The following is a 263877-nucleotide window of genomic DNA, read 5'->3' on the forward strand; positions in this document are numbered from 1 at the left end:
AAAATAAGCTGAAAATGTCACTTTGAGATATTATCATCTTATAAAGTTGATATGGTGAACATGTTAGCAAGCCTATTTACACATCCAGCAAACACAGAGTAACATTAGCATTCATATGAAGAGTGATTGAGTCTAATATTCACTCTGATTTAGCTCTGGTTTTGTCTCCACCAACATCTGAAAATTATATATGTATATATCTGACTCTTTGGCTGCTAAATGTTGCCCTGAGGGACTTCAAGGTTGTCCCAAAAATGGGAAATTGTTTGTTTTTATTATAAAATGCACTATATAATGTAAAATGAATCACAATTACAATGTAAATTTGTAAATATAATGTAAAAATCACTACAGAAGTGAGCCCAATGTGAGTAAGAGTCATAAGAGTTATTTTTCTGATCATAGGTTTCAGTTCCTCTGCAGTTCCAACTAAATTTTACTTGTGACGAAAGAATTTTGGTTGGAATCACCAGAAACCAAAATCTTTTAGGTAAAGGTCGGTGACCTTATGTGTATTAATTTAGGGGGGAAAAGGTGAGCTAAAATATGCTAAGAAGCTTCATACTGTCAGGTTACGATTCTCTGCAGGTTTGTCATTATAAGCAAAACATTTCATGTCACACATTCAGTTTGCTCTATTGCTAATATAAAATATTTGCTAACTGCAGCGTTGAAAATGTGTATTCACGAGAAAAAAAAAAAAATCCATAAAAACCAATAAGTCAACAATATATAACTCCCTCCTGACCTCAGCATGAACCAGCAGCTCAACACCTACACTGTAACTCAATTACATATCAGTGATTATTGAACCAAATATGTAGACAGCGATAATTGATGCCTTGCCCACTGCCTTTTTCCTCTGAGTGCAGCTATGGATGCTGCCAAACCTCTGAATGTTTGCAGCCTGGCAACTTGCCCCTTCTTCTACTAAATGCTGCGATGCACTGCAGTCCACTCAGTCTGTCAAAGGCGCTCTGAATCCTCTCAATTAGGAGAGCTGCAAAGTGTAGCCAAAACACCCTGGTGTTTTCATACCAGCATATCTGCCAGAGCAATTTATTTATAAAACCAATTCATTAATATTGTCTCTTGGTTTCAAAGGAGAAACAAACACAAGCTGCAATGCTAAGCCAGGAGGTTATTAACTGATGATGCTAGTGAGAGCTGCAAACAGTTAAAAAAGTAAATATCTTATTCTTACTGTTTAGGGGTGGATCTACTTTGCGTCGCATGCATATGGGCAACTTTGCTTGCCATTATTTATGCTATACATGCAGCCATTTTGTACTAAATGGCATCCTTATAATACCAACTGCAATGTTTCAAGTATGAAATAAAAAAGTGCAAAATAATCGCAGTCTGTACTCGGGATGCAAATCAGTGGCTAGTGTGACTGTGTTTTCTTTCACATCAAATATTCATTTAAACAGTCCTTTTCAGCGAAGTGAAGGACACTTGAAAAAGCAATGAAAATGCATCTAATTAAAGACACACAGATATGGAAGTCTGTGCTCCTGTAGTGCTACTATAGCTGCTACAGTAATGTAGCCTTTTTGTACAGTTATTCATCATGAAAACCATTAAATGTACAATCTTAGTTACAAGTCCATGAATGTGAGATAATAATATTTAACTCTCTGAATAATATGATGTTGAACATTTTTTTTGGTATAATAAATTCATATTCATCACATGACATCCCATGACAAATATTCACTGAAAATCAGACAGAACAGCAGGCTGTTTACACAGACCAAAGAGAAGAGGACAAGAGAGGCTGGAAACAAGGAATTAGTTCAATATGTAGAATATGTGGAGACCTAATTTTGTTTTCCAATAATTGTGACACTTGTGGGCACTAAGAGAAATTTTAATTTAATTCAATTTTTTAAAGAAATTCAACTTCTATGATTTATGTCATTATAACTGTGTTATGCACAAAGACATGTTTGAGGACACAGTGAGTAAAGTGTAAAAAGAGCAGAAAAAGCCCTGAAACAGCCTGCTGGGGCTAGGAAGGTTAAATAATGTATAAACCGTACAGAAAAGTGAACAATCACATCTTTGAAGCGGCCTTGTGAGACAGCAGCCACTAACAATTATCTTAACACAATCATCTTTCACAGTTTTGTTTAATAAAAGGCTTTTGTATTACGGCATGTGTCTTAGTCATACTTACAGTACAAATGGCTCTCACTTCCTATCAGAGCACACTGTCTGTGTTACAGGAAACAGTGTACGCCCACAGAGAGAGCCGCATTGTGTCAGTCCTACAGACGTGTGTCATGGATCAGCTGTTCTCTTTCCTTTGTTAATGTTAAATGTTTGAGGTCTTTCAGCGGACATAATGCAACCTCTGGCAGCCATATTGGAGGCCGTCAGTCTCGGATGATGGCGAGTGAGAATGGCTGATTGGTGATTGTTTCTCAACTGACAGGAAGTATAGACTGGATCCCTGAGCAGGCGTCCTTGTAGACATGAGCAAGTGACGGAATGTAACTCTACTCTGACCCTTACGGCTGTGCTGATGTGGAATATAAAATACTGTAAGGGCTTTACTGTTTTGTTTCTACTAGGGGTGTGACGATACACTCAGCTCACAAGACGAGACAAGACACGATATTGGGTTCATTAGAACGAGACGAAAACTATAATGACAAAATATATGACTGGACCAACAGACTTTTTTGCACATGCATTTTGAAATGTTTTATTATAACTCTTTACATGCATGATGTAAGCATGAGCTTTAAATAAACTTCTTCTTCCACAAATTTAAACTAAAACTAAAATTTATAAAAGTTCAAATAAAATAAAATATTTCTCCCTTTTTTTCCAAGTGCAAACAATAGCGACAGTTTCGACCGTGATCACATAAGCAATGGATTAAACACGGGAGAAGCAACTGTGGCCGCCGCTGCTGGTGCTTGTTGTAAACAAACAGAGATCGCTAAGAACACCTCCTGCAGCACATACACACTGTACTGCAACAGAGCTAACTGTTAGCCTATTAGCAGGACTGTGCTGCTTTGATTCGTTCTTAATCTTCTTAAGGAGCCTCCGGCCCCTGCGACGTCATTCTGGCTGCTTGCTGCTTCCCCTCCTTCTCCTCCTCTTCTTCTTTTCCTTTTACTGCCCCCACAGGTCACAAATAGAAGTTTGGATAGCTCACAAATTTCGCAAGACAGATTTTTAACACGATGAGGAATATCGTTGAGTAAAATCTTGCGTGAACTCATGGCACGAGATCTCGTCACACCCCTAGTTTCGACTGTTAAAAATCTAGCTGTCTGTACAACCAAAGCTGTGTTTATAGTTGTCAACATTAACAAGATGCTTTGCTACATGTAGCCTGGTTACTTGTCCACTTTTCTGTCATTATTAACCACATTTTTTAGAAAATACATAGAGTACTGTGCAGAAGTTTTTGGCAGGTGTGAAAAAATGCTGTAAAATAAGAATGCTTTTCAAATGTTAATAGTTTTATTTATTTTTTATTAATTATCTTTTGCATTTAGTTAATGCAGAAGAAACATCTGCCCTTTGCCCTCAAACTAGCATCAATTATTCTTGGCATTTTTTCCACACCAAGAGTTTTGCACAGTATTGTATATTGTAAGTCACAGAATTTAAAAAAATCCCATTACAATTTATCCAGGTGTCTCACTTATGGTTTGTTATCTATAACTACCTGTTTCAGCTACGATAACTTCTAATTGGAAGAGTTTTACTTTCATAAAAAATATGCACAAAAATGGACTCTATTGTCAACCGTATTTGGACATCATCATACAATAGAATGGCATTTATCAGTGGTTATCATCCCATAAGTAGAACCAGGTAGGTGCCTACTCCACCTTCTAGTTGGTTGTTATCAGCCCATTCAATGGCTAATTTCTAAGGCCTCCATTTCATTCAGATTAAGCACATAAACGCTTTCTCTAAGGTCAGAGCTAAAGAGTTCCTGGTTAAACGTTATAAAATATAGTTTAAAAAAAAAAAAAAACCACGTAATTGTGAAGTAGTTACGAAAACAATGTTAGCACCGGAAGTGGCGTAGTTATGCTAGCTATGTAAAATCGTGAACGTTAAGTGATGTTGCGACATATAACATTGTATACTCAAATAGTGGCCTCCTGGCTTTGTTGAGTTTGTTTCCATTTTAAAATCATTACTAATGATGAGGGGGTTCAACATTAAAGCAATTACAACTGTGAAATAATTTCTATATACCTTTTTGTGCTTAATAAAAAAAAATGCATTGTGTATATTAGCTAAAGTCTGTTCTTCAAAGTAGTCAAACCTAAATCTGATAGATAACATATTTATCATGCATATTTTTAAAATTAATATTAACATGAACAACTCTGCAGTAGGGCTGCACAATTATGGCCAAATCGATAATCACGATTATTTTGATCAATATTGTAATCACGATCATTAATCACGATTATTCACCATGTTTGGGAAAACATCTGTATTTTTATTGCACTACTTCTAAACAAACAATAGGAACAGTTTTTAGTGTGTGTACAGAGTGCCTGGTGCTTCTTGTAAACAAACAGAGATCGCTAAGTGAACACCTCCTGCAGCAGCAGCACATACACACTGTACTGATACAGAGCTAACTGTTAGCCTGTTAGCAATTTGCAGACTGGATGCTAGGGGGTTAACATCCCCTCTGGCTCTGCAGCTGGGAGAGATTGCTGCAGGAGGACTGGGCTGCTTCGGCTCATTAAGAAGAGTAAGAACGAGTCTCCAAAAGTCTCCAATAACACCAGAAAAGTCGCTGGATTTGTCGCCAGTCACTTTTTAAAAAAATAGTCGCTAAGGGGGTCTGAAAAGTCACTAAATATAGCAACAAAGTCGTTAAGTTGGTAACACTGCTTCCCCGGCTTTTACAAATGCTTAGCGTTCTATCCAATCAGCAACCAGATTTTTTTAGGGGAGAAAAACAGCCCCGCCCCCTGGTGGTTGGTGGACTACTGGTGTAGAAAGTGCTTGATTAGATATGCAGGAGAGCCACATTATAAAATGGAAATATCGCCAACGATCAGGTTAATTTAATCGTGCCGGCTAAAATCATGATCACGATTAAAATTCGATTTATTGTGCAGCCCTGCTCTGCAGTAATGATGTAAATGTGTAAAAACACCCTTGAATATTGAGCCCTGAGACTGAGAGTGTCTGACTCAGTGACATTGTGAGGAAGCCTGTTGGGTCAGAGCTGCACTCAGGCCTTAATAAATCAGAGGTGCAAAAAGGAAACATCTTCCAAACTAACTGCAGCATTTTGTTATTGTGTCACTGTGTAATAGAGCAGCTACAAGGGCATAAGGATGTTAAAGAGTGTCTGCAGCGTGTCGGCGGAATATCAACGACTGAACTCATTCGTCTCCATAAAACATTGGGCTTAATGTGAAGTCCATATTCTCCTCAGTTTGTCCGAGCAAAATGTGCTTTCTAATTATCCAGTCAGACTCGGTTTTCACGGAATATAAATGACTACGTTTTAATCTGCAGTTTGTTTTTCACTCTCTGTTGAGCTGGATGATACATGCTAATGAGAAGTCTCAGTGTCGGACTTTCATTTCCTTTTGTTTATACTTGATGCTGTCGCCGGCGTTTTCCTCCACTTGGAGAGCTGCTGCTTGATGGTCCTTCACTGGAGGCCTCGCAGCAGCGTCTGCCACCCTCTCTCGTCAGTCCACACGGCAGCCATTTTGAGCAGGAGTGCACACTGTACATGTAAGATAAGCTGCAATAAAGTGCACATCATAAACCACAAATCAAAATGGACCCTGAGCAAAGTCGGCGACGGCGCAGGGTGGATGTATTAGTCCTCTCTGTCATTTCAAAGGGACTCTTCCCAAACTGTTGTGACAGCCGGCTCTATCTTCCACTCCATCACGGGCTCTTGCCAATATTCCTTCCTCCCAACACACACACGCACACACACACAGCGCTGCCGCCGCCGCCCAGCCTCAGATACACGCTGTTAAGACAGGAGACTTCAAGAGCTGTCAAGTACTCGGTTTGCGTACTTTCAAAGGAATCGTGATCTCGTCTCTGCATCTTTCCTCGCAGGCACTGCTGAATTTAAATGAGACGGGCCCACCCGCCTGGCAGGCTGGGTGTGTTTCTAACTCAAAACCAAGAGGAAAAACAATGAATCACCTGTCATGTGTTTGAATTAGTTGTTTGGCAACCTGTGGAAGCGACCTGACGTACCTGCGGTGTGGTCAGACTTTATGCAAACGCCTCCTGAACACACAAACATCTCGTGAATAACTGAAAGCACCCAGATGCAGATAAAGGCCAAGTTAATTAATTAATAATCCACCAGTTTCACTACGTTCTGCAGGTTTTCACAGTGTGTGTATTCATTCAAACACTAGACAATGAGAAGGTGAGCTGTGTTGTATTACACAGTAATGCGGACTGTGTGTGTTCTCAGCTGTGTTTGCATGTGATTAACATGTGAAGCAGCTTTGCTCTTTGTATTATTTGAATATGTTCTGTTTTCTGTCTGGTTTTAAACACACATAGAGAACAATAGAATACCTGGAAATCCTGAACTGGACTATGACCTGTTGGAGAGCAGCTGACCAGAGCTGCAGACAGACTGACAGATCCAAATATTTTAAAATCTTCAGCTGACACGGGACTTTAAGTTCCTTTAAAATAATTCAGCTTGTCATAACAAACAGTATATAAAATGTTAATTTATACAAACTGTGAAAACAACTATTTTCATGTGAAAATTAAAATCGCACAGTCAGGCATGTGATTTTATTTAGATATTCTATGTTAAATATCAAATGATAAAATCAATACTGTGTGTGCTGTTTTTCCTCTAACCATTTTTTGTTTCTATTATCTGACATTCAAAGTTATTTCTTTCCATCATTAGCTGCATGCACTTAATCAAGATATGCTAATGCTTATTAAAAAAGTATTGGATTTTAAAGTATTGAGCATGTAGCATTGTTAGTGTGGTACATACTCCTTTTTACATAATCCCAAAAAAACAGTGACTTGTGACTCAGAATCAAGCCTTTTGACTTGAAAATAGTTGATACCTTTCCCTAAACCATGCTGTGATGTGCATTACAATTTTTCCCTTGAACCGTTTTAAGAAAGATGTTTTAACAAATGAAAACACATTTTAAAAAGCAATCACGATTTTTGTACATTTAATATATTGTTACTCCCTTACTAAGACTGCATTATGACTTGTTAAGGACTCGAAACTCAAAGTTTAGGACTTGGGGCTACAAAAATGTCAAATTATTTGTTCCCACTCTGCAACATAGCACATTAGTGTTGTCATTTTTGAAGATTCATGTTCACTTTCTGGCAAATGTTAGCTTTTGTCTCACAAATCAGCATAATATTAGAACAATTTGCAATATTTCTATGGGTTATTCTTTCTATTTTTTACTTTACTGAAAACGTAGTTTATGTAAATGATTAATTTCATATATAACTGAACAACAACAAACAGAACTCCAATCTAACAATTTGAATTAGACTACCTGAATGACTGAGATGAACCTTCACAGATAAAATAATCAACAGGCACAATAAAAATGGAAATGTTTTATCACGGTGCATGAAAGTACGACTCTGGAAATCCGCAGCGAGCAGCTCCAGGCTCTGTGGAGTTAATTGATGTCAGAATAGCTCCTGATTGGTTTGAGATTTGGGGTGTTTGTGTTCAGCCTGCGTTCCCAAAAGAGGCAATCACATTTACATCTTCCATTTATCTGACACTGTTCCCCACAACAGCTAACAGCCAACGCAACACTGTCTTCCCCCGTATCACTTCTGTTCTGCATTTCCATTCTTTTGATTTCCTGCCTGAGCAGTCCTCAATTTCTGTTCCGACATCATGTGTACCAGACAAACAGTACAACTGTGAACTACATTTCCCGTGTGTACTTGAATGACAAAGCACAGGTGTGCTTTATTTATTAGTTCAGGGACAAACATTTGCCATGATGCAGATTTAGCGGCTGAAAGCTCGACTTTATCCTTTATCCTTGCACTGGATTTACATGTGCAGATTTCTCCAGTGAAGGAAAGATAAAGTGTGGAGGAACCTGCTGATGTACTGTAACCTTGAAATGACCACGGCGTTTTAAGAAATGAGAAAGTCAGGAGCCAGACAGTGAGGCAGATTATTTTTCTGTGATGGGGTACGATATGGGAGTGGGGATATGTCTAATTACTGCTTATCTGCTTTTTCCTCAAGCATTGTCCAGCTCCAGTGAGAGTGCTACAAACACTATAGAGGTAGATATAATCTGCACATATCACATAAAGATAAAGGCTCCATTTAGCTACCAAACCCACCCAGGCACTGTTTCAGAAAAGAATATTTTGTTTCTTTGGACTCGGCTTTGGAGGGCTCTATCTCCTGTGTCAATCAATAGCACTGCAGCTTTAAGCCCACCACTAGCAGCCCTGCCATCCCAGTGTCGCACACCATCCTCCTTTCCATCTGTCTGCACGGATCCCTGAGGCCCCGCGGCTTCTACCCGGAGCCAGACATGGTCCAACATCAATCAATATCTCTGCAGGGCTGCACTGGTGAGCAGAGCGGCTTTCTCAGAATGGATCAGAGCCAAGTGACATTTCTGAGAAAGTTCTGGGAATGGAGCGAGTAGTCCCGATGGGAAATGGGGTTTTAAAAGACTATGAGTTGTTTTGCATGTTTCAGCTCATTAACTGCAAATTGTGCACATATTTTACACAACTATCATCGCTGTCATTACCTATTATTAGCTTCTTACTTTCCAAGAAGCAATTGTTTTCCATTTATTGAAGTAGAGAATAGAATTCAAGTTGATTTTCTGAGATTGATAGTACAATACAGCAAACAGCCTCTTGCTGCTTTATTTCTTGTTTTTTGTAAGGAGGAGGATTGTTGAAACAGTGCTGTGGCTCTATGGCAGTGCAGTGTCAATCATGTGTTAGTATTTTTATACTTAAGTGTGACAGAGTCAAAGTTTTGTGTTTGTTTGAGTCATATTTGAATCAGAAGGAAGGACACAAGGCTTTGAGGCTCCAGCTCTTCAGCCCGGAGACAGAGGTAATAACTTCCGACTGCTTTCTTGGGACTTTTCAGGGATGTTTATGATCCGCTTTACCAGCTAGATCCCAGCGCACAGGAAAAACATAAAGCACCGTCACTGGAATCATCTTTAATAGCTTTCCATAAATCAGACGCATGAAGCGAGAGGAAGATTTCCTCAGACGTTTAGAGGAGGCAGTGAGTTCACAGGCAGTAGAAAAAAAAAACAGATCAACTGCTGCTGCCCACACAGACCAAACACTCACTCTGCATTCTGCACTTCCCGCTTTCAGAAAAGCAGTCCTTTAGTTCCAAGAACCAGCATATCAATCTAGTGAAAGCTGTAATTTGTTCATGTTCAAACTACAGTACAGATGCCTCCATTTCATTCAGATTGAGCACATAAACTCCTTCTCTAAGGTCAGAGCTAAAGAGTTCCTGGTTAAACGTTATAAAATATAGTTTAAAATAAAAAACACCTAATTGTGAAGTAGTTACAAAAACAATGTTAGCACCGGAAATGGCGTAATTATGTTAGCTATGTAAAAACATGAACGTTAAGTGATGTTGCGACATATAACATTGTATACTTATGGTTTAACACAGGACACAAATAGCGGCCTCCTGGCTTTGTTGAGTTTGTTTCCATTTTAAAATCATTGGTAATGATGAGGGGGTTCGACATTAAAGCAATTACAACTGAGAAATATTTTCTATATACCTTTTTGTGCTTAATAATTGAAAAAAAAAAAATGTATGGTGTATATTAGCTTAAGTCTGTTCTTCAATGTAATTAAACCTAAATCTGATAGATGACTATTATTTACCATGCATATTTTTTAAATTAACATTAACATGAACAACTCTGAAAACTACAGTACAGAAGTCTCCTCTATAGGCACATATTCCCTGCTGCACTCACAGACAGCATGTTCGCTGCAACTATTACACGTTTTCTCAATTATTGATCATTACCAGGTGGCAATAAAATCTCAGAACAACAGAATGTATGTATATGTATTAAACCATTGTGTCTCAAGAGGCAATAGTGAGTCACTGTAGTGTCCGATCTACCTTCAGAGAGGATGAAGACGCAGCTGCAACTGTACAGCAGTTAGCAGGTTTAGTTCACAACTAAACTAACATTAAGATGCCCTCATGAACTGAGATTGAGCTATTAAGACACTGCTGTAATGGATGGGTCCCTGGAGAGTTTTATCTCCATCCTCGGAGAGATTACTCCCTCAGCCAAGTAAAAAGAAGAGCAACACTATCAGAGTCAAAGATCAGGATCCAGGCTGGGAGCGGCTTGCATAGTTTAAACTGGACAACATGAGACTCGGGATTACGGGCAGTTGCAGACCAGGCTGAATAAAACCATGCAATTGTTAGCTTAGCCATGGAGCTAGCAGGCTGCATCATCTACCGTGCAGACTGCACACCTGACTCTGCTTCGCATCCACATGTGCCCCTTCTCTGCCCGGCTGCTTCTCTCTGTGCACTCTGCTGAGCAAGATCTCTCCAGAGATAGAGATAAGACTCTCCAGGCACCTGTCCATTGCCACAATCTCTTACATGCAGCATTTCAGTTCTGGTGTTGGTCTTAATAAATTAAATTTGCTTTTACATTTTTGAGCACATTGCAGGGTCTTTTCATGTTTAGCTGTACACAATCTTGACGTTTCTTGATAACAAACATGTCATCGCTGCATTTATTAAACCATGCACAAGGTGAAATACTGCCCCCTAGGTTTTTTTGAACGTGTGGCCAGTAATTACAAAATGCACCTTTAAAGTTACAGTAGATCACCGTCAGTCTGTCTAAATCAGTGATTCCCAACAGGGGGGGGCCGACCCCCCAAGGAGGGCGCCAAAGATCCACGGGGGGTTGCGAAGCCCTCTTGATTTTAAGGGATGTAATAAATCTAATGTGTTAAATATAGATGAGTCAGCATTTAATTCATTAATGGGACAAAAACAACTAAATAAGGGCTACATTAAACGTTTATTCATTTATTTAAATAAAAAAATCACGATAGAAAAGTTTAAAAATAAAGGCTATATCGCGAGAATAAAGGTGTGTGTAACATCCCTCCTGCAGTATACACAGGTAACCTCACCTAGTGGTAACCTCACCTAGCGGTAACCTCACCTAGCGGTAACCTCACCAAACAACAGAAACACAGAGCTAATGGAAAAATGGCGAAGCGTCAGGGAGACGAAAATGCTGAATATCTCAAAAACAAAAAGAGAGGGCACCATGAAAGTCACATTGAGTTTGGCTTCATTGAAGCAATGGACAATGGCGGGGTCGCCAAAGTTTACAATGGTAAAAATGTGGGTCCCTCAAGAAAAAGGTTGGGAACCACTGGTCTAAATGACAGTCGGAGTCCAGATTTGATAGAAACAACCTCTGAAACAACATCATTCTTACTCTGTTCTGAAGCGTGAAGACAAGAGGAAATCTTCCTCTGCTCCCAAAATGTCTCTCTCGGAAGGAATGACAGCTCATCAGCAGTTTCTAATAAATGAACTGCAAGTGAGTCATGTGACTTTTGTTTACAATTTCATGCCTGCTTTCCACCAGAGCCCAGGCTGCAGGAAGGAAAGAGCAGTTGTGACCTCAAAATGGCACCAGAAAGAGGAGTCAGCCTGAGACACACAGACGCAGCAGTAAAAAGTGTCTTGAGGCTGAGCTCTACCAACACAGCCAGACATATCCAGTGCACAGTCAGACATCCACCCAGCCTTGTTTTCCTCCTCTTGTCTGTCTGGGTGTCTGGCTGGCTTGCCTTAACTGGCCTTCTCAGCGGCGCATCTAAATGACCCCTGTCACCAACGCGTCGGCAGCCAGCGGCCAGACGCCGGTGAAGCGAAATTGGACGTGGCGGGCGTCCGCTGTCCCCAGCCACAACAGAGAGACAGTGAGACGGTAGGAGAGAGGGCAGCCCCGCAGTCAGCGACGCTGGGTGGCAGGACAGACGAGGAGACGGGACAAAGTCGACTCTAAACTCCAGCTAACCCCAAAAAAGAGCCACGGGGGGGGGGGGGGGGGGGGGGGGTGAGAGCCAAGACACACATCATCCAGCACCACGCAGGCAGACTGGATGCTCTGAGGACACGAGCAGAGTCTAGACTGACTCTAATTGGTCTTGCTGGTATCAACTGTGCTATAGCTGAGCAAGGAGCAGAAAGACACGTCCAGCCATTTACACAGCAACCAGCTTATTATGGGTTTTATGTTAAAGCACAGAATAGTCTGGTGCATAAATTCAGATTTAAATTATTTCAGAATTTCCAATGAACCAATCAAATAAAATGTGTTGAATTTAAAAAAGTTTATCAAATAAATCAAATGGTATTACATTTGAATCAATATGAATAAATGTTATTAAATTATTCAAAATTTGTAAGTAAAAAATGCAAATATAATGATTTTATGTTATCAATATCAAATTGATTAAAACTATTATAAAATGTATTTTTAAATCTTAAATATTTCATATTTTCAGTCTATTCCATATAATTTATTAAGTACTATATAATAATTCATATACTATTTTATATAATCTTAATCAATCAATTAAACCTTTTTGAATTAAATCAGTTTTAAAAAACGAATAGATAGAAATTCACTAAACCAAATGAAAAAGTATGCAAAAATAAAAATTATGCATGTATTTAAAAATATTTAAAATTAAATTTTAAACTAAAATCAAAATTATTAAAATAAGTTTTTAAGGCATTAGTCATAGTCAAATTTTGAATATTTCAATACAACATTGCATAATGCAATATAACTAAAGTAAGCATTGTAAAATCCTTCCCTACTGTTACCATGCATGCAGCAAACTATCCACCTCCTCTCACACACACACACACACACACACACACACACCACTGAGTGTTTCAGACAAGCCCTTGATCACGTCTCGCACTTGAGGAAAAACAATACCCGGTGAGAGATATTCCTGTAATTTTCTTCCCATCGTCACATTGTCTCTGGCTGATGGGAGCTGACAGAACTGGGACTGCAACACAAGCGCGAGAGAAGGCCGCGCACCTTCCAGTCTAAACTCTGTTGTACCATCTCATTATTTTCAGACTCTGAAATAGTCTCTGGACTGTTTAAGATTCACGTAAAGAGCAGCGCCTGCAACGTTCTCCAGACTTGACAGTCCTTAAAGATTTACAGAGAGAGATAGAGATGGAGACGAGGATAAGACGATGATAGTTACTGAAGTCATGTTCACTGTTACTGCTTAGAAGAATAGTGCTATTTAACCAGTGTTCCAGCTCTGTTATCATGCTGCGCTGACCATTGTCCAACCAAATGCAGATAATTTGGTGAAAATTCATTCATCATTATTCATTATCATTCTCTGCTTATCTGCACTCAGGTCGCGGGGGGCTGGAGCCAATCCCAGAGAGGCGGGGTACACCCTGGACAGGTCTCAGACTATCACAGGGCTGACACATAGAGACAGACAATCACGCTCTCATTCACACCTACGGACAATTTAGAGTCACCAATTAAACCTAAGTGCATGTTTTTTGGACCGTGGGAGGAAGCCGGAGTACCCAGAGGAGAGCTGACACAGAAGAGCCGCAGGCCAGAGTTGAACCAGCGACCCTCTTGCTGTGACCATGTAGACCCTAATTTGGTGAAAATGCACAATTTAAATATGATATAAAATATTATTACTGGTTTTACAGAGCTTAACAGTGACTTAAAAAAAACTAACAGATAGAAGTTCACTAAACAAAATGAAAAAGTATGCGAAAATAAAAATTATGCATCTATTTAATAATATTTAAAAGTACATTTTAAACTAAAATCAAAATTATTTAAAACATTTTAAGGCATTAGTCATAGTCAAATTTTGAATATTACAATACAACATTGCATAATGCAATATAACTAATGTAAGCATTGTATTGTTGTTATATAACTGAATATAGTAAATTAACATAGGGAGAAGTGGTGGGATTTAATAAGCTTTGGCTTCTTCCTACTCCTTTTGAACACAAATAAGTGTTGAGTCTTGTTGTTGTTTCATTTTGTGTTGTTGTCTTGTATTTATTGTTGTTCGTTTGTTTTAAAATGTTCATCTTTTATTTTGTGTTCAAATAAATTCTCAGTCAATCAATCAATCAAACTTTCAGCTTGTCTTTGTTTTTTATCTCTCCACAAAAGTGTAAAAAGCAACTGTTCATTACCTGCTCAGCAGCAAACAGCAGACAGACACAGTTAGAGACTAGGTAGTGAACACAGTGGAGCTTTTAGCAGCTAAAATGACTGGTAGAGACCATAACAGGGCTAAAAGGGGCTTATATGCATGTTATATATTTATCAGGTGGATGCAAACACATCATATCAACTTTAAAAGTGACGATATGTCAATGTTGTGGTCATAACTTGCTTCTGCTGCCCCCAAGTGGCCAAAAAAATCCTTTCAGACCATGCATGTTAATACAAAATTGAATGGGTAATCTTACCAATAGTTCTTGTGCAATTTCAGTCAGGACCAAACTGGTGGACCAACTGAACAACAATATCAGAATATTACTAAATATATAAGAACATGATAAAATACATAAATCTAATGCCAGAATCAACCTGCCAGATGTATTCCACACAACCAGAATCTGAGGTCAAAGGTCATTAGATGCAGAAAAATATAAAGGACAGGATGGTTTAATTTGACAGAATATGCAATTATTATACGAGTATTTTTATTTTAATCCTAAAATAAAAATAATGATTACAAAAAATATGAATAAATAAATTATTGTATATTAAATATAATAATATGAATTAAAATTATTATTTTTTTATATTATTATTATTGTCGTCATATTCAAAAAATGATACGATGAGACTTCTTTATTAATCCCAAAGTCAATTCTTGTGCCAGGTTGCTTCAAAAGTACAATAAAATAAGAGATAAAATAATAAAATAAAAACACATGAATAAATAAAAGTCTCAGAGTATTGCCAAAAATAAGTGCATATAAGAATTAACATTTCAATATTGCACATGAGGGAAGTAATTAAATGTAAGTGGAGTTGACCAGCAGGTTTCCTGGTGCTGCAGGTTTGGGCTCAGCTGCAGTCGAGCTAAAACAAGATGGCTGCTGCCCTCCTCGCTGATAACAGAGCAGCAGATTTGACTGTGAACTTCCACTGAGGTTCAAGCTGATCTGTAATTCACAGTGCATATTTGCATCAGGAAATTCCAACAGTTAATAATTGATTCTTGCATACAGTATGAGAATAGCCTCCGCTGAAGTCAAGACTGGTGAAATCATGAGACAGGAATGCCACGTATTTCTTTTTTGGTTTCCTCAGGATTTACTGCTCTGTCAACAAGCCTGCAGCCTCACTTTCCTTCAAAGCCAGGAGTTATTATTTAACCAAACCACAAGTGATATCTCGATAAAAATCTTCCTGTTTTGCAAGCACAGGTGTTGATAAAAAAAAAACCTTAACAATGCTCCGTAGCTGTTTGTCTTTCATAGCAATAACTTTGCAGCAGTTGCCAGTTTTCAGTCTGAAATGAAATTGTTTGGCTGTTTAAATCTCCAATAAATGTCTGCGCTGCCTTTAGGATGAGATCTGTCTCGCCCACAGATAAGAGGACAGGTTGGTGGAAGAAATATAGCTGGGTTGTCCCTTTATCTACCCTCGCCAAATGATTTTCAAATCCACAAGGACGACTGAGTGAGTGAGTGGATTTGGGATTCAGCACAGAGCTGAGATTGCTGAGTTCATTCCCGCCCCATCGGGGTACATATCAGATAACGTTGTCGCTTTCAGTTTGAGCTGTAATTTCCTGGAAGACGAGGTGCGATGTGACAGATGGCGCTCATGGTGAAAGAGCTGCTGAGGACGAGGACATGTTGCACCGCTGTCAGACCTCCGGCGGGACCGGAGCGGCCAGGGACACGAGGAGGAGTCGGACGCCACTTCAGCTCTCATTTTCATGCACTTTTGGTGCAGAAACACCGACTGCAAGACACATCTAACCCCGGGTCAAAGACATGAGTTTAGCATTTGTAGAAGCATGTTAGTGTTTATGTTGAAGCAAGAGCTGTCGTCAGGTCCTGCTCTTCACATACTCTGCAGAGAAAATGTCTGTTTGTGATTATTTAACCTATTAAAGGTACACGCTCCCCAAAAACCACAAATGTGTTCCCAGATTTCTGTTGATGCTTGAAAACATAAAATGTGAAAATACTTATGGATGTGAGGGTGATTAATGAAGTCAATGAAATCCCGGTACTGACAGGTCTAGGACTGAAGTGCCCTTGAGCAAGGCACCTAACCCCCCCCCCCCCTCCACAGCCACTACAGAATACCAGATTTGCAAGCGGTTTTACAGGTAACATTTTATCAAATAGTTACAAAACATATCCTCTGAATCGGTCCTAGGGTTATATGAGATGAATACTGGATAGAAAAACTATTTTTTTTTCTTTTTAAACTGTTCTTATTGCAAAGTATTTTCTCTTAAATGCAGGAAATTATGGAAACTTCGGTCATATTTTTTAAATAGAGGAGTTTATGTTTTCAAAAAAATCTTGCCTTGTATAATTTTCCCCCCATGTCTCTAAACTCAGCAGCTTCCCAAAGAAAACATGAAGGACACAACCTCAGTGGGACATGCTATGACTCTGTGCACTTCATTATAACATCTATAAAAAGACTATAAGTAGGGAAGCTGGGAAATGAAAATTCCTGATAATGGCCACACCACCTCCATCGTCCATGTAACCCCTCTGCTGCAACACTAAAATAAGCTCTCAGAAAGTCATTCACGACAGTGTCATGCTTCCTTTGACATCACATTGAAACATCCAACTTCCTCATTCCTGTCAGGCCAGCAGGCTGCAGTGAACTCTGAGCTGTAATCAAACAGAGGCAGTTGAGCCACATGCAGGCTGAAAGTCCTTTAAAGTGTGAAGCAGCCACTTGTTCTGGTTTCCCTGCAGCTCACAACTCTTTATAGAGAATAAACACTCAGCCAGCACTTCATATTTATACCTTCACTCTACTGTGAGGTGCTCTGTCAAACAACATAAAACAATTGGCTGCTAACAGTGGCTACTCTCCAAGAAAGTCACTTCCCCATTTTACACTCAAACTCATTCAGTACAAGAAGTATGGAGTCAGATAGCTATCATATAGATGTATACATGATTCTAACCATTCATATTCGTAATGTTAAACATTTGTATGTCAATAAAATAGTTGTAGCTACACAAAATTCTGCTTTCATATACATGAGTCTGAGAAATAGTTTGGGTTAGGATTGTTTTTATGTGAGTATGAATCTAAAAGCTGTGAGTACAAAGTCTTGTGAACACAACTCTAATTTCTACGACTTTGAAGTCTTCACTGTGAACACGAATTCAAGTTTGTGGGTTCGAGTATAAAATTGTTGAAATGACGTCACGTAGGTCACAGACAGGTCACAGGGGAAATAATCAAACCACGATTTCTCCAAACGTGCCAAAGCCAAAGATGACTGACAGCAGTGAAGCGGGTGGAGCTTCCAGCTCAGGTGAAGCATCACAGGTAAAAGTCAATAATGTGTATATCCAATATTTATCTTATAAAATTGTACTATTTAAAATAATATACAGTTAATTGACTAACTGACATACTGCTTTAGCTTGCAAGCTAACGAAATGCCGGTGACGCTAACTTAGTGCTAGTATTACTAGCATTAGAAGTTGGCTTGTGCTAACGCTAGTTAAGTAGCACTGATCTGCAAAATATGAAATAATTAGTAATAGTAATGTTGTTCAAAATACGACTTATATTGATTTATAAATTGTGTCAATTGGCGAATAAATTGGTCATAGTATAAGTCTGGTTTATTTTCCTCTTTGCTAACCCTCCTCTTGGTCTTTTAGATTTTAGATTCATGCTCCCATAAAAACAATCCTAACCCAAACTATTTCTTAGACTCACATATATGAAAGCAGAATTTTGTATACAACTATTTTATTGACATACAAATGTTCAACATTATGAATATGAATGGTTAGAATCATGCACATATCTTTATGATAGCTATCCATAGTTGCTGCTCCACTGCTATAACTGTACTCTTTCTGCATTAAACTGACCAGAAAAACTCCTTAACACTAATGCAACCCATAAAACAGCACATACAGTAAGCTCTGTGGAATGTTTGGAAAGCTTTGATTCTTTGCAGATGACCAACTGTTGGATGTTGAACAAATGGATTCTTAGAACCACTTCTATTGTATTTCTCACAAGATGACAGCCAGCTCACATGGACTGCATTATAATATGAATGCTTAACATGTACAGCTTTGATATTTGATGCTAATGGAAGCATCCCGGCCTGATTATCTCATTAAAAATGATTTGTGCACATAGTCATGTGATAATAACTGTGGCTGTCTCCACACAGGCTGCATTTTAATTAGCAACAAAATGCATAAACACTGTTAAAACTGTGTGAGGTTTTCCAATGTCTACTTCTCCAGCAGTTAAACTGCCATGTGCTGATTTGCAGTTTTAGTTCGCCAGAGTATGGTAGGTCCACCTCCAAATCAGTTTCTATGGACTTTGTGGTTTCAGTTTTGATTCACTTCTGCGTTTCTGTTGGAACCCTCGATTTTTGAGACTGGATTCCCCTAAAAAACGACAATACATGGTGTTTGTACAGGCAGCAAAATATGACTCAAATTTACATTTAAGACTGTTCTCCACTGCCATCTTGCTTTAGTAGTAATGATTAATGGCGATCACCCAGGAGAACAGGGTTCATTTCCCATGTGAAAACAATAGTAAATTACTTACTAAGTAACTTTCTTTTCTTACGTACCTTCCGTGGCTCACGTCACCCTTATAACTACTTCACTTCCAAAATGTATGTACATTTATTTCCTGTTTAAACTGTCTTTTGTACGTTTTTTTGCCCTAAACTTAGCTCAGTGGTTTTGTAGCCTAAATTCACCAAAACTGCAGCCTTTTTTTTTTCTAAAATCGTGACAAACGTTGGAGATCTTAGTAATTTTATTGTTTCATGTTCGCTTTTTTTGGCCATATAGATGTCGTGTAAAGTTACTGTTGATGAAAACCAAACATTTCCTGATTAGGCTGCTTCATAGTAAAAGCTTTTAAATTACAAAATAACAGTATGCCCTGTTGTAATGGAATCCCTGCCGTGTTGCACTGACGTCAAAGTTGACGTTGAGCCAAGCCAGGACATGTTTTGAAAAGGGACACAACACATCTGAAGATTTTGGTATATTAGTAGCAGCTTGTAAACTCAGCCTTTTCTTACCGCCAGTCCCAAACGACACTGACATGAGTGACATCACTTCAAGCAATCAGATTTTGTGCAGCTCTATCTTAAGACACAACAGGCATTTCTCAACATATAAAGTAGTTCTCCCCAAAACTGGTTAACAGACTTTGATGCTTGAATTAAAAGTATGAGACAATGCATTAACACAGCAAATACATCATCATGCACACAATGCAGTAGTATACGCCCGGTCATGGCAACTAAAATACACCTCAAACGTTTCCATGTTCAAACCACAAACACACAATAAAAGAAGCTTCCTCCACATAAAGGAATGCTAACCATTTACAACCACCCGATACTTCCCCGTGTCAGATACCGCTGCATGCTGAAGGCAGTCAGCATCTGGCCGCCTCGCTCTGCTCTTCCTCACAGCGTTAAACACAACACAACACAACACAACACAACACAACACAACACAACCTGCTACAATAATACCCCATGTACTTTAACACGGAGACACAGCTGCCTGCACTCCAGCTACACTTCTGACAGCTCATTTTCTCTGTTAAAGCGTCTTTTCCATCTTATTTTTGTTTTAAACTAATTTTCCTTCTGCATCTAATGACTGACACTGATTGTGCATCAACTCGATTTAAGGCTTTGCTAGGATAAAAGGCCATTTTCCTCCATTCCAAAGCAGCAATCGACCTGATTCTGTCTTATTTGATTCTAGCAAACAATAAAAAAACCTGTACAGGTAGTGCAGGTAATGTCACCTCATTGGTGCAGCAGGTATTTATGTCTTTGATGAGAAATTTAGTAGCAAAAACTGACCCAGTTGTATTAAATTCTACATTTCTTTGCGGTGGTGGTGACAGTAGTAGCAGCAGAGCTCGTGACTCAACCTGCAGCTGAACTCGTTCACCTCCCTCTGCACACACTAGCATTATCACACATGCACACACAGAGTGTATGTGCAGCAGATGCAGCCTCCCATTGTCCTGCATCATCTCCTTCACTGTAAGTTAACGAGCCTCCGCTGCATCGCACGCAGGCTGATGGTTTAATTAAGACGGCAGACGTGTATCGTGACAGTGATCCCGCTGATCACATGACTCACTGGGGCCTCGACAAAGACATCGTTTACTTTTTTGTTTAATTTTGACATATCAGCAGGGAGGGAATCACAAACACAGACAAAGAGGGGAGCTTCTGAGGCCTGCAGGGTGCAGGGAGAGGTGACATGGCATGATACCTTTCTTTGTCTGTCAAACACACACACACACACACACACACACAAAATGCACATTTGTGAGTGTGACATACAGACAGAGTGGGCGAGCAAGGTATCACTGCTATGTCTGCTGTCCTCCCTGACACACACACACACACACACACGCACTGTATCTCTCTTTTCTATCTGACAAAAGTATGTGGACATTTCTGTTACAATCCCTATCACCTCCTGTCCAAATTCCGTCATCTTTTTGATAATGTGTGTGTGTGTGTGTGTGTGTGTGTGTGTGTGTGTGTGTGTGTGTGTCTGTGTGTCTGTGTGTGTGTTTGTTTGTCTGTATCTGTGTCTGTGTCACACACAAATAGCTCTTTTTCTCTTTTCTGTCTGACAAAAGTCCTCCTGTCCAGATACTTTTGTCCATATTTTGTACATTTGTGTGTGTGTGTGTGTGTGTGTGTGTCAGACAGGGACAGACAGGGTGAGCAAGGTATCACTGCTGTCTCTGCTCTCCTCTGTCTCTCTCTCTCCCCCTCACACACATTCACACACACACACACACACACACACACACACACACACACACACCTTGAGCAGCAGTCGGCGGTGGTAATGGATGAGTCACCGTCATAACTTCTCATCAGGCTGGCTGCTGTTTTCTCCGTCCAGCAGGATGAATGAATGAGCTGGATTTATGGGAGCCAATCAGCAGTCAGACAGACAGGACACATTACTACAGCCCCCATAATGCCTTGTGATCCTATAACAGGGCTCAGAGAGGACCATCGCTGTGGCCAGCGCCTATAGAGCCTTAAATTATTACTATACTAAGAACCGAGTTATATAATGATGTAACATTGCTGGCATGGTGAGGGACTGGAAATTGTCTGGTTTTTTTTTTTCTTCTGTTGTATTAATTATTATCATATCTATAGCTTTATTTGATGTATTTATAGCTATATGTTTGCCTTGAACAGACAGCTGTAAACGTGACAGGAAACATCTGTAACAGAAGGTACAGACATATGACAGCTGCACCGAGGCAGAATCAGACGTCACAGTTACATGAGCCAATCAGAACACCCCATAAATCCATATTTTTCATTTATTTCTTCATTTGAATGCATGTGTTGTACGCATTGTAGACCCTACGACAGGATCTAAAGCTTTAAAAAGGCATGTTTATCAGATGTTTTCTTTGTAAAATGTTAATCTGTAAAGTAGCTGTCACATAAATGTTATGGAGTAGCTAATAAAAAGCATATTCTTCAAAATGTTGTTTGGTAGAAGTCGAGTGGAAATTACAAGCACTTTAAAACTGTTCCTCCGTAGAGAACTTGAGTAATGCTTAGTAATGCTGCAGATCATTACACATGTTTAAACTCACAGTAGAGCAGCACAGAAACAACTCATGCAACTAATGCAACATTACATAAATACTGCATGGACATTATGGCGACATAATGGAGGAAAACTGATTCATAAATACAAAAATTCCACTTTAAGCAGATACACAACAGGTGACATCATGGATGTAAACTCTGACCCTCCTGGTCAGTATAAGAATCTACAGGATGACTTTATATTGACATACACACCCTGAGCAGCTTATCAATTAATGAAGAGACTATTTCATTGAATAATCAATTAGTTGTTTAGTCCATGAAAGGACAGAAAATTGTGAAAAATCTCCATGAACTCGCCAAAATATTCAGTTTATGATGATATAAAGCAGAACATTCTCTCATTTGAGATGCAGGAATTAGAGAATTTGTGGTATTTTGCTTCATAATGCCATTGGCAGTTTATTGATAAATTTACATTGTGGTTTATTGATTTTCTTTACATCAAGTAATCAATCAAATGACTATTATTACAGCACAACATCACTTTAGTCTAATGAATGATATTTCATCAAAAAAGGGTCTATTTCTGTTACAGCATCACTATCACTGAGGCTCCATTCACACACAAACAGCCGTCTGCACATCTAGCAGCTCCCAACACACACACACACACACACACACACACACACACAAAATCCCATCGACACGAAAGCATCTGTTTTTTCCTCTATAATTCAAAAATGTGTCCTTTGCCATAAATCAATAGAGCAAGCATTAAAACCCCTCCATCCTCCTCTCCATCCTATTGATAGGCAAGGTGGCATCTCTCCCATCCACACCCTACTCCCACTGCGCATGCGTGCCGCGGCAAACAAAGGACCAAGCATTTAACCGACGGAGGATGGTTAATAAAGTTTGACTGGCTGCAGAAATAACATCCAGCATCGATGCAGCAGCGACACAAGCACAAGAGTAAGGATTAACTTAATGTTGGTGCATGTGGAGGGGGGTTATTCAGGTACACCCCCAAATCTTCATCACCCCCCCCCCCCCCCCCCCCTCCTCCTCCAAACACGCTACCCAAATCCCCCTCTCCCCCTCCCTCCTCCTCCTCCTTCTTCTCAGCGCAATAAAACGGGAATAAGAGATCAATAATTTATCAAAATCATGACATAATCTGGTCAGAGACGCTGGATATGTGTGTGATAGTGTGCATGTGTGTGTCTTGCATGCAGCCAAATGGTGTCACACACCTCCACACGGACAAAGAGGTGGGGCGAGCAGAGGAGTGCTTCTTTATTTCTGGATGCTGAATTTGTTTACTGGCTGTAAATTATGAGGAAAAAAATGCTACCTCTTTACGTTGCCTAGCAGCCTGCGAAAATTATATAATAAACAATTTCAGGGCAATCATTAAATAATAAAGTGCGCGCGGTGCGCGTGAGGAGACGCTCCTGTGCGCAGTCGAAGCGCATTTTTCCTCCATAAAAGTGAGAAAAACGAAAATCTGTCTGACGATGAAGCGCGTGTTCCTCCAGACGGTACACACCCCTTTTTAAGCTCGTGCACATTTTTTCGGCTGGAAAAAGGAGCATAGAAGAAGAATCAATTTCTGGATTTAATAAAAAATCTAATTCAACTCTGTCTTTGTTCTATTTTTCTTTTTTTCCCGTCAAATCTACTCAATCTTTTGTCTCATGTCTACACTCATCCATGCAGCGTGCGCGCCGGCTGCCAAATGGAGAGATGGAAAAAGACAAAAGGGATGACAAAAAAATTGAAAATAAAAACATCCAAAAGCCTCTAAAGCAGTGTTTAAGGAGAGAAAATGAGCAGGAAAAGAGTTGTGGGCTCTTACCGTGCACACTGAAGTTCCGACGCTCCCTCTGCTCTCCTCGCAGGTTCAAGTAACGGCTGCTGTAATTTTTTGCGGCTTCTCCTGCGCGCCTAGCGGCTTGTGCCTGCTGCACGGTACGGCTCGGCTCGGCGATCCTCCGCCTGCGCGCACGCGCATCCATACGTACACGCACGCGCGTGTGCGGATGGCGCACGTAAGCAAGCGAGCGCACATATGCACAATCCTAATTTTTCTCAGGAGGAAAATGAATTTATACAAGAATTAATAAGGCGTTATGGTGCGTCAGGAAGGGTTTGTTGAGATGGCACATCATGGTTATCCATTATCAGAAAGGAATAGTTGTAATTCTGTTGTGTTTTATGGTAATATTCCAAAAATATCTAACATTTATTACCAAAGCTCCGTTGAGATGAAGATGAAGTTAAGCTACTTCCATCAAATAATTTTGGCTGCCTGTGTGATTTTTTTCTGCCTCTAGAATATTTTCTTTCTGTAAGATTTGTGTTAATTACTCAAATTTTCTGTTGCGCACTGGATGGGAATGTAAATGTCGTCTGCGCATGTTTTCTTGAAAATACTCCTCCGTCCTCTGTCTCTTTTTTATTCCTGTTGTTTCTGTGCGCCACCTGCCATTCACTGCAGATACTGACTGTCTCTGACTGACTGTTGGTAAACTTGATGGACTTGTTGATGCAAGAATGAACTCACTTTATATCTACAGGTGGGAGAGAAACTTAAATCCTTTATTTCATTAAAACATCAGAACAGTAGAGAAACACGTTGTGCTGCATGTCAGTTATTTATTTAAAAACGAAAAGTGAAATGTAGAATCCAGTCTCATTCAACAGTTTAAAAAAAAATTGATGCAACATACAAGTTAATTAGTTAATCGATGCAATGCATCATAACTATTAGCCCATTGCATCTATGTAACAAAAGCATTTTCATACAGATATAAAACAGGAGAAATAGCGAATAAACTAATAAGAAATGATTATGCCATGACTGAAATATTTCTTTTTGTTTTACAATGAAATGTCCATCTATCCACAAATCTATAGTTTGTTGTTTTAGTACTCAAATGCTGAAAACTTGCCCTGTGTCAAATACAATCTAAATACTTGTTATAGTCTGTTTATTAAACCAGTGTTCAAAATGCTTCTAAATTATATTTTTGACACTGATTCAGTATGCATTTACTTTTGTAGCCAGAGTTTATAAAGGTGTCTGTAGATGCACTTTGTATTTATTAAAACAAAGTTTCAAATTAGTTGAAAAGTCCCAACACTACACATTTTATTTTCATTCATGCGTCAGTGCTTTTTGCAGTACTTACTTTTGGACACTAGATGGCAGTGTTTGCAAAGAATTGAGACGCCTCATTGTGTAACCCGTTGCTGAGGAAGTGTCTAGACCAGAGGTAGGCAACCTGAGGCCACATGTGGCTCTTCAGGCCGTCTGCAGTGGCTCCATGTGGCTTTGACAAAAAATGTACATTTTAATTTTCATTTATCATTGGTGTAGGCCCAAAGCAATTTGTATTCTTCAACTGTAAAAATGTTAAGCTTATATATGGCAATAAAGCATTTTAAAGCAAACTTTTAACATACAGTCATGGAAAAAAATGATTAGATCACCCCTGTGTTCTTCAGTTTCTTGTTCATTTTAATGCCTGGTACAACTAAAGGTACATTTGTTTGGACAAATATAATGATAACAACAAAGATATATCATAAGAGACTAATTTAAGAGCTGATATCTAGACATTTTTCGTGTTTTCTTGATATTGACCAAAATCATTATCAAGAAAAAACATGTAAAATGCTTATATATCAGCTCTTCATTCTTTAATGGTCTAATAATTTTTTCCATGACTCTATTTGTCAACTAAAATGTGCATCATAGCTTACAAAAATCTTAAAAAGCCTTACCTAAACATTTTGCCAACTTCAAGTCTAGTTTTGAGTTTCCCTAGCTGGACTAGCTTTCGATTACAAACACCAAAATCATATTTATAAATGCTCATTTTGACCAATTAGTCATGTTGGTAGACTAATTTAGACTTAGTAGGATATTTTATTTTCATTCAAAAGAAGGTTTGCGGCTCAATTCTGAAAATGTTTCTCTTATTTTGGCCAACAATGGCTCTTTAGTTAGTAAAGGTTGCCGACCCCTGGTCTAGACCAGCTCACCTTTTGTCGATCAGCTTTTTATCAATCTCTCATCATATGAAGTATTTCTTACATTTCATTCTTTTGAGAGACTTTAGACAATTAATCCACTACAGTACATTTCAGAGGAAAATGTTGCTTTTACTAGATAGAGTAAAGTCTGAGAATGAGATGCCTAGGGTGTTGCAGGAACGCCCTTCAGAATGTTTAGGAACTCAGAAAAAAAAAACAACCTCTATCCCTGCTCTATGACAAAACTGCCCACAAAAATAACCCCCCAGGTCGTTCATACAGCAAATTTTTGTTGTTAGATATCGCCCTCTAGTGGCTGTAGTAATTATGACATAAGCCAGGCAGGAAGTAAGGATACTGACTACTGGATTACAAGACCAACAAGGTCCACTAAAGGAGGGTGGAGGACTTTGACACAGTAGACTGATGTCTGTTTCCCAGTGAAACCAAAAGTCAACGTTGTTATTGTAGTGAATAACTTTACTTCAATGTATAACCTGTGAGTAGCTACATCATGTTCTCTGTCATGTTTTATCAAATCAAATCAAATCAAAATTATTTTATTTATCCCCGAGGGGAAATTCAGTTAGTCTGGTAGAATCTCTGTTAGAATGAGACAGCCTGATGGCTGTAGGAGAGAAGGATCTTTTGTTTCTCTCCGTCCTGCAACAGAGAGAGGAGTGTATATACAGGAGAGTATATAAATGATATCTGTAATGTTTCTTGTAAATTTAAATGTGTTTTATTTGCGGACGACACTAATTTATTTTGTTCCGGCAAACACTTAGAACATCTTCTGAATACAGTGGAAACTGAACTTTAAAAAAATGAAAAGATGGTTTGATGTGAACAAGTTATCTCTGAACATAAGCAAAACTAAATTTATTATTTTTGGAAATCGTTCAATTAATCAAAGAGTGCAAATCACCATTGATAATGTGGAAGTGGAAAGAGTTTATGATAATAAGTTCCTTGGAGTGGTTATTGACCATAAACTGTGCTGGAAGCCACATATCAACCTCTTAAAGAATAAAATATCAAAAAACTATGGCAATTCTATATAAATGTAAAAATATCTTAACAACAAACTCATTAAAAATGTTGTATCAATCCCTAATAAAACCATATATAACCTATTGTATAGAAGTGTGGGGACACACATTTAAGTCAATCACCAAACCAATTTTTCTACTTCAAAAAAAAGCAATGAGACTTATAAACAAAGTCAATTATAAGCATCCAACCAATCAATTATTTATTAATTTAAATGAACTCAAATTCAATGAACTGGCGGATTTCAAAACAGCACAGTTTATGTTCAAAATTAACAACAACATGCTGCCTGACTGTATTCAGAAAATGTTCAATCTAAGACAAAGCCATTACAATTTCAGAGGGGAGTGTATATTTAAAAAGTTAAAAACCAGAACCAACACCAAATCACGATGCACCACGGTAACAGCTGTTAATTTATGGAACAAATTGGAGAAAGACTTGAAAACTTGCAATACCATTAACTTATTCAAAAAATTACTTAAAAATAGGATGATTAATTTATATAAGTTAGGGTAATGAGTAATAAGCTTCTTTCTTTTCTCTCTTTTGTGACTGCTTATTTCTTTTGTTGATAAATAACAGATTGTACATTTCTAAATTTTAAATTTACTTGAGTTGTAACAGGGTAGGCGTAATAAGCTATGCTTCAGCCTACGCCTTTTCGGTCCAAATGTCTATTATCAATTTTCTCTCTCTGTTTACATGTTGTTTACTTTGATCAATGTTTTGTTTTTGTTTTTTCTGGTTTGTTTTGATGACATGTATTGACCGAAATAAACAGATACGAAACGAAACGAAACGAGAGAGGAGCCGTCCACTGCTGTTTTTTTGGTCCATAAAGGTTTTGTGTAGCGGATGATCTGGGTATTTCAGGATGGCCTGGAACATGTTGACAGGTCATCTCTCCACCACCTCCTCCAGTGTGTCCAACCTGGCTCCAACCACAGAACCAGCTCTTTAGACCAGTCTGTCCAACCGCCTTCATCTCTGTGTCTGATGCTGCCTCCCCAGCAGACTGCAGCAGAAAACAACACACTACCACCACAGACTGATAAAACACCTGCAGCATCGCACTACACATGTCCAGAGATCTGAGCTTCAAGAAGAAAGAGAGGCAGCTCTGTCCCTTTTTGTAGAGAGCGTCAGTGTTTAGCGTCAACTTATTATCCAGGTATACACCTAGATACTTAGAAATTGGCACCACCTCCAAGTCCACCCCACAGGTATTCACTGGCTGAAGAGGGGGCTTGAACCTGCATAAATCTCTGATCATTTCCTTAGTCTTTGAGGTGTTCAGTAGGAGATAGTTCTTGTGACTCCAGTCACTGAAGGCTTTTATCAGATCCCTATATTCAGATTCCTGTCCATTCCTGATACACGCCACAATAGCAGTGTCGTTGGAGTACTTCTGGATGTGGCAGGACTCATCCGGTATTTGAAGTTGTATTTGAAGTTTTATGTCACAGATATAACTATGTAGCTGAATGTAGCTGTTGGCAGCAGTTATTCTACACCAAACTATCTTCTCCCTTGCGACAAGTTTAACTTCCTAAACTTAACAAAGTAGTTTTGTTGCTTAAACCTAACTAAAGTGCAAAAGTTTATTTTAAAAACTGCAACCAGTACGTTTGTGTATGAAGACATGTTGAACTCCAATTCAGGCAACACATTAGTCGTCATATTAGAGGTTAGGAACAAACAATCTATGTGGGTGTCTGGTGTCAGATTCAGATACTATCTGACCCCTGTGAGTATTATTATTGATTGTACTTTGACTCTAGTACAGTTTCACACTGTGATATCACCACTTTTACTAAATGAACATTCGTCCTCCTCCACTGTTCGTGTCAGAGTGATTCTGCACTTTGTTATCAACTTCTCAGCTGCTCTGCAGGGACTCCCAGCCCCCTCCCTCCCCTCCCCTGCCTCCAGCAGGAAGTATGTGGGGATTATGGAGAGGTCAGTTTGTTCTGGAAGACGATGTGACCTGACTGACCTGTCCGTCCCTACCTGACCTCTGTTCAGAGCAGCTGATAAATCCTCACTATCCTGGGAAGGTCCTGCTGCAGAGAACTGCTTATGAACTGTAACCCACCCTTCAGATCCCACATCCCCCTCTGTTTAACAGCATCCAGCGCTGAACCTGACAGCACAAAGCACATACCACCAACAAGGCTGCACAAGCCTCTGGTTGTTTAGCTTAAAGGGTCACTTCACACAAATTGCAGAAAAACTCATTTAATGACAGTGTCAAGCCATGAACAGAGTTGTATGAACTTTAAAAAGTTCTGCCACCACATGGGGACAATGAAGGGAATCAATTCTTGTTTATATTAAAGGCACACTCCACCAAATGTATACCTCTACTGTTAAAACAGTAATCAATCAATCAATCAATCAATCAATCAAACTTTATTTATATAGCACTTTTCATACATAGAAATGTAACACAAAGTGCTTTACAAAAAATCAAAATAAAAACAGACAATAAAAATGACAAAACCCACCCCTCCCATCCCCACATGCACATCTGCATGTACACATACACATACATGCACACACACGTACATAGACACGTACGCACAAAACACACATTCAGACTCACACACAGCACATATTGATTGACAGTGTAGAGACATGGCAAGGCACTGAGGATCCAGATGAGAAAAAAGCAACTTGTGGGAGCATCCACACTGAGAGGTGGCAGAGCCTTCAGCCATAGAGGCCGTCACAGAGACCACCAGGACCCGGGTAGACCGGGGCAGTCTCCGCACATGGTGCAGAGCCGCCCTGTCCCCCGGGCCCAGGGAAACTTCAAGACCACATCCCCACGGGCAGACCCAACACACACCCCAGTGTGGAGGCCCCCATGAGGGAACTAAAACTAAAAGACTAAAAGACAACAGGACAGGATAAAAACTAAAAGACTAACAGACAAGAAGAAGAACTTGGCTCAGCTTGCAAATGGCTCTGGATCAATCTGAACATTATAACAGTCCTCCTGGTCCTCTTCCGACAACAGGACAGGATAAAAACTAAAAGACTAAAAGACAACAGGACAGGATAAAAACTAAAAGACTAAAAGACTAAAGAACAGGATAAAAACTAAAAGACTAAAAGACAACAGGACAGGATAAAAACTAAAAGACTAAAAGACAACAGGACAGGATAAAAACTAAAGTAAAGTAAGATGATGTCTTGTGTGGCTCTTGGTGAGAATAACCCTGATCAGGCTCTGATTGGTCTTAAAACACCATTTATATATGATATGTATGAAAAACAATGTTACATACCATTTAAATGCATTTGTTTTCAAGTTTCATGTTCTTTGCTTCAGACAGCAGTAGTAGCAGTAAAATGACCATATTATTGGATTCAAGAAATATACTTACCCCTCTTTTTTGTCTGATCTGAGGTAGAGTGAAGTATTTAGGCAGCAGCCAGAGTGATTTTCAAGATAGAAAGCTCATCTTGGGCTCAAATTGAAGCTTAGCTTTATTTTTGGATTTTGAATTATTCTTATAGACAAGTGAAGCAGTGATATTCACCACAGAGGGCTAGAAAATGATCATTCTTTATGAGAATTTGTCAACAAGACAGTTTTTTTTTTGCGATAATATTTCAAAACAGAGACAGAGAAAGCCCCACTATCTTAATTTGCCACATTCCCATTTGTTTCAGGATACTCCCTGCCAAATTTCAGACTTGTAGGACTATTAATGTAACCATAGTACCTTAATATTTGTGGCCCCAAGTGTCTTGGTATTTGACATTGTAAGTCTGCATTCATGGGGTGTTGGAATGATCAGAAACATTAGTTCCGAACTGGTTAAATTCAAAGCCCCCTAAAGGCAGAACAACAACTTGGAAAGTTGGTGAAAACAGCTTGCAAAGTTGACATCATATTAGGCAGAAACATGGCAGACAAAGGTAGCCTAATTGAAGGAAATCTCATTTGAGATTAGTCTGGTGTTAGCCAGGCTACAAAACAGCATGAAAACAAGTCAAATAGAAACCCCAAAATACAAGTATCAACCTTAAAATAAGCATAACATGTCCCCTTTGTTGTCCTACTTTGCCTTTCCTTTTGCCTGATCTGAGGTGAATTTTTTTATTTTTTTTAATTTATAAGTTTGTTTGGTACAAGTTTGGTGCACATCCTGCAGTAAACAGCCTGTAATAAGTGAGCGTGCGTGTGATGATGTGAGCGTCCTTCCTCCGCTTGTTTTTCATTTGTAGCCGAATCATCCGGTTGAACAGACTTCTACACCTTTGATTATCACTTTGAATTGAAGAGTCTGTCGTTGCCTCGCAGGGAATAGATCGTCTTATTGAAGTGAAGATAAGGCCTGAGGTTAAAGAAAGAAGCCTTTCAAACATCAGAGTCAAGTTCAAAAGCAGCTTTGAAGCGTTTGGTTGTGGTGATGTGGTGTGGGGACGAGTCATGGCAGACAAACTGCACTCATCCCCATTATTTAATTATACTGCACATATCGTTCTAAACTGGAGAGTCTACTGCATGAAATATCAGTATACACTGTAAAAAAAAAACCCTGTTGTTTTCAAGGTAAAAAAAAAAACCACAGCTGTGGTTGCCAGAACTTTACCGTAATAAATACGGTGCAACTTTTTGTAATATTACAGTAAAATTATATTAGCACTGTTGATTTCCCGTTTAAGATTGTAATTTTATTCCATTTTTACTGTAAAATATAAGAAGAAAAAGAAATACTGTTCTGCCATATAACTGACAAGAAAATTATTTATAAATGCCGCATAAATTAAATATTTTACCATTAATATTACAGTATATTTTTGTAAGACAAATGGTGTTTAGCACATTTAACAGTGAGAAAAAGTATTTTTACAAAAAATAAATGCAAAAATGATGGCTTGTATATATATTACAGTATATTTGTGTTACAAACACAGTGCCAGTATATTTACAGTGGAGTAATGTATTTTAAAAAAACTAAAACTGTAAAAAAAAAAGTTTGGGCAGATTTATACATTTACGTGTTTCATTGTAACTGAAACTGAATTAACCCATTTATCATTTTACGTTTTTTTTACTGTCATGGTTTAGCAGTTTTTCACTGTAAAATCTACAGACATTTTTTACAGTGTACCAAATTATGCTTATTTATAATGTTGAATAAAACTTTCTTTTAGTTTTATTAGTTTGAGTTAAATCACTTGTGTGCTCTTGTGCCTCTGGAAAGGTGGAAACAACTTTTACTTCCACAAACAGAAGTTCAGAAGTTCTGAAATTAGAAGAATAACGGTAAAAGAATTGGTTAATCCAGTTTATATGGATTTCAATAAATTAAGGACAAAGTTGCATACAGCTATTCATCAATTGCATTTAAAATAAATAAATGTAATGAGAGCTTGATGACTTTTTCCCTTGATATGATTTTGTCACCTTGTGAATGATTGAGCTAACTGAGAAATGATTTTGAGGTTATCCACTTCGATTTATTCACAGCCACTTTAAAGTCTACAAAAATAAAGTTCTAACCTAATCACTGCAGTGGAGTTCAAAAACAAGCCTTCAGTCAGCTGATCTACAGTATATTCCACTGTTTATACCATCTGAATGATTGAGACAGAAAAATAAACCTGGCTTAATGCCTTAACAAGTAGATCTTAAAGCAGATAATAAAAATACTCATCCATTCTTTCTATTTCTCTGTCTCTTTATAAGAGCTTAATAATAATAATAATAATAATAATAATGACTGGGCATGTCATGCCCTGCCCAGATTGAAAGAGTTTGCTGCGTCATCATTTGTTGGTAAGTGGTTAAGATTAACATTTAGCCTGGGGTAATCACAGGGAGTTGAAGACAGGCTTGACTGCATGTAATTATCAGCCTCTCCCTCCCTCTCTCTCTCTCTCTCTCCTTCATCTCTCCTTCCCTTCGTCCGTCTCTGAGGACACTTTCAAAAGTCTTTGGGGGTTCTTAAAAGTTTACCAGAATTCACGGTTATCTCTCTTTCACCACATTAGCCCTGGTTCTTGAACCGACTCTGTTCAGGATTCTTGGAACCTATCTAGCGAACCAGCCTGCATTTCTACAGTAAAGCATGTTTTTATAGACCAAATTATATATGATAAGAACACATAGAAAACTACTACCTCCTATTTCAGCCCGAGAAAAACCTGTTATTGTTTGGTTCCAGCTGGAAACCGACTTCTTGTGTTCCAAACCAATTTATTTTGGTTGAAATTCTCCAAATTTAAGTGTTTCAACCTGAACTGGTTCCATGTTGGTAGAAAAGCAGTGTCCAAATGATTAATTATACTGATGTTGTCCACAGTTTTTAAGCAGTTTTTCCAACAAAATGAAGAATGATTTCAATGTGTCTTAATATTATATATTGAATAGAGTTTGTTGATAATCTCGGGAGGTTTTGCATCAAAGAAGCATTTGCTACGCAGGTCATTAGATTTGGAAATTAAACTCCAGCTACATATGGGTCTTTCTGGTGTAGCCTTCATATAAAACACCTCAGTTTGTTGCTGTATAATAAGTAAATTATTTCTCTGACATCATTATAACAATACAAGTGATAAAATATTACCATTAAAGCTGGGTTTATACCTCACAAAAGTGGTCCCGCCATGTGTGTATGTGTAGTGGAAATTACTACCCCTCTTGAGTGAGAAGATGAATCAAAAATCAAGTTGAAGTTCCTTTTAGTTTTCTTTATTATCAGACATCAGAATACACTGCCTAGGTACAGTGGAGGAGAACTTTGTCAATTTTAAGGCTGATGAAAAAAGGTGTCCATCTCCTATGAAAGCCCTTGTTCTCTCTGCCTTTTCTGTCTGTGTTAGGGCATTTTTAACCCTTTGGAGTCTTTGGCTATTTTGTCAGTTAAAAATCAGTTAAAAAAAAAGAAAAAAAATGTGAACAAACACTGCAAATATAACATATAAGAGGGTTACATCCAGTTTTATCATTTTATACTAAATATATTTGAGCTTGTCTACAGTTTTACTTGGTATATCATCATCAAACTGAAACTGGCCTCATGGAGTTTACAGCCAGAACTTTAGAGGTAAATTTACAGTAGGGCTCCACGCTGCTTTGTTTTCTAGTCTGGATGTCATTAAGAAGTCGTGCTTTGGAGCTTTTGGAGACTCCAGAGGGTTAAATTGCCTGGCTCTCCATCCTCTCCTTCTCCTCCAGGTGTTTTATGTCTGTTATGTGTCACTGTCAGTCCTCTCCTCTCTCTGTCGACCTCTCGGCGTCATGCTGGTTGGAGGAAGTCTTTTTTGGCTTCACCACACTGAACCACTTAGCAGGGAAAAAAGCCCAGCTTCACTATCTCACATCTTTAGAAGAAGAGTGAAACAGCCACAGGAAATGTTTGTCTTCCCCATCCTGTTTTGGGCAGTTCGGAGATGCTGGCAAAGAATCAAACAACAAGCAACAAACTGGCTCCTATAATCCTCCGGTACTGCTCGATAAAGACATGATCAGTCTGAAGAAACAAGGCAGTGATGCTCTCTGTTTATTGTCACTGTACTGCCTGTAGACCAATTGGAGGTCTCAGCATATACTATTTAGGCCTGTCATGATAATTCTTTTTGCTACAAGATATGTTGTCCCATAAAATATTCTGATAATTATAAAGACCAATTTATGCCACTGATCATAATATTATAGGATTATAATGCAAGTACACACTTTCAAAGAGTAGTTAACATACTAATTCTTAAGAATATTAATACATGAATGTGAATGTTATTTTTAGGGCCAGGACTTTAACGCGTTAATTAAGATTAAATAATTACACAAAAATTAATGCGTTAAAAAAAATGTTGATTTTAATCACACTTATTTTTTAACCGCAGAATGTTTCTCACTGGATGAGTTTCAGGCGGACCGATTATACTGGAGCACCAACTAGCGTTCATGAGTTCAGACAACAACAAACCACAGTGAACATGAAGGAAGAAGCTGATGAGACGCTTTGGTTGGCCCCGTGGATGATGGGACATTTTGTTACAAAAAAACAACGGATGGAAGCGTCGATAAGAGCATGGTTGTGTTCCTATGCAACAAGGAATTCACATATCACCGCAGCACATCCAGCCTCAAGTATCACCTCAATGCAAAACATATAGCAGCTAGTGTGGTAGCTAGCTTGGATTGTGTTTTACTTAAAAAACCAAAGTATTATAGTTTACAGAAGGTCTACCTACCTATAGGCTACCTGAATTTCTGAAATGTACTATATTTCTAAATATGCTATTGCTACACTTAATGGCAAAAATTGCACTGGTCTGTTGGACTTGAACAAAAATAAACAATATTTTTGTTGCTTAAGCTCATGTATTCAGTCATTATTCAATGGTACTATAAATCCATGTGAGAAAAAATACTTCTCACTGTTCTCAGGTCAGATATTTATATGTGATTAAAATGCGATTCATTTTGATTAATTAATTACAACGCCTCTAATTAATTTGATTTTTTGTTTTTATCCAGTCCCGGCCCTAGTTTTTTTAAAATATCCTAAAACAACAGAGCAGAAATGATGTTACAACAAAGTCGATATATTAATTATCGTTAGGCCTATTTTTTATAGTATATATTTTGTTAGAAAAATATCTTGATATAACCTTGAAAATTGAATAATCTGACTCCAACACCAAAAATCCTCACCTATTTTCTCTGTGCAGTCGTTGATGGAGAATGATGAGCAGGAGACGTCCAAGTTCTCAGTTTAACAAAAGTTTATTACAATACGTCAAGAAATGTGAAGTTACAGAGCTCTGGGTTCACTTTTTAAATCTCCCTGATACATACAGACTGGTTACAGGTCATGAAGTCTGAACCTCATCTCTTCCCCTAAACCCCCTGTCAAAACTAACAATGATTCTTATATCATGAAGGTAGACCTCTTCCAGGAAGTGCCGCCTTCTTCATCCGCTGATTCGCCAGTCTTAATCAATACAGGGACACGTCATGTCACCTGGGCAACAATCTTGCCGCCCGGAACAAGGCAGTGCCCTGACCTGCTAACAAAGTTGTTATGACGAACATTCTGCCTTGTTATGTCCTACAGAGATATAACAGGAGCCAAAAGATTTTTCAATGTCTACTTGTTATTTTAAAGTCTAAAAAATATAAAACAGACAATAATATCCTTTGTGATTATAGAATCTTAATCAGTTTAAGCAAATGGAATATATGTTATTAAAGTACACAGTTTCTAAATCAACATTAACACACAAACATAATCATTGTATCAAAATCATATTGCCTGATAAATATATAAATGCATAGAGATAGATATTAGCAAGGTTTAGTGAATTACGCATACATAGTGACCTTTGATGACCGTGGAGACAGACAACAAATACAAAAAGAGAGACACAGAAAGAAGCAGAGTAATCATTTCATTAAAACAACGTAGAATAATCAAATTATTCTAACAATTTGTACACTGCAAAAAAGTGGTGTCTAAAAACAAGATAAAAACTCTGATCTTCCTGCATAGACAGACACCCACGTGTCAATAGTGACACACAGTCATAGCGCCCCCTGCTGGCAACAGGAAATATCATGTTTTACACCTACCCCGAGCAGAGTAGTAGGAGACACGCAATTTGGCACGCATAGGGACTTAGCACACAGCGTCGCGCCCGACGTGGCCTCCCCCGACGGCTCCACTCTGCTCGGTCCCGTTCAGTCCTGCTTGCAGGCCTAGTTAGGGACCGAGCACTAACGGTGCGAGGACCCTATTGTAATTGGTCCGTCTATTAATATTATTTTTCTTCAGAAAAAGTAATCGCCTTTTCGGGGGCTTTATCGTATTCAAAAACTCCTCATTTTTGGAATATACATACATCTCCACAAGACGTATACTCAACATCCTGGTGTGGTGGTCATGTGACTGTGACAAGAAGTGACTTCTCCAAAATGTGGCTGTTACTGGAAACAGAAATTTGAAAAAGTGGTTAATTTCAAAAAGCTTATTTTTTGTGACGAGGCTAAGTTTAAACCCATTTAACAATTCTAATCTGTGAATAGGGAACTGAACTTATTAAAGTCACAATTCTGATATATGTTATGGAGATGCAAACAAAAAGGCAAATTGTTTGTTTTTATTTGTTTTTTATTCATTCCTATTTTGTTACTTAAAAACAAATCTGTAAAATGATTTATTGTTAACCAGCACTATTAATGTCGCAATTTTTATATATGTTGTGGAGATCCAAAGAAAAAAGCACATTTGTGTCTCTGTAAGCAGAAAATGTGTCTAGTTTTTTTTAATTTAAAATAAGAAATATCATAAACATAAATACAATAAACGCCCAATGTAACGTGTACGTCACATCACAGATCTTTGACATTTAGTGGTAGATTTTTTTTTTTTTAAATATCATAAATGTGTTCTATGTGGTCCACTTGTTCTGTGGTATATCCCCCATCATTTTCCTTTAAGGATAACTGGGTCTGGGTTCTTATGGGTTAAGTTTTGAATTAGCGTAGGACCATGGGAGTTGTTGTCTTCTCCACCACTGGCGTCATTGTAGTCACTATATCTGAATTGTCAGCAGAGGTGTCCTTCTATCTTAAACAAATGAACCAGGTGATTAAAACGGGTGAAAAATCTCAATAAAGCAATTTCGCACTGAAATCCAGTGTTTCTCGAACATTTTTCGGCGGATACAGGACATCCTGGAGAGATGAAAAAAACTGACCAAAATCGTAAAAATGTGGCTTAAAACTGGATAGAAATAGAACCCAACTGATACAGGATTTTTTGGTTTCCCTACATGTATTCTGCCGCTGCTGGATTTTCAGCGCCGCCACAAAAAGAAGTTATTTGTAATATCGTGGTGAATTGAAGACTTTCGCTTGCATACAGTTAAAACACAACATCATAAGTTTACAGAGTGTTGCGCCAGCGACACTTTTACCACAATAACTAAATGGTTTGCGCTATCAGGAAATATTTTCTGAAAGCTGAGAAGTTGCTCTTTACAGCCAACATGGTGTCATTACGGTAATTTCACTCGCACTTCTCCTGGAAGCCCACAAAACAGGAACACACACACACTCAGCAGTGGAGAAATAGAAACACTGGATTATTTATGAAAAAAGTTGACAAAGACGAAAACGAAGGACATTTTCACTATAATTAGGGCCCGAGCAGGCAACGACCTGCAAGGTCACTATTGTATTTCTTTTTTTCTTTTTTTTTAATTGGTGAAATGACGTAACAAACAAGGTGACATGAGAGACAAATACACTACACCATGTGGACAACAAGTAGAGACAGCAGACATACAGCGCAAACAACAACAAAGAAAAACAAATGATCAACGATTTGCACAGAGGCATCACAAGTGTATGTGCGTGTGTGTGTGTGTGTGTGTGTGTGTGTGTGTATGTGTGTGTGCGTGTGTGTGTGCGTGTGTGTATGTGGATGAGGGGCAGATGCTACGACATAAATATAAATATATATAACATGGCTCAGTTATATGTATAACACAATGAAAATAAATAGGCAAACAAAGCAAGAAGCGCTAACGCGAGAAGAGAGGGAGGAGGAAAGAAAGAGAGGAAACAAAAAAACAAGAATAAATAAAACTAGGCCTGCAAGCAAGACTGAATGGGACAGAGCAGAGTGGAGCTGTCGGAGGAGGCCACATCGGGCGCGGGGCTCTGGGCTCAGTCCCTATGCGTCCCAAATGGCGTGTCTGTGTAAAACATGTTACTTCCTGTAGCCAGCGGGGGGCGCTCTGACTGAGTGTCAATATTGATATGTGGGTGTTTTTAGGGCTGGACCCTCATCACGTATGAGAATTTTGGGACAGATTGGACAATGTATGGTCAAGTTATACGGTCTCATGTGTTGTGGCGAGATGGCATAATTTGCCGCCATGCCACGCCCACATAATGTGACGGTCAGTAAAGCTTTTGATAACTTTTGATCCCAAAGGCCTTGTGATGGTACTGACCAACTTTGAAGTCAATCAGGTTAAATCTATAGGAGGAGTTCATTAAAATATGAAATGTGGTCATTTAATGAAGGTGGGCGTGGATATAGCATAAGGGGCGGGGCTTTATGAAATATTATGATTTAGAAGTGTTAAGGGCTGGACTCTGATGAAGCACGAGAAATTTAGGACTGATTGGACAATGTATGTTTAAGTTATACGGTCTCGTATGTTGTGGCGAGACGGCATAATTTGCCGCCATGCCACGCCCACATAATGTGACGGTCAGTAAAGCTTTTGATAACTTTTGATCCCAAAGGCCTTTTGATGGTACTGACCAACTTTGAAGTCAATCAGGTTAAATCTGTAGGAGGAGTTCATTAAAATATAAAATGTGGTCATTTAATGAAAGGGGGCGTGGATATAGCATAAGGGGCGGGGCTTTATGAAATATTATGATTTAGAAGTGTTAAGGGCTGGACTCTGATGAAGCATGAGAAGTTTGGAGCAGATCGGACAATGAATGGAGAAGTTATAATGATCTCGTGTTTTATGGCGAGACGCCATATTTTGGCGCCATGCCACGCCCACATAGTGTGACTGTGTAACTTTTGATCCAAAAGGCCTTGTGATGGTACTGACCAAGTTTGAAGTAAACTCACCTTAGCCCTAACCCTAACCCTAACCCTAACCCTAATTAGGGTTAGCCCTAGGTTTAGGGTTAGGGTTGTGGCTAACCCTAACCCTAACCCTAACCCTAATTAGGGTTAGCCCTAGGGTTAGGGTTAGGGTTAGGGTTAGGGTTAGCCACAACCCTAACCCTAACCCTAATTAGGGTTAGCCCTAGGGTTAGGGTTAGGGTTGTGGCTAACCCTAACCCTAACCCTAACCCTAATTAGGGTTAGCCCTAGGGTTAGGGTTAGGGTTAGCCACAACCCTAACCCTAACCCTAGGGCTAACCCTAATTAGGGTTAGGGTTGTGGCTAACCCTAACCCTAACCCTAACCCTAGGGCTAACCCTAATTAGGGTTAGGGTTAGGGTTAGGGCTAAGGTGAGTTTACTTCAAACTTGGTCAGTACCATCATAAGGCCTTTGGGATCAAAAGTTCAAATCTTTAACGACAATCACACTATGTGGGCGTGGCATGGCGGCAAAATATGGCGTCTCGCCATAAAACACGAGAACATTATAACTTCTTCATTCTTTGTCCAATCTGCTCCAAATTTCTCATGCTTCATCAGAGTCCAGCCCTTAACACTTCTAAATCATAATAATTCATAAAGCCCCGCCCCTTATGCTATATCCACGCCCCCTTTCATTAAATGACCACATTTCATATATTAATGAACTCCTCCTACAGATTTAACCTGATTGACTTCAAAGTTGGTCAGTACCATCACAACGCCTTTGGGATCAAAAGTTATTCAAATCTTTACCGACAGTCACACTATGTGGGCGTGGCATAGCGGCAAAATATGGCGTCTCGCCATAAAACACGAGATCTTTATAACTTCTCCATTCTTTGTCCGATCTGCTCCAAACTTCTCATGCTTCATCAAAGTCTAGCCCTTAAAACTTCTAAATCATAATAATTCATAAAGCCCCGCCCCTTATGCTATATCCACGCCCCCTTTCATTAAATGACCCGTTTCATATTTTAATGAACTCCTCCTACAGATTTAACCTGATTGACTTCAAAGTTGGTCAGTACCATCACAAGGCCTTTGGGATCAAAAGTTATTCAAATCTTTACCAACAGTCACACTATGTGGGCGTGGCATGGCGGCAAATTATGGCGTCTCGCCATAAAACACGAGATCATTATAACTTCTCCATTCTTTGTCCAGTCTGCTCCAAACTTCTCATGCTTCATCAGAGTCCAGCCCTTAACACTTCTAAATCATAACAATTCATAAAGCCTCGCCCCTTATGCTATATCCACGCCACAACACACGAGACCGTATAACTTGACCATACATTTTCCAATCTGTCCCAAATTTCTCATACGTGATGAGGGTCCAGCCCGTGCGTGTGTGTGTGTGTGTGTGTGTGTGTGTGTGTGTGTATGTGTGTGTGCGTGTGTGTGTGCGTGTGTGTATGTGGATGAGGGGCAGATGCTACGACATAAATATAAATATATATAACATGGCTCAGTTATATGTATAACACAATGAAAATAAATAGGCAAACAAAGCAAGAAGCGCTAACGCGAGAAGAGAGGGAGGAGGAAAGAAAGAGAGGAAACAAAAAAACAAGAATAAATAAAACTAGGCCTGCAAGCAAGACTGAATGGGACAGAGCAGAGTGGAGCTGTCGGAGGAGGCCACATCGGGCGCGGGGCTCTGGGCTCAGTCCCTATGCGTCCCAAATGGCGTGTCTGTGTAAAACATGTTACTTCCTGTAGCCAGCGGGGGGCGCTCTGACTGAGTGTCAATATTGATATGTGGGTGTTTTTAGGGCTGGACCCTCATCACGTATGAGAATTTTGGGACAGATTGGACAATGTATGGTCAAGTTATACGGTCTCATGTGTTGTGGCGAGATGGCATAATTTGCCGCCATGCCACGCCCACATAATGTGACGGTCAGTAAAGCTTTTGATAACTTTTGATCCCAAAGGCCTTGTGATGGTACTGACCAACTTTGAAGTCAATCAGGTTAAATCTATAGGAGGAGTTCATTAAAATATGAAATGTGGTCATTTAATGAAGGTGGGCGTGGATATAGCATAAGGGGCGGGGCTTTATGAAATATTATGATTTAGAAGTGTTAAGGGCTGGACTCTGATGAAGCACGAGAAATTTAGGACTGATTGGACAATGTATGTTCAAGTTATACGGTCTCGTATGTTGTGGCGAGACGGCATAATTTGCCGCCATGCCACGCCCACATAATGTGACGGTCAGTAAAGCTTTTGATAACTTTTGATCCCAAAGGCCTTTTGATGGTACTGACCAACTTTGAAGTCAATCAGGTTAAATCTGTAGGAGGAGTTCATTAAAATATAAAATGTGGTCATTTAATGAAAGGGGGCGTGGATATAGCATAAGGGGCGGGGCTTTATGAAATATTATGATTTAGAAGTGTTAAGGGCTGGACTCTGATGAAGCATGAGAAGTTTGGAGCAGATCGGACAATGAATGGAGAAGTTATAATGATCTCGTGTTTTATGGCGAGACGCCATATTTTGGCGCCATGCCACGCCCACATAGTGTGACTGTGTAACTTTTGATCCAAAAGGCCTTGTGATGGTACTGACCAAGTTTGAAGTAAACTCACCTTAGCCCTAACCCTAACCCTAACCCTAACCCTAATTAGGGTTAGCCCTAGGTTTAGGGTTAGGGTTGTGGCTAACCCTAACCCTAACCCTAACCCTAATTAGGGTTAGCCCTAGGGTTAGGGTTAGGGTTAGGGTTAGGGTTAGCCACAACCCTAACCCTAACCCTAATTAGGGTTAGCCCTAGGGTTAGGGTTAGGGTTGTGGCTAACCCTAACCCTAACCCTAACCCTAATTAGGGTTAGCCCTAGGGTTAGGGTTAGGGTTAGCCACAACCCTAACCCTAACCCTAGGGCTAACCCTAATTAGGGTTAGGGTTGTGGCTAACCCTAACCCTAACCCTAACCCTAGGGCTAACCCTAATTAGGGTTAGGGTTAGGGTTAGGGCTAAGGTGAGTTTACTTCAAACTTGGTCAGTACCATCATAAGGCCTTTGGGATCAAAAGTTCAAATCTTTAACGACAATCACACTATGTGGGCGTGGCATGGCGGCAAAATATGGCGTCTCGCCATAAAACACGAGAACATTATAACTTCTTCATTCTTTGTCCAATCTGCTCCAAATTTCTCATGCTTCATCAGAGTCCAGCCCTTAACACTTCTAAATCATAATAATTCATAAAGCCCCGCCCCTTATGCTATATCCACGCCCCCTTTCATTAAATGACCACATTTCATATATTAATGAACTCCTCCTACAGATTTAACCTGATTGACTTCAAAGTTGGTCAGTACCATCACAACGCCTTTGGGATCAAAAGTTATTCAAATCTTTACCGACAGTCACACTATGTGGGCGTGGCATAGCGGCAAAATATGGCGTCTCGCCATAAAACACGAGATCTTTATAACTTCTCCATTCTTTGTCCGATCTGCTCCAAACTTCTCATGCTTCATCAAAGTCTAGCCCTTAAAACTTCTAAATCATAATAATTCATAAAGCCCCGCCCCTTATGCTATATCCACGCCCCCTTTCATTAAATGACCCGTTTCATATTTTAATGAACTCCTCCTACAGATTTAACCTGATTGACTTCAAAGTTGGTCAGTACCATCACAAGGCCTTTGGGATCAAAAGTTATTCAAATCTTTACCAACAGTCACACTATGTGGGCGTGGCATGGCGGCAAATTATGGCGTCTCGCCATAAAACACGAGATCATTATAACTTCTCCATTCTTTGTCCAGTCTGCTCCAAACTTCTCATGCTTCATCAGAGTCCAGCCCTTAACACTTCTAAATCATAACAATTCATAAAGCCTCGCCCCTTATGCTATATCCACGCCACAACACACGAGACCGTATAACTTGACCATACATTTTCCAATCTGTCCCAAATTTCTCATACGTGATGAGGGTCCAGCCCGTGCGTGTGTGTGTGTGTGTGTGTGTGTGTGTGTGTGTGTATGTGTGTGTGCGTGTGTGTGTGCGTGTGTGTATGTGGATGAGGGGCAGATGCTACGACATAAATATAAATATATATAACATGGCTCAGTTATATGTATAACACAATGAAAATAAATAGGCAAACAAAGCAAGAAGCGCTAACGCGAGAAGAGAGGGAGGAGGAAAGAAAGAGAGGAAACAAAAAAACAAGAATAAATAAAACTAGGCCTGCAAGCAAGACTGAATGGGACAGAGCAGAGTGGAGCTGTCGGAGGAGGCCACATCGGGCGCGGGGCTCTGGGCTCAGTCCCTATGCGTCCCAAATGGCGTGTCTGTGTAAAACATGTTACTTCCTGTAGCCAGCGGGGGGCGCTCTGACTGAGTGTCAATATTGATATGTGGGTGTTTTTAGGGCTGGACCCTCATCACGTATGAGAATTTTGGGACAGATTGGACAATGTATGGTCAAGTTATACGGTCTCATGTGTTGTGGCGAGATGGCATAATTTGCCGCCATGCCACGCCCACATAATGTGACGGTCAGTAAAGCTTTTGATAACTTTTGATCCCAAAGGCCTTGTGATGGTACTGACCAACTTTGAAGTCAATCAGGTTAAATCTATAGGAGGAGTTCATTAAAATATGAAATGTGGTCATTTAATGAAGGTGGGCGTGGATATAGCATAAGGGGCGGGGCTTTATGAAATATTATGATTTAGAAGTGTTAAGGGCTGGACTCTGATGAAGCACGAGAAATTTAGGACTGATTGGACAATGTATGTTCAAGTTATACGGTCTCGTATGTTGTGGCGAGACGGCATAATTTGCCGCCATGCCACGCCCACATAATGTGACGGTCAGTAAAGCTTTTGATAACTTTTGATCCCAAAGGCCTTTTGATGGTACTGACCAACTTTGAAGTCAATCAGGTTAAATCTGTAGGAGGAGTTCATTAAAATATAAAATGTGGTCATTTAATGAAAGGGGGCGTGGATATAGCATAAGGGGCGGGGCTTTATGAAATATTATGATTTAGAAGTGTTAAGGGCTGGACTCTGATGAAGCATGAGAAGTTTGGAGCAGATCGGACAATGAATGGAGAAGTTATAATGATCTCGTGTTTTATGGCGAGACGCCATATTTTGGCGCCATGCCACGCCCACATAGTGTGACTGTGTAACTTTTGATCCAAAAGGCCTTGTGATGGTACTGACCAAGTTTGAAGTAAACTCACCTTAGCCCTAACCCTAACCCTAACCCTAACCCTAATTAGGGTTAGCCCTAGGTTTAGGGTTAGGGTTGTGGCTAACCCTAACCCTAACCCTAACCCTAATTAGGGTTAGCCCTAGGGTTAGGGTTAGGGTTAGGGTTAGCCACAACCCTAACCCTAACCCTAATTAGGGTTAGCCCTAGGGTTAGGGTTAGGGTTGTGGCTAACCCTAACCCTAACCCTAACCCTAATTAGGGTTAGCCCTAGGGTTAGGGTTAGGGTTAGCCACAACCCTAACCCTAACCCTAGGGCTAACCCTAATTAGGGTTAGGGTTGTGGCTAACCCTAACCCTAACCCTAACCCTAGGGCTAACCCTAATTAGGGTTAGGGTTAGGGTTAGGGTTAGGGCTAAGGTGAGTTTACTTCAAACTTGGTCAGTACCATCATAAGGCCTTTGGGATCAAAAGTTCAAATCTTTAACGACAATCACACTATGTGGGCGTGGCATGGCGGCAAAATATGGCGTCTCGCCATAAAACACGAGAACATTATAACTTCTTCATTCTTTGTCCAATCTGCTCCAAATTTCTCATGCTTCATCAGAGTCCAGCCCTTAACACTTCTAAATCATAATAATTCATAAAGCCCCGCCCCTTATGCTATATCCACGCCCCCTTTCATTAAATGACCACATTTCATATATTAATGAACTCCTCCTACAGATTTAACCTGATTGACTTCAAAGTTGGTCAGTACCATCACAACGCCTTTGGGATCAAAAGTTATTCAAATCTTTACCGACAGTCACACTATGTGGGCGTGGCATAGCGGCAAAATATGGCGTCTCGCCATAAAACACGAGATCGTTATAACTTCTCCATTCTTTGTCCGATCTGCTCCAAACTTCTCATGCTTCATCAAAGTCTAGCCCTTAAAACTTCTAAATCATAATAATTCATAAAGCCCCGCCCCTTATGCTATATCCACGCCCCCTTTCATTAAATGACCACATTTCATACTTTAATGAACTCCTCCTACAGATTTAACCTGATTGACTTCAAAGTTGGTCAGTACCATCACAAGGCCTTTGGGATCAAAAGTTATTCAAATCTTTACCAACAGTCACACTATGTGGGCGTGGCATGGCGGCAAATTATGGCGTCTCGCCATAAAACACGAGATCATTATAACTTCTCCATTCTTTGTCCAGTCTGCTCCAAACTTCTCATGCTTCATCAGAGTCCAGCCCTTAACACTTCTAAATCATAACAATTCATAAAGCCTCGCCCCTTATGCTATATCCACGCCCCCTTTCATTAAATAACCACATTTCATATTTTAACGAACTCCTCCTACAGATTTAACCTGATTGACTTCAAAGTTGGTCAGTACCATCACAAGCCCTTTGGGATCAAAAGTTATTCAAATCTTTACCGATAGTCACACTATGTGAGCGTGGCATGGCGCCAAAATATGGCATCTCGCCATAAACACGAGTTCGTTATAACATCTCCATTCTTTGTCCGATCTGCTCCAAACTGCTCATGCTTAATCAGAGTCCAGCCCTCAACACTTCTAAATCATAATATTTCATAAAGCCCCGCCCCTTATGCTATATCCACGCCACAACACACGAGACCGTATAACTTGACCATACATTTTCCAATCTGTCCCAAATTTCTCATACGTGATGAGGGTCCAGCCCTGAACACACCCACATATCAATATTGATACTCAGTCAGAGCGCCCCCCACTGGTAAGTAGTAGTCACATGTTTTATACTTAGCCCTAGCAGTAGGGTTCACGTAGAGACACGAAATTTGGTACACACATGAATCATGTGGAGACGCACCAAAAAGCCTCTTGGACCCATACCTCAAACCCAACTGGAAGTCTGCCGTCCTGGTTTGAATATCGCACAATTCATCCTTTTTTCCCATTTCCCAATGGGCGTGGCAAAATGACTCAACAGCGCCCCCTTGAAAGTCAAGAAAATTAAGCCCCTCGCACAGGAATGTCATAGAGACACGAAATTTGGTACACACATGTATCATGGCAAGACGCACCAAAAAATCTCAAGAACCCATGCCCTAAAACGTACAGGAAGTCGGCCATCTTGGATCGAAAATGGCGTCTCCTGCTGTTTTTGCCCATTTCCATGCCGCATACTTTAATGAAATCCTCCTACAGATTTCAACCGATCGACTTCAAACTTGGACAGTAGCATCATAAGGCCTTTGGGGTCAAAAGTTGTATAAATCTTTACCGACAGTCACACTATGTGGGCGTGGCATGGCAAAGTATGGCGTCTCACCATAAAACACGAGATTGTTATAACTTTGCCATTCTTTGTCCAATCTGAGAACCAGAGTTACTGGTTCACGTGGTCTCAGTGACAGAGTCACAGGTTCGCATGGTCTCAGCGGCAGAGTCGCCGGTTCGCATGGTCTCAGTGGCAGTCGCCGGTTCGCATGGTCTCAGTGGCAGTCGCCGGTTCGCATGGTCTCAGTGGCAGTCGCCGGTTCGCATGGTCTCAGTGGCAGTCGCAGGTTCGCATGGTCTCAGTGGCAGTCGCAGGTTCGCATGGTCTCAGTTGCAGAGTTACTGGTTGATATGGTCTCAGCGGCAGAGTTACTGGTTGACTGGTTTATCAAGCTCCTCTCTTGTGGAATCATCTCCCAGTCTCAGTTCGGGAGGCAGACACCCTCTCTTTATTCAAGAGTAAACTGAAAACTTTCCTCTTTGACAAAGCCTATAGTTAGGGCTGGCCGAGGCCTGCCTTGGACCAGCCCCTAGTTATGCCGCTATAGGTATACACCGTATCAAGCACATATCCTAACATGAAGCACACCAAAATGTCGGGGAGAAACTCAGCTAAAAGCCTCTACCAAGCATTGCCATACAAACGAAACATAGTTCAATCCTCAAGCAATTATATGGGCATGTAACAAAAGTGAAAACTCGGCGAGCTAGCCCCCAAAGAGTAGCAAAGAGGCAAAGTTGCTCAAAAATCTAACTTTGTCTGCTTTGTGGGCATGTTACTTAGAAATGTGTTTTATTGTGGCCAAAAAAGCTTCTTCACCTTACTTACTAACATTTTGTTGAATCAACTTAAATACTTGCATTCATGTTGGCAATTATTAAGTTCATGTTACTTAGAAAAGGTAATCCACCATACTCAAAACATTGCTTTGAATTAATGTAATAGCCAGCAGTTGGCCTAACTTAAAAATTCTAGTGGAAAACGTTAACATACTTTTTTTGTTGACCCAATGTTTTATTTATTGGAGTGTAAGAAATACGATAAATTTCATTTCTATTCCAAATAATTTTATTTGCTTCTTATTAGGAGCTCCAGGTCTAGAGAGACATATTTACTTCATTGTCATCTTTCTGCTCAACAAAATACTAAAATACTGCATTTTGGATAGAGTTGATATAACACCAACATTTCTTGGCCCAGCCTTGGCCTAATGATGGGTAATTATTGGTTGTCGTAGGTATACCAAATTTTTTGGTTGTATGAAATGCTAAACAGAGTCCCATTTGCTCCAAAGTTGGCCAAGAACTGTTCGCTGGATCAACAATAACTCTGAATAAGTTGGCTCCCTTAAAACCTCCCAGATCTGGCAGACATATATGAGTTCTGGTGCTAGAACACACCCAAGCAGCCAAACCCGATATGTTTGGCTGCTTCGATGGACTATTTGTGAGAAAATATGTGGAATAACTGATTCACCTTGTTCTGCTCAGATTTCTCAGGATGTCAAACATTCATCTCCTTCTTCTGATACACCCCTACATTTCTTTCCCGTGGCTGGCTCAGATTGTGTTCCCACTCTTTAACGAGCGGCTGAGAGTCACAGGATTGCAAAATACCACAAGCAACACAGTGGTTTTTGGAGTTGCACGAGTTCAAAAGAAGCCCAGAGTGTTTGAATACAAAGGCTTCACAGTGAAACCATGAAAATGATGTGAAGCACCTCAGAAGCCTCCTGCAGCTCAGAGGTTTGTACATGAAACTGTCCAAGAGCATGAAAATATCAGAGTCAGTGCTGAACTACTTTACTTTGAAAACAACTCGTCACACCTTCCTCTCTGATTCATCTGTCTTGGTTTTTTTTAAATGCAATTGTAGGGAAAATGTGGACTGTAGCTTTGATCGCAAGTAGCCAGTTTTGTGCCCTGTCTGCCATGAGAACAAATTTAAAAAATAATTTTGCATCCAATCTGTGATTTAGATCCACTCAAAAATGGATTAGGTTTTTCCTTGGCCCATGCTACACCCTTCCACCAAACTTTATGAAAATCGGGCCAGTAGTTTGTTGGTGATCCTGCTGACAAACAGACAGAACAAACCAAAAACATAACCTCTTGGTGGCATTCATTGAGACTGTGAGTCAGGAAGGAGCATTCAGATTTGTTGCTCTCCTGCCAGTCAACAGCAGAGTGTGAGGGACAAAAAAATGTAAGTAGAAGTAATTTAATAAACAAATAAATAGATTTTCTTTTAATTTATTAATTAATGTAGAAATAAAACAAATATATATATATATATATATACATCAATACATGTTTCTGTTTATTTTTACATATAATATTATTCATATGGGTATTTCTGTAATCACTTATATATTTATTCATATACATTGATTATTTTTTATGTCATTTTTTGTCCATCATAGGCAGGGGGCATTAAATCCCAAGTGACAGGATGTATGTACACTGTAAAAAATGTCTGTAGATTTTACGCTGAAAAACTGCTAAACCATGACAGTAAAAGACCGTAAAATGATAAATGGGTTAATTCAGTTTCAGTAACAATGAAACACCGTAAATGTATATATCAGCCAAAACAGTATTTTTTTTTTTACAGTTTTTTATTTTTTTAAATACATTACTTCATTGTTAAATACACTGACACATGTTTGTAGCAAAATATACTGTAATATATATACAAGCCGTCATTTTTGCATTTATTTTTTGTAAAAATACTTTTTCTCACTGTTAAATGTACTAAAGACCATATCTCTAATAGAAATATACTGTAATATTTTATGGTAAAATCTTTAATTTATGCAGTATTTATAAAGTATTTTCTTGTCAATTATATGGCAGAACAGCGTTTGTTTTGATGGAAAAACTTTATTTTTTACGGTAAAATATGGAATTTTACCGTAATATTACAAAAAGTTGCACCGTATTTATTACGGTAAAGTTCTGGCAACCACAGCTGCCAGTTTTTTACCGTAAAAACAACAGGGTTTTTTTTTAACAGTGTGGTGAGCCTCAGGGCCCAAACCAGCAGGGGTCAGAGGTCATTTTGTGTGCTGAGTAAGTCCAGGGGAAAACCAGACACACACACTTATGTTTGGATTAGACATGAAGCCTGTGTGTTGTTAAGCTGCAGCTGGAATGTCGATGCTCATTATGTGCTTATACAGGCAGCCTCTCCACTCCCAGTCACACACTTTAAATTATATTTAAGTCAAATGTTGGTCATTTGATCCTAAAAGACAGAATTTGGCATTTTTACGTCAAAAACAAAGAATAAACTGACTCCACAATTGCTACCTGACATGTTTGGCGGAGTGAGAGTTTGATGGATGATTTTTCTGTTTTCATCATCAATGTTTCTATTTGATATTTCTGTTTCCACAGAACTTCTGGACAATTATTGCATCACCTTCAAAACTGTGAAGTCTTTTGAAGAGATGTTTATATTTAATTCAGTTTATCTGCCACAAGATCCTCACTACTTTATCTTTCTTTATATTAGTCCTCACTTAAGATTATTCCTCATAAATGTGAAGCAACAGGGTCAGTTTCTGTACATATGTGTGGATATCTGTGAATATTAGTTTGCTATATTAGCATTCATATATGCTCTTTGTTCTACTCAATTTGAAATGTTGAATGAAGCTTGTTTAATCACAACTTTCCATTTTGAAATGTTTTCTGTATTTCAAAATGTCTTTAAATCCAGCTGTTCTTGTTCTGACTTTGGTTTTACTTGAGCTTTGATGTAGATTTTGCTGCATAAGAGTGAATCAAAACAGCAAAATTGGTGCACTGATATCCATATATATTTGTGTATTTCTAGTTGATCAAGACATCTAACTCAGAAAACTTATTTTAAAAATGCTGTTTTTGTTTGTTTTTACTTCAGCCAGGCTCCTTTGTTTATGTTGTGTTTATTTTCATTCAGAATTATTGCATGTGTTGGTGTTTTTCAGATATGTTATCATCATTTAGATCATTTTCTTTCATTATTTTCTTGACTTTTGAAACAATAACACCACCAACTTGTTATGGAGTGTGGATCTCAATATTAAATATTGGTGATAAATAAATAAAACATGACATAACTTCTGAAAATGTCATATCATCTTCATTAAATAAATTACTCTAAGATACGGAAACAAAACAAACATTAAAACAATCTCAACTAAAGGTCCTCTTGTGAGCTTTCTCCTGAGATTTCCTAATCACACAGTCTTCACACATGGTGTCAGGCCGGGCTCGAAGCAGGACTCAGACGCAGAGATATATCAGAGTATGTCAAAAGCACTTTATTTAGGTACTTAGTCAGCAAGAGGAACTCCCCGAACAGAGGAAACAAAAAGGCTATGAACATTAACAGTCTAAAGGACCTAACAATAATAATCCCTACAAAGAGGGAAAAACACAAAACTCCTGACTATCCTGAAACTCAGGGCAAACAATCCTATGGGGTAATGAACAAACAACTAGACAAGGGAAGGGGGGAAAAGGGGACAAACTAAAATACTAATAAACCAAAGGCGCTCCAAAAGGGAGGAAAAACCTAAACAGGGAAAAAGACTAAACTAAAAATCACTCCGTAAAATGGAGGAACGATCTAAGGGCAAAAACTAGATAACACAAAATCACTCTTAAGGAGGAAAAACAAACGGCAATCTAAACAACTAACAAACTAAGGGAGCAGCTAAGCTGTGAAAATTTACAAAAGAAAATCACTCTTACGAGGAGAACAAACTTGAAAACGAAGCAAGGCAGATGACTGTGGCAATGACAAGAACTGTGGAAATGCTGGCGAGACGAAAAACGACACACTGGCACAGGACAAGGGAGACACAGACTATTTAACACGAGGGAGGGAGCACCAGGTGAACACAATTGGTAATTAGGGGAGACACTCAGGCAGGTGACACACACAGGGAGGGGCAGGTGATCTGAAACGAGAGGAGAGTTACTTTTCAAAATAAAAGCAGTGACGAGACCAAACATAAAAACCCAAGACCTCACCACGGTGTGACACATGGCTGTTAATGATCGAGCGTCACAGCACTTTTAGGATAACTGTGAAAACTCTGTTCCCTTCTGAGACCATGTGATATAGTGGGAGCTCCAAATACAAGTTTCCAAGGTCAAAAAAGACTACTGTTTCCCTGAAATAACCTCCCGTTCGCTGGAATCAAATGTTATAATTTTGTTGATGAAACAAACTCACCATAGGGTGCATTTAGTGGCTGTTCTGGAGCTTTCGATCATATAACTTGAGCTTCACCAGCAGAGAAAGTTCTTCTTCAGTTCTTTCTTCATTAGTCCCACAAACATCAATAAAATAAGAATGTAAAGAAAAAAAACATACTAACAAGAAATATAAAAGTACTAACAATTTAGACAAAAAGAAATATAAAGTAAAAAAACAATATAGACAATATAGACAGCTGAGAATTTCACTATTACACAAATAAAACTATTTATAATGCACAGTGAGTAATATACCTGACTGCACAAAATACAAAGCGCTAAAGTGCTACTATAAAGTGCAGAGATGCGCTTTTTACATGCAAACACCTCCTCCACTCTGACTCCTCAGCTCTGGGCTCCATATGTTGACAGCAGGAGGAGTCCGAGAGACAGCGGGCTGCAGGAGGCGCAGGAGGAGCAGGAGGCGGAGGAGGAGGAGGAGGGGGCGGGCTGGTGGGTGGAGAGGTGGAGCTTCAGGATTATTGTGCACCGGTCTAACTGACTGACTGACTGACTGAGTGAGCGTTTCTAAAGTTTGACCGGTTTATTCTTTCGTGCTGCACGTTTGAGTGTTGACCAAACAACCAACAGACAGACCTGAGGACACAGAGGACACAGGGACACACAGAGACACACAGAGGGGAGTCCGGGCTCCAGGAGGAGAAGACACCAAACTTTTTTTAAAGGACTCTTGTTGTCTCTCCTGGAGCACTAACCCATGAAACAAAGAGTAAATTTACTACAGTAGCTCCACTGACTGACTGACTGACTGACTGTCTGTCTGTCCTCCATCCTGCAGACGATCAGGAGGAACACCATGGACTAAAAGTCTCGGATCTGCTTCCTTTTTGTTTGTGCGTGGACTCACACTAACAACACATGAGTGGGACTGACCGGACGCGCGGTTTCCATACAGTAAATCCTCGGGGATTAAAATAACGAGGGCGATGGATAATTTCTTCACAGAGGTAAGACGCCACCACTCAAGTGTTTCACTGCTTCATTCATGCAACATGTTGGACTCACTGGGCTCCAGGAGCTTCAACACTTCATGTGCTGATAACACTGATGATCCCTATGATAAATTTCAGGATGCTTAGAACTATTGAAACTTTTAAACATGCACTTTAAACCTGTGTCATTGTGTTTCGGAGCAACTCATGGAGCAACAACCTAACTTTTAATTCTACTTCTATTATTGCTATGGCTCTTATAAAGGATACAAATACCATAAAGTGCAATTAAATGATTATCAACTCAGTACTAAGCACCAGAACTACTGTATCATGGAAATTAACTGTGACAAAAACACAGTTCAACACAATAAAGTCAACATAATCTCACTACTATGACTTCCTACTGAAGTAGCAGAGGGGTTTCATTGGAGCAACACACACACACACACACACACACGTATTGTAAGACCCTATGCGTGTATGGTATGGATATATCAGAGGGACTGAGCTGGTCAGACTGGGGGTTGGACAGGGTCCCAGTGGATCTGTGGTATTTCCGCACCTCTTTTCTAGTTTCCTCCAGGAAAAAAATGTGCTGTAAAGCTATTAATAGAAGTCTGAACCTGGGACCCTCAGGGAGTGTTTGATTGGCCAGCAGACAGCAGAGAGCCTTTTTATTAAATGGTTGTATGATGAAGGACAGTTTGAGGTTTTAGTTTTTGTTTGCAAACTGTGTCATGAGGCAGCTGGGGACAGTTTTAGATGATTTGAATCCAGTGTTTGATCATTTCAATGCAAACTTCTGTATAAGCAAAACCCATCTATTCTCTGGGAAAAGGTACCATTTTATCTCCCTGTGAAAACATCCTGTTATCATATTAAGAGCTGAAACACTTAGCCAGTTAATAATTAATCAAGTGACAGAAAGTTAACACTGAATTGTTCTGATAATGTGTTATTTCTTTCACTCTCCTATCTGAACATCCACTGGTCCTCAGCTGTGACGTCTGCTTTGCTCGGTCTTTTATGTTCATAAATGAAATATCTTTCAGTTTTTAGACTGTTGTTTGGACAGATTAAGACATCTGAAGTAGTCAGCTTGGGCTCTAGGACGTGGTGATGGAAGGACGTGTTTCACTGTTATCAGTTATTTCTATTGTTGTGTAGAACAAACAATGAATTCATTGAACAGGAAAAAATCATTAGTTGTTAAAAAGTAAGTAATAATCTTTGGCTGGTTACTATATGAACAAAACATGTTTATTTTGCACCAAAAAGCAGTTTTTCTATGTGTTTGTATCCCTGGAATAATCTCAGTTTGATTGAGATATAACTATGTGTGTGAGGTGTGTAAACAAACCAACAGGTGGGTGGTTCAGGTGTGTTTATCTTCCATGATATTAAAGCACATTACAGTCTGTCAGGTGGTTACTCCTGTCAGTCTCAAGCTCCTGCTGTGTAAATCTTCCACAAAGTTTGACTCACAGCTAATAAGCATTCTTTGCGGTCGACTTACGACATCAGTATCCACACCTCTGTGTGATGACGCCAGCCAGGTAACGGCAGCTAACCTGAGTCATTCCTCAGTGTTTTTTTTCCTTTTGGGTCTGCAAGCCTTTAGGAGAAGTGCTTGTCATCACAGCAGAAGTTTAGCTGACAGACCGGCTCTGGATGAACCACACTGAGACACTGAGAGCGATTTCAAACCAGTTTCTCCTCAGGTAATAGTGTAACGGTTAGGCAGCTGAACAGTTCTGCTTCCTGGTTGAGAGACTACCTGCTTTCTCATTGGTGTTCGTGCATTTTCAAAACCCTGTGAGGCCAAAGGTCACAAGACTCACTGAGCTCATAGGCGCTCGTGAGAGCATTCAGGCAGAGTTAAACAAACACTCTGAGATTTAAGGTTTTTTTCTCTGCTGCAGCAGAGCAGAGCAAAGCCGAGCCGGTCTCATGACGCTACATCTGGCTTTTGAGCTCTCCCTGGAAGTCCTGTCGAGAGAGGGAGAGAGAGAGGGGGGGGGGGAATATTTGTGAGTGCCAGAGGCAGGCAGGCGTGCACAATAGTCTCAAATATCGGCCTGCCTGCCTTTATATCTGCCAGCTAATCGCAGCTGAAACAAAGAGCCCAGTCTTTAAGGAAAAGGGCATTTGACAAGGAAGTAAACCAGCTTCCAGCCGCCGCAGATGGAGGCCGACAGTTTGAGAAGAGAAGGAATTTGAACTGGCAAGGAAACTGGAGTGTTTCATATTTATATTGAAGACAGTTTAGGTGAGGGACCCGCAGTAACTGGAGGCTGGACAAAGACACTGTTGACAAAACTGTCCTCCTTGAGCTCACTGTTTACCCCCCGAGTCAATACAGAAACACTTCGACACTTCTGATCACTTCTGATCATCTGTGCAAACTCAGACCCACAAATGGGCACATTTTGATATGAGTAAATTCTTTGTGTGTGATCATTCACTGCTGTTTGCAGGAAGCTTTGTTTTGCTGCCTGCTGTCACTGTTTTAGCAAGTGGTGGAATAAAGTCTGGTGTACACTGATATTTCTCTTCAGGGGAAAAAAGGAGACTGTAACTGGCAATCCAAACCTTAGAATGAAATAAATAAACACAGTCAGTGATCAGCCATTTATCATAGAAAGAAACTGTAAAATCAGGCATTATTGGCAGAGTTAGAACTTTCTGACGGTCCTTGAACAGATCATAGGTTATGCAAGTTTCAGTTCGAAAAAGTTATACAAACGAAGCTTAAAATGTTGATATTTCTGTCAGAATCACTTGATTCTATGTGTCTTTTAAAACATGTCCAAAAATAAAGCGTTTGCACTAACCAGATCCTGTTAAAAACATTAAATTCTGCTCCTCAGAGACACTGTGAAGACATGATTGATTCTGCTGAGATGAACGGTCACGTGACAAATATTCACTGGAAATCGGTTTACACAGAGCAGAGAGGACAGGAAAGGCTAGAACATGACAATTATAACTTATATGAGTACAATATGTGAAAAAAAAAAACATTTTTGAGAGGTTCAGAGGGTTTATACAATTGTTTTAGGAATGTGTTATTCTAAGTATATGTAGTTATTGTAGTGGCTGTGTGTTTTGGAGCTTGGAGAGGAGAACCCTAGTTATTAATATCCCAGGAAAACAGTACCTCCTTTTTTGTCATGCAGTATTTTGTTCCATAGAGTACTAATAGTTGTTCCTTAGTGTCTGAAGTCTGAGAGGTCTTTCCAACAGCCTCACTTAAATGAAATGTTGTACTGAAAAGATACAGCAAAGCCCATTGTCCCAAACTACAGAGACATGAATGTGTCGACAAAGACACTCGTCTCTAATTACTGAGCTGCAGCCAAAACAGTCTGGACCGAGTCAGTCCAGGGACTATAAATAGAGTCTGACTGCAGATTTTCATCACTTTTTAGGAACATGAATCAGTTTTCCTGTCCAAAAACAATCACTCGATATACTGCAGAGCTTCTACTGTGATGCAGAGAAAAAGCTGCCAGACATAGAAACATTTGAGTGTTAAGGACCAGCACAAGTGAGCAGCATACTATTTAATACTCATTAAACTGGTTTAGTCCAGTTGTGGTCTAAATGCAGTTTGAAAACCACATTCACTAGATAATTATGTTGAGTACTGACATAATTACCTTTTAAAAACCCCAAACCTTTTCAGTATTTTTGTATGTTACCACGTTTACCAACCCACATAGAATCCCAGAGAAATTAAGAGTTTTTGCAGAGTGGAAAACCTCTTAAATGGCATTTTGAAACAATAAAATTCTCCACTAAAATCAGCAGCTGCTGGCAGCAGGATGAGGCAGGTTTCATTCAGCTTCACAGTCTGACACCCCGGAGGCTGCACAAGAGAAAACCCTAGTCTGTGGGTGCCACTGACTGGCCCAACTCCAGTTTTTTTATATCCAATGAACGGGCAGCAGCGGATCAGTTTGTGCTGTGAGGCAGCAGGACCTGCAGTGTGTGTGCTGAAGGAGTGTGTGTGTGTGTGTGTGTTGACACAGTGGAGTCAGACCGTTGAGCCTGACACAAGGTTACAGGGTTTGTTTTTATTTGAACTGGTGGGCGTGGTGCAAGGTCGGCTTCACCTCTCCACCAGTCAGAGAGCGGGTTTTCTCAGGTGTGGGTTTGCAGTGATCGCTGTCAGAATAAATGATTCAGGAACACAGATAAGTAAAATTATACATCAGAGGAGCAGGAGATCAGAGTGGCTCTGATGGTAGAAACACTGCACACTGCACACCTTTGTTTTGAAATGCTTTTTTAATGCATTCACAGCTCTATTAAAGTTCCCAAAGCTAAGTAAAGTCTTTTAGAAATTAATTCATTATCTTTAACCATTTATCTGAACTTGGACTTGAAGATTGTAAAACTGTAATCCGCTCCGCCGTAGCGTGTCCATCTACACTGCCAAGACACAAAACTCTGCTCAGATCTCCTCACGTCACGTATGTGTTTATGTCACATACATGCTCCAGTACAGGAAAATAAACAAACATGTGGGATTATTTCCATGCGTGGGACCTTCAAGCTGCTCTGGCAGCTCTAATAAACTTATAGGAGTCTTTCCACCAAATGTACAGGATATGTACAGATAGTATTAGTGAACAGAGAAGGATCTGGAATTACCTCTATCACATTTTGGATGCACCAATTGGTGGGAGGCGAGCCAGACGGCTTTGGACGAGACCTGGGAGATCTAGTGGATGGTGAAGAACTTTGTGGAAGGAGTAGCTGATGAAAACGCGTGGCGTGAAAACTTCCACATGCCCAAAGATGCTCTTTTCGCTTTAAGTGATGCTGCCTGTCATAGCCAATCCAATTCACACACTTTAGCGTCACCGTATGCAGCAGATTTCCTCCTGAAACACTCGTCTAAACGCGGAATAAAAAGTGAAGACGTGATGTCACTTTTGCGTCTTCTGTTCAAACCGTCATCATGTAAACGGAGCCTCATTCACTCCTAGGCGGAATTTAGAGTCAGCATTAAACCTAAACTGCATGTTTTTGCACTGTGGGAGAACCCATGTTGAGAGTAGAGCAGATTTAAACATGCAACCATTTGAAATGGTCCACAATCCAATTGTCTAGACTTGCTTGCTGAAGTAAAGTTCTGACTTAAAACTGACATTTGTATAAAAAAGTAGCCGGACAGCCAGATCTACCTCCACAGCTGCCACCATTATCATTCTGCTATCAGGGGGGAATCGCTGTAGTGTGGTGGTTTTTCTTTATTGTCTTGGCAGCTTTAAGCACCAGATGCAGAAATGTTGCTCCTGCAAAATATAGTAGAGATAAAGAGGAGGAAAATAGCACATGAGAGACATGACCAATGTGAGGCTTATAGCAACAGTCTGCATCCGCTGAGTCAGACTGGTCGGCTGTTTAGGAAAAAGATAGAGCCTGAAAACTCTGAATTTTATGTCTCAATACGTTGGAAATTCTCCGTGTCCTATTTTATAGCCGTCCAAGTTGGCCAAGCTGCGTTGCATTTAAGTGCTATTTTGTTAGAAAATGATCTGTGGAAGACAAATGATCAGCAAACATGAAGCGTTACGGCGGCTGCAGTTTTGGCAGTGTGAGCTGAGAGCTGGCGACGAGCTGCTCAGAGGTTTGAACTCTGCTGAGAACTTCTGCTTCATGGCTGTAATAAAGTCACAGTTCCACAGTTATACTTCACTTTACTGTGAGAATCTGATGGCCGCACCCGTTAACCTGGTCATGACACTTCCAGCACTTCATATTCTTTCACACTTTTCTTCTCCCACAAGCTTCGGATATCTGCATTTCTCATTAAAGCCATAAAAGTAACAGCCCAATCATAGACGTTAATAGGCTCCCCACAACAAACGGAAGCCCTGCTCATTTGAAATTGCTTCATTTGAGTTGTACGAGTCTCTGTGCTGTGTCAGAGCGTCCCTCCCTCCCTCCCTCTGTGTGTCTTTGGCTTGTTTCAAGCTGAAACCTGACACCTGCAGAGCAGCCACAAGGATCTGAAAGGAATTTAAACAGCTTGCAGATTTGTCGTTGTGTGTGCTGCAGACACTCGGAGGACAACTGTGTTGTATGTACAGCTGAAGTGTTGCAGTCGGCTGCGTTGTGTTTTCAGGAGTCTCTTCAGGTCATCTTGGCCACCAACCAATCAGAGTCAGAGGAATCTCAGCGGCAAATAGGTCTCCTTTTCATACCTGATGAGTGACTCTTGTCTTAGTAGAAGGAAAGGCAGTGCAAAAGAAAAAGTCAAACTACAGCAAAACATCTCAGAAATGAACTATGGCCGAAAGTATGCAGACACAAGTGTGTGACGATTGAAGACATTTTTGACCCTGAGAACTGCAATTTGTCAAACGATTCTAAACAAACAGTCCACTCACTTTGTAATTCCAAAATTTTGACCACATCTCACAACCTTCCTCACCAGTGTTCCTCTGCGTTTTCGTGGTGATCTATATTTGGAAATACGTTCACAACACGTGTGTTAACCATTTCTTTAAAGTCGTGACTTTGTGTCAGGGACAGTGGCGGTTCTACACAGGGGCCTACAGGGGCCACTGCCCCTGTGAGGAAGCCCTTGGCCCCTGCTGTGGCTCCTGCGTCAAATTAATAATAAAATGATCAATTTATAATGATGAACGGCGGAACAATTCTTACCTATTTTTTTGTTCAAACAATATCTCATTGTTCAAAAAAGGAACCAAGAATGTGTACATTGTATGATGGTTTAATTGTGCAATAAAATATTGCATATATATATATATATATAAAAAGATCATTCTGACTGTACAGCACTTTCAAAATAAAAAAAATAATTGTGCACAAAAATGAGAAATGTCATTGTCGTATAAAAATAATTGTTATTGGTAAGCCTCATTGTTTCAATCAATGTATTTGTATCTTCCAAATATACTTAAATGAGATGTTTAAATGAGCTAAAATAAAGATTTTGAATGCTTAAATATCATCTTTGCCATTTTTTAATATGCTAATGTGCCCCTCTGATTAAACACTGGCCCCTCCTTGGCCCCCACAGTAAAATTGGTCTAGAACCGCCACTGGTCAGGGACAGTCTCCTGAGGAAACAAGAAAGGAACAAACACAAACAGTTGGCACAAAGTTGGAGGAGTACTGCTTAAAATATGATAGTATGCTAAAGAGTCCAACACAAACCATAAGAAACTGGGCTGTCCACATACTTTTGGCCACATAGTGTAAAGGTGAAGTTGAATCTGAGCTGTGGCTGTTACAGTCTTGCTTTCTTGCCTTAAAATTTCAAATCAAGTTTGCAAGAAAACTATTCTTTAGCACAGTCACATACAGTGAGCTGGTATCTTATTTCTCACGTCATTTTAATGTTTAGGAAAAAAACGAGTTAGAGCGAGTCAGCGAGCTCGACCGCCGGCCTGGTGAGTCTTTTTTATCCTGCTGCTGAAATAACACCTTCTCAAGGAGGCAGACACTCTGGATGTGAGCCAGCGCCGCCTGCACTCCATCTTAAACTGGTTTCACAGCTCTCAGACGGCTGTATTTGGGGCAGAGGGGCGACTGTGACTGTGGGAAATCAAACAAAGAGCTCCAGACCCAGGCCCAGACAGGAAAGGAAACCTATTCATTTTAATTTCCTTCTCTGGCCGCACTGCTGAATGCATACTGAAATTCTCATTTAAATGTTTCATATTAATAGCAGCACCATGGTGGTGACTCAAGGAGTGCAGGCAGGTTTGTAGGTTTTCAAATGAAAAGTAATGCACTGAATTTTGCAGGTGTTCCATGGAATTTTGTCAGTTTACGTTGCATACAGACTATGGACACATGGTCAGGAGCGGAGGTGATTGCATGAAAACCCAGGACTCTGTCCAAGAATATTCTGCCCTAATAAGCCTAACTGCAGTAACTACGCAAAGGGTTAAACTGAGAAAAACTGCTTTAAAGATTTTTAACGTTTTTTAACTGGCCAGCCAAATGGGTTATAGGTAGGTCAGTGATATGACACTTATTTCTACATGTATTGATGATGTCATTTCAATGCTCAAAAATCAAGATCATTTATTTGACCTTTGACCCCAAAAATGTAGTTACTGCACTCTGGTTTTGCTGTAAAAGGTTCCAATAGTAAAGCAACACCAGGATGCAGTAAGTACAATGTTGTTGTCTTCTTTCAGCTTTTATATTTTGTTTTCAGTGAATAAACATTTTCAAATTTACTTTGTTATAATTGTGTTTAAAACGTGTTTAAAACAACTCTATAAAGTAATGTTGTATTTTTAACTGCGATTTTTGTGTCATTATCTCTCTGAAATAAGGCAAAATTGGAATCTAAAACTTAACAGACATCAAGGAGTTCATTTTTAGTTATAACCCAATTTCAACCAAAACTGTAGTTACTGCAGTTAGGCTTTGTAGGCCAGTATAGGTGTTCATATCTCATGCATGTCCTGTTGGATACTTGTTTATTCATGTTCTAGGTCACCAACATAACGCTGTACAGTAGTAATGTGATTTTACACCTAATCCTGTTATGTTTTCCTGACCTGAAACACGTGCATGTGCATCAAAACATTACCAACGTGTTTAAAACTATATTATACAAACCAGGTTGCAAATGTTAAGAAATTATAAAACTTTCAGCATTAGAGGAAAACACACTGCTTCCCAAACTGACAACAAAGTGATGAATTTGTTTTACATTTTTTGTTTAATGGTGCTTCACAACAAAATAGTTTCTGTCTAAACTAGAAACTAAAAAGACACTTTTTTATTCCTGTTTACACCAGGAATTCACCGCAACTGAGGAACCAAGAAGTCAATGCAATTAATCAAATAGCAAAAAAATGGCAAATTCTCGTGCGGTTTCTGACTTTCTGAAATTATTGCTGGGAGAGTTCCTGTGGTGAAAAGGGGCTTAAAGCCATTTTCTTTATTAAAACCAGTTTGTCAGACAAAGCAAACATGACCACATCACCATCACACACAGTCCTTGCTGAAACCACAAGCCCTCTGTGCTCTTCTTTTAATGAAGAAATAGTGAAGCCGCTGCAGCATCATTGCCTCATCTTCTCGCTGGTTGCATGATTGTAATCCTGCAATTCTTCTCCTGCATGACCTTGTAATATCACAAGAACCCAGCTGCCGTGCAAGATAACCATTGACTCTAGTTTTCAGATTTAAATGTTTTAATACGTATGGAGGCTCCCAGATGTCTTCCTGAGATATTGTAGATTAAACAACAAGACAGAGCCATAAACAGCCACACTAATTTCATCACAGCACTGTCACATACCGAGGGATTACTTCTTTTAAGATAAGATACATTTTTGACTTGCTCCACAACAATGTCGCCCAGGTTCTCGTCTCAGTTTGTAGGTCAATCCATGATTTAGGCGCCACAATAGCAGCCCTGTGTATGTATGTAGGTCTGCGTTATTGTGATAAAGAGGCCGTCATGGTCCACCAGGTCATTTTATTGTGCTGCTCAGACGGAGCTCACACATATGTTCTGACTGTAAACGCATCAGTTAGAGGATTAGGTCTGCAGGATTAGTGTTAAAATTGTCTTTATTTGTTTTTATTTTAATTTCAGAAAATGTGCAATCTCCTTAACCTGTTTAAGCTCACTCACAGCTGTAATTCTTTAACGTATATGGAAAAATACTCATTGACGAACATTTTTTTGTGACTTTTATTAAACAGTTTGAATATTACATTACATTATGAAGATAATGCCATTTCCTTGCCATTAAAGATTTTAATAAGAGAAAGAGAAAGAAAAAAGAATAAAAAGGGGGAGACAATACAGATACATAAAGACAGTATAATTCACAGTAACACCTTATATGCGAGCAAGTAATGTTATGTCAGAAAGAGAACCAATAAGGCGTCCCAGGCCTGCACTGTAAATGCTCAGCGCTTTGTGTATGACAGCCAGTCACCTTTCTAAAAGAGCAATGTCTCTAAAGCAATTTAGCCATTCTTTTGCTGATGAGGTGTCTGGGGAAAACAATGAGTATATTATGGTTTTCTTAGCAGCAGTCAATCCTGCAAATATAATTTTCCTCTGTGCAAATCTGGTATTGCCACTAAGAATGGAGTCATCATTGAAGTAGAGGGGGATGCACCGGGATGGGAACCCCTAAAATATTTTCAAGGCACCTATGCACTTTGGACCAAAGGCCAGACACAGAGGGGCATTCCCAAAAAACATGAAGATATGTGCCAACATTGTTCTGATCACATTTTGTACAGTTGGGATCATCTGTCAGTTTAATTGTAAAGCGTCTGTATGGTGTGGCATAAAATGTATGCACAAACTTATAATGAATAAGTTGATGTGCTGGATTATTTGATGATATGTGTATGTTCCAAATATTGTCCCAGTCCAGATCACAACCAAGACCCTCTAGTTCACGGTTCCAGGAACTGATTATTCCCAAAGGTTTGGAATTTTTGTAGAGCAGGTCTTTGTAAATAGTGGATACTAATCCAGTAGAAGGTGTTTGAGAGGAAATCCAAGTGTCCAGCGGATGAGAGTTGACGGACATTTTTATACAGCATGAAGGAACACCAACAATAGCTGAAAATAAATGATGATGATGTGGAAGATGGACAGCTAGTTGCTTAACTTAGTTGCATCCAGCATCTTGATGGTATAATAACACCAAAGATAATGACTTTATCATTAAAAAATGTTTTTACACCATTTTAGACAATTCATTGTATTTAAAACCTGATTTGGTGCCATAATATGGTGCCAAATTTAACACAGGAAACTGAGTTATTGTCCTCATTGTAAAATATTTTTTTATAGATAAAAAGATGATCCACTAGAGTGCCCATGTCACGATATGGAGAGTTTGATGAAAGAAATGTGACTTGTAAAAATCATTTTTTTCCAGAGTCTGATCAACACAAACTGAGTCACAATTGTTTCAAATTGTCTTGAGTACAGTATTAGTCCTGCTGGAGTAATCCTTCACTCCAAGTCTTGAGTTTGATCAGCAGGGACAGTGTTTCTCTCCCTCCATCCATAATTCTTTGTGTCTTCTTTAGCGTTTCGTCACCTTCCTCTCCCTCTGTTCTCTCCTCCTCTATTCTTTCCTCCTCCGGCTTTCCATAAAGTCTTCACTTCCTGCCGGATGGCTCTGAAACATTCCTCTGGATCCCGACACTTCCTAACCTCTCCCTCTCTCCAACTCCCTCCACATGTGTTCGTACAGAACATGCTCTGTTTCTGCTGCACAATCACTTCTAGATTAAACACAGTCATCTTATTAAATGATCAGCTTTCTTTTGGTTCTGTTACAAAGATTAATGTGAACGATTCCCTTTTTTGCCAATCATAGTCCAAAACTCTGTGATGTGGAAGCTTTATTAAACATACTGAGTTTAGTGTCCAGCAGGAAAATGTTTTGAAATACACAATTTTTGCATATCCATCAATTCTGTTTTTTTCCAACAAGGGAAAATGAGGGTGGCAAAAACATATAAAAAGAGTATTTTTATGTCTTAAAATAGGTCAGGTTGAGATCTTTCAGGTTCACCTTCTAGGTGTCCTCTAAACTTTCAATCCCGGGAAAGTTCTTCCAAATGTGCTCAGTTGTTTTGGGGTTGGTTCAGTTGTCATCACATTATATTAAAAACAATAACAAGTCTGGCAGCAAAATTTACCAAATACTTACCATCAAATAACGGTAAACAACTTTAAGTTATTTTACAGAGAATAACTTTTAAAAATGCTGATAATATATATTTAATATCTTTATTCTGACGGTCAGTGTTTAGCGACCATTGCTGCCGAAGTTTTTACAGATTTATTTATTTATTTATTTTTGTTTTACTTTAAAAAAACAAAGTTGCCATTCTTTTTACATTCGGCAATATGATGTGTATTTTGTGTATTTATTTTTATTTTATTTTATTTTAACATATGATTCGCTGTAATTTACCATTCAAGACTATAAACCAATTCAATAATACTGTTAAAAATATCTATAATGTCCCATTATATTAATTACAGATTTTAACTTCCATTTCATTTGCACTTGTGAAAAAAAACTTTAAATTATTACAATAGATTTATGGAAAATCATTTTTGCCAGTGTATGTAAGTCCCCATTCGTTGCAAGTAAACTGTAGTTAAAAAATAAATAAAATACTGGTGCACCTTGATGTATGATAATGTTGAGGTGAAGCCACCTGACCTCAGCATGACCTCCTGTGTCACTGTGTAATAAAGCAGAAACGGCATTAAGACGATGTTAAAATCCATCAGTTCTGCTGTATGTGATGTGTCTCCACGTCAGTCTGACCACATACTTACAGTGCAGCTCCGCAGTAACACGGGAGCCTTCACTCCGCTGCATCAGAGCTCATTTCTTGGTTCAGTGGCTGCAGAGGCAATATTTCAAAATCCAGTAAAATGAGTTTACGTCTGAGACGTTCTCCTGACACTAATCCCTCGGTGGCCCGCTGCGGCGAGGTGCCCCGCTGCTGGAACGGTCAATTAAAAGCATGAAGGAAGTTTCTGAATCTGACCTTGTTTGATTTATCTGTGTGTCACTCTGCTGCAAAAGATGAGCATTGTGATCGGTGTGCTTTTACCTTATTTTGATGCAATTTAATGTCTCTTGGGACCAAGATTCTGGTCAACATTTATTTCTGGTTTAACGGTTCAAAGTTTGATCTTTTTATTCATATAAAATTATTGTTTTTGTCAACGATGTCTGGTCAAGCAAGCATAGATAACTGCTTCAGTTCCCTGTCAGAGAGGCTGTCTGAAGGCAGAAAAGAGAAAAAAACAGTAAAGACTTACTGTCAGATAACATTAAATTATTTAACAGATAATTTCTATAAAAAATAGAGAAGATACAGTAAATATCTGTATAAATTTTATATATATATATATATATATATATATATATATGTATATGTAGAATAACAAACGTTTTTTTACTTTTGACTTTTTACTGTAATATGACGTTAAGTATTTGGCAACTTTTGCTGCAGGACTTTTTACAGTTTTTTTTTACAATTTGTTTTTACATTCAATTTAAAGTTACATTTAAAGCCCTTGAATCATACTGTATTTCAAAACAAACAACAAACAAAAACTATAACATCCCATTATATTTACACATTTCTACTTCAATTTTATGGTTAATATTTGTAAAAAAGAAAAAAAAAGAAAAAGGAATGCCAACCACCATCAGAAGATAACTGGACAAATAAAATACACCAATAAAATTATGAAAACAACAAGCTAAAAGAAAAGCCAAGATGACAAAGTGCTAAACAACTGAAGGTTTCACTGAGATTTAATCTGCATGTTCTCACCTGCACACACTGGGATTGTGTTTCACCTGTCATACACACACACACACACACACACACACGAAAAGTGTGCAGTTGGCATTGCAACTTGTTTTGTCGTTTCATGTGCAGAGTGATGTGTTGTAATTCATGATTCATACACATACCTTAGGGCAGTTTGCAGTCGTCACACACACTGCATTGTATTATACACAACTACACACACACACACACACACACACCCACCCCAGCCCACAAATAAAAACCCATCCACAAATGTCACCTGGCCCACAAAACTGTGATGATTTAATAGAAACACCTGCAGGAAGGAAGATGTCTGACTTTTTCCATTCCCTTAAAGAGTGTAACAGTCTTTACAGGCCAACATACGTCATACATGTCTGTGTGTTGTGGTACTCTGATGTCTTCTCAATCACAAGTTCAATTTCTCTGATGAATATTTTTTTTTAAATTGTGAAAGAAAATGGGATTTATATATAAGCACTTTTCCAAGTGCCCACAAGTGTCACAAATATTGGGTAAAAACAGTTTTCTCCACATATTGTACATATTGAAGTATTGTCATGTTTCCAGCCTCTCCTGTCCGCTCCTCTCTGCTCTGTGTAAACAGATTTTCAGTCAATATTTGTCACGTGACTGTTCATGTCAGCAGAATCAATCATGTCTTCATAGTGTGTCTGAGGAGCAGAATTTAATGTTTTTAACAGGATCTGGTTAGTGCAAACGCTTTATTTATGGGCACGTTTTAAATCACACATGTAGAATAAAGTGATTCTGACAGAAATATCAACATTTTAAGCTCTTTTTTGGTCACTTTCAGTTTCTTTCTATAGTTAACCTTGTATTTTTAGAGGTTTTTTTTTTTTTTAAAGAAAACATACTTTTCAAACCCCCCTGCAGGTTTTAGGGGCTTTAGGGTTAAATTTATTGTTATAAATGTATGTGATCCTTTGGACTAAAGGACAAATTGTGAGGAGCACTTAGTCCGGACTGTCTCACGAGTTAAATCAGGGGGGAAAAGCTGTGTATTCCACTGCTGAAGTGCTCTTGAGCAAAGCTTTCAACCCTGAGCTGTCCCAGTGTAGCTGCTCTGTGGCCGACAGCTGAAGACTTCTTGTAATGATCACAGCGTAAAACTAACCTGACGCTGTCAGATGGTTTGTTAAACAGAAACTGTAATTGGAAACAGTTCAGGAAAGTGCAGACACCTTAAAAATACTCTGAGAGGTGTCTGAAGGAACCATCTGTCTATTACTGTTGGAAGGGGAGCAAAAGCCTTCAGTGCTGCCCTCTGCTCTTCTTTTAATGCAGAAACACTCTCAATTTCTGATAGAAATGATGCTGTTGCAGCATCTATGCTAACCTCTGCAGGAGCTGCCATTGTTGTTTATAACTCCAGCTCCTGCTGACCTGAACTCCTTCATTCATATAAAATGGGAGGGGGGAGAAAACCTTCTCCCAAAGCACTTCCTCATGTGTTGTTTTGACTGGATATTTCCTTGTGTTGTACACTGTAAAAAATGTCTGCAGATTTTAGGGTGAAAAACTGCTAAACCATGACAGTAAAAGACGTAAAATGATATATGGGTTAATTCAGTTTCAGTAACAATGAAACACCGTAAATGTATATATCAGCCAAAACAGGTTTTTTTTTTTACATCAAAAACAAAAAGATTACTCCACTGTAAAATACACTGGCACGTGTTTGTATCAAAAATTATACTGTAACATATATACAAGCCATCATTTTTCCATTTATTTTTTATAAAATACTTTTTCTAACTGTTAAATGTACTAAACACCATATCTCTAACAGAAATATACTGTAATATTTAATGGTAAAATCTTTAATACATGCAGCATTTATAAAGTATTTTCTTGTCAATTATATGGCAGAACAGCGTTTCTTTTCATGGAAAAACTTTTAATATTTTATGGTAAAAAATGGAATAAAATGGCAATCTTAAACATGAAATCAACAGTGCTAATATAATTTTACCGTGATATTAAAAAAGTTGAACCGTATTTTTTACGGTAAAGTTCTGGCAACCATAGCTGCTGTTTTTTTACCGTAAAAAAATAAAAAAATTTTTACAGTGTATGAACTCTTGTCTGGTTAAATGAAATTGTAACATTGTAATTTTAGAGCAAACAGTCACCTCTGTGCCGTCACAAACACGTACCTGCCTGTAGCCGAGGAGCTCCTCAGAGGACACTGATTGGTTAGAACCTGCAGTCGTTCAACTCAAACACATTATTTGGAACCTGGCAAGATGTATTTACAACCTCAGGATCCTGCAGTTGTCGTGTGAGCTTGCGATTTCACGAGAATCCAGCTGCTGTGCATGGTTTAGTTCAGGTGTCGGCAACCTTTACTGAATGATAAATGAAAATTGAAGTGTTAAGAAATATTTCATTTCATATAATTTTGGTGTCACAGCCACAGGGAGCCACTGCAAATGGCCCGAAGAGCCACATGTGACTCCAGAGCCTCAAGTTGCCTACCCCTGGTTTAGCTGGACCGGGCTGAAAAAGACAACTGTCCAACATACAAAGGACTTATAAATCACATTAGTTATTGTCTCAGATACATAGAGTTTTGTTTCTGATCAGATCTGGAAGAGATGTAGGAGGAGGGTTATCTGATCCAGGACTCTGTGTTGACAGCAGCTTCCTGGAAACCCCCGTCCACACACACACACACACACACACACACACACACACACACACACACACACACACACACACACACACACACACACACACACACACACACACACACGCATACACACACATACACACACAACATAAAACAAGTGCAGGCTGGGCACAACCCGAAAAACCAAACATCCATTTCCAGTAATTAGCTGCTTCTCATGCGATCCTGTTACCTTGTGAGTGCAGGTCTGCTGCTCTGAGTACTCACATCAGACTATTTTTACTTCGCTGTTCGGAAAATGTTCAGTCATTATGTGATTTAATGAGCTGATTGATTATTCTTTCCTGGAGCCAAAAAGACAATCAGAGCATCTCCTCTGCTCAGACATCACAGAGTTATTGTTGGAGTCCATTAGGAGTTATTACATTTTCAATAATCAAGATCGCTTTTGGAGTTACATATTTAAGTGCTGTTGTTTCGTTGGCTGAAGGAGATAAAAGGCAGCAGCAAACTTTTATTCCCAGACGTGAGAAGTAGCTCAAGATCTGTTTAGTTTACTGGAGGATATCTACTCTTGGAGTCTTTTACTTTCACCTCTTTTAAGTTTAATCCTCTTAAGTCAGTGAAATCATGGGCACATTACTTCTTCATGACGTCACAACACAAAAAACATGGCGACGTCGTCACCTTCCCTCTAAAGGACTAGCTTGGAACTCCAGTTTTTGTTTGATGATGATAACCCAAATAAAACAGACATAAGGTCAAATATATTTAGTATAAAATATAGAAATTATATGTTATATTTGCAACCTGTAAACACATTTGCAACATTTGAAACTCATTGAGCGTTAATGTTTCGAAAGGGGGAAAAAACATCATGATTTTAAAAATCTGATTTTAATGTTTGTTGTTTTTTGGTTTCTTTTGGGTTCAAAATGTTGATCCAGTAAGTCAAAGTTTACATAAACATGGTGGTGTAGTGGTTAGCACTCTCGCCTCACAGCTAGAGGGTTGCCGGTTCGCCTCCCGCCTGCGGCTCTTCTGTGTGGAGTTTGCATGTTCTCCCTGTGTCAGCGTGGGTTTTCTCTGGGTACTCCTGCTTCCTCCCACAGTCCAAAAACATGCACTTAGGTTTAATTGGTGACTCTAAATTGGCTGTAGGTGTGAATGAGAGATGTTAATGGTAATGAATAAATAAGATTGTGCAACAAATTAAAGTATGATATGATGTGATATGATATGATATATGTTAAATTTGAATGTTACACTTTTTTTTTCAAGTGGCAGAATAAAAAGTATTTTAAAACTGGACAAAATAGCCCAGGACTCCAAAGGGTTAAATACTGTGCTTTTTACTCAAATATGATACTTGAAAATCACCAAACATTGAGATTCGAAGCTCAATCTTGATCTTAGAAATATTTTGATAGTTGCATTAACAGTCTTATGCAAAAAGGTTTATTCATAGAATGTCTGGAGCTTTCGATCATATCACATGATCTTTACCAGCAGAGGAAGTTGTCATAGAGGTATTCAGATTAACTCTCACGGTTTGTTTTGCAGTTAAACACAATCCTTCATTGACATACTTCTCTAGTGACTAATGCTGATAAGCTCATCTATGGAATGCCCCATTATATTATTTCGAAACAGATTTTTTTTCTACAGTGAGTAAGAAGTGACAGCTCTGTGCTTTATCAGAAAGTGAGCAGTTGAATCAGCCGATAAAACTTGCTTCACTTGCTCTGAACAAAACCTGCATTGAATAATCAGCAGAGCTTCGCTGCAGCCTGAGTTCACTCACAGCCTGTCATACTCTCCCTCCTCCTCCCTCTGTCACTGCTCTCTGGCAATAAGGTCAGCAAGAGATGGAGTCTGAGTTGGAGCACACGGTTAAAAAAAAACTGTTGTTTTTACGTAAAAAACCCAGTAGCTGTGGTTGCCAGAACTTTACCGTAATAAATAAGGTGCAACTTTTTGTAATATTATGGTAAAATGATATTAATGCTGTTGATTTCCCTTTTAAGATTGCCATTTTATTCCATATTTATTGTAAAAAATAAAACACTGTTCTGCCATATAATTGACAAGAAAATACTTTATAAATGCCGCATAAATTAAAGATTTTACCATTAAATATTACAGTATATTTCTTAGAGATATGGTGTTTAGTACATTTAACAGTGAGGAAAAGTATTTTTTACAAAAAATAAATGCAAAACTGATGGCTTGTATAGTGTATAGTGTATTTTACAGCGGAGTAATGTGTTTAGAATAAAATAAAACTGTCAAAAATACTGTTTTTGCTGATATATACATTTACAGTGTTTCATTGTTACTGAAACTGAATTAAGCCATTTATCATTTTACGGTCTTTTACTGTCGTGGTTTAGCAGTTTTTCACCATAAAATTTACAGACGTTTTTTACAGTGTACAGTCTCTGCAGAACTGAATTAAATAAAAAGTGGTCCGAACGGAGTGTGCAGCGTTGAAATAATTCAAATGCGAACTGCTTTTGAGCTACAGCAAAGTGTAAAGTGAAGGTTTTGTAGATTTGAACAATCAACTCATGTCTCAGTATTTGTATTTCATCATGGAGACGTTTCTGCGTAACAAAACAATAACGACATTCTCATGAATGTCGTTATTGTTTTGTCTCTTTTCAAGGTTAAGAATGAGCTTTTAACCTCAAATTTAAGTCCATGTGGTCCTGGAGGTGTTACTGATCATGCAGAGTTAAACTGTTGATGAGAAACCAAAAGCTTCCTTTCGTGTGTGATTGTTTTGTGAACGTATAGGCAACCTCAATGACAAACATGTAATCAGTTTTCAAGCAAATCCGTCCCATTTGTATGTGTCCTCATCAATCAGACTGAACTTCTCAGTGTAGTTTCTTGATCCAAACACAATGTAAAGAAACAGACATACTTTATATGTCTGATTTACAGCGTTTCAGCTGTTCGTTAGTCAGAATACACAGTTTGTTTTTGTTGGGTCGCTGGCGTAAACTCAGGATGCCTTTTGCTTGATGCAATTTCATATTTCTAAACCATAAATGAATCTAGTATTTCCCACAGGAACATCCTGCTGATATCAATCCACATTTTGGAAATGATACTCTAAGCTGCATAAAGACATTTCTTCTCTTTCGTCTGCATCTCTGATTAATAGCAAGAAGATCTAATCGAATAGTAGATCAGTTCTTTATCTTTACAAAGATGCATCTTCTCAAGCTGGGACAAGGATTGATTTATTGTTGTAAAATAACAGCAAACTAATATTTGAATGTGTGTTGTAAGTCCAAGCTTCTCTATTTTTGCTGTTGTGGTAGCCAGTGCAGATGAACATGCACACTGCAAAAAAGGTGTGTCTAAAAACAAGATAAAAACACTAAATCTGAGGGAAATGATCTTGCTGCATGGAGAGATAATTTCACTGGACAAGATTTCTTAAATTAAGATTATTAAATCTAGACATAAGCATGTTGAACGCTTAAAATAAGAAATTAACTCTTAAAAGAAGAATTATTTGGTTCTAACCAAGAAAAAAACCTTTAGATTTAGAAGTGTTAGATAATTGATCTTGTTTTAAGAGTTAATTTCTTATTTTAAGTGTTCAACATGCTTATTTCTAGATTTATAAAATCTTAATTTAAGAAATCTTGTCAAGTGAAATTACCTGTCCACGCAGCAAAATCATTTCCCTCAGATTTAGTGGAGTTTTTTGCAGTGCAGATCACATGTACTGCTGTCCTGTTCTGATGCTAGTTACTTCCTTTAAAATGTTAAAAAAAAAGACAATTTCTTGATAGTGTCTTGATGAAGGTTGTGTCTCTGTGTTTATGTTCCCTGATCAAGACTGGATGACTGACCTCTCTTTTGCTATGTGTACCATTCAGTATGTCCCACAGTGTCATTACACTGTGTGAAATATGGTGTTTTAAATACTTTGGGGTCTTGTGTGATTAAATAGATCCTTCCAGTGTGTTTACACATGCACAGCAGAGTAATTCCAGCCTCGCTTCGCCACTTAACCCAGTTCTCCACCGACCGAGCCGGCAGAGTTATTAGATTGTCTTTGCGAGTGCACTCAGTGACTTGACACTTTTCCAAAAAAGCCATAAAGTCATTAGGAGCAGTTAAAAGCTCTGTGGGCTGAAGCGTGTCCCACCATCAGGCCGTTCTCACACTACGCCAAGCAAACAGCCCCGGCCAGAATAAACAAGGTTATCTGTGCAGTTTAGTGGGTCAGGCTGCTTCAAAGGGATTTTATACCTGAAGATCAAGGCTTGTTTCCTAAAGTCCGATCCGTCTGAGATACAGATCGTTCAGAAATTAGAGGCGGCATGGGAAAATGTAGGTCAGTGAGGACTGAAAGGGATAAGAGGAAAATCTCATTTTGATTGAATATAAGAAGTGGCGTGCCTGGTTTTCTCAAAACAGCTGAAAGACTAGACACCCAAACAAAGAAGAGTTGGTATAACATTTACCTGAAGAGCATTGAAACTACCATTTAGCTGATGTTTTTACATGCAGTTATTCAGCCATGCAGCAATTCTACATTAAATTAAATCTGACATGCTCGTTCAAACAAAAACAACCAAAGCCGTGTTTCAACTAGGCGTGTTTCGACTACAAGTTAGCCCCCAGAGGGATTTAGAGACTCCGGAGGTGATGTATGGTTTTCGCTGTCGCTGACTGTGTACAATGTCAGCAGCTGAAAGCAGCATGGCTAATTATACACAGAGTCTCCGCTTGTCATAAACGTAGTGATTATGAATTAACGGGCATCACTAACTGTGTACAGAGTGTCTGGTGCTTGTTGTAAACAAACAGAGATCGCTAAGTGAACACCTCCTGTAGCAGCAGCACATACACACTGTACGGCTACAGAGCTAACTTTAGCTAACTGTAGCTAACTGCCGCTAACAGCGACTCTTCTTAACAAGTCCACTCTTTCTTACTCTTCTTAACAAGCCTCCGGCTCGTTAGCGGCTCCTTAAGAAAAGTAAGAAGGAGAAGCTGGATTTGTCTCCAGCCGCTTTCCTGAAAAATAGTCTCTAAGGGGGTCTGAAAAGTTGCTAAATTTAGCAAAAAAGTCGCTAAGTTGGGAACACTGCTTTGCCGGCTTTCACAAATGGCGTGTGTTGTTGTTGTGTAGAGTATTACGTCACATCCTACTTAATAATCTATCCAATCAGTAACCAGGCTGTTTTCAGGGGAGAAAAAAAGACCCTGCTCTTCTACAGGGACTAAAAAAGTCCAGACAAAAGTCCGCTCCGGACTGCTCATATTCAAATTAGGGGCGTTTCAGCGAGTGAGACCCGCCTCATTCCGGGTATTGTCCGGCTATTACCCGGTAGTGGAAACAGCCCTCAAGAGAAAAGTCACAGTTGGCTTCGATTCCTGTCAATGAAACTTTTGACAGGTTCACACAGCCCTAGTACACCACTGCAACATGCACAAAGACTGAGAGAAAAGTTGCATCTTCAGTCATATTCTGAATGTTTTGTTGACGTGTGTTGTAAGGAGTTTCTGCAAAACAGTTTTTCCAACACGGCAAAGCAGAACTAGTTTGTGTGAAATATGAGTGGTATAAATGGATTTCCACACAACAGAAGTGAATAAAGGTGTGTTTGTGTCTGTTAGTTGGTGATACAGTACACAGATCTCCTCGTCTGCTCAGCTTACTGCGGATTTTCCTCTTTTTTTCATTCCTGCATGCAATAATTAAAACAAATCCCCAGTGCAGAACAATGTCAACAGTCTGTGTAAACCTGTTTTTAATGCACCAACGATTTAACAGCCACTAATGTCAGTTACTTACAGGAAGCTGCAGCTGCTTCATAATGAAACTTACCATAGTTAAACTGTGATGTTTGTATTAAGAGAAGCTCTGAGGAGGGGAGTTGAGAAATCAATGATCTTGCCACTTGAAGGAGTTTCCTGTGACTGCTTCACAATAAAATCCACTCTTGCTTTTAATGTGAAGCAGCAGCAGTGGAAATATTCAGTTTGTATTAGCAGTAACTTAATGAGTCAATAGAAGAATCAATGAGATTAAATTGTGCTGCAACGTTTCCTGTAATTTCCTCTTAAAAATCTCAATACATTCAGTAGCCATTATTACTGAATACTGACTATAAATAGCATTAAAATGTGGCCTGGTTTTACTAAAATTGAACTTAAAACTTAAAGAACCAGAATGAAAACAAGCTCCAGTCCTACTCACATGTGTCACCACTTGTCAGGTCAACTTTGAAATACTGCTTTAATTTGTGTGGCCTCACAGTGTTTCTCAGGGTAAAACTGACCTTTTTTTTCTACAACAAGGCTTCTGTTGTTTGTCCCAGAAGAAAAGACAGAAAGGGAAAGACAGTATTTATATTCTACCCGTTCCCTTCGCTACGAGTCTGCAAAACCAACGCCAGGCGACCACAGCTGGGCAACACATGGCAGCTCTGGCCTCAGCTGCCAGCCTGCAGCACACACACACACACACACACACACACACTTAATACATGTAACTGTATGTGCACACTTTTTTCTCCATTCTTACTTTCCCACACTTGTACAAACAATGTCTTAAACATGCACTCATGCACACGCTGACTTCCACACACACACGCAGCAGGAGAAAGTAGGTCAGGTGAGCTTTTGGTCATTTCCCCCCTTTATGGGCCTAAGTGGTCTTTAGTGGTGGAAACCGGTCTGAGCCTGGTTTGTTCGCTGTCCGGTCAGCGTTGATCCTGAGCTGCAGGTCTGCTTAAAGTTTAAGGGTCTCTGCAAACATCCAGTTTCCTTCTCTGGGCCCAGAATTCCTCTCTTCATGTGAGTTTGATTTGGCTTGTTTGCTGCAGACGGCGGCGGAGACAAATCTCTCTTCATGCATGTTTGTGGTGACTAATGAGTCACAGACAAGACATTTGCTTAATCAAGAACTCATTTAAACGGATGCAGTTTTGCATTTTTGTGACTTTTTGATCATGTTTAAAGGTCCCAACCTTGAATTTTACATATTTTCGAATCCCACGTTACCCCATTTAAACTTTTCTATCCTTTAATAATAAAAAGACTCCACAGAACACAGTGCAGACAGCCCAGCATTGATCTTTCTTTTGACTAAAAGCTCTCGAACAGGAAAAAAATTTGGCTTTATTTAATCAAGAGCTGGATTTCCTGTGGTCTGGCTTCATGAAATTGTTATGTTTACAGGCAGAAGTATAAAATACATAAAGGCTGGTGATATTCAGAGCTTGTAATGGGATAAACGCAGTGGCAGTGGAGGGGCTAATTCACTTCCACACCAAAATCCAATCAGTTATTTCTTGATCCAAGTGTCAAGTGTCTTTTGACAGTTTGTTGTCCTGCTGAATGACAGCAGTCAAAGTGTCACGAACAGTTCAGTCTCTCTCTCTAAACAAAATCTAACCAGGCCCTTTTTGGGTCATGGAGGCCCCCCAAAAATGCCTGACTAAATATGGCAGACAAAACCCCACTGCCTTTTTCTGTGGATGTTGCATGTTTGACTCAGTGACGAGAAAACAAGGAAGCTGCCCAGCAAGCATAACTGAGATTACAGCCTGGGCTTGTGGGATTCACAGTCGCTTTGTTCTGGAAACCAAAAACAGCTTGAAAGCTTTGAAAAAAGAGAGAATTTATTTTTACTTTTAGTTATCCAGGATTAGTGGGCTGCATGTATGCTCTTTACAGCTTCACTCTGCTGCTGCTTTCTCACCTGAAACCATCTCTGACAAACCTGCTGTCAGCCTTTAACCCTCTGAACCCCAACGGGCAGTTACAGGGCGGTTTTTCCTCTTTTTACATTTTCCTCCCTTGTCCTTGTATTTTACTGCAACATATAAAATCTATAAAACTCTGTAAGTCCTCCAGCTCTGTGGAATAAGTACAATCATGGCTGGAAGTGGAACCAGCTCAAACATGTCTTTGTGCAGAATAACACAGTTAGAATGACAGAAATCATTACCAAAAACTTTTTAGAAATTGGAATAAAATCAAATGTGTATATAAACACTTCTCTAAGTATCCATAACTGTTATAAATATTGGGGAAAAAAATGTTTGCTTCACATATTGTACGTATTGAAGTATTTTCATGTTTCCAGCCTCTCCTGTCCTCTCTGCTCTGTGTAAACAGATTTTCAGTGAATTTTTGTCACGTGACCCTTCGTCTCAGCAGAATCAGTCATGTCTTCACAGTGTCTCTGAGGAGCAGAATTTAATGTTTTTAACAGGATCTGGTTAGTGCAAACACTTTATTTTTGGACACGTTTTAAATGACACATGTAGAATAACAGAAATATCACTAGTTTAAGCTTTGCTTTGGTCACTTTTTCTAATAGAAACTTGCAACCTATGATATGTTCAAGGATCGTTGGAAAGTTCAAATTCCGGTAGGATGGTGGGGTTAAACCGCACCAATAATAGTTTTTATCAGTTCTTTTCCTTACCTGAAACGTCACACAGGACACCACCTGACCTTCCCTCACCTTTGACACATATGTGTCTGGGGGTAACTGATGTGCGAATGAACCAAAATGGTCGCCATGTGAATGAGAATACATTCCCCCGAAAAGCAGGAAAGCGGTGGACAAAGTCCTGACAGGAAAAGCAAGTTAGAATTTCTTCACTTCAAAGCTGTTTGTTTTCAAAGGGCTCCTTTAAATCTCTTTTGAACACGTTCATCTTTGGTGCATACACAGGATGAGAGTGTTTATGTTCTAGTTGGGGGGTTAAAAATGTCTCAGAGCTCTTTTTTTTTTTTTTTTTTTTACCCCTTTGTTGTTTCATGTGGTTGTGTTGAAATGGGAACCCAAAAGCATCTTCTGGTTTGTCTGTAGCCGGGCCAGCCACCAGGTGCTGGCACTAATGATGAACTAACCAGCCAATTCTACTGAGGAAACTGAGAGATCTTCAGAACAAAAGGTCACAGTGTCTGAAACCAGCGAAGACAAACTAAACCTGAAACTTTAGTGGATGCTTTCAGCTGACTTGCATTTCAGTAGAACAAAAAATAATTTGAGTTGAACTTCAGTGCAGCATTACCAGATGTGCACTTATTGACAGCTGTATGGTAAATTTGCTGGTAATGCTTACAATCTGTAGTTTGTTTTAGTCTGAGTTGTCTGACTTTAATACGTTTCCTTACATGATCAGGATAACAAAATAATTTTCTGATTTTCTGTGTTTGCATAAATGCTTTGTTTAATTCAATTACATTTTATTTATATAGTCCAGAATCACAAATTTGCCTCGAAGGGCTTTACAGTCTGTACATAGTATGATGAACATGACTTGTAAAAACAAACCAAAAAAACGATGTTGGCAGACTTGTAGGTATGTCAGAAAGTTTTTTAAATAGCTGATTAGTCAAATAATGCACTGACACCTATTTTTCCACGTGGATATGACTTATCTACTATCATTTTACTCAAAATATGTATATGAGGTGCAGAATGTGCAAAAGTGCAGAGCAATCTGCCTTTTGTACCACAGTCTTGGCCAGTTATTTGAGTCCTTAAAAGGAGACTTAAATGGTCCACACTGCAAAAAAAAGAAAAGTTGGGTGAACTCAACTCTGAATTTCTCTGGCACGATTGTGCCGCTATGAAATGTCAGCTAATGTTGTGACCACAATTTTGAGTTAGCATTGATACGCTAATGGCTACTCTTGTAGCTGTAACAAGCAGCGACGCTAGCATCAGTTAGCCGCTAGCATCAGTTAGCCACTAGCATCAAATAGCCGCTAGCATCAGTTAGCCGCTAGCTTTCGCTAATGACCGAATTTCACAACAAAGAAATAAGAGTTAGAAGAACTATTGTCCCTTGTTTTGAACCCCAACTTAAAGATATAAGTAACAACAACTCACAAGCATACAACTTGCTTCCTTTGTTCTGCTAACTTACATTATTGCCCTAAATGTCAGTAATTTATATTTCCAAGTTTTACCAAATTAAATCACTGTTTTAGGCCAAAAAATACAAGTTGGCGTTTTTTGCAGTGCACAGCTTTGTGAGTGCTCTTGAAAAAGAAAGTCCAAGTGGGACAAGAGTATTTTTATTCTGGGGAAGAATCCAACAGTGAATGCTGCAGACTGTTGGTGCCTTGTTCTCTCTGCTGATCCACACATGACTGCTGTGTTTTAAAGCATGTAGGTGCATGTAGGACGGTGGTAAGTAGAGCATGTTAACAATGAGAAAACAGCCAGGTCAGCTATAAACACAAACACCTGTTTTCTGCATCAGCCTCGATCAGATATTCAGGGGGAGTCGGTAAATTCCAGCATTTCCACGTCTGACCTTAAAGACACATGTGTCTTCTTTTTCTCTTTGGGATAGATTCATCGCTCATTGTTTGTTTTCAGCCTGTAATCACACACCGCGGTCTGTTCCATATTCATATATTTATTCACACACTCAGAGCCTCTGGTTATAACTCAAGTCCAACTCAGGGGGACGTCAGAAATGTTTCTCACATGTTGCTGAGCAGTGAAACCGCATTTACACATTCAGATATAAAGTTTTCTGATCATGTGACAGCATTACAGAAGGAAATGGGTCAGCTATTAAATTACATGACTTCTTCATGACGTCATGGCGTAAAACCTTAAAAAAGATCAGGTGATATAACTGAAGTTGTGCTGAAAACAATGATACCAACATGGCGTGGTAAACATTTTTTAAGTTTAAGGAGTCAAAATCAGACAAAAATAGCCCAAAACTCCAAAGGGTTTTTAGTCTGGCTCTAAAGAAGTTGTAAAGGATTTACTCATTTTAAATTGCTTGTCTTTTTTGTGCAGTTTAATTACAGCAGTGAATGATAAATACATGGCGGAGTCATAAACATAATGAAACCGCAGTGTCATTGGCATACATTGTTAGTTACCAGAAGAACATAATGAGAGCTGTTGAATAGTTAATGAGACACGATGACTCAAACAGACTCGTCTTCAGCCGAACACAATGTTGACTGTCATCAGGAGTTCATCGATCGGAGTAATTCATATTTCAAGGTCTGTTTGATGAGGAGAAGGCTGAATGTTTGCTCAGCGGTCATCGTGTTCACATGCTGGTGCTGGTCACAGAGGCTCTAAAGCAAAAAGAGACGCAAGTGTGGCACTTTTTTCATTTATTTTTCCAATAAAAATGTCTGATTCAAATGCTGTTTTTAGACATTCACAGTATTCTTAGAATGTGTCTATGATTCCACATAAAGCCTAGCCTGGCTAACGCCAGACTAATCACAAATGAGATTAGTCTGGAAACCAGCCATTCATTTCTCCGTAGAGGAGGCGTGGTTTACGATCGTCCAGAGCCGTTTATTGGGCGCTACGAATGTCTATCAAAAGCGTCTGTAGGTAGCTCTTAGCCAATCTTATCAGTTATACCAGATGACGTATGTAGAGCGACAGAAATTAATGTTTACATAGCCAGACTAGCCCATCTCTACTTTGAGACTAAAATGCTCAATTCTGTTTCTGCAACGTTTTTCTGCAGCATGTTCTGGCTCTGGCTGCTCACAGTCTACCGGCAGTGTTGGTGTGTGTGTGTGTGTGTGTGTGAGAGAGTGTTGCTTGCTGCTTTGCTTCTCCATTTCTCGCTTTCTGCGGATTTATTTTTACGCCTTATTCCCCCTCATGTCATTCAGCCTCACACATCCACTGATTTTATGGTCAATAGACGAGCTGCTGCGGGTCTCTGGGCGGCTCCGCTGTCCCCCGGGTCGTAGCGAGATCGCTGGCGTTACAGCAGTGAGCGGTAGCGGGGCTAGCTGGTAGATTAGGCTTTTGCCAGATCCTGTCTGAAGCAAGGCTAAAACATCCTTTTTGGTGGTGAAACAGGATTGTAAAGTCAAACGGTATTCATCTTTTAAAATCAACTTTCGCTCTAAACTATTTAAAACACCGTCTACAGCTAAAGAGGGTTTTGCATCTGCTGCAGCCATGTTGGATCTGTAGAAAGGCTTCTAAGAATGGCGTCTAAGAAACGGCCGTGGTTTCCAGACCGCCTGCAGGTTCGAAATGAAATCGAGCACGCAAGGCAGTATGGGTATACCCAGGCTACATAAAGCCTCTAACAGCACATACATTATTTGCAGTCACATGGAGGAATAGAGGGCAATAACAACGGCATTTCTTCAGACTGAAGTGTCCCGGGGATTCCCTGGTTTTGGTCACACAAGGGTCATAGTCTACTGGTGGAGTCCTGTGGTGGCAGGACGATGATCGCTCACGCCCTGATGAGTCAGCCAGGTTACCACAGCAGATTCTACACATTCATCCAGAAAGACCTGAATCAGACGTGTTCAAACACAAAGAAGGCCGTGAGCAAGTTTACGGAAGATTGAGCAACTAGTTTTATTTCAAAAAAGAAAAAAGGGGTAAGTGCTGCGTGTTCAGGAAGAGGCAGTTTATTCATTCTGTTTCTGAAAAGTTGCTGTTTTTTTTTTATTCATTGTTTTTATTGCAGTTTTTGGTTCCATTCAACAAAACGAACAGTGTCTACAAAACTAAACAAACAGCAAAACAAACACAAAACATGACAGCTCTTACATAAGAGATGAACATATGGCATTATACACAAGGTGGTGGATCAGTCTTAAATTACATTAATATCTTTCAAGTGCACATCAGTCCTTTTAATAGAGTGGAGGAAAGGCCCGGTCTGATATAGTCCAAAATGGCCACCACACTCTGTAGAACTGATTTACACTGTGATGTATGACGTTGGTAAGATATTCTAAAGGGATCAGATCAAAAATTATTTTGCGGCAAACACAGACAGAAGGAACCTTGTCACTGACCCACTCCAGAAGGATATTTTTCCTAGCTGCAAACGTTAGAATATTATACAATCTTTTGTTGACTGCTGTTTTCAAATAGTCACTTGGAAGACCTAGAATCAGGGAAATGGGGTCCATTTCTATATTAATATATACAATTCTCTCTTTAATCTACTTTGTAGCAGCCGTGCTTAGTTTGCTGTGAGCTGAATATTGTATTTGATATAATATTGTCTTTATTTTAGCAAAGATAGAACAGTCAAGAAAGGGTTATTTGTAGACGGTTAGACCTCTTACTGTAGACTAGAGGTTCCAAGTTTCAGACTTGTCCAAACGGTAAAACCTGAAACATATTTAACACATCAGCATCCCATCCTGGTGTGTTTGCAGCAGCGCTCTCTGAGTTTCGGGGCCTTTTCTTGTTCTCAGTCTGCTTGTGTCTTTTTTCCTCCTGGCGGTTTGACTGTCATCCAACTAAAAAAAGGTTCCAAGTCTCTCTGGAGTCAGCTGCAGACTCACATGGATCCACCCTACAGCTGCTCTCCAGATCCACAACTTCTTGCCTTTTAATTATCCACCAAGCAGCTGAGGAGGATACTGAGAGCTTCATCTCCTACAAACTTAATGTCTCTGAAGTCTTTGAGAATGCAGCGTGGGAAAGTGTTGTCTCTCCGTTTGTTTCTGGCTGAAGGGTGTCATAGAATATATCTATTAGTAATCTGCTTCAACTGACTCTTTAAAGCAGAGCTGGGGGCGTGAGGTTTTAGAAATCAATACAACCGCGGTGCTCTTATTTTGAAGGCCGTTTACGTATATCTGCCTGCATACATACACACCTGCAAAGAAACACGTTCGACTAAACACACTGAGTTACCTCGGTACCTTGTCAAAAACACGTATTGCTTTTTGCATAAAGTTATTAAATTACTGGTTTACTTCGTAACATACATGTTCTATATTGTTTTTGTGGTTTGAATGAATGTTTAGTAGCATTCCTGTCTGAATGACGGTCGACACTTTAACTGATAGTTCACTAGATTTATTTAAAATCGTTTCTCCATGAAAATAAAAATCAGACATTCCTTGGTCACCTTTTGAATCCACCGTAAGAGAAATAACAAACATTAGCATTAGCACTGGAGCTAACAAGCATGTTTACTATAGTTAAGACAACAAATATAGCCACCATATATATGAGAGAAAAAAATAAACTTTAACAAACCTTGTGTCCTGTCAGCCAGCCACTATAGAAGCCTTTTAGATATTTTATATCAACTTTATATGAATTAAGACGCACTCGTTATTATTTACCATTAGTTTTCCATTTTACCGTTCCACCTGTTATTTCCTGTCACTACCTCTCAAAATTAAAGCACCCGCTTCACACTGGATGGCACCTTTTCAAAATAAAAGCATCACAACATTGTAAAACACCTAGAAAATTTACAAAAATGAAAAACAAGCTAAATAATACAAAAACACCTATAGGACGCATTTCCTACTTTTTACTGCTATATTTGATTTACTCCACATTAACAGTCTTATCATAACATGTATTCTTAACAGTAGCAGCTCAAAACCAGATAATTTACTGTATTTTATAAAGAGATTAAATTAATATTGAGCAGAATTTAGTTCAGAGTTTGAGTCCGGCCCCGCAACCTTCGTGGTATTGGGTCATGTGGCCCCTTGGGAAAATTAATTGCCCACCCCTGCTTTTAAGTGACTCTTGAAATGAGCTGCTGCTGCCGTCCTTTTGAATCTTTCCTCTCCTGCTGGACGTGTCTCCATCAGGTGTCTTTTCCTGATAACCTGATCTCCGACATCAGGAGGACGCTCTGCCGATGAGCAGCTGCTTCCTGTGGAGCTGCCAGTCAACACCTCTGCTCCCGCCCACTCTCCGATACCACAGTGTACTGAGTGATGTGACCTTTAACTCCTCCTCACGATTGCTTTGTTAATAATTCAAACCCAGCAGGTGTTGTGTGTTGCTGAGTGGGCTGTGAGCTGGTGTTTCATGTGAAAGCTGTGCTTGTTTGGTGTTTAATGACTGTGCTGCTGTAGCTCTGCTGTCTGCTGCACTTCCCTTGCTGTCATACAGTATCAGCTCCACAGTAAACAGCAGGTAAGGACATCAGACAGATGCAGTTACTAATATACGCTGTGAAATCCAAAACAGCACTGCAATTTCACAGACAGAGTTGACATTTTGTTCCAGTGTTTAAAGTGTGCCAGTTGGCTAAAATCTTAGTTGTGTAGGTTTACGATCTGGATAAGCATGCAACCAAAAACACAACACAAATCCGCAAAGCACTTAACATGACATGCTACGTTTTCCAGACAAGTGACCTCTGGTAGATGTGCAAACAGTCACTGTTGTCTCTGAGAAGCAGAGGCCAAGGTATTGTGGTGGTATGGAGCTGCAGAACCTTTCAGAGATGGTCTCTGTAGATTATTGGTTGTACAAAGTGTCTGAATAGACAGACCATATCTGTTTCTCTTCACTATTATTATGATTGCTTTGGTTGTCAAAACTTATTAACTAATCTGTAACTGTGGAGGTCAGGAAACACTTTGGGACATATAGTAGGTCGTATAGGTCAGTGTCAGACGTGATATGTCGGTTTGTTTTGAGGATTTTGCTCAGTAATATTTGCACTAGATCTGCCCAGAACAGAAAGATATATTATAAGAGTTAGGGTTAGATTTAGTGTTTTACCTTGTTTTTAGACACACCTTTTTTGCAGTGCGGTGGCGATGTCTTGGCTGAGAGGAAGCTGTCCCAGTCTGAACTCTCCCTCACACACCACTCAGGAAAAAAAATGAAACCACACAGTGACTTTCTAAATGTTGACCATCTCTAAATATATTCCAACCACGGAGCCTCTGAGCTAATGCTGAAGTCATCATCGGTAAAATAAGGCTCAGCAGCATATGTAAGCAGAGGAGGCTTGTTAAACGTTGATCTTGTGGTCAGAGGATTTCACTAAACACATTTCCTTTTGTTCATTTCCTATCTTTAAGCGTACAGTTTTTGAGTGCATTTTTGTGTTTCCGATACTTAGCTGATGCTCGTGAGTGATACTGGGAAGTATGAATGAGTGCAGTCATTTCTACATCAAGATAAAACGGCGCTGCTGGAGCCTCTCAGCGTGCAGCTGTGGTCAGCACTGTGAACTTCACCTCAACTCACCGTGCTCCTGCTGCTTCTGGCAAACCACTCTGCATCCACTTTTTCGGGGGAAAATAGAATAAATATGTTCTGATGAGCTCAGCATGTGTGAAGAAGCTGCAGGTTGTGACAGTCTCAGTCTCATATGGATTTCATATGTTGTATGCTGGTAGGAGGCCCCGGGGAAGACCCAGAACACGGTGGAGGGATTATATCTCTCGCCTGGCCTGGGAACGCCTCGGGGTCCCCCAGGAGGAGCTGGACGTTGTGGCTGGGGAGAGGGGCGCCTGGAATGCCCTGCCTAGCATGCTGCCCCCGCGACCCGGCCCCTGATAAGGGGACGAGAATGGATGGATGGATGGATGGATGGATGTTGGATCCTTCCGACATCTGTCCCTCATTTCTGTTGTCATCTGTGGTTTCGGTTCGACCGTTAGCACTGAAACTGTTCAGAGGGATTTGGTGGTTAAATTCAGTAACTGAAGCTATTAGCTAAATATTTCTCCTTGTTTTGAAAGAGACATTAAGTTTCAGAGAAATGTATTATTTTAATTTCATGTTTCCTGTTGAAGTGGGTCAGCTTCCTCGCTGCGGTGGCCCACTACAGCTGAGTAAATGTAGTTCAAACGAATCCATTTCAGCAGCAGTCACTCGTCTTGGTCCTGCTCTCTGAAGTCCTCCACATGCATGTCTTCAATAGATGTTAACAGACGAGCTTTACATGTGGCTCTTCAGTCTACTGGAGTGAGGATGAGCAGTTTAGTCACACTGCAAGTCAAGAAATAGAGCATGTTTATTTGCTGGTGACACATAAAGAGTCTGAGAAGCATCAAAGGTTCTGCAGAGATCCCCCAAACAAGCTCACATATGAAGTTAACTATCACCTATTAACACTTGAGGAGGCCGTTGGAGGGAGTGAGGGAGCTTCAGCTGGATACAGTACTGGCCTACATGTATCCACAGTAAAGCTGACAGAAAAAGCTCCAAACGCTCCAAAGCATGACTTCTTCATCACATCCAGACTAGAAAACAAAGCAGCGTGGAGCCCTACTGTAAATTTACCTCTAAAGTTCTGGCTGTAAACTCCATGAGGTCAGTTTCAGTTTGATGATGATATACCAAGTAAAACTGGAGACAAGTTTAAATATATTTAGTATAAAATGATAGAACTGGATGTAACCCTCTTATATGTTATATTTGACACCTTTGTTCACATTTGCAACATCTAAAATTCTTTATTGAGCATGGTAGTGTTTTCAAAGTAAAAAAAAGACTCAAAATGACTAAAAAAGACACAAAATGACCAAAAAGACACAACATAACTAAAAAAAAGATACAACAAAAGACACAAAATTACTAAAAAAAGACACAAAAGACCAAAAAAGACACAAAATGACCAAAATTGTTATACTAAACACACAAGACACAAATTTCTTTTTGGTTCAAAGATTGTTAGACGTGTAGTAAGTCAGAATAAAAAATCTATTATTATTAGGTCATATTGGTGAGGTTGTGCTGAAAAAAATATACAAACATGGCATTTAAATATTTTTTAAGTGGTGTACACAGGCAGGATGAAAAGGATTAAAAATGGACAAAATAGCCCAAAACTCCAAAGTTAAAACAGAATCAGCTTTTTGAGAGGAGTTGCAGTGAACATTCACGCAACTGTAATAGAGTCAGTAAACATCTCTGTCTCTCACTGCCGTTAAACGATGACTGAAAATAACATCAGTACCGCTCCATACAAGAAAGTTTAAAAAAATAAAAAAATATTGGCAGTAAGCACTTCCCTCCACTGACTCTGTCCATCCTGTATCGTTGGGCTGTTGTGGCATGAATGAAGCTGCCTTCAAGTGCAGTAAGAAATGTCAAGATAGGGCTGAGCAATAATTCAATAAAATAATTTATTGTCTTTCATTGGCACCATATCGTGATGAAAGCAAATACTGAGATATCATGATACGAAATTACACTGTCTAAAATGCATTAATGCAAGCTTTACGTAATTTAGAAAAATTACAAACAGACGAAAAAAGACTTAAATTAATTCAGATAGACAATTTATTAACCGATTAACCGGAAATATGATTTGTCATGATATATATCGTTATTAAGATATGAAATAACTTAAATTGGGATAGAAGATTTTGGCCATATCGCCTACCACTATGTCAAGATCATAAATAACCCAGAAAAACTGAACAGAACTTTTTATTAGTATTCGATCATTAGTAAAACAGTTAACAGATCAGATACGAAAGAAATTTGTTTTACAGAACAACACACACTCGTCTAAATACGGACAAATATACTCAATAATAGTAATAAAAAAAATGCACAGATGAATAAATGGGATAGGGGAAAGAGAAAGGCGGGAACAACATCTGAAAATAACTTCATGTGAACAAAAAAAAACAAACATATTTGAGGTTGAATCTGGGCGAAACTCGTTACTCATTACTCAGATTTTGTTTGTATATAATGAGGAATATAGATACAAAACAAACAACCTCATCCAGATACTGACAAGCTGTAATTAACATCATTATTTAAAACTCCGCTCAGCAGCTCTTCAAAGCGTCTGAATGATTCTGTGTGTGTTTTATGGCTGCAGAGCTTCATGTTCATGTGACAGTAATTAGTCACAGATCATCCACAATACAGTGTGTGTGCATGTGTGTATGTTGCTGTGTTTCTGAGTGAGATAAACACACTCAATCATCATCTTCATCATCATCATCATCAGAGGCTAGGGGTGTGCCATATCATGTTGTTCACAATAATACCGGTATATTTTTTTTATGAGTAAAAAAAAATTGCATATAATGATATTGGCAACATTCCTACTTTCAAGACTTACTCAAGAGTCAAGAGTAATATTTTTGTATTTTGACAACTGTTGAGATTTGCAATTTACAGTACATTTTAGATTTATGATTGATTTTTATTTTGTTGTATGTTTTTTATTTATTTATACAGACCAAAAAAATCCTATTTTATACTTTTTTTTCAGTATTTTGTAATATCGTCAAGAATATCGTTATCGCAAAAATACCCTGAAATATCGTGATATTCTTTTAGGGCAGGCATGTCCAAACTATTCCACAAAGGGCCGTGTGGCTGCAGGTTTTCGTTTCAACCAAGCAAAAGCACACAGTTTGACCAATCAACTGTGTGAAGACTGAGATCAGTTGATTAACTGAGTCAAGTCTGGTGTGCTGCTGCTTGGTTGGAACGAAAACCTGCAGCCACACGGCCCTTTGTGGAATAGTTTGGACATGCCTGTTTTAGGGCCATATCGCCCACCCCTATCAGAGGCCCCTGCATCCATCCAACCACTGGCTTCCTTCTCCCACAATGCAATGAGTCTAATTTTACCCTGTAAATGCTGACAAAGGCTCACACAGTTTCAGTATTTCTGTGCATGAGTGACAGCTTCCATCAGAAATGCTTCAAAATGTGGTAATGAATCCTTTTTCTGGATCAGGGTAAATAATATTCCGAGGAGCCTTGAGCTCCCGCCTCACACATGGTTCCATTCAACTCCGTAACAGCCGTGTTGTGCATCCATTGCTCCATCAGAAGAGTAGAGATCTGGCTTGTGTGTGCCTCACTGACACACGGTGAGTGTGATCAGGCTGCATCAAGGAGCCACAGACGGGGCGGGTAATGGCTGCTGGTGTCTTAAATCTTTGTTGTTCGTGTCATTTTGAAGAGGAACTTTGCCCCCTTTGTGATATTCAGGCTCATGTTGTGGAGCATTTTTCTTCAAGCAAACAGACTGAATTCATTTAGATGTCGGGGTGGTTTCTGTCTTCATGGGAACTCAGATGCGCTCTGTTCTGTTTTAAACATAAATCTTTTTCTTCTTCCTTAACTTACAGTGTATCAATACATACTATAAAATTGTCTCCACCAATCCCGTCCTTGTGGGTAAAAGACCTCCCCAGCCGCAGGTTTCCCTCAGTCAGCCAAGTGGAACAGATTATCTGCTCCCTGTTTGTACAAGCCCCACATGCTCATCAAACACCAGGCTGAGAAGAAAAGATGCTTGTGTTTACCTTAATGGCAGTTAAAGGGGGGGAAAACCCTGCTGCTTCTGAAAGCATCACTTTCAAAATCACCAGTTTCAAAGGTAACAACAGATCAGAAGCAGCGTGTCACGCACTGTTTATCTCATGTTTGAAAGGAGGTGCACGGACTCTGCACTGAGTTTTTTTCTTGACTGTCTAACTGCAGGTGTGTCCTGTGTTTCTCCTTGTTTCATGACCCGTGAGCCCTTGAAAACCTTAAAAGCCATCACATGATTTCAAAAACACTCAGTTATCAAAGAGGAATCATTCAGTCTTCTTTACGAGGCATTTACTGTCCGTCCAACACTGATACGCACAAATAAAATGAACGCTACAGATGGTTTTCTTAATGTCAACAATTAAGCAGCTCATTCAGCTTTAACTTTACCAGACTGGCAGTGGTTTGCAACAGCCGGAGGGCAAACACAGACGCCTTTATCTCCCTCGCAGCCCTGCAGGTACTCATGTGTTTCCATTGTTGCAGTTTAATAGTGACAATGTGTCGCAGACAGCAATATCAGCCTCTTTGTTCAGCTTTGTCTTTAGGAGATAAACACAGGGTGGCTGATTAGATTAATTATTAACTTTTGGAGGGAACTGCTTTTTATGACTGAGCTTAGAGTGAGTAACCATCTCTCATCACGCACACACACACACACACACACACACACACACACACACACACACACACACACAGACATCCATATCTAACTTATTATTTTTTTAAAAATCTGATAAATATTCCTTGTTAATTTTCTTGCTGTCTGCTATAATTTTGTGTCTTTGTCTTGTATTCATTTCGCCTGATGTTGTCTCACTCTTATTAAGCGTTTTGTTGTTCCTTTGCCTTTTGCTTGATTTTGTCTGTGAAAGCACTTTGTAAATGTTGTTTAAAGGTTATTATTATTATTTATGTTAAAAGTGTCAAACCTTGTAAGTAAAGTAATTTCTCCAAATACACCTAACATATATACACACACACTTCAATATAGTATAAACTATCTATGATATAAATATAAACTACAAGCACACGTACAGATTTACACACACACACACACACACACACACACACAAACTCGAGTACACACACATACGTGAGAGTGAGCCACATTTCTCACTCACACTGTGCATAAACACACAAACCTGCACATGCTCACATACACTTTTATGATCCAAGTAGTTAGCGTGCAGACTTGCAGCGAACCTAAAGTCGTGCTTGCTGATGTTCTGTCATTGCCAAAACAATTTTCATATTACAGCATGTGGACTTGAAGAAAGGTCAAGATATTTAGCCTGCTAGATATCTCTTGGGCGTCTGTGGCTCATGGGAGCCAGCGCTGATTTATCTCTGATCTGGAGCTTTTTACTGCGACCTCCAAAAACATTTGGCAATTTGGCAAATCAGGGCTAAATTGTTTACATTCCAGGCTCTCTGTCCCTTGGGCTCATATGTGCTTAAAAATCTGACATTAGATTCCATATTTAGTGAATGTTTGCGTCTGCTCTCATTAAGCTGATGGTGGACATGTGTAACACAATCTGCTTTAATATGTGACTTTCTTCAATGTTCTTCCAAAGTCTGCCTTTGAAAGCTGCTCTTTTCTGATCTTATCTCCACTTATCTTGTTATATTCTTTAATCTACTTAAGACTGAAGTCTACATTCTCAAACTGAGTTAGAAAACAATTTTAGAAATGAATTTGTTTTTGCTTCAAAAGGAAAATGATTTCTGCAGTTGTAGGAGGGAGCATGGCAGTCAGTGTTGAGTGAAATGTTGTTTAATCGCAAATAAAGTCTGTATATTCTTTGAAAGTTTAAACATGAAAATCATCCTGGCCCACCTTCAGTTGGGTGACGTGGCTCGCTGGATGTATAGAATGCAGACACATCATCTTGGCTGCGGCTCCCTGATTGAATTTCCAGACCTTAATACCCCTTAATTAGATGTTACATACCACTTACCCACCCAGCTCAGTGAGCAGTGCCACATATTATTCTACAGAGCGTCTGCTGAAGCCTGGAAGTCCTGACACATGACATGTAATTTCGTCAGAGGTTTTTTTTTTGTTTTTTTTTCCAAAGTTTAGTCTGAACTCAGTAAGACTTGAGACTTGTGGGTGATGGTTTCTGTCAGAAATCCCTTATACTGCTGTAGTCCAGCCTGTGTGAGACATATATAAATGTGTGTGTGTATATATATATATATATATATATATATATATATATATATATATATATATATATATATATATGTATTACGCTGACGAGCAACCACGAAGAAGTGACATTAAATCATTAAATATGATAAACCTTTGCTATTTGTTTTCCTAGTTACCCTACAACATGTTTATTATTTATTAAACATTCAAGCTTTCAGCTAAATATTAAATATATTTTACATTTCTGCTGACCATTTGCTAAAAAATGCAAGAGGTATTTAGATTTTTGTACTTTCACTGGCCCTAAAACCTGCAGATAACTTTCTGCTTTTGTGTTTTAGGATGTTCTGCCATCTTTCAAATGTTCATGTTTAGTCTCTGTTTAGTCAAGGTTTGTTTTCTGGTTTTGAAAACCAATCTGCATAGTTTATTATTGCCAATTTTTTCAGAAGACTCCTAGCTGTGCTGCTGTGTTGTTGTGGTGGTGTCACTGATTTTAACACTGATAACACTCATAACTATATCATGAACATACATACAAACTGTACGCTTGCATAGTCAGGGCTACCCCAAAGTTCCATACTGGAGTTACATACAAAACAAATGAAGTTGAGGTGTGTTGGGTCTTTTCTCAGTCCAGAGCAGAGTTGTGGCTCCACAGATCCGCTGATGGAGGACTGCAGCTGTTGCTGATGTTCTGCCCCCTCTGCACGGCTGGTGTAAACGAGGTCAAAGTTGAGCCATTGCAACATGTTCACACAGTCAGGAGAAAACTTATTCTGAATACCGTATTTCCTCAAATAGTAGCCGGGGCTTCTATTAATAAAAAATCAGTTTGGGACCTGGCTAATAATAGGGGCAGGCTATTATTTGAAGGAGGCTTTTATTAAAAAAAGAAAATCAGGGCAGCTCTGACCGGCACTTTTTAGAGTGTTCTTCACAGCGCATTGTAGCCAGTTACCCGGATGTCAGCCATATTGGAAGCACTCGGATGTAAACAAACAATGAACAGCACGCTGAATGTTCATTTTAAACAGGATTTAAAATGTCTAAACTACTAAAAAGCCCAGAAGAACGTGCGTAAACGGGTGGACTTTACAGAGAATGACTAGGACAGCGGGAGAAACAACGATATTTACCTACCTAAATACAGGTGTTGTGTTGAAATCTGTTATCCGTCAAATGATGCTTCCTGAATGATGTTCTCCGTAGCATCACCTCCGCGGTTGGAGATAGGATTTAAGTTTAAGGTTAGGCCTTGTAGAGAGAACTGTTTGGGGTTAAGGTAAACTTGGGGTCATGTTAACAACTTAAAGGAGGACTGGTTGGGGTCAGGGGTCAGGTTGGTACAGGTTAAGGTAAGGGGGACACATATCGACGGGGGAACAGACTTTGACATAACACCGGTAAGACACCCAGCTTATAAAAGAGGCCGGCTTTTATTTACTAAATAATTCATTAATAGGGGCCCGGCTTTAAATTGAGGAAATACGGTATACTACATGATTTCCTCAGAGGCAGTAACACGTCTGAAGAATAAGAGCATACAGCAGTTGTGTTGAGTCACAGTTAGTGTGCCGGCCCCACAGGCTCTCCCATTGACTGGTCCGATAGAGAGGATGGCTGTGGTGGAACAGGACTGTGTTTGTTATGTGAGAGGAAGAGGAATCTCTCATAGAGACAGCTGCTCATTTCTAACCCCGCCGGCGTACGACGCTCCCACCACCACAGATCCTCGTTTTACCAGCTCCCCCTCCATCCCCTCCGCCCTCCACCCCCACGCCCCGCAGAGCGAGCATTAGCCACACATGTCGAGGTTACTGAGGGAAAATACAAGCAGGGGAAGGGTCAGTGACTGGGTTTTCCCCGCGGAGCTTTCAGGGCAGGAGGTTTGTGTTGGTGTTTGGGTTTCTGGCTGGAGGAGGTGTCAGGACTGAGATAAAGGCCAGGAAGAGGCGTCTCTCTGGACAGTTGACACATGTGGCGGGCCTGATGTTTGAGGATGTTATACAGTGGTGGAGTCCAGCTCATGAGGACGGAATGTTAAAACCACATGTTACAGAGGATGAGGCTAAACAAATCCCAGAAAACTGCTTTTGAAAATGTTTTCTGCTGATCCCCCAAAAAATTCTGGATCCTAATTTCACCAAATGATGCAGACAGCAGCGCTGGAAGACTTTATTTCTGCAGAATTTCAACATCTACTGTCATCAAAATAGTCCCTAGACATCTGCCCTCAGAAACTGATTTCTGAGCATTATAAAATAAAGACCTTTCTTCAATCAATCAATCAATCAATCAATCAATCAATCAATCAATCAATCAATCAATCAATCAATCAATCAATCAATCAATCAATCAATCAATCAATCAATCAATCAAACCAGACAATCTCCAAGACAACATCCCCACGGGCAGACTGAAAACTAAAAGACTAAAATACAACAGGACAGGATAAAAACTAAAATACTAAAAGACAACAGGACAGGATAAAGACTAAAAGACAACAGGACAGTATAAAAACTAAAAGACTAAAAGACAACAGGACAGGATAAAAACTAAAAGACTAAAATACAAAAGGACAGGATAAAAACTAAAAGACAACAGGACAGGATAAAGACTAAAAGACAACAGGACAGGATAAAAACTAAAAGACTAAAAGACAACGGGATAAAAACTATAAGACTAAAAGACAACAGGACAGGATAAAAACTAAAAGACTAAAAGACAACAGGACAGGATAAAAACTAAAATACTAAAAGACAACAGGACAGGATAAAAACTAAAAGACTAAAAGACAACAGGACAGGATAAAAACTAAAAGACAACAGGTTCTGATAAAAAAAATTAAAAGACTAAAGGACAACAGGTTCTGATAAAAACTAAAATACAACGGGAAAGAAAATACAAACGATGTGAATAGTAAAATAATCAGTTAAAAGCTAGACCAAACAGGTGAGTCTTGAGCCTTCACTAAACAGACCTTTAGGATGATACGATTGTCTGTCTTGATTTCAGGATTAAGTGATCTGCTGCATTTCATTCCCCAGACGCTTCTCTCCCACCAATAATCCAACCTGTTGATATAAGTCATACTTCATCTCTCTCACAACTCTGACTCTGTGAGATAGTTTACTCAGGTTGGACTCTGAGGTTTTACTGGTGCAGCAGCTGCGCCCTGATCCACAGCTCCCAGTCCCAGTCCAGACTGGTGTTGACATTAGCTTGGCTGATGCCCAGCTTCCTTTCATGTCTCTGCTTCACAGAACAGCAGTTGTGGATTATTTTTCCTTCTTTATTTAAAAAAAGTTGTTGGTTTTGGTGTTGGGGTGGTTTTGTGACTGATCTGATGTGATTCCTGGTGCTTCAAAGAAATATCTAGAATATCATGGTATTTATGTGTGAAGTCTTTTTAGCTCAGTGGAAGTCAATACTGGGGAATCTCAAACCTTCATGATGCTTGAAGCCCAACTGCTCTGGAGGGGATATTACACTGATATAAAACATTAATAAATAAGTAACTTAATCTCAAATACACACTAAAGTAAAGTAAACTTTAAATACTTTTTAAATTACTTTCTCAAGCTCTCAATTTCCAGAAGAGACAACAAATATGTGTCGTTAATGCCATTTCTACAATTCATTGTTCATCTCATCCAACAACTACAAATAGCCTTAAATGTGTAAAATTTAAGTGAGGAATTACATCATTGACTAAGACAGAAATGACTAATTTTAATGTTTTTTTGTAATATATTAATTCATAACTCCTGAAGCATGAGGCATAAAAACAAAACTCTTGCCTACACTCATTGGTTCAAGATAAACTTTTACACAGTCGTTCAACTGGTTTTGTTTTTATGCAAAACCATTTTTGCACTGCTCTGTAACTTAAACACATTGTTTGAATGCCACTGAATTTAAGGGACATGTCTATATATGCACTCTGGCATTTGCTGCAGCAGTGTAATATATTTAGCTAAACTTAACTTTTGCAAAGCCCTGATATTCCCAGTGAGGCTTTAGGTTTTCTCTAGCAAACATGTCTGCAATTAGTTTGCTTGCATTGTATCTGTCCCTGTGCAGATTTAAAGTTTCTAAACATTTTCTGTGCTCTTGTGGGAGGTGTGGGCTCCCTGAGTGCTCTCTAGTTGACTCTGCTTCACACTACTTTTTCACAAAAGTGTGTTTTTTTTCTTCCATTATCAGAAATATGCACCTCAGGTCTTTATTTTCTGCGCTCCTTCGGAAAGTACAAACGAGATCTTTGATGTTCAGAGTTCAGGCAATCAGTGGTGATGAATGAAGCACAGGCTTTTGGCACAGAGCCCCAGTTTAGAAATGGGCTAGTAGCTCTGTGGGTCAGAGTGTGTGAAGGAGGGAGGGAGGAGGAGAGGAGAGGAGGAGGGAGGAGGAGAGGAGGGAGTGGATTAAGGGTGTAGGGAGGGAAAGCACAATAAGATAGTGTGCCCCTCTGTCTGATGCCTCTTTCTCTCCCCTCAGCAGTGAGAGGGTGGGCGGCACACGCTGCCCACAAAGAACGTGTGTGTGTGTGTGTGTGTGTGTGTGTGTGTGTCTCTTTTGGGGGTCTTTAGTGCTAAGTGTGTGCTGGTGGGAGAAGGGAGACCCCTCTCTTTCTGAGCCGAGCGTCAGATTCCTCCGGTGGTGCACATCAGGAATGTCCGTATGCTCTCGGCGGGTAAACAGCACACGCCTTCTCTTTGTGCACGTTACAATGAAACATTTTCTTTTGTTTGGTGCTTTTAGTAGCATCAGAGAGCCAGATGTCAGCATCACACTGACAGTTTCTCTCTGTCTGTTTTACTCATCATAATCCATGAATAATTTAAATACCAGTTGTCAACAAATCCTGTAAAAAGACCCAAACTCACACTGTGTCGGTCCGTCTCTGTGGCTCTTAAAGTTAAAGTTATTATTAGGGCCGGGACTTTAACGCGTTAATTAAGATTAATTAATTACACAAAAATTAACACGTAAAAAAACTGACGCATTTTAATCGCACTTATTTTTGAACCGCGGAATGTTTCTCACTGGATGAGTTTCTGGCAGACCGATTATACTGGAGCACCAACTAGCGTTCATGAGTTCAGACAACAACAAACCACAGTGAACATGAAGGAAGAAGCTGATGAGACGCTTTGGTTGGCCCCGTGGATGATGGGACATTTTGTTTCAAAAAACCAACGGATGGAAGCGTCGATAAGAGCATGGTTTTGTTGCTATGCAACAAGGAATTCACATATCACCGCAGCACATCGAGCCTCAAGTATCACCTCAATGCAAAACATATAGCAGCTAGCGTGGACGTTAGCCCGACTTGCTATTGCTACACTTGATGGCAAAAATTGCACTGGTCTGTTGGACTTGAACAAAAATAAACAATATTTTTGTTGCTTAAGCTCATGTATACAGTCATTATTCAATGGTATACTAAAAATCCATGTGAAAAAAATTACTTCTCACTGTTCTCAGGTCAAATATTTAGATGCGATTAATTTCGATTAATTAATTACAAAGCCGAGTCCCAGCCCTAGTTATTATCAAACAGGCAGGAGGAAATCATGTTTTATAGTGCTCCTTTGCTGCATGTCTTAACCATCTCTGCCATTAAAAAGGCCGAAAAGATCCAGAAATGTCTGAAGGAAGTGCAGAAACCACCAACATGGGCAAGCTCTGAACACATCTGCTTTCAGTCTGATGGAGTTTTAACGTCTCGGGGCATTGCCCAATGATCCTGGTTCTGATACAGCCAGATATCCAAGGCTTCATTGTTTTTAAAGTCTGCTTAGCAGCCTTAGTTTGCATCTTTCACAAGCAGCCAGTTTAAAATGCATTTATGAATGCAGATTATTTTTTAAATGCAAAAGCTTTTCTAAAGCTGAGTCATCATCAGACAACGGCTACTGCTAATTTTTTGTTTCTTACCAAGATAAAAAAAAACTTTAGATTTAGAAGTGTTAGATAATTTATTTTGTTTTCAGAGTTAATTTCTTATTTTAAGTGTTCAACATGCTTATTTCTAGAATTAACAATCTTAATTTAAGAAATCTTGTCAAGTGAAATGATCTGTCCATGCAGCAAGATCATTTCCCTCAGATTTATGACACACCTTTTTTGCAGCCACAAATTGTTGATGTGCATTCAACCAAAGCCTGCTGGAACATGGTCAGTACTACTCAGATTACAAACAGAAACCAGACCCTTTAATATTGAAGCTTTGTCCTGTTTCCTGCAGATTCTGCATTCATTTGCAGATATCTAATAATAAAATAAACATATCCTCACAGATCATTTTTGTAACTCTGGAATAAACATTTTCCATCATAATTTGCACAACAACAAAGTGAAGGAGAAGTTATTTCTCCGTCAAGAAGTTCTGATCAAAAGAGGAAGTCATTAAATTATTTTTTATAAATATTTTCTCTGTATCTGACAAAATGCCCCTGGTTGTCTCCAGGTCTCATATGTTCCCTCGCTCCCTGAGACACGTTCCACCTCAGGAACGTTTCCTTCCGGGAAAGATGAATTTGTTTATGAGTTTCCTCTGAGTGTCCCAGGACCTTTTGAAATGTGCAGTTTTCTTGTTCAGAGTGGACAGCCGGGGGCTTAGAACAACACACTGCTCCTCTCTGATCCACTGCTGACACTGCAGACCTGAGCTTTACCCCGTGTGTGTGTGTGTGTGTGTGTGTGTGTGTGTGTTTCACTATGCATCCATTCATCTGCTAACCAGCCAGGTGCCCCTCTCCTCTGCACCAGAAGTGTTCTTCTTCAGGGCTTGTGGGTCAAAGGTCGTTCATATGGCTCATTCAGAGAGAAGAGGAGGCGAATCTCACAGAAGTGCAGCGTTTGTTTTTCCCATTAGCATTAGCTTGTCACGCTAATGAACAGCGGCACATGTGGCTATGCGATTAAGAGGGAATCCACTTGGAGGGCCCCTCAGTCATATTTCAGCAGCCGGGGCTTTGCAGAGTTTGGTGCCTGTAGTCTGAATGTTCCACCATCAAACAAATCTAATCTTCAATAATCATAAGAGAAGAAAGGCAAAACCTGGAGGATTGTTCCTGTTCTGCACCACAATCTGCACTGTCACTATTTCGGTCGCATCCAAAGCCAAAAAATACAAACAGACTAAAATACAAACCTCCAAACGTACAGTTAAGACCCCTTCCTGAATTCTCCAAATTCTCCAGTAATTCTGCACAAATACAGCAGAGCAATGATTAAATATGCAGCTGTTAGCTGGGGGGGGGGGGACCCTGCAGCACCAGGAGCAGTAAACTCAACAGGTCAGCAGGTATAAAAGTGTTTTCTGACTGCTCACTAAAAAGCATCTATAAACATGCAGGTTTATGGGCCTCCTGTGTGACTGCAGCCTGGTACAGATCTCTGAAACACAACACGGCAGTGATTTGCATGCTCCGAGGGTTTCCTGTTGGTCAGAGAAAGGTCAATGTCACGGTGACTGAGGCCAGTGCAGCTTCTTGGGCCATTTAGACAATAAAAAGTGTCACATTTCATTACCTTAAAGTCTCAAACTAATATCATGAACATAAATAATCTGTCTGTGAGCTCAACAAACTGTTGGAGACGTTTTGTTGGCGGTTTTTAATTAACTCAGTTCAGAAAATAACTGAACTGAGGAAGCAGTTTTTGTTTTTCTTCACATCAGATGCTACAATAAATATACATTTGAACAATTTAGTTAGTTTCTTAGACTGTTTTTTTGTAGCTTCTTTCTGGGTCATTAGATAAGCCAAGTTTGTCATTTATCACAAATAAGAATCTGTGTTACACATGAAGACCTTTCTTTACATTTTCTGTGTAATGAATGAATGAATGAATGAACTGCACTATCTCCATTCCTATTAATTTATTGCTCATAATGGTACTGTTTGTCCTTGTATTGTGTTTTTGTCTTTGTCTTTCTTTTTCAATGTGTGTTGTCTGCATGGAGAAGACCAATATAAATTCCTAGAATCTGTATACATGGCCAAATAAAGTTGAATTAAATTAAATTAAATTGAATTAAATTGAATTGTTGGTCTTTTTGTTGGTCTTTTTTTTATGGTCTTTTTATGTAAGCTGCTTCTAGTTGTTTAAGCTCATATTTTTCTTACCTCTCCCTGCAGGGTGAGCGTGTGTGGCTACGGGAGGATGAGCAGTACCTGCCCAGCACCGTGTCCTCGTGCTCTGGAGGTGTTGTTGTGTTTGCCACAGACTACGGACAGGTAAGAACCACTGAAGCTGCTTTCACTGGACTCTCTATCTGTCTTTTAATACTGATATCTGATCCAGTCCCATCAGAACCTCTTATCCTCTTTCCTTTTCAAAGAATGTTTATACAAACTACATTTTTGCTTCAGCATCTCAGTTTGCACTCGCTAAACTGAACTTCCTGTCTCCCACAGTACATTACAGTGGGTGCATTGGGATCAGGATGGAGGAAATGAAATGTTATTGTAACTCATGTTAAACGCCACTTTTGTGGTCTCCTGACTCGTCTGAGAAGACGTCATAGACATGAAGTGCATTAAGTGAGGGAACCAACAATGCAACCTAACTTTATTTGCTAATTGCGTAATTGTTTCAGTTAAACCTCTGAAGTCCAGGAGATTTTGGTTCAAATTTGTCAACTTCCTATGCATTAATTTCTGTCTCTGTTTAGCATCTTTCAGTTTGTCCTAACATCACATGCATGGCTCCTTTTTCTCAACACAAACTTGGCTATCAGTCTGATTTTTCATTTGATTTTGATAAACAAAGTATAAAGCTGCCAGGAACCCTAAATACAAACAAAAGACACAGGTTTCTATGGAACAGTACCAATTTTTTTTTTTTACCAATTTATACAAACAAAAACAGCAGAAAAAATAATAAATAATAAAACTACAAAAAAAGTCTATTTGCATGTAAATTAAAAATAGTAATAGTTTTCATTGTAGAGAGTAAATTCACATTTTAAAAATGTTCTAGAAACATAAATGTCACACTGTGAAAGCTCCTATGATTGAACTTTCAACTGGCGTTCTCAGCTTGTCTACATATCATATATAAATAAAGTTATTACTGTAAATAAAACGTGTGTATTTTCAATAAATAGATGGACTCCAGAGGGCTAAGTGACTCACTGAAGAAGATGAAACGACCATTCATATGACAAAGAACGAACAAAACAAAGAAAACAATGATTCTGCTGTTGTTGTCTCATCATGTGACAAACTTCTCTGAAAACATGTGATCTTTTTATTTGATTATTGGCCTAATTTGCGTAACATTCATAGAACATCAGATCTGGTGAAGCAACAAAAATGAAGTCATTAAAGGCATTTTTAGTAGGTAACATTTTGTTTTCCTCAGCTGACCTACAAAAACAAAAACAACTGTTCCCATTTTTCCTGTACATCTTCTTACTCTAACACATTTGTTCACCAAGAGAGCAAAGGCTTATAGAGTCCACTTATAATTTAGGATCAGCTCAAGATGCTGCAAATCCCCTAAACCCCATATGCTTCTGCATTATCTCTCTGATCCATGTGTTGTCAAAACAGTGCGTACAGACCAGGTGAAGGACACATGGGACACAGGTCACAGTGGGTTTTATGTCTGTTTGGGTTGCTTTTTAAGAATTAACATAAAGATGGAAGATCTGACAACATATTGTGTCAGTTAGCTGTGATATTTCTCCTCTGTAAAGTGTTAAACTCCACAGATTTGGATCATGAAGTGTGTGTCTTCACACAGTGGGAACATTTTGCTGTTTAAGCTTCTGCTTTGACTTTAAACACTAAAACGATCAGGTGGGAGACAGACGAAGCTACCAGCATTATGTTGTGTCAACACACCTCGCAGTTATATGATTTCTGTGACACACACACACACACACACACACACACACACACACACACACACACACACACAGTTGATGAGCCCTGCGGAAAACTATCACAGCTCAGTTCAGCTGGTTTACGACTCCTTCAACACTCTGAGGAGACGCAGTTTGTTTAAAGATGTTGTCAGTTTTGAAGTCAGTTTTATAACATGACAGCACCACAAATTTTTAGGTGACAAACATTTTGCACTCATTTATAGCTTCTTCACTGTAAAAAAAAAAAACCCTGTTGTTTTTACGGTAAAAAAAAACATGCAGCTGTCGTTGCCAGAACTTTACCGTAATAAATACAGTAGAGATAAAATAAAAGATTTTTCCGTCAAAAGAAACGCTGTTCTGCCATATAATTGACAAGAAAATAAAGATTTTACCATTAAATATTACAGTATATTTTTGTTAGAGATATGGTGTTTAGTACATTTAACAGGAGAAAAAGTATTTTTACAAAAGATAAATGCTAAAATTACACTGATGCTTGTATATATATTACAGTAAATACATATTACAGTGTATTTTACAGTGGAGTAATGTAGTTTAAAAAAACAAAATTGTAAAATATACTGTTTTGGCTTATACAAACATTTACTGTATTTCATTGTTACTGAAACTGAATTAACCCATTTATCATTTTACGGCCTTTTACTGTCGTGGTTTAGCAGTTTTTCACCATCACCTTCACCATCTGAAGCCTTTAAAGCAGGCCAACAGACAGTAACCTGTGTGAGTGTTGGGCTGACAGCTGGAACAAAGACTTCCTGTGTCGCTGCTGTGCAGCAGAGGGTCACTACAGAAGACGGCCTGTAAATGTGAGCGCTGAGGGATTTAGGGTCATGTTGAGCCAGCGTATTGTCCTGCAGATTTACTGTCAGATTAAGGCATTCTTATCTCCGGGCTCCAACTCACTGCAAGGCTCTGTCAGACCTGCTGCTCACCAAGCTAATGAGCCTCCACACCAGTTTATATCCTCCAGCAGAGCAGGCGGAGTTGGTCCCAGCTGGGCGGAGTTTTATCGTTATTTCACAATTATCGGCTGGATTTTTGTGAAATCTGGTCCAGTCATTCATGAACTTTAAAGTTTAATACAAAGCTCCATTTGAGGCTGAAACAGTTGCAAATTTGGTCAAGTTCTTGAATCTTAATTCTTAAACTTCATGTGCAAAAAAGGTGTGTCTAAAAACAAGATAAAAACACTAAATCTGAGGGAAATCTTGCTGCATGGACAGATAAGTTCACTTGACAAGATTTCTTGAATTAAGATTATTATATCTAGAAATAGGCATGTTGAACACTTAAAATAAGAAATAACTCTTAAAACAAGATAAATTATGTAACACTTCTAAATCTAAAGTTTTTACATGCTTACATGCCTATAGATGCCAAATCTTGTTAGCAAGTCATGGGAAAATGTTAAAAACTAAATGGGACTGATGGATATCAAGGAAAGTAACTCGAAATTACAAAATCCAGATAAACTAAAATGCTCAGAAATTAATAATAATCTCAAATTTCTGTAGATCATGTTGACCCATGTTGATCATTTTAACTTCAGCTGTTTTCCAGAGTGATACATGTTTGTAGCTCTTGGCAGCAAAGAGAGAAATAAGTCTACATTTGGAAACAAGGTGATACACACAGCAAAAAAGACAGATCATTTAACAATCTTATTATGAAATCTTGTCAAATGTAATTATCTGTACATGCAGCAAGATCATTTTCCTCAGATTTAGTGTTTTTATCTTGTTTTTAGACACACCTTTTTTGCAGTGCAGTTCCATCATCCAATTAAATTCGCATATTTCCAATACTTTGGTTTATGACAAAACCTGCAAAGACAAATGAGAATCATGCTAACAGGCTAAATTTTAGCACATGAGCTCTGTCAGTCTCTGACAAACAGACCTGAAACACTTTATCCTTTGAATGGATAACTTCTTGTGTCTTCTCTAATCCTTTCTAATCATCTTGTTTGTCATTATTTTGTCATTTCTTCTCTTTATTCCGTCTCTTTTTGTCTCCCCTTGTTAAATCATTTTCTTCTTGTCTTTTTTGTCTGTTTTCTCCTGTTTCTTTAATCTCTTCTTCACTTTGCTCTTCTCTTGTTTCTTGTCTTTCATTCAGTAAATTCCTCTCCTCTTCTCTTTTGTCTGTTGTTTTCTCTTCATCTTCCCTTTTTTATTACTTTACTCCTCTTGTTTTTGTCTCTAATCATATAAGTTAAACTTTGCCAGCAAAATTCCTCCAGATGACGCAAAACAATTTGCCCCATATGACGTAATTTCACACAAATTTACAAGTATTGACCCGAATTTCTTCATTGTTGTTGGTGTTTTTTGTTATTTTTTAATTTTTTTTTACCTAAGTTAAAAGGGAGGATACTTGAATAAGCCTGTGGCTTCATTACTCCTGAAACATTACTTATTCTTCATTAGCTGGATTTTATGCGGTTTTATCTGTGTGCAAATACAATCAAATTAAAGTGCTGGAGGGGCACAGAGCTGAATAAAAAAAAAAAAAGTTTCAGTTTAAATTATACACTTTTTTCTCTTCTTTCTCTCTGTGTTGTGCTCCTCTTATTGTGTATTGTTTCTTTTTTCACTTTTCTCCTCTCTTCTGTTTTTCTCTCCTTTTTATTTTCTCCTCCCCTCTCATTTTGTCTCCTCTTGTTTCTTCTTTTTGTCTTCTTGCTGTATGTCTTTGTCTCTCTTCTCTTCTTGCTCCCTGATTTGTCTCTCCTGTCTTTGTTTCTTCTGTTGATTTTTCTTTCTTGTCTCTTATTTTCACGTCCTCCTCTCCTCTTTTCTCCTCTCTCATAATTTCATCTTGTTCTGGTCTCTGTGCTTTGCTGTAAACACCTGTGGCAGCACTAATGATGCTGTGTTCAATGTTCATTAATGACAGATTGCTTATTGTCCAGATGGACCGGAATGTTTTAATTTGCTCAGCTCAGAGTTTGGAAATAAAGGCAGCAGGAGACTGTCACTCTCAATCTGTTTAAGAGCTTTAAAAGTATTAGTATTAACTGCTAAAAATCTCTTATGCTCCTACTGAGACGAGTGTCAGATCCGTACAGAGCGTCCAGAAAAACCCTGAAACACAACATACAGATCAGTGAGTCATTCATCATGTCATAAAATCATGATGTTTATTGTGGTCATAGACAGGTGTGTGAAGACAAATGAGTGCATGTGTCTTTTGTGTCTGTCTGTCATGTATTTGTGAGGATTGTGTATGTGTGCGTGTGTGTGTGCGCGTGTTTCTGCCAGCCGTCTGTTGTGTGTAACTGGAGACAGACGTCACCTGTTGAGCCTCAGAGCAGATGTTGCTCTTTGTGGGGAACACTACTGTAAGCCCCGCCCCCTGCAGTGTGTGTGTGTGTGTGTGTGTATTTTGACAAATTACTTTAGTTACAAGGTTTGATACTTTTAACCTATATAGTAATAATAATAACCTTTAAACAACATTTACATAGTGCTTTGACAGACTGACAAACTGACTAAGAGCGAGAAAAGATCAGGCGAAATGAATACAAGACAGACAGCAAGAACATTAACAAGGAATATTTATCAGATTTTTGTTTAAATAAATTTGTAAGATATGAATAAGATATAACGTGCATCAAACAAACAAATAAATAAGCATGCAAACAAATAATTGAAATGGATAAATAGATAAATTCATAAATGAAATAGACAAATAAATAAGTTAATATCAATACACAATAAATAAAAAGAAAAAAATATAACAAACAAATAATTAAGTAAAGATAATTACCGTGCCTCCATGGTTGAAAAAGCACGCTAAAGTGCCTCTAGAGTGGTGAAAACGAGAGGAAGTGCCTTATCCAGGTGCAAAAAATGATTGGGTGCCCTCGAGGGTGCCCCTTCATATAATAAATTATGATGAAATTATGATGGAGCCGATGAACGGGGGATGTGAAAGAGGTGTTGCTTTCATGTGGCGTTGCTATAATGAACAGCTACATCGAGTGGTATTAAAATCTGCAATGGATAACAAAGCAAAAATCTGATTAATAGTCTGCCTGTACTCGTAGTAGAAAAGCACAATTGGATGCCAATTTAGAAAACTCGATAAAGTGAATCCCAGTGAAGAAAATGATCTGCAGTGATTACAAAAATGTCACAGGATATCAATAAAGATTCTATAATACGGTATCACCCAACTGTGAAAAATGTAATGTGAGGTGTTTGCTCTCATTTAGCTCTCAAAGTGCACAAGATTGATGCATTTTACTTAAAAATGTACTAATTTTCTCCCGGGGGGGCATGCCCCCCGACCCCCCTAGATGGTTCAGTTCGATGGTTTTAACTGTCAGTGCCATATGATTAATTACTTTGATCTGGATCTCCTTTTAACTTAATGCTAATTGTAGTCAAGGATGAGGACTATTTCATTATACATGATGCTTCATAGCTTTTTGCTGCTGGTGGGGCCCCGTGTTGTGCAGAATGTGCCTTTTTTATTTTTTTGCCCCTGCCCTTCTAACAGTTTGAGTCTGCCACTGGCCTCAAGCTTAAAAAGTGATCAGTAAAGTCTTAAGATCTATTGTAAAATAGAGCCAATAGAGAGAAGTGATTGGGGTGATGTTGCTGCTGAACCAAAAGGCTGAAGGCAGATAATAGCTTCAATAACATTTAATAACAAGTCTAACTTTAATAACAGCAATTAGTTTGTCAGAGCAGAGGGAAAGAAACTGTTCATTATGTGTCGTTAGGAGAGAAACTGAATCCCTCCCACCCCTCACCGCCCTTCGCTCTCTCTGTCAGAGAGTTGAACAGGTAACTCTTCACCCCTCCTCCTCCTCCTCCACCTCCTCCTCCTCCTCCTCACCATCATCATCAAAAGCAGCAGCTGCTCTTTGAATCACCATTCATCTCCTGCTGCATTGTCCTGCAGTCAATCAGGACGAGGAGACTGTCCGTGCAGTCAAAAACACTGAAACCCGAGCAAGACGAGCCAAATCCCGAGACCTCCGACGACATAACGTTACACACACCAGTCAAGTAGTTTATGGGATAAAATGTGTCCTGAGTCAAAGTTAAGAGTTTAATTCATCCTCTGAGGTCCGAGACTACAATGTAAAGAAGCAACAGATTAATAAAAAGTCAATATAAAACTAAGAAAGATAAAATAACAATACGTTTTGGAAGGATCAACCTCTGAACCCCAACGAGCAGTTTCAGGACGTTTTTGCTCTTTTTACATTTAACTCTCTGTGTTCTTGTATTTCACTGCAATATATGAAATCTATAGAAATCTATAAGTCCTAGAGCACAATCATGGCTAGAGGTGGGAACAACTCAAACATGTGCAGAATAACACATTTAGATTGACAGAAATCAGAAAAAAAAAAAGAAAAGACATAAGTTGGAAACACTTTAAAATTGTAATAAAATGGAATTTATAAACAAACATTCTTCAACATGAATGTTGTAAAAAAAAAAAAAAAAAAAAAAGTTTTTTCCACATATTGTGAAGTATTGTCATGTTTCCAGCCTCTCCTGTCCTGTCCTCTCTGCTCTATGTAAACAGATTTTCAGTGAATATTTGTCACGTGAGCGTTCGTCTCAGCTGAATCAATCATGGCTTCACAATGTCTCTGAGGAGCAGAATTTAATGTTTTTGACAGGATCTGGTTAGTGCAGACACTTTATTTTTGGACACATGTAGTGATTTTAACTTTCGTAACCTATGATCTGTTCAAGGATGGTCGGAAAGTTCAAATTTTGACAATAATTCCTGTTTTTTACAGTTTCTTTCTGCAATATAGGATGCATTTTTCAATTCAAATGCATGACTCAAGAAAAGATATGTTTCAATTAGAAGAAGAAGAAGAAGAAGAAGATCACTTTATGAATCCCACAATGGGGAAATTCAACCTCTGCATTTAACCCATCCTTTTTTACACACAAGTGAGCACACCATGCAAGGAGCAGTGGGCGGCACATTACTGCGCCCGGGGAGCTGTGCAGGGGGGTTAGGTGCCTTGCTCAAGGGCACTTCAGTCCTTGACCTGTCAGTACCGGGTTACAAGCCCGATTCCTAACCTCTAGGCCACAGACTGCATATTAACTAATATTTCCAGATCAGGAAATATAAGTGATGGACCACTATAGACCAGGATCAGCCTTCAGAGATATGTATGTGTGAAATCTTTTCTCTGTCACTCATTGTTCCTCAACTCTTCTAATTGCCTGAACATATATGCGAGTTCACTTTCCTGATCCACATAAGTAAGAACAACAAACGCTGATCCAGGACCAGAGCCTGCTGATCCGGGGTACAGCAGAGAGTCCAGCACCTCCTCCTCTCTGCACTGATGCTGTCTGTAATGGCTTTGTTTCACAGAGATTTACTCCTGTTAGCATCTGTCGCTAGGCTTAGCGTCCGGGCCCCTCGGCTTTGTTTTCCAGGCGTGGACCCTCCTTCAGCTCCACACACACACACACACACAACTGAACCAATTAGAAACCTAATTAGGTAAAAGCCGAGGGACAACCTGTCCATTACTGAGGCCGGTGGGGACGGGGACTGTAGCGATGTCCATGATAAACAGAAAGGGAGACATATCTGCTGTGTTTGTCATGGTTTGGGCCCCTCAGGTCCAGTAAAGGGAAACAGTGTTCTAAGTCTTTGTGTCAACAGTTTGTGTTTGTCTCTTTCCCGTTTCAACAAAAACAGTTCCATAAAGATGTGTTCTTCAGTTTGCTGTGGAAGAACTTGACTGACCTGCACAGAGCCTCGAGTTAAACCTCACCCAGCACTTTCTGCTTTTCCTTCTTCATTGTTGTAGCCTGTTAATGCACTGTTAATGCTGTGTCAGTCAAGGTAATTATTGTTAACAAAAACTAAACGAAATAACGAAAACTAGAATTGAAAAAACATTTTTGTTAACTGAAATAAAAATTAAAACGAGAGTTTTTAAAAAAAACGATAACTAACTGAAACTGTGTTTTGTGGTTACAAAACTAACTAAAACTAACTAAAATTATAGTGAAAATGTCCTTCGTTTTTGTCTTTGTCAACTTTTTTTATACTTAAACCTTTTTGGTTGATACGAAATCTATTTCATCTATCTGGTTTTATGACTTAATAAACTTATCAGGGCTGAGATGGATCAGACAGAGGAAATAAAGGCAACATTTATTGTGACTTTTTTTAAATCCAGCACCCAACAAATACCCCATTACCAAAAAACTACAACTAATAAAAACTAAACAAACTAACTGAATCTGAAAAAAAAAAATCTCAACAAAATTAAAACTAAAACTAAAGAAAAATCCCAAACTATTATAACCTTGGTGTCAGTATTGACTTATTTGCTGTAATAAATAGATAAATAAATAGATAAATAAATAAAAATAAAAAATATGAATAGATAAAATGAATTAAATAAACAACTGAATAAGCAAACAAACACATTTTTGAATTAATAAAAATAAATAAATGAATAAACAAATAAGAAATTGAATAAATATGGATACACCAACACAAAAATGCAAATCAATAGGTTGAAGCAATATAGGCAATTAAAAATAAAAAAGATAATAAAAAAGGAGACAAGCTCACATTAAAGAAAGTCTATAAAAATGGGTTTTAACATTTAACAGAAGTCAGTGGTTCTGCAGCCTCGTCTCCCCAGGACTGAAGCTTTTGTTGTCGGCTTATTGGTTGGTCGGCTGCTACACAAAACTTTCTCCACCCTTTGGCGTCCACAGTTTTTGCTCACAAAGGCTGAAATTTGGCATCTGGGTCACATGTTTCTGATGTTGTGTGTGTATGAATGCATGAAATTTGTGGATGCAGCTGTTGGGTTTGCTGAAGGAATACTTTCACATTCCTTGCTAAGCGTAAACAAGTAACTGCAGCTAGCATAAAGGTTTCAGCACGGTACTCTGTCATTATCACACTATGGAAAGGGTGTTTATCAGCAGTTATCATCCCATCAGTGCTCCACCTTCTAGTAGGTCCCCTAGTGGTGAGGGGGTCCCATGTGATGCCAAAATAAACAATATTATTTGAAGTAAGGGTGAGAGTACACTGTAAAAAATGTCTGTAGATTTTACGGTGAAAAACTGCTAAACCATGACAGTAAAAGACTGTAAAATGATAAATGGGTTAAATCAGTTTCAGTAACAATGAAACACCCGTAAATGTGTATATATATATATATATATATATATATACACACATATATACATATGTATATATACATATGTGTGTGTGTATATATATATATATATATATATATATACACACATCTATACATATGTATATATACATATGTGTGTGTGTGTATATATATATATATATATATATATATATATTCATTCATTCATAACCATTAACCGCTTATCCGCAATCGGGTCGCGGGGGGCTGGAGCCTATCCCAGCTGTCATTGGGCGAGAGGTAGGGTACACCCTGGACAGGTCGCCAGACTATCGCACGGCTGACACATATAGACAGACAATCACACTCTCATTCACACCTACAGGCAATTTAGAGTCACCAATTAAACCTATATATATACATATATGTATATATATGTGTGTATATATACATACCCATATACCCTGCCCCCGCGACCCGGCCCCGTCTAAGCGGAAGAAAATGGATGGATGGATGGATATATATATATATATATATATATATATATGTGTGTGTGTGTGTGTATATATATGTACATATGTATATATATATATATGTGTATATATATATATGTATATACATATACATATATATATACATATGTATAGATATGTATATATATATATATATATATACAGCAGCCACAGCGGCTGGTTTTTTACTGTAAAAACGAGACTTGTTTTTTTTTTTACAGTGTAATCAACATAACTGTGTCTGGTACTTATGTCATCCTTGTTACTACTTCCTTTTTTGCATTTATTTGCATTTATTTAACTGTCTTTTATGATGCCTAACCATGAAGTTTTTGGCCTTAACCTTGGAGAAGTCGTTTTTGTAGCCTAAAAGAAACTAAAGTGAAATGTAACGAAACAGAGAGAGGTCATTGAATGAGCTGATAACAACGTAGTAGATCTACTCACCTACACTTATGGGATGATAACTGCTGGTGACGCCCATTTAACTGTGTGAAAAGATGCAGATCAGGTGTTAAACAATAAAACAAACACTATGAAAGATGCTAATCTGTGAAAAAGTAGTTGTACCAAGGTGCAGCAGGATCAGGACAGGTGGAGGTGTGTTTACAGTCCTCTCCAGGGCTCACTGCATGTGTTGACTGTAAACAGTTACTGCTTTAGTTTATCTGAGACTGGGCTCATTGTTTCCTGGAAGTCTAGGAAACAACCCACAGTTGCTTTATCCACATGTGAAGCAGCTACTACACAGGAAAGCCTGTATCTTGTGAATTTATTGAATGGAATGGACAATCAATGTGAATATGCACCAGTGACAATTTATGAGGACAATCAAGGCACAATAGCTCTGTCAAAGAATCCTGTATGTCGTCAAAGGAGTAAACACATTGATATTAGATATCACTTTGTTCGATCTGCACTTGGTGATGGAAAAATAACTATTGAATATTGTCCTACAGCAGACATGCTGGCAGATATTTTAACAAAGTCTGTAACTAAACTCAATAACTAAAAAAAAGTGTATACATGTTTGTCAAGAACTGTACTATCAATCTAGGAATAAGTAGGTGTGTTGAGTTTTGTTTGTTCTTACGTTGATTAGCATGATTGCTGAAATGGGAGGAGTTATATACAGGTGCCGCAAATTACAAATAAAGGAACTGCAGCTTGCTCTGGTGCAGCTGAAGCATGCTAGTCAGGTGAATTTAAGACTGTGTGTCTGATTCTTCATTGTTCCTCCGTTATGTAGAGCCATCAGTGTTTCAAATCCTTTTTAGGATGCCAGTGAGTTAACATTAGTCAGTTATCTCCCTGTAACTGTCCACTTCTCAGTTTAAACAGTGTAGCTCATTTCTTCAAGCAGTCCAGCCCAGGTCACTAAAGTGTCAGAGGGGAAGAGTTTATTTTTCTGATGACCACCAGCGATCAGTTTAATTTAGCTCAGCTTTATTTTAAGGCGTCTCTTGTGTAGTGTGTGTGTGTGTGTGTGTGTGTGTGTGTGTGTGTGTGTGTGTGTGTGGTCAGATGTGACTGACTGCTCAGACAGAGAGCAGCTTTCTTCAGGAAGAGTCACCCTGAGCCGCTCGGTCACAGCAGGTCAATTACCAGCTTCACACAACTGCTGAGTGTGTGTGTGTGTGTGTACATTTCTGACTTTCATTTTATATTAGTAAGTCTGTTTGTTAGTAGTTTGTTTGTTTGTTTTCTTCTGGTTGTACTTCTTTTGGCAGATTAGTTGATGGAGACAACCAGATCATCCTCAGATTATCCTCAACTATCCACACAAGAAGAAACAGACGAGACAAAAATACATCACCAGTAACAGAGTTAACCCTTTATCAGGCAAAGAACCATATTTGGTAACTTGAGCGGACACCTATAACAGGTCTCCTGGCTCTCTGGAGCTCATAGAACCACATGGATTTCTACATCACAGATAGTGACACTGTGGCATCTGACCAATCAGCAAATCAACAAGATTCAAGCTTTCCTTTATTGTCATTGTATTAAAAAAGTATACAACTAAATTTACATGTGCTTCTCATATATAAGGTGCTTTAAAAAAGACATTCAGACATTACGCATATGTAATAAGTAGTCTAAAAAGATAATAAAGTGGTAATGGATACAAATGATGTGTTATTGTCTATTTAGGGTTGCTGTGGGAAAGAGACTATAATAAATAGAATAATAATAATGACTCAATTGACCTCGATTTGCAATATAAAAATGAAACATTTTGCAAAAAGGCTTGTAATATCCTCCAATAACACTTCAGGGTTGACATTTTCAATTTCCAGGCGTGCCCTATAAAGGGTTAAAGTTTTAACTGGGATTTTTCTTTGACTAAACATATCTTTCAGGGCATATTAACGTTAGACTTTAAGATATTGAAGGTATTTTATTGGCCTCTGCAAAACCATAAACTCAAGCTGGAATCTTGATGAAGTCCTACTGCTGAAACTTTAGCTTTTTTTCCCTGAAGATCTTAGCAAAGATGGCTGGAGAATATTATTTTGTCTGCAAGTGACAGTAAAGCTGCTTTAGAAAATGGGCTTGCTGCAAAAAGAGCTGATTATCAGGTTAAAATTAGAACAGGAGATATTCTCTCTGGTATTCTAGTGTTTCTCAGGCAACCAGGTGGATAAGAAGAATAGAAAATAAGCATAAAAATTAGGTCCGGGACTTTAACGCGCTAATTAAGATTAATTAATTAAAAATGAATGCGTAAAAAAAATTGCCGCATTTTAATCGCACTTATTTTTGCACCGCGGAACGTTTCTCACTGGATGAGTTTCAGGCGGACTGATTATAATGGAGCACCAACTAGCGTTCATGAGTTCAGACAACAACAAACCACAGTGAACATGAAGGAAGAAGCTGATGAGAGCGCTTTGGTTGGCCCCGTGGATGATGGGGCCAACCAAAAAACCAAAAATTTCAAAAAATTGCTTCTCACTGTTCTCAGGTCGAATATTTATATGCGATTAAAATGTGGTTAATTTCGATTAATTAATTACAAAGCTTCTAATTAATTAGATTTTTTTTTTTATTGAGTCCCGGCCCTAATAAAAATACTTTTCCCCATCTTCCTTTGTTTAGCTTTTATCCCTTAGACAGTTTAAATTAAATCATGGTGGAGAGAGCCTCTCTGTTGAGGTTAAAGCTGAGAACATAAGATGTAAACACACCTGTGGCAAGGAGTCCAGGAGACATTGTTTTGCTTTTCAGGGTCACAGAACACAAAAGATAGAAATCACTGTGCATCATGCTGGACCTGTGTCTTTGTGTGTGTCTTTGTGGTGCTTCTGTTTGTGGAAAAGGCTGAGGCAGCACCGTGTTTGGCTGCTCTGCTGTTTCCAGGCAGAAGCGAGCTTAAAAAAACTTCACAGAAAAACAGAATGTAAACAACAGATACACAGAGTCAGACAGAGTTCCAACTCTATCAGCATTGATTAAGTGAGTCTGATCCGACTGCTGTGTGAGCTGACGGCTCATTGTGTGCTGAAGACTCCTCCTGTGTGTCCTGCTGCAGGCTGCAGACCTCCTACAGAGGGTTAGAGTTAGAGTTAGGGCCATGACAGTTTAAAGTCTTCTCTTTATTAACTCTCTGGCTCTTCTTTCTCTCAGCTTGACGCCCTGTGGTCGAAAACATTGAGCTGATTTTACAGAGACTGTAGAAGTCAGAAGAATACTCTCATTGTCTAAATGTTAAAGTGGCTTCCCTAAATATTCATGTATTTTCTGACAAAGACAAGTCTAAGTGATACTGCAGCATAGTTTTTTGGGGATTTGAAGAAGTTTTTCGTAGTTCCTCTGTTCCAAATGAAACTGAAAGGCTTAATACCGGAGGCTTAAATTCAAAATAAAAGCATTACTTGAGGGCAAAACAGTGAATGATAATGATGATATAAAAAAGAAACTTTTATTTTTTTTATTCTAAAGCTACTTGTATCTCTTGCACTGATATGTTGGAGTGAATATGTCCGGAGTCTGAAAAGCAGATGATAAATAACAGGAAATACATAACTGCACAGTTCACCTCCTTTAACCCTCTGACTGTCTGTCATATCTGGAGATGTTTTTATATCTTACTGTAATCATTAGACACATTGAATATAAACTGTCCTCTCTCCTTGATACTGAAGTTTAGACTTTGAGAAAAGTTTTGACTAAAGTTCCTCCCTGTAACTGACCTCAGTCTTTACAGAAGCTTCAAGGCTAAATCTTAATATGAAAACATTTATTTCTTGGGCAGAAAGTGAAAACTCACAGGCATTTCATGAACTGGACTACAATTAAATTCATAGATGCCACCTGAATGAGGTTTGAACCCTCTGAATAAGCTGCTTTGGGACACTTTTTTGATCGTTTTACATTCTCTACTCTGTGTTCTTGTATTTCACTGCAACATATAGAATATATATAAATGTATAAGTCCTGCAGCTCTATGGAATCAGCACAATCATGGCTAGAAGTGGGAACAACTCAAACGTCTTTATGCAGAACAAGTTGAATTTCTTTGATATAATTTCTTTAAATAATGTAAAAATAAATAAATAAATTATATATATATATATATATATATATATATATATATATATATAAACACTTTTTCAAGAGTCAATAATATTAGGGGAAAAAGCTTGCTCTACATATTGTACATATTGAAGTATTGTCTTGTTTCCAGCCTCTCCTGTCCTCTCCTCTCTGCTCTGTGTAAACAGATTTTCAGTGAATATTTGTCACATGACTGTTTGTCTCAGCAGAAGTGATTCTGACAGAAATATCCTGATATTAAGCTTTGTTTTGGTCACTTTTGATAATGGAAACTTTCGTAACCAATGATCTGTTCAAGGACCTTCGGAAAGTTTAAACTCCAAAGATGAACCTGTTTTTACAGTTTTTTCTACGATAAAATGTGTATTCTTCGTGATTACGTCAGAAAACATCTGTTACAATGCTGTTTTCATTCAGACAGTTAAAGTGGATAAATGGTGGATAAATTATATTTAGGAAAGGTCTGCGTCTTGTAATAATTAAAACATGAGTTTTATCGAGTGAAAGGATTTGAGATTGCAGTTAGTGCTGGGCGATATGGACCAAAAGTCATATCCTGATATATTTGAGCTGAATATCGATATACAATATATATTCCGATATTTTTACCGCAAAGTGAGAGCAAATGTTCAGTCAAAGTCAAATATGATATTTTTTTCCGAAATAAATATATTTATATGAGAAAAGAATAACAAACATTACAAAACTAAACTAAATATGACAAAGGGCAGCATTTATATATGAAGAAAGAACAAAAAAATTGAACCATATCGATATATGCGATATGGTCTAATTCCATATCACATTAAAAAATATATATCGATATATCGCCCAGCCCTAATTGCAGTGATCTTTGAAACAGTTCTCTCCGGTTTTGACTCTTCTTTTTGTCTTGAGAATCTGCTCAGCCTTTTCCTCAGACACACATAATAAGCAGCCGTCTGCTGAAACTCACATCCAGCTCCTCACTATGGTTTCATGTAGCAACCCAGGGTCATATTAACCTCAGCTATGTGCCATATGTCACCTGTGATGAAACATGAGCTAAACAGGAGAGGAAGCTTCTGCCCACAGGATACAAATAATGGGACTCTGTACGTGTGTGCACAGGTTCAGGTTTTTATTTCCATTTTGGAGACTTTCTACTTTTCTTACAGCACCACCCTCCCGTCCCTCTACATCCTTCTTTTCTGTCTTTTATTTTTCCTTCTACATTTGCTTATTTGCTTATTTCCTAATTTTTTATTGATTTCTGTCTTCCTTTGCTGCTTTAAATTTTCTAAATGCATGACAATCACCCCAAACTGTAAAAGGGATATTTTAGTCCTCTTCAAATCAATGTTATTATAGTTTGGGATTTTTCATTAGTTTTATTTTTTATTTAGTTGTGGGTTTTTTAGTGTTTTTTTCAAATTCAGTTAGTCTTAATTAGTTTTTAGAGTGAGTTTGCTAGTTTTAATTTGTTTTTATCTCTTGGAAAATGCTTAGTTTTAGTTTAGTTTTTATTAGTTTTAGTGTTAGTTTTAGATTTTTTTTGTAATGGGGTATTTGTTCCAGATTCAATAAGTCACAATAGATGTTGCCTTTATTTCCTTTATCTTATCGATCTCAGCCCCAATACGTTTATTAAGTCATAAAACCAGATAGATGAAATAGATTTCATATCAACCAAAAAGGTTTACGTATGAAAAAAGCTGACAAAGACGAAAACGAAGGAGATTTTCACTATAATTTTAATTCGTTTTAGTTAGTTTTGTAATCACAAAATAAAGTTTCAGTTAGTTATCGTTTTTTTAAAAACTCTCTTTTTGATTTTAATTTCAGTTAATGAAAAAGGTTTTTCCAGTTCTAGTTTTCATTAACTATAATAACCTTGCTTCAAATCTTCACTTTTACTTAAGATACCACAATGCATGTAACTGCTGATAATTCTTTTACTTAACAAGTAAAATATTTCACCTCCACCTGGTTTCACCATGGTAAACATTTCAACCAGTAATTTATTTTTACCACCTTTTTAAAATAAATATTTCCTCCTAATAATCAGCAAACATTCCTCTCCTGCACATGTGATGAACCTCCAGGCTTTCTTCCACACTGCTCAGTAACAGGAGACACAAGCTGTCAGTCAGGATGTGTCCTGCTGTAAATCACACAGTTAAGCTGTTTGACCAGTCAGTCAAAGTGTTCACATCAGCAGCTCAGGTACCTGACTTTATGACTCTTGTCACAGTTTCACCACCTGCTGTATATCACCTCATCTACGCCTGGACCTCTGCTCAGTCTTGTGCTATTTGCAGAAAATATTAAGTTTCTAATTGTCAAACATATCTTGTTATTCTTTGTAAAGATTAGAAAGTCAGGCTGCTGTCTGTCTTAATGTTTTCCGTCTTGTTTCAGGTTCTTTTCCCATCTGTTTTCTGTCATGCATCATTATTACTGCAACACTAAAATATGTGTTGCAAATGGTCGTAAACTTGCTCTGTGATCTTCATCCATCAGTTCATCCCTGATGGAATGGTGGAATAACTGAGGGAAACTCATTCTGGTTGTTTATTAAGTTGAATTTTAAACAATATTTGGATGTATCAAGTCATTTATTTTATTTCTCAGGGCTTCTGGAAACTTTAGTTGTTTTTTCCATGTATAAAAAGCTGCTGTGGTCCAAAAGGTTTTGCACTTATCTCTCATAGAGTCAAACAAAGAACGCTGAATCCAAAACTTGTGGTCATGACCTGACAGCCTTATAGAGGAAGTTTACACACACCAAATCTACTGTAAACAACAAACAGGGCTGAATTTAAATTAAAAAAATAACTGTTTACATTTTTTTTATTTGATTTGATTTGAATGTTTTACATGATCTTAAAAATGTTACCCCCAGGAAAATATCTCACTCTTAATCGCTTACTACCTACATTTATTTACAATCACAAATAAAAAGCAGATGCTGAATTAAGTGGAGATTGTTAATTTAAGTATAGCACATGCAATATATATAAATTCAGCTATGAGGCAAATTAGTCATAATGGGGCATAATAGTAATTAACCCTCTGGGGTCTATGATCGTGGCGTCCTGATCAGATCATGTAACATTTAACAAAAAAAACTAGGTCACATGGAGCGCTGCTATCAACTTCACTCCAAAGTACAGACTTGAACCTTTCTCCCAGTTTTTGTTTGACATCCCTAGGTCATGTAAAACCAAAGATATGATAGTTTTAATTTGATAGTGCAGAAATATTTTGGCGTTAGTGTAGCTCATAGTTTGTTTTGAAGAGTTGCAGCTAACAAGGAGAAAAAAAAACACCTAAAAGTACTGTTTATATGGGACTTTTTTGTATATAGATTTAGTATATTTCATTTTGACTTTTTTATATGTTCATATTTGCATCCTATGTTTACATTTTCAAGTTCCAAAACAGTTCATTGAGCATATTTGTGTATTTTGTTTTAGTAAATAGTATAATTTTTCAACTCGGATTTCATGATTTTTGTGTATTTTTGGGCTCATTATGTTGATGAAGTAGGTTAAAGTGAAAAGATAATTGTCAGATCATATAGGTGAAGAAAAAATGGATACCAAATATGGGTATAGTAAACATATTTTATATGGTACGTGAAGGGCAAAATCAGAATTATTCAAAAACGGCCAAAATAGGCTCAGACCCCAGAGGGTAAACCAAATTTTCCAGTCTGAGGTTTGTAGATTATTTGATTGATGCTGGTATTGCTGAAACAGGGCTTTGAATTTGGTTGATTTTTAGTGAAGCATAAAGTAATCTTGATAATAATTGTTGAGGTGGGGAAAAAAACAAAATGCCAGACATACAGAACGTATATTCACATGTCTCTCTTCCTTTGTGTCCCTTGTTTTGTGCTCCAGGTTTACACCTACAAGCAGAATGCTCTCAGCAGACAGAAGGTGCAGCCGATGCACCACAGCAGCATCAGAGGAGTGGAGGACATGGCCACCCTCGAGGATCTGCACGACGGCGCCATCATGCACAACCTCTTCCTGCGTTACCAGCAGAGACACATATATGTGAGTCTGATCCTGAGGATCTTCAATGTTTATTTTGTGTATTTGTTTATTTAAAAGGATCCCCATTAGCTGAAGCCAAGACGACACCTAGTCTTCCTGGGGTCCAGACGATCATTTTTAGTACCAATCAGACTCAATCAATCAATCAGACTTTATTTGTATAGCACTTTTCCTACAAGAGAGATGCAACACAAAGTGCTTTACATAAAAAAGGAGAAAGTAATAATAATAAAAATAACAACACATAGAAACAAGCAAACATCCTCCGCCCATCCCCAACCCTCCACCCTGACCCTCCATCCACCATCCTATTAAAAACAAAGCACAAACTGAGGAAGCTCCATCTCAACATGGAGCAGTGAGGAAACACTGGAGGCAGCTTAGAAATTAATTAGATAAAAAATAAAGTAAGGTAAGAAAAAATAAAATAAAATATGATTAAAAAAAATAAAAGTAAATAATAACAACAATAAAAAGCTAGATAAAAAAGATAAAACAACAAATAAATAATTAAGAAGTATATATATATATATATATATAGTATAAATAGTAGCAAATAAATAAATAAATATAAGAGAAGATGTTATAACACTAAGATGCATGAGCAGAAAAATCTCTAAAAATGGTTCAAGTAAAGCCAAATTAAAAAGATAAGTCTTAAGTTTGATACCACAGGCATTACAAACTCAAGTCATTATAAAATTCTATAATTTTTCTTTTAAAAAGTAAGAAAAGAAAAAGAAAGCATTATTCTTGTATCACATAGCCCAACAACACTAAAATAAAATTATCATATAATTAAGGTGTTTACATCAAATACATTCTTAATCTTTTTTTAAAACCAGCTTTTCCCTAAATGTCACCAACCTGGAAGACTGATCCAAAGCACTACTGACCTATAAAATACTGACAACTTCATAGAGACAGTCTCAGGTAGTGGTAGAATAATCAGTCCACTATTCACCACTTGTTATAAAAATTAGTATTTAAGTGTTAAATTATATTATTATAAAAATAATTAAGAGTTTGAGCACTAATTATTTTATGCAAATATACTAGCACATTAGCAGATAGTCTATCCTTGACTCTTAAGCAGGTGAGACGTCCATGCATTTCTACAACACTAGTACTTGGAGAACAACCAAGAACCAGTGTTGCAGCCTTGTTTTGAGCCACTTGTAATTTGTTGATAAGACTGTTGGATGCAGCAGACCAAACAACTGAACAGTAATCAAGATGACATAAAACAAATGAACAAACTACTTGATGAAACAACTGTGTAAAGGTTAATCTGAGATGATTTTGAGTATTTGGACAATGAACAGTTTTCAGTGGCTGATCTTGTGAGTGACTCTGTGACACAATATCACAAATCACTTGAGAGGAGAAGTTGTAGTTTAGCTGATTTAGCAAGAAGAGAGATAATAAACGAGAAGTTGCTTACAACATCTTGCAGGTTAAAGTAGTAGTAATGCCTAAAACCAAAAGCACCAAAAGAATCACCTCATTTTTTGATAAATATTTTCAGCATTTTATTTACATATAATAGAGAGAACAAAAAAGGAAAAAAGAAAAATATATGTATATGCAAAATGTATCTTGAAAAGTGGAAAGAAGAAAATGATAATACAAAAAAGAAAATGGTAAATAATGTAATAATTTAAAAACCTTAAAATAAAAGAAACAGTAAAAGACAGTAAAAATAAAAACAAAAACAATAATACAAATAAAATAAAATAATGAAGTAAAAAAACCTTAAAAATAAAAGAAACAGTAAAAGAAAACCTTAAAAAATTGTTTTTAAAAAGTGAATATTATCTATGCTTTAATCCATAATTTTACATAAATAGTGTACCAGTTCCATGGAGCAGGTACAGCAAAGGCTTAAAACAGACATTTGATATAAGTATTTATAAAACTCACCTTAATATATTTTATAGATATAAAGAAACAATACAGATTGAGCTCTGTGCTGCTGTCTACTTGGATATTTAGATTTTTAGCTTCATTTAAAATTAAAATAAAAAACGGGGGGGGGAATGTAGAAAACCAGAGAAAAACTTAATTTCATGTCTAATTCTGACGTGTGTTGTTTGCCTCCAGATCTGATGTTGTGTAAAAAATCCTTGACGGCAAGTTCAGCGTAAAAACTTTCTGTTTCTCTTCATACTGAAATCAGATCGAGGCATGTTCAGGGGAAATCTGAGAATGGAGAGACCATTTGAAATCAAAACCCCTAAACAAACAGCGCTATCTGCAGTATCATGCTGTCAGGGAACACTGGCTGCCTTTAAAAGTGCACAGGAATCTCCCATGAAGTCTCTCCGTCATTACATCAGAGAGAGATAACCGTCTAGACTGGGCCAGATAAGAGAAGGTGGAGGCTCGGTCAGAAAGCTGGAAGTTGATGTTGAGTAGCAGGGATGCAAAGGAAGACGTGTCTTTCATTTTCTCTGTGAATATCATTTTGTCAAAAACGGTAATTACAGTGAAGGTTCAGCTCCAGGTGTGAAACACACGTGAACTTGAAGGTGTGTGGGAGTTCAATACAGGAGACACGTGTGGAGACACAGCAAATTTCACAACAATATATAAACCAGTCTGACTGCTTTTTTTACTTACTTTGAAACATTCGGAGCATGTATGAGTCAGTTTAAGGGACACTCCTGGCCCATGTCTTATCTATCACCTTCTTTTTACCATCATTTTGGTAAGAGGTTACTGCAGATCTTCTTTTCGGCTAATATTTCGGTAACACTTTAGATTAGGGAACACATATTCAACATTAATTAGTTGCTTATTAGCATGCACATAAGTAACATGTTGGCTCTTAATTAGTCATTATTAAGTAATTATTAATGCCTTATTCTGCATGGCCTTATTATACAACCAGTAAGCCATTAACTAAGAGTTTTCCCTCAATAACCTCAGAATTATTGCTTATTAGTAGTAAGTAAGGAAATTGTTGTATATGAGTTATGATCTTAATATGCTTTACTTTGTATGGACTTTATAAGTCTCTACATAGCGGTGAAGGAAACCATGGAATCGGCAAATAGCCACCTTCTCCAGACCTTTGACGTGACTGGTGGCTCTTTCTGGATGATTGGATGAGGATTGGTAGATTGTAATGTCAATCATTACGTTACAAAGTGGCTCACTGGTAGACTAACATTGGCGCAAAGTTGACATTACAATCTAAAGGTCTGCAGAAGGTGGCTGTATGCCGTTTCCATGGTTTTAGTTTCTACACAGTAAAACCCCTCTCAGAAACTTTTGGGAGATACATTTTCTGCAAAAATGTATAAAATTAGATAATTTCAAGTTCTTGCTACACGTACCATGTTGTTAAAAATTAAATTTGCCAATTTGAAATCAGTTTAAGTCTTCTACTATGGGCCTTTTTTCCGTTCATTAGGTAAGTTAACATTTACTTTTTGTTTTCGCATTAGAAACCAAATTCCTGGGTGAAAGTCGTGTTTGTTTGACTCATCCATCCACCCAACCTCCTCTCTACACGAACTTTGTTGCTCTTTATACTTTATCTGAACTGTCATTTTCTTTCTGTCTTGTTGGTTGTTTAATTTTTTCTTTCCTTACATCCTTTTTCTTACTTCATCCCCTGTTCTTACAGCTTTTCAAATATCTTTCCAATGTATTTTACCTTCTTCTTTATCACAATTTGAAATCACTTCTAGTCTTCTCCAGTGGGACTTTATCCTTAGTGTCTCTTAGATTGTTTCTGTGTCCACATAAGAATAAAATAAAAGTCAGTTTCATTCTGTTGCATCAGATCTGTATTTTGAGCAGTTGTGGTTAAGACATGAACTATGCCAATAGTCATTTTAGATTCTGCTTTCTTTGCAACATGAAGTATAAGATTTCTCTCAGCCCGAGCTCAGAGGAGGCTTCAGAATAAAAGAAGTTGTTGCCGACTGCCAGCTCCTAAGTGTTACAGTTAATGATGTTATTCTAAAACACGAGTCACCTTTAGCTGGTGTTCATTCCACAGTATTCCCACGACAGAGCTCATTATGTACTTTAAGCATTTAATAGTTAATTGTTTTTCTTGGATTACTTTATGGCAGAGTTGTCTTTTTTAAAAAAAAAAGCTTATTTCCTAAAGAATTGACTTTAATTGCACCAAATTAAGTGTATTATGCAGGTGGTTGAATTCTGAAGTGTTTCCAGGTTTGTAAAGGAACAAAGGTACATAGAAATAAGTGTTAAACATTACACATAACTGCAAATATATCAACTTCAGTTAGCCTTTCTTCTTGTGAAGTAAATCTATTCTAATCAGGGGAAACAAATCAAAAGCGTGAAAAACTTAACCATGTTTCATGGAGCTTTAAAGTGTTCAGAGGTTTCCATGCCTACAGTGTTGACCAGGTGATGAAAAACCCAAAACAAGTAGAGAGACTTTCAGCTGTTTTGGTTCTAGGTTGTTAAACCTGGACGCAGTTGAACGGAGCTGGTTGTGTGGCAGCCAGTAGCTGCAGGGTGCCAAGAGAGGGACGACGAGTCCAGTTGGTGTATGGTTTGTTTGGTCTGATGCTCGTTTTAGAGGCTGGTGTTACAGTGGCGGCCTCACGGGGAGTTTGGCGAGCAGCAGACTGGTCCTGGCTCGGCTCAGGACAGTTAAGAGCATGTTAGCTTTGGAGGAAAAAAACACAGTGGATGTGAAAAGGCTGTTTCTGTATTTGTGATCAGGATGGTCGTGTTTGTTCCCTCTGCTGCACTAAACCTTGTCAGCCTCTTTTGTAACTTTCCAACAAGCTAAAACATTTTTTTTAAATATTTGTGGACATCTTTTAATCATCGAGTGTATTTGCAGGTGTTTGGGAGTTCTGCTCGAGGTGTCTCTCTGTATCTTTGTCTGTCCCTGTATCTGTATTCAGATAGAAAATTGAGTTTATAATAGTATTGTAAGTCCTAACCTAATATTAATTGGCAATGCGGTTTTCCTGCCTTTGAAACATCAAATTGATTTGATTTTAACTTTTTCATTATTTCAAGAAACATAGTGGCTGACACAGACATGTCAGTGAAGGACTCTTTTACTGAATAGTTACAAATATGTTTGGGTATAACATTTCTGTCACGTTATGTTCTCTTTCTAATAACATGTTCAGATTTGGGTACACAACTAATGCTTATGTGGAAGAGCTTGCAAAACACCTCTACTGAGGGAGTCGAGGAAAGTCTCATTTATTTCCTCAAATAATTTATAACTGTTATTTTGTTCATATTTATCCTTTTTCTGATAGACTTATGAGTTATTTCTAATCCTATGATAAAGGATTAAGGATATAGTTAACCCTTAATAGGGCACTCATTGAAATACTTGCAAATTTCAACCCTAGAGAATATTGGAGGATATTACATACAGCCAGAATGTGTAAAAAAAAAAAAAAAACATATGGACCCGGGGGAGGGGGGTAATATTTTGAGAAAAAAGTTCACAAGATTAAAGTGGCAAATCTATGAGAAAAAATGGAGGGATTTATGAAATTTAAAGTGGTGAATCTGCGAGAAAAAAGTTGCTTTTTCCCCACTTTATTCTCGTAAACCCGAGAATTTTTTCGCACAGATTTGCCACTTTAAATGTCCTAAATCTGCGACTTTTGTTCTTGTAGATTTTCCACTTTCATCTAGTAAATTTGCAACTTTTTTCTCAAAATATTATTGGCCCTAATATGCCTTCATAGTCAAGTTCTCCTAGTACAAGTCACTGAAGAATAACTCTGTTCGTACAACTGTTTCTTGCAGATTTATTTTCTTAATTTTTCATTTTTACATTAGAGGTTGAGGTCAATAAAGTTATTATTATTACACTATTATCATACAGATGTCAGATGTCATGGTGTCACTGTCTGTGACGCCGCCTGATCTTTGCTGATTAGCTGGAAGAAATCCATGTGGTTCTATGACCTTACACAGAGACATGGGGACCCCATTTTGATATCTACTGAAGTTATCAACTATAGTTCTTCGCCCGATAAAGGGTTAAGGATAAAGTTCCAAGGACCCCAAAAAAGCACAACAAATCCTCCAAATTTAGCAACAAAATACGTCTTTTGTCCTCGTCCATGTCTTCTGATCTGACATCTCTGTCAGCAGGATGACTTCTTTTGTCTGTGCCTTCCAAACTGTTGACAATAAATCACTTTTATGATGAGACAGCACTTTGGTTAGGTTTTAGCCGAAATCTGGCATTTTTGAGGTTTAGGTTTCCTTCGGGAGATGTTTGTTGCCGGTATCATAACTAAAATAAGAGTAAGTAGCTGTAAAGTGGTTCCAGGAGGCTGTGCTACAGTAATGTATTCCACACTGTCCTGCTTTACACAGTCAGCTAATTAACAAACAAAGCAGCTCTGTTCCTCTGACCCAGTCAGCGTAAAGGAGCCGATGAAAGTCTCCAGTACGGAGCAGAAAACAAAGGAACATGTAGGACAAACAGCTCTCACCGTGACTGTCTGCTAATGAACAAACCTGACCCGGCACTTTCTGCCCAACAAGCCGGTGACAAAGGCAGCCTTGTGCTTTCTGCTCAAGTTAGCCGCAGTAACCTTTGACAAACGCCGCCTCGTTACTTTAATCACATGTGAACGTTCCCGTATGCTCAAAATTATCCAATCAATTCATCACTGCTGCACTCTGACTGGGCTTTTTTTCTGTGTTTTTGGTAAAGAGGCTGCAGAGAGGGAAAGTTAGAGGAGTTGAAGTGGGTTGTTGTAAAGTGAAGCGAAAGGTTATAAGTAGGCCCGGTACTCGATTAAAAAAATTGATCTAATTAATTAGAGGCTTCGTAATTAATTAATATATAAATATAAATATTTGACCTGAGAACAGTGAGAAGTAATTTTTTCACATGGATTTTTAGTATACCATTGAGTAATGACTGACTACAAAAGCTTAAGCAACAAAAATATTGTTTATTTTTGTTCAAGTCCAACAGACGAGTGCAATTTTTGCCATTAAGTGTAGCAATAGCATATTTAGAAATATAGTACATTTCAGAAATTCAGGTAGCCTTTAAGTAGGTAGACCTTCTGTAAACTATAATACTTTGGTTTTTTAAGTAAAACACAATCCACGCTAGCTACCACACTAGCCGCTAGCTGCTATATGTTTTGCATTGAGGTGATACTTGAGGCTGGATGTGCTGCGGTGATATGTGAATTCCTTGTTGCATAGCAACACAACCATGCTCTTATCGACGCTTTCATCCGTTGGTTTTTTTGTAACAAAATGTCCCATCATCCACGGGGCCAACCAAAGCGCTCTCATCAGCTTCTTCCTTCATGTTCACTGTGGTTTGTTGTTGTCTGAACTCATGAACGCTAGTTGGTGCTCCAGTATAATCGGTCTGCCAGAAACTCATCCAGTGAGTAACGTTCCGCGCTGCAAAAATAAGTGTGATTAAAATGCGTCAATTTTTTTAACGCGTTGATTTTTTTGTAATTAATAAATCTTAATTAACGCGTTAAAGTCCCGGCCCTAGTTATAAGCAAACTTCAGAGAGCTAACAGTCGTTTCTGATACAGAAAACCGGTTCCAACTATATTCAAATGGATGCTGAGGAGATCTCAGGTTAGTTATAAATAAATAAATAGATAGCACTGCTAGCCACCATTTCTGCTCAGTGCGCTCCATGTTTGAAATGTTGGCAATCCCAACTCAGACTGTGAATTTATCTTACAGCACCTTTAAATAAAACTTTATTCTCATAACTCATTTGAACTACCTGCGGTTCATAATATGTAGCAATAAGTGAACATTTAAGGGTTGTTTTAGTCTTCACAGTATCTAGAAGCAGAGCTGTAACATCGTGCTACTCAAACAAAATATACTTCAACACAACTGAAAAATTTACTTTTAACTTAACTTTTAACAAATTTAGCAACATATGAACAACTTCAAGCTAAATAAAGGAGCAGAACTAAAGCTAAATATGTGCTGCTGCTAATTCAATAAACATTTTATACTATATATTTTAGCCACAACCGCTGTTACTATTAATAATACTTAAGTTTAGTCATGATTTTTCATTAAGAAGTCCCAACTACATACACCTGATAAATCAGTAATTTAACACCACATCCAGTAAAACTGTACACTCTTCTCTTTCCTTGATGAAAAATGGTCTGGCCTCCACATTCCTTCCAGATATCTGTCTTGACTTCTGCATGAGAAGTGCTGAGATCTTGCAGAAAACTTTTGCTTCATGCTTAATGCTTCATCGGTTACATGTCATTTATTCAAAGTGTTTTGTCAGAGGAGGTTGGTTCTGGATTCATAAAAGAGACATTTCTATGAAAGAGCTGCAGATTATGAACAGTCAGAACTCAGTGTCTGGATCTTCTGCCTGTGTGGGAGGCAAAATGCAGGCTTTATATTTCTCACATGGTCTTACTCTGTGGGCGAATAACAGGTAAAGTTCCTGACTTCTTGTGTTCCCCCCTGCAGGGAAAAGGGCAGAGAAAGGTGAGGCAACGGGCTGATTCATGAAATCAAACGCATCAGAGCGAGGGGCCCCATGTCACAACCTGCAGGGGCCCCCCCAAATTCCTGAAAGCACCCCTGCCAACTTCTGAGAGAATTAAATAAGGAAAATTAATGAGTTTAACCAACATCCACCAAACAAATCCCCTCTTTTTTGTCTCTTTTCATGTCCTTTAAAAGATAAATCCTGAGGACAGGGTGAGTTTTCTGGACTGTTGTGAACTCACTTCTTGACCTCCTCTGCTGTAAGCTCATCTAGATGTTGATGATTCAACAAATGATGTTATTTTGCTGTTAAATGCTTTTAATGAGACCCAAATCTATGAGATGATTCAGTCCATCATGCAGCCGCGCCGTCAAGTCTGTTTCTACAGTGTTATTTTCTTTCTTATTTACACTGTAAAAAAAGACCCTGTTGTTTTTACGGTAAAAAAACAGCAGCTGTGGTTGCCAGAACTTAACCGTAATAAATACAGTAGAACTTTTTTTAATATTACGGTAGAAGGATATTAGCACTGTTGATTTTACATTAAATATTTCCATTTTATTTTAATTTTTACTGCATGAATAAAACGTTTTTCCATCAAAGGAAATGCTGTTTTGCCATATAATTGACAAGAAAATACTTTTTATTAATGCCACATGAATTAAAGATTTTACCATTAAATATTACGGTATATTTTATTAGAGATATGGTGTTTAGTTTTAATAGTGAGATAAAAAGGTAAATGCAAAAATTACAGTGATGACTTCTATATATATTACATTAAATACCTACATAGTACAGTGTATTTTAAAGTGGAGTATTATATTTTTCAAAAAACAAAAAATTGAAACTAAATTAACCCATTTATCATTTTTACGGTCTTTTACTGTCATGGTTTAGCAGTTTTTCACCGTAAAATCTACATACATTTTTTAACAGTGTAAAGCAGTTACTTGACTTTAACTGGGCAAAAAATAAAGAGAAAAAATTAAGAAAAAATAAATATCAGCTATGATATAGATACATTTTGTGTATTTTGTGCAAAAACAGGTGTTAAATTATAGTCATGTATGTACATGATGCCAATCACAGGTTTTTAGTTAAACACAGTTATTTCCACATTTTCTGTCATTTATCAGCTAACAACACAGGGTACAATTCATTATTATTTAAACCTTTTTCCAACACGCTTTTACTAAACACGTTTTTTATTCATTTTAAATTTTAAGCTTTTTCTTTGGAGCAAATTGATTGGTTGTAAAATCTCATGCAGACAGGAGGTAATTATTTTTGACGTACTGCAAAATATTGCAAAAGTGTTTCCACTTATCTTCACTTCTGACTGGCAGGTTGTTGTGATGTAGCAATATAAAGTTCATAGCTGCATATACGTCAAGCAGGTGAGAGGGACCAACAAACATTCATATTCATGAAGTTTTGGTTAAAAAAAGTAGATATTTATACTTACAATACCAACATTTAGTCTGGAGACTGGGTTGGGTAGAGCTTTTTACTTCATTAAGTCTGAAACACTGAATTTTAACATGAAACAAACAAGTCTCTAATTGTATTTCTGTGTGTTTGGCAGTGTTTGGCATAGAGCTATAGTGTGTTTAGAAGTGTCATAACAAAAAAATTGATTAATATAACATTTGAAATACACCACAATCTCCAATAGTTGCAGTTGTCTCGAAGTTACTATCTAGTTTGCAAAGATTTTTTAAAAAGGGCACAAGACACAAGATCGCTGGAATTCTGAACTGTTTAGTTGGTTTCTGGTTGCTTTGCTGGGGAAGTATTTTAGTTTCATGCTCTCACCACATAAGAGGATAATTTCTCTGAACAATTGTTCTCGATTCAAGGCTGGTCTGAACGGATTATCGACCGAAATGATCGTGTAGCGTGAGGGATTAACAAACATGATCTTAAAGTTACTAACTGGATCGAAGCCTCTTGCACTTTTTTTCTTGAAGGAAGCATTATTAGCATTAGAGCAGAAGGCCGAACTGACTGGGAAGCATCACCAGCTGGATGGTGCATACTTGTGTAGAACAGCACCAGTAAAGCGTTTGTCTTTTGTCCAGAGCCAGGTGGACAGCACTAAACAAGGACAAGAAACTGACTAGGAGGTCCTTTCTTTTTTTTTTTCTTTCTTTCTTTATGTTTTTTAGTGTAGAACATTTAGCAGTTTAGTCATCTGTCGGCCTTCTCAAGTGTGTACTTAAGATTAAAACATTGAAAATAATTTCTTTCTGTCATCATGTCTTTTTGAAAATCCTCCAGTGTGCACCAGGCTTCAGCTAAACTGTGAAGCTAGTTAGCCTTCCTTAGCATTAGCATTCCATAGTTGAACTGTGAACTGTGTGTGTGTGTGTGTGTGTGTGTGTGTGTTTCACTGGAATCTGCAGAGGAGACGAGTGAGGCCACCAGTCGACAGCACAGCTGGTTACAATCACAGCAGCTACACACACACACACACACCAACACACACACACACACACACACCAACACACGCACACAGACTCCCTGTCTCTCTGAGGAATCTCTGATTTGTTCTGTACCCCGATACCGTCCCTCTCTCAAACAAACACTCTGACATACACATTCTCTCATCTTTCAATCGCACGCTGTTATTTTTTTTCATCTGCCGCCATCAATATTTTTCTCTTAACTCCCCCCCATCTCTGCAAACACACACACACACACTCACACACACACACACACGTCTGGCCATTTATTTGTCAGCACCTCTACTCCTCTACCCCAGCAGGGGGTCTTTCAAATCTAAAGCTTTTCACATCTACCCAGGAACCTTTAGTGGCTCATATTTTATACATACAGCATATATTAAATATACAGTATCATGCATGACGTATGACTAATGGCAGGAAATTCCTTTTCTGGGTAATTTGTCTCAATTTACAGCACTGAGGCTGCGTTCAGACCAACTTTATCCCTGCTAGAAAACTGCAGCACTCATGTGAAGTTGCCTGCACTGTAACCAAAGAGGTGTCAGATCATCACACCCTGAGCCAGTCTGGAACTGTTAATGCGGTTTGTTTTTGGAAGCATTTAGTGGTTCAGGTTCACATGAGGTTCTTGTTGAGAGAGAGAGCTCAGATTAGCAGAGATAGTGGAACATTTGTGCAGCTCCGTGATTCCCACGGGACGTCAAGGACAAACCGCTCAGTCACGTTCTTCCTCTGGGATCAAAGACGGTGCCAACTCGGTCAGTTTCAGCAGGAGCAGAATCGGTCTCGTGACTCACTCAGCTTATTTGAATAAGTCGCCGTGTTTGCTGCCGACCCGCTGACAGACTGCAACAGCCAGCTGCTGCTCCACTTTCACAAACTCCCAACTCATAACTGAGAGGTGCAATGAATGCAGCAGAAGCCTGGAATGTAGAGATTACACTTGGTGAAACTGCAGCCTGTAAATGAGTAACCTGCTAATGGGCTCACTTGATTGTGTCAAAATAATCTTTTACGAAGTCGCTAGTGCTTGAACTGTGGATTTACACACAGATAACAATGATAAAGTGGTAAAATCCTGCTTGTCATGGCTCAACATTTGAAAAAAAACTCCAGATGATGCAGTGTTTTCTGCAGACAGTTATTAATTGACTAGATATTAACTTACCCTCTGAACCCCAAAAGCTGTTTCACTACTGTTGTACTCGGTTTTTTTATACATAAAATCTACAAGTCCTGCAGCTCTATGGAATCAGCACAATCATGGCTAGGAGTGGGAACAATTCCGACACGTATCTGTGCAGAAAAACACCATTATAATGACAGGAAAAAAATTAAAAAAATAGTTTATCCACATATTGTACATATTAAAGAATTGTCATGTTTCCAGCCTCTCCTGTCCTCTCCTTTCTGCTCTGTGTAAACAGAATTTCAGTGAATATTTGTCACATGACCATCCATCTCAGCAGAATCAATCATGTCTTCACAGTGTCTCTGAGGAGCAGAATTTAATATTTTGGTTTTAAATGACACATGTAGAATAATGTCATTCTGACAGAAATATCACTATTTTAAGCTTCATTTCAGGTGCTTTTTCTAACAGAGACTGTTGTAACCCAGTTCAAGGACTGTTGGAAAGTTAAAATTTTTACAATAATTGTTGGTCAAGTTTTCACCAGGCATTCAGAGGGTTAAAGTTCCTTCCCATATAAGATATGTCAGTAATTTCAGGAGTCATTCTATTAGATTTCCTGACACTTTTTTCCCACAGTAGATATCTGCTCTATCTGCACAAACACAAACAAAGACACGCACGCACAAACACACACACACACACACACACACACACACACATACACACACACACACACACTATACCTACAGACCACACACACATTCCTTTAGCCACACTGAAACACAAAGCCACTGTACTCTTTATTAGAAGCAGATCTTGTGCATGTGTGGAGGATACATTTACATTTGTGTCATCCAGCTCTGAGCTCTGATTACTGTCAGATGTGGAGGAACAACCTTCCAGCCAACGGAGCTTCACGCTTCGCCAACACTCTCCTGATGTCATTTCCTCTCGGCTATGTACACAAATACTTTGTGCTGACATCACTTCCTGTGAGGCCTGATTGAGACCACAAATGTCCCGTCGGTTTAATTTAGATCTTTCTTTTTTGTGAGAAGTATGTTTTAAATAACGTGTGAGAAATGACTGCGAGGAGACATGTATGGTTTGAAATGGTTTAGCACCATTTTTAGCATTTTTGGGTTTCTAATTATGGTCAGTTTTGGCAGTTAGAAGTTATTTACCCATCTGTTATTTGTTACTATCAGAAAAACAGATTAGTCTGGAATCTGGTGGACATATTGTTTTTGGCTCGGATGATGTTTTACAGCTCTGATCATCAGGCTGCGTTTATTACACTGGGCAGTGAGGATATTTAGTCCATGTGGTCAGATAATTCGGGCTTCTGAGACGCTCTCATGCATATGGACAGATTACTGAATTTATGACACACAGACATCAGTAGCTTTGCAGATATGGGAAGAATGATTTGATTTGAATAATCTATATTGAAAACAAAAAATCACAATGTCAAAGGGGTTACTTTTACTGACAAACATTCAGTCCATTATCATCTGCATGTCGTAGAGCTTTACAGTGAGTTTCAGCTCATCGTTGATCTGATTCTGCTTCACTCTAACAGCTCTCTTAATGTCGTTTCAGGCTGTAAAAACTGTAAAAAGCCACTGTAGCCACAACAGCAGAGACACATTTAGAGACAAGCTGGTGAACATAGTGGAGAATTTAGCAGCTAAAGAGAGGTATTCCCCCACAGGAGTTGGTGGAGACCAAAAACAGAGCCAAAAGAGAGTAAATATTGGACTTACACTCCTCAGGTGAAACTGCTGGGTGTCGAAATAAGAAATAAGTTAATTAAAACAACTTAAAAGATGATATATCAATGATGTGTTCATAACGGATTTCTGCTGCCCTCAAGTGACCAAAAACTTTCTTTTTGGAGTTTAGGCTTTTCCTATGCTTTCTGGTCACTGAAAATGGACCTTTTAGGGCTGTTTCCACTACCGTGTAATACCGGGACTATACCCGGAATGAGGCGGGGTCTCACTCACCGAAACGCCCCTAATTTGAATACGAGCAGTCCGGAGCCGGTATTTGTTGTTTTTCTCCCCTGAAAACAGCCTGGTTGCTGATTGGATAGATCACTAAGCGGGATGTGACGTAGTACTCTCTCAACAACACACGCCATTTGTAAAAGCTGGCGAAGAAGTGTTCCCAACTTAGCGACTTTGTTGCTAAATTTAGCGACTTTCAGACCCCCTTAGGGAATATTTTTCAAGAAAGCGGAGGCTCATTAGCAGCTCTTTAAGAAGAGGAAGAAGGAGTCTGCTCGTTAGCCGTTAGCAACAGTTAGCTACAGTTAGCTCTGTAGCAGTACAGTGTGTATGTGCTGCTGCTACAGGAGGTGATTCACAATCACTATGTTTATGATCAGCGGAGACTCAGTGCACAGTTAGCGACGGTGAAAACCATACGTCACCTCCAGAGTCTCTAAATCCCTCTGGGGGCTAACTTGTAGTGGAGACACGCAGAGTGAGAGGACTTTTGAGAGGGTGTGGCCCGAGACTTTCCTGGTGGACACTTTCCCTCCTAGTCAAAACACGGCTCTTGTAAAATAATGTTCAGAAAATTTTCAGGTTACAGTTTCAAGATGTGCAGAACAAAAACAGCGTTATTTGCTTGTGACTGCTTTTTTAAGGTAAATGGTGAATGGACTGCACTTTTATCGAAATCGTTTTACACTACAGACTGCACTCATTCACCCATTGGTGTTAGAGGCTACCAGGGCACACTGGAGCCACCTGCCACCATTGGGAATTCTTTCTCACACAATGAACGCAGCATCGGGAGCCATTTGGGGTTCAGTATCTTGCCCAAGGATACTTCGACATGTAGGTTGCCATGGTCAGGGGTCGAACCACCAATTTTCCTAACAGTGGATGGCCACTCTACCAACTCAGCCACAGCCGCCCCTAGGCTTCTATGTGGCCAACATCTTCTTCTTCTTTGCATGATCGGTCAACGTGGCTTTAGGTTAGGATTATATCACCACCTGTTGGTTTGACATACTTTTAACTGTGCTTCATTTGTGTTTTTGTATTTTCATTTGGACTGAGGTTTATTTAAAACAGTGTTTGTGTGGAGAAGATTAGTGCTTTTTTAGACACCACAAAAGGAAAAAAAAACTCTGTGTTCAGCTAACTCTGTCCTCCAGTCAGGAAATTCAACTGAATTGTACTGAACTGTATTTTTTCTTACAAAAATCAAAACTTATACTACCAGTTATAATATGTTGAGAGGGTTTCACGTCCCCAGGAAACCTGTCAGAAGTGTCACTGCGTCATTTGAAGAATGAGAGAATAAACTCATCTGAACAGATCCACTTTTGCAGATGTGGGGTTTCCTTCCATCAACAGGGATATTAAACATGAACTGTGGATCAGGACCGCTTTAATCGCCAAGTATAACAAATGTGCAGGAATGTGTGTCATTGACACGCTAACTCACTGACTCTCTCCTCTTTCTTACATTTCCTGCCGTCAGTCAGGCAGGTTGCACAGAGCTTTGGATCTGATCCTTCGCTGTTTTCTTTTCTCTTTTTTTTCTCCATCTGGTCTTCATTTCCCTCTCGGTGCATTTATCTGGCTTTGTCTCTGAGAGATCTTGTTTTTTGGACAGGTCCGACTGCCTGCCTGCCTGCCTCTGTTCTACAGTTACAGCAGCAGCTCTGACTGACGCCTCTCTGTAAACACACAGTCTCTTGAGCTTCAGTTACTGATCCCAGAGCGAGAGATGTCAATTTGACCAGTGACACACAGTGTTATCTGTTGAACTGAAGATAAAGTGATATTGTACTTATACATCTCACTCTCTGTAGAATGAATAATGAAGTAGCAAAACATCCATAAAAGCCTCTCAAACCACTCGTCCACCTGTCGGCACAGTTTATTCCAAAGCAAAGCTTCTGAGGTTTGAGGTGATAATGTAACGCAGAAGCAGTGTACTTCAGTCATATCTTAAAACTACATTTCAAATGAATCGGCATGAATATTGTGATTTCTATTGCCACCATTTTACTTTTTAGTAAATACTTACATGCACATGATTTCTTATTCTACCTAATTGTCCTCTCTCTCCTTTTTCCTCTTCTGATATTTTACTTTTTAGTTATATAGAAGTTAAATAAATGCCTCCTCAGGTCAGACAAGACTTGAAACAGCCTGGAACTGCCAAATTTTGTATTTTTATTTATTTATTTTTTATTTTATTTTGTTATTATTATTATTATTATTATTTTATTTTTTATTTTATTTTTTATTTTTTTTTGGGGGGGGGGGGGGGGTTGTACAATTTGTGGCATAAAAAGCTATTGGCAGTTGGCAGTGATGGAAAAAGTATTCATATCCTTAACTTGGGTAAAAGTACTAATACGACACTGTGAAACTACTCCAATACAAGTAAAAACCCGGCATTCAAAAGTATCAACATCAAAATGTACTGAGTACATAGTATCAAAAGTAAAAGTACTCGTTATGCGGAAGGGACCCAGGTTATTATGATTATTCCAAATATATTATTGTATTATTATTATTGATCTATTTATGTAAGCAGCATGTTCAATCTCGACCTGAAAAGTACTAAAGCTGTCAGATAAATGTAGTGGAGTAGAAGTATAAAGTTACTTAAAGTGGAAATACTCAAGTAAAGTACAAGTACCTCAGAATTACAGTACTTGAGTAAATGTAATTATTTACATTCCATCAGTATCGAGATCATGTAAATGGGTTGGTCCATTGTCATAAATACTGCAAGTTAATCAGGTTAAATACATCAAACAAACAAACGTGTGTATCGTGTTTCTTGCGTCACGTCTGTGGTATGGCTGATGACACTGCACACAGAGGGTGAAGGGCCACAGTTAATCATATCAGCCAATAGGACAGCTTCTGATGAGAGTCACAGCCAGTTAGCTCTCAGCCAGCCTTCAGGCTGCCCTGGAAACAGCAACAGGGGACCTAGTGGAGTCCAAATGGTTGTAATTCATCGAGTTAAGGAGAGGCATGACTTTACACAAAGCATTTTTTTTTCATCTTTGTTTGTGAACTTTACCTCCTGCAGAATGCTGCTGAAGGAACTGTAACTTTTCTGATCATATTTTTATTGAGAAGAAGGTTCAGAGCAGCAGGTCAGACCAGAGACGTGTACAGACAGATTGAGAGGCTGTTGTAGCAGTTTGGTAGCCTGGGTATACCCATACTGCCTTGTGCGCTCGATTTCATTTCGAACCTGCATGCAGTCTGGAAACTATTGCCGTTTCGTAGCCCTGTTTTAGGGATCCAATCACAGAGCGTACTATTGGACAGACGGAAGCTTGTAGTTTTGTAGTTTTCTTACGGATCCAACATGGCTGCAGCAGACGCGAAGCTCTCTTTAGCTGTAGACGGCGTTAATAATTTATATTTCCAAGTTTTACCAACTTAAATCACTGTTTCAGGCCAAAAAATACAAGTTTGCTTTTTTGCAGTGTGTAAATTATTTGATCGTACATCTACATCTGCAGCATTACGCCTCACAGCTGTCACCAGGTGTGAAAGTTCGAGTCGCAGGGTGTTTCTCTGTCCACTTTCCTTAGAAAATATAAACAAGAAGTCAAGTAAAAATCCCAAACATGACACGATACTACATCAGCGTTTGCAGAGACGTTTACACCACGAGCTGCTGAGTTCAGTCACACTGTAAACTGTTTACACCGCCGGTGGAAGAGATGGACATTTCTGCCTTATTACCCTTAAAGTGAGTGGTTCACCTGAGCAGCGAGCTGTGTTTACACTGTGAGAGATAACACACACAGGAGATTTATGATCCACTGTGCATCATTATAACAACACCTCCTCCCTCTTCTCTTCTCTCCTCTGTGGTTCATTTGCACAGGGTCGTCCCTAGCCACTATTTGTCATGTAAATACCGTCACCTCAACTGCCATTCAAATGTATTTGCATCCCGGCTGAATGTAGGTCAGTGAGTCGTTGCAGTGGTCGCAGTGGGTTGTTTGAATGTGGAGGGGAGTTTAGAGTGAGGGGTTTAATGAGGACAGGTGATAGAGAGGTTTGTAGGTATGAGGGGCCGTAGACATCTTCGCTGAGAAACTTTTTCTATTTTTACCTCATCTTACCTTTTAAAGTCACTGCAAAGTAGGCTTTAAGGAGCACTCTGCAAGTGTAATTTGATCTGTTTCTTGTTTAAACAGGATGTTTAACCAGGATGTATCACAGGGAGGGAGCGTTCAAAACATGTCGGCTGATGAGATATCAGTTAGAAAGAGGACAGCAGTTTGATCTGATGGGCCTTAATGCTTTTAATGGCTTTTTTCTTGCTCTGTCTGTAACATGTTTAAAGAATGCCAATAATCTGCACTGTGTCTTAACCCTCTGGAGTCCATCTATTTATTGAAAATACACACATTTTATTTACAGTAATAGCTTTATTTATATATGATATGTAGACAAGCTGGGAAAGCCAGTTGAAAGTGCAATCATAGGAGCTTTCACAGTGTGACATTTATGTTTCTAGACCATTTTTAAATGTGAATTTTCTTTCTACAAGGAAAACTATTACTATTTTTTAATTTACATGCAAATAGACTGTTTTGTAGTTTTATTATTTATTATTATTTCTGCTGTTTTTGTGTGTATAAATGGTAAAAAAAAATAATAATAATAATTAAAAAGGTATATTTCCATAGAAACCTGTGTCTTTTGTTTGTATTTTGGGTTCCTGGCAGCTTTATACTTTGTTTATCAAAATAAAATGAAAAATCAGACTGATAGCCAAGTTTGTGTTGAGAAAAAGGAGCCACGCATGTGATGTAAGGACAGACTGAAAGATGCTAAACAGAGACAGAAGCGAATGCATAGGAAGTTGACAAATTTTAACCAAAATCTCCTGTTTGTGAGGTGTTTATTAAAGATTTATATCTTCATTAGGGAACCAATGGGCTGAGAGCCACAGACAGAGTAAAGAAGTGAGACAGAATTCACAGATGGACTGATTTCTTGTTGTCTGGATTTGTTTATGATGAGAAACATATAGAATAATGCCAAAATTCTCCTTAAAAATTCATGCAACAGAACTCAGGTTAGAGTTGATAAAAGTGTGATCTCAAGGCTTCAAAGGGCTTCAAAGTTTGTTCAGATTTAAACCTGAACCAATTTCACAATTTCATATCAGAAGCAGCAGACTTATTCATCCTTTCAAAATCTTTCCTTTCTTACCTTTCACAATTAAAGCCATATGTACTCAGTGCTTAAAAAGGAACTGAAAGAAAGATAGAAAATGATGAATCAATCCTTTTTTTCCAGATTAAGTGAGTTTATATGACCCTTTTATTAAGTGTTGCAACTGCTGCAAAGCAGCATTGCTGCTGGTATGATTCATTTTGATGTAAAATTTTTCTCAAGTGTTTTGCATATTTTGGTGTGTTAACGCCTTAATACTGTTATTATTGTCAGTATTGTCACTCCAGCCGACCACCACTGATACTTCTACTAACAGGACAGCTTATTGGATGACTGTATGTCAGATTTGATGATAATTGAAAACATTTTTACATGGTTTTAATGACTCAAGTACATCTGTAGCTGTAACTAGATGCTTGATGTTTTCTTGTCTTCATAATGTTCAAAGCTGTATGAACTTATTCTCTGGAAAATATACAATCGGAAACAACAGAAGCTTATTTCTTCATCTCTGAAGTTCCTCCAAAGTTTTTCCTTTCTGCTGACGAAACTGCTCAGCTCAAACGTGATTTTAATGCTGCTTTTCTTTCCATTCCCTATACATCAGCATGCCTATTAACTTAATTGTCCTTATTATGGCTGTAATTTGAGGTCTCCACTTCAGAACATGGTTCCATCTCAGGCATGGCAGACTGCGTTAGAGAGAGTAGTTTTGGGGTTTTCTTGTTCTTGCTATTCATCCAAACTAAACAGTGTTTTTTTCTCATTGACCTCTATAATGAGGAAAAGGAGTCTTCCGTTTTTAATTAATCTCCTTGTCTCAGCAGGAGTCTGACACTTTGAAGCTCCACTAAAATAAACCTGAGCAGCACTTTTACTAACCGCATCACAGGTAATAAAAGAATAATAAACAGCTGCTGTGGAGATGCAAAGAAAATATCCACTTCAGCGTAACAAGCAGAATAAACAGGAAAGGGAAAAGGTGTGAAATATAAACCCCAGCCAAACTAAAACAAGATGAGGTGTGTGATTGTACAGTGACTGACAGACGACTGACAGCTCTGTTTGCTTTCACATGTCGTTTGGTGTTTTTGTGGTCAGTGAGGCTCGGTGCAGATCAACAGGATAAGAGAGAGATTCGGAGAAGGAGATGCTCTGCAGAAGCAAAATGTCCTTTCTCCTCTACTTTTCCCTTCTAAGTGCATTTCATCATCTCCTCCAGGCAGACGCTCACATCCTGATGTGTTTTTATGGGAACACTGCACGCTGCTGTGATTAGATTTTTACATGTCGGTCCAAGTTGCACGGACAAAATGTTCTCATCTGCAGACAACTGTGATCAAAAAATGACATTTACCCCATAAGAACCCATGGTGACACCCATGTAACAAACACTTTAAATCTTCTAGAATCTCCCATATTCAGCTTTATGCTTCACCTTAACTCATTAAATCCCTAAGCGACGTATACTCAACACCCTGGTGTGGTGGTCATGTGACTTTGACAAGAAGAGACTTCTCCAAAATGTGGCTGTGACTGGAAACAGAAATGTGAAAAAGTAGCTATTTTCAAAAAGTTTTTTTTTTTGTTAGGAGGCTAAATTTAAACCCATTTAACAATTCTACTAATTCTAATTTTGATATATGTTATGGAGATGCAAACAAAAAGGCACGTTTATTTGTTTTTATTTATTATTGATTTATTATTATTATTATTATTATTATTATGCTACTTAAAAACAAATCTGAAAAATAATTTGTTGTTAAACAGCACTATTAATGTCACAATTTTGATAAATGTTGTGGAGATGCAAAGAAAAGGCAAATTTCTGTTTCTGTAAGCAGAAAATGTGTCTAGTTTTTTATATTTTAAAATAAGAAATATTATAAACATATATATTATAAACATAAATACCATAAACGCCCAATGTAACGTTTATGTCACATCACAGATCTTTGACATTTAGGGATAGTGTTTTTGAAAAACATCATAAATGTCTTCTATGTGGTCCACTTGGTCTGTGGTATATCCCCCATAACTTTCCTTTAAGGATAACTGGGTCTGGGTTCTTATGGGTTAAAGTAATTAAAGATAAAGACTTATGAGTGTGAAGTGTAGTATTACTGTACCTGTTCAGATAAAGATTAAAGCTGTAATTTGTGGTGGTTTGTGTTCAGTTGTTCTTGGAGAAAGTGCTCAGTCACTTACAGGAAGAGCACCATGGACTTTGAAGTCCTTTTGATCTACACATAGCTGACAGTGAAACTAAAGCTAGTCAGACATCAGAAAATGTCCAGACGATATGTGTTTCTGTGTTAGACCATCAGTAGATCAACCCTTTTTAAGCAGCAGCAGGACTAAGGATTTGCTACAGGTTTGTTACCTTATTTTGTATGGCAACCAGCTCAATGTGAATACAATTTTAACTGTAAAACAATTTAAAGATCTCAGTGTCTCTTTGCTGGCTCATATGTTCTTGTTATCTTGCAACGAGAGCACATATAACACAAACATTTTTCTTGTTGCGCTCAGGTCAAATGTGAGCCGTCTGTAAATACGCTATGTAAATAAATTTGACTTTGACTTTGGTTGGATGGGTCAGGCATCCACTCAGGAATCGGCAGTTTGTGTCCCATGTGTGAAAAAAGTGATTTACACTGTAAAAAATGTCTGTAGATTTTACGGTGAAAAACTACTAAACCATGACAGTAAAATACTGTAAAATGATAAATGGGTTAATTCAGTTTCAGTAAGAACAAAACACCGTAAATGTATATATCAGACAAAACACAATTTTATTTACAGGTTTTAAAAAAAATTACATTACTATACTGTAAAATACACTGGCACCGTGTTTGTAGCAAAAATATACTGCAATATATACACAAGCCATCATTTTTGCATTTATTTTTTGTAAAAAATACTTTTTCTTACTGTTAAATGTACTAAACACCATATCTCTAACAAAAATACTGTAATATTTGATGGTAAAATCTTTAATTCATGCAGCATTTATAAAGTATTTTCTTGTTAATCATTTGTCAGAACAGCATTTCTTTTGATAGAAAAACTTTATTTTTTAACGGTAAAATATGGAATAAAATGGCAATCTTAAACGTGAAATCAACAGTGCTAATATCATTTTACCGTAATATTACAAAAAGTTGCACCGTATTTATTACGGTAAAGTTCTGGCAACCACAGCTGCCAGTTTTTTTTACTGTAAAAACAACAGTTGTTGTTTTTTACAGTGTACTATGTAACAAACATACTTATTTAATCTTGAACTATGATCTTTTTTACTTTACTTAACCAAGTAGTGTAAATCTGAGACCAGTATTGTCATAGTTTGACACAAAGGACAGAGTCCTGACTGAACATGACAAGTTAGGAATGAGAAGGAGAATAATTCTGGATTTTACCTTCAACGTACACTGTAAAAAAAGATAAACAATAGCTACTCAATAAAATTGAGGCAACAGATTGCATGCAATATTATTAATTAAATCTAACTACATTACAAGTTGAGTAAATAACAACTTAACAGGAAGTGCCTGTCAATTAAAAACCGACTAATTATATTGTGTTGGATTCATTCAAAATTCTCTTGATTTAGAATAACATACACATAAAGATTATATTTAATGTGAAAATAAGTAGATTCCATCTCAAACATTTTTATATTAAAGTTACTTAAACAACTGACTCAAAATCAAGGACACATTTATATTTAAATTTTTTATATTTATCAAATATATTAAGTAAAATTAAATGACAACAGAATAATTTATTTCAGTGTAGCCAATGTTGTTGTTTTTCTTGTGTCGATCCAAATGTGTTCCTTTCACAGACCAGTATTATGACTGTGCCCACTTCAGTTTGCACAACATTTCAGGGTTTGTACACAAACAAACGGGGAAAACCAAAATTGGATATGTTCATTTTTAACATTTCCAAACTGTGGGTCAGCTTTGCTCCTCCTGTGATTTTTGGTTTGAAAGGAAAAGCCAATTAGAGATTAGTTTTCTTGGACTGTGAGCATGTCTGAGAGATGGAAAACTTCTCTCAGCCTGTTTACCACACCTCTAAACACTTACCGGTTCTGACAGCATCGCTGTTTTTGTGCAGAAGTGGATGTTAGAAACATCAGCTTATTGCTTCTCTAACCTTTCAAACTGCTCAGAGCTGAACCATTGACAATGACAGTGAGCTTTTCTGACAGCGTCACCTTCTTTCTGCTCGACCTGAGTGAGTCTGAGAGGCCTGATGATGCTGCTCTAACCTTTACCACCCTTTCTCAGCGAGGCCAGTCGTTTGTTTTCTGTACATGTTGAAGTGCTGCCTTTTTTTTTCCAAGCCGGCCTATTTATCCATTAGTCACCACCACAGCGCTGAGGCTGCTGCCAACACATATTCTGGCTCCACAAGCTCCTATTTCAGCAGTTTGGTTTGTTTTGCTTTGAACTTTGAAATATGACGCTGGTTTGGAAAATGTGCAGTTTGAGGGGAGGTGGTGACAAGAAAAGCAAAAGGTCAGAGGAGATTTTGTCACGTGTTCGGCTGCCCGTCCGCCTTCCGTGAAGCTTAATAAGGTTTTTATGACTCTGAGCTTTTGTCTGAGAAATTGGATTATGTGTAGCCTTCGGCCTGTGCTTCCACCTGAGCACCGACAGGCAGCAGAGATGTTTGGCTCTGATTAAATGATAAAAACAACACACATGTTCAGAGATGACTTATTATTATACTCACTTTTATCGATTGGCCTTTTCTTAATTTCCTTTTATTATCGTTGCATGATTACCTTGTTGTGAATGGTGATTTGTTTATTATTTTAGCAAAAAACAATGAATTGTGCCTCATTATGGCTATATTGTTCATTCATATAAAAGTGAAATATATATTTAGTTTAATAAAGAATGTCCCTATAATCTTCACAGACATAGCTTAGACTGGCTTCATGAGAATCACCCACATGTGCTGCTACGGTCATATTTCTAACACGTTGCTTCATCTCTCCTCATCCTCAGACGTACATCGGCTCCATCCTGGCGGCGGTGAACCCGTACCAGCCGATCGCCGGCCTGTATGACCGGCCCGCCGTGGAGCTGTACAGCCGCCACCACCTCGGTGAAATCTCCCCACATATCTTTGCCATCGCCAATGAGTGCTACCGCTCTCTGTGGAAGAGGCTGCGGAACCAGTGTGTCCTCATCAGGTGGGTGATCTTTACCGGATCCTCTTGTTTTAAGTGGCGTTGTGGTTGATTTTGGCTACTAGGAAGCAGAAACGCTCCTTAATAAGCTGACAGATGCAGAAATCTAATTAAATGTTGGCAGGGAAGCAAAACATTTTCTTCATTTTTCTTGTCAGAGGTCTCATTGAGTCGTCTAATTCAGCTATTCTCAACCCCCAATTGGGGTCGCGAGATGATTTCTGGGGGTCGCCAAATCATTTTTGGAAGTCGTGTCAATGTGTTTTAGTCTTTTTGGTCATTTAATGTCTTTTTATGGTCATTTTGTGGTTTTTTAGTAATTTTGTGTCTTTTTTTCTGGTCATTTTGTGTCTTTTTTAGATCATTTTGTGATCAATTTGTGTCTTTTTTGGTCATTTTGTTTCTTTTTTGGTCATTTTGTGGTCAATTTGTGTCTTTTTTGGTCATTTTGTTTCCTTTTTTGGTCATTTTGTGTCTTCTTTGGTAATTTTTTTGTCATTTTGTGGTCAATTTGATTCTTTTTTGGGTAATTTTGTGTCTTTTCAGACAAATCCCAAAGTATCAAGTTCTTACTTTCCCAACACTTTTCCTCCTCTGTCGCTCTCCCTGAGGTTTCTTCTTCTTTTTCCCCTGCTAAAAGGGTTTTTTAAAGGAGTTTTTCCCTGGCCGATGTGAGGGTCAAAGGACAGAGGGTGTCGTACCATGTACAGTCTGTGAAGCCCTTTGAGGCAAATCTGTGATTTGTGATTTTGGGCTATATAAATAAAATTGATTGATTGATTACTTTCCAAGGAGTCTCTGGCTTGAAGCTGACTGTTACACACTCAGGAGGTCAGAATGGACCTTTAAACTTATAGCAAAGGACTTAGATTAAAAGTAACAATAAAATATAAAAACATATATAAATGCACAGACAGAGAGATGATTTAGTTGTTGTCTGTTTCATTATTTGTCCAAAATTTGTCGTATCAACTGAGTTTGTATGATCTGAACTGTGAGATTGTGTTCAGTGAGCAGGGGTCACTGACAACATGCATGTTAAATTGGGTGTCACGACTCAAAAAGGTTGAGAACTACTGGTCTAATTGGCCGTTTGAATAAACTGCTGTGGTCTTAAGCTCGTTTAATTGCTCTCCCCTCATTGTGACAAACACTTTGATCAAGTTTCAAGTCCCCCGGGCAGTTTGGCTGCAGCTCTGAGGATCTGAGTGACACACACACACACACACACACACACACACTGTCACTATCTCCATCCTCTGTCCGCTGCTTTCCTTCCTCACATCCTTCCTCTTTGATTTCAGCTGGACGACTTTCACATCCTCCGTCCGTCGCTCCATTGTTCCATCAGACAGACGGAGACGTTCTCTTCCCTCAGGCTTCAGAAAACTCAGTTATTTTTACATTTTCAGTAATGATAATATTTGGGCCCCCGATATAGCAGACCAGCGGATACAGGAGACATCAGAGTGTTTGACTCTGTGGGAAACTGTTGTGTTTGTGGTCATCGAGGTATCCTGAAAGCGTCCTGTGGGGACGTGGGAAGTCAAAATAGCCACAGAATTATATAACAACAAAGGAAATCATTCAGTGTAATTGTAATTTAACATGAATCAGTCATTACTGTCTCATCTCTACAGCTTTAGATCCCAAATATTAGCCCAAAAAGAACATATTAAAGCATAATAGAGTCTGAAGAAAACTGAACTCACAAACATGAGGTATTTTCTCATCTCTGATGAATAATAGTCAGATAAAGTGTCAGTCAAGACATTAAAGAACCTGTAAAATGAAGAACAAAAAGTTAAGTGGAGGTGACGAGCCATGTCTAGCTGTGTTGCAGTTTTCTGACAATTAGCTGGCATTAGTTTACGGCCCTGTTTGGCCCAGTTTTTATTGGCACTGTGGGTAATGAGACGCACATGTCCCTGTTTAAACGTGAGCTGGTTTGAGTTTGCGAAGAAAGCAGAAAGTGAAGGGTGGCTTTGCTTTCATTGTTAATGACATTCTCATTCTCATTATGAGGAGTCTTAGTTTACTTCCATTACTGCTGCCAGAAGCTTCAGCTGAAAGAAGAAAAACTTGGTCACTGCCTGCACTCAGCAGTTAAATGACGTACAAACACAATCACTTTAACCCTCTGAAATGTATGTTTTCTTCAAAAGGTCACTAAAATGCACAGTTATCAACAGGCATTATTATGGGATTAGAACAATGACATAAATCGCGCACTCGTAATGAGACCAAATCAAACATCCGCGCGCACATATTGTTTTTTCGAGCGCTTTCAAATCACTCGCGAACTATTTTGTATCCTGCATCTCTGCTCCCTAGAGCAATATTGCAGCCTGCGAGGAGGAAAACACGCTTTGCATGCACGCGGGTCCGCTCTCCTCTGCTCGCTTGCGACACTTTGATCTGCCCCGTTTGTCCTAGTGGAGCTGCCTTACCTTGCTGTCTAATCAGCAAAGTCGCTCAACCAATCATATTCGGTACAATGGTGATTGGCATGCCCGCCCAGGCCCGCCCCCTTACTGACAAAAACCGCCCACTAAAAATACACACTCGAGCGGGCAGATCAAAGTGTCGCAAGCATAGTCGCAAGCGAGCAGAGGAGAGCGGACCCGCGTGCGTGCAAAGCGTGTTTTCCTCCTCGCAGGCTGCAATATTGCTCTAGGGAGCAGAGATGCAGGATACAAAATAGCTCGGGAGTGATTTGAAAGCGCTCGAAAAAACAATATGTGCGTGTGGATGTTTGATTTGCGCACGCGCGGGTCTCATTACGAGTGCCAATTATCAATTAAATTTGATCTTTCCAACAGTTCTTGAACAGATCACAGGATAGTTTTCCATTATAAAAAGTGACCAAAACAAAGCTATTTTAAGCTTTATTTTGATCAGTTGATATTTCTGCCAGAATCACTGTATTCTACATGTCTCAATTAAAACGTGTCCAACAATAAAGCGTTGGCACTAATGAGATCCTGTAAAAAACATTAAATTCTGCTCTTCAGAGACACTGTGAAGTCATGATTGATTCTGCTGAGAGGAACAGTCATGTGACAAATATTCACTGAAAATCTGTTTACACAGAGCAGAGAGGAGAGGACAGGAGAGGCTGGAAACATGACAATACTTTAATATGTACAATATGTGGAGAAAACTGTTTGTTTGTTTTTTTACAACATTCTTACTTACACGTGGGCACTTGGAAAAGTGTTTATATATAAATTCAATTTTATTCCAATTTTTAAAAAATATTTTATCTGAGAAATTGAACTTTTTCTTTTTTTTATGATTTCTGTCATTCTAACTGTGTTATTCTGCACAAAGACATGTTGAGTTGTCTCCACTTCTAGCTATGATTGTGCTGATTCCATAGAGCTGCAGGACTTATAGATTTAAATAGACTTTATGTATTGCAATAAAATACAAGGACACAGAGAGGAAAATGAAAACACCCTGAAATGGCTTGTTGGGGTTCAGAGGGATAAAGACAGTTGTGTGTGTCGCTGCTGGAATGTGTAAAAGCAGCTCTGTGTGTGTTTCTCACCTCACATGTTGCCTCAGTGGTCCTCTGGTCTGAGTCCGTCCTTCTGTTCAGGACACAGAAACCCTTTTGTCTGACAGGATGTTGGTCGGTGGGAAGAATATGCAGCGAGGCGTAAACACAAACATGTCATATTGTCGTTGGAGAAGTTCCTGAGCTGCACAAAGCTGCCATTCAGCTTCCAGAGACGTTTCTCTGCTTTGTGTTTGTCCTCATCCTGCTGATCCCTGCTTCTCCTCCCGCTGAGATGTCATCTCGTCTCATCTCATCTCTTCTCAGTTTTGCAAAAAGATTATTTTTTGCATTTCCTTCCTGTGTATTTTTCAAACGATGGCACAGACTTTTACGACTTCCACTGAGGTTCTGGAGTTTATGAAAACACTTAATTCACCACAGAATCTGTAGCTTCAGGAAAAAAGAAAATCACCATGTTGTGTTGCGTAGTTTTTCCATGATAGCACATGAAGCCTGCAGGCAGGAGAGGACAAACCACAGACCACAGTGGTGACCTTTAAGAGTCGTCTCAGCTAAAACAGCCTGATGCTTTACTGTGTGTTAGAATAGAGAAAATAACACACTGAGCCTCCCAACACACACACTGCACTGCTTTGTTGCATCTTTAAGTATACTTTGAGGTTGATGTCAAACAGGATCGTGCACAAGTAAGAAAATAAATGTTATTATAGTAAAATTTCCCCAGAGTGAACAGTAATTGCAAAACTTTTTCATTTTACAAAAAAAAAAACATTTAATACAAAAGACATAATTACAAAACATTTCGTAAGTAATACATTTGTATTTTTGCACATAAATTACCATACATTGTTGCAATTTCTTCTGGGGAGTTTTTATATAGTTCTTATATCATACTTTATACACGGTTGCCCATAAAGTTGGAATAATTGTGTTTTCAGAAACAATCCTCTGTAAATTGTGGTTTCATTTTATTTGAAAGAGATTGATTAGTAAACTTTTGAGAATCTATACATTCACATTGTCACAACCATTTCATGGAAAGAGTTAAAAAAACAAATATTCAAACTTTATGGGTGATTGTGTATATACATTCATATATGTATTTATTTATTTATTTATAAATGTATATTCAACATTGTTTTTGCAAGATTCAGGCATAAATAATCAATTGATAAATATGTTAATTAAAAAAGGTTTGTGAGCTGCTTCATATACAATGTTTTTGTTCATTGTTTTATCATGTATGCCTGCTTATTTTAGTGCCCTCCTCTTCTTTGACTCTTCTTGACCTCAGACAGTGCGAGTGTCATTTTTAAACCTTGCTTTTATTTTTACTACCTCAGTTGTTAATCAGCTGTTAATTGTCGCCCCCGAGCAAGGCACTGAACCCCCAGCTGCTCCGCTGCAGCTGCAGCCGAGTGAATGTGAAGCAGATGATGAGTTTGATACTTTAAACAGAAGGAGATCCAGTGTCAGACAGAAAATCAGTGAATTGAACTTGAATTTGGCTGCACACCTGAAACTTACTGACCACCTGTAAACATGTGACGGCACAAACTTTGCTCTAGCTTAATATTTTAGATTCAGTGTTTGATGTGTGAGTGTCAGTGTTAACCTCTGTAGTAAAAGGCCAGGCTGCAGCTGGCTCTGCTCAGTGCTGTGGCTGATGGATGTGTGAGGTGTGAATGATTGCAGGGCGGAGCAGCTTTCTGTCCTGAGGGCTGCTGCCTGGCTGTGTAGGCTGAGTGCTGACTGCACTGCAAAAAAGGTGTGTCTAAAAGCAATATAAAACCACATTGTAAAAAAAGATAAATAGCTACTCAATAAAAATGAGGCAACAGATTGCATGCAATATTTATTAAATCTAACTACGTTACAAGTTGAGTTAATAATAACTTAACAGGAAGTGTTAAGTATCAATTAAAATGGACTAATTCTATTGTGTTGGATTCATTCAAAATTCTCTTGATTTAGAATTACATTCACATAAAGATTATATTTAATGTGATCAAAATAAGTAGATTGTATCTCAAACATTTTTATATGAAAGTTACTTAAACAACTGCCTCAAAATCAAGGACGCATTTAGATTTAATACATTTTATCAAATGGACGGATAATTTCACTTGACAAGATTTCTTAAATTATGATTGTTAAATATAGAAATAAGCATGTTGAACAATTAACATAAGAAATTAACTCTTAAAACAAGATAAATTAAAGCTGCAAGCAGCGATGAACTGCGCAGAGTGACCTGACAATTATTTGTTTCTTACCAAGATAACCAGCATCGAGTTTTAAACTAAAACTGAGAGAAGCAGTGTTTCGTCATAATATTATGTTGCAGTAGCCTTCTATTAAATTAGGAAATCATGTTAAGTTGAACTCAAGCATGTTAATACATCTGCATTGAACATCATGGTACATGTTATGCTTACCTCATATACTCGTCTATAATCATGCAACTCTTTTATAATCATGTTAATATACATTATGATCATGTTAATATACATTATGATCATGTTAGGATGAATGACTTCATGCTATTCTCTGATGTTATTGTGTTATTTTAACTGTTTGATTTAATGTGGACCCCAGGAAGAATAGTCTTCATCTCTATAAAGTCTAATGGGGATCCAAAGGATACAATACAATACAATAAAAAACCTTTTAAATAATAATTAATTTATCTTGTTTTAAGAGTTAATTTCTTATTTTAAGCGGTCAACATGCTTATTTCTAGATTTAATAATCTTAATTTAAGAAATCTTGTCAAGTGAAATTATGTGTCCATGCAGCACGATCATTTTCCTCAGATTTAGTGTTTTTATCTTGTTTTTAGACACACCTTTTTTGCAGTGTGAACATCAGGGTGGAGGCTGCTCAGGAGTCATGATGGACTGCTGGAACTCAAACAAAATATTATATTATATCTCTTTATGGATTATTTTTACCTGACCTGTTGTCAACATAGTGACAGTGAAGAACAGCTCGCAAAGCTTATTCTTCATCATCATTTTCATTACAAATTAAGGTGATGTTAGTTAACAGAAACCTCTTTTGTCCCATAAAACCAAGTTTGACCTGGACTGTGCCCCTCTGCTGCCAAACTCGTTCTGTTGTTTTCTGCAACACAAACCTGTTAACAACAGTCAAAGTCTTCTTGCAACGAAACTAGTCTAGAAAAATAGATTTTGTAAATGAGGTGAGCAACAACAAATTTAACATAGAAAATTACTAAAAACCGAATGCAATGATTTCCACATTTTGACCCACATTCACTTGAGTGAAGAAGTGAATATATTTACCGTTCAAACTGAAAAATGTTTTTAGTTTACAACTTTTTTGTAGAACCCCACTACCCAAAAAGTGTCGGGACATTGTCTTAACGTAAATAAATCCTTTGTGGCATTAATTAAAGTTAACATTTACAAACCAACACTTGAGCGTAAAAAACTAAAAAAAAAACCTTGACAAAGGACAAATTTCTCACAGCAGGTTTCAAACTTGTAAAGTCTGTATGTTTGATACCTGAAGTTAGAATTTGCATGGAGGATCACTTTAACACTGAGTCAAAGTCCAGCTGCCACAGTACGTGGTCTGGATCACAATGAACACACACACACACACACACACACACACACACAGACACACACATTTACCCCACTGGTCCCCCAAAAACACCTAAGCCATTGCAGAGCAGACCCCCATAAAACATGAAACATGGCAGCACCCCCCCCCCACACACAGAAACGATTACTTTTCGTGTTTGTGCGCGTGTGTGCGTGTGTGTGTGTATGAGGGAGAAGAGCTATAAATTGCAAGCTGGCACTTTCAGGCGAGGCAGGAAGCTTTCTCGTTGGATTTAGGGATTGTGGGTAATCAGATCCAGGCAGAGGGAGGCGATTGAAACAGGAGCTGATGTAAAAGAAGAAGAAGAAGAAGTTGAGGAGGAGGAAGAAACCCACACTAACACAAGGCATCTGCTCATTAATGCTCCTGAATGCCACTTTGCGTTTCCACCCAAGCGGATACCTGCCTGCGTCCAGCCACATGATTTTAATAGAACCCCCCCTGTTGTGTTCTCACTGCAGATTTCAGCAAGAAGTTGTTCTCCACCGCCAACGAAGGAACTGGAAAACCTCCAAACCTTCATTGCACACAGCGAATGCCACCATAGCAGCTTTTCTTCTGGATAATAAAGCAATAGAGTGGAGATTCAGACAGAATTTGCATGTTTTTATGACCCAACACCCTGCGTTTAGTCTGGGGCCGGTTTATCCTGGTGTGGAGCTCTTAATACTGCAGTATATACATGCTGCGTTCACAACACTGTCCACACTGCAAAGTATTTGTTGTTGCCAAGATTAAAAAAAAAAAAAAATTTGATTTAGAAGTGTTAGATAATTGATCTTGTTTTAAGAGTTAATTTCTTATTTTAAGCGTTCAACATGTTTTATTATGTTTATATTTAAAAAATCTTGTCAAGTGAAATTATCTGTCCATGCAGCAAGATCATTTCCCTCAGATTAAGTGTTTTTATCTTGTTTTTAGACACACCTTTTTTGCAGTGCACACAACTTTGTGTCAACAGTTTTTGTTTGTTCCTTTCAACATGACAATGTCCCTGTGCACAAAGTGCTCCATTTAGAAATAGTTTTCTCTTTGAAAAAACGACTTTAACCCCATCACACAGCTTTAGGATGAGCCGAAACTCCAACTATGATTCAGACTTGACCACCCATTAATGCACTTTATTGATGCTCTCCTTGAATGGGAGCAAATCTGTGCAGCAGGTTCAACATCTGGTGGAAAGAATGAAATTGAAGAGTGGAGGCTGTTAGCTTTTTGTCTGGATTTTTTTAGTCCCTATTGAAGAGCAGGGTCTTTTTTCTCCCCTGAAAACAGCCTGGTTACTGACGTAGTACTCTACACGACAGACGCCATTTGTAAAAGCCGGCAAAGCAGTGTTCCCAATTTAGCGACTTTGTTTGCTAAATTTAACGACTTTTCAGACCCCCTTAGAGACTATTTTTCAAGGAAGCCACTGGAGACAAATGCAACGACTCGGCTCGAGTCGGCTTGTTAAGAAGAGCCGCCGTTTGCGGCAGTTAGCTACAGTTAGCTCTGTAGCAATACAATGTGTATGTGCTGCTGCTACAGGAGGTGTTCACTTAGCGATCTCTGTTTGTTTACAACAAGCACCAGACACTCACAGTTAGTGATGCCGTTAATTCACAATCACTATGTTTATGATCAGCGGAGACATAATTAGCCATGGTGCCTTCAGCTACTGACGTTGTGCAGTTAGCAACGGCGAAATCCATACGTAACCTCCAGAGTCTTTTAATCCCTCTGGGGGCTAACTTGTAGTCGAAACAAACAGAGTGAGCAGACTTTTGAGAGGGGGTGGCCTGAGACTTTCCCGGTGGACACTTCCCCCCCTAGTCGAAACATGGCTAATGAGATGATGTTTAAGTAGGCAATCACATATGGGAAAAATGTTCAGACACTATTTCCACAGCATTATGCCTGCTAGATCAAACTTCTTGCATCTTACTTGAGTTTTTCCCGTGTTGCATAGTCAGACCTGCATCTCTACAGTGCTGGAAAAAGGTGACATTTTGGGATAAGGGGGGAAAAAAGTTTCAGCTTGTTTATACTTCTTTAAACCATTAACAGTCTTCTTGGGCAGTGCAGAGTCCAGAAAGTAGTTGAAGTTTGCATCCTAACAGTAGTGATGGTGCCTCTGCACTGAAATAGCCTTTTTCAGACATTATTTCTTAAGATTTTCCCCAAATGTGTTGAGAAACATGCAGTAAACAGGTCAGTTAATAGACTTTTAGTTGAATATTAAATTTTGCAGAACTCCAAGCATGAGGTGTGGCTGTACTTTTCAACCTTTTAGTTGAATAGTAAATGTTGCAGAACTCCAAGCAACTGCACAAGAATGTTAGCTAAATAATAACAAAAAAGAAAACACAATACATTCATAAATATAATACTGACACAATATTAACGTCAATTTAGTAGCTCGAGCTTTTGATCATGTTTTATGACTTTCCTTCGCAGAATAATTTGACCAGCTTGATCTTTAATTTCAATTTTTTTTCTGAGACTTTTTTGGCTTAAACGTTGAGTTTTGAAGCTCGTCCTTACTCGAGAAAAAATATATGTTGACAAAATCGCTTCACCTTATGGTCTGTTTAGTAAATGTTTTGGATCTTTACGACCATATACTTTTTTAAGATAAGATCAGGAAGTTTAGCTAAGGATATCTGACCAGTAGGTACCAGCTTCTGGACTGTTTTTGATTCTCAGCACGAATTAATAGTTTAAAAAAATCTCCCGGATGCTGCTACATGTTTCAATACACTGCCCAAAGGTCAGAGTGAATTATAAAACACTGGGAGACTTTCATTTTCCAAAATTAAGATTTGAGGCTTGATATTGTTTTGACTGGCTGCCGTTGTGTACAAAACATCCCAGATTTGATTAAATCACAAATCTGTGAGGGTGTTATGGCGCACAGCCGACAGCAGCCCTTCCCTGACCTGCTGACCTGCAGGAGGGCACCAGGTCAAACTCAAGACTCTCCAGTCCCGTTAATTACTCAGGCATCTGGGGTCACCAAAGCCCTGCAGCAAAGCCCTGCAAAAACATACCTGAGAGGTTTTCTCCTGGGATCTGGCAGGACTGGGAGTCAGATTAATAATTTGACTGTGACCAAAGGAAGGAATGCACCGCAGTTGAGGAGGAGGAGGAGGAAGAGAGCATGATGGGAAGGAAACATATAAGAAAACATGTTTGTTTTAGGTTTAACATGCTGTTATTTGAACCTGAACTCTTCTCGGTTGGTGACTAACATCGGTATTTGTTTTGTGTCTTTTGTGGCTCTCATGAGTGAGTGAGGAATAGTTAGTGCCAAAGGGAAACACACTTTGGTGTTATATTATAGTTTGTTGGACTGAAAAAACATGCTTATGATCTATTTTATGTTACATTCTTTTTTTTTTCTTTTTTTTTCTTGGTGAAATGACGTAACAAACAAGGTGACACTACACCGAGGTGGGTGAGGTGAGGTGGGTTTTGAATGAAACAATTGACTTATGTTTTAATATTTCTGGCACAGTGCCTGCAGTCTCATCTTAACAAGTTATTTATCCCTAATCTTTAAATTAGCTTTAAACAAGCAGGTAGTTTGAGATTATTTCAGTTCTTTCCACTGAGAAAGTTCTCAATTCTTTAGATTAGCATTCACACGGGTTGTTTTCTCTCTCATTGTGTTTCTCTTTACGTCTCAGTTTCTCCTTCCTGCTCAGCTTTTACTCTCTTACAGAGTTTGCAGCACTGCTGCTCGGTACAAAAGGCCTGGGTGAGCTCCAGAGCCGCGGGGGCAGTTTGTCCAACATGCTGAAAACTCCCTCCTTCCTGCCCACGGGGGGTTTTACCTTGGGTGGCAACAGCATGTGGAGCGCCAGGGATTAGTACAAAGGCAGGGTGCTGTTTGGTTCTGTGTGTGTGTGTGTGTGTGTGTGTGTGTGTGTGTGTGTGTGTGTGTGTGTGTTCTAGTTTGGTTAAGTTGGCCAGCTGCCAGAGGTCTTTTAAGTGAGTTACTTTTCGCCATCCCTTTTCAGATTGGGCCATCACTATAGTCTAAGCTATTTAAATGAGTTACACACACTAAGCCCTTTAAAGTGAGACACAATCCCTTTAAAGAAGGTTTGACCCGCTGCAGGAGAGATCTGTTTGAATTTACTGTTTCTCTTCAGCTGTAATAAGGGCGCAGGCAACACAAACCCAACATCTGAATCTATACAACTGTTCTTTCTATTTTAAAAAAAGTGTTGCAAGCAGATAGTTAGCTGTGGAGAAGTCTTTCACTGTTACCTCCTTGACTAAAATATAAGTACAGCATTATTTTGGGGCTTTAGGGGGCAGAAATACCAGGAGAAATTCAAACATTCAAGAATAATTCCTCAACTAAGCCTCAAAGGGTGAAACCAATGCAGAAGTGCTGTAAACCTGCATTCTTTCGAACAGCCAGCAGGGGGTGACTCGGCTGGGTGCAAATAGAAGTCTGATTTAAAGTCTTGATTTATTACCTCTCCAAACATTTTTCTTATGGTCTCAGTCGCTAGTTTCAAGTCTTTTAAAGTATAACAGATCTGTGTTTTTGCTTATTAAAATTCTTTGTAATATTTTATTTTCCTAAAATGTCTTGTTCAGCATTCAGTTGTGCTAAGAGGCGCTTTGAGGAGCCAGTTTGCTGTTAATTTTTGCTAAACAAACTGCATAATTAGCTGATAACTTAGCACCAACCTCTCATTTAAATATGGTCACTTCTGGCGCCAAAAAACCAACATGGCGACGTCCAAAATGCTGACTCAAGGCTTCAAATTAGTAGTCCATAAACCAACAGGTCACTGTGCTTACGTCCACTTCTTTTATACATGAACTTAATCATGCTAAAATCATGATGAGATACAAAGGACATGAAAGGAAGAGATTAATTTACAACTAAATAAAGGTTAAATTATGAGTAAAATCATACATTTTTCGCTTTGTTTTGCTTGTATTTTGTTTTGTTTTTTCTTTGAAGAAGTATTATTAGGGTGCGGAAAAACACCACAAGCTGACAGACACAATTTCTGGATTATTTTTTTTTACAAAACACACTAAAAGCTCAGATCTTCAACAGCAAACAGAGTTAAAGCCTTTGGAGGTTTTGATTTTATTTTAAGGCAGATAGTAAGAGGATTGAAAGCAGTTGGAAAATTAAAATCCAAGAAATGTATTTTGTCAGGTGGGAGTAAAGAAAGCAACTGAAATGTGGTCTCAGTTTAGGGAAATAATAGCACTAGCTACCAGGAATTTCCTCCATGTTCTCAGTTGGTAATGATTATACTTACAATGACAATGACATGTTGCTGTTTTAAACAGCAGCTTTCCCCAACCCTCTCTTTCTTCATTTTCCCATGTGGAGCTTCTGTCTTAACATCTGTCCACATGTGCAGCGTGGTCACGTCTCCGGCTTCAGCCAGACACCCTGGCAATTTACTTTATCTCCACTCCTGTTTTCTGTCCGTCAGGAATGTGCCACTGACTCCAAGGATATGTTCCACGCATGACATCCAAGTTCAGCTTTATTTATAAAACACAGCTAAAGCGAGCAGTGCTGCACTAAGTGTCATAAGACAGATGATGAGCGTGATGAGGTGTGGCTGTACTTTTAAACCTCGGCTGTATTGATGCTTTTTTTCCCCTTTGCAGTTTACATCAAGTTTTCAGTGCAGATTACACCTGCATTAATATTAAACCTGACAAGACTGCTTTTTGTTTGTATGTTTCCTAAAATAGACACCAAAAAAAGAGTTTGCCCATCTGTTTCACAGAAATAATCTGAAATTTCAGGTAAATTGATTCTGCAGAAAAACATACTGATGTATACCACAAACACAGGTATTCGTCTGACTTCTCATTTTGTCAATTCAACAAAATGTAAAGCCTGCAGGAATCCCAACTATATATGAAAAAAGGGAAAAGGAATATTGTTTTGCTGTTGTATGCAAAAGATATGCTAAATATCAGTATAATATAGCCTTTTACACACAAAGTGATCCCAATTTGTTTCTGGGTCCCTTTCATTGAAATGTATGCCTGTAAATAAGACCATAATAATTCACAGATGTTAAATGTCTATAAAAAGTGTTTATGCTCCACAGAAAGTAGATCAAATGAATATAATTTTATAACACGCTCATTGTATTTACTGATGAATAGACGTCCTCCAGTTAAAACCTGTAAAAATCTTAAGGCATGTATTCAGATCTTTATTATGATGAAAATTGAATCTTCCCACTAAACAGTAATAAAAACTTCAGCACACCATGAAAGATGTTACAGTGCTTCCCAGATAATTTTTTTTTTATTATAGAACTTTTCTTTTGTTTGTGTGAGTTGGAATTTTTTCCATCTAATAATCTCTGACTTCTGCTTTGTGCTTCGGGACATAAATGGCTGAAATTTTCTCACTTATTTGGAAAACAAAGAACACTTGTGCTATTTTTAATCAGTCTCCAGTGATGCGAGTCAGGAGGTGCAGAAGGAAGAGCGTGGATGTTTTCACAGTGTTGTGACTGTAATGTTTTCACCTCCAGCCTCTGTGTTTTGAAGTTACAGCAGTGGAGACAGGGCCTTGTTCATTCCTATGAAAGTGGTGCATGGTACCCTCGTGATCTGATGATCCCACAAATCTTTACATTCTTACTGTTCTTATTTTGTGTGCTTGCTTGCAAAAGCACACTAACTACTATTCACCGGGCTTATTTCTTATACTTCCGTTTCTTCCGTGTCATTTTTCGGTCGACTACTCCTCCTAGAGTTTTGGCCACACATACACAAAAAAACGTATCAAACCAACCGGCTCGCCCATGACAAGTGTGCTATGACCTTTCTAAGGGTTTCGACAAACAGTTTTCAAATTATTGGGTAAAAACACGTCAAAAAATCTCCCCAATGTAACCCTATGGAGAGTCTAGAGTGGTGATGTCATCAAGCAGAGTGTAGAGGGAGAGAAAGAATTGTCAAAAAATAAATAATAATTAAACGTAGGCAAATTTGTCCTCTCACTCACAATCCTCTGGTAAAGCTGTCAGAGTTATAGTTTGGGCGTAAGACGCACAGAAGAGCCACCAACATGCACCAACTGCCTCATTGGCTCCCATATTAAAAACGCAGGTTTTTTATAGCCATATTAAAGGCGGCATGTTTAATCATGCTTAAATGAGAACACATATAATAAAACAATCACAACAATGTGGTTTGCATTTGAATTAACCTGAACACAGTTTCAATATATGCAACAAAATTATGCGCAAGCTTACACTTTTAAGAGCAAAAGGATGATGACAGGCTCAGGATCAGAGGCAGAAAGCACATAAGTTGGGGAAAATGTTATAATTTTTTGAGCCGCGTTGAACAAAAATTGCAGCAAGTTTAAATGAGCGTGGAGCTAAACAACTCGTCATAATCGTATCATCATCATAATCATCAATCATAACACAGGTTGGAAAAATGGAAGAAGATAACTTCTTCTACGCTTCATTTGAAGATGAAGTGCATTTTGAATAGCCTGCATTTATTTAATAATTAATATTACAGTTTTTGATTTTACATTTTACAAAGGAAATGTTCATTTACACTTCTTTATTGTGTGGGGGAAAAAAATGTAATTGTGTTATTATCAGACCGCCATTACATTTTTCATCTCGCGCACCCCCTAGGGGCAGCTCGCGCACCCCCAGGGGTGCATGCACCATACTTTGGGAATCCCTGCCCTAGACAATAACAGGTTGTCTTACATAGTTTTTGCTGCTTCTTCTAGGGTGGGTAGATAGATATCTTACCTTATTAGGTGAACGGCCATGCATTCATATATATTTTTTTCTCATGATAACAAGTTAATTTAATTTGTTTTCTCGAGATAACGAGATAATTTTCTGGAGGTCTGTAGTCCAGTACGTAGCCAGCAAAGGGCCCGCCCATTTTACTCACTGGCCCACCCAGCCAAGTATGATAAAAACATATTTTGTTACAAAAAAATATAAACATGTATGTAAGAAAGGAAATAAACGTATAATTGTATTTGTAACCCAGCCCATGTGGGATGAGCCTCTCTACACCCTGGAACTCTGCGTTGTGTTGTTTATGATGATGTAGGGCGGAGGAGGGACCAGTCGGACATGGGTGGTCGTTATATTTGCGGCTCAACTATAGCACATGACACAGAAATCCAGTGCCATCCACCTTCCTACAAGTGCTGATTGCACTTAGATTTTTATGATTTTCGTGCTTTATTTCTTACAGTATTAAACGGTAGATAAGGTGTCAACGCACAGCATAACATAGGCCTGCGCCAGACAGAATTCTCACATTAACAGCAAGTGGTTTCAGTACCACGGACAGCTCATGCGTAACAGAAAATGCGCAAATAAACTAACTTCCAAACTATACAGACTATTATTAGCTTCAGATGACTCAATAACTCTCCCAATAGACCACTGGAACACTGACTTGAACATCTCTCCATCAGACTTTTGGATATACATAAATAAAAATATATTTGCCATGACATCCAATACAAACCTTCAGCTAATCCAATACAAAACCATTCATCGAATACACATCACACAATACAAAATGCACAAAATGGGATTAGCAACCACAGACATCTGCACACAATGCACAACAGGAACAACAGATAATTACATTCACGCACTCTGGGCTTGTCAACCGGTTCACTCTTTTTGGAACTCTGTCACAGAAAACCTCTCCTCCATATTGGACTGCAGAATCCCTTCATCCCCACAGCTCTGATTACTAGGAGACACGTCAGTAATCACCATACCCAACAAATACAAGAACAGCTTGCTAATTTCTCTAACTGTCGCTAAGAAAACAATTCTCCTAAACTGGAAATCCAAAAACTCAATAAACATCAATCACTGGATCAACCTTCTCTTGGAACACATCTCTATGGAAAAAATCACTGCCCACAATAACAACAAAAAATGGTCCCCATTCCTCTCCTCTTTGGGCAGGTAACTACACTGGTGCCGCGCACATTCTTATATAAAGAGGAGAAAAAAAAAAAAAGAAAAATAATAGTAATAATAAAAAATAAAATTATTATACAAAAAAAAATTATAATAAAGGGACAAAAAAATCACAATTACAAAGCACACGCACGCACACACACACATTTGTCTACGTATGTACGCATGTATATATATATATATATCAATATATATATAGTATTTGTTTATTTACTTATTTATTATTATTATTATTTTTCTTTTCCCATTTATTTCATTTTTATTTATTTATGTGAGTGTGGAAATGTGTATATAGGTATATATATGCATACGTTTTTCTTTCTTCCTTGGTTTCTTGTTTTCCGGATTTAAATATCTTACTTTTTATTTTTTATTTGTTTATTTTATTTATTTATTTATTTTTTTGCTCTTCCTACATTTCCATTACAATTACCTTAATTACTATATTATATACGTCTTTTACTGTCATGGTTTAGCAGTTTTTCACCGTAAAATCTACAGACATTTTTTACAGTGTACGTCATTTACTAAAATGGTTTCTGATTAATCAAATGACTAACGGTTTCAGCTAGAAATCCAAATTAAGTCAAATTTAGAAAATGTCACAGCTTTGTCATGCTTGGAGGAAATTTGAGTGTAACTTGGTGCTGAGGGTCGGTACAAAAGTCTATTTCAAAATGTGTTAATTTCTCAGAGTTTTATTACTATTACACTGTTTTCCTGTCCCTGGTCTGCAAGTCATTTAACACATTTATGTTAATATCATGTAAATTCAACATATCTGCTGTGTAAAATGCATTCTCTCCCTTTCTTTTGATTAATCAGAAACCATTTTAGTAATTACGTACACTATAAAAAATATCTGTAGATTTTAAGGTGAAAAACTGCTAAACCATGGCAGTAAAAGACGTAAAATGATAAATGGGTTGATTCAGTTTCAGTAACAATGAAACACCATAAATGTATAGATCAGCCAAAACAGTATTTTTTACAGTTTAAAAATAAATAAATAAATAAATACATAACTCCACTGCATTTATTTTTTGTAAAAATACTTTTTTTCTCACTGCTAAATGCTAATTAAACTTCATTAAGATTGCCATTTTATTCCATGTTTTACCATAAAAAATAAAAAGTTTTTCCATCAAAAGAAACGCTGTTTTGCCATATAATATCTCCTTTTGTTTTACAAAGCATTTGTGATGTTTTTGCATCAACTGTTAATCAAACAGTTTGAGGTTTTCCCTGTGTTCTTTGATGCGTCTTTGTTACATTAAAACTACAACCATGAAACTTTCTGTGCAGCAGGGAAATCAGACTCAGTATTCTCCAGACAGCTCTAACATTTCAGTTTACAGTAGTAGTAGTAGTAGTAGTAGTAGTAGTAGTAGCTGTGACTGCTCTAAGGGGAGCCACCCAGCCATTATCCAACATCAACCACACCTGCTGTTATAAAATGTTTACAGACGAGAAAATTAACATTTATTTAACATTTAAGATGCTATAAAGAGAAGAAAGGTCTGCACTCTACTCAAACTTTACATCACTTGTGAGAGTTAAATAAAACATACTGAGGTGTTTTACAGTTTTCATGCTGTTTCCGAACTTCCATTACATTATTTTGTAATATAGTTGTATCTGTAGATTGATTATAGATGTGATTTGCAATAAATTGAATCAAACATTAAAAAACCCACCATGTTCCTTTAAAAACAACCATTTTATTGTTTTTTCAAACTGCAAAGAAAATCCAAAGAGCAGTTGTTATTGTTTGTTTATGGCCAGCAGCATATTGTTTAAAGCTCTTTGTGTGTGTTTTATTGAAAGAAGCTCTGCTGTGAAGCGTCCTGTCTGTGTTGAATAATGTCTCTCATTGTGTGGGAACCAATCTAATGATCTTGAGTTTTTCTCTAATTGGTTTCCAGGTTAATAATTAACGTGACCAGCCTGAAGCTCACACTGTGTGGCTGTGGTCTCCCAGGTTTAAAGTATTAGTCATTTACTTTAATATAACTAAACAACTGAACACACAAAATATATTGACCCTTGATTAATTCAAGTCAAAGTCAAGCCTCAAATTGCCAAATATTTTCCAGTTCCAGCTTACCAAATATGGCGATTTGCTGCTTTGCTAATTTTTTATAAAATTACACCTTAGACATATTTTGCACTGTTAAGTGTTTGTCCACAAGCAGCATGACCTTTTTCACTTGTTCCTTACTATTTTGTACTAAAAAATGAGTTGGTTATTGAAGAAGTAACACAGAAGTGCTTTTCCTAGTTGCTGTGAGAGGCAAATATTCCTCCGAAATGAATCATGAGCTTGTCAGAAATGTGGGCAATGGCAGTCAGTTAAATCATTTTTGAATATACGATAATTCACTTAATAATTAATAATAATTCAGCCACCTTGCTTAATATTTAGCAACATTATCAAAGTTTAACTGTGGATGTTTCCAGAAGCCTTTTTTTCAGCTTTGTAGTATTTTATTCGAATGTGATGTCGAATTTGTTTCATTTTAGTGGGTTTCCATGTTGAGGGAAGTCAATGTGCTGATGGTTGCAGCAGTTTGTTACTTCTAACATTGAGGTTTTGCAAATTTGACCTTTTTACATCTCTCCAAACTATTCCTGGAAACTATTTTAAATGTAGGCGGAGAACAAAAAGGATGGAAGGAAAAAATTCACAATAACTCAAAATACAAACCTGCAACAAAAACATTACAAAGTTAAACAAATATGTTTGAGACCCAGAATCCACATGGGCCTGCTGCCAGACCCTGCATGAGACACTCAAATAGTAATGAATGGAAAAATGTCAGTCAGTATGTAAACAGCCTGCAGAGGAATGAGTGATTCCAGGCTGATGGAGCTCGTCAGCTGGTCTGACACACAGAATCCTGGTGATGGTGAATGGAGAAGAGTGATTGTAGTGCCAAAACCCTGAAAGATCCGTCACCATCACAACAATGATGTGTTACTATACAGCACTGAAAACAATGGTTCTGATGATTCTGATGGTTCTGCTCCATCACAGGTAACGTTTTGATTCACTCCATTGGTTCTCAAACTTGTTCTGCTGTGCCCTCTTCATGCTCTCTGTACACTAGGGCCGGGATTCGATTTAAAAAATTAATCTAATTAATTAGAGGCTTTGTGATTAATTAATCAAAATTAATCACATTTTAATCGCATATAAATATTTGACCTGAGAAGAGTGGGAAGTAATTTTTTTCACATGGATTTTTAGTACACCATTGAATAATGACTGAATACATAAGCTTAAGCAACAAAAATATTGTTTATTTTTGTTCAAGTCAAACAGACCAGTGCCATTTTTGCCATTAAGTGTAGCAATAGCATATTTAGAAATATAGTACATTTCAGAAATTCAGGTAGCCTATAGGTAGGTAGACCTTCTGTAAACTATAATACTTTGGTTTTTGAAGTGCTAGCTGCTATATGTTTTGCATTGAGGTGATACTTGAGGCTCGATGTGCTTCGGTGATATGCAAATTCCTTGTTGCATAGCTTGCACACAACCATGTTCACTGTGGTTTGCTGTTGTCTGAACTCATGAACGCTAGTTGGTGCTCCAGTATAATCGGAAACTCATCCAGTGAGAAACGTTCCATGGTGCAAAAATAAGTGTGATTAAAATGTGTCAATTTTTTTAACACGTTAATTTTTGTGTAATTAATTTATCTTAATTAACGCGTTAAAGTCCCTGTACTGAAAAAAAGATCACACTTCACCTGCATGACTGTGATATGATTATCATTGTGGTTATTGTGGTCATTAAGCGGCAAAATCCCACATTTTTGACAACAGACAGGGGTTGGTCATCCAGGATTTTGTCTGTTATCTTGTTTGCTTGTCTCTGGGGAATTTTTCTCCTCGCTGGAAGGAAGCTTCTAGTTTTCTGCTGCAGCTCGTGCTCTTTAGGGTGACATATCTTCAGCTTGGGTTAAAATTAGCAACACTCGTGCCTCCCCTTGAGATTTTATCTTTGCACACGTTACATGTCCCAGTCTTACTGGTGGGTGATTTCAGTCTGAAATATTGCAACACCACCGACATGATAGTGCTACTTATCTCCCAGGAGCGAACCAGTAAATAAACAACTAATTTAATAAATTAATTGGAATCGGATAGGTGCCTGGACTCCAGTACTTGCCAATGCCAGCATTTTCGGCAGTATCGGAGCAATTTCCGATGTTGATATCAGAATCAGGACGACTCTAATCTATGTGTCCAGCACCCCATGACCCTAGTGCGGATAAGTGGTTAAGGATAATAAATTAAAGAATACTAAATGTTAAAACAGCAATGATTAGTGATTCTGTAGGATCATCATGTTATTGTTTCTTCTTAGTGAAAATCCTTTCATGCATGGGCATTCTTGTGTGTTTATTGTTCCCACATTTATCAGTTTCAACTGTTTTAGCTTACTTCACTTGTTTCCTTGTGTCATGCATCACCTCTGCAGTCTTCTTCTTTCTTAAGTCGTATATGTCTAAAGAATAGGATAAATATTTCCCCAGGTTATTGATCTTTATGTGTGATTTTGAGACTGTTGTTGCATCCTGGATTTCAATTTTTTTTAATAATCAGTGTCCAGTGCACCATCTAGTGGTTGAGTTCTGTGACATTTACCCTGAATGTTTCCCATTTTGCCATCAGCTGTGTGTGGAAAGTCATGAGTCAGTCATCAACACCTAGTTTACGTCCGACCCAATTTCTTGCAAAGTTTACTGTTAGAGTTAAAACCTTCAGCACAAACAGCCTGCAGGCAAAGAAACACGGGCTCACCTTATACAAAGACACTCACACTCTCTCTCACGCACACACATACACACACACAATGTTCACATGTTTAAATAAACTGACATCAGACTCACATTTTCTCTGCTCCAATCAAGTCTAAAAAGGAAGAGAGGAATAAAAACTTGGGCTTAAACATGAACAATTACAATATAAACAACCTTATTAATGCAATGATCTACATCCTAAACATTCAAAACATTCATTTAGTTAGGTTTAGTCAACAGTTACCAATGTTGCATTATAGTACCAGTACTACTGGTGTTCTTACTTACCCTTACTCAATCAGTATCAATATCTTCAGTAAGAAGGAAAACAATTATAGAAACTATATTGTGAATCTCTATTTTTAATACTTACATATTATATCAATTTTTATCTTATTTTTAACATATTTTTACCATAACCTAGTGTTTTATTTTCCACTAATTATATTAATCACTGTTTTTATGTTAATTCTATTGTCCATTTATATCAGTAATTAACTTATTGTAAATCACTTTGTGCTGTTTTTAATGTGTGACTGGACCTATAGAAATAAATATTATGTAAATAAGAATAAAAATAAAACAACAATATAATAATGGATTTTTATTATTATTCAGTGCATTTGTATTTTTTACATTGTTTTATGCAATTTTGTATGTTATTTTTAACTTCTTTTCACTTTAAACAAGAGTGTTTTATTTTCCATTAATTACAGCATTCTATGTTTGTTTTTATCTTATTTCTATTAGTATTTATATGATGTAGTTACCTTATTGTAAAGCTTACCCCTCTTGTATTTTCCCCTCAGTGGAGAGAGCGGCGCGGGGAAAACAGAAAGCACCAAACTGATCCTGAAGTTTCTGTCAGCCATGAGCCAGCACTCCCTGGAGGTCTCGTCCAGAGACGGGACGTCCCATGTGGAGGAGGCGCTTCTGGAGAGCAGGTAGGGTCATACATGGTTAATAATTACTACATGTTTCATTAAGGCCTGGTTTACGACCCTGCTCCTTCTCCTCTCCTCAGTCCCATCATGGAGGCCTTCGGAAACTCCAAGACCGTCTACAACAACAACTCCAGCCGCTTCGGGAAGTTTGTCCAGCTGCATTTCAGCCAGAAGGGCAATATCCAGGGAGGCCGAATCATTGACTGTATCCTTTGAAACACACTCAGTGTTAAGTGGCTGCCACTTCCTGTCCTCTGCCGGTTTAATGTGCAGGAGGGGAAACCTGAAGGGGCCAGCAGAGCGGCTATAAAGGGTAGAGAGATGCAGAGTGCCAGGGAGAAGAAGCTACTGTCTTCTAGTCCAGTGATTCCCAACCTTTTTCTTGAGGGACCCACAATTTTACCATTGTAAACAGTTGGCGACCCCCCCCCCCCCTTTTTGGGGCGGGCTAGCTCGCTGAGTTTTCGCTGCACAGTGATGTGACACATATCTTTGTAATCAGCGTAGTTTCTGCTTTCACGGGACACCAAGTTTGTGTGGACTTTCGGTTTTATGAGGTTAACTTTACACTTATAAAAAATAATAAAAAATAAAAAATTATGGCCCCTTCAAGCATTTAGATTGCCCATCCCTGATTTATATGCTGAATTACTTACTTTAGAAGAACGCAGATATTCAAACTTGCATGAAGCCTTGCCATGTGTTGTGAGTTTGTAGATTGGCTTTTTTCAAATTTATAGGTATAGATGTATAAATTTAACCGAAAGATTTATTACACCCCTTAAAATCAAGAGGGCTTCGTGACCCTCCGTGGTTCTTTGGCGCCCCCTGGGGGGGTTGGGCCCCCCCTGGTTGGGAATCACTGTTCTAGTCAATTGCTGCGAGAAATTTGATCCTTAATCACAGTGAGGGATAGAGTGGTCAGCATGGAGTGCAAAAAACAAATAACAGCTCTATTATTTGGCTTCTTATTTATAATAATTAATAAACAATCTGGAACAACTGTGGCATTTATTTTGCTTATTTTGATCAGATTAGTTATATAAAGCCTACCCAACTTATTTCTTTACTCACTAAATGGAAAATAATAATGCTTTAATGGTGCATAACTCTGGTGTTCACCTTGGACAGCAGGATAATTAATCAGCCTCATCAGCTGGTAAACTATAAGCTCATTCAGTCTCCAAATGTTATTTGAATTGACCGACACCTTTCTGACCACAGACCTCTTAGAAAAGGTGAGTGTTTCTCCATCTCTATTTGCATTTAAAGTGACACTCCATCAAAATCTGTCATCAAACCTTTTGCAAGAAAAAACTGTGTCATCGTTCGCCAAGAGCAGCTCTCAGTAATAAAGTAATAAAACCTCCAGGAACCACCAATACAGCGTAATACTCTTCAGATCTGTGTTCTTAATACTCACCACTTTTGCCAAAATATGACTGACAAACAAGCAATGCAGAAAACAAATGAATTATCCTGTGATAGTGGTTTAAATGTCCAGAGTCTGCTCTCTGTGCAGGATTTCAAACAGGCAGAGGATTTATGTTTGATGCTCAAAGATATATTTTAGTTGGAGTGCCACTTTAAGACCTTATTTGCATTTATTTCTTGATATTAATATTGTTGTACTTAATATCATTGCTTCTCTTTCCCCACAGAATCGAGTGGTCCGGCAGAACCCAGGGGAGAGAAACTACCACATTTTCTACGCCCTGTTAGCAGGAACCAACACCCAGCAGAGAGGCAGGTCCCACTCAAACACACCTATTGTATTACACATGAGTATTAATACAAAAAACATGTAGTTGACAACTGCAAAATGTTGCATACAAAACTATTTAAAGAAGTAAGTAAGTAAGTAAAGTTTATATAGCACTTTTCACAGATAAAATCACAAAGTGCTTTACAGAAGATAAAAAGAAAGAAATAAGATAGGGGAACATAAGACAATTAAAACACAATGAAACATAAAAAAATATAAAATAATATGTACAATGCATGGTGGTCATCCAAATGCCTGTCTAAAAAGGGTCTTAAGGTGATTTTTAAAAGAGTCCACAGAAATAGCAGACGAGGAGAGGCAGAGAGTTCCAGAGTTTGGGTGCCACATATTACCAGGTGTTTTCAGCAGGGGGCCCAGTACTGAGCCCTGTGGAACGCCATATGACAAAGGAGAAGAAAAGAAGGGCTGTCAAATGTTTAAAAAAGATAATTAATCAAACAATTTGATTAGATTGACCACAATTAATTGCTTATTTTTTTAGTCCGAAGACTATAGCTTGTAATAATGAATGCATATCTGTGAAAGGGGGACTTGTGGTACCCAGAGAAGCCAGTTTCACTCAGATATCTCGCAGTCAGAGGTCAAGAGACCCCAGCCATGTCTGTTTTTCCTTGCTAAGATTTAGTCGAAGATATCATGAAATGGATCCTTCACTCTGCTGGTTTCATATGGTATCAGTATCATCAAAAAACTCTTTTCTTTCAAACTCATCCTGCTACAAGCTGGAACTCTTTTTTTATTTTTATTTTTTATTAATTGTATTAGATTATTTATTTATTTTTTAAATATATTAAATTAATCGCAAAAGTTAATGCAATACTATTAATATAAAGATAATAAACAGAATAATATGAGTAGTGAGATATTATTTGTCAATTCAAACACTGTGTTATTGTCTAACTGTGTGTTGGTGTGTTGCAGAGGCGTTCGGCTTGACGCAGCCTGACAGCTACCATTACCTGAGACAGTCAAGCAGCTGCCTCCCCGACAGCACAATCAACGACAACAGCACTTTCCAAGAAGTTCTGGTGAGCAGGAAACAAACAGCTTCATCACTGAACAATAACCTGCATATTCATATAACACATAAACTACATGAACTTATTTAAAGCTAAAAGTAACACAGGGATTACACTGCAAAAAAGGGGCATCTAAAAACAAGATAAAAACACTTATTAATTATAGGGAATTATCTTGCTGCATAGACAGCTAATTTCACTTGACAAGGTTGTTAAATCTAGAAATAAGCATGTTTAACACTAAGCATGTTTAGCAAGATCATTTCCATCAGATTTAGTGTTTTTATCTTGTTTTTAGACACACCTTTTTTGCAGTGCAAAAGTTTTTGTCTTTCTTTTTTTTAAATAAATAATGTATACTAGCATGTTATATATTGTATTCCTGGAACATTTGATTTGATTTGATTTGCCACATATATTTGTGCACACTATATTTCTGTATGGGACTCCTTCATTCATTTATTCATAACCATGAATCAAAGTAAAACTCTCCGATCATTCGATCCTGGTGAGACTGAAAAGTGAAACCACTGCTGCCAAAACCCAAACCAGCAGACACTTAACTTCAAGTCGGTCCAAACCTCCAAAACACCCAGAAGACTAATCAGCTGCTGAGGACAGATTGTAACTAACAGCAGATATTTTCAGTCTGGACTCAGAAGAAACAGAAATGGTCCACTGAGGAATCAGAGACTGTGTGCCTGCAGTGAGAACCCAGAGCTACAGCCAGCGATTTTCACCAGCTTCTCTCTGTGTGTTTGTGGTTCGCAGAATGCCATGCGGACGATGCAGTTCACTGAGGAGAGCATCAGCGAGATCCTGCGCCTCCTGGCCGGGATCCTCCACGCAGGGAACATCGAGTTCATGACGGCCGGAGGAGCACAAGTCTCCTCCAAGTCAGGTCAGAGGGTTTCTCTTCTCTCTCCACACCTTCCTCTCGCTCTCACCTTCTTTCACCTCTCTTCCACTGTCACTTTCAGGATTTTTCATCTTCTTTTTTTGTTTTTCATGCCAGCCATGGCATCAGTTATTATAACTCTCTCTATGGTTACATTAATCTGATGAGGACCTCTAGTGGTCGTGTGAATTATGACAAGTAGCACAAAACCTCTTAACCCTCTGGAGTCTCCAAAAGCTCCAAAGCATGACTTCTTCTAGAAAACAAAGCAGCGTGGAGCCCTACTGTAAATTTACCTCTAAAGTTCTGGCTGTAAACTCCATGAGGCCAGTTTCAGTTTGATGATGATATCCCAAGTAAAACTGGAGACAAGCTCAAATTTATTTAGTATGAAATGATAGAACTGGATGTAACCCTCTTATATGTTATATTTGCAACCTTTGTTCTCATTTGCAACATTTCAAATTCTTCTTTTTCTTCTTTATTGAGCCTGATAGTGTTTTGAAAGTAAAAAAAGATTCAAAATCACATTTTATCTTGGACTACAGGACTAAAAAAGACACAAAATGACCAGAAAATGACCAACAAATGACACAAAAAGAAACAAAATTATTTTAAAAAGACACAACTTGACCAAAAAAAGACACAAAATTAAAAAAAAGACACAAAATGACAAAAAAATTACACAAAAAGACAGTTTGACACCCACAGTTGTAATTTCTGTGGCACAGACAGGTTTGAACTTTGGTTTTATGTTTTTTTTTTGGCCTCTAAGTTCACTTTATCTGCAACAAACTGAACAAATGCAAATGTAATTTGGTAATGTTGTTTTTAAATCAAAATTTCACTCCAAACATCTCTGAAGTATCTGAAGTTGAGGGTTGTGTGTTCTCTACTTCAGCAGCTCTCAGCAGGACGTCTGACCTGCTCGGGCTGAACCCAGATCAGCTGGCTGAGGTCCTGACTCACCGCTCCATGATCCTCAGGGGGGAGGAGATCTCCACACCGCTCACTGTGGAGCAGGTGAGTCACCTCCATCAACACACCTGTAAAATAACTTCTGATGAGCTCCACGAACTACATTTATACTTCAAATTTCTGATGACAAAGGGTAATCAGGCCTATATAACTATTTTCTCTCTGATGGTCTCTTATGTGGCACCAGTGTCAAATCGAGACTGTTTCAATCAGTTAAAACTTCCTGCAGTAGCTTTTACAAACTCTCTGTTGTTTGAGTTTAATTTTTTCCCCGGCTCCCCTGCAGGCAGTCGACTCCAGAGACTCCATGGCGATGGCACTTTATTCTCGTTGTTTCAACTGGATCATCCGCAAACTCAATGACCGCATCAGGGGCAAAGAAGACTTCAAGTCCATCAGCATCCTGGACATCTTTGGGTTTGAAAACTTCGAGGTGTGTGAGAACTTTTTGCAAGTCCACTTGCAAAAAGAAGTCTTATTGTATCGGAGGATATTAGTTATTCATTAATTTTAATTATTCATTCTCATTTGATTTTTGAGAGTTTTATGGTTTATGGTCTCAATCGTTAGTTTCAAGTCTTCTTTTCTAGTAAATTTTGGTCCCATTTAGAGTAAGAGATAAAGCAGGGTTTGGTTTAGATTCACCTTAGAACAATTTTAACACTGGCTAATTAATCACTTTTTAAAGTACAGTAAAACCAAAAAAAGAGTCGGTTCCCGGCCGGTGCCCAATTGCGAACAGTTTTCCACCGCCGAAGAACCGGCTCTCGGTCAGGAAAACTAGTTCCACAGCGACACTAACTCTGCTGGTCTCTTATACTTGCCATAAGGGCGGAGACATATGCAGTCCATAGACTGTATATAAATAATGGATGTAGTCACCGTGACGTCACCCATTGGTTTGTGGCCCGTTGGGAGCATCGAGTTCAGCGTTACACTCGTCGCCATCTTGTATCACCATCTTGTGTCTGATACGGGGATCAGACCATATCTGGACTGTGGAGGAGGAGAGGGATCTGATCACTGACTACAGCCTCTCTACACCTCAACCTGACTGAGAGAAGCTGCTGCTAATTCATGTTGGCATTAACTGGAGCATTAACTGGAATGTTAGTTTTGGCAAAATGTACGTTACTGACTTCAGAAAACTGAGCAGCCAACCAAAGCCAACCAAACACTGAACGAGACATTTTTACTGAACAAAATGTTCAAATACAAATGAAAGGGTCAAAGTTAGGAGACCAAACCGCTAAACGTCCTTTTTTATATCTATATAACGTTATATATAACTTTATTGACACGTTGCCGTGGATACGCATTGTTCTGCTTCTCTCCTGATGACGGCTTGCCTTGTTAGTGACCTGTCAATCAAAGGTAGCCATGCCCCACATCATACGATTCTTTACCTTTTATTTTCTTTTAAATGGGGCCATTATTTACACTTTTAACATCAAATTGTCTTGAAGTTTTTTTACTAGTGATTGAGACCATAGTGTTGTCCTAAAAAAATTTCTGAGGTAATAAATCAAGAGAGAAGTTTTCTCATTTTGCATTGAAATGAATGGACAGACTTTTTTGCAGCTAAACTTAGCGCCCCCTGCTGGAATTTTGGGTCAAATGCAGCTTAAGACACTTCCTGGTTTGCCTCCATGCTCAGACACGAAGATTGCCAGCTGATACAGACATAATCAGTGATGTAATGACGTGGCTCTGGAGCCTGTGTAAAAAGCAAATGGGTTCAGAGCTGGTTGGCAAGTTGAACCAACTGTGAACCAGCTCTGCTCAAAAAAGGGTGTATGTGTCTGATATGAACTCAGAATCTAATATTCTCTTAGGGATAAATAAAGTTTATTTAATGTAACTGAATTAAATTTTATTCCTTCCACACACACAAGCACACTCAACAATATGACCTTTCATTTCCCCTCGACCGAGTATTTTAATCATGTTTTAATTGTTGTTCAGTAAATGGGTAAATAGGCCTCAGGGATTCATTGTTCTTCACTTCATTAACTCTCTCTCTGTGTTTTCTGTGACTAATATCTGCCTCACTTTGTTCCCCACAGGTCAACCGCTTTGAGCAGTTCAACATCAACTATGCAAATGAGAAGCTTCAGGAATATTTTAACAAGCACATTTTCTCCCTGGAGCAACTTGAATACAACAAGTAGGTGGATGTTGTTTACTGCTGATGGATCCTTTTGTTTTTTCATTGTTTCTTTCACTTCAGTGCAGCTCCCTACTTTGACCAAAACGTTGTTTAACCTTCTGAACAGGGCGTTTTTTTGCTCTTTTTACATTTTACTCACTGTGTCCTTGTATTTCACTGCAATATATAAAATCTATATAAATCCTGCAGCTCTATGGAACAACACAGAATGACAGAAATTATAAAAAAAAAAAAAAGAAGAAAAAAACTTACAATAAGAATAAAATTTGAATTAAATGCAAACACTTTTCCAAGTGCCCACACGTATCTAGTGGAGGAAATGTTTGAAGAATAAAGTGATTTTGTCAGAAACATCACTATTTTAAGCTTCATTTTGGTCACTTTTCAGCGGAAACTTTCATAGCCAATGATCGGTTGAAGGACAGTTAGAAAGTTCAAATTTCCACAATAATATTGTTTTTTTTCTACAATCAATGGTGTACTTGTGGCAATCTTTTAAAGAAAACATACAATTAAGTCTAATTTAGCATTTTCTATGCTATCAGATGTTAGCTGATGTTGCCTACAAAGGCAGAGAACAACAGAAAAGTTTATTTTAAGAAGGTGTGAAAAGGTTTCAATCAAACTGTGTAACAGATAAGAAAGTTTAATGCCTTGATTTTGGGCGTTGTAGGCTTAATAGTTCAATAATTGCATAACTTAAATATAATAGTTAAATATGTGGACACAAGGATCGTGTTATTGTTCAAGGGTTTGTTTGAGATAGTTTGTTAAGAGAATAATCGTTATTTTCTTTTCTTTTTTATTGTAGGGATAGCTCAAGCTTTATTTTAAGGAGAACTCAACCACCAGCCATGTGACAATGTTTTAATATTTGTAAAAAAAAAATGTAATAGATAAAAAAAAAAAAGTTCAATTAAATTAATTGAAAATGTGATTTAAGCTACTTTATTCAGGATTAGTTTGACATATGTTACTTATTAATAATGATTAAGCTTTGGCCATTAAAGACAGATAAACTAATTTATTACCATGTAGGTTTATAAAAATGTATATTTTTTTGATTGCAGGGAACAGTCAGAGGGGAAAGGAATATGTAGTTGCTGCACTTTGGCTTTATGTCTCGGGCAATACATTAATAATATTAATGTATATTAAGGGTAACGTTCAGGCCAGATGTTGGTTCATTAAAGGTGAAGGTGGTTCTGGAATGAGATTTGAGCCTCCAGTCTCGCTCTTTAACTCTGCTTTGCGTTGGCAAAGCTAACATGGAAAGTCGAGGCCCTGCAGCCTGCCAAGTATTGTGACTCTCACTTATATACAGAACATCATTTCATATCCACTCTGACCCAATTGTTACCTGATGTTTCTCAGTGTTTAGAAAACACATAATGAGGTCATGGCCCTGAAGGCACTCGCTCCAGAGCTGCACCAACAATTTTGTAATTTGCCGAGCTGTAGTTTGTGAAACTGTCTTTGGATGTTTTTTCATAAAATGCTACAAAACGTGGTGTTATTTGGTATCCTGCACTCCAGCATCATCAGTCCGTTCATTTCCAGGTCAGCCTGTCCAAATTATGGACAGCCAGACAAAAAACGTAAACCTTTATGGCCACTCCAGCAGCACCAACGCCACCTAATTTATGCAAATACGGACTGTTAACAGACCCCACTTTTTCCCTTGTCAAATTGTGTCCTAACTTTAAAGCGTCATTTAGCCTGTTTGTAACCAGACCGTATGAGATGATCTGGTCTTTACTCCAGCTTTAAATCTCTTCTTAAAACCAACTTTTATGGACTTGCTTTTATGCAATGTTTTCCATCTTAGAAAAAAACTTTTAAAGTAAGAATAAAATTGGAATTAAATGCAAACACTTTTCCAAGTGCCCACATGTCTAGGGGAGGAAGCTGTAACTAACTGGAACTGTGTTGTGTGGTTACAAAAGAAACTAAAACAAACTAAAATTATAGTGAAAATGTCCTTCGTTTTCGTCTTTGTCAACTTTTTTCATATGTAAACCTTTTTGGTTGATATAAAACCTGTTTCATCTATCTGGTTTTATGACTTAGTAAAGTTATTGGGGCTGAGATGGATCAGACAAAGGAAATAAAGGAAACATTTATAGTGACTTTTTTAAATCTGGCACCCAACAAATACCCCATTACGACAAAACTAAAACTAACACTAAAACTAATAAAAACTAGCAAACTCACTCTAAAAACTAATTAAAACTAACTGAATTTGAAAACAAAAAATCACAATGAAATGAAAACTAAAACTAATGAAAAATCCAAAACTATTATAACCTTGGTTGGGATCAGATTACATGTTTAAATCATAGGTTTAAATGTGTTTTATGATAAGTATAGATTTATTATGTAAATATAACTTATATTACTAGTGATATAACTCAGAAAGTAAAGTCGTATTTAAGCTTATCTAAGGTTCAACCATAGATCTTTGCATTAGCCGGGGTTGTCTGTAGCCTTTGGCCTATTTACTGTTTAAGAAATCTCTGTAACAGGTAGTCAGCGGTGCAAACATGATACATGTGGAAGTGAAATACTCCCGTTCTGCAGGCAGACATTCACTGAAATACTCGAATAAGATATAATAAAGGGTTTATTTTCATGCTGTCCATTTCTTCATTTGCTGTAAAATGTCTCTGACCCCTTATTATTATTATTTTTTCTCTGCTTCCTGCAGGGAAGGCCTAGTCTGGGTCGACATCAACTGGATGGACAACGGAGAGTGTCTGGATCTGATCGAGAAGGTACAAGGCGGTTCAAGATTCTTTCTCGAATTGAGAACTGAAATTTTGCACAGAAGGAAGTCTGATGATGGCGCTTTGTTGATAAAGAGTGTTTTTATGATACCTTTAAAAAATGTTATATATTTTTAGAAAGTGTTCTTGCAGACAAAATTCGTTGCAATGTTAATGATGTTGATTAGATTTTTGAGGATGCAGTGGAAACATTATTACTTCTAGTGTTCACCCGTAAGTAAAGTGTTTTTTAACAGGAGGGAACAGAATGTGATGTATTTAAGAGAGAAACTGTAAAAATATGAATTACATGATTAAAAAAAATAATAGAGAAAAATAGAGATTATAATCGACAAGTCGAGAACAAAAGTGCAAAAACGGGTGACAGTGATGCAGATAAGAGAGACTAAGATAATGATAATATCAGTTATGATGATGATGATGATGATGATGATGATGATGATGATGATGATGATGATGTCTCCCTGTTTCCATAGAAACTGGGTCTCCTGGCACTGATGAATGAGGAGAGTCACTTCCCCAAAGCCACAGACAGCACCTTGCTGGAGAAACTCCACAGCCAGCACTCAGTACGTCTCCATCTAACCACTTTTAGTTGACTTTTTTATTCCTCTTTCAACGTGTTTTCAACAGCAATATTCTACTTCACATCCAGTCATCTTATCTTATTTTCCTTGAGAAGCAGCTCATCAAACAGCTGTTTCTCTAATAGCTATGGACACAAAATTATGTCAGTGTTTGTGAAAATTAACCCCTGTTAGAAAGTTTCAAATTAGAAAAGAAGGAAGATTGTTTAACTGATATTCATGGATTTTTTTACTAACAGTTAACATTGCATTTAATGTATTGTATGTATGTTATCAGCTGTGTTAGCAAGATGCAAAAATGAACAGCCAACTCGTTAGCGTCTTTTAGTCCGACTGAACAATGAACAAGACTTTAAGACGAAAGCAGCAAAGTTATTATAGTTAATGGAAACTAACGAAAACTAGAATTGAAAAAACATTTTCGTTAACTGAAATAAAAAATCAAAACGAGAGTTTTAAAAAAAAGGTAACTAACTGAAACTCTATTTTGTGGTTACAAAAATGTGGTTTTCGTATTTGGCAACTTTTTATATATATATATATATTTATGTATATATATATATATATATATATGTGTGTGTGTGTGTGTGTGTGTGTGTGTGTGTGTGTGTGTGTGTGTGTGTGTGTGTGTGTGTGTATTTTTATTTTTTATTTTTTTTATTTCATTTATTCTATTTACATTTTAGTAGTACCGCTTTCTCTGCCTAATAATGATACATAATGTTTATTATCATATATTAATACTTAACTACTAGATCTATAACTGAAACACACACACACACACACACACACACACAGGGGTACCATTATTGTCGTTGTTTAATATTCACTCCCTGTCATGTCACTTTATTGTATTATTGCACTATTTGTCTGTCTGTCCATATCACTGTATTGAATTATTGCACAATAAAAAAAAGAAAATAATAAAAAAAAACTTTAAAAAAAGAAAAGAATTAAATCATAAAGAAAGCAATGAGATCATCTCCATACCAGCTGCAGAAAATAATGCATTTTTCATGCAGTCAGAGTGCAAGTTTGTCGAGACATTATGGTCAATAAACCAGATGCAATTCAACCTTAAAGATATGGCGTCTGCATGTGGGCGAGTATCAGATAATTAAGCTGCTGTCCAGACTCTGTTATCACAGGAAAAAGCTGCAGCCTGGTAAAGGTCAAAGCTCTGTTTTGTCTACAAACAAACAATCTGAAGCGAGGCCTCAGGATTTACACAACTGTCCTGCTTTAGGCACGGAAAACCACTTTACTAATTAAATCAGGAACCTGACAGTTTATATATATGCATTCACTGCTCAAAGTAACAGCTGCAGATACATTTTTAATGTTGCTTTGCAGTCGTTGGCTTCTGAATGTGGAGCAAACAGCTTGACTTGATTTAAACACTGATGTGACTGCATGTTGTAAAGAAGTAGAAGTAGACTTTAATCTGAATATATGAGCGCTTGTAAATATTTCAGGGAGTATTTTCTTGGACGTGCTCTTCATGAAGCTTTACGGCCTTATTAAACTGGATTATGATCGAATAAATGACTACTTTTCAATTTCAAACGGGAGACATGAAGGCTGTTAAAAGAGGGTTAAAAGGGCAGCTATGGGAGTAGATTCTTTCCTCACACAATCATTTTATGATTTTCTGTCAGGGACTCATTTAAAATCAGATTTTAACAGTAGTATTTAAAACAAATCCTTCTCAAAGTATGATTTGGGTCGACAGCTGATTAGCTCAACTTTTAGGAACCACTTTAGAGAAAAAGTACTTTTAATCATCTGCATTCAGCCTCTGTGACTGTGATGTTGTTGGTGATATTTCATATTTCAGTGTTTTTCTGAAGTAATTAAACTGTTTATTTCCTGTTGCTGCAGAAAAACACTTTCTATGTGAAGCCACGTGTTGCTGTGCACAACTTTGGTGTCAGGCACTATGCAGGAGAGGTGAGAGCCTAATATCACTCATGCATATGTATTTTTTATGTTACTGTAGTTCAAATTCACAATTTTCATTGAGTGAAATGCACATGTTCAGGAGCTGCTCCTCTTTTCTTTGTCCTTCTAAAACTGCCTGGCGCCCCCCTGTGGTGTGTTGCAGGTGGTGTACGATGTGAGGGGGATGCTGGAGAAGAACAGAGACACTTTCAGAGACGACATCCTCAACCTGCTGAGGGAGAGCAGGTACGTTACACTGTTTCATTCACGTTTAAAGTCGGACCCAGAGTTTTAATTGATTAAACCTTCTATCACACATAAATTAACTTCCCTTCCATGCCTGCTGAGGTTCATTTGAACTGCCCCAGTATTGATGAACATTTAGAAAAATTTTCCCGTTCCATAAATAACACGTTCTTAGATTAAATTCATTACAATTTTACTTTATCTTTTTACTTTACTCTTTTCTATTCTCTGCGGCCTCACCTGATAAAATCTTTTGAAAGTTTGCAGACAGTCAACCGCTAAGCCTTTGATGCTTTGATGTGATTACAGTTACAGATACATGCAAGCACACACACACACGCACACACACACACACACACACACAAATGCGCGCGCACTCCTCCAGATACACATGTTTCACACACACACACACACACACACACACACACACACACACACACACACACATTTTGAGGTTAAATGTCATAGGTTGCTGTATAAATAAATACTTGAAAAGGAATGCTTGTTGTAGGTGTGCTCCTTGTATATAATATAGTATTATAACATTACTAGTATTAATTGTTTGAAATCTCTGAAGAATCTCATCATAGTGTACACCTCTTTCAGAATTTCCCCAGAGGAAGTTTTCTAGTTTAGACGTTAATATACCGTAAAGCTCAAATAAATCTTTGTATACTATTATTAAACTATGGACCTCTAGTTCTGTACCTGTACTGTATTCATATTTGCTTGTCAACGTATAGACTCGTTTCACAGCATGTGTGTATTTCCTTTTGTCCTGTCAGGTTGGACTTTGTCTACGATCTGTTTGAACACGTATTGAGCCGAAACAAGCAGGACACTCTGAAGAGCAGCTCCAAGCACAGACGGCCCACCGTCAGCTCACAGTTTAAGGTAAGGAACAATAATATATCATAAAGATAACACAGCTCTGATGTTACACAAGTTACACAACAGAATCTGTTACTTTCAGTCAGTGAGTTGTGTCACTAGTAGGGTTGCAAAATTCAGGGAATTTTCAAAGTTGGAAACTTTCCATGGAAATTAAGGGTAATTTATGGGAATAAGCTAGCCTGGGTATACCCAGACTGCCTTGCGCGCTCGAATTTGATTTCGAACCTCCAGACGGTCTGGAAACCAGGCAATTACCCTAGCCCTGTTTTAGGGATCCAATCACAGAGCGGGGAGGGACGGTGAGACGATGACGCGTACTACTCGGCACTTGGAAGCTTTCCGGATCCAACATGGCTGCTGCAGACGCGAAACTCTCTTTAGCTGTAGATGGTGTTTTAAATAGTTTAGAGCGAAAGTTGAAAGGCGAAAGGTCTCTCGACAGCTCCGCTGTCCCCCGGCTCGTAGCGAGATCACCGGTAGCGGGGCTATTAGCGCCGCACGGGCGGTTTCTGCGGCTCGTTGCGCCGAGCCGGTGAGACCGCCGGTCACCGCCGGTGATCTCGCTCCGAGCCGGGGGACAGCGGAGCCCCCAGAGACCCGCAGCAGCTTGTTTATTGCCCATAAAATCAGTGGATGTGTGTGGCAGAATGACATGAGGGGGAATAAAGCGTGAAAATAAATAATCTTGCAGAAAGCGAGAACTGGAGAAGCAAAGCAGCAGCAACACTCTCTCACAGACACACACACAACAAACATCCATCTCTGTTGCTCTACTACGTCATCTGGTATAACTGATCTGATTGGCTAAGAGCTACCTACAGACGCTTTTGATAGACATTCTAAGCGCCCAATAAACGGCTCCGGAGGATCGTAAACCACACCTCCTCTACGGAGAAAAGCATTGAAGGTGTCCAGACCTAATCTCAAATGAGATTTGGTCTGGTGTTAGCCAGGCTAGGAATAAGCAGGAATTAACCAGGAATTTACAAAATTAAAGGTTGGCCCTTGGGTGTTGTTTGTATCAATGTTCATGTTACATAAATTAATTCAAACTTGATAGAGTTGTACTTACAAATAAATGTGTTGAAATGTCTTTTAATTGTATTATTGGAGGATGTCTGCTTGTGACAAAACAAAATGTTTATATTTATGTTTGGATAGGATGCAGTTTGTTTAAATTACCTCCAATTTCCAGTTTATTCACACACATTTCCATAATTTTCAAATAAATCTCCATAATTCCCATTTTTCAGTATTTGCAAAGTTCCCCAGCTTGACTTCCCGCGGAAAGTTTCTGGAAATTTACCAGACATTTTCCACCCCTTTGCAACCCCCTTGTCACTAGTAGCTTTTACAGTTGTACTGCAGCAGTGGCGGTAACAGTAGCAGGAACTGTTGTATTGTTTTGTTAGTGGTTAATGCATCACTTGTAATCTTTGCATAAGTAGGCTCAGTGCTGCTGCAGAAACAGTGATTGCAGTAAATAATAGTAATTATATGAAGAAGAAGTAGTGACAGGAGCAGTAGCAGAGTTAGGAGCAATAACAGCAGTGATAAAAGTAGTAACTATTGTATTGTTAGTAGTAAATGCAAGTAGTACAAATATTAGTAGCAGTGAGTGTATTCATAGTACAATCGAGTGCCTTCGTGACCACTCAGGTGGATTACTGCAACACACTTTATATGGGGGTTAGTTGGTCCTCCATAGCCCGACTTCAAAATGCTAAAATGCTAAAAAAAATGCTGCTGCACGTCTTTTAACTGGTACAAGAAAGCATGAGCACATATCACCTGTTTTAGCTTCGCTGCACTGGCTGCCCGTTCATTTTAGGATTCATTTTAAAATCATTTAATTTGCTTTTAAAGCGTTGAATGGCCTTGCCCCACCTTACCTCTCTGAGCTGCTGCACCCCGACTCTCCCAACCAGTCTCTCAGGTCAGCTGACCAGCTGCTCCTGAGAGTGCCGAGAGCTAGGCTGAAGCTCAGAGAAGAACGAGCGTTTGCCATTGCAGCTCCAAAACTTTGGAACGAATTGCAGCTGCACATCAGCCAGGCCTCCTCACTGTCTCATTTTAAATCTCTTCTTAAAACCCACCTCTTCTCGTTGGCTTTTAACACCACGTAGAGTGCTGATTTTATGTTTTTTATGATTTTAGGTTTTTATGTGTATACATGCATATTTCATTTTGTGCGGGCAGCGCATTTTATTTATATATTTAATTATATTTTATTCTATTTTATCATATTGTATTTTAGTGTTTTATCTTCTACTTATCTTTTTTTCATTGTGCTTTTATTGTGTTATTTACCTATTGTGTTTTTGTGCAGCACTTTGAAAACCCTGTGTTTATTATAAACATGCAGTATAAATAAAGTGGACTGGATTAGAGTGCAGTAATAATAGAAATACTGGTAGTAACCAAAGTGTTTTGTTTTGTTTGCTGCAGGATTCTTTACACTCCCTGATGGCCACTCTCAGCACTTCCAACCCGTTTTTTATTCGATGCATCAAACCAAATACACACAAGGTGAGTGCTGGTATTCTTTCACACACACACACACACACACATACACACACACACTCTCTCACACACATACACACACATTCTCTCTCTCTCTCACACACGCACACACACACACACACATACACACACACAGAAGTAGAGAGTGTTTGTGTGTGTGTGTAAATTGTCGGTCATTTTAATAATCAAACACCCCTCCCCTCACACACCAATGAGCCGCAGACAGGAATGAGAAGTGTCTGTGCCCTTATTGGTGTCCTTTGACCCCTGGTTGCCTAGCAACAGCCTGGAGCAGCTAGGAATGCTGGGAATAATGTACACAAATGATACACGGGAAAGAGCAGAGGGATTCACCATCTCCACTGTGACTCACAGCAGGACTGGTGATGATCCATTAATACAAAATAATCTCCTTAATTTGTGTTTACTGAGTGACGGAAAGTTTGGAATTTTGGGCAATTTTGTTAGTTTTTGACTCCTTTTCATTCTGCCTGCCTTTAGAGCAATAAATGAGAAAAGACACTGAAAACTGAGGTTAAGCTGTAAATGGAGCATGTTTTGGCTGTTTGATATGTCTCAGCTCTTCTCTCTCAGTCGTGGTGGTTGTTGCTTCCTCTGTATTTACTTCTGGCCTGTAACTGGAAAAGATGGTGCCAAAGCATCCTTTCCCTGTGACGTCACATGTTCGTGTTCAGTCAGTGGTTTGAAAGCAGCCGAGCTGGCAGGACTATTCTTAGACGAGGAATCTTATCGATATCTGTCTGGGAACCTCATTATCCAGCATCACTGCAGATGTCAGACATGTCAAGTTTAAGTCTGAATACGGTCGACATGGAAACACTCGTATTGATTGCTGATGTCTGTGATTATTGACCGTGCCTTTTCATCAGTGGTGGTTTTCTTCCTGCATATCGTTCCTCTGCTAGAAACTACTTGATATGTTAACTCTCTGAACCCCAACGACCCGTTTCAGCTGCTTACACTTTACTCACTATGTCCTTGTATTTCACTGCAATATATAAAATCTATATAAAGTCTTTGAGTCCTGCAGCTCTATGGAATGGTAAATGGTAAATGGACCTGCACTTATATAGAGCTTTTCTTGTCGCTTTGCGACCACTCAAAGCGCTTTACACTACAGACTGCGCTCATTCACCCTTTCACACACACATTCATACTGGTGGCAGAGGCTACCCTAAACGGTCCCACCGTTCCCACCATTGGGAATTCATTTACACACCGATGAACACAGCACATCGGGAGCAATTTGGGGTTCAGTATCTTGCTCAAGGATACTTCTACATGTAGGCTGCGACGGTCAGGGATCGAACCACCAACCCTTCGGTTGGGAGCCAACCAACTCTACCAACTGAGCCACAACCGCACAGTCATGGCTAGAAGTGGGAAGAACTCAAACATGTCTCTGTGTAAAATAACACAGTCATAATGAGAGAAATCTGATAAATTATCAGTTCTTTTTTTTGTCTGACACTGATTATGTAATTTGTGACAAATCAAACCGATATTGATTGAGAGAGTCGTGGCCCAGCTGTGGTGTTCTGCTCATTCTGTCTGACCCCCTCTATATTGTATTGGCACGACTCATGTCTCCGCCGGGCAGATGTGACGCAGTCAGATGTAGACACTCAGAGGTTTGTGACGCAAACATAACGCATCTGTATCGTCACTGTGAGGATTCTGTGGTTCTTGGGGAGCTTCACACACACAGAGGACGCCTCTGTTCCTCACTGTGTGTGTGTGTGTGTGTGTGTGTGTGTGTGTGTGTGTGTGTGTGTGTGTGTGTGTCTTTGTGTGTGTGTGTCTTTGTGTGAGTGTGTCTTTGTGTGAGTGTGTCTTTGTGTCTGTGTGAGTGTGTGTAGAACAAGGTTATAATAGTTTTGGATTTTTCGTTAGTTTTAGTTTTAATTTCGTTGTCAATTTTTGTTTTCAAATTCAGTTAGTTTTAATTAGTTTTTAGAGTGAGTTTGCTAGTTTTAATTATTTTTTCATTTTTTTGAAAATGCTTAGATTTAGTTTAGTTTTTATTAGTTTTAGTTTTAGTTTTTTTGTAATGGGGTATTTGTTGGGTGCCAGATTCAATAAGGTCACAATAAATGTTTCCTTTATTTCCTTTGTCTGATCCATCTCAGCCCCAATAAGTTTATTAAGTCATAAAACCAGACAGATGAAATAGATTTCATATTAACCAAAAAGATTTACGTATGAAAAAAAGTTGACCAAGACGAAAACGAAGGACATTTTCACTATAATTTTAGTTTCAGTTACAGTTTCAGTTATCGTTTTTTTTAAAACTCTCATTTTTATTTCAGTTAATGAAAATGTTTTTTTCATTTCTAGATTTTGTTATTTCGTTTTGGTTAACTTAACCTTGGTGCAGAGGAGGTGTGGTGTCTGATCTTTGTGCATCAGCAGTGTATGTGAGATGCTCTAAGTACTGTCACAATCCAAAACACATGGTTATATTATCATATTTTTTCACTTTGTACTGTATTTAATTCAGAAAAACATTGTCTTAAAAGATGTTTTGCTAATTTCACCAGTGTAAAAACTGTTTTATTTCAAAGATATGTGTATATATTTTTTTTATCTTTATCTAACCTGAGAATCTGTAGAAATACATTATCCTCTCACACATGGTCACATAATAAATGCATGCTTAATTTAATCTTAATCAGGCATACTCTACCTGTTTTTTTAATCAATTTCCTGATTGTGTGATCGCTGCTAAAGAATGCAGCTCTTTGACAAAATTAGCAGCAGCTTTGGATCAGGAGTGTAGATTTTCTTTACAACTTTGCAACAAAATGATATGTTATATAGTCATAGTAGTTAATAGTTAAGCTGTTTTGCAGGATGACAATATATTAGGAGGAGGTCAAAGGAGGAGGAGAGGCATGCACAGAGAGAAGATACATACAAGGGGAATTTATTAAAGAGGATTGAAAAGATTTTTGTTTTTTGCAGAATTTATAAACTCAAAGTTAACAGCTGCACACACTTATCACTTGTACTACATGACACACTGGGCATGGAGTGAACAGACAGAACTATCAGTCTGATTGTTTATCAACAAAGACATTTCTAAAAAGAAATACAATTATGAATAGAGCAGGCCCGATTTTAGAAGCGAAGAATTCACTGATTACTGCGATATGGCAGCTGTCAGAGTGAATTTTTGCACTGCAAAAAAGGTGTGTCTAAAAACAAGATAAAACACTAAATCTGAGGGAAATGATCTTGCTGAATGGATTTCTTAAATTAAGATTATTAAATCTAGAAATAAGCATGTTGAACACTTAAAATATGACATTAACTCTTAAAACAAGATAAATTAAAGCTGCAAGCAGCGATGAACTGGCCCGAGCAGAGTGACCTGACAATTATTGTTTCTTAACGAGATAAAAAAAAAACCTTTAGATTATAAGTGTTACATCATTGATCTTGTTTTTAGTCATTTCTTATTTTATTTAAGTAAATGGTTATTTCTAGATTTAATAATCTTAATTTAAGAAATCTTGTCAAGTGAAATTATCTGTTCATGCAGCAAGATCATTTCCTTCAGATTTAGTGTTTTTATCTTATTTTTAGACACACCTTTTTTGCACTGCGAGCTAGAATGAAAATAGGCCTTTTCTGTATGGATTTTGCACCAATAGGACTTTGCGAAGGTGCTCCTAAGGCTTTTTTCTTAGACGAATAACTGCATTAAAAAATATTTAACATTATTATACATTGTACTGCCTGCTTGCTGTCATGTTCCAGCCTTCTTTAGGTGATAGAAGAAAGAATATTTACATTTAGCGCTCTGCTCAACAAACTAGGAGATAATGAAACCATGAATATTAATATTTGGGTTTTGAATCATCAGTATATGCACAATTACGCTGATTTGGAGTTCAGAAAGTAATTTATAGATGCAGATAGAGTTTTAGTAGCGTAGTTTAGTTTAGAGTCTGTGTGATTTTGAGACTGAAATGTTTAAGTGTGGAAGCTGAAACATTTAAGCCTTCATTTCCTATAAATAGATATATAGACAGATAGATGTATAGATGTGAAGATAAGACACACTCTGAGTATGTGGAGCGTCCTGCGGGAGACCAGCTGGACAGCCGGCGTGTTTTTACGAGGCGAAACACGACCGTCTGGACTCGTCTTCTGATCGAATGTTAAACAAGGCTGGATGATGACTTTTCAATGGTGCTTAATGTAGCGAGAGGAGGAGGAGTGGGACGGGAGCCCCCAGGGGACATAAGGGTCAGGGCAGCACGGCACGCGGCCCCTAAAAGCCCCCGAGAGGCGTCCCCATCATCTGCCTGTTGGACTGTGAGCAGGTGTCAGAGGACAGGAGGACACAGGGACAGAGAGAGGACAGGAGTATGATGATGTGTGTGTTTGTAAGAAACTGAGCTGTTAAACCACTAAAATGAAATATTCCATGCAGAGGTTAGGTCATTATTCAACTGTTCTACTTGGAGGACTTTATTTTACATTTTTATCTCTTCTACACTGAAAAAAGTCAAAAGAAGTTAAAAGAAAATTACTTTTATAACAAATATTAACTTTAAAATAAAAAGGTAAAAATCTGTAAATTAATATCATGGGACATTATAGATTTTTTTTTTTTACAGTACAATTAAATTTGCCTACTCGAATGTTAAATTACAGTGAATTCTATGTAAAAACATATAAATAAAAAATCCACATCATATTTCTAAATGTACAGTTAGGGCAACGTTCTGTTTTCCTACAGTAAAACTTAATGTAAAAAATGTAAAAAATGTTATGTAAAAATAATTGTTTTTAAAAAAGTTAAGAAACTGTAAGAAAAAATAGAAGAAGAAGACTCTTAACGTCATATTAAAAAAGGTTAAAAATGGAAATAAAAATATATTTCGTTATTTGACATAAATATTATTTTTATTATTTATTTAATATCAGATTTATTGTACATTTTAATTTTATAGAAGTTATCGATAAAACAACTTAAGGCTGTTTACTTTGATTTGATTTTGACTATTATTGACCTTTTTTTTTTTTTTTACAATATTTTTTGTATTTTTGACATTTTTATAAAGCAAAGACATTTGTGAAGTGTTGAGAGGTTCATTTACTGACCAGCAGCTATTTTCTATTTTGGGGGTGCAGTGATGTAACAGTGTGTTGACAGAGCCTGCAGGGTCACTGGACTCCTGCAGATGGTGAGTGGAGTCTCTTTGGAAATATCAATATATTGACAGAACGCATAATACTGCCGACAGACTGCTGGCTCGAAATACAAACACACAAACACACGTATGTGCACTTTTAAATAGTCACATACCAAAGACACACAAAGTCTAACAGGCTTATAAGTTCACAGTCAGAAGTAGGATTTAGTTTGGATTAAAGCACGATCAGCAGGCAGACGTCAACATTTACAGACATTTTCCTTTGTGTCTGTGTCGACACAACAGTTTCACACACACACACACACACACACACACACTTTCACACATAGACACACACACAGAGATACAGAGACACGCACACACACACACATACAAACACACACGCACACACACACACACACAGAGGCACAGAGGCACAGGCAGAGACACACAGACTCACACAGAGACACTATCACATACACACATACACTATCGTACAGAGATAGAGACACAGACAGACAGAGACACAATCAGAGACACAGACATAGAGACACACATACACACACACACAGACACTATTACACATACACATTCACACACAGGGGCACACACACACAGAGACAAACACACACACAGACACACTCATAAAAAGCTGTCATCCTCATCATCTTCTCTCATCAAATGTAACTGTCACCACAGTAACTCCACTTATCTGCAGGCAGCATTGTGTGTGCGTGTGCGTGCGTGCGTGCGTGCGTGCGTGCGTGCGTGCGTGCGTGCGTGTGTGTGTGTGTGTGTGTGTGCATTAATGGTTTCACATTTGAGCTAAGGTTAATTCATTGCTACTGTAATAATATAAAAATAGTTTTCAGATATTGATATGCAGAGCAATATGGCATCTGTATGCAAATTCACACATCGTCAGCTTTTAATAATTGAGTTATCTAGAAAATCTAGAATATATAATATAAACGTATTCATCCAACTTTACTTTTTTCTATCAAGTGATCTAGATGCTCATTATAGTTAAATTAAAACAAAATACATATATATAAACACACACCGACTGGCTACTTTGTATGATCTAATGTGATCCAATTAAACATCTCCATCCCTGAATTCTGCCTTTACATTAATAATAATTTTCAGTAGTGATCTTCGCTGTCAGAGATTTATTAATGCAAGTATATCTTCATTACAGAGTTTGTAGTTTGCAGTAGTTTTGAACTGGAGTGCATTATATTAAGAGTTTTTTCTAATATTTGGCCACCCAATTTACATACAGGGTAGAGCCTGAATATTAGAAACAGCTGTCAATGTAATGCACTCCAGCTGTGACCTCATAATAATAAACAAAAGTACAAGTATTACCTGTCTAACCTGTTGTATATTAATGCATCACATTGTCCTTGTGTCCCTAATGAAGTGACCTGTCAGTATATAGTGTGTAGTGTAATTATATGCATAGTGACATGCATATGCTAACTTAATTAAATAAAATATGTCAAAGTGGAGAAAAATGTAAAATAAGTGGAGGTGCAAAGTGCAAATGATGTTGCAGCAAAGGAAAGAAAGTGTCCCAGCTTTAAACTGCACACAGAAAAATGCATCTATTTTACTTTATCAACCCTCTGGGCTCTGAGCCTCTTTGCCTTTATATACAACATAATATTTACTATACCCATGTTTGGTATTTGGTATTTTCTCAGCACAACTTCAACATGATCTGTCAATTATTTTTTTTACTTACCCAAAAATACACAAAAATCATGAAATCATGAAAAACCACAAATAGCCTATGCTCAATGAACTGTTTCAGTGTAAACATCGGTTGCAAATATGATCATATCAAGGTAAAATTCAAATATAATAAAACTATACACAAAAAATTTCCATAAAAACATGTTTATTTATAGGAACAGTGTTAGATGATTAGACCACGCCTGCCTCATCCCATCCTACTTTTACACTTGAATAAATATTTTTGTACTATAAAATTAAAATGATCTTATCTTTGGTTTTACATGACCTCGGAACGTCAAACAAAAAACTGGAGAAAGTTTCAAGTCTGTAATGTGGAGTGAAGTCGACAGCAGCGATCCACGTGACCTCGTTTTTTGTTACAGCGCTGTGAAAAAAAACATGTTATCTTATCATCCAGCGTGATCATCGACCCCAGAGGAATAATGTGAAATATCTCATGATAAGATGAGAAAAATGATGGGAAATGATTCGTCTGGGACAGATGCTGCTGGGCTCCAGTTCAACTGGTCTGATGCTGCGTCACACCAGCATCAGACCAGTGAGCTGCACCACCACGTTTGAATGTAAACAGCCTGCTCTCTCTATCTCCCTGTCTCTCTCTCTCTCACGCACACACACACACACACACACACACACACACACACACACACACTCTCGCTCTGTCAGGCTACAAGTGGCCCGCACAAATTAGCCTCAGCAGGAGACGCATTACCATGACAACCACAGCCCTCCCTCTCTCTCCCTCTCCACACAGAAAGGGGGAGTGGAGTTTGGAAGCCTTTGTTTGGCTGTGTGTGTGTGTGTGTGTGTGTGTGTGTGTGTGTGTGTGTGTGTGTGTGTGTGTGTGTGTGGATGTGTGTGTGTGTGTGAGCCAGTCAGTCAGTGTGTTGAGGAGAGACGCAGACAGTCAGACACACAGCAGCAGCAGCAGCAGCTTTGGGAAGTTTTCTATCATTTTCTCGTTGTGACAAAGCTTAAAGAAGGAAGCTGAGTGTGGAGCTACGATGCACGGTGAGACTTGATGCATGCTTGTTCCTTGTGGTGCGTTCAAGTGCACGCTTGTTGCACGGTGGGTTTAAGTGTCTAGCGGAGGGTTTCAGTGTTGTGGAATGAGATGAGGTGCAGCGGTTTGTGTGCAGCCACATGACAGATGCACAAAACGAGTTCTCATCATTTAAGGCTTTTCAGGCTGTTTGATTTTTCAGTCTTCTGCACACACTAAAGTCGAGAAAGAGGCATCTTTTGAGCATTTTAAAATTGAGCATTTTGAACATTTTAAAGGAGAAACAGAGATATCAAGCATGCATTTAATGCCTTAAGGGGTTTTTAAATGACACCAGTTCATGTCTTCTGCACAATTAATATAGATTTTTGGACTCAAGCATAGTTAATCAGACAGTAATATAGAGCTGCATGGTAATTAATAGCTTAATTGATAAATACATGGACTGCTGCACTGCTCTCACTTTTCTACCAATCCAAATAATAACACAACAGTTTGTTTCTTAATTAATCCAACTGCAAGATTGAGTCCAGTCAGTGTTAATATTGTGTAGTTTTCTAACGCCATGCACTAGACGAACAGACAGTCCCTCTGATGTTTGCTGTTTGTCATCTCATTAATTGGACTTGAAGGCTTTCAGAACCAGAACGATCCACATTGAATTTAAAGAAGGAAAAGAAAAAAAAGATTTGTCTTGAGACAGAACCTGCAGGTCTGTATGTTGTGTAAGTGAATGATGATAGTTAAAGTGGAGCTTGGAAGGCAGGACTTGATTGAATGCACAATGAGGAGACGGTTTAATTAATTCCATGACAATAAGGAGAAAGTCGTGTCTCTGATGGGTCTATGAGGTTTCACTGCTGATGATCCTTCAGTCAGCCCAAAACACAATTTTTATACCCTGAAATTAATCTTTCTGATCCCAAGATGGGAAATAACATCAGTCATTTTCCTGTTCCATGCCAGGTGTATGTTAAGGTGCCAAAATTTAATGGCATTGTTAATCTCTTCTGTTGTTTTTATGTCACTTTTTGCGCAAGACATTTTACATTTCAAACAAAATCGCCAAACATTTGTTTGATTCCAGCCTCTTAAATCTACAAATTTGCAGCTTTTTTAATTTATACCCCTGTGGATTCAGTAGTTTGGGGTTTGGAGTGTTTGTGAAGATGTTACCTGCAGCTCTGGGACCAATGATTGATTTATTGAAATAATAGTTGACTATAAAATTGTTAATTGGGAGAAAAATGTTCAGTGGTGAAAAACCTGCACAAAAACCTTACCAGCAATTGTCCTGATGTTTTTATTCTTCTCGAGATTTTGCACAAAGAAGCTGGATGTAATTTTTTCTGCATCTAATGGAGACTTAATCCTCCATAATGTCCGTCCATCTTTGTTTTGATTGCTTTCACCTCTGCAGGGTTTGTGTTGTGTCAGAGAGAAATTCAAATCCACTAAAATCTTCATCCAAACTGGGTCAAGCTTAAACCCAGAAGGGTCAGGGATTTTGGTTGGATTTATGTCCTTCTATGAACGGGAAACATTGTTCCAGGGATTCCCCCCAAAACTCAGCGCAGGAGTCCCCACTGAGCAGAGGGAGATAATCCTCCTGGAGCCCACATCCAGACCTGGATGCCCAGAAGCAAACAAGACATCTGACAAAGAAACTAAGAGCTCTTCTAGATGCTCTCAGATGTTCTTAGTTCTTAGTCTTTGTAGATGTTTCAAGCAAGAATGTTGATCTTTACAGAGAACAAAGCTCTTCCAGTGCTTTCAACTTTCAAGGTAGATTAAACAATAAGATGTAGAATCAGATCAGGATTTGTTGCTTATCTCAGTTCATATTTCTCTGTTATATATTAAGTTTTGGACTGTTGGTCGGACAAAAGAAGCAGTTAGAACATGTCTCATTGGATTTTTGAACAACATGATTGTATACATGACAGTTAATCACGATTTTCAACCCCCAGGAATTTGAAGTTTCCAGTATAGTTTATTGCAGAAACTCATTTTGGGGCAAATAATTCTGTGTTATACCAGTTATTTTTCCTGAAGAGCGCCAAAGTTCACCTAAGAAAAATGAGAAAGTTAAATTATTATATCATTCTGGGTAAAATGTTTTCCCTTGATGCTGTGCAATTGCAGATGCATAATACAGTAACTGTAAAGTTTTCCCACATATTTGGACAGCAGTGTGTAAGACCTTTGGGCCAGACGTCCTACATGAGTTTTCAGCACTGATACAAATGGGCATCCTAACTTTCCAAGACTGAAATCTTCATTCATCATTCATGACAAAATTCTTTAGAGTATGAGAATATTTGCAGAAAATCACAATTAAAAAGATTGGGGATTCTGCAGTCTTCCGGCTCTCTGTACCTTCCTACTGGTGGTGGATGATGGACGGCTCATCCTGAGCATGATTGTCTTCCGTGTCTCCCCCCGCCAGTTCCCAACCCCCTTGGGAGCGGACAACCACACCCCCTTTTGTCCTGTTGAATGCCCTGAGCTCTTTTAGCAGGGAAGTTTGGCTGAGAAAGACACTGAGTTCACCCTTCAGGCTATTGTTGTCACGCCCCTGTAGAGGCGTGAGATGGTCTGTCCGCCTCTGGATGCTGATTTACATCACTGTTGTTTTTCTGAGCCCAGAAATGGACCAAATTATCAATTTCTTCATGTATATTGCCACACAACATTGTTTACCAAAGGATGTGACTAATAGAGGCATTATGCCCCCCAAAAATCCCACCATTTCTGTTCTTCATGGCCAGAAATATGTGGAAAACTAAACATTTCAGCCACCTAATTCGGCCTAAATGTGCTGCTCTGACAGCCTCGACTCTTCTGATGTCAGTCTTTCCCCCAGATGTTTAAACCTGAGGTCTGCTCTCATTCAGAGACTATAGGGCTGTTTCCACTACCACGTAATACCAGGTCAATACCCGGAATGAGGCGGGTCTCACTTGCCGAAACGCCCCTAATTTGAATACCAGCAGTCTAGAGCCGGCTTTTGTCGGGACTTTTTTAGTCCCTGCTGAAGAGCAGGGTCTTTTTTCTCCCCTGAAAACAGCCTGGTTACTGATTGGACAGATCGCTAAGCGGGATGTGACGTAGTACTCTACACCAGCTATTCTCAACCTTGGGGTCGCGAGATGATTTCTGGGGGTCGCCAAATCATTTTGGAAGCCAGCTCTGTCTCCACTGTGTTAAAGTGTTTTAGTCTTTTTGGTCATTTCATGTTGTGTCTTTTTTTTGTAATTTTGTGTCTTTTTTGGTCATTTTGTGGTCAATTTGTGTCTTTTTTGGTCATTTTGTTTCCTTTTTTTGGTAATTTTGTGTATTTTTTTTGTCAATTTGTGCCTTTTCTTGGTAATTTTGTTTCTTTTTTTGGTAATTTTGTTTCTTTTTTGGTAATTTTGTGTCTCTTTTGGTAATTTTGTGTCTTTTTTGGTCATTTTGTGTCTTTTTTGATCATTTTGTGGTCAATTTGTGTCCTTTTTGGTCATTTTATTTCCCTTTTTTGGTCATTTTGTTTCTTTTTTGGGTGATCTGAACTGTGCATGATTCTGTTCAGTGAGCGGGGGTCGCGGACAACATGCATGTTAAATTGGGGGTCGCGACTCAAAAAGGTTGAGAACTACTGCTCTACACGACAACAACATACGCCCTTTATAAAAGCAGGCGAAGCAGTGTTCCCAACTTAGCGACTTTCTTGCTAAATTTAGCGACTTCCCAGACCCCCTTAGCAACTATTCAAGAAAGACAAATCCAGGAACTCCTTCTTACTCTTCTTAATGAGCCGCTAACGAGCCGGAGGCCGGCTTGTTAAGAAGAGCCGATGTTAGCGGCAGTTAGCTACAGTTAGCTCTGTAGCAGTATAGTGTGTATGTGCTGCTGCTACAGGAGGTGTTCACTTAGTGATCTCTGTTTTTTTACAACAAGCACCAGACACTCTGTGCACAGTTAGCGATGCCGTTAATTCACAATCACTATGTTTATGATTAGTGGAGACTCTGTGCATAGTTAGCCATGCTGCTTTCAGCTGCTGATGTTGTGCACAGTTAGCGACGGCGAAAACCACCGGAGTCTCTAAATACCTCTGGGGGCTAACTTGTAGTGGAGTGAGAGGACTTTTGAGAGGGTGTGGCCTGAGACTTTCCCGGTGGCCACTTTCCCGCCCTAGTCGAAACACGGCTAATGGTAATGATGTGGTCCAACACTTATGTTAGGTTGATCAGGTCAGGCTCATAGTTGGAATTTCAGTTCGTCACAGAGGTGTTGGACAAGGTCTTCAGACCAGTTAAATTGGCGATTAGAATCAGTAAACAGAAACACACAAAAGTCGGAAGAACACTTTTATTTAAAACGTCATTGTATGCTCCTAAACTGTTTTTGGACTTGTCATATGCTTCTACCAAAATTTACCAAATAATTTCAAGCAAAAAAGCCAAATATTTCCTTGAGTTCACCTCAGCAGCACTACATATGCAGGGTTTGTGTTGTGTCAGAGATGTTTTTGAGAAATTTAAACCCACTAAAATTGTGCCCTTTCTGCCAAATATTCAACACAATAAGCACTTTGCTCCAAAGACATAAAAGAAATTAGATGGAAAATGCAGATGACAATGACGGAATTTGAGCCAGGTTTGATTTTCTCCAACTTAATGTCAACCTTGACACAAATTTCTAAGGTATAAAAGATCCATTCATGTCGGTTTGAGCTATTCATTCTCACTTCAGGCAGCTTCAGTTTATTCATTATCAGAAATACCGAATGGAAAGGACAAAATGGACCTTTCTGGAATAGTAAATGTCACGGCTGAAGACTGTCTCATCAGCTGCAGGCCCTTTTTTTTTCTTTTTTTTCCCCCAAATTTGAACAGAGACAGCGCTTTGACACAGCATGAAACTTATCCAGATTGTGTTCCAGAAACTGAAATAAGAGATAAAAAGAAGAAGAAGAAAGGAGCAATTTCATTTGCCAAGTTGTTAGGGCTAGACTGTGTGAGCGGTTGTTGACGTCCCAGAAACAGCAGCAGCAGCCAAAATGTGAGCGAAAAGAGGAAACGATAGAGATAGAAAACAGGAGAGCAAAGAAAGGCAGGAGGCAGAGGGCAACTTCCTGACACCACTCGGCTTTGTGCGCCGCAGCCTCGTCCATATGCAAATGTCCGGTGGCAGTTAAAGGGCACCATTCAATCACTCAGTCAAGATCTGCTGGTGAATCGGCCTCCCTTCATCTCTGCAGCTCAAATGGGCCATCATCGGGCTATCAGGGGAGACGAGCACTGAATAAAGGGGGCATTGCGAGGCGGTATGAAAGCCCCCTCTTATTCTACGCCCACTGAGGTTATAGGGTGAGAGGGGTCCCCGGGAACAGGGCTCTCACTCAATGCACTTCTCTAACAAATAATGCTATCGCAATGCCAAATGTGTTTTTCAGAGGGTTTTGATTTGTTGCTGGCCGTTGCTGTCGTATGCACTTCTCTCCACGAGTTCAGAGTTGTGAATGAGTGGTATGCAGGGTGATATATGTGGAGGTCTGTGCATGCGTTTAAAGGGATGGAAGAGACGTGTGGTTTAACTGGAGACATTATATGACAGAGTCTGACTTATTCAGCACTCCAAGGAATTTACAGAGCTGTGAATTTTTTTTTTTTTTCAACTTTTTAGCCTTTTTTTGTTAATACTGATATATTTATGTTTTTCATATTTTGTATTTACTTGTACTTATCTGATCATGTTATTCTTATTTCATTGTATTTTATTTACTTCTGGAGCAACCAGGCACATGAATTTCCTCCGGGAAAAATAAATATCTTATCTTATCTTATCTTATCTTATCTTATACCAAAAAATAAAATGTCCAGCTGAACTTAATGACTACAGACCAGTAGCCCTCACTTCTCACATCATGAAGACCTTGGAGCGGCTGATTCTACGCCGACTGAGAGCTGAAGTCATAGACAAACTCGACCCCCTGCAGTTTGCATAGAAACAACACATTGGAGTGAACGATGCTGTCCTCGACATGCTTCACCGTGCCCTTGCTCATCTGGAGGAAACTGGTGCTTATGTGAGAATCATGTTCTTTGATTTTTCAAGCGCATTCAACACCATCCAACCCAACATACTTAAAAACAAGCTCACAGAGATGGGAGTGGATCTTTCCTTTATCACCTGGATCATGGATTACCTGACAGGAAGACCACAGTATGTCAGGTTGAGGGACTGTGTTTCTGGGACAGGGGCTCCACAAGGCACTGTTCTGGCTCCATTCCTGTTCACACTGTACACAGCGGACTTCAAATACAACTCTGTGTCCTGCTACATCCGGATCAGGAATGGACAGGAATCTGAATATAGGGATCTGATAAAAGCCTTCAGTGACTGGAGTCACAAGAACTATCTCCTACTGAAAACCTCAAAGACTAAGGAAATGATCACAGATTTCTGCAGGTTCAAGCCCCCTCTTCTGCCGGTGAATACCTGTGGGGTGGACATGAAGGTGGTGCCAAGTTCTAACTGGGGATTTCCACCGGACGCGTTACAGCAGCAGCACGTCTCCACAGCGTTTTTGCTGCGTCTGTCAATTCACACCGGGCGCGTTACAGCAGCAGCACGTCAGCTTAGCGAGCCGGCCGTATACACGCGAGATAACGAGATCACGCGATAATCCTGACCATACGGGAGACCGCAAGATCCCGTGGTAAACTTTAAACTCTATTTATTTAGTCTATGGATAAACTGTGTGTATAAAGTAAACAACAACAACAAAAACCAACTTACTTTGCTTCTCTGAGGTGAAAGATATGTTGATCTGACCATCTATCCTTATAAAAACAATATGTTATGTCATAAATGATTGTATGATGTTCCACTTCAACAATCAGTCTCTTGTCTTCCGTGTCGCTGATCCTCTGAGACCCTTTGATTGATTGATTGCCGATCTGGTGCCCCGGTCATAACATAATGTTGATGTGAAGTAGTTTTAGGCTGCATGAACTGCGTATTGTGTTTTATTTTGAAAGGGGCGGAAGTGTTTTACGCTGATTCTGAGTCGGACTTCCTGTCTGGTGCGATCTGCTCTGTTGAGATTCACGCGATTTGGCAGCGTCTCGCGGAGAAATAGAAGTCCTACCTAATGCTCGCGTAGAGACGCTGACGCGACGCTGCAGTAACATTACGCTACGCGCCCGGTGGAAATGCTCTCATTGATTAGAGTGTTACCTATTTGCAACGTCATACGCGACGCTGACGTTACGCTGCAGTAACGCGCCCGGTGGAAATCAGGCTTAAGTATCTAGGTGTATACCTAGAAAATAAGTTGGACTGGTCCCTAAACACAGACGCTCTCTACAAAAAGGGGCAGAGCTATCTTATCTTATCTTGTTTCTTTTGGCTCACAGTTCTGGTTTTAAAACATATAAACTGTCTGCTTCAGTCTCAGTGTTTGAAGCAGCGGAAAGCAGCTGTTTTCACCTCAGTTTCCGACTAGCTGATGAACTTAATGCAGCATTTGGGCAGCAGAAGAGACAGATATTTTTCTCTGAAGATGGTGGTGACCAAAAAAGAGCAAAAAAAAAAAAGTGAATAGTATGGACTCAAACACGACTCCACTGGGAATATTGTGCTGCTGTGTCTGCTGAATGTAGAACTAGACAACTGTTTGCTTACACCCTGCTCAAAAACTTTATAAATTGATATTCCTCTGATACAGGAATAGAGTCAGAATCTGAAATCAATCACTGCAGCTGTGAAAAAATTACACGTGCGTCAAACATTGTTGAATGATAGGTCATCCTGTACAGCACATCCTCGATTAATCAATACAGTTATAAAAGTGTTGTGAGAGCAGCTGACTGCATTGAGCGGACTAAATTGGAGAGGAACATGAATGAAAGTTTCCTGTGGTGTTAAGTGCCTTGTTGTTACGGATGGAAAACATCAGCTGATGCTGCAAGGTGCAGTTGAGGGTGCACATTCAGAAGATTTTTGAGTTTTAGATTCTATTTTTTTAATCTTATGTGAACGTACAAAAATCAATATGACTTTTTTTGCCCTGTGAAACGATCACAAACAGTCTGGCCTGTTCCAGATGGTATTCTCCTGTTGTTACACTTGTCCGTTATCTTTTTTGCAGGGGCAAGACACCCAAGATGATTGTGACTGGTTTAGAGAAATGCAAACATTTTTCCGTGTATGAATAATAAGAACTGGATAGAGGGCTGCTTAGCCTTGTAGCCAATATTCCCAGTGGTCACTTGTGGTATTGCAGCAAAAATTCCCCCTGCACAGCGATTTTCCTCACAGGCCGCAACAGTAAAAGATACATCTGTATAACTTCTGACAGGACACGTCAAACTGCAAACAAGCTCAATTATGTCTCTTTCTATAATAAATGTTTGATCCATGAAACAGAGGAAACACTACTGTGTATATTCAGTTGGCTCCATAATACCGAAGTAAAGAAGCCGGAGCCAGAAATCTTTGTTAATGTATGCACCAGGCAACCAGTTCTCATTGGACTAATATGGTATTGGACTTTAATACATCCATGGCCCCAGAATGATAATGGGTGCAGTCAGACCTTTCTCTAGCATTGAGGAGAGAGGTCTGGCTGTTTAAAAAACACAATGTTGTGCACTGATATCAGCAACAGATGTATTGTTATTTAATAAACTCCTAAATATGTTTCCAATAAGTAAGTGTAAGCATTTTCTTAGTTCCTGACATCTGACGACTCATTTCCTGACATTTACATGTTTTTCTCCTTTGACATATCTAACCATTGTCTTTATGGAGCCTGGAGGTTGCCAGTTCAGGTGTGAATGTAAGTGTCTTGCAGCCAAATGGCCTCATATTTATTATAAATTCCCCATCCTGCAGATGCCTGACCAGTTCGACCAGACGTTGGTTCTGAACCAGCTCAGATATTCTGGCATGTTGGAGACGGTGAAGATTCGACGCACTGGCTTCCCAATCCGGAGACCTTTCCAGGAATTCTGCTCCAGGTTTGTCTCAACTCAAAATACATAAAGCCATGTATCATCCATTAATCTCCTGTGACATATATAGATGGTTGTTCTGTAGAAACACCTGCATGTGATAACTTCATATGCTGAAATAAGCTGCAGAAGTTTGTTTAATTCCAATATTTTCCAAATAGTCTCATAAATCAATGTCATAAATGGAGCTGTAGGAGACATGAAGACAGGTACGAATGTCTCATTTTGGGGATTTTTCCAGCAAAACTGTCCTGAGTTTTTTACATAGTTCTGTCCTTAGGCAACTGAGAAAGTTTGGGAAGATTTCAGTTTTTAAGTAACATTACAATGCATACACACAGTGGCAAAACAAAGCTTTTAATACATCTAGATTGCATCATATAGTACCTTTAACGTTAACATGCACCAGAGACTAACACTCTAGACATACCTGATACTATTTTATAGTTAAAATAAGAATAAGATGAATATATCCTTACTGCTCCAGCCAATGAAACCGGACTCTAACCTGTAGCTTGCCCTCACACCTTCTGCAGGTACAAGGTGTTGATGCGGGGCTCGATGATGGCGGATGACCCCCGGGGGAGCTGCATCCAGCTGCTGCATCTCTACGACAGCAGCAGTGCAGAGTGGCAGCTGGGAAAGACCAAGGTGAGTGACTGAGGCTCTTAACATTAAAAGCCATACTCACATGAAGTTCTTTTTTCTTTCTCTTGTGCAGCTTTTGATATTTCTAAGTAAAGGCTCCTTTGGCTAATTCAAAATGCTTCGGAAACAAAAAAAAACATTTTCCCCAGAAACAGTTTTTCTCACAGATTTGCATTTCCTGTCTATCAGCAGTGAAACACATTCCCCTAAGCACAGTATGTCAGTATAATTGACTTTTTCCTGTCAAACCCTGAGCTCCTGAATGTCCTGCCGTTGGTTCTGCCTCTGGCTGAAACCAGCTGATCCCTTCTCTCCTCTGCAAACATGAATATGACTGTGTGCAGACTTAACTCGCCAACCCACGCTGGCTGCACTCTGCTTCCCTCAAGGCTTAATTTGGCTTCATGCGTCTTACAAATCCGGCTGGATGAAACCATTCCAGAGCTCAGGTACCTGTACAGCTGAGGGCTCAGAATGTGTGTGTGTGTGTGTGTGTGTGTGTGTGTGTCGTGTGCGCGTGTGCGTGTGCGTTTGCGTGTGAGATCATGAATAATTGAAGTCCAGAGCACCTGAAGCGTGGAATCCAACAGTTATTGGATCCAGTCTTCATCCCCTCGGTCTACTGCTCTCTGCTTCCACTACACCGGATAGAAAGAGTACACCTTCTGTCCGTGTGTGTGTGTGTGTGTGTGTGTTTTCTTGTACTTCATACATAGTGAGGACCGGAACATGTTTTCAACCATTTTTGTGAGGACATTTTGGCCGGTCCTCACTTCTTTAAAGGCTTGTTTGAGAGTGAAGTGGTGTGGTGAAGGTTAGGTTAAGGGTTAGGGTAAGGGGCTAGGGAAAGGACCCTCACAAAGATAGAAGTACAAGAATGTATGTGTGTGTGTGTGTGTGTGTGTGTGTGTGTGTGTGTGTGTGTGTGTGTGTGTGTGTGCGCGCGGGGGTGTGCGTGGGTGTGTGTGTGTTTTGTGGGTAAATGACAGATGGGGGACACAGATCCCCAATCACAGCATGACTGTGTGATGCAGCAAGAGGTGACAGCAGTGGAGGATGCATGTATGTGTGGGTGGATGGATGAATGGTCATTAGTGTATGTGTGTGTGTGTGTGTGTGTGTGTGTGTGTGTGTGTGTGTGTGCGTGTGTGCGTGTTTGGTTGTTCAGGACCAACAAAAAACTGAATCAAGAGCTAGGACCACAGTTATCGGGTCACACTTGAATGTTGAAATAATAGTAATTGATCCATTCAGCTGTTTTAATGTGCATTTATAAATTTGCACATTAAAAAAATGTTAAAATATCACTGAATATTTTTGAAATACCTAAAGTTAAACAAAAAGAAAATTGTTGCTGTTTTGATGTTTGATGTTTTTTAAAAAAAAACATGCATCAATAAACAAAACTTCTTTAAATAAAGCAGTAAACTATTCGGATCATCTTCACCTTACAGCCATTAATACATACATGATGCCTGCTTCCACTCAAAAAGAATCGTAAAAAGAAAATGTGTATGCCAAAGGTACACTGTTTACCGCAGAAAGAAACTGTAAGAACATGCATTATCATCAAAATTTTAACATTCCAACAGCCCGTGAACGGATCATCCGTTACAAAAGTTTCTGTAAGAAAAAGTAACTTAAAAAAGTGATATTTCTGTCAGAACCACTTTATTCTACGTTTGTAATTTAAAACGTGTCCAAAAATAAAGTCTTTGCACTAACCAGATCCTGTTAAAAACATTAAATTCTGCTCCTCAGAGACACTGTGAGGACATGATTGATTCTGCTGATTGATTCTGAGACGAACATGTGACAAATATTTACTTGTGGACACTTGGAAAAGTGTTTATATATAAATTCCTTTTTATTCTAATTTTTAAAAAATAATTTATCAGAGAAATCAAACTTGCTTTTTTCTTTTTTATGCTTTCTGTCATTCTAACTGTGTTATTCTGCACAAAGACATGTTTGAGTTGTTCCCACTTCTAGCTATGATTGTGCTAATTCCATAGAGCTGGAGCTGGACTTATAGATTTATATGGATTTTATATATTGCAGTGAAATACAAGGACACAAGTGAGGAAAATGTAAAAAGAGCAAAAAACGCCCTGAAACAGCTTGTTGGGGTTCAGACAGTTAAAACATCCAACATGGCTGCCAGTGTGTCACAGCACCTGAAAGCTTTTTGTAGAGCCTCTCAGCTCTGCACCACAAAGCGGCTCCTGCTGCTGTGACCGCCTGTAAACTGTTAAATCAATTCTATCTCCCTCAGAGGGATTGGTCCACTTTGTCCCGCTGCCTCTCGCAGTGAGATTTACATCGAGCCTTTCAGTCGGCACATGTCCTGACTATTGTGTGGAGTTGTTCCTCTTTTTTTTTTTACAACCTGAAACTTAATTTCCTGGAAGTGATGTGGCTCTGCCTGCACCTCCCAGGGTTCAGTTCTCTCCACGGGCCTGACCTGTCATGGCGAGCGGCACTCCCTCAAGGCCCCAAACAGCAAGAATCAAAAGTGCACCGAGGCTTAGAATGGCTTTTGTTGCACTAATTAGCATAGTAATGATTAAAAAGGATTAGTTCTTTGACTCATTGGGATGCAAATGTGTGCACCTCGTACACGAGGACACACTTTATGAGCCTGTGTGATTAGAAGTTGTTTAATAAAGTGAGGCTGTATTTGATGTGTATGTGTCTTTGTTTGTCTGTGGAGACATAAATCTGATCACACATTGTGGGAACTCACAAAGGCTGCACTTTTATTTTTTGTTTGTGGTTTTGTAAGTGCACCTTAATGCAAGTGTGTAGCACAGTAATAACAAGTTATTAAGTATATTTACTCAACAGCAAGAGCTTGGATAGCAGCACAAAAAGTCTTTATACTCAGCTCTAAATCTCCCTTTTTTTCTCTCTTGATTTTTTATTTTATTTTGTAACCTTCTCAACCAGCTCAACATTGTTCAAACCTTTTTTAAACTATAGTGGGTTTGAACAGGCTGAATTTGGGGATATGTGTATGTATTCTATCTGATGGAATAGCTTAAAAAAACATTCATAGCATCAGTGGAAAATAGGCGTAGCAATAATAGTATAAGGAAAATAATGATTATTTATTTTCATAAAGCTGCTGAAATGCTGCTGACTTGTTATTTGTAGTATATTTTTTAAGTATATGTAACCCTTTAGGGGTTTGGGGCTATTCTGTCTGTTTTTGACTCCTTTTCATTCTGCCTGTATGTAAACTTAAAAAAATGTTCACCATGCCATGTTGGTATCATTTTTTCCAGCACAACCTCACCTATATGACCTGATCAATATTACTTTCACTTTAACTTCCTGTAGGTCAATTTTTCAATTTCAGAACACAATAATGCTCAGTAAATGTTTTTTTCCAAATCTAACATCTAAGAGGTAACATGAAGAGAACATCTAGTTCTATATTTTGATAACAAATATATTTGAGCTTATCTCCAGTTTTACTTGGCCTATCATCATCAAACACAAACTGGCATGCAGTTTGAAGGCAGAACTTAAGAGGGAAGCTGACAGCAGGAAACACACTGCTGAAGCTTTTAGCGAGACGTCATGAAGAAGTCATGCACAGGTCCTTTTGTGGACTCCAGAGGGTTAAACTGTCGTACTGTTTCCTTTACTGTGAATGCATCTTCTTCACTGATATAACACTTTCCCTTTTTTACGTCTGAATAGGGGAATAATCCAGCTGGATTTAGAGTTTTAATCTACTTTAACTGCTCCTGCAAAGTCTCCTACAACCTGAGCACACATCTGAATTCAGGGGGAGACAACGCTGTTTTGTGCGTGCGTGCATGCGTGCGCGTGTTGTGCACATGCTGGGGCATGTTCTGCATGTTTCCCTGTTAATTAACCTGCTCATCAGTGATGTCCAAATCGCCCCGACGAGCCTACATTTCCTCCTGAAAATCTCATTAGTGCTTCACTGCTGAGGATTCAACACTGTCACTCTGCCAACAACACACACACACACATACAGACACGCACACACACAGAGTTCATCATTCAACAGGAGAAAAGCAATCTGTACTCCTGTTCCCCCGTAGCACCGTGACATTTCCCCACCGTCTCTGTCACCCAGGGAGAATGTCCCATATCTCATTTTCCTCCCTCCCTAATCGGATTAACCCCCGGTGTCCCTCAGTGGGCCCAGTTTCTCTATCAATAGACGACAGCTTGGCTGCTTCAGCAGACAGCTGCACTAAGTGCCTGTAAGATCCGTCTTTTCACAGAAACATGTAGCTGAAATCAGCGGTTGCAGTAATCTGCCTGTCTTCAGCAGCGTGAACAAAAGCAGAGGAGGATCTGGATTTGATTTATGTCGACCGCTTTGTTTTCTCCAGTTGTTCTCCTGGAAGGGAGTGTCTGTTAAATGGTGATGTTGTAGAGAAAAGGAGGGACTGTCTGTTTTTTAATTCTGTGCACTTAATTTAGTTTGTGTAATACATGATTGTAATGAATGCACTCTGCTGTGTGCCATGAATGGAGAATATGTTAACTCATCCAGAATGCAGCTGCTCGATTGGTCTTCCATCTTCCCAAATTTTTGGAAGGGTGGCTGATACGCTTCAAGACTCTAGCTGTGGTAAATGGTAAATGGACCTGCACTTATATAGCGCTTTTCTAGTCGCTTTGCGACCACTCAAAGCGCTTTACACTACAGACTGCGCTCTTTCACACACACATTCATACTGGTGGCAGAGGCTACCCTAAATGGTCCCACCTGCCACCATTGGGAATTCATTCACACACCGATGAACACAGCATCGGGAGCAATTTGGGGTTCAGTATCTTGCTCAAGGACGGTCAGGGTCGCACCACCAACCCTTCGGTTAGGGGCCAACCAACTCTACCAACTGAGCCATAGCCGCCCCGGTGTACTCCAGTGGTTCTCAAATGGTGTGCCGCGTGCCGTGAGACAAGTCTAGGTGTGCCGTGGAATTTTGTGACAACCGTACACTATTAATGTCTCACAGCAACAACAACGTCAAAATGATTGCATTCTACTTGCAGCAGGAGATCATCATGTCCTCATACCTAAATGTTCATTCATTCATTACCATTAACCGCTTATCCGCAATTATCTGTCTAACTCAGCATTGTTACTTTATTATAACAGACATACCATTTTTACTTTTGGACATTTCCAATGTGATCTCCCTTAGAGTAGGAGGAGGAGAGCATCCATTGGCCCATTGTTTGACATATTTTGCAGGAATAGAGCCTTATAACTAAGAAATATTTTTACGGTCACTATTGTGACAGGTGGGATTAAATGGCTTAATATCTATATCTATTAATCTATCTTCTTTGTCCTCTCTTTCTCCTGTCCACTCAGGTGTTCCTCCGGGAGTCTTTGGAGCACCGGCTGGAGAAGCAGAGGGAGATGGAGGTGCTGAGAGCAGCCATGATCATCCAGGCTCACGTCATGGGCTACATGGCCAGGTATGACTCAGAACTCAGCTCACTTCTGTTCATCCAAACCCAGAAGTCCAGTTTGTGTGTTGTCGTGTGTGAGTGTTTTGTCGATTCTGTCCTGCTCACAGGAAGCAGTATAGGAAGCTGTTGCAGTGCATCGTGGTCATTCAGAAGAATTATCGGGCTTTCTACTGGAGGAGGAAGTTCCTGCTCCTCCGCTGGGCGGCGCTCACCTTCCAGAAACGTGTGCGAGGCCAGCTGGCCCGCCGGGCCTACGGTCAGCTGCTGGAGGAGAGGAAGAGGAGGGAGGAGGAGGAGTGCTGCAGGAGGATGGAGGAGGAGATAGAGAGGTGGGTTAGTCAAGTTAACCCTCTGAAATCTTGGGCTATTATGTCAGTTAAAAATCTGTTAAAAATCTTTACCATGCTGTTGCTATCAGTTTTTTCAGCGCAACCTCACCTATATGTCCTGATGATTAATTTTTAACTTTGACTTACTTGATCAAAATTTTGAACCCAAAGAAACAAAGGAAAACATCAAATCTGATCTTGAAAATGATGTTTCACACACAGAATTTTAAATGTTGCAAATATGAATACAGGTTACAAATATAACATATAACAGGTAAAATGAGGATAATATCTAGTTCTACATTCTTATACTAAATATATTTGACATTATCTCTGGTTTTACTTGGCTGAATATCATTAAAAAAAAGAGGGAAGCTGATGGCAAGACTCAATGTTGCTTCATTTTTATGTCTTCACGTCATGAAGAAGTAATATGCAGGTGGTTTCATGGACTCTAGAGGGTTAAAGGACAGGGGATTTTTTGCACCAGAACCTGTGTTTTTAACCCTGACAGTTGAGGTTCTTGAGCACCGAGAGTGATACATTGACAGGAAGTTGGGCTTTAGAATCTTACAGCCACAATAATTTATAAAGCAAAGACAGCAGCAGAAAATTAGTCCACATTTCACCTCACAACCCCTTTTTTACTTCACATTTCAGACATATATTCAACTGCCACAATATGTCAACTGTTATCTGTCAATCTTCTGTCTTCCTCAGAATATTTAGACTCTAAATGTTGTATCAAAGCTTACTTTCCAATACCAGGAATATTTTCAATTCTTCTGTGGCCTAAAACCAGTCAAATATATGAATAATAACTGGAAAAATGTCAAACTCTGGCTTAAAAGTGTCACCATGTCAGTGGCAGCATTCATTTTAAAATATAAGCTTTCTAAAATCCCCAATTCCCAGAAATAATATGGAGGATATGACCTCTGTGTTCTCAGCGGTATCTGCAGCGCAGGAAAAAAGATGACCCAGTTTAATGCACACTGTCTCCCCAATCACAATATAATACCAGCATACGTTCCTGTAAACTTACTTGTAAAAAGTGTAATTTTGTGTAACACAATATAAACTTTTGTTGTTGTTTGAGATGGATGATATATACTTCCTGTAGGAGCCTTACAATCTGTTTTCCTGATGGGTTTTATGGAATTTTAATGCAACGTTGAGACGGGAAATGTAATTACTTGTGTTTTCAGTAAATCTTATCTCTTCCTGTCTGTTTCACTCAGCTGATGTCTGTGTGTCTGTCTATGTGTGTCTGTGCAGGGAGAAACAGAGGCTGGAGGCTGACAGGCTCGCCAGAGAGGTACGGAGAAACTGATGAATCAGAAATTCATGTTTGTGGAAAAAGTTGTTTACTTTTTAATTTCAGACATGTTGATTTTTGGCGGAGGAGTCCAGTAGCTATATTCAAATAGTTCATTGAATTTGTTTGCAATTAAGTCTATCAGACATATTTTCTTCTTATTTTGTAATTTATTTATAATTTTTTATCATATTGGAAGACAGACCACACAAGTACGTACACTCAAAAAAATGTTTTGCTGAATTAACATAATTTTATTATGACAAGTGGTTGCACGAAATCATTTTATCTGAATCTAGATATTTTTATTATGTTGACTGGACTTACACATTTTAAGTAAATTTTAAAAAAAATTATATTATGTAATTCTTTCTCAATTATGTTTGATTTTATTTTTATTAAATATTTTTTAGCTATCATACATGACAGAGAACCACAAGATGTGTAGACCACCAACTTTATTATGAAACAAACAATACAACACAAGAAAGCAGAAACATACTGCTCAGATTCTGTCAACCAGAATCATAAGGATGGAATGAACAGTCTAAACTGACAAAAAAAATTGAAATTTGGATGAACATAATTTTTTCGAGCTACATTTAATTAAATAAAATAAGATAATATTTGTCATAATTCTGACAATATATGTTGAAATGACATGTATTTTATAAGTGGAGTTAAATAACACATACGTTCTATTAAAATATGCTTAAATAATATGTAACATTTACTAAGGGTCAAAATCACTTTTTTCAGTGTACATGACTTATTATAAACCTTAAGCAAGACTAAAGTCACCTTTTAATGTGAAATTTTATCTTGTTTCAATATTTACAGTGTAAAAGTTTGTGGTCATACGATGCTCGACTGGATCTAAAAAGCATTAGGCCATTTAAGAGAATTTTTAAGAGTGCAAAAAAATTTTTTATTGTCACAGTTTATTGTTGTCTACAAAAAGAGTTGCATTTTTACATCAACTTGTTTCATGAATTTTGCATAAATTAAAGTAGGTATCCTGAAAAAGATGGAATGCAAATCACTACAGTAGGGTCATTAAAAAATGACTTTCAATGTGTTTCGAGAAAGTTAGACTCACAATTCTGCCCTACAAAGCCTAACTGCAGTAACTACATTTTTGGTCGAAATTGAGTTATAACTAAAAATTAACTGCTTGATGTCTGTTTTATCTTGTGACAAAGTTTTAGATTTCAATTTTGCTTATTTTCAGAGAAATTATGATATAAAAATTGCAGTAACTACAAAATCCAACTCAAAACCAAAGCAGACCGCAGTAATTGCACTTACTGCGGTCTGCTTTGGATATATATACGAATTTAAACATAAAACCAAAGCAGACCGCAGTAAGTTCACTTACTGCGGTCTGCTTTGGTTTTATATATGAATTTAAACATGAATTTCCCGGGGTCTGCTCCGCGCTCCTCACGCGACTGCTTGAGGATTCCTTGTATTTCTTCATTGTGTTGAATAGTGAAGACAAGAATAACAGAAATTATAAGTCTATTTGATAGGGAAACTATCACTATATAGTGATTAAGTAAAAAAGTGAGATAAAATTATATTAAGACTAAATTATAACATAACTTTATAATATCAAGTCTAAAATACACAAATCTTTGAATAGAGTTGTTAAACACTTTTAAATACACTTATAACAAAATCAATTTGAAAATGTTTATTCACTGAAAACAAAATATAAAAGCTGAAAGAAGACAACAACATTGTAGTTACTGCACTCTGCTATTGCATTACTATGAGAACCTTTTACAGCAATGCAAAACCAGAGTGCAGTAACTACATTTTTGGGGTCAAAGGTAAAAAAAATCATCATGATTTTTGAGCATAAAAATTACATCATCAATACATGTAGAAATAAGTGTCATATCACTTACCTACCTATAACCCATTTGGCTGGCCGGTTCAGAAACGTTCAAAAACTTTAAAGCAGTTTTTCTCAGTTTCACCCTTTGCGTAGTTACTGCAGTTAGTCTTTGTAGGGCAGAATTGTCAAAGACAATTTTGGTACAATAAGCAGTCAGTTTTTGGAAAACTACACTCCAGAAACTTTCCTTCAGATAGTTTTAAAAAGTATTTTTTTTCCCTCCTCCAGGCTGAGGAAGCCAGAAGACAGGAGGAACTGCATATGGCGGAGGAGCTGGCCTGTCTGGCTCTGCCTCCTCCTCAGCCCGCAGCATCAGCAGACCCTCAGGAGGAGCTGGAGTCAGCTGAGGCCCTGGAGGAGCCGTCTGAACAGGAGGAGGAAATCCGTCCTCACGAGGCCTCTCAGGTGGAGGAGATCCTGCGTCTGGAGCGGGAGATCCAGTCTCTGCAGAGGCAGAAGGAGCGTCAGGAGCTCTCCCTGACGGAGGCCTCCCTCAACCGCCTGCAGCTTCTCCGGGACCAGGAGCTCCGGCGCCTGGAGGACGAAGCCTGCAAGGCGGCGCAGCAGTTCCTCGACTCGCTGAACTTCGACGAGATCGACGAGTGCGTGAGGAACATCGAGAGCTCGTTGGGGGTCGGTGAAGGGGAGGAGAAGGAGAAAGAGAGCGTGAGGAGGAGAGGAAACGATGAAGAGGAGGTTGATGAAGGCTTCGGAGCTGATGATGAGGCCTTTAAAGACTCACCCAACCCAAGCGAGCACGGCCACTCAGACGGCCAGCGGACCAGCGGGATCCGAACCAGTGACGACTCGTCTGAAGAAGACCCGTACGCCAACGATGGCGTGACTCCACCTCTTCCTCCACCCACCCTGCTGCACCAGCCGCTGCCTTTACCACCGCTGCCCCCCGCCTGCCACAGCGCCTCCTCCAGCGGGGACTCGGCCTACTGCCACCCCCAGGCTTCTTCCGAGGCCCAGTCCGACGACCTGGTGGAGCTCATCCCGCCGGACGAGGACTCGGACTACGACCAGGATGACTACGATGAGGGCGCCATTGTGTCCAGCGGCAGCGTGGCCTTCTCCAACCCTCGCAGCGGCCAGTGGTCTCCTGACTACCGGGGCTCCGTGGGGACCTACAACAGCTCGGGGGCCTACCGCTTCAGCTCGGAGGGCGCTCAGTCATCGGTGAGTCATGGCTCAGGAGAAAAACTTCTTCCTATAACTTTAATTCTCCCAAGTTTATTTTATTAAACTACTATTTTTAAAGGCTATGAATGACGTTTCAACCTCAACTTTACCGTTTGTCCTACTTGTGTATGTTCAGAGTGTGTAATAATAATGAATAATCAGAATCATATAAACTGTATAAAAATATACAAATTTAAAGAAAATATACAAATTTGAAGAAAATATACAAACTTATAGAAAATATATAAATTTAAAGAAAATAAAAAAAACTTAAAGGAAATATACAAATCTAAAGAAGAATACAAATTTAAAGAAAATATGCAAACTCAAAGAAAATATTTACATTTAAAGAAAATAGACAAACTTTAAGAAAATAGACAAACTTAAAGGAAATATACAAATTTAAAGAAGAATACAAATTTAAATAAAATATGCAACTTAAACAAAATATATATATTTAAATAAAATAAAAAAACTTAAAGGAAATATACACATTTAAAGAAAAACGCAAATTTAAAGAAAATGTACAAACTTAAAGAAAATGTATACATTTAAAGAAAATAGACAAACTTTAAGAAAATAGACAAACTTAAAGGAAATATACAACTTCAAGGAAATATACAAATTTAAAGAAGAATACAAATTTAAATAAAATATGCAACTTAAAGAAAATATATACATTTAAATAAAATTAAAAATTTAAAGGAAATATACACATTTAAAGAAAAATGCAAATTCAAAGAAAATGTACAAACTTAAAGAAAATATATACATTTAAATAAAATTAAAAATTTAAAGGAAATATACACATTTAAAGAAAAATGCAAATTCAAAGAAAATGTACAAACTTAAAGAAAATATATACATTTTAAGAAAATAGGCAAACTTAAAGAAAATATCCAAACCTAAAGGAAATATACAAATTTAAAGAAAAATGCAAATTTAAAGAAAATATGCAACTTAAAGAAAATACTTTGCCTTGTGGTAAAAATATTCAACTTCTAACAATGGAAACATTCAGTAAAGCTCACGTTTAAAGTCTTGAATGTCTTATTTGTTTTTATCCAGTTTGAGGACAGCGAGGACGACTTTGACAGGTTTGACACTGATGACGAGCTGTCGTATCGACGGGACTCCGTCTACAGCTGCGTCACACTGCCGTACTTCCACAGCTTCCTCTTCATCAAAGGTACCTCCTCCATTACTCTACTTCCACTTATTTAGCACCTTATTATTCTGCACCCTTTATAGAGAATTGGGGTATGTGGGCAGTGGGCAGTGGGCAATGTTTAGGGGGATAAAGCAGGTCAACAATAGAAGTGGTTTACATCATCTGAAGCTCAGTGATGCAGCTACGCAGTGTGTGTCAAGTTGTTCTGGTCATAAATAAAAAAGTACTTAATTAATCAATTAATCTATTTATTAAACCTATTAACATTAATGTTTGTCTTTCTGAAGTCCATTTCCATGCTCAACTATGTCCCATAAGTTTCTGTAGCAATTTTTGGGTTAATACCTTTTGTAACACACATTTGGAGCTGAATTAGGCAATTTTTTTAATTTGAGAATGGATAAAAAATGGTCAGAAAACTCTCCAGAATACTACATCAAGATACCAAGACCTTGATGAATACCAGAGATAAATCCATGCTGTGATTTGGTTTCAAAATTGTTAGACATTTTAGAGATTTCTGCATTTTTACGATTGTATCCTGAGAAAACTGCTGCCCTCCCTTATTGTCAATATAGTGTGGAAAGCCATCCGTCCTATGAATGCATGGAGCTCAAGTTTCACTCACTAACATCATCACACATGAAGAAAACTGGGCTCATTGAATCCACAACAGTCTCAGTTTTCCAGTCATACTTGATTTATGTAACTCACGGTTAACTGTTGAGGGACTTGAGTAAGAACAATTATTCATATGTTCAACACTGTATAGTGTTTGTTTATAAGGCACTAGTAAAAAATCTTCCACTCTACTTATCGAGCCTACTGAGCTTCAGATCTCTTAACTATCCCACTCGTGCACATAACCCACTGGCTCTTAATATCCCTGGTGTTAAAACGGAGGGAGGGAAATTTGCTTTTGTTTATTTCACTCCTTTTAAATGGAATAATCTACTGTCTCAGCTTCAGTTGGATACACTGATTCCTTTTAATCATTTTAAATACATTCTTGTTGATCTTATGATTTCTGAATGTACATGTGCTTGTTGAATTCATTATGTGCTTCTGTTGAGTGTGTGTTATTATGGATATGTATTGTAATGTGTTGAATTGTATCTGTGCTGTAATCAGGAAAATGAGAGCTTTCTCTCAATTTGCCCTCTCTGAATAAATAAAGCATATGCAATAAGCGAAAATAATGCATGAGAAAAACATGGTTTTTGCATCAACCTGCATTTTTTCATTTTAAAGCAGCATGTATGTAAGGAGACTTGTGGCTACCCATAGGGCCACAGTAATATGGTTTTGTATGCAGACACAAGGAGCTACATTCTGCTTAATGCATCACATTCACTTTAAAATGTGATGTTTTCCTCTGCAGGTGGTCTCATGAACACATGGAAGCGACGCTGGTGCGTGCTGAAAGACGAGACCTTCCTGTGGTTTCGGGCCAAGCAGGAGGCTCTGAAGCAGGGCTGGCTCTACAAGAAGGGGGGAGGCTCGTCCACGCTGTCCCGCCGCAACTGGAAGCGCCGCTGGTTTGTGCTGCGGCAGAGCAAGCTCATGTACTTTGAAAACGACGGGGAGGACAAGATGAAGGGCGTGCTGGACATGCACGATGCCAAGTAAGGACTAATTAACCAGTGTCAATATAATATTAATTAAATTATCATATGCATATGCCAAATTTTGATTATGATATCTAAATTTTCACAACTCCAAAGGTAGCTCAACAATGAGGATGCAGTTCTTCTAATGGCCACCAGTTGTTAACTTTACCGTAACAATACTGAAGGAACTGAAAGCTGTCAACTTAGTGTCATCTTTTTTCATCGCAATCTTATTTTGTGATTTTTTTTTTTTCTTTTGGAACAATTTAATGGAGTATGATATAACTTTTTTATAACTTTTTTATGATTTTCTTTATGACTTTTTAGAGACATACTACATTTATTTACTCATTATTTATTTATTATAACATTTGTACAAGATTTATTACATTTTCATAAGATTTCAGACTTTTTTATGAAGTTTTAGACATATCCTAAAATTGTTATTATAATATTTGTGGATGTATTATACTTTTACTATGATCAACAAGCTATTTTAAAGTGTTTTTAGGCATTTTGGGGGGGCAAACAAAAGATATGACTGTTTTTTTCCTTCAATTTTTGTACATATTTTAAAATTGATGTTTTTTTTTGTTTGTTTTTTTAGACCTATTATACTGTTACTATAATAAACATAGTATTCTAAAGTGTTTTCAGTCATTTTTGGACAAACGACACTTGACTGATTTTTGTCATTTTTCGTATAATGTTTTTTTTCTTCAATTTTTGGACATATTCTAAAATAGTTATTTTTATAATATTTTTGGATGTATTATACTATAACTATGATAAAAACAAGCTACTTTAAAGTAAGTGTTTTTAATAATTTAATAATAAAAAATAATACATTTTGACATACGAGTATGACTTTTTTCAAATTTAAAATATGGTGTTTTTTTGTTATTTATGGAAAAGCCACCCTACTACTTGCATCAACAGACTATAACTATATAATAACTATAGACCATTTTAAGAGTATCAGCGCCTTTTAAAATACTTTTTTTTTTTTTTTTTTTGGACATATTCTAAAAACAAATCTAAAAAAAGTTTTTTGTACGTATTATACTGTAACTATGATAAACAAACTATTGTTAAGCATTTTAATTTTTTTCTGTGATTTTGTCATAATTAACTGTGACTTTTTTCAAGAAAAGTTTTACGACATAGCATACTGTGACTTTTAATTTACATTTTCTATTGCATTCCGTACTCTGACTTTTTATTACATCTTATCAGATACTATACTGCTACTCTAATACTACACATTGACTTGATGGGGGATTTACCTTTTTTTGTTTTTTGTGGTCTGCAGAGAAATCATTGATTACACTGGTAAGGAGAACGGAATCGACATTGTGATGCCAGAGAGGACCTACCACCTGATTGCTGAGTCTGCAGAGGATGCCAGGTGCGTGCTGTGTTTATTTCAAATGTTATATGGTAAGCTGCACACACTACCTCAGTCTGTGGGTGGCTGTGGCTCATGGTAGAGCGGGTCGTCTTCTTAGCGAAGGGTCGGTGGTTCAATCCCTGTCCATGGCAGCTTACATGTCGAAGTATCCTTGAGCAAGATACTGAACCCCAAATTGCTCTCGATGCTGCGTTCATCGGTGTGTGAATGATGCACTGTGTTTACAGTATAAGCTTTTCTCTCAGAGTGAGCCGATATCAGTTCAATATATCTGAGAAACAATGAATCTCAAATTTTATGAAAAGGTACTGTTAAATACCTGATGTTCTCACTGCTCAAAAGTAAAGTGTATGTAATTAAACAATATTTAATCCGATAAAATGCAGATAGGACATTGTGTGACATAAAATAGTAAACATACACACCTGTCAGGCATAATGTCCATCGAACCATCCATCCATTCTCGTCCGCTTATTTGGGGCTGGGCCGCGGTCGCAGCAGGCTAAGCCCTTCTCCCCAGCCACAACGTCCAGCTCCTCCTGGGGGACCCCGAGGCGTTCCCAGGCCAGGAGAGAGATATAATCCCTCCACCGTGTTCTGGGTCTTCCCCGGGGCCTCCTACCAGTTGAACGTGCCCGGAACACCTATAACGGGAGGCGCCCGGGAGAATCCTTACCAAATGCCCAAACCACCTCAACTGGCTCCTTTCGACGTGAAGGAGGCTCTACTCCGAGCTCCCTCCAGATGTCTGAGCTCCTCCCCCTATCTCTAAGGCTGAGCCCAGCCACCCTACGGAGGAAGCTCATTTCAGCTACTTGTATCCGCTATCTCGTTCCAAAGCTCATGACCATAGGTGAGGGTTGGAACGTAGATGGACGATAAATCAAGAGCTTTGCCTTCAGCTCCTCTTCACCACAACGGTCCGGTACAACACCCGCATCACTGCTGACGCCGCACCAAACCGCCTGTCCATCTCACGCTCCATTCTACCCTCACTGCTGAACAAGACCCCGAGATACTTGAACTCCTTCGCTTGAGGCAGTACCTCTCTCCCCACCCAGAAGGCCATCCATAATATATAATATATAAAATATTTAACCCAAAGAAAAATTGTTCTGTTTTAGTTTTTTTATACAAGACATTACATCCACATTCAGTGACAGAACTTGACTAAAATCAAAAAAATGAAAGATGAATTGTCAATTGCCATGATGATGTTGATGTCCTTTTCTCTATGGTTACAGCCAGTGGTTCAGCGTGCTGAGTCAGGTTCACGGCTCTACAGAACAGGAGATCAGAGAGATGCACGATGAGCAGGCCAACCCTCAGAATGCTGTGGTGAGTACTGCAGGGGCAGCAAAACCCCGTTGGGAAGTGAAGTTGTTAGGACACAGTTGTATTGGAACTGCCACATCCGTCAGTGTTCATGTGAGTGAATGTGTGGCTTTTTTATCCCAGCGTGTGAGAGAGAGATAATTGGTTTCCATGGGGCAGAGAAAGGTCAAAGTCATTATCCAAACCCTGAACACAGTCACTGAAGCGTCCTCTCTCTGTTTCTCTTCAGGGCACATTGGATGTGGGGATGATCGATTCGGTTTGTGCTTCAGATAATCCAGAGAGGTGAGGACCTGCATCAAACATCACGCCACGTCCCAGACTTTTCTTTGTGCAGACCTGCACTCATTCACACACTAGAGAAAATTGAAGGAACAAGAAAATATCCCTTAGTGATGTTGTTGAACGTTTCAACTTATGGACATTTCAGCCTGAAGAACTTTGTAGGCGCAAGATGAATGCATTCTGATGCAGACTGAAGAGTTTGTGATTGGTCTGCTATTATGTCATTTTCTTCTGGCCATGAACTGCATTTCTGAACCTTTCTGTCACAGGCCGAACTCCTTCGTCATGATCACAGCAAACCGTGTGCTGCACTGCAATGCTGACACACCTGAGGAGATGCACCACTGGATCACTCTGCTGCAGCGCTCCAAGGGAGACACCCGCGTCGATGGCCAGGAGTTTATCATCCGAGGTGACTCTTCATGCCTGGAGTCTATCCCATTTTGCATTTGATTACACTTGATTACAAACAACACAAACTTAAATATCTAGTTAATTCAGCTCAAACACGTAAAACAAATTAACAAGCTATTTTATGCAATTTGCAGATTTTAGTGGTTTTTGAAATGCACATAAGGGCGGAACTAGGGAGGGAAATTGGCCACTGGGAAAGTCTGAGGCCATACCCTCTCAAAAGTCCTCTCACTCTGCATGTTTCTACTACATTTTTGCCCCCAGAGGGATTTACGAGACTGGAGGGTTTTCGCCGTCACTAATTGTGCACAATGTCAGCAGCTGAAAGCAGCATGGCTAATTATGCGCAGAGTCTCCACTGATCATAAAAAACAAGTGATTGTGAATTAACGGCATTGCTAACTGAGTGTCTGGTGCTTGTTGTAAACAAACAGAGATTGCTAAGTGAACACCTCCTGTAGCAGCAGCACATACACACTGTACTGCTACAGAGCTAACTGTAGCTAAGGGCGGCTCTTTTTAACAAGCCGACTCCTTCTTACTCTTCTTAACAAGCCGTTACCTTGAAAAATAGTCGCTAAGGTGAACAAATGTTGTGTGTTGTTGTCGTGTAGAGTACTACGTCATATCCCGCTTAGCGATCTATCCAATCAGTAACCAGGCTGTTTTCAGGGGAGAAAAAAGACCCTGCTCTTCTACAGGGACTTAAAATGTCCCAACAAAAGCCGGCTCCGGACTGCTCGTATTCAAATTAGGGGCGTTTCGGCGAGTGAGAACCGCCTCATTCCGGGTATTGTCCGGCTATTACCCGGTAGTGGAAACAGCCCTATAATGTTCTAGCAATTCAAATTTCCATTCCCTTTATTTCCACCAGGCTGGTTGCACAAAGAGTTGAGGAACAGTACCAAAACATCGCTGAAGCTGAAGAAGCGCTGGTTCCTGCTTACCCACAATTCCCTGGACTACTATAAGAGCTCAGAACGTAACGCCCTGAAGCTGGGAACACTGGTGCTGAACAGTCTCTGCTCAGTGATTCAGCCAGATGAAAAGGTCTTCAAAGACACTGGTAAGAAACAGAAATAATTTTGTTTAATTAGTACCTACATAGGGCGACTGTGGCTCAGTTGGGAGAGTTGGTTGGCCCCCAACCGAAGGGTTGGGGGCCAACCAACTGGTGGCAGGGTAGCCTCTGCCACCAGTATGAATGTGTGTGTGAAAGGGTGAATGAGCGCAGTCTGTAGTGTAAAGCGCTTTGAGTGGTCGCAAAGCGACTAGAAAAGCGCTATATAAGTGCAGGTCCATTTACCATTACATACTTTTTTTTAACCTCCATTTAACCATGATATGTCTGTCCTAATACATGTTCATACTTCATTATTGCTCTTTCTAACAGGCTACTGGAACGTGATCGTGCACGGCAGAAAACACTCGTACCATCTCTACTGTAAGCTGCTGAATGAGGCCACACGTTGGGCCATCGCCATCCAGAACGTCATTGACACAAAAGCTCCCATTGACACGCCGACCCAGCAGCTGATCCAGGACATCAAGGTAGGAAACTTATCAGTGTAGAGCTGATGAAGACATGTGCAGCAGCTCCATTCATGTTGGTGTGGTTCCCACCATAAGCTAAGTGAGGGCGATAAAGTTTAATTAATAGTAATCATGAAGTTGTAAAAAAAAGTCCTAGTACTGTATGTCTTCAAAAAAGTCAAGAAAAAGTCATCAAAACAGTCAGGAAAAAAAAACATCATAAAGTCATAAAAACATAAGAATAATATGTTAAAAACGTTGAACTGATGGAAATGGCCTCCACGCTCTCTGCAGGAGAACTGTCTGAACTCTGAGGTTGTTGAGCAGATCTACAAGAGGAACCCCATCCTCCGCTACAGTCACCACCCACTGCACTCACCACTGCTGCCACTTCCCTATGGAGACATCCACATCACCGGTGAGTTAACAGAACAGTCACAAAGAACGACGGAAATATCAGCAAGTATAAATTCCAGTTTGAAGCTGCTCAAGGTTCTTAAATTTTTAAATGCAGAATTTGCCTGAAGACACAAACGAGAAAGACTTAAGTGTTTTAAGTGTTTAACCAAGTTTGTATTGTTTGCCATGAGCACGGCAAAATGAAATTGACAGATTAATAAAGGGAGTTTGGTGGTGGTCTCTCCTTAAAGGTGACACCCTTGTTTAACTGCATGGGTGAAGCTTCGGGCAGGAAAAAATAAGAAAACTAGACAATAATGTTGTAAGCTTCACTATAAAACGGTCACTAACCTCTTCCCTCTGCCCCGCCAAGCTCTGAGACACAGAAGCTACACGACACTGCAGGACGAAGCCCTCAAAAGTTTCAGCTCTCTGCAGCACCTGGAGGGCGTGGCAGACCCGGTGCTCATCATCCAGGGCATCCTGCAGACCGGCCAGGAACTCAAACCGCTGCGGGATGAGCTCTACTGCCAGCTGATCAAACAGACGACGCGACCGCCGCAGCCTGGCAGCCCCGGGAACCTCTGCAGCTGGAGGATCCTGGCCTGCATGTCCTGCACCTTTATCCCAACCAGGAGCATCCTCAGATACCTTAAGTTCCACCTGAAGAGGTATGTTGACAGATGGATGAAGACTTCTTCTTTATGAAAATGTAATCACTCATACATTGAAGGCCGTGGATCACTCGATTTTACTTGACAGGCTTGAGAAATGGGTCAGCATTAGGGACACAGCTCTAGAATGGTTCAAGTCTTATCTCTCAAACAGAACCTTCTCAGTTATCTTAGAAAATGCCTCATCATCTGTGGCCCCTTTAACATGTGGTGTCCCCCAGGGGTCTATTCTTGGCCCATCGCTGTTTTCTGTTTATATGCTTCCATTGTGCCAATCATCAGTTAACACAATGTGCAATATCACTGTTATGCCGACAACACACAAATTTATCTTCCAATACAAACCAGTGAAAAGGGAAATTTTAATAAACTTTTATCCTGCTTAACTGATATAAAATCCTGGATGACACAAAATCTCTTACTGCTCAACGAAGACAAATCTGAAATAATCCTTTTTGGTCCCACTACAACCATTCGGACCAATCAGAACCGCCTTGAATCCCTGCCTTACATCGTCAAACCCACGGCTGGAAAACTAGGTGTTACATTTGACGTGATCTCACATTCGAGAAACAAGTTTCAACTGTTGTACAGTCAAGTTTTTATCATTTAAGATGCATCTCTAAGATCAGGTAATTTCTTTCATGGCCTGATCTTAAGAAGGTCATCCATGCCAAGTCAAAAAAACATCTCGTCTTCAGCTTGTGCAGAATGCAGCTGCTGACTTTTAACCAACACCAAGAGGGTGTAGGGAGGGTGTAAATTTTTTTGTGTGTGTGCTTGTTTCTGACTTGTATGCTTGTTTTACTTGCTTGTTTTACTTACTTTGTAACACTTCGTTTCGAAAAGTGCTCTATAAATAAAGTTTATTATTATTTATTATTATTACTGCAGGACTCGAGAGCTCTTCCCCGGCTCAGAGATGGACCGTTACGCCGCCTTCTCACTCGACTCCCTAAAGAAGACTCGAGCCAGGGAGAACGTCCCATCGCAGGAGGAGATCCGCTCCATCGTGGCTCGGCAGGACATGAGCACCACCGTTCACTGCCACGGAGGAGGCTCCTGCAAGATCACCATCAACTCACACACAACAGCTGGAGAGGTGGGTGACAGACTGGCAGTGTTACACATTTTCTAACATTAATCCTACTAATGCCAACAAGCCATATCAGGGTGTTTTTTGCACTGCAATATATAAAATATATATAAAATCTGTAAGTCCTGCAGCGATATAGAAACATCTCCATCATGGCTAGAAGTGGGAACAAACTGTTTTTTGTGCAGAATAACAGAACATGACAGAAATCATGAAAGACAGGAAAAAATGAAGTTGAATTTCTCTGATAAAATGTATTTATTTATACAGTAGTGTTCAAAATGAAAGCAGTCCATTGTGACTAACCAGATTAATCCAGGTTTTTAGTATATGTTTCATTGCTACATGGCAAACAAGGTACCAGTAGGTGCAGTAGATTCTCAGAAAACCAACAAGCCCCAGCATTCGTGATATGCACGCTCTTAAGGCTGTGCAATTGGGCAATTAGTTGAAAGGGGTGTGTTAAAAAAAAGCTTCTTTTTTTTTTGCCATTTGGCAATAAAAAATATACTAAAAACCTGGATTAATCTGGTTAGTCACATTGGACTGCTATTATTTCGAACACTACTGTATATGCACTTTTCCAAGTGCCCACAAGTGTGACAAAGATCTCCTCTCTGCTGATATTTGTCATGTTATTTTAGGTGCCATTTTAAATGACACATGTACAATAAATTGATTTGACATAATTATCACAAGTTACTTTTTCTACAAACTAAAACATCAGTTACTTTCAGACTCATTTAATTCTTCCCTCAACTTTTTCCTTAAATGTCCTTTATTCCTCCCTGTCTGCATGATTTGCAGGACATTGTTAAGTTAATGTTGTAATCAGTAGTTTTTTTCTTTTTTATGCCACCTGTTGCTGATGGATGGATGGATGGATGGATGGAGCTATGATTCCTACAACATTTATCTATTATTTATGTACATTTTGGAAGAAAACAATCTTTGTGTACATTTTTTAAAAAGTCATGAGAGGTATGGGGTGGTTATCCCACAACAATTCTTAAGAGTACAGGTCATATTTTAGTTTACGCTCCACTTTTTGGAATGGTAATGTGTCATATTTGCGCAAAAAAGTTACAAATTGTGTCTATAAAAGTTGTGGTTATTCAATTCAAAAAACTAAATTGCATGAAACTATCGAAAATGACGGTTTACCCACCTATTAGTAGGATTTTTTTTTCCAGATGGTAAAGGGCAACAAAAAGTGCTTTTTTGTGCCGCAAAATGGCAAAGCTGTTTCCTTTGGAAAAGTCTGCAAAGAAGGGTTTCAATATGGCCCCCTGGAGGTCTTGTGTCAAATTAAAGCATTGGTAGTGGTTCCCTATACTCTTCCCTCTTTTTTTAAGTATTGCATCACTGAAAAACATACACTGTAGAAATTTGACAGGCTAAAAATGGATATGTTGCCTGAGGGCAACACCATAGAGGGTTAAACGTAATGCGTTGCTGCCATGTGATTGGCTGATTGAATATTTGCGATTATGAGGAGTTGAACTACTGTTGCTAATGAGGTCGCTGGTAAGTGTATCTTCCCTATGAAAATTGTCTTATTGGGCTGAAGTGGATAGTGACCTGTTGCTATAGCATGAATTAAGAATCCTAAATTGTGTGTGTGTGTGTGTGTGTGTGTGTGTGTGTGTGTGTGTGTGTGTCAGGTGGTGGAGAAGCTGATCCGAGGCCTGGCTATGGAGGACAGCAGGAACATGTTTGCTCTGTTTGAACACAATGACAGCACAGAGAAAGCCATCGAGAGCCGAACAGTGGTGGCCGACGTGCTCGCCAAGTTTGAAAAGTAATCGTCCCGATTTCACACGTGTGTTTGTTAGAGTATTTGTGTCTGAAGCAGATAAATGTTTCTGTCCTCGGGTCCTCATGAAGCATCTCTCTGCCCTCCAGACTTTCAGCCAGCCCGGACGAACACAACACTGGCTGGAAGTTTTACTTCAAGCTGTACTGCTTCTTAGACTCAGAGAATGTTCCCAAAGACAGCGTGGAGTTCGCCTTCATGTTTGAACAGGTGAGACGCAAATTAGACCAAATATTCACTTGTCTTCTGAGCCACCAGACTGACAGATGATCCATCAAAGATTAATCTGCACCTGCAGTTCAGCTAATTAGTACTTTCACTATTGATTAATCTGATTATTTTTAATTACTGACTCAATAACCTGGTCTTTAAAAGTCCAAATTACAAAGATTTTGTTTTCTGACAAGTAATAATAATCATTTAATACACAATTCTTTTTTGATATAATTTGTATTTGAAGTCAAATTTTGTGAGATGTTTTAACCAGGTTTTTTCTTTTTTTTTTCACTTTTCATCATTTGATTTAATTTAATGCAAAATATTTTTTTCATTTAGCAAATTCAGAGTTGGATATTGAACTTTCTTTGTAAAGAAGTTGGTCCATATTCACAGATATTTCATAAAAATTTCAGATACGTAATCTTGTAAATCGATATTAAGATCATAATATGGCTGTTTTTACAGTATTTCTTATTTAGATAAAGCTCTAATAAAGCAGTTTTGTTTTGATACAAACAAGCTTATTTTATAAGTATAAAATTGAGTTTTTCCTCACAGAAAGGCATCTAAAAAACATCGTGTTTGGTTTTGTTTTGAGGTTAAGTAGCCTATTTCAACATATTCTTCTTGGGCTAAAATCTTAGTTTGTAATAAATCTGGTGTCTTGCAGTGGCTATATGTCATGTACTGAAGTTTCAAAATGGTAGATTTGACTTGGAAAAAAAAGGGTCTTTACTAGGGTTGTAATATTCTGTGAATTTTCAAAGCTGGAAATTTTCCATGGAATTCAACGGGAATTTATGGGACTTAAATATAATTGGGGAAAATATATTTAAGGATAATCTTGACGAAAACAACTAGATTTCAGCCAATGCACAAATAAATCTTTTGAAATGTTTTTAATTGTATTATTTTGCAGGATGTCTGCTTATGACAAAACAAAATGTTTATATTTATGTTTGGATATTATGCAGTTTGTTTAAATTATTCCCAATTTCCAGTTAAATCCCATAAATTCCAATGGAAAGTTTCAGGAAATGTACTCTAAATTTACCCAAACTGTCCACCCCTTTGCAGCCTTAGTCATTACTGAAGCAGCTGTCTGTGTCTTATATTTTCTCTTTGTGCTGTCTGCAGGCCCATGAAGCAGTGATCCGTGGTCAGTATCCGGGTCCTGAGGAGACTCTTCAGTTCCTGGCTGCTCTCAGACTTCAGTACCTCCAGGGCGACCACAGCTCCCAGGCCAATGTCCCCGAAATGTCCCAGGTGTTCCCCATGGTGCGATTGCGGGCCCGGGTGCAAAACTCAGCCAAGACGTTTGCCCCAGGTACCGGCTCGGTGGCGGAGCGCTCGGGGACGTCGGAGAGGAAGCGCTCAAGCTTCCTGGAGGGAACGCTGAGACGGAGCTTCAGGAGCGGCTCGCTGAGTCGACAGAAGCTGGAGGAGGAGAACAGCCTGGAGGCGTGGATGAGGGAGGAGGCGGCGGCGGTGAGGACCAGCGTGATGGACAAGTGGAAGAAGCTGCAGGGGATGAACCAGGAGCAGGCCATGGTCAAATACATGGCCGTGGTGAAGGAGTGGCAGGGGTACGGATCCACGCTGTTCAACGTGGAGGTGAGGACTGAAACTTTTTTATTTGTCAGGCAATTAAAAAAATCAATTTATTTACATTTATATACTTTTTAAACATATAGACATACTTTATTTATCCCTGGGAGGAAATTATTGGTACTGCAGCATGAGACAGGAATAAAAAAAAAAATGGAATCAACATGTAAAATCAATAGAATAAAAATGAAACAAATAAGAATACACTATACTGCCTGAATAAGCCTAACTGCATTAACTACATTTTTGGTCAAAATTGAGTTATAACTAAAAATGAACTTCTTGATGTTTGTTTTATCTTGTGACAAAGTTTAAGATTTCAATTTTGCTTTATTTCTGAGAAATTATTATTAAAAACCACAAATCCAACTCAAAACCTTAACATTAATTGCACTTACCACTGTCTGCTTTGGATATATATACTAATTTAAACATAAAAATAATATAAATGATAAGTTTATTTGAAAGGGGAATTATATATAGATAGTAATTAAGTAAAAAAGTGAGATAAAATTATATTAAGACCAAAATATAGAATTTCTTTATAATATTAAGTCTAAAATACACAAATCTTTGCTGTTAAACGCTTTTAAATACACTTATAACAAAATCAATTTAAAAATGTTTATTCACTGAAAACAAAATATAAAAGCTGAAAGAAGACAACAACATTGTAGTTACTCCACTCTGGTTTTGCTGTAAAAGGTTCTAATAGTAATGATAAACATAGTGCAGTAACAACGTTTTTGGGTCACAGGTAAAAAAAAAAAAAAATTTGTCATGATTTTTGAGCATAAAAATTACATCATCAATACATGTAGAAATAAGTGTCATATCACTTATCTACCTATAACCCATTTGGCTGGCCAGTAAAAAAAACGTAAAAAAAACTTTAAAGGAGTTTTTCTCAGTTTCACCTTTTGCGTAGTTACTGCAGTTAGACTTTGTAGGGCAGTATAGGTAAATACAATATGTACATATTAAGCATAATAAAAAAATCTGTGCAAATTTCTGTAAGTAGTGTAAATGTATTGGGACATTATTATATGTTGTGTAGTGACCTGACCATAATGGGGAGCAGTTTTAAATACTACTGACCAGAGATTTATTAATAGACAAACTCTAAGTTTGGTCTGATTCACTTTTAAATGTAAAATGTTGGAACATGAAATCATGATCTGGGTTGCTCTTACTGTAAATCTAGAACTCACGCTTCCTGTTTTTGCTCTTTTAGTCTCGAGACGGAGCGTTCCCCTCTGAGCTGTGGTTGGGCGTGAGCCGGGAGGCCATATCTGTGTACAAACGAGGGGAGCCGTGGCCTCTGGAGGTTTTCCCCTACGAACAGATTCTCTCCTTCGGAGCTCCACTAGCCAACGCCTACAAGATTGCAGTGGAGGGCCGAGAGCTGGTCTTTGAAACGCAAATGGTTCGTAAAACAAAAGTCATTGTTTATATCTTGATGTTGAGGTGAATGACGTGAATATTTGAAGGATGTTTTGAAGCACTGTCAAATCAAAAAACTGATTACATTGGAATGAATGACTTTTGAAATTTCATCATAAATCATTAATTTGTCCCCCAAAATAGTGAGATCATAAATCTTCACATCCTAAAGCATGTATACTGCAAAAAAAAAATTGTAAAAAAAAATTGAAAAAAATACTAAAAAGTCTGGCACTTACCATCAAATATCAATAAAGAACTGTAAGTTACTTTCCTGATAATGTCTTTAAAAATACAGAAAATATACAATAAATATCTGTAATATATATATATATACATCTTTAGAAGTTGTTGGTCATTTTGTTGCCAGACTTTTAACCATTTAATTTCTTTTTACATTAAATTTAAGGTTTTACTGTACAACAAACAAGACAGAAATGTGTCTTTATTTCACATTCAGCAACTATATTTCACTGTAATTTAACATTCAAGATCAATAAGCAATTCAATAATACTGTAAAAAAAATGTATAATGTCCTAATACATATTAATTTACAGATTTCAACTTCAATTTCATGGTTAATATTGCAAAATAATACAGTAAATACAGTAAACGCTCCTCTTCCTCGCCCCTGCAGGTGATGGACATTGCCAAGCTGATGAAGGCCTACATCAGCATGATCGTGAAGAAGCGCTACAGCAACTGTCAATCCGTCAGCAGCCACGGCAGCCAGTGCAGCGCCTGGTGAACTTCAACCTTTAAACCTTAATGGCCACTTGCCAGAGTGCCGCAGAGGGTGGAGTGTGGCCGCCGCCGCCGCCGCCAGCCGTGCATGGACGCCCGTCCTCTGCGCTCTGGAGGGAGCAGCTCGTACATTTGACATGTCGGACTGACTCTGTGAATGCTGGAGACAAACCACAATGCTCTTAATGAACTCTTTTTGTCTGGTTTCATTCCAAAACATGAAAACATCCACAGCTGATGTTTTTTGAGTTTGACCCGGAGACGGAGTTAAAATTGTTCAAACAGACCACGAGAAACAATCTGAAACTCTTAAGATCATCGTGAAAATAAGACATTTGATAGAAAGCAGGTTCCCAAGCTTAAAAAGTCAAGAAATAAAACTTCCAATCAATCAGAAGAGTGCAGAAAGGAAACATGCTCAGTTTAATTTTAAGTTTCAATTTCAATACAATTTCTTTAGTTGCCAACTTTTCAAAACTTTCGAAACTCCAACAAACCTGTAAATTATTATACAGGAAAAAAATATAAACATTCTTATTTGTAAGTTAACTTTGCTTTTATTAATCAATTTGCCTCTTAAAGCTATTGAGGGCACAAGAACCTTGGATCTAAGGTTTAATACATTTGATGATTACTGAATCATCAAAGTTTACACAATGAAACTGTTATCCCTTGAAATGTATTAAAGAGAATCCAGAAGTGTATCCATGTAGCCTTTTCCAATATCTAAATAAAACCGTTTATGCATTCAAGTCAATCAGCAAGAACAAACTAAATAAAGGCCACCGAGTTATTTGAGGAAACAAATCATTAGACAACAAATTCAATGTCCACTGTTTGTCAAACCAAAGAAAACCAGCAGTAGTTTATAACAACCTTATTTTTTAACATCTCATTTTCTCTATTGGTGAGGATGTCTCTTGTATTGGAATAAATATTCATTCGTTCATTTCAAAAGTGCTGTGGCACTGCAGGGACTGTTGTTGCAGGACAGGGTTGCTTGTTACTGACATTTCTGTTCGTATTGCCGTGTGTGTCTGTGTGTGTGTGTGTCTGTGTGTGAATGTATGCGAGTTTTATGAGGTGTGTCTACATGTTCGAATGTAAAAAAAGAAAAAGAAAGGAGAAGCAGAGGAGGTAAAGAAACAGTAAATAGTTAAAGCCTACAGGTCTTTTTCCTCTGCTTTGAAAAACTCTGGGACTTGACCTTCTATACAAACTTTGTCCAGGATGATCTGTTCACTGTAAATAATATGCAACTGTACTTGTCTTAAGCATTTCAAGTTTGTAATTGATTGTCGTGATTGATTTGCTGATGATTTTCAAAAGGTCACACAAGTGCCTGTACAAACTAAAGCAGGACAAAGTGACTGTTGTATCGATGCCACTCTGTGTTCCTGTGTAACCAGAGTCTGGAAGGTGCTCCCATGTTCCCTTTAACTACCAATGTACTTTTACACTGCAGAGCCAGTCCAGCTGTGCAGGTCATTCAGGCCAAATCCTCCTCTTAGAACAAATTTATTCATTTCTCAAAGATGGCGGCATATGTAAAAAAAAAATAATTTTTAAATAATGCATCTTTAGTGCATTAACTCAACACTGTTCTGTGTCCCAGAAAAGCAGTAATTTTATTACATTTGCGCCCCAAATTAACACAAAACTGAAGATTGACCTCTGCCTGTGTGTGAATACTTTTTGCACTTCATTTTCAGGTCCTTAAACTTTACATTTAGACCAGTGGCAATTGTAGATCAGTTGAAATGTTAGGGCAGACTGGGGCCATATGCAGTTTCAAGGGTTACAAACTGCAAAAGAATTAAGGCTCATTTTTACCTGATTGTTGCAACACTTTAGTTTAAGTATTTGCAACAAGTATTTCATCCCTAAAAGGTTTCTTAAATGCTAATGCAGTCAATCACAATACAAAATTGCATATACTAAATATAGCATTTTAAAAGCTTGTTAGTAAACCTTTTTCATTCAGCCACTAAACATATGGTTACATTGTAACCTCGGCTCTCTGAGTGACATGGTTGCAGCACAAATATCTCCTTTACACTACAGCAGCCTCCAGTCATCTATCACATTCTTACACGTTTGGAGGGAAATTAGTAATTATTCTTCCCTATTGACCACAGATGGTCTTCTGTTCTGTTGTACATTATCTCTTTTCCACATCAGCACTTACTAATGCAGAAAATCTGACCAAAAGCCAGAAATTGTCTTTTTTATCGAATCCTGCAGATGTAGCACTAGTAAAGTTTACTATATAAGGCTTTAAAACATTACGCAATGTCTCTTTAAGTAACTCGGACTGCAATGATTGATTAGAAACAAGGGATGTATTTTAGTTTGGATGACATGCTCAGTGGGACTGGTGACAGTGTAACATTCCTACAACAACATTTCATTGGAGCTCCGCGGGCGGCAGATCCATCCAAAGACGCGTGTGCAGGTTTCTTCCACAGTGCCTTGTTGTATATTGTGTACACTTTTGTTTTCCGTGTGTGTGTTTTTTTGTATAATGTGCAATGTTATTAATGTGTATATGTATATATATATATATATATGTATGCATATATATGTATATATATATATATATATATATGTGTGTGTGTGTGTATATATATATATATATATATGATATAATCATGTGGCTGTACATTTTTTACTGCAAGTCTTTGCCTTCTATTTTTGCTCCCGAATGATGACTAAATGGTAATCAAGTCAAGATAAAAATCTTGTATTTTTCTCTACACAACCATCCGACTGACAGTGGATCTTTGACACAGTACTGGTATCTTGTTTTGTTTTTTAAAATCTGTATTAGCTGTGTTATGTATTAAAAGGATTATTCTAACAATAAAAGATTACATATTTGGTCTGAAGTAGCAATCGCTATTTTTTTTTTTTTTACTCAAGTTTGAAAGACTGAATAAACTGTTATTTTTAATTAATCAGTTTGATGTCAAAGAGTTATTGTCAGAAAGTTTATAATCACAATGGACGGGAAGGAATCATTCTAATCAAAAAGAAACCAATGGATATCAGTCGCTATATGTAAATATATATCTGTAATGTCTAAAATGCCTAAATCTGTGATCTCTATACTGCCCTACAAAGCCTAATTGCAGTAACTACATTTTTGGTCAAAATTGAGTTATAACTAAAAATGAACTCCTTGATGTCTGTTTTATCTTGTGACAAAGTTTTAGAGTTAAATTTTGCTTTATTTCAGAGAAATAATGATATAAAAAAGACAAAATCCAACTCAAAGCCAACCAGTAATTGCACTTTATTATCTAGTGATGAAGTAAAAAAGTGAGATGAAATGGTATTAAGACTCTTCATAATATTATGTCTAAAATACACAAATCTTTTAATAGAGTTTGTGAGGAAGCATCACTCGCTGTTGCTTAAACCCTTTTTTTTTCCTTTAACAAAAGCACACAGACTCATACAGAGTTTTCTTTGTTTCCTTCATTTGGTATAAAATGGTTAGATGATCAATTTAGAAGATACAAATTGTTTATTTTGCATAAAGCTCAGTTTAAGTTAAAGTCATAACCTGTCCTTTGAGTCCTTTGTGGAGGCCATCTTGTGCTGGTGCTTAAAGAGGAAGCACGCCTCAGTTGCATATAACATTAATGATCACATAATGAAGAAATTAAATGGGGTTTGTTGTTATGAGCAAACTAAGAATAACTATGTACATTTGTGTTTAACCTTGTCACCTCTCATGTTATCAACATGGTCTCACAGGAATCCGTGAAATAGCCACGGATTTGCTTAACTCAAAATCCGTGGAATAGCCACGGAGTTTCACATTTCTGTAAAACTGACACGGATTTTGCTACAATGCAAGTTAATGACAGTCATATCCCGTGGCTATTCCAACATACAAAGTGATTATGTACATTCACTGAGTGAATATTTAGAAAATAGAACATATATTTCTCGCTAGAAATGTGATCAAAATCCATTTTTATGCAGAAACTAAGTCAAAATATTGATTTTTTTCACAAAAAATGAGAGAACTGTCCGCCATGTCTTTTGTTCTGACTGTCGGGACCTTAAAAGTCACATGACTTGGAACGAACCAATAGGAAAAAATATTAACTTGCATTGTAGCGAAATCCGTGTCACTTTCACTGAAATTTGAGTTATTCCGTGGCTATTCCACGGATTTTGAGTTAAGCGAATCCGTGGCTATTTCACGGATTCCTGTGAGACCAGGTTCCATGTTATAGTGCTGACCTGATAGGCCAGTTTGAACTGGCAAGGCGGGCCCTCATACTACATATATGAGTGACATGACAGAGGCAGAGGCTGATAGAGGGAGCGCGGCGTCTGAATTGTTTGAGCTGTGACCAGTTTTTTTGACTCCTATTTTATTTTGTCTTTTTCTAAGTTATTTTTAAGCATAACTCCTGGCTATTGTGATGGGTTTTTTTGTCCTCCCCAAGTCTCACTATTTTTCCCTGCAACTCACATTGCAACATAGTTGTTAAAGACTTTTAAATACACTTATCACAAAATCGATTTGAAAATGTTTATTCACTGAAAACAAAATATAAAAGCTGAAAGAAGACAACAACATTGTAGTTACTGCACACTGTTTTTGCATTACTATTAGAACCTTTTGCAACGAAACCAGAGTGCAGCAACTACGTTTTTGGGGTCAAAGGTCAAATAAATCATCATGATTTTTGAGCATAAAAATTACATCATCAATACATGTAGAAATGAGTGTCATATCACTTATCTACATTTGGCTGGCCAGTTAAAACACGTTAAAAAACTTTAAAGCAGTTTTTCTCACTTTTACCTTTGCGTAGTTACTGCAGTTAGACTTTGTAGGGGAGTATAAAGGTCAAAACATGTGGGACATCGATCAGTGATCGATGGTCTGAATACTTATGTTGATGTGATATATAGGATAGATGACTCACCAGCATCATCATAGATCATCTTCCAGTTGTGTCCCTTGGGTCTCCATGTGGAGGCTCCTGCAGTCCCCTTAACAGGATCCGTCAGTCGTGAAGTTCAGCTCTCACTCTCCTGTCGTCTTTAAAGCCAAATGCATTAATTCTTCTTTATATCAGACCAATAATCAACACAGCACTCTGTTTATATAAATATTCTTTATACATTACATCCATGTTACATTCAAAAGAAATAGAAATACAGCCAACAGTAAAAGTCACATTCTGCGCGTTGAGACGCCGTCACTCAGCCTCCTAAGGCACCAAAAAAATCGAATGACCCAAATGACTCTAGGGTCGAGAACAGAACCCAGAACCTATCCACAACCCCAAAACCCCACGACCCAAACATCACAGGGCTCCTGGAAGCTCAACAGAATGGCATACAGACCACAATTTTCAACAGATGTATTTATATCGGCACAAATCATCTGAGGATCAAATGAAAAAGTCATACAGAAAACTTTAATATCTCTCTGACATCAGTTTGTTTTGTGCTCATTTGAAATCTGTCTAAATCCTGCATCCTCGTCCATCTAATGCTTGCTGGAAAAGGTCTGGTCTTCTCAAAGGTAGGTTTGTTTGTATAAAACATGAAGCAAAAAAAAAAAGCTAAAAAAGATAGGTCTTTTCCAGCAGTTTTTGAATACAGTTCTGAACCTAATATAACCCAGTGTTAGCATGCTAACATGCTCAATTTTTAAATAAAAAAATGCATTACAGCATGTTTAAAGATCAACAGAGACTAATCTGTTTATGTCCCAGTTGTAGCATACTAACATGATAACAGCAATGTGTCAGCACAGCTGAGTCTGAAGGGAAGCCTGGTGACAATTTGTTTTTATTGATAGCCCACCATTGTGTTGAGTGTTTTCCCTGGACAATCCGTTTCCACCAGCATCATTTTTAGTGGCCACAGGAGCTGTTTTAGAGATTTCCAGTAACAGTACCAGAACATAAATTATTGGGTTTTTAGGAGTTTTTGCTTGTCTGCTGTGAGGGTCAAAGGTAGTCATACCCTGACCACCAGGCTTGATAAATAAAATTCATTTAATTTAATTTAATAAATATCAGAATTTAAGAGTTATTTTTATGACTACTTACAACAGCCTGTTTAGTTGCATCTTACTTGATGTCATTTTTGTGCCTATTTTTCTGTCTGTATTCTTTATGGATGCAGGCAATGACAACTTCTGTCGGTCTTCTCCACAAAGCTTTGACTTGTCAATTGTTTTTCCAAATAGCTGAAATAGATGTCAATGTGCAGACCTATTTAAATTGCTGAAAGGAGGTAATTCAAGGGAGGGTTGGTTCAGTCTGCTCCAGTTTTGTCATGGCAGACTCCTTTGCCATGTCTTTGTCTTTAGCCTCTGGGGACAACAGCCAGTGTTTCTGAGGGAGCCGGTAGATATCAGAGCCAAGACTACTTCTTCCATTCACCAGTAAGTGTTTACAGTCCAATCAGCAACTTTTATGATGTGTTTTATGGCGTTTTAAGTGTGGACAACATCTCAGCTTGTCCCTCGAAACAGATTTCTTCCTATGATTGCAGATAGGTTTATACAGAGTTAATAGAAAAGCTAAATCATTATCAGACAATAGGCAATGAGTCCCAAGTCTTCAACTAATTTATTCTGCACAAAGTCCAGGTTAGACTGATATAGGTTTTTGCACCACTAATGACAAGTGGTAAGAAACCTTTCTATAAATTAAAGTTTCTTCTTAGGAAATTATAGGAAACCACAGTGCTAAAAACTAACATTTACCAGAATATCTGAAGATATATTTCCAAGATGTTTTGTTCAGGTTCACATCAGACCTTATGCTGTGTTCATGTCAGCCAAAGCCCATCACTCATTGTGATTGGAGCCAGACTGAAGGGATATAGACCATACAAAATATCTTATTAACTTTAGTTGGTAATAACGGATGTTTTTTTGTATTTATGTGCACTGAAACTAAATTTCTTTAGTATATTATTTATGTTGATCCTTGCCTCCATTTCTAATAATTTAATTTATTTCCCTTTAAATTTTAACAACATTTACATATCAATTATTATAGGCAATTGTAGTTATTATAGTTATTATAGTAAACAATGGAACTCTAAGGTCAATCAGAATATCTGAAGATATTTTGATAATACTTCTTATCACAACCTTCTCTCCTAGATGACATGAATGCTGAACACAGGGCTGGAAAAAGAAAAGAAAAAAAACAAGATTAAAACACAAATGCAACAACAACACATGAGTGCATTTAACTGTTGAGATTGTTTTGAGGACCGGCCCCAAAGTAGACAAACAATACCTTTCAGAGAACATTTAACAAGTAAAATCTGCAACAAAAAAAACCCAACAACAACAGATTGTGTAATAATATTATAAAGAGAAGCCCAGATTGTTCCCACCAAGTGCAAACCATCACATGCTTTGCTCCTGCCTGGTGTTACACCGATGTTACACGAATCACAACCTCTCCTGAGTCACTGTCCTGGCTCAGGTTGTTCCGGGACACCAGGCCAGGGCAGAAGGGGGCCAAACAGAGGCAGGCCCACGGCTGCGGCCCCAGCTGGGTGGGGTGCAACCGGCCGCTGGGGCCAAAAGTGGCCAGAGGCAACCAGAGCGTCCTGGGGGCCAACGAGGAAGTGCCAGTGCTCGTCTCCTCCATGTCCTTTGCTTTATCGTAGCTCTGAACATCCCAGTGAAGGTTGACGGCTCGCCAGCGCATGAACACGTTGTACACTGCCGCCCCCTCATGGACAATCAGACCTGTTGCAGGAGCAAAAACAAAGGAAATGTTGATCCTCTGATGCTGTCACATTTTAACCCATAAGAACCCATGGTGACACCTGTGTAACAAACACTTTCAATCTTCTGGAATCTCCCATATTCAGCTTTATGCTTCACATTAACTCATTAAATCCCTAAGCAATGTATACTCAACACCCTGGTGTGGTGGTCATGTGACTTTGACTAACAGGATAACATCTTTATAATTCAGTGTGCTCATATTATATCAAACCAAATAAATGTTTCATATTTATTGGACACGTGGCAGTCTTTCTTAAAAAGTAACTATTTCTTACTCTTTGCTTTCAGATGGAAGAACTTCTCTCTGTCCAACTAAAAGCAGCTTCCCTGACAGAATGCCCATTAAATATGTTTTGCTCTTCATTATTAACCCATAAGAACTCATGGTGACACGCGTGTAACAAACACTTTAAATGTTCTATAATCTCCAGTATACAGCTTTATGCGTGACCTTAACTCATTAAGTCCCTCAGCAAGACTGTGTGACTGTGACAAGTGACTTCTCCAAAATGTGGCTGTGACTGGGAATAGAAATCTAAAAAAGTAGCTAATTTCAAAAAGCTTATTTTTTGTTACAGGGCTAAGTTTAAACCCATTTAACAATTCTAATCCGTTAATAGGGTGTCTGTCCTGTATTACATTTAACTTGTTCTGACCATATTTCCTGAACAAATGAATGTCACAATTTTGATATATGTTATGGAGATGCAAACAAAAAGGCACATGGTTATTTGTTTTTATTTAGTATTGATTTGTTATTATTTTGTTACTTAAAGACAAATCTGAAAAATAATTTGTTGTTAAACAGCACTATTAATGTCACAATTTTGATAAAAGCTGTGCAGATGCAGAGAAAAAGGCAAATTTGTGTTTCTGTAAGCAGAAAATGTTGTGGCTCGTTTTTTTTTTTTTAATTTAAATTAGGAATTATCATAAACATAAATACCATAAACGCCAAATGTAACGTGTGTCACATCACAGATCTTTGACATTTAGTGGTAGAATTTTTTTTTAAACATCATAAATGTCTTCTATGTGGTTCACTTGGTCTGTGGTATATCCCCCATAATGTTCCTTTAATGATTACTAGGTCTGGGTTCTTATGGGTTAAGGTATCTTCTATCAACCTCCAGGAAATATTCTGAGTCAGGAAAAGCAATTCATATTTTAAACAATTCCCACACAAAACAGGTTTCAGACTCTGAACTGATGCTCAAGGATGCACTTATTTTCTGGTTCAGAATACATGTGAAACTTTTAACAATTGTTAAACAAAAATAATTTTGCAAAAAATGATTTTGGAGACAAAAACAAAAAATACAAACATTCCAGCTAATTCTTAAGGTTCCATTGATACTCATGTCCATAAGCTCAAAGCATTTACACTGTTGTCCATAGAGTTGGAATCCGTTTGTTTTTCAGATACGATCCACAGCTTATTCCTGTTTAAATGCATCAGTAATTACTTTGAAAGGGATTGATTAATAAAGTTTTGACAAGAATAATCTGTCAAGAATAAATCACATTGCCCACAATCATTTCATGGGAAGAGAGGTAGAACATATTTTCACAAAAATAATATACAGTAGGAGCCATGAATCTAAGAGACACAGTACCCTTAGATTCTGTTGGGACACAATTTACTTTACTGACTTTAGGGTGTCTGTCCTGTATTATTATCCTTCATGTCCAGAAAAAATAACCACAAATTAATTTAGAAATCAAAGGGAAAAAGCTTATTGTAACACCATTGAAATTATTATGTCTGTAAATCCATACAAGCAACGCAAACATGAATAAATTGAAGATTTTTATGTCAACAAACTAAAAACAAACAGCTCAAATCGTCGACTCACTCATCATACACTTTCTGCCAATATTAACCTAGGTGTATCAATACCTGTGTATATGCTGTCAGATATGTGCCATTTTTTACACAATATATAATGCAGAAAATGTTGCTCTGCATGATTTAAAATGAAAAAAAAAAGTATTATTTTTCTTTTTAATAGAACTGCACTAAGCAGATATTGTGTTTATTTAGCTATTTATTTTATTCCTATTTATTGTTAATTTTCTCAGTTATTATTTATAGAGTTGGCTGACAATGTTTACTTACATTGTTTGTATAATAATGTATAACAATGGTATATTATTTAATAAAGCGTCAGAAAGTAGCTCTCTGTAGAGTAGTGAAAAAAATCAGTGCACAATCCACATTTAAAAAGGTCTATTTTCATTCCAGCTCAAAATATAACTATATGTTTAAATGAGTCAGTGGAGACAATCAACTGATGCAAGCTGGGACTTCGCGCTCCATCTGTGCTATAGATTTATGTCTTATGTAAGAAACCCAGACAGAGAAAAAAAATGTGAAATCATCTTTTTTTGGTCTCACACAAATACAATCTGAGTTTGAACAGTCTGAAAATCCAGGACGAGATTAACAAGTCCAGGTTTTCCAACTCTAAATGGACTGAATTTGTATCATGCAATTCTAATCATATTAGGGCTGCACGATTATGGCCAAAATGATAATCACGATTATTTTGATCAATATTGTAATTGCGATTATTTATCATGTTAGGGAAAACATCTGTATTTATTGCACTACTTTTAAACAAATTATAGGAACAGTTTTTAGTGTGTGCACAGAGTGTCTGGTGCTTGTTGTAAACAAACAGAGATGCTAAGTGAACACCTCCTGTAGCAGCAGCACATATACACTGTACTGATACAGAGCTAAGTGTTAGCCTGGTAGCAATTTGCCGAATGGACGCTAAGGGGTTAACATCCCCTCCGGCTCTGCAGCTGGGAGAGACTGCTGCAGGAGGACTGTGCCGCTTCAACTCGTCCTTACTCTTCTTAACTTAAAGGAGAGTAAGAAGGAGTCTCCAAAAGTCTCCAATAACACCAGAAAAAGTCGCTGGATTTGTCGCCAGTCGCTAATGGGGTCTGAAAAGTCACTAAATATAACAACAAAGTTGCTAAGTTGGCAACACTGCTTCGCCAGGTTTTACAAATGGCGCGTGTTGTTGTCGTGTAGAGTAATGTCACATCCTGCTTAGCGCTTGCTCGTTATTTATTTAGGTAGCTACATGAAACCTTAACTATGCGTTCGCCCCCCTGGTGGTTGGTGGACTACTGGCGTAGAAAGTGACTGATTAGATATGCAGGAGAGCCGCATTTTAAAATGGAAACATCGCCAACGATCAGGTTAATTTAATCGTGGCGACCAAAATCGTGATCACGATTAAAATTCGATTAATTGTGCAGCCCTAAGTCATATAGTCATCTAAGGTTCAGTACCTTGCACAAGCATACTTCAACTTTGACCCTTGAATCAGCCACCCACCGGCTTAGGACAACAACTATTTTGACCAGAGGAAAATCTTTACATTCTGCAGATGACGGCTGTATGACTGGTGGTGCTTGGCTCACCTACACAGACCAGGTCCATGAAGCCGTACATGCCGTAGCAAATCTGGAAGAGGACGTCGCGGCGCTGCCATACGGCCTGTGGGCTGAGCGCCGACCACAGCAGCCAGGAGATGCTCGCCACCAGGAAGAGAGAGCCCAGGAACACGGCGATGATCTGCACCTTCTCCACCAGGGTGATGGTGATGGACTGCCACTGCACACGGAGAGCAGAGAGAGCACACACAGCAAAATCGGGAGTGTTAATTCAACTCACAGAGTGTTAAATTTAACACTTTTTCTGAGTTTATATAGTTCTCATGGATTCTGAGTTATAATTACACTTTAAAAAGTGTTAATATTTTAACTCTTTAATCATGTTAAATATTTGACACCCTTGGTGTTGTTTAATGACATCACATAAGTGCACTTTTAACTCGAAATTGTGTTATTCCTTTTCACTTTGAGTGTTAATTTTTAACATGCATCATGTTTTTTTTATGACACATTAAAGTGTATTTTCAACATTAAAATCGTGTTATTCCCTTTCACTAATGTGATAATTAACATTCATTGTTTTGTTTTACAATACATTAAAAGTGCATCCTGTATTTAGCCGAACATACAAGTCACAAAATCTGAAAATCAACTCCAACTGAAGTGAAACTAACTCAGGTGTCAGGTACACAACAACAACAATCACTACAAGTGTTAAAACAACTCAAAATCAACACTCACCAACTCAAAATTATCAACACTGAAAAAACAACACAACAGATTTTGCTGTGCATAAGACTGAAAGAAAATATAATCTGCCAACTCTGTGTGACGAACATCACTATCTATGCATGCGTAATTGACTATGTGTGTGTGTGTGTGTGTGTGTGTGTGTGTGTGTGTGTGTGTGTGTGTCCTGATTAAACTAAATAAAATTACTGCATCTGCTTAAACTTCCTCTATTTAGAGTAAGATTCTATAATCACAAAAAGATATATTTTATGTTTTATGTTTTGATGCAAAAATCTGTGTCTCCAGTAATATCTCTGCAGGTCTAAGGCAGGAGTTTATGTTTTGAAAGTTTTGTTAACAGTCAGGTCACAGATATGATGTGCTGAGCAGAAAGATAACTGTCTTCTCTGCTTGGTGACATGACGTGTCCACTTATACAATAAACTGACAAATCAACGGATTGAAAAGAGGCGACTTCTGGAGAGTTCTACCTACATTCTTATTAAACATCTGTTAGGATATAAATAGGGTTCATGGAAAGTAGACTAGGTCCAGACCTCATGAACTGACCAGCCTAATGTGATGCCAGGGATGTGTAGATTGAACCCAGAGACTCTGTAACTGCACATTTCTTGATGTATTTTAATTGTGAGGATTTTATGTTGGAGTCAGATAATTTAATTTTAAAGGTTTCCTCAATGCATTTCTCAACGGCTGTTGTGGGTTTTTACGCCCAAACACATCAGCTGACGTCATCCTCAAAGTGCTCATCATTACACAGATTTTCAATGTATTTATCATGGTGTCAAGATGCGTCATCATGGGATTAACTTTTTAATGTGTCACCACTGTGCTATTTCCCAGCAGAAAGGCTTCAGGAAAGCAGCAATTTTATCAAATGTTTTCCTCGGATTTGGCATATGGTATCATACTTTTCAAAGAGCTCAGTGTGGATAGATGGGTCAAGCAAACACAGGAGTTTCATCCAGCTGACCACTGTCCCAAACCATGATCTGTTCCTAAACCCAAAAAAGTCATTTTGTTTCAATCCAGTGTGTTAACCTTAACGTTAAACAGTATAACTACATCCTGCCACTGGGAGAGTAAACCATCTAATTTGACCAAAATATGTTGAGGTGTACTGCCACTGCCTACTGAAAACTCCTCATCATAAATCATAATATCATCATCATAAATGTAACATTTTTGTAAACTATAGTTGACATATTCTAGTCAGTAAATGGGTCAAAACGTCCCAGTGTGAAGGAAAGGGTGGGGTGCGCTGGATTAATAACAAAAAAGCATCTTTGTGAAAAAGAATGCAGCACAACAACAGTTATAATTGACAGGATTTATATAGCGCTTCTTGAAATACTCAAAGATGCTTTAAAGGAAATGCCTGAACAAATGCATGCAAAATACAGGAAACAAAATACTTATATGAAATGAAAGAACAGAGTACAAATATAAAATGTACAGAGGCTGGTCTCCCCATAAGTCTACAGCTCTATTTTATCCCTTTAAAATACTCTATTATCCCTTTAAAATGTCTCATTTTAAATATCTTCTTAAAATCCACCTCTTCTCGTTGGCTTTTAACACCACATACATTGCTGATTTTATATTTTTTATGATTTTAGGTTTTTATGTGTATACATGCATATTTTATTTTGTGCAGGTAGTGCATTTAATTTATTTTAATCTTATTCTATTTTATCATATTATATTTTAGTGTTATACTGTCTGCTTATCTTTTTTTATTGTGCTTTTATTGTGTTATTTACTTGTTGTGTTTTTGTGCAGCACTTTGAAAACCCTGTGTTTGTTATAAACGTGCAGTATAAATAAAGAATTGGATAAAATATTGAACACAAACTCCAGATGGATGCTAAAGATGCTCCCTATCTGCTGATGTCCAAGCAGGCAACAGTTTACTAGCAACTTTAACGGTGATAGCAGGTCAGTGTTGTGTCTCTGCTGCGCTGAAGAGGACAGAAAATCTGGTTTAAGGGGTCAGAAAAACAAAGTGCTGCCTCTCCTCTCTAGCGGCAAAGATTATATTTAAGCATTCAAAACCTTTATTTCAGCTTTTTTTTTTTTTAAATCTCATTGAAGTATATTTGGAAGATACAAAAACATTGATTGAAACAATGAGACTTACTAACAATAACAATTATTTTTGTATGACAATGACATTTCTCATTTTTGTGCACAATAATTTTTTTTATTTTGAAAGTGCAGTGCAGTGAGAATTACGTTTTTTTTTATATACACAAGCTTTTATTGCACAATTAGACTATCATACAATGTTCACATTCTGTGTTCCTTTTGTGTAAAATAAGATATTGTTTGAACAAAAAATAGGTAAGAATTGTTCAGTCGTTCATCATTATAAATGTATCATTTTATTATTAATTTGACACAGGGGCCACAGCAGGGGCCAAAGGCTTCTTCACTGGTGTAGAACCGCCACTGCTCAGGACTATAAAATATAAACCAGAACCATAAGCCTACAGTCAAGAAGGACTAAAGGTCATGTAGGGAACAAATCTGTACGTCAGAGTAATCAGTAACAAGATAAAATAGGAAATAGAAGAGTGGGAGAGGAGAAAAACAACTCGGAAACAGAAAACTGTGGATGCTGAGCGGGTGACTGCAAAGCTGCATGATGCTTGTTTCAAAAGAAAAGACTTTAGGCAGACTGAGTGGACAGAAAGCAGAGCTCTGCTGAGCCTCGGCTGCATGTTTGTTCAGTCTGCCAGTGACTCAAGTCCCATCTGGAGTGAACAGATCTGAATGTTCCTCTGTGAAAGAAAGCATCCAGAATGCAGATATTTTGAGCCTCAGGAGTGTGTGTCTGTTGAGCTTTGGAGGAAAGGAGGACTGAAGGAATCCTGACGCTCCGCACAGACAACAGAAACACTCAGCAGGTTCACAGTCACTGCTACGCTCGCCCCAAGCTCCCAAACACAACCAGCATTCATTCTGTGTTGTCTTGAAAACAAACTCTTCACTTCATTGTTTAACACGCACTGCAGCTCTTTCAGTTTAGGTGCGAAGAACCACGTGCGAAAGTGTTTTGTGTCGCACTTCCACAAAGAAGGAGGAGAAGGAGAGAATGTCCTGATTTACACTCCATAATAAGGCTGAAGCTTCAGAAACACTGAATGCTACACTTCCCACAATGCACCCTGCCTGTTAAATGCCCACATCTTTCAAACACCACACCAACCAGTTTGTGACGCAGGCTTTCTGTTAACAACACTGCAGTCTGCAGCCATGCCAGCAGCTCAGGCTCACGTGTGTCAATGATTACCTTCTTCAACATAAGGTTGCAATTGGAAATGTCTTCCTGGTGCATAAAAGCACTAAAAGGAAAATGCACGGTCATGGTGTAGGAGGATGAACACAAAGATGATATGAATGCACTGCAAAAAAGGTGTGTCTAAAAACAAGATAAAAACACTAAATCTCAGGGAAATGATCTTGCTGCATGGACAGATAATTTCACTTGACAAGATTTCTTAAATTAAGATTATTAAATCTAGAAATAAGCATGTTGAACACTTAAAATAAGAAATTAACTCTTAAAACAAGATAGATTATCTAACACTTCTAAATCTAAAGGTTTTTTTTTATCTTGGTAAGAAATAAATAATTGCTCTGCTCGGGCCAGTTCATCGCTGCTTGCAGCTTTAATTTATCTTGTTTTAGGAGTTAATTTCTTATTTTAAGCGTTCAACATGCTTATTTCTAGATTTAATCATCTTAATTCAAGAAATCTTGTCAAGTGAAATTATCTGTCCATGCAGCAAGATCATTTCCCTCAGATTTAGTGTTTTTATCTTGTTTTTAGACACACCTTTTCTGCAGTGAACCATTCTGCAGGAAGGCCCTGACAGGGTTTATCTGTTGTCAGTTTGCCAGTAAAACTTGAGCTTTGTGTGGCTGTTTTCTTCCACCAGAGAAGCTGTGAATATTCCTGAGCATAAATCTGACCGGGTGGGTCAATACATCAGAGACTGTAAAAACAATCTCTTGTTAATGCCTCCATAATAATTTAGAGAGTATGCACGGAGGGAGAGAACTGTAACCCCAAATCTTTACGGCTGTAAAAAGCACTAAAAAAATGTAATGGCTGTAGTTTGAGGTCACACCGCGTGCCAGGCATTTAGACTACAAATGTGTTTTTCAGGAAGAAGAGCACTGACCAGTTTCTTTGTTTGCATTCCAGCAACGTGACTTAAATCAGACAGAGCAGCATTTTTTAGCATCGTACATCTGTTAGTTCAAAGTCATTTGTCTGAGCAAGAAGCATTCTATGAGTGCTGACATAGAGTATAACATCATTCAGAGTTTTAACTACATCACTGGACCTATCACTCTGCTTTATAGCTGTTCTTAAACCCCGTTTCAGATGTTATCAGCAATTGAATCGGCGTTATCAGCCTATAAGACTGAGCGAGTAGGGGTAGCAGGTTGAGAAGGTCGTTATCAGTCCATTCAATGGCCTCTCTCTGAAAACAAAGCTGTTAAGTTTATACGCCAAAAGTATACCAACGCCTCTTTTGCATTCCCCGTTGTTGGCTACCAAAGAGAGGAACGTGTGCACCCCATAAGCTAACCACAACATGTTTTTTGAGTTTGCCATATTCTTGTTCTAGAGGTCATCATAATTTATTGTATGAAGGGGCACACTAGAGGGCACCCAATCATTTGTTGCACGTGTAAAGAGCAGTCAATAAGGCACTTCATCTCGCTTTGACCATCTAGAGGCACTTTAGCAACACTTTTTAAACCATGGAGGCACCAGACAGGTAGAAGGGCACTAGAAGGACACTCATTAAGGCACGTTGTCAAATTTTCTTGCTCAAGAGGGCATATCTTCCTATATATATATATATATATATATATATATATAGATATATGTATGTATGTATGTTTGCTCTGTTCCATGTAAAAAATGTCCTGCTGTTTGATCTGCTGTAATTTGCAAACAAAAACTAATAAACACACTCATTTAAAAAATACATAAATTGTTGACCTTTTGTCTCTTTCATTTAATACCTTTGTTGAATGACAACTATAATAACAATATTCATGATTTGGCCAATATTTTGCTGGTAAAAGGGTCAAAAGCTGTGTGTTTCCACAGCTGTTTCGCAACAGTTTAACAGAGAAATCAGCTGCTGGTTTAAAGTCAAATCCCTCATCTGCAGTGTTTTACCTGCCAGGGCGTCTTCATGTTGATGGCGATGACATGGAAGCGGTAGCAGCAGAGCTCGCAGGTCCAGCAGCCGCGCTCGCTGATCCACTTCAGCAGGCAGTGCTGGTGGGTGTAACGCACCGAGCCGTCACAGCGACACGGGTTCAACAGGTCGCCCTGCAGAAGGAGAGAGACCAAAGGTCAAATATCAACACAGATTAAATACACGGGGGAAACAAGAGGCGGAATACAACAGAGGGGACAAAACAACAGCAATAACAGAAGGAAAGCTACAGGAGGCAGCAAGAAAGAATTTTGGTCATGTTGCCAGAATACAATTTTATGATTCCAGTCGATGATGTTTATTTCTTCCATACTTTAAAGCCTCTGTATGAGAAGTAGATGTTTGAAAATTTCTGATTATTGTTCTTCTTCACTCATTTATTTCAGCCATCCCATTCACTTCAATGCAAAATTCTGAGTTGAAATGAATGGGACGGCCCAAAAAAAATGAGCGAAAAAGAACAATAATTTGAGATTTTCAAACGTCTACTTCTCCAGCATAATTTCACCTAGAGATGCCATTTAAACTTTAAACAGTAGACACAAGTCTTGTGTATCGGTGTATTAATCACATTTTCGATAGGTCATATAGTTTTTTTATCAATCCCTGTTCAATGACCATGATCATTTTTGGAGAAATGATGAGATTATAACGGGTGTGTATTGCATGGAATGTTCATGTCACAGTGTGTGACATCATCGCTCAGAGTGTAGAGGGAGAGAAAAAATTGTCAAAAAATAAATTTGAAAACTGCGCTCTAGGCCGCAAATTCCACTCTACAGAAATAACTTATACATAGAAACGTAGGAAAAATTGTCTTCTCACTCACAATCCTCTGGTAAAGCTGTCTGAGTTATAGTTTGGGCATAGGACGCACAGATGATCCACCAACACGCACCAACAGCCTCATTGGCTCCCATATTAAAAACGCAGGAACATTTATGTAGAAAAGCATATTTAACAGTTTTTCAGATCACTCTAACAAAGCTATTTCTTCATTTTTCTCCACAAAAAAACATATTTAGCTATTCAGGGAGAACTCAGGACACTCAAAGTGAAGTTGGATCAATGATAGGTATTATGGTTTTGCCAAAAATGCTTTTTGTTCAAGGCCAAAAATTCCAGTCTGTCCACCTCTGGTTGCTCTCACTGTGCCGGAACATTCTACACCGGCAGTCCATTCCGTTGATTACTCTGCTCTGATTGGTCGACCCCAAAGCCTTTGATCCTTTCATCCATCTCTCACAGAAAGAGAGAACCAGACACACACAGACAGACAGAGACAGAAAGACAGACAGACAGAGACACACACACACACACAGGTAACTTTATGTGATTACAGTTACAGATACACACGCACAACACAAAAACAAACACACACACACACATACACATACACACACACACACACACACACACACACACACACACACGCACACACTCACACACACACACACACACACACACAAAACCAGCGTTGTCTCCCCCTGAATTCAGATGTGTGCTCAGGTTGTAGGAGACTTTGCGGAAGCAGTTAAAGTAGATTAAAACTCTAAATCCATGCACCTGTAAGCGCACACAGTCCTCCAGATATACATGTTTCACACACAAACACATTTTCAGGTTAAAGGGCATAGGTTGCTGTATAAATAAATACTTGAAAAGGAATGCTTGTTGTAGGTGTGCTCATTGTATATAATATAGTATCATAACATTAAGTGTTTGAAATCTCTGAAGAATCTCATCATAGTGTACACACACCGGCAGTAGCCCCCATGGCCCTTTCAGAATTTCCCCAGAGGAAATTTTCTAGTTATTATTATTATTATTATTACTATTATCATGTGTGTCGATGATCACTGTTGGATTGACAGCTATGAATGTGGTTTCAAGTTCATATGATGCATAAATATGAATTTTAATAACTTTTGCGATCCTCTGACTTTCCCTCTTGCTCCTTTTTATTGTCCACTAATTTGATTTATGACAAAATCCCTGCAAAACTAATGACATTCTCATGGGACTCAGCTGTTTTTTGTTTTTATTTCTGATTAGAAAATATTAATTATGCCAACTAAAATGTGATTGGGAACAATACACCAACAATTGCAAACTATTTCCAGCGTTTCCAGCCTCTCCTGTCCTCTCCTCTCTGCTCTGTGTAAACAGATTTTCAGTGAATATTTGTCCCGTGACCATCCGTCTCAGCAGAATCAATCGTGTCTTCACAGTGTCTCTGAGGAGCAGAATTGAATGTTTTTAACAAGATCTGGTTAGTGCACACTTTATTTTTGGACACGTTTTAAATGACACGTAGAATAAAGTGATTCTGACAGAATAAGGTTAGTTTTGGTCACATTTTCTAATGAAAACTTTTGTAACCTATGACCCATTCAAGGACCATTGGAAAGTTAAAACTCTGATGATGATGTCTGTTTTTAAAGTTTCTTTCTACAATAAACGGTGTAATTTTTGGCAATTTGTTAAAGTAAAACATACTTTTGGATTACGCCGGCGGCTCGGTGGGGTTCAATGGTGGTAAAAAAGAAAAAACAATGATCTTTTCACTGAGTTACTCTGGCCAGATGAAAGCTTGTTAGCATAAGGATGCTGCTGTTGTGCACAATGTTTTTATCAACAGCAAGATTTCAAACTTCAATAATCAGCAGCGCAGGGACAGATTTCTGCTCATTTCATCATTTGAACATCTGAAAAGAAGCTTTTCATTTTGCACACAGAAGCAAAACAAAGACTGCTAAAACAATAAGCAGCTACTTCATATTCATATCATGCATTACTGTGGCCACTCTCTGTAGTGCCAGAGACACAATCTTTAGAGGGAAACTATCTGCTTTCAGGTCGATATCAGAGCCCCAATATTAATCTTACATCCATTTTCAAGGTCCATGTGTCAACTTTCCCATCATCTAGAAATCCTTGTTTCCAGGCTCAGTTTGGCCTTTTCTCCCAGCAGGTCATACATCAAAGAAAACACACAACTTGTTCACCAGAGGGCTTTACCAGCATCGCTCAGATCAATGATCATTTCTCAAAAGCCACAACACGCACGTATATTAACGGCGGGATGCAGTGTGACATTAATCATAACAGCTGTATCTATTTGTTCTGCTGTATCTTTGTGTTTTCCTTCCTCCAGGCATTCCCCGAGCGGCCATTACTTTAACTCTGACCTGCCGGCAGGGATGTGAGTGGCATATTAATAGTATATTAAGGTCAGTGGTCAGGCAGCTCCTTTTTCATCATGTCATATTAACCTTGTGGGTTTAAAAGGACCTCGGAGGCTTGAATTAACCGAAGCGGGGTCAGCCAGCCGCTGAAGCTATGATTGATAAAACCAACATCAGGGAGGATTATAACATAAGAGTTTAATTTAAGAGCTGATATCTAGTCATTTATCATGGTTTTCTTGATAATGATTTTGGTAATTATGTTTCACTCAATGTAAACTTTAAAAAATCTAGATGCTGAAACTTGTGATAATATTTCATCAGTCAATGACGTCAGAATGTTAACCCCACTGTGGCGACTGTCCTTGGTGCTGAATTGTGACTTCAGCTGTGTTATGCATCTATGAATATATTTTACATCCAAATGAATTCATCATTTTCTATTATGGACAAATTTACTGATGAATAAGTTGTTCCTGTAAACCAGTGGTCTATACTGCAAAAAAGGTGCGTCTAACAACAAGATGAAAACACTAAATCTGAAAAAATTGTCAAAAATTTAATTTGAAAACTACGCTCTCACTTGACAAGATTTCTTGAATTAAGATTGTTAAATCTAGAAATAAGCATGTCGAACACTTAAAAAAAGAAATTAATTCTTAAAACAAGATAAATTATCTAACACTACTTAATCTAAGTTTTTTTTTATCTTGGTAAGAAAGAAATAATTTCCATCCATTCTCTTCCGCTTATCCGGGGCCGGGTCGCGGGAGCAGCAGGCTAAGCAGGGCATTCCAGGCGCCCCTCTCCCCAGCCACAACATCCAGCTCCTCTTGGGGGATCCCGAGGCATTCCCAGGCCAGGAGAGAGATATAATCCTTCCACCGTGTTCTGGGTTTTCCCCGGGGCCTCCTACCAGTTGGACGTGCCCGGAACACCTCTAACGGGAGGAGCCCGGGAGGATCCTTACCAGATGCCCAAACCACCTCAACTGGCTCCTTTCGACGCGAAGGAGCAGCGGCTCTACTCCGAGCTCCCTCCGGATGTCTGAGCTCCTCACCCTATCTCTAAGGCTGAGCCCAGCCACCCTATGGAGGAAGCTCATTTCGGGCGCTTGTATCCGCGATCTCGTTCTTTTTGTCACTACCCAAAGCTCATGACCATAGGTGAGGGTTGGAACGTAGATGGACCGGTAAATCGAGAGCTTTGCCTTCAGGCTCAGCTCCTTCTTCACCACGACAGTCCGGTACCACGCCCGCATCACTGCTGACGCCGCACCAAACCGCCTGTCCATCTCACGCTCCATTCTACCCTCACTCATGAACAAGACCCCGAGATACTTGAACTCCCTCGCTTGAGGCAGTACCTCTCTCCCCACCCAGAGGTGGCAGTCCACCAGCAGAGAACCATGGCCTCAGACTTGAAGGTGCTGACTCTCATCCCAACCGCTTCGCACTCGGCTGCAAACCACCCCAGTGAGTGCTGGAGGTCCCGGCCTGATGAAGCCAAAAGAACCACATCATCTGCAAAAAGCAGAGATGCAATTCTAAGGTCACCAAACCGGATCCCTTCCTCCCCCCGGCTGCGCCTTGAGATCCTGTCCATGAAGACCACGAACAGAATCGGAGACAAGGGGCAACCCAGAGGGACACGGTCATAAGCCTTCTCCAAATCCACAAAACACATGTAGACTGGATGGGCAAACTCCCATGACTCCTCCAGGAGTCTTGAAAGGGTAAAGAGCTGGTCCGTTGTTCCACGACCAGGACGAAAGCCGCATTGTTCCTCCTGAATCTGAGGTTCGACAATCGGCCGGAGCCTCCTTTCCAGCACCCTGGAGTAGACTTTCCCGGGGAGGCTGAGAAGTGTAATTCCACGGTAATTGGAACACACCCTCCGGTCCCCCTTTTTGAAAATGGGAACCACCACCCCGGTCTGCCACTCCACTGGCACTGTCCCAGACCTCCAATGCGACACTGAAGAGGCGTGTCAACCATGACAGCCCAACAGTGTCCAGAGCCTTCAGCATCTCAGGGCGAATCTCATCCAAGCCTGGCACCTTGCCGCCGGGCAGCTTTTTAACTACCTCGGCGACCTCTGCCAGGGATATTGATGAGTCTTACCCTGAGTCTTCAGACTCTGCCTCCTCTACGGAGGACATTTTGGCTGGATTAAGGAGTTCCTCAAAGTGTTCTTTCCACCGTCTAAGGACATCCCCAGGTCGGGTCAGCAGGTCTCCTCCCCCGCCGAACACAGCTTGGGCCAAGCCCTGCTTTCCCTTCCTGAGTCGCCTGACGGTTTTCCAGAACTTCTTTGAGGTTGACCGAAAGTCCTCCTCCATGGCCTCCCCAAATTCCTCCCATACCCGAGTTTTTGCTTCAGCGACAGCCGCAGCTGCAGCCCTTCTGGCCAAATGGTACCTGCCTGCTGCTTCCGGAGACCCCTCGGCCAGCCAAGACCGAAAGGCCTCCTTCTTCAGCTTGACGCCCTCCCTTCTTGGGTTGCCACCACGACAGGCACCTACGGCCTTCAGGCCACAGCTCCTACCAGCTGCGTGAACAATTGAGGCTTTGAACATGGCCCCAGCCTCACTCACATTTCTGAATCCTTTTCACTCTGCCTGTATACAGCAGAACAACAGAAATGTTTTCATGCTATGTTGGTAAAAAAATTTCAGCACAACCTCACCTATATGACCTAATAATAGTTTATTTTTTATTCTGACTTACTGGATTAACACTTTGAACCACAAAGAAACAAAGAAAAAACAACATAAATGTGATCTTGTGATTGTGTGTGATCCTGTCATCCAACTCTGGTTTTTATTCTAGTGTCACTCTATTTTCTGTGTGTTTAGCGTAACATTTTGGTAATTTTGTGTCTTTGTAAGTCATTTTGTGTCTTTTTTTGGTCATTTTGTGTCTTTTTTTAGTTATTATGTGTCTTTTTTTAGTTATTTTGTGTCTTTTTTTGGTCATTTTGTGTCTTTTTTTAGTTATTTTGTGGTTTTTTTTAGTTATTTTGTGTCTTTTTTGGGTAATGTTGTGTCTTTTTAGTCCTTAAGTCCAACATAAAGTGTGATTTTGAATCTTTTTTTACATTCAAAACACTATCATGCTCAATAAAGAATTTTAAATTTTGCAAATGTTAACAAAGGTTGCAAATATAACATATAAGAGGGTTAAATCCAGTTCTATCATTTTATACAAAATATATTTGACCATGTTTCCAGTTTTACTTGGTATATCATCATCAAACTGTAACTGGCCTCATGGAGTTTACAGCCAGAACTTTAGAGGCAAATTTACAGTAGGGCTCCACGCTGCTTTGTTTTCTAGTCTGGATGTGATGAAGAAGTCTGGATTTGGATTTTGGAGACTCCAGAGGGTTAAAGAGAGTTTTAGGAAAGAGTAGTTTTAATTTAGTCTGACATTATCTACTGAACATTCAAAAACAATTTCAGTGTTTATTTCATCTTATTTATTGAGCTTCAGCTCCATTTAACTTGTATTTCATTAAGTTGTGAAGCACTTCAAAGCAGAGCATCGTGTGTGACAAACCAAACAGAAGCTTACAGTTGTGATGTTTCATCAAAATCACTTGATTTTTTAAATATAATTTAAAGTTTCGCCAGACCATTTTGGTGACTCCAGAGGGTTAGGATCTTGTCAAAATAGTCTAAAACACTCTCACGGTCACACACGGCCCACTTACTAGCTTCTTACGAGCTTTCACCATCATCTCAAGATGTTCATCAGTGTATCAAGTTTGTATGTGGTCAAGAGTTCCCACAGAAGATATTAAATGGACCTTGAGTTAAGATAAGTTAAGATCTCGTCAAAATGGTGTCGTCATTTCCAAAGCAATCACAATTCAAGATCCACTTACCTACTTTTTCTGGGGCTTTCAATGGTTATCTCACAGCAAATGGATTTTGCAACAGGGAGTTTGTAAATTAGTTGCAGAAAAATTGAATAAGTGGACAATTGGTAACCCATTCAGGGACTGTAGGTAAACTCCTGTTCTGACGCTAATACCTGTTTTCACAGTTTCTTTCTTATTTCTATTTTCTATATGTTTAGCAATCTTTTAAAGATCTTTTCAAAACTATTGCCAGATTATTTTACTTCCTTACTGGCAAGACGCCATCTTCTTCTTCACTCGAAGTCAACTAAAGCTCCCTCTAGCACTCAGTGGCTCAATGATACCATGTCTTTTCTAAAACTGGAGAAGATCAGATATTCAGTGAAAGGTAACTGATAAATTCTATAACACTTTGTGGCGCAACTTTTCACCATAATAACTAATAGCAATCGCTATTTTCTTTTGGGATGGCCAAATGTCTCTTCTCCTCTCATTCTATTTCTATGGGTTGAAATCTCAGTAAAGTCGAGTAAGTGAACCTTTAGTTTATTTAATGCCCCTCGTCCATGTTGACAGCAGTTATTAAACTATCAAGCACAAATTTGAGTGTAAATTACTTTGTCAGCTGCTGCTTCTGGAGTCAAAAACGAACCACCACATTCAACTTTGATCAGAATTCCAAACTGCTCTCCCCTGCTGCTGATTTGGTCTTTTCTCTGGTGCTAAATAACATCCCACTCTCACTCTATCTACTCAGACATGAATATTTAAAAGTGTCAAATGTCTGTTTTGCAATCTTCCTGATAACGGGCGAGCTCGACTCGCCTGCGGCCTTGTATCAAAATCAAATATGAGTCTGGGCCCGGAGGCAGAGCTATTAGATTAGCTCTGCTAATAGGCTATAGCCCACGTTCAGAAGACAGGATATTCACTTAGGCATTTACTGCCCTGACTCCTCTCTTTCCCTTAAGCTCTGGCGAGGATAAATCGTCCCTCATTGAGGCTCGCTGTCACGAGCCAAAGAGGCCTGCAGAGTGTCAGATTTCAGAAACGGGTTGGACAAAGTGTCCATTTGTCCCTGCAGGTCCCAGTTGTCCATCTACCTCCAGGAAGACATGCAGACAGTTAGACTGATGACATAAGATATTTATTATACATGTAGATTAGTACTGATGTTATCATCCTAACATATTACTTCTATCATATACATCATTATAGTTATTTGTGTGATTGTTTTGCTGTGCATCTTTTCTCATCTATCATTTTGTAATCTGGATTGTCTTTACTGTCATTTTATTATGTTGGTTTTGTTTTATTTTTTTACACACAGCATCTATTGAACCTCTAGCCTTTAAAATGGGTTTTAGGGCAAGTTTTTCCTTATCCAAAGTAAGGGTAAAATATATATTTTATGTCATAAAATTGTATTAAATTGAATTATAATTCAGTCTTTATCATCCACCTCTGATATGATGCAGTTTATTTCATACTGTATAGATTATACTGCTGACCAGTACTACCATAGTAGTCTATGGGAAGGCCTGTATACACTGATATCATATATAGCTTTCAATGTGTGTGTTTTGTTTTTTTTACCCTTATTCTGGTTGTCAGTGCAGAGTTTTGACATGTTATGATCTAGATGCTGTTTACAGCCCCACAGTAATATAGTTTTCTTCAGTGCTGTCATTTTATCCTCTTTGAATTGCTTTTATCTTCCTGTTTTTGTACATTTAGTGCATTTCTTCACGTTATTTGAAGCACTTTGAATTGTCTTTGTGTTTGAGGAAATCAGTGCAAAATAAAGATGTCAATTTCAAGTATTTTCTATATAGAAAATGTCAGTTAAAAACACCTCGATGTGGCCATAACATAAATGTCATTTATGAAAAGTAAAGACTCTCTGAGGGACCTGCTATGTGATCTCATCTCCTCTTCCTGTGTTAAAAGCCTTTTAGGTTCCGACAAAACAACATTTTTAAACCTGGATTTGAGTTGGAACCAAATTAGCGTAGATGAATATAATGAACAGCAGCTAGAAGCTCTGCAGACAACACCTACTCTACATTACTCACTTTACTTACTAAAAACATGACTAAGCAGTAAAATGAATGAACAGACTTTACAAAGAAATCTAATTTGTGACATAATAATCCATAATGGTATCTTAACCTATGATCTTAACATTCTAGAGCTGTTAATCTACCATTATATTCTTATAGTTTAGCACTGGAGAGTTTTGTACCGTTCTACAACTCTGAATCTTAACATCCTAGAACTCCAACTTAGCATTCTAGAAACGTGAAACTTCCAATTCTTGAACTGTGAATAAACATTCTACAATACTGCCCTACAAAGTCTAACTGCAGTAACTACGCAAATAGGTAAAACTGAGAAAAACTCCTTTAAAGTTTTTAAATGTTTTTTTAACTAGCCAGCCAAATAGGTTATAGGTAGATATCATGTATAGATTATCTCATTTATAAGCTCAAAAATCATGACGATTTGTTTGACCTTTGATTCCAAAAAAGTAGTTACTGCACTCTGGTTTTGCTGTAAAAGGTTCTAATAGTAAGGCAAAAACAGATTGCAGTCACTAAAATGTTGTTGTCTTCTTTCAGCTTTTATATTTTGTTTTCAGTGAATAAACATTTTCAAATTGATTTTGTTATAAATGGATTTAAAACTGTTTAACAACTCTATTCAAATATTTGTGTATTTTAATATTATAAAGTAATGTTATATTTTAGTCTCAATATAACTTTATCTCACTTTTTTTATTTGATCACTATCTAGATAATAATTTCACTTTCAAATAAACTTATAATTTCTATTATTTTTTATGTTTAAATAAGTATATATTTCCAAAGCAGACTGTGCTAAGTTCTCAGAAATAAAGCAGAATTGAAATCTAAAACTTTGTCACATGATAAAACAGACATCAAGGAGTTCATTTTAAGTTATAACTCAATTTTGACCAAAAATGTAGTTACTGCAGTTAGACTTTGTAGGACAGAATAGCATCTTAACATCCTAGAGTTGTCTACCTCCAAGCCAGCCCTGAACTACTAGCTGTATTTTCATGGTTATGACGATGACCACCATCGTACATAACTGCTTATGATGGAAAATGAGATAAAGATGGCTTCAAATCTGTAGTTGCCAAAATGTTGTCAAAGTGCTGATTCATCATGACTTTTTTCTTTTTGTAAGTAAAATATCTGTGTAGCTTTATAATTAAAATCTTCAGCCTTGAGTTTCTTTCATTTCTATCACAATTTCACAGCCTTTAACAATAAACTTTTAAAGGTCACTATAAACACCAAAGACACTCACCTATTTATATACCATACGATACCTACTGCCATTTATACACTGCTGCCACTTTATCTGCACCTTCACTTCACTTCTGACAATAACAGTCAAAAATAGTAATACTAATAAAGTTAAAAAGAAAGATTAGACCACCTTGTTTTCTTAAATTTCTTGTTCATTTTAATGCCTGGTACAACTAAAGGTACATTTGTTTGCACAAATATAATGATAACAACAAAAATAGCTGATAAGAGTTTAATTTAAGAGCTGATATGTAGACATTAAACATGGTTTTATTGATAATGATTTTGGTAATTATGTTTCACTCAATTTAAACTTTAAAATGCAAATCTAGATGCTGAAACTTGTGAGAATATTTCATCAGTCAGTGATGTCAGACTGTTAACCCCACTGTGGTGAGCTGTCCTTGGTGCTGAAGTGTGACTTCAGCTGTGTTATGCATCTAAATGATTTTATCATTTTCTATTATGGACAACTTTACTGATGAACAAGTTGTTCCTGTAAACCATTGGTTTAAAATGTGAGACATGGGTCCTTTACATGTCCCATGTGGTCATCATGCAAAATAAAGAATGATTTTGTGTTTTTTCTTACATATAACTCTTATCCTCATATAGAGAAACTGGTCATTTCTATTGGGCGTGTAGGAAGTGTCATGTGGCTTCTAGTCACTCCCTCTGACTCGACATGCTTTCACTTTTTAAAGCATTGATGATGCATTGTGTTTAAAAATGGTTTCAGCTGCTTTTAGACTCTTTTTAGGAGATTACTGACTGTATTTTAATGCTGTTGCAAATCAAAGGAGGACTTTTTTTTATCTTAAATGTAAAAAATTAAGGTTAATATCGTTGGTTTCTCTTCACCACTATTAACTCAGTTGGGAAATGGTGAAATTATGACCTCATTATTATTCCTATTAGCTCACTATGCGCTGTCCATGCTGCTGAATTCGCTGCAGAAATTAAATGTTCTATTCTGCACGATCATATTTGTTTTAGGCACTGAAGTTTAGTTAAAGTTGTTCGATTTTGGATCCCGATTGGTTCCCTTCACTACATAAGTGCTTAAATCTGTCCAATCAGGCCGATTCCCAGCATGTCAACTGTTGTGAAAGCAGATGAGTTGCAGTTGTCAGCCAATCCAGGTCCAGCCCCGTGCCCTCACCTTCACTCAATTTAAATCTAATTCCACCATTCACAAAAGCCGGAGTGTGGATGTGATAACAGATGTGATGGCCGACCTGTTAACACTTTCACCTGCATGTCACTGGTGCATTTACCTGCTCTGCGCCTTGGAAGCAGATCCTGCAGCTGGGAGTGGGGATGCAGTTCTCGCTGCTGCAGTTTGAATGCATCGTCTGCTCCTTGCACGATGTGCCCCCGACAGCCCCATCCTCACTGGAACAATTCCCCCCGTCGTTCCCCTCACAAGCCTCCCCGCAGCTCCGGCCCTCCCGGCAGCCCTCCTGGCCCTCCTCTCCCGGCTCTGCCTCGTCCTCGTCGCCGGGGTGCCGTCGTCCTTGGGAGCCTTGCGGTTCGCCTTCATCCCAGGTGTGGCGGTGGCTGATGCTGGTGCCTCCCCTCGCCTCCCCACACGCTGGACCCGCCTCTCCCTCCTCTGTGCTCATAATAAATTGAAAAGTCGAGATAAAATTGCATAGATGCCACCCGACAGCTCACACGGTGTCCACCGCCACTGCGACGCAGGGATGTGTATTGCAGCCTTCGGGCTTCCAGATCACGGCGCTGTCCACGGATGTGCCTCCGAACCGAACCTATGATGTGGCAGCCTGGCAGAGCTGCGGATCAGCGGCCGGCTCCCCCCGGTTCTGCGGCCCGTCGGTCGGCTGGAACCGCCTCATGCGCTCCGGAGACCCGGGGAGCATTTCCAAGCAGCCTCCATGCATCGCAACGGGACTCAACCGCCCCGTAGCGCCGGATTCCCCCTCTTCCTCTCCCCTTCCTCCTCCTCCTCCTCCTCTTTAGTCCCCTCCGATAGAGCTGCCGGCTACAGCACAGCGGTGGTGCAGGAAACACCGTCCTCCAAACGGGACAAGCCGGGCTGAAACCTCCTGATGTGGCCGAGCACTCACCCTGCTGACGGGCTCTTGAGCAACAATCCTCTGCTGCAACTTCTCTGATGAGTCTTGCACTCTCAGGAAGCAAAAGAGACCATTTCCCCCGGGAGATGAGCAATCAATCACATTATTATCCCATTAATATGATGGAGGAGATAACTTTCCAGAGCCATGCACGCACTGAGAGGGGAGAGAGAGACAGGAGAGGGAGAGAGAAAGAGAGGGAGAGAGAGAGGAAGACGGGGAGAGGAAAGGAGAGAGAGACAGAGAGAGGGAGAGGAAGAGAGACCTTTGACCTTTAACAAACCCTTTATTGGTCCAATTTTATAATCACAAAAACAAACGCTCTTATCACCACAAAAAAAACAACCAAGGTAAATAAAAAAACAATAAAATAGATACATATATATATATATACATATACATCTACAGACACACACATATATCATATATATACCATACACATACATACACATGTCACACACACACACACACACACACACACACACACACACACACATATATATATAATAGATATATGTATGTATGATATACATATATATATATATATATATAGAGAGAGAGAGAGAGAGAGAGAGAGAGAGAGAGAGAGAGAGAGAGAATAGTTGACGTGGTGAGATGTGGAGACCTCCCCATGTTAAAGGCTCACCTGCTGGGTGACAGATGATCATTATCAGGGTGGAGACTTAAACCTCTCTATTTTAAAGAGGAGCCTCTCAGCCTGTAAATGATGGAGTTATTAACTCCTGCCGCCTGTGGCTGTCTGAAGGAGAGTTTAGGGGTCCACTCAGGGGTTCTGGGAGTCAATAACAAATTTCACTGTCATGCAATCAATTAAATAGAACATTTTTTACTATTGGGGCTTCTTTAAAAAAGGTTTTCGAGGTTTTAGAGCTTGTTGAGGGATCGTAAAGGTCCTGGAAAAAGTCACAGTGTTTCTTTCAAGGGTTCCAGCTACTTAAAAGACTTTTTGAGAAATCTTTCATCTAGTTTAATTTCCACTCATTTTTCCAAGCATTACTCTTCTTCTAGCTCTTAAAGTAAAGTGTTGCCTGAGGAAAACAACTGTGTATTGGAATAAAAAGACATTTCTCTTTAACTTTGGAACAATTTTAATCTGCATTTTATATCTATTTGGGGGTGATTTGTAGATCTTGAAGCACAACAGTTCTTTCAACAATTTCCCAGCAGAGATTTAAACTATTACAGTAAAACTCATCTTTCCTTGGATGCCGATCTGGACTGCTTTTAAGCTTAACTGTCACACATTCCAGGGTTTTAAACTAGCAACCCCTTTATTATAAGATTAGATGAAGGTACAGTGTATACCAAGGAAATATTTCGATTTTAAGATTTTTTTACTGGTTTATAAATCTCTTAATGGTCTTAGTCCACCCTATTTATCTAATTTACTTTTATCCTCTGAACCCTCAAGGACCCTCAGGTCTTCTGGGAGCCTTTTAATAAAACCAAAAGTTAGAACTAAAACCCACGGCGAGGCGTCATTTTTTCACTGTGGTCCACGTTGGTGAACAGCCTCCTGAAGACCTGACGGCATCAGAGACTGTTCAGATTTTTAAGAGCAAACTGAAGACTTATCTTTTTATTTTTTCTGCTCATGCATCTTAGTGTTATAACATCTTTTATTTATGTGTGTGTGTGTGTGTGTGTGTGTGTGTGTGAGTGTGAGTGTGTGTGTGTGTGTGTGTGTGTGTGTGTGTGTGTGTGTGTTTTATCATGCTTTACTTCTTAATAATTTATTTATTGTTTTACCTTTCTATCTAGCTTTTTAAAAACTTTTTATTGTTATAATTTACTTTTATTGTTTTTTTTTAATCATATTTTATTTTATTTTTTCTTACCTTACTTTATATTTTTATCTAATTCATTTCTAAGCTGCCTCCAATGTTTCCTCTGTGCTCCATGTTGAGATGGAGCTTCCTCAGTTTGTGCTTTGTTTTTAATGGGATGTCAGGGTGGAGGGTTGGGGATGGGTGGAGGGTGTTTGCTTGTTTTTATTTATTTTTATTTTTATTGTTGTTATTATTATTATTATTATTAATTTCTCCTTTTTTATGTAAAGCACTTTGTGTTGCATCTCTCTTGTATGAAAAGTGATTGATTGATTGATTGATTGATTGATTGATTGATTGATTGATTGATTGATTGATTGATTGATTGATTGATTGATTGATTGATTGATTGATTGATTGATTGATTGATTGATTGATTGATTGCTGATAATGTTTGGTTCGTATAAAGAAAAACAAAGAGGAATTGTCATGCGGAAAAGTGAGAAAATAAAAAAACAGCGCAAGGCTTTGATCAGCCGCTAGTCTGGTCTGTAATGCATTAAATAATAATGAGCACTAATTTTTATTTGTGTCATTGCAGATCCATTTAGGAAGCTATTTCCACTGTTTTTGAGCCTTTCTGTGCTTTCCTGTGTGATGACCCCCTCCCCCTCTGTGTGTTGTGGCTTGTTGTATTTGTCTTCCTTTGTAGGAGGAGCCACAGGTCAGGCCACTCCTCCAGTCTGGAGGCTGGAGGAGGCTGAATCCAGTCTCAATCACTGAGGCTATATAGAGGAGCTGAGGCCCCAGCTCTCTCTCTCTCTCTCCTTGTTTGTTTTAGTTGGTTTGGTCTAGTTTAGTTGGTTTTGTTTCGTTTGTTAGTTACTTTTAGCTTATACACCTGCATTTCACCACATTGCATGCATGCACACATCTCACCACTGACTCACATAATTAAGTTTCTTTGTGTTGCTTTCAGTTAATTAAATAAACATAATTTTCTTATAACTTCAATACATGTGTGGTCTCCCTTGTTTTGTCATGATCTATGAGCCGGTTCATGACAAAATGGGGGCTCATCCATTGGTTTTGTAAAATTTAGTTCTATAGGTTTAGATGCGTTTAACTCGTCCGCTCGTCCATTTAGGACTAGTTTAGTGTTTTTGTTTGGACTAGTTTGCAGTGGTGGAATTTGATTGTGGACTTTCCTGGTAAGTAACCTTTGGAAAAGTTTGTTCCACCATTTTGGTTGTTAGATTACATTGTTTGTGGGAGACACACATGTATTGTTTTAGGGGAGAGAGCTTTTGTCTTGGTTGCTCAGTTTGGTGCTCGGACACTGTGACTCAGTGTACAATCGTTCACATACAGGTCCTTAACTGCCATTGTTTGTCCCTGTTATAATCAGAGCGGGTTCCCTTGGAATTCGTTTGGGGGGTTTATAATGTGGGGGTGAAAGCGGTTTTCAGCAGTTGTCTCTGGAGCACATCCCGCGTTGCAGGAAGCTGCCATTGCTGGTGGCTGCATCGGGCTACCGGGCTGCAACACAAATCGGGCTTTAGTGCATAATTACCCGCTGCAATTAGCATCCTGAAGACTAGGGGGGGAGCTTAGTTTAGATTCTGGTTAGGTAGTTAGTGGGATGAACTTTGGTGGTACCTTAGATGTGTGTTGTGGATGGTTGGCGCGCTGTGCCTCATGTGTAACTTATTAACTTGTAGCATCATAGTACTTGTTTGGGCGTAGTTTGAGAGATACATTGACTTGTAGTTTGTCTGGAGTGATTTTGTCAGGCTGATTTGTTTGTTTTGGTAGCCATGGAGTGCTAGAAGTAATTTGGGTCTAACGTTTGAGCAGCAGAGAGTTATTGTTATTGCAACTGGATACTGAAAGGTTTAAGTTGGAAAGACGCAGACTGGAACTGGAGGAGGGCTGGTTGAGCATCAAAATGTGGAAAAAAAAAAAAAAACATTCATTAAATGTTTATATTTTGTCTTCCTAAAACTAAAGAGGAGGACTTAAATTAAAGTCAGCTACTTGTGTAAGTGTCCACTGCTCTAAGCTAAAGAAAAGGACAAAAAAAAAAATCTAAATTACAGGCACGACCTATCATATTATCGACCTCCAAATGGACCCGATAATAAAGTTCGAGGAGCCTCAGCCGGTGAATCATTTGTCGGGAGGAGACTGCTTTTCCAAGAAGAATCCTCTCTTTTTTTCTTTTGAGGATGTCTATCGCTTTCCAGGGAGCGGGCCAGTAATGGACTCTAATGCAGCAAAGGAAATTATCCACTCATGTCCAATCACTACCTACGAGGCTCCGATCAATAGCAGGTCCCCAGGGCTCGCAGGGAGACCGGGCTCGTGCTGAGAGCAGGGAGGGCCGGAGAGCTGCTGCGTTTGTTTAGGAGGGTTAGGACGGATCGGGATCTATTTTGGGATTTTACCTTCCGTCCATCCAACAGAGCTCCATTCAGCTTTTACTCTGCTTCAATGCGAATCGAAACCGCTATGATCAATAACACCAACTTAGATTTGTCTAAGAATTGAAAAGAACTTGTTTTCAATTTTGGCAAGTCATCCTTCATCAGGGGTTCATAAATGATTGATTTGCTCAGTGGTAGACTCACACTGTTAGAAGGGCTGGGGTGAAAAAATAAAAAGGACACATTCTGCACAATATGGGGCCCCACCAGCAGCAAAAGCTATGATGAAATAGTCCTCATCCTTGATTATGATTAGCATTAAGTTAAAAGGAGATCCAGATCAAAGTAACTAATTATATGGTACTGAAAACCATCTAACCAAACCATCTAGGGGCTCAGGGGGCATGATATTCATATTCATTCATACAGATATTCAATCATCCCCACTTCCATTAGGGAACTGGACCTGAACAATGATGGTGATGTTGATGGTGATGATGATGATAATGATGACTATGAGTTTGATATTGACGATGATGATGATGTTGTTGATGTTGATGTTGGGGACCTATGTGGTTGACACTTCATCTGGAATTGCCTTCTGTTGCACTATTGTTTTTGTTTTGTTTTATTTTATATATACATATATATATATATATATATATATATGTATGTATATATAATGAGGATGTGATCTGTTGTATGCATGTGTGTTGGAATGTATTGTTTTTATGTCTTTTATACACCTAGACTGCAACCAAATTGCCCAAGTTGGGACAAATAAACTATACTTGACTTACTTGATCATTCATAGGTATTCTACAGAAACAGCTAATGACGGCTCTGTACACCTCTACTACACGTGTTATTAATGGTTAATAAATCAGTCACTTTTGCTTTATGTGTCAGTTATAAGCAATTAGTTATGTTTGTTGTTGTGAAAAATTGCTTATTGCCATCTTAGTTGGATGGTTAAAAAAAGTTAATAATGAAAGGTTACAAGTGTGTTTAATAAGCCAGAAACTCAGCAGTTGTATTGTTAGTAAGTCGGATATAGAACTTCAATGATTCAGCAAAAAAATCAATGAAGTAGCTGGTCTGATGACATATTTTTGTGCGTTTACCGAGGGAAGAAAAACTTTTATTTGTTCCAGATTCTGAGATATTTGAGTATTTCATGCTTTTCCCTGTCACACAAAAGAAACAACTCATATTTGATTTGTATTTGTTCTTCCTAGACTCACATGGTCGAGGCTCCAGGGTTCATATTTCTGACTTGATAGCTCACTTGTTGACATTATAGTTGCTGTGTAGACTGAATTGTACATGCACTCTATCCATGAACTGGCAGGAATTTTTCAGTTATTATTTTTGTTATTTGTTTTGTTTTTCGTGTTTAAAAAAAGAAAACATTTCAGAAGTCCAAAAATATATATGTATTTTTTAAAGCTGCAAATTAATTTCCAGAATACCAATATCCAGCAGCTGAGATGAAAAATAATAATAAAAAAGAAACTCCTCAGTTACTTCAGATTTGCATTAAAGACAGCCAATAAAGCATTGCAATAAAATGCATTATTAACATTACTTTAACTTCAGTTTATGTACGTCACCTTTAAAGTACCTTTTTATGTAGATTCAACCCACGGTGACACAGGTATAACAAACATTTTAAATGTTCTAGAATCTCCCATTTTCAGCTTCATGCTTGACATTAACTCATTAAGTCCAGAAGCCACACACACTCAACACCCTGGTGTGGTGGTCATGTGACAGTATTGTGACTGTGACAAGAAGTGACTTCTCCAAAATGTGGGTGTGACTGGAAACTGACAAACATGGTGCTGATTAGACAAAAGTTTTGTTTCCCTTCAGCATGTTTTGTTTTTTTAGCACCATGTATGTTTTCTCGAGTACATAAGTGTGTTGTTCAGTGTTCTACAGCTACAGTAGCTTGTTGAGAAGCCGTCCAATGAGTAAGTGTTATTTATATTCATATAGTATTGATTTATTATTTTGTTACTTAAAAACAAATCTTAAATGGAATTTGTTGTCTAACAGCACTATTAAAGTCACAATTATGATATATGTTATGGAGATTCCAACACCCAAACCACGACTGACCTTGTCCTAGTATCAGATAAGTCTAGAATAACACAGAGCGGGGTTATTAATTATGATTTGAGTGACCATTCTATTGTTTTCTGTACTAGAAAGTCCAAGAAAGCAGTGCTTAATTGTCATTCTTCAATTACAATACGATCAATGAAAAGGTATAACAAAGAAACATTCAATGAATTTTGAAACAAATGGATTGGTCTAATGTATTGCAATGTAAAGATGGGAATGAAGCATGGTACTCATTTAAAAAATAGAAGTGGTTGATAATATAGCCCCATATAAAGAAATAAGAATAAAACAGAGGACAGAACCTTGGGTAAATGATGAAATCCTTGAGACAATACGGGCAAGAAATAGGAAATATGATACATTCAGGGCACTGAAGGATAAGCAAAGTTGGGCTGAGTATAAAAAGGCAAGAAATGAAGTCAACAGATTAGTGGTTACTACTAAAAAGGCATACTTTAATGAGAAAATAGCAGAATATTGAAATGACTCAGGAAAGCTATGGAAGTCCCTCAAGCAGCTTGGTTATAGTAAAAGGATGAAAACCAAAAACTCCAACATCCCTCTAGAGCTTGGCAATACAATTACTTCAGATAAGGGGGTAGTTGCAGCTGGCTTTAACAAATATTTTTCATCTGTTGCCAGAGAATTGGTTGGAAAGCTACCTGGCCAGACTGGTCAATATGGGGAAAGTCCTGTGCGGGACTATTACTCTCAGTTAGGGGTTCAGCCCAGGAGCTTCTTTTTTCGGAAAAGTGTCTGAAGCACTGGTTCTGGAGAAGCTCCAAAGGCTTGATGGTTCTAAAGCCACAGGATTAGATGCCATTCCATCCAGATTCTTAAGGGATGCTGCTGAGATCATTACCCCGTCCATCACTCACATTGTAAATAGGTCCATAGAACAAGGGCAGTTTCCAAATGATCTCAAGATTGCCAGAGTGATCCCTCTATATAAAAAAGGAAGTAAACGGGACCCGGGCAATAATAGACCAGTCTCCATTCTCAGTAGTCTGTCAAAGATAATTGAAAAAAATCATTTTTGAACAAATTGACAATTACCTTTCATCACAAAACATACTTTATGAATTCCAGTCTGGTTTCCGGAAATCTCACTCTACTGATACATGCTTACTCTTTTTAACAGATTTCATTAAAAGAGAGGTAGTTCTGTTAGGAAGTTCTGTGGTATGGTGATGTTGGACCTACAGAAGGCATTTGACACAGTTGACCACTGTGTTTTACTGTATAAATTGAAAGCTATGGGATTTAGTGAATTAGCAGTGAAATGGGTGGGCTCCTATTTGGGGAATAGAATGCAAGTGGTGGACATTGGGGGGTACAATGTCTCAACCAAGGGAGTGTTTTAGGGCCACTTCTCTTTCTTTTATATATTAATGATTTAAAGGCGGTCTGTTCATCTAATCTTTTTTTATATGCAGATGATTCTGTGCTCATAGTTTCTCATGAGGATAAAAACATCATTGAACAATCACACAACATCTAAATATTAGCAGGTGGATGACTGACAACAGGTTATCACTCCATGTAGGAAAAACAGAATCCATTCTTTTTGGGTCAAAGATTAGATTGAAAAAAGCCTCCAGTTTTAAAGTCGTAGTTGGAGATCTTGAAATTACAGCCCATGAATCAGTTAGTTACCTTGGATGTGTGTTAGACTGCAATTTAAGTGGCATAGGTCAGGCACAGAAGGCAAAAACCATAGGGTCCGTTTTCTGGCCAGAATTTCTGGATAGAAAAACAATGATCATTTTGGCAGGAGCCTTAATTCAGCTGTATTTTGATTATGCATGTGGCTCATGGTATAATGGCGTCACAATGAATTTGAAGCATAGGCTACAGACCTCACAAAACAAGTTAATCAGACTTGTTTTGGATCTCCCCATGAGAACCCACCTTGAATCATCCCACTTTGATAAGGTGGGATGGTTGAAGGTGGAGGATCGTGTATCTCAGATGCAGTTATGTATGGTACATAGGTGTGTTTATGGGGATGTACCCAATTATTTAAAAAATTATTTAAATAGAGTAAATGAAGTTCACCGCTATTCCACTAGGGGAAGCTTAACAGATTTTGTACCACCTAGAGTTAAGACAAACATGGGTAAAGAGTCCTTTCTTTATGCTGGAACAATTCATTGGAATATGTTACCTGGCCCACTTAAATCAGTCAGAAGCATAAGCAGTTTTAAACAAAACTTGAAAAAATGGTTTAGACACCAATCTTAGAGTGTTGGCAATCTGTATCTGTCGTGTATAATTGAAACTGTAATTTGTGTTTTTATGTGGTTTATGAATGATTGATGCATGTATGTATATATGTATGAATGATACTTGTTTGATTTATGTAAGATATGCTGCTACTTGCCCCCGTCTCCTGCCTTATGGGGACCACAATGGAAATAAGCCTTAGGGCTTTATTGTGTCATCCCTGACTATTTTTTTTATCTATTTATAGATTTGTATGACACAGGTTGCGGTTTCATATTTTTTATATCAAGAATGGTCAAATAAAATCAATCAATCAATCAATCAATCAATCAATCAATCAAGAAACGCCCAATGTAATGTATACATCACATTACAGATCTTTGACATTTAAGGGGTAGTATTTAAAAAAAACATCAGAAATGTGTTCTATGTATATCCCCCATAATTTTCCTTTAAGGATAACTGTGTCTGGGTTCTTATGGGTTAAAGCAGTAATGTGAAATCTAATAAAGTTTGTATCGGCCTTCAGAAACGCGCCATATCAGTCAAAGCAGAGAATCACCTCCTCATGACTTCCACCGTGCTAATGCTTCTCAGCCATCTGCCCCGTTTTCTCTCCCAAGCCGTCCTGATCAATTAGTCTCTTTCTGGCCGTCGGCCTGTCTGCAGGGCCTCCTCCTCCCCCTCCTCTCTCTCCGGTTTTCCTGTCCACTCTGTCAAACCGTGCGTACTGTACGGGCAGAGTGCCATAAACCCCTGAAACCATCACGCCGCAAACACTCTCCCAGCCTGCAAAAGGAAGTGAAGAGCCTGCCAAAGATAAAGTGGAGGACCACAAACAAATGGAGTAACTGAGCTCATTAAAGGGCCGGCGTGGTGGGTCAGCATCCTGCTCTGGTCCCATCAGCTTTCCATGACATCATCTGCAACAGGCTCGCAGCCATTGAGAAATATGACGCACCTGAAAAGAGATCAGATGTTTTCAGATAGAGAAAATCTAAATGTTCACTTAGTAAAAATAAGAATACTCCCTGTGAAGGAGAGGAAACATTAGAATCCTGTAATGAG

At 38.6% G+C, this 263877-nt stretch overlaps 3 protein-coding genes across 3 annotated transcripts in view; 1 reads left to right on the forward strand and 2 right to left on the reverse strand.

Annotated features, from left to right (window-relative positions):
* basp1 (brain abundant, membrane attached signal protein 1) overlaps nucleotides 1-24000 on the reverse strand; it is a 67806-nt gene extending 43806 nt beyond the window's left edge. Inside the window, exon 1 of the mRNA XM_059344041.1 lies at nucleotides 23816-24000. The gene's annotated coding sequence lies outside the window, so the exon portion shown is untranslated. The remainder of the gene's footprint in view (nucleotides 1-23815) is intronic.
* Nucleotides 24001-52912: 28912 nt separating this feature from the next.
* On the forward strand, nucleotides 52913-227422 carry myo10 (myosin X). Its single transcript, XM_059343807.1, has 41 exons — nucleotides 52913-53379; nucleotides 99741-99839; nucleotides 118588-118746; nucleotides 143067-143254; nucleotides 165015-165149; nucleotides 165230-165354; nucleotides 166374-166387; nucleotides 166811-166895; nucleotides 167857-167963; nucleotides 168726-168855; nucleotides 169754-169875; nucleotides 170117-170263; nucleotides 171897-171997; nucleotides 174708-174774; nucleotides 175263-175355; nucleotides 177255-177323; nucleotides 177478-177560; nucleotides 178346-178454; nucleotides 180903-180983; nucleotides 197802-197926; nucleotides 198457-198571; nucleotides 203940-204046; nucleotides 204148-204369; nucleotides 205648-205687; nucleotides 207819-208772; nucleotides 209844-209964; nucleotides 211328-211571; nucleotides 212869-212964; nucleotides 214212-214305; nucleotides 214532-214587; nucleotides 214857-214999; nucleotides 215876-216067; nucleotides 216395-216552; nucleotides 216829-216952; nucleotides 217307-217604; nucleotides 218502-218709; nucleotides 220368-220504; nucleotides 220609-220729; nucleotides 221876-222352; nucleotides 223581-223772; nucleotides 224428-227422. Exons 1-41 carry the CDS (start codon nucleotides 53359-53361, stop codon nucleotides 224536-224538), a joined length of 6270 nt encoding a protein of 2089 aa, XP_059199790.1. The 5' UTR covers nucleotides 52913-53358; the 3' UTR covers nucleotides 224539-227422.
* A 2241-nt stretch (nucleotides 227423-229663) lies between these two features.
* On the reverse strand, nucleotides 229664-254074 carry marchf11 (membrane-associated ring finger (C3HC4) 11). The gene is made up of 4 exons (XM_059344753.1): nucleotides 253416-254074; nucleotides 241706-241861; nucleotides 235774-235966; nucleotides 229664-232290 (listed from the first exon to the last, which is right to left on the reverse strand). The coding sequence occupies exons 1-4, from the start codon at nucleotides 253761-253763 to the stop codon at nucleotides 231968-231970; spliced, it is 1020 nt and encodes a 339-aa protein (XP_059200736.1). The 5' UTR covers nucleotides 253764-254074; the 3' UTR covers nucleotides 229664-231967.
* Between the last annotated feature and the right edge of the window lie 9803 nt (nucleotides 254075-263877).

This window comes from Centropristis striata, chromosome 11, assembly GCF_030273125.1.
Source record: "Centropristis striata isolate RG_2023a ecotype Rhode Island chromosome 11, C.striata_1.0, whole genome shotgun sequence".
NCBI classification, from domain to species: domain Eukaryota; kingdom Metazoa; phylum Chordata; class Actinopteri; order Perciformes; family Serranidae; genus Centropristis; species Centropristis striata.

Coding starts and splice junctions, on each gene's coding strand:
- myo10 (XM_059343807.1), top strand. CDS start 53,359: ATGGATAATTTCTTCACAGAG. Junction 169,876..170,116: donor CACCGCTCACTGTGGAGCAG/GTGAGTCACCTC, acceptor GCTCCCCTGCAG/GCAGTCGACTCCAGAGACTC. Junction 216,068..216,394: donor AAAGGTCTTCAAAGACACTG/GTAAGAAACAGA, acceptor TCTTTCTAACAG/GCTACTGGAACGTGATCGTG.
- marchf11 (XM_059344753.1), bottom strand. CDS start 253,763: ATGAGCACAGAGGAGGGAGAGGCGGGTCCAGCGTGTGGGGAGGCGAGG. Junction 241,862..253,415: donor GCTTCCAAGGCGCAGAGCAG/GTAAATGCACCA, acceptor CTCCTTCTGCAG/GGCGACCTGTTGAACCCGTG. Junction 232,291..235,773: donor CATGGACCTGGTCTGTGTAG/GTGAGCCAAGCA, acceptor CTCCTGCAACAG/GTCTGATTGTCCATGAGGGG.